At 39.9% G+C, this 254,877-nt stretch overlaps 2 protein-coding genes across 9 annotated transcripts; one reads left to right on the top strand and one right to left on the bottom strand.

Annotated features, from left to right (window-relative positions):
* The first annotated feature begins 583 nt into the window (after positions 1-583).
* Positions 584-91,251, top strand: IMPG1 (interphotoreceptor matrix proteoglycan 1). 2 transcript variants are annotated; one of them, XM_032651512.1, is made up of 17 exons: positions 584-650; positions 17,917-18,150; positions 23,429-23,595; positions 23,862-23,890; positions 26,303-26,367; positions 26,967-27,070; positions 29,505-29,657; positions 36,432-36,490; positions 39,557-39,577; positions 40,922-41,169; positions 42,570-42,646; positions 43,628-43,710; positions 62,183-62,711; positions 65,559-65,778; positions 84,735-84,900; positions 89,631-89,703; positions 91,174-91,251. In XM_032651512.1, exons 1-17 carry the CDS (start codon positions 584-586, stop codon positions 91,249-91,251), a joined length of 2,373 nt encoding a protein of 790 aa, XP_032507403.1. The 2 variants fall into 2 exon arrangements, with proteins under 2 accessions (XP_032507403.1, XP_032507404.1); XM_032651513.1 differs by lacking the exon at positions 17,917-18,150.
* A 4,412-nt stretch (positions 91,252-95,663) lies between these two features.
* On the bottom strand, positions 95,664-240,235 carry MYO6 (myosin VI). Of its 7 annotated transcripts, XM_032651165.1 has the most exons (36): positions 239,980-240,208; positions 186,207-186,263; positions 185,433-185,575; positions 180,183-180,252; positions 174,255-174,328; positions 171,178-171,307; positions 169,158-169,263; positions 167,890-167,945; positions 165,131-165,228; positions 164,636-164,800; positions 153,215-153,295; positions 150,167-150,347; positions 145,100-145,244; positions 143,785-143,942; positions 142,362-142,453; positions 139,785-139,857; positions 138,222-138,349; positions 135,074-135,169; positions 134,606-134,779; positions 131,245-131,283; positions 129,092-129,185; positions 123,291-123,421; positions 123,126-123,203; positions 121,171-121,300; positions 119,358-119,448; positions 118,500-118,650; positions 116,799-117,007; positions 116,059-116,137; positions 115,056-115,216; positions 112,968-113,006; positions 112,533-112,562; positions 109,761-109,799; positions 105,703-105,806; positions 104,104-104,235; positions 98,038-98,256; positions 95,664-97,507 (listed from the first exon to the last, which is right to left on the bottom strand). In XM_032651165.1, the coding sequence occupies exons 3-36, from the start codon at positions 185,547-185,549 to the stop codon at positions 97,308-97,310; spliced, it is 3,870 nt and encodes a 1,289-aa protein (XP_032507056.1). In that variant the 5' UTR covers positions 185,550-185,575; positions 186,207-186,263; positions 239,980-240,208; the 3' UTR covers positions 95,664-97,307. The 7 variants fall into 7 exon arrangements, 6 of the variants coding, with proteins under 6 accessions (XP_032507056.1, XP_032507055.1, XP_032507058.1 ...); XM_032651164.1 differs by lacking the exon at positions 186,207-186,263 and having other exon boundaries at positions 239,980-240,235; XM_032651166.1 differs by lacking the exon at positions 186,207-186,263 and having other exon boundaries at positions 97,308-97,507; positions 112,968-112,994; positions 239,980-240,235.
* Between the last annotated feature and the right edge of the window lie 14,642 nt (positions 240,236-254,877).

The raw sequence follows: 254,877 nt of genomic DNA on the forward strand, positions 1-254,877 counted from the left end.
GAAAGAAAGCAATATACAAAGCAGGCCATCTCTATGAGAATGGAGACAGCTTTGCTACCTCTGGAGACAGACACATCAACTAACCACAGACTTCCAGGGGTGGCAATTAAGTTCTTTCAGTGGACGTTCCTTGCACATGTCATTTTGGAAAATATTTGACCCTGACTGTCAGCCTTCTGCATTTGGCCGGACTTCCCCTGGTTCTCTGTGTCCCTGTAACAGGTGAATAACTAAAGAAGAAAAGCATTCCTTCTGTCTGTAGACACTTGTTTATAATGGCATTCAGGGTCCCCTAGCTGGGCTGACAAATGCTCCTCCAGAAGGTTAATGAGATAAAGTTTCCTCCAGCTGGTCCTTAAGCAGAGATTACACCTAAGGGAAAGATAAGGAGATTATTCCAGAAGCAGGCACTGCCTCATGTTCTTCATAAATTAGCCCTCATAAAGGTAAACCAGGAAGGTTATCCTCACTCAGCTAATATCAATATTTCACTATTTTTCATATTTCTGTCATTTTATTTTTTTAATGAGACTTGGGACTGTTCTGTGATTGTTACCAGAAATACCAATGCACAAAAGCCAGAATGTATTTGGAAACTAGAAGGGTTATTTTTGTTCTTTGGATTTTTCTCCAAGTTCAAGGAATCAAAGGTAAGTTATTTAAATATTTGTTTATTTTTTAATTGCTTATATATAAAATCTATTTACAGAGTTGAACATTCAAAATCAAGAAAGTCACCCCTGTATCTCAGAGGGCTCGTATATGGTAGGCCTTGAATAAATATTGACTGATGATTGAATGATTGTCAGAAATGGTTTTCACTTGCTGAATATTTATTTTATATTTGCATAATATATGTGTTTTTATATATATTTTATATTTGCATCTTAAGTGCAATTTATGTTAATAAAATAGGAGAGATGAATGCATCCTATTTACTCTTATAAAACATTGAATACACATTCATAACATTAATGTCAATAAAATTAGTAGGTCCATGAAAAAAATGAAATACTTTGTCAATTATGATCAAACAAAAAATGTATTCCATACCCTCTCATAGTTAAATCATTAGTTATTTTCCCTTAGAAAATAGCAAGTGTTCTTCATCTTCAGAGTCCATGATGGAGACCAAATCAGAAACTCGGTTGCTTGTAAAGTTGTATGCATAAAAGAACAAGCACTGCAAGTTTTTACAGCAAATCTTCAAGTGAATCTAAAATTAAAGCAAGCCACAAAGCAGGAATATTTAAGAAAAATAATGTACTAAAAATAACTTGTTGAAGAAAGCTTCACTTTTTTTTAAGTATAAGGTTGACCATTATAACATAATGTTTTAAGACATTCGAAATCAATAATGTTCAGTTCTTCTTTAAGGATGACGTAGCTTTGGACAATCAACCTTTTAATTGAAGCATTGGTTTTAAAGTGCCCATAGAAAAGTAGAACACATTGTTGATTGCATTTGTTAAGTCACAAAAATAACAGACCTGTCAGTTATTTTATATGTAACATTTTAGTGGTTGCATCTGGAGAGAGAAGAAAATTTCTGGAAAAGATTATATGAAAATTCCCTTTATGTTTTGCTACCTATAAATGATAATGGATGGAGAAAAAGTTTACTTACTTGCCTTTCAATTTGTCAATTATATATAAATGTTTACATTTATAAAAACATTTTAATTATAAACAAATGATGGGATTCCGGTATATTCTGAGCTTAATCTGCTGAAGCACACCAATTTGTCAGTCTCCGAAACTTGACCGGTCAAATCAGCTTTGGTTTTGTTTAATTAATTAACTAATTTAGCTATTTTCTCTATTTTCATATATTATGTATCAGCTATTACAATTACAAATAGCATAATTACATACAGAAAGTTAAATGAAAGAAGCTCACCAAAAAACTACAATTTGCTATATGCCAATATCTATGAAACAAACTATTATAACTGCATAATAAAAAACCTTTACATGGTTACTTGTTTGGGGCTTTTTATTCCATAAGAACCTCAGATCTGTGAATTTCTGTTAATCTTTAATTAGTGAGGTCCACGGGTAATTAGAGTTTATGTACTTCAGCCAGACTGGCTTCCCATTTGTGACTAATTAACCATTACGAGTGTATTTACATAGAAAATGCTTTTGGAAGACAGAAGAGTTCAACTCAATACAACTAGCTGTTGAGCATAAAAACTGGGTATTTAAAGTCAAGAATTTCTTTTTAAAAAGTTATAGATTATTTGAAAAATCGAAAGATATGGAAAATTACCCATAGTACACCTATCCAAACACAACCTATGCTGACACCTTCATGTGTTCCCTCTGTCTTTTTTCTATGCTTATTCAATCTTTCCATGATTGCAGTTCTACTGCACACACAATTTTATATGAGGCTTTTTGCACATCTTTTGCATCAGATGAATGGTCTACATTGCTATCTTGCTTTGACAAGCATCATTTTATTGGCTGCATAATGTTCCTTTCAGTTGATATCATGATTTGCTTTATCTAAATACTCAACGAAAGAGAAAGAATCATTTCTAATTGTTTTGTTATTATGATATTAAAATATTCATTGCAATGAATATCTTTGCACATAAGCTCTCTCAGTATTTAAGATTCCTAGGATGAATTCACTAAAGTAAAATTATTGGGTCAAAGCAATATAAACAGTTTATGCATGGTATTTGATTCATATTGCCAAATTTCTTCTCAAAAGTTTTCCTATGCCGGTAGGTAATTTTTCCCAATTTGATTCCACAAGTGGAGTGTTTGCTGTACCCAACACAGAATATTAACAGATTCAGAGATATGCCGATATTTCAAAAGGTTTCCTTTAAGCTTTGCAGATTTCAAATGTAATTTTTCCATTGATACATAAAAATGAAATGGTTTCGATTTCAAAGCATTCATTAAATAAATCGTTTAGTGCAATAAAGGACAGTTCAATAGTTTCAAAGAACAATTACTTCATCAATATACAAGCACCTCTCTTCGGTTTTCATAATGTGGATGCCAGTTATATCCTACGTGTACTGCACTGCTTTATTCGCTTACCTTTCCATTTCGCATAAACAAGTTCATCTAATTGCTTTGTGACATTCTGAGGTGTGGGAGAAAGAGAAGAGAGAAAAGCCACCCTTAGCAAACCCTAAAATGGAAATGGTGTTTATCAGAGTATGGGCTTTTTGCATTATATTTGGTTATACTAAATGAAACCTTAACTAAGTTATTATTAGCTCACCAAGGTAGGGTAATTTATTTTAGTAACTGTGAAATGTCAGGAAATTTGCATTTGAAGACACTCCAGTTCTTGCTAATTCTTTACTACTGAGATATGTTCTCGTTTCATAAAATTACCCAGGAAGTTATTTTTCCTCATTGCGGCTCCATGAACAGAGAACAAAGCCTTCATTTATATACCTGAGATAGCCGCCCAATGACAGTCACATTAACTTTGCAGCTCCTATATTTTATCATCTCTGCTACGGTCTCAGAACGGTGTAATTCAAAAGGTTGAAGGCAGATATTTTTCTTCAATTATACCTGAAAAGATGTCCTTAAAATCAGTCATGTAAATTGAAGACACTTTATGTCCAATTGAACAAACCACGGCAGCACACCTCGCTCAGACCATTTATTAGATTATATGCTTTAAAAAGAAAAAACGATTGCTGCCTTGTGACCCTTTCAGGCTTATTTTGCTGATCACACTGAAGGACTATTATATGTGTGAGCTAATTAGGCAGCGTTGACAGGACCTATTGCTTTCGTGGCCATTGCCATCAATCATGAGCGAGCCACCACTTTAAATATCAACCAGATTTGCATGCTAATCCCGTATGCATATTCAGATCCTGTATACCTCTGGTGCCTCAGCCACGTTCACAGATCTTATGCCGTTTTAAAATAATCCGTTTGAGGCAAACCAAAAAACCAGTTTGTTTTTCATAATAGTCTCTAGGTTTATATTATATATAATTCAGTAGGTATTTGGAAATGACCATAGTAAAAGTCTGGTTTTCAGCAACCATTGGGTCTGAGTTCCCTGTTTTGAGACTGAGAAACAGTTTCACTGGGATTTTAGCCTCACTAATCAAGAGCACCATGTCAGATGGAACCATTTTAATAAGGGAGGGAGTGTACTTTTTGCTCTGGTTCCAAGGCAATCTGCATGCTGAAGCTTATCCTACAGAGAGTTGATACCGTGATAATGAGAATTCATATATGGAAATGCCACTGTCAGATCTGACCTACAGCGTGCATCATTATGATTATTTATTGAGAATGTACTCCCACTGCTGTCCCTCTGTTCTGGCCACAGTGAATGTGGGAAGAATATGAAAGAGCTACAGAACCATGATAAATACTTCTAAGCATACGGTTGTATTCAGTAGATAAATATTCTCCCATTTACATTCAGCCATTCTTGAGGAAACTGTGTCTTTCTGCGTACCTTTATAAAGGCATCTTCTTTCATTCCAACTTGGGTTTCTCCATCCAGCCACCTTTAGACCCCTCACTCACCATGGCCCACATCTATTTTCATAACTGCTCCCCTAGGAAAAGGATTAAAGGAAACTAAGCCAAAAGCCAAGGAAAGAGAAGAACTTCCAAAGTCTCCCCGATGCCTTCAGAATCAAGTCCAATCATTTCATTTGAGTGTCCTTACAATCTGCCCCTACCTTCCTTTCCAGCCTTACTTGTAGAGCCTACATGAGTCCATGCCATGGCTAGACACATTGCTTTCTGCAGATCTCCTTACTTGGGAAATATACACCAAGAGTGTACAAAACATATATGTGGTATTTAGAGAATAATAATAACATGCTCGCTTCCCGGGTTAAATAATAAAACATTAATAGTATCTTAGAAGTCCCCTGTCTGCTCTGCCAGGATCTCGTCCCCTTTACCGTCATGAATCTTGTGTTAATCATGTCATTGCTTAACATTAGTGTTTCCAACTATAGATGTATTCTCTAAATAGTATATTAATATTTCTTCATTTTGCTTGTGTATTTATGTAAGTAATCTCATGTTGTATGTGTTCTCCTATGACTTAGTCCTTTGGGTCAACATTATATTTTTAAGAGTCACCCACACTGTTGCATACATCAGACCCTGAGGCAAGAGTTTACCTGCTACTCTTCATTAGGGAGTGCATTTTCAGGGAAACAGGAGGAGAAGAAAATGAGGGATGAAGCAGTGAAAGAGGGAAAACCAACATAAAGATGCCTCACCAAACTGGCTGGCACTTGGTGTCAAGTCAACCAACTGCTGATATTAAGGGACCATCTTTAGAGACTACAGGATCTCCAGATTGTCCGTGAGGTTGGGAGCCTAGGGGTAAGTGGAGAAAAATTCATAAGAGATCTCCTCAAAAGTTCACCTTGGGCTTCCCTGGTAGCGCAGTGGTTGAGAGTCCGCCTGCCGATGCAGGGGACACGGGTTCGTGCCCCGGTCCGGGAGGATCCCACGTGCCGCGGAGCGGCTGGGCCCGTGAGCCATGGCCGCTGAGCCTGCGCGTCCGGAGCCTGTTGCTCCGCAACGGGAGAGGCCACAACAGTGAGAGGCCCGCGTACCGCAAAAAAATAAAAATAAAAAAAATAAATAAAAGTTCACCTCAAAGGACATTAACTTCCCTGCCAGTGCACCCGTCCATGGACCACAGGTGGGTCTTGGTGCTTCTCACACCTCTGCAGCAACAGAAAATCTTGGGGCAGGAGAAACAGACACCGTGACACAGCAAGAGGCAAGGAACTGTGGGCTTGTGTCTCCCATAATGAGTCAGAGCTTATGAAGAGCTGGTCTGAGAGACAGGTGAGGCTAAGTGGGCCTGAGATGATGCTTGAGAGACGTCTGGGACATACCGCTGCCTGGTATGGATACACCGTGTATTCATTCTTCTGTTGGTGGACTTTGCATTACATACAACACTGGTACAGACATTCCCAATTGTTCCCCGGTGCTCTCCAGGAATCTCTCCAGCATCTAGCTCTCTCTTTCTCTCTCTCTCTTCTGAATAGGAGAGAAATCACTGTGTCACGAGGAATGCATGTTTTCAGTTTTACCAGGTGAACCGAACTGTCTCCCTAAGTGTCTGTGCCATTCAGAGTGAGAATCCCTTTTGTTCCAAACCCTCATGTACACTTGTTATTGCCTGACTTTTTGTGTTTTGTCACTCTGCATTGGGGGTGAAATAGTGTCTCAATGTGGTTTTAATTTGCATTTCTCTGATTACTAACAAAGTTAAGTATCTTTTCCTGTACTTTTGGGTCTTGTGTGCTTCTTCTAGAAAATCCTTGAACAAGTATTTTGACCAATTTTTTCATTGAGATATATGTCTTTTCTCACTGATTTGGAGCTGTTCCTTTTACGTTACAGACACCAGCCCTTTTGCAATTATGTTCAAAAACCTTCTGTCAGTTTGTAGCCTTGCCTTCTTACTGTCTTAATGGTATAGCCTTTGATGAGCACACATTCTTAATTTCAGTGTTGTTGAATTAGCCTTAGTAACTTCATATTCTCCTATATTATCTTATAAAAGACGTTTTGTTTTTCATACTTAATTCACGATAATTTATTGTGTGTATGTGTGTGTGAAGCAGGAAAACAATTTCTTTTTTTTTTAAATACTGATAATCAATTGTTTTAGCACCACTCAATGAATAGTTTCTCCTTTTCTCTCTGCTCTGTGATGCCTCTTCTGCCATGGACATGGGGTTGTTCATTTTTTTTATCCCTGAGCTAACACCACATTGCTTCAATTATTTCAAATTTATAATAATCTTGAAATCTTGTACCCATGTTTCCCTGGCTTAGTTCTCTTTCTACAGGAGTGTCTAAGCTATTCTTGACTCTCCACTCTTCCCTAATACATTCTAAAATTAGCTCACCAAGTTCCACAAAAACCCTATGGAGGTTGAACTGGAATTGCGTTGGATCCATTGATGAATTTGGGGGAAATTGACACCTTTAGAGCATTAAGTCTTTCTACCAAGAACATGGATTGTCTCTCCTTTTATTAGTACCTTACAATTAAGTTGCATAATGACTTTTTAAAGGGCTCCACATCATGGACTTATCCCTAGCCACTTGATATTAATTGTGATCATGTAAATGGCATCCTTATTACATTTTTTAAACATCTTTATTGGAGTATAGTTGCTTTACAATGTTGTGTTAGTTTCTGCTGTATAACAAAGTGAATCCGCTATACATTACATATATCCCCATATCTCCTCCCTCTTGCGTCTCCCTCCCACCCTCCCTATCCCACCCCTCTAAGTGGTCACAAAGCACTGAGCTGATCTCCCCGTGCAATGTGGCTGCTTTCCACTAGCTATCTATTTTACATTTGGTAGTGTATATATGTCAATGCTACTCTCCCACTTCGTCTCAGCTTACCCTTCCACCTCCCTGTGTCCTCAAGTCCAATCTCTACATCTGTGTCTTTATTCCTGTCCTGCCATTAGGTTCATCAGAACCATTTTTTTCTTTTTTCTTAGATTCCATATATATGTGTTAGCATATGGAATTTGTTCTTCTCTTTCTGACTTACTTCACTCTGTATGACAGACACTAGGTCCATTCACCTCACTACAAATAACTCAATTTCGTTTCTTTTTATGGCTGAGTTATATTCCATTGTATATACGTGCCGCATCTTCTTTATCCATTCATCTGTCAATGGACACTTAGGTTGCTTCCATGTCCTGGCTATTGTAAATACAGCCGCAATGAACATTGGGGTACATGACTCTTTTTGAATTATGGATTTCTCAGGGTATATGCCCAGTAGTGGGATTGCTGGGTTGCATGGCAGTTCTATTTTTAGTTTTTTAAGGAACCTCCATACTGTTCTCCATAGTGGCTGTATCAATTTACATTCCCACCAACAGTGCAAGAGGGTTCTCTTTTCTCCACACCCTCTCCAACATTTATTGTTTGTAAATTTTTTGATGATGGCCATTCTGACTGGTGTGAGGTGCTACCTCATTGCAGTTTTGATTTGCATTTCTCTAATGATTAGTGATGTTGAGCATCCTTTCATGTGTTTGTTGGCAATCTGTATATCTTCTATGGAGAAATGTCTGTTTAAGTCTTCGGCCCATTTTTGCACTGAGTTATTTAATTTTTTGATATTGAGCTGCATAAGCTGCTTGTAAATTTTGGAGAACAATCCTTTGTCAGTTGCTTCATTTGCAAATATCTTCTCCCATTCTGAGGGTTGTCTTTTGGTCTCGTTTATGGTTTCCTTTGCCATACAAAAGATTTTAAGTTTTATTAGGTCCCATTTGTTTATTTTTGTTTTTATTTCCATTTCTCTCGGAGGTGGGTCAAAAAGGATCTTGTTGTGATTTATGTCATAGAGTGTTCTGCCTATGTTTTCCTCTAAGAGTTTGATAGTGTCTGGCCTTACCTTATTACATTTCTATGTAAAAAAGTAATTGGTTTTATATTCCAGAGCTTTGCTGAACAATCTCTATTCTGAAAATTCACTAGCAATTCTTTGGAGTTTTCTCCATTATCATTTGTGAATAAAGAGAATTTGAGTTCTTTCTATTCAGTCTTTGTATTTTTTCTTTCTCTATATTTTCTTACTGCCCTTCATAGGCCAGCCAGTATGATGTTAAAGAAAAATGCTGATTGCATGCATCCTTTCCTTGTTACCGATCTTGAAGAGAATTCTTTCATAGTTCACCGTTAAGTATGATGTTTGTTTTAGATTTTGTGTTTGTTTTGTTTTTGAAAATTCCCTATATTAGTTTGTGAAAAAAAGTTCCTTGCTATTCCTAAGAGTTTTAATCATGGATAAATATAGAAATGTATTGTGTATTTCTTCTATTTCCATTAAGATTACCAAATGGTTTTTCTCTTTTAATTCATTAATGTGAAAAATTATCTTTACAAATTTTCAAATATTAAACTAACCCTACATTCCTGAGATAACTCCAACTTGGTCATGACCTTTTTTCACACGCTGCTGGATTCCATTTGCTAATATTTTATTTCAAATTGTTACATTAATATTCATAAGCAAGATTGGACTATGATTTTTTTCACATAGTTTCCTTGTCAGGTTTTGTACGAGTTTGTATGAAAATAAAGTTATTTTTTCTATGAATATTTGATAGAACTCTCTGATGAAGCTAAAGAGTTATATTTATGAAAGGATATTTGACTACTGAGTCAATTTTTTAAAGGTGATAATAATTAGGTTTCCTATCTCTTCTTATATCCATTTTGGTAAGTTGTATATTTCTAGAATGTATCCATTTCATATAAAATTTCAAATTTATTGACAAAACATTATTCATACCCTCTTGTTAAGTTTTTCATGTCTATAGAAAATATAATGATGTCCCCCTTTTCAATCCTGATAGTAATTAAGTGTATCTTCTCCTTCTTATGTTTTTTGTTTCTGTTATTAGTATTTTCAAAGGAAAAGTTTTTGGCTTTTATATGTCTTTTTCTTCTCTTTTATGTTATCTTCTCTTTTATATCTTATTAATCTCTACTCATCTTCTTTTCTTGTATTTTCTTTTATTTTTTTTCTTTTGTTAACCTCTTGAGATAGATGCTTAGCTCATTAATATTTAGCTTTTTTCTTTTTCTAAAATAGGCATTTTAATGAGATAAATTTACCTTTCAAGTGCTGATTTAGCTATATCCCACAAGTTTTATTATGTAAAAGTTTATCATTTGATAAAGATATTTCTAAAAACCAGCATGATTTCTTCACTGACTTATGGGTTATTTGTAAGTTTTTTTTTTCGATTTCCAAACATATAGGGAATTTTCCAGTTGTTTTTTAAAACGGATTTTTAGCTTACTTCTTTGCTGGTCTGAGAACATAATGTACGTGCATTATAGTCCAATATACAGTCAATATTTGTATGTTCTCCCTGTGCTTGAAAATAAAGTATATTTTATATATAATATAAATATATACTATATTATATTTTTGTTTTATAATGTTCTATATATGTTCATTAAGTCAATTTTAGTTATGTTTTCAATCCTCTGTATCTTTATCGATTTTTTTCTGCTTGTTCTATCAGTTACCAAGAAAGATCTCTTAAAATCCACCTGCTATTATTGTTGATTTTACTTTCTTTATTGTTCTGTCAAAGTTTGCTTTATATATTTTAAGGTAATATTATTAAGTACGTAAAATTATAACTTGTTACATCTTTCTGATGACTTTTAAATTTTTACCATTATGATGTGACTATCATCATCTTTGTAATGCTTTCAGCCAAATAAGGAAATTTGTCCACTGATGTGCTGGAACTGGCCCATACTGACTTACAGGAGCCAGTTGCTCACATCTCTTCCCAACTCTGTGTTCAGTAATAGCACATCGATGGCTTGAAATCAGCCATGGGAGAGTTATAACACAGAAAAATTGGCAAACGTTGCAAATCAGGCCTTCTCATCCAACACTAAGAGCTGGTTATGGAACATTTAACAGAAGACCTCTGACCTCATTAGATATTAATATAGCTATACCAACTTTCCTTTGATTAGTGTTTGCATAATTTAACTTTTTTCCATCCTTTTAATTTCAACTTCCCTATGTCTTTTCATTAAATGTGTCTGTTAAAACAGCATATAGTAGAATTTTTTAAATGTAGTCTGACAATCTTTCTCTTTCAACAGAAACATTTTGCCCATTTATATTTAATGTGTCCCAAATATTGCATGGGACGTACTTATACTAAAAATTTAAAAATTTACATAGTTGTTTATTGGAAATTCAAGTTTGACTGGGTGTCCTATATTTTATTTGCTAAATCAGGCAATCCTATTCCTATCTTATTCCTAGCCCTAAACCTCAAAGTAAAACGGTACCACATCATAATAAGAGCTAACAATGTGCCAGGCCTTCTGCAAAATCGTGACCCCTATTTTCTCATTTAATCTTCAAAACAGAACTATATAACACGCAAACATTAATCCATATCTATGGTGTTGGAATTATTGTTATACCCTTTGTAGGTTACAAAGTTGAAGCACATCGAGATTATTTGCCCAAGTTCAGGAAGTGGCTCAGGAAGGCAGAGCTATCTTACTGTAACTTCAGCCCCACAGGTACTCAAGATGAAGTTCATCTTTCTTCTCTGCAAGAACTGTGATAGTTTCCCATGCATAAGAAAGGCAGAGATGTATAGCTGTCTAACCTGTTTAATCTGTTCCAATTCTGCTGTCCTTGAGCAGCTACAGTATCATTCTTTTGTGGCAATATATGCAAGAACGCTGTACATGCAATTCTCTTTACTCAGAATTCCCAGTACACTCCAAGACCAGGTTTACATGAGAGCACTAAAACTTAAGAGTAGCTGTTTCATAGTTTGTAATATTAGAATCGTCAGCAACAAAGAGGTTCAGAAAATAAAGACGCTGGGCTAAATTAGCTGATTCTGATATGAGTACTTCAGACATGTTAGAATCTAATGAGATAAATGTGCCCCAAATACGTAGCACCCCTAGGAATCACAGGGAGAGAGACAGCAGCACAGCTGGAACCAGAGGAAAGTGGTCAATGTGTCCCACAAGCAAATCTATCTTCCTGCCTCCTGCTACTTCCTCAGTGTACTCCCAGCTTCTGAAGTTAGCTTCCTTCTAATTTGGGGGATTTTTTTTACAGGCTCTTGGTAGGTCTTTGTGATTTCCTGCTACTTATCTTCCCCACCCACTTCCAAGCAGATGGTGGACAGACTCTGCCTCCAGCTTGTGAATGACCTGGTACTGTTGTTCCAGCGAAACCCTTTGGTTTGCATATCATTCAAACTTTCTGTCAAGCCAGGCTAGAAAAATGCTCTGAAAACTATCACATCCCATACATTTGTGAGATACAACTCATCATCCGCAGATCTCAGGTTAACTTGTAAAATTCCACTCTGATTCTCTTATTCGTAACCTGTGTGTTTATTTAAACTCCACATTCTGAAACCAATGGAGATGGTGCCCCCAAAATTTACATGGTGGGTTAAAAATTGGGAAGCAGAAAAAGGTTGGTAGAAGTTAGGTTAATGTAAGGAAGAGATGATTAAAAGTGGCTTAACAGGGTTGGTCCTACACAGATACGAAGGTATCTGCCTACCCAGGGTGATTTGAGGGGTACTAAAACATCCAGCTGCTGGAGAAAACACTGTTTCTCTCCGTCAACTCCTGAAAACAAGCCTTAGCTAGGCTAGCCGGCAACTTCAACATAATTGTTCTCACCTCGGTTTCACATGCCTGTTTACTTCAACCTGACCTCAGCACTAAACCAACTCCACTCACCGTTTTCCAAAGAAATATACTTTACAGTTAGTCACAGCTTATAGAAATATCCTACTCTTCTAACCACCCCCTTTCTCTTTCCTTTATTGGAAATCTATAATTAACATTTTTATAGATCTTTTTAGATTTTTCCATGTATATGAACAGATAATTATTTTATAAAAATTGGATCAACGAAATATATTTTCATGCCATTATCTTTAATGCTTGTCCAGAATTCTAATGAACTCTTTTTTTTTTAACTTGGTAGGTATTTTTTGTTGTTGTTGTTTATTTATTTTTCATTGAAGTATAGTTGATTTACAATGTTGTGTTAATTTCTGCTGTACAGCAAAGTGATTCAGTTACACGTATATATACATTCTTTTTCATATTCTTTTCCATTGTGGTTTATCCCAGGATATTGAACATAGTTCTCTGTGCTCTACAGTAGGACCCTATTGTTCCCCTTTCTCTTTTCTACTTCTCCCTTCAACTTCCATTCGGTCCCTGCCCTCTCACCATGATGCATACGCCCTCAGCAAAATTTCTCGGCATCCCACCTATAGATTTAGTTCTTCCTCTTTTTTTTTAGTGCAGTGAGATGGACTTACCAATACATATGTATCCATGCAAATACATAATAGAATAGAAGATAGCAAGTTTTACTTCTTACAATGGTTTGCCAGGGTCCTAACCCTTTCCTTCTGACATAGAAATGCAATGGCCAAACCTATTTTTGCAATGTGAAGAAAAACAGTGCAACCGCTCTAATGCTTTGAGAGAAGGGGGCACTGATTTTCACCCTCAGCAGGGGGTAGTGGTGTGGAGACAAGGAAGGCTGCCATGGCACCCAAGTTTCCAAAGCTTCAGGGAGGGCAACGGTGTGGCATCCACCTCGCATCACCGATAATCAGTCTGTAGGCTGACTATCGTGAGACTGCGTTGGCTTCGTATCTCATTACAGAAAATCACTGAAAGTTTCCCTAATTTCTATGGTCCTCTTTTCCACCACGTACTCGCTTGCAGCGGGCTTGTCAGGATGGAATTTCACTGGGAGCTACACGTAGGAAGATAGAGGAGAAAGCAAGACGTAGGAGCTCTTGTCATCTCCACTTGATCATGCAGAAGACAGTGTGCTTAAAATCCATGCAATTTTCTGGAGGAGCGTTAAGCAAGTGTTCAGTACAACTGCATAATTTTTGAGGTGTGTTCAGGTATGTTAAGCACAATGTACATTTAGTTCCCTTGCTCTTTGGAAGAAAAAAATTTCAGGTGGGTAATTGAGCACTTCCGCTAACGGAGGGGCCGGGACTGGGATGTTTTGCAAAGCTGAGCGTTTGCAAAAAGGCCAGAACTGCTTACTCTTTTTTGGTAAGGTCTGGAAAGCATATGTAAGATGAAATTTTTATTTTTTAAGCCTTCCAGGTATTGATTTGGTCCTGGAGTGTTACCCACTTTCTCTCTGTGGAGTTCTGTTCTTCAGATGGAGATTTTTATTCTGGAGGGATTCCAGTAGCTTTTGTCTCCACTCCTGTTGATTCATTCATTAGGACATCACAGCCTTTTTCCCTTAGGAAAACATAATGGGTTCACTAAGTGCTCTTACCAGTGGCTGTCACTCTCATCACAATGGTGCGGCAGACGCCCCATTCTCCTTTTTCTGTTGTCCGTTACTGTCACTATATGTGTACAGTAATCCTAGGTTGTAAGCCTGCAGGGTTAGATGGCGAGAAAACATTCCTCTAGAGGAGAGAGTCTGGTGAGAATTGGTCCAGACAGGCTGGTAAGGATCCCCTTGAATACATAACCAAGAAAGAGGCTGCCTGGTAGGCACGGTTGAGCCCTGAAATGGAAACTTTGTAAGCAATCTATGATTGGAGGCCAACATTGGTACAGGAAGGAAAAAAAGAAACTCTTCAGTGATGTAATAAGGAGGTAATAGGGAGGTTTCCAGGTTGCCTGTCAACATTGAGCCCTACCAGCCTAGAACCTAGAGTGGAACAGATACTTTTGACTGAAGGGCTGACCTTCACGTGAACTAGTGGACACGTTTAGGCAATGCTTAGACCATCTAATTTTAACACAATAAATGAAGGGGACAAAGCCCAGTATTTCAGAGCTGCCTCTCCACCCCAGCGAGATCTGACTTTTTCTTAGGATAATGTAATGTTTGAATTCAGTGTTTGAATCAAATGTTGTTCATTAATTTCCCTTTCTGTACATTTGGACATTTCCAAACTTGTCACAGCTACCCTGGGTGGCGGGAGCCGGGTCAGCTCCAGGATTGAGCAGTTAAAGAAATTTAATTAAAATCCCAGTTTAAACCTTCGGTGTTGACCACCTTCCTCAGTCTGCTGGACGTTGCCTGCCTGTGGACCTGCGATCCTCTTCCCGCCACCTAAATACTGGTATTTCCCATCTGCCAGGCCTTTCAGGAGAACCTCCCAGCTCAATGGGAGTCCATCCCACCATGCTACGTCTCAGCCCTTCCTCAAATGGTCTGTTTTGCTCTCCACCCCAGCGAGATCTGACTTTTTCTTAGGATAATGTAATGTTTGAATTCAGTGTTTGAATCAAATGTTGTTCATTAATTTCCCTTTCTGTACATTTGGACATTTCCAAACTTGTCACAGCTACCCTGGGTGGCGGGAGCCGGGTCAGCTCCAGGATTGAGCAGTTAAAGAAATTTAATTAAAATCCCAGTTTAAACCTTCGGTGTTGACCACCTTCCTCAGTCTGCTGGACGTTGCCTGCCTGTGGACCTGCGATCCTCTTCCCGCCACCTAAATACTGGTATTTCCCATCTGCCAGGCCTTTCAGGAGAACCTCCCAGCTCAATGGGAGTCCATCCCACCATGCTACGTCTCAGCCCTTCCTCAAATGGTCTGTTTTGCTGCAAAATCACATCCTTCACCACCACCCTCATCAACAAATGTCAGTACTGAACACGCACAATCCCAAAGTCAAAGAACTGATTATTGGGGTTCCGTTTTCCAACCTTCAGCTCTCATTATATTATGTGTTCGATAGCGACACCTTCTGGTGAAGTGTCACAACAGCATGTTGAATACACAGGGCTCTACGAGCACACTGCAAACATCAAAATTAAAAATAAAAATAAATAAATAAAAATAAATAAATGAAAAGAAGGAAGGCAAAAAGAGAAGGGAATGAAGAGAGGAAATGTTGGTAGCTTTGCATGTGGTGTCAGGGGAATCCTCCCTCACTCATATAGGACCTTGCTTTGTTTCAGGAAAGGAAGTAAAAACATCTTTCAAAGAGTTTTGCTCTAAGTGCAAATTGAAGAATGGTTCAGTGGCTGGAGGGAAAGTGATATCAAGAAAGAATCTTTTAGGAAGAAGGAGAAAATAATAGAATGTTTGCAGGCCGATAGGAACGATCCAGTAGAAAGAGAGAAAAATGATTCAGTAGGAGAATGAAAGGAGGGTTTCTGGATGAACATCCTTGCGAGGTGAAAAGGCTGAGATCCAGTGCATAAGTAAAGGAACTGGGCTTAGACAGGAGCACAGACCAGTCATCAAATAGTCACAGGAGGGAAAGCAGAGTATTTGAGCACAGATGCAGCCAGTGAGTGGATGCAGTGCTGGGAATCCGAAAAGTTATCTTCTGGTTCCCCTCGCTCTCAATAAAACGTGAAGCAAGGTCATCGGCTGAGAGTGAGAATTGTTGTGTGTAGTTCTCCGAGAGAGAGAGAAATTCAATGGACCAGAGAAATGTAGTGTGATATTGTTGAAGGATCATAAATTTAAAGTGAGTCCTAATGGTTGATTTTCTCCACCATGTTCAGCTACTAGGGTGCCCGTGAGGAGAAGGCAAAGAGTGGTATTTAACCCTGGTTATGGTTTTGCCTGTCAGGTACAATAATGGGGGCAAGAGAGTGGAGGACTCTTCCTCCTAAAGAACCAGGCAATATTAATACTCGTTCCTATTGATACCTATGTTTGTAATTGGCTCCATTTAGTATTTTTTCATCGGTTTACTCTTGGATAAATTGAAAGATCCTGGGGATGCTGATTTTACTAAATTATACTTTGTGTATAAACCGTCTCCTCTCTGTTCTTTTGGTTTTCATTCACAAAGGGATTTGGAGAGCCTTCTTTAACAAAATGGGAACCTAAATCTCTGTAAGCTACATGCTGGTGGTCTCCAGGGGCCAGAGTGAGTGGTCCCAGCTGGTCATCAGTAATTCCTTTCTTAAACGGTAGAACGGCTGAAAGGAAAGAAGAGATGGAGTGGGAGAGGAAGAGTGGAGATCTGACCACACTGTTAACATGCTCTGTCACCTCTAGGCCTCGGTACCTGACTGAGTGGCAAACTGAGAAAAATGGTATCTGTTTCATCTATACACTAGAGCTTTTCTGAGAATGATATGAAATAATACCGATGGAAAAAAATTCAAAATAAAATAGTACTCAGTGAATGTAAGTTATTTTTCTGAGAGGTCTACAAAGCTAAAAATGAAATCCAGACCTGACCCTACCAGACACCTCAGTGCCAGTAGGATGAATGGCTCCGGAAGTTTAGTCCTCTGCCAACACCCTCTCTTTGACCTCTCCTCCATCCCTTCTCTCATCATCTCGCATAAAATATCAAGCTTGCTCTGTCAATGAAACTCTAAGGCCCCAAATCACTTTCAACCAGATTGCCACCCCCAGAGCCCTGCCCTCAGAGAAAACCCAGGGCTGCTGCTCACAGGCAGGGAGGTTGTTTTGTTGCATTTTTTCCCCTAGGTTTTGAGAAGCACTCTACTTCCTCATCAAGACTACACCTCTGGGTCCCACCATGCTATATCATTCCCCACTTGAATCATCGTGTCTATCTAAAGAGGCATCTCTCTGGAGGCTTGAGTGCTAAGTGGGGAGTGATTTTTAGAGAGATGTGTGGGAAACGGTTTCAATATTTGGCAGTTCCTAAAGGCAAGATGATTCGAAATGTTGTTTTTGTTTTTCTTTTTTTTCAATACGCTTGATCAGCCCATTATGCTACTCCCTGATTTCTGGAAATGTCTTGTATTGAAATATCACATTTGGAAGTTCCAGCAAAATAGAACCTCCATAACCCTCAGGATCAACTTTTTAGTTTTTTTCCATCCATTTATTATATGCTTCACTTACAGCACACACATGTATATACTCATCAGGAAATCAATCTTTTTTAATTGAAATATAGCTGATTTACCATGTTTTAGGTGTACAACAAAGTGATTCAGTTGTACATGTGTATATTCTTTTTCAGATTTTCTCCACTATAGGTTATTACAAGATATTGAATATAACTCCCTGTGCTATACAGTAGGTCCTTGTTGTTTATTTTCTATACAGAACTGTGTATCTGTTAATCCCAAATGTCTAAACTATCCTTCCCCGCTCCTTTCCCCTTTGCTAACCATAAGTTTATTTTCTATGTCTGTGAGTCTGTTTCTGTTTTGTAAATAGGTTCACTTGTATCATGTTTTTAGCTTCCACACATAAGCGCTATCATGATATTTGGCTTTCTCTGTCTGACTTACTTCACTTAGTCTGATAATCTCTAGGTCCATCCATGTTGCTGCAAACGGCATTATTTCATTCTCTTTTATGGCTGAGTAGTATTACCAGGAAATCAATCTTTCTTTTACAGATCTCTCCATTAAAGTATACAGTTCTGAAACTAAAGACATAGACAATGCCGCAAGAATTGAAACAACCGAAAGTACGGGAAAAATTTACAAAGTGTCAACAATGAGACGAATATTCGATTTGGCAAAGCCTCGAACCAAAAGATCATCATTTATCCCAACTGGGCTTAAAGTCTGTCCACAGGAATCCATGAAACAGATTTTAGCAAGTCTTCAAGCTTATTATAGACTGAGAGGTAAGGAAAGAGGCGCAGCCTGTTCAGACTTTCCCTCTCTTCATCCCTTCTCTTTCATCCATCCCAAGGTTGTGTTCAGCCCAGAACTTCCAGTCTTTCATTCAGTCACAGGGGTTATAGACATCAGCCTACCGATTTGAGAGTTATGAATAATAAGCCTTCCAAACTATGGTAGATCTGTGCTTGTATGTTTTAAAACCATGTCCTGTGCAACACGGAACCATGAGAGCATTTAACAAGCCACCAGAAAGCCTTGGCCTCTGGTTTTTATTGTTTTCGTTTGTTTGTTTTTTGCGGTACGCGGGCCTCTCACTGTTGCGGCCTCTCCCGTTGCGGAGCACAGGCTCCGGACGCGCAGGCTCAGCGGCCATGGCTCGCGGGCCCAGCCGCTCCGCGGCACGTGGGATCTTCCCGGACTGGGGCACGAACCCGTGTCCCCTGCATCGGCAGGCGGACTCTCAACCACTTGCGCCACCAGGGAAGCCCTGGCCTCTGGGTTTTACCTCCTTGTTTTATTTTTGCCGAAGCCCACTATTGAATCCTAATGTTGTAAGAAGCACAGAATGATTTCAATGTCAGGAATCTGTGCAAGTTGATTTATGACCTAAGATTTCACTTTTCAAACACCACATTACAATCCCAATCCTCCCTCCCTTCTTGGTAAGTATCAGTTGTTTATTGCTGATCCAGTAAAAATGTCTGAAGCTGGGAAAACTGGAGGCACAAATTAGCAGTGGTTACCAAGGTATAATAAACAGGGGTGTTAACGGGATTTACAGCACAATTACTGTGGTTTTCATCAGAGTTACAGTGCAGGTTTTTTTTTTTTTTTTTTTTTTTTTTGCGGTACGCGGGCCTCTCACTGCTGTGGCCTCTCCCGCTGCGGAGCACAGGCTCCGGACGCGCAGGCTCAGCGGCCATGGCTCATGGGCCCAGCCGCTCCGCGGCATGTGAGATCTTCCCGGACCGGGGCACGAACCCGTGTCCCCTGCCTCGGCAGGCGGACTCTCAACCACTGCGCCACCAGGGAAGCCCTACAGTGCAGTTTTTACCCCAAGACAGCATTACAGGACTCTTACAGCATTCCCGGAAATCATGATGGAGTTCAATCACACCACAGCCATCAGTAGCTGTCCTTGTCATTCACTTACCATGGATGAAAAAACAGTCCCATGGCTTCTTCTTTAAAGGAAAGAAAAGCATCTTTGGTAACTGCTATTAAACTCCCCAGGTAGCTTGTCTGGCTGCATCCTAAACGCAAGTCACCTTACATGTGAAAATTGAGGACGTTTACCGATTTCCACCTTGATCATAATAGATGTTTGCTCCCACACCAAAAAGCACAGTCACCCTGCTCTATTTCAAGCCTATTGACTAGAGCAAGCTGGTTCAATTCTAGCCTGTGACGTGTTGCACATTCTGACAACTGAAAACTATGCCATCAACGAACATCCCACCAAGTTCTCAAGTATTTACATCTATAAGATGTGCAAAAGTTGAATTAGTCTGGGTGTTTTTATATTGCTGCAACCAAATCTTTAGCTCTGAATTTTATTCTTAGCTCTTTATTCTTGATTAGGTTTGCTTCATTCTTGCTTCCCTGGATGAAACAAACCACTGTTTTTCTCCCCACAGCAGTGACAGCCTATTATCTTTATGGCTGCCCCTGGGTGATGTGAAATTTTACTGTTCACCAGCATGGGTTTCTTAAGTCTAACAAATTGGTTCACAAAGAAACTAGAAATAAGACCCAGCTATAAAGCAGTGTTTCTTTGACAGAGTAACCCAGTTATTGTTGTCATATTGTTGTCAGCTGCTTTTACAAAATTATCTGTTGACATTTTTCAAACTTAGAGGAGACAGCTCCCACATTCCTCAAATCAAATGAAATACTGAGCTATTTCTCCTCCCAATGCTTAAAGCAACACAAGGGAAAATGTTCTGAGCTTCCTGAGAGAATCGCAAAGATTTCCTCAGAAAGCTCAGACACAAGGGTCAAGGTCGTTTCTGGTAGTTTCCTAGGCAGAACCTCTGCTCCCACCACGCAAACTCTCTTCTCTGTGACTGCCTCCCTTCAAAGACCTCTGTGAGTCCTTTGTGATTTCACCCCTCCCCATGTCTCTCCCTCTCTCTCCCTCCCTCCCTTCCTCTATCTCTCTCCACTCTCTCTTTCTCCCAACCCCAATATTAAAAGCTAGATCTTTCTTTCACGTTAATGTGTGACTCGGAGAAAGTTAAAAGTGAAGGGAATCCTAGTTTTTGCTACTCAAACTGCTGTCCACAAACCAGCAGCATCACGTCACCTGGGAGCTTGTAAGAAACGCAGATGTCCAGGTGGCTCATCAGACCGACTTCATAATCTGCATATTCTCATATTGATAAGATGCCCAGGTAATCCCGTTCCCCCACCTGCGGCCCTTTCTCCCATCTCAGGGACACAGAAAGCCCTCTTCCCTATTAAAACCTACTTTTCCCAAAGGCTCTGAGAGAACGTTCTCCCTGAAGCACAAATGCCTGGAGCTGCTTGAAGAATTATTTCTCTGGGGCACTGTCGTCTACAGTGATCAAAATGTCGGGATGAAACAGGAACCAGTATCTTTTCTTTAGACTATTTTTGAGGGGCAGGATTTTGGTGACTCCTCCGATGGCATTTTTCTGGCATCCTGGAAGCTCATCACAAATCAGGAGACACAGAATCCTTCTGTGATCAAGAGAACAGAAGCACCAGCCCATGACTCACGGGCAGAGCCATCCATCCTTGCTAAGGGAGCCTCAAATAAAAACCTTGAAAGTTGAGGCATCAAAGGACCTCAGGGCTGGGAGGAGTCTGAAAACCTCTGAAAAGTTGGATTTTTCTAACCTCTGGGTTTACCTTTCTGCACCGTCTTTGTATGACTCTATTGGGGAGGATTGCCACAAGGATTTTGGAGAAAGCCAGAGCCTTGCCTCTCCAGTATCCCCACAGTTGCTTGAGATCTGACCACAGAACCTCAGCCTTTCTGCTTAATGTCTCAGCCTAGGCTGTTTGATGATGTAGGAAAAACCCCAGGCAACACACACCTCAAATGTGGAAAACTCAATGGCACTTTTGAGGTGGTGGGTGCTGCAAACCACCCCCACCCCGGGTCTGTGGTCAGGTTGCTGCTAGTAAATGACCTGAGCTTCTGTTGGTCTGGAATTCTCTTTGCCTCTTAAAACAGAAAGCTAAGAGAAATCCAGATGTGGACCAAGTGAGGAGTGAGGGAAGGTAAAGCACTAGAGTAAGAGTCTCCAGACTGGGCTTCTCATACTTTATTCCTCCCCATAACCCATAACCCCTTTTCTCTGCATGGCAGTCAGAGGGTTTCTTTAGAAAGTCAGATGATGTCAGCTTCTGCTCCAAATCACCCCTTTCCCCCTCATCCCTCCAGAGTTAAAGATCAACATATTACAATTGCTTATGACCAAAGTCTTCTATCTTTTTCTAACTTAATCCCCTAAAATAATTTTTAAATTAGGTGCCCTCTTGAGAGCTTTTCTGTTGACATCTGAAGTTTTTCATCATAAGCTTAAATAATTGGATAAGATGTAACTTTTGGTGAGCTGTAAATAAGTATTGATATTGAAAATAAGATAGGAATTAAAGCATTCTCGTATATACAGTGGAATCTGTCATAGATACTCAAGTACTCTACAAATGCATGAACAAACCCTTCCAAACAGGAGGCAATGTCACGTGGTCCCTTTTCCTCCACACACCCACGTTTCCATCCCACCTCTCACTGCAGAGTCTTATCTTAATGTAATTTAGGTCATACTTGAAAGTCTGTTATGGGTTGCTCTAAAATACTTCTCAGTAACAAAAATGTACGTACATTGAAATTACATTTTTTACTTATTTCCTAAGTAAATAATTTATTTTACTTATTTCCAGAAATTTCTTCTGGATTCAGTTGCATTTATAATTATTTTTAATATATAATTGACTAAAGGAAGTAGATATAAGTTTGACAAAAGTTTTTAATTTTTTATTGATGGATATAAGCTCAGATATGGGTTTGGGGTAACTAATGTTTATAGATACAAAATTAGGAACAAAGCTTTGGAAGGGGCCAATTTAAATGAAAGGCCTATAGCTTAAGCTCCACTAGCTTCTGCCTCTGGATAGATGGGGTCACTTTGGTGCCGTCCCTCTATTAGTTCATGTGCCATTATTTATTATTCCTATTATGTATTGCTAACACTAGACAGGATTTAACATCCACTTTATCCCTATTCTTTTCCTTAGTTTCACTTAAATGCTGAGAAAACATGTTACATAAATAAGTAGACGGGAACAGATGGAGTTTTGTTACAGTAGCATCCTTATTCTTAAGTTCCTCCGGCATCTTATGCTAACAATCACATCGTGATCTGCCATCATTATTTTTAATGATGTATCAGCTGTCGACTTCATTAGGACTTCTTCTAAGGTATTGAAGGCAAAGCATCAGAAACTGCCCTACTTGCAAAAACTGTGTGTTTGCCCTTGACTAAGTTCACTCCGTCTTAATCTCAAACACAGTTATTTCAAATACCCTTTGTGTGGCAACCTAGGGGCACTGGGCCATCACAGGAAGACTATGGATGGGGAAATGGGGGAAGGATGACGGCCAAAGGGAAAGTGAGGAGAGAAAGATGCGTTGTTAGGCAAACCAGTTTAGGAAAGCGCGCTAGAGAAGTTGAGATCGAGAAATTGAGTCTCTTTAAAGGTCTGTGTGCCTGTTTACCCCTTGGAAAGTCTGCAGATACAGCGGGGTACCTGTGCCCCAGTTGAAAATGACTGGGCCGCAAGACCTGCACCATCTCTGTGCCTCTCACCACATACTTCCAGGTTCATCCTCTATGACTCTCAGCCTTGCCCTGGCCACAGCGACCTTTTTACCGTTTCTTCAATGTGCCCAGCGTTCTCCAGCCTTGGGGCCTCTTCCCCAACTGTTCAAAAGTCACCTTGATCATGAGACCTTCCTCAACCACCCTATTATAAATAGCAGTCTCTCACACACACACACACACACACACACACACACACACACACACACACACCTGTATTTCTATCTCCCTTCTTGTATTTTTCTCCGTGGTGCATATAAGGGCTCAATAAGTATTTGTTAAATGAATTCATCTCTATGGGCTGTAGGCTATTGTATCAGCATAAGCCATGACAGAGCTTGCCATGTTTAAGATTGGGCTTGGGTTGGGAGAAGGGCATCTTCTCAGGCTGTGGCCGTTTTTCACTCCTCATGGCGCTGCCTTGCAGTGTGCCAGGAAGCAGTGTGGGAAGCGTATCGGATCTTCCTGGATCGCATCCCTGACCCAGGGGAATACCAGGACTGGGTCAGCATCTGCCAGGAGGAGACTTTCTGCCTCTTTGACATCGGGAGAAATTTCAGCAACTCCCAGGAACACCTGGATCTTCTTCAGCAGGTGAGTTTAAACACGGAGCGTTGGGAACCCGGTCCAGATAGCTCCCAGGCCTCCAGACCCTGCCCCTTTTGAAATGGTTCCCCCAGCGTAAGGGTTGGCTGAAGAAATGCTCGGAGAGATCTGAGAAGGCCGACAGGAATTTTATTCCTGCAAAATAACACTTTACAGGCTGATTGAAGTGGAGTTAAAGGGAAAAGGGAATGAAAATAGACTGGCTCTTCAGTTGGCATTGTCTCTTGATAAAATTACTTTTTATCTTCCTACAGAGGATAAAAGAGAGAAACTTCCTTGAGAGGTGAGTACCCAAAATACAATGCAGCATACTCTTCACTTTTGAAAGATCACACGAGGAGTGAGACTGAGCTGTTGTGCCTTTATATTATTTCAGCTACTGAGATCAGAGTAGGTTATTCTGACGGACCCTTTATGCACATATTTTGCTGAAGATAAATGAGTATGTAAAAGGGAAGTGGATAGACCTTATAGATTGAGATAGATGTTTGCACTATATTTGCAGATGAAACGAATGCAATACCCTTTGATAATTGTCTCACATGTTTTTTACTTATTAGATACAGAGCAATTAAAATAGTTTAATTTTTAGAACTGATGACAAATATTACTTACATCAGGAACAGGTTGAATGCAATCAGAGAGCAACCTGAATTTTGAACTCTCATTTGGTATTCTGTAAAGTGTTAGTATTTCTCAAACTAAACTGAAGCACTGAGCTGTGTCTTCTACAAGAACCGAATATCAAATCAGGAAATCAAAATGCAAAGAAAAAGCAAAGTACATCCGATAGAAATGATTAAAGAAGAGAGGTGCTGTTGGCAAACTCTAAACTCACAAATTACACTCATGACAGCTAGGAATCTAAATCTGAAGATAATAATACTGCAGGGAGAGCCACACATTGGGCTGTATGAATTAGAATTCTTTATAATGCTTTTCACATTTGTTCCTTGGTTTCTGTTCCCTTTGTCGCCACCTGGCCCAGGACCTTATTCATTTATACTGTGCAAAACGTCAAATCCTTGCCTCTAACCTCTTACCCTCCTTAACTTGCATAACTGCTCCTGGGTTAATACATCTGAGATATTCCTTTTTTTACACTGAGCCTTGTACAAAGGCTTTTCAAAAATACTCCCGCATCTTCCCCTCGCCCTTCTGAATATCCACTGCCACCCTTCTCCACACGCTCTGTGTGCAGAGGGTTGAGCGGGAGAGACTGACTCACTGGCCTCCCTTGGCCTCTGACTTCTGGGAAGGACCAGCCAGTGTGGATCAGGAAATCAGAGGGAGGAGCAGAGTGAGGTGAGCGAATTATCACCTCCCCGCGCCCCCAACCTGCAAAGTCTTCCAGGGCTACGGACCTCTTTCAGCAGCAGCTCAGCTCCTGCCAGGCAGCCCTCTCTTTCCACAGAGCCTTCTCTGTCTCTGATGGGCGGTAAGTGCTGCGTCATCTCACCCCTCCCGGAGAGGGGAGCTTTTAGTACCTCGCTGTTACCACCCACGGGTTCTGCACTCGCGCTTGTGGCTGCTCGTATACTCTTCCCATGACTTAGCAAGTAAGGCCTTTATTAGGCTTTGCTCAAATCACCCAACTCTGAGTGAGCCATCTGTTCCCTCTCAGGACCTCCACTGAGGCAGAGGCCAAACTAATTCATCAAGGGCTTCACCCCCTGACCTTTCCAACTTTGCCCTCCATGAGCCAGGATCCCAACACTGCCACCATGACACTTCCCCACCCCATCCAGACCACACACCCTGCTCATCCTGGGCTCTGACCACAGCCTTCCCCTCTGCCTGAAGAACCTGTCTTCTCCACCCCACCCACCGAAATCCTGCTGTCCTTTCAAGCTCCCTAGTCCCCTACAACAACAGAGGACCTAGCCATTCCCTCTGGTCTTCCATCAATGTGAGCCACTGTTTAGATCAAACAGTCAACCATGACTATATTGTACGAGCACAGACACAATCCTTTGAGACCTAATAGCTTATAGTAAGAAATCTTTCAGGGAGCTTCAATAGCTATCACTACTGCTACCCCTTTCTAAATAAAGCTTGCTAGAATGGGCTAATGTGATATGCAGACAACTCTATAACCATGGCCTCGGATGACACTCCCTGGCACTGCAAACCTACCCACAACTCCCTGGCAGGTTACCATTGCAGGCAACGATTATGTCCAGAATAGGGATTCAAGACACCTTCATTATCCAGAAATCTCTCTCTCTCATTATCGTAACCACAAGAGTTGCTTTATCAGATAAACTTAATGACTCTCTGAATTTACAGGTTTGAGGGTCTGAGAGTTTAGCAAGAATATTTCAGTCATAGATCATGTGATCAATTATCTTTGATGTCAAGGACACAGTTGAAGCACAATGGGGGCTATAAAACATTGGACCCCCGGAACCATCTTTGCCTACTATGAAAATGCTCCCCAGAATGGCAAAAAGCCAAGATGCTTATGAAAAACCCTGGAGTCAAACATACTTGTTTTCGGGTTGTTTGAATTTTCTTCAAAGAAAATATATTAGAAGATTACTTCAGTAATGAAAATATAGGTAAACCTAGTTTTAAAATATACTTTCTCTCTAATTTTTAGGTCTATTCGGTATAAGCAAATTTAAATGCATTTCCTCTGTTGTCATCAAGCTCCTTTTCACCATCTCTTTTTTATTTCCTATTGTGGTAATAGAAAAGATGAAATACCCACAAAGGAGACATTAGGAGAGCCTGGTGAAACCCCTGAGTTTTCAACAGGTAAGCTTAGAACTCCTCGTTTCATCTGCTACTGAACCTTAATTCAAACCATCATGAAAGCATGTTATTTGAAAAGCAACGGTTAATTGAAGTTGACACAGTTTATAACGCACCTTCTCAAAACTAACTTGTATTACTAACCTTACACAATAAGTTAAATTCATAGCATACGCCTCGGAAAATACAGAAAAGAATAAAAACAAAACCGAATCACCCATTATCCTACAACTTGGAGGCAATCATCAATGTTTTCCAAGAAACAAATTCAAGATAATGTATTCAGGTGTCCTCTACCTAGTCGCAAAAAGAAAAAAGTAACCAGATCTCATTAGGCAAAACCATTTAACTGTAACACGTCTAGGGGAGCTCCAAACTTGCGTTCTGGAAAGGAACAATGAGGAGTTGAAGTGGGATCTCGAGTATGAGTTATATTTTGCTCGAGAACATGTTCGTGTGATCTTAAGAGGAAATGAGTTCAGAATGCACCTAACATCTGTAATTTCCAGAGTGACAGGAAAAGCATGTGACATGGTGACCTCATTCTAATTTAAACTCCTCCAGTCTCATTTTCGTGCCTGTACCTTTTCAAATTTCCACAGACGTTGCCAGTGTCTCACCCGGGTCCCTGCCTCCCCCTCCTGATGACACACTCCTCAACGAAATCCTCAACAACACCCTCCCGGACACCAAGATGCCTACAATAGTAAGAAGTTCTCAATCTAGCCCTTCAAATGTCTGTTTGGTTTCATTAGTAAAACAGGGAAAGACAAGGGATGGACTGGCCATTCACTGTTATCAGTGCTGCATTTTTATCACCCCAAGTAAGAGTCAGTGATTTCCTTCTTTCACTGTTCTCACTTCCTCCAAGGGAGGGACTGAAAGGAAAAAAAAAAAAATAGATTGGAAAGTAGGATAAAGTGAGAGAAGTTGCAACTTAATTATTAACTCCAGGGCTTCCCTGGTGGCACAGTGGTTGAGAGTCCGCTTGCCATCGCAGGGGACACGGGTTCGTGCCCCGGTCCGGGAGGATCCCACGTGCCGCGGAGCGGCTGGGCCCGTGAGCCATGGCCGCTGAGCCTGCGCCTCCGGAGCCTGTGCTCCTTAACAGGAGAGGCCCGTGTACCAAAAAAAAAAAAAAAAAAAAATATTATTAACTCCAGGAGGGCAGGGGCCCTTCTTCCCTCAGTGCCTAACAGAACCTTATGTACAGCAGGTGCTCACCAAGCGTTAGAGTGAATAAATGATGGGTGAATGAATGAATGAATACACCAGTCAGCCCATCAGTGAAGTCCTTTCTCCCCTGAAGTGTAATCACACACTGACAGCAAGGGCAGAGGTCTTCGTCCCAGTCATGTCCAGCTCGAATAGACCAGATAAATGACCAAAATCTGCCTGTCAAGCTGGGGAAAAATGAAAACAGTGTTTTCTGGCAAAAAGCAGCACTGGCCACCGCTCTGAGTGAAAGGGCACGCAGGATTGTTAGGGAATTGAAAGTTGGTTATCACGAAAGGGGGACTTCTTAATTGAAGTATAGTTGATTTACAATATTTTGTTAGTTTCAGGTGTACAGCAAAGTGGTTCGATGGTTTTATATACTCCATTTAAAGTTCTGACAAAATAATGGCTATATTCCCCGTGCTGTAGAATAGGTCCTTGTTGTTTATTTATTTGATATGTGGTAGTTTGTATCTCCTAATCAAAACGGAGACGTGCTTAACCTCTCCAAAAGCTTTGAGCGCAGACCCTCAGTGCAGAAGCAGACAAACACCACTCCCTTTGCTCCAGTGATAGAGTTGTGACAGCACAAGTCAGGCAGCAGACCCAGAAGAGGGCAGTCATGTAAGGAAGGGACCCCAAATCAGAAGCTGGATCTTATCCTTATGCTGTCACTGCCACAGGTCTACCATTCCCTGTCGTCTGTGAGGCTTCTCTGGCCCTTTCCTCTTCCTGTGAGCCTCCTTCCAAGGCACAGATCAAAGCCAGAAGGTGAAGGCAGGAAGTTCAGTCTCACCACCTCTACATGGAAATTCAGAGATGAGAACCCTGCTGGCCATTCTCTCCGGGCTTTAGGCTGCGTGACTGTAGACTTGATGGAACTGTTGCTATGAACAAAGAATCTGAACGTTTTGTCTTTCTCAAAAATACTGTTTCCTCAACAGTGAAAACTGCTGTTGCAAAAAGTTATTGAGAAACATATTCACTGCAAAATATCTAAGACAACTCCAGTCTGCCTTCTCTCTTTTCTCACATTACCTGTGCCCCGTCTCCTTCAAAGTCTGCTATAGGTCCCTCCTTCTCCTGTAAATATCCCCTGAATATTTTAGTTCACATTCACCATATCCTCCCGTTAACATCCTTTTCACCACCCACATCTGTATTTATTCTTTCATTCAGCAAACATCGGGCCATGCACTAAAGATACTAAGGTAAACAAGACTCAGTCCGGTCCTTCAAGGAATTTATAGTGCAAATAAGGGCAACAAAATAGCCTAAGTGCTATGATTGAAGACGGCCGATGTACAGACAAAATAACAGGCTAGGACAGGTTGCTGAGGATGTGACCCTCCTTGTCATGGATATTCACTGAGAGTTTTGTGCAGAAATGGTCTCACGTTTTTTGCTTTGAGGGACTCAATGAAGTGTGAGAATCACACTGGATTCAAGGAGATTTTATATGGGGTGACAAGATTACCATATTTAAAAAAAACTTCTAGGTGAGTGTATCAGAGGTACCAAATGAGCGATTCAGATGTAATTTGCTAGTGCAAAGGTTCAGAGAAGGCAAAGATTTCTACCCTAGATGGCAGAGGAGATGTTTTTTTAAATGAACCAAAGGATATTGGTAAAAAGTAAACAAGCGTGTATGTGTGTGTGTGTGTGTGTAAATGCTTTCATGAAGAGCACACAGTCATAAAATGATGGAGTTCTCAAGGATTCTACATAATTAACTCATCGGAGCTTTGATACTCCGCGAAATGCAAAGGCCACTGCTAGTTAATAGGACTTTTATTCTAGAAGCACTTAAGGCTTCATAACCCACTTCCTGAGACGGTATCAACATATTTTATACAATGGAACCATGTGCTTGTGATTTATATTAACAGAATCCCTTCTTTTTTTTCTTAACTCTAACCCAGGAGAGGGAAGTAGAATTCACTGATGCTGCTGAGCATGTACTAGAGCAGAAGGTGGAGCTAAGCATCTCTCTGGCAAAGCAGAAGTTCAAGGAAGAGCTCACCGACTCGCAGTCCCCGTATTACCAGGAGGTTGCAGCCAAGTCTCAGCTTCAGGTGAGGAGTGAACCCCCCTCACACAACCAGAGCCCAAGGCAGGACTCGGATCTGGGAGTCAACAGCACAGAAGTCCTCTTGACTCATCTTCCTGTGACCAGGCGTTCTTTTCATTTTTTTATTTATTTTTATTTTTTTTAACCTTTTGACCCCCTTCACCCATTTCTCCTACCTTCCACCCATCTCTACCTCTGACAGTCACCAGTCTATTTTTTGTATCTATGAGCTTGGTTTCGGTGGGGTCTTTTGGTTTGTTTTTAGGTTCCACGTATATGTGAGATCATTCAGTATTTGTCTTTCTCTCTCTAACTTAATTCACCTAGCATAATGCCCTCGAGATCCATCCATGTTGTCGGAAACGGCAAGATTTCATTCTTTTTATGGCTGAATAATGTTGCGTTGTGTGTGATGTATTCCACCTTCTTTATCAGTTCATCCATTGGTGGACATTCAGGTTGTCTCCATATCCTGGTTATTGTAAAGAATGCTGCAAGGACCGTGAATCTTTTCAAATTAGTGTTTTCATTTTCTTCAGATAAACCCCCAGAACTGGAATGAAGTCGAATTGCTGGATGATATGATAGTTCTATTTTTAATTTTTTGCAGAATCTCTGCACTGTTTCGATAGTAGCTGCACCATTTACATTCCCGCCAACAGTGCACAAGGGCTCCCTTCCCTCCACACCCTCTCCAGCACTTGTTATTTTTAAAAGGCATGGCATTCTTCGTGGGTGATAAGTGGAAGAACTTATATGGTCCACATCATCCGTCACTAAATCAAGACACTACCCCAAGATGGCTCTTCCATATCTGACCATCATCGCAGCTGCTTGTTCCTGGTTAATTTAAAAAGCTCTTCATTCCCTGCAGGATAAATCCAAACTGTCATGCTGAACTTGGCATTTATATGCCACGATCAGACTCCTGCCTTCCTTTCCAGCCTCGTCTTCACACCAGTTCTTTACCATCCCCCTCTTTACACTCTACTTCCCAGAATGCGAACTGCTTGCGAATCTCTTCCTACCTTTAGTCTTTACATGTGCTGCCTTCTCTGTCTGGAATGCCCTTCCCTGAGTTGCATTTTACAAACTTCGTCATGAAATGTTCTCTCTACGCATCCTGGGTTCAGTGCCTCTCCTCTGGGCTAACACCCGGTGCCCACTGTTGTCACAGCACTTGTCACCTTGTCTTGAGATTGTTTGTTTACAAGTCTATGGCTTTCATGGTCTCCACTCCTCTCTGCTCTCCGGCCACACTCACTGCCATGAGGGCATGAGCTTCCCCTTGAGGGCAGGAACTGCTTCTTTCATCTCTGCTGCTTACCTCCTAATGCAGAGCTTGGGATGCAGTTAACTACTCAGTAACTGTTCGTAGAAATGCAATTGAAATTAGAAGCATCCATGAGATTATGCAACCATGAGCTACATTTATGAACAGCCTGGGTGCCCAAGCATCTTAGCGTGGCCAGGGAAAAACAGGCATCTGGTTCTCATACTTGGAAAATTCAATGCTTTCCTCCTCTCAGCTGGAGAGGAGATGAATAACAAAAACGTTCTCAACCTCCAACCTCTCCCTGCATCAGTATTCAGTCAATAAAATGTAAAGAACCTTTTCTATGAACTTCAAAGAGAAAGCATCAGGTGGGATATTTATGAACCAGAGAAGTACTTAGACATGGATTAGTAGATAGAATGAATTAAAGAATTGTCTGTTAACTTTTCTATCTGTTCTTTGAAATATTCTTTTCAACAAATCCTTAGGCTAGTCAGAATATCTTAAAATTGGATAATTGACCATGGACTGTCTTCACTGACCTGTTGTTAATTTTCCAAGCACCTAAAACAACCTGATGTAAAATAATGCAAAGAAATCGTAACTTTTTAAAATCTGAGTTTTAGTCTTGTTTCTGCCCAAGAATTAGCCATGAGAATTTGGGGGTCACGTCCCTGACCTTGATTCCTCATTTAGAAACTAAAGAGGACCTCGAAGTGCCTTTCCAAATCCAAAATGCTCTGTATCGAAATAGTAGCACTGTTCTTAACGTTTTATATATATTAACGGGATTTTTTACGGGATTCTATACTTAAAGTAAAATCACTTCTCTTTTTGACAAGTGAAGATACTGAGGTGCAGGGAGATTAATTAATACACCCAACAATGTCACACCTATTAACTAGCAGAGCCAAGATTCAGACCCAGGCAGCCTGGCATCAGAACCCCTGCTCTTAACCACTAGGCTATACTTTCTATTTTTCCCAAATAAATATGCATGGAGAAAGGATTTTTGGATCAGCAAATGAACATGCCTCTTCTAGCCTCTGAAAAATTTATCAACCAAAGAAGAGCATGTCTTGCTGGATCTTGTTCCAGAGACCATCACATCAGTCTTGCTGGCTCCATTTACATGGTCACTGGAGCCCCTCTTCTCAGCACATCTGTTCCCCTTCCAGGCACCTGAGCAGTCCGACCACCCAGCAGCTGCCATGAGACAACCAGCCAGCCTCACCACAGCCCAACACTCGCATTAGCTCAGCCATTCAGGCCTAATCAGGAATTAATGGCTAGTGCTTTGCAGTAATTTAATTTCCACAATAAAGTTAATGACCAATTTAATACAAATGTCAAAAGGAATGCTTAGTTGTTGTCCGAATGCTTTCTCCTGTGCAAACATCCAGGAGAACTCAACACGGCTGCCTTTTTTTTAACGGACAAGCCAGCAGAATCAGGAAGGCCTCTGCGCATTTCACATTATTAATAAGGTTAACTGGGCACTTAATTGGCAATTCAGTGGTTAGCCGCTCCATAATCAGAAGGTCTCCGGAAGATAGGTGAGCAGAATTAGCTGAAGGCCTTTGTCATCGCCTCCTTAGACGCCTTCTGCACCCTCCTAATCAAAGCTGATTCTTAATCAGTCACAGCCAGGTTCACAGAGAGGACACGGGACCAGCAGTCAATCCCGTCCGCAGGAGCCGGGGCTTAGGGGCTGCTCTCCCCGCGAGGCTCCCTGCTGCGCACGTTGCAGTTCTGTGTGTGATGGATTGCTTTCAGATGTGTAACGGCATCACTGGTATCCTGGACCAGAAAGATGGACAAGTCAAGGGTCTGAACCTTGAGCTCCAGAACCTGCACCATGCCAGGTGCTGTCACTGGAATGGCATTTGGGGGCACAGATGCCTTGTGGCCCCAAAGCCATTTGTCACAAGGCCTCCACTGAGCTTTCCCACCTGCCCCTGTAACAAAGATCAGCTCTGCGGAAACTGGCTTCCTCTCTCACCTCTATTAAACCCACCGTGAAGTGGGAGTGGAGGCACGGAAACTTATTACCCAGGCCCCCTGCCCTTGACCTCTCTGAGGACCTTCATCTTGTCCTTCCCCGCTGAAGTCTGTCAAAAACAACTGACTGGGGCTTCCCTGGTGGCGCAGTGGTTGAGAGTCCGCCTGCCGATGCAGGGGACACGGGTTCGTGCCCTGGTCCGGGAAGATCCCACATGCCGCGGAACGGCTGGGCCCGTGAGCCATGGCCGCTGAGCCTGCGCGTCCGGAGCCTGTGCTCCGCAACGGGAGAGGCCACAACAGCGAGAGGCCCGCGTACCGCAAAAAAAAAAAAAACTGACTTAAGGCTTGCTCTGCCTTGCCAGCCTCCATGCCATGTGCCCACTGAGGAAGTAAAAGTAAATCGAGCTTTAAGGAACTGGGAATCCAGTAGAGGTGCCAAAGACTAAGTAAATAAATAAAACAATATTACCAGCTCTCTGCTCACCGTGTCAGGCACTTACTAGTTATTCCTTATGACAACCTTACAATATACGTATTGTTATCCTATTTTGGGTGAGAAGACCAAGATTCAGAGAGATTAAGCAATAAACTCAAGGTCTTGCAGCTAGAAAGTAGCAGAACCGATTTTTTTTTTTTTTTTTTGCGGTACGCGGGCCTCTCACCGTTGTGGCCTCTCCCGTTGCGGAGCACAGGCTCCGGACGCGCAGGCCCAGCGGCCATGGCTCACGGGCCCAGCCGCTCCGTGGCATGTGGGATCCTCCCGGACCGGGGCACGAACCCGCGTCCCCTGCATCAGCAGGCGGACCCCCAACCACTGCGCCACCAGGGAAACCCGGCAGAACCGATATTTAAAGTCAGGTGTGCACAGCCATCTCCTCGTCACACAAAAGCTGAGCTACCTTTATCACTACAGTTGTTACACACTCAGGGAGCAAAACCACTTTTAATACTGGTACAATAAAATATAATTTAGGTGGTAAATCAGTCTGCTGGAAAAAAAAAAAAAAATCCACGATGCACTCCAAAGCCCAATGTAAGTGATTTGGGGATTATCTGTGCGACACTGCTCTAGTCCTTGGCATAGATAATGTAGACTCAGCAGTAATTTTAGATACAGTGACAATGCAGTGGCATATGGATGCATTTAGAGAAAGAAAAGATGCTCTCAACTCGATTAAGCAAAGTTTGCTGAGCCCCTACTACACGGATGACGGTCTGCTACAGACTGGGAGGAAAGGAGATAAAGATGAATAAATAGGACACAATCCCTGAGCCCAGGAAGCATAATCTTAATGAGGAGACAGCATGCCCCTCATGGACTGTTTTACAGGACGTATGGCAATAAGTTCTAGAACAGTAGGGAAAAGAAATAATGGAGCCTGACTTGGGGGAGCTACAAATGCTTTTCAATAGAGATGTTGAGCTGTCTTTGAATGATGGCGTGGGGGAGGCAGTCAATGAGCAGAAGGTAGGAGAAGTTGCATTGGGGGCTAAAGGGGAGAAAAGGTCACAGAAGCCTGGAGGAAGTACGTGTCATATTTGGGGAGACACAGGAGTTAGTCTAGTGTGACCAGAGGACACGATATTGGCCGAAGGGGTCAGGATGGCAGGAAGTGCAAATGGAAAGGTACTTGGAGGGGCAGATTGTGGAGGGTCTTAAATATCATTCTAAAGAATTGGACCTTATTCAGTAGGCACTGCAGCCCATCACAGGATTTTTAGTGAAGGGCAACAGATAGGGAATGATTAACTTGGGAAGAAAGTGTAGTCAAGGGGACATCTTCCTTCGCCCACCCCAGCACACCCCCAGAACCCATTTCCCTTCCCTCCCCCTACACACATCCAGAAAACCATTCAGCAGTGTCAGAGGGGAGACAGGGAGGATGTGCCTGCCATGGGAATATGAAGAACGTGGTAGAAACAAAAGTCATGTGGGATTCAGACTCGCAGGCATTGGTGACTGGACAGCAGGAGCACAGAGGGAAGGCGTGTAGGGTTGCTGGAGTCTCTGGATGGAAGACCAAGTGTGTTCGTGACCCTGACCGAGATAGGGAGCCTGGGAGGAAAGGCAGATCTGGAAGGAAGAGATTCACTGTGGTTTGGGCGTATTTAGTTGGTGGCAAAGTTGGGATTTCCATGTGAAGAACTCCAAGCTGCATCTCAGGTGATTGTGGAAGATCCCCCAACGAGAGGCAGAGGGGAGTGGGTGCAGGGAAAGGGGGACAGGGTGGGCCCTCCCTTCAGTGCTTTACTACTAACTGCTATCACTTCCTCATGGTCTCTCTTGCCTCCCTGCCTCCCACGAGTGAACTGGATGGGGCAGAGCCCATTTCCATGGTGATGTGTCCTGAGAGCCTAGCACAGAACCCACAGCAGAGCTTCCTGCGTACATGGGAGCGTGTGTGCAATGAGGGGCTGAGAATGCAGACCTGCAGAATCCTTACAGCTGAGGGAGAGGGTGAAGTCAGATATAGGATGGAGGGAAGGAGACTGAGAAAGTGGCCAGAGAGATAGAAAAAGAACCCGAGAAAAGCAGGCCCTCTGTGGAAAAGGAGTGGAAAGTGCCCCTGGGTTTGGAGAGGACCATCCTTGCTGGGGGAACCCAGAGGCAGAAGCCAGGCTGCCGTGGATCTGGGAGCCATTGAGTACTGCAATAGTAAACTGTTCTGATCACACACCTCATGAGCAATATGAAATCAAGAAAGTGTAAAGTCCACATAAATCTAAGAGCAAAACTAATAAGATTAGAGTTTGCTTCTACCATTTTTTTTTACTCATTCTTTTTTTTTCAATTGAAAGATGGTTGCCGTACAATATGGTATGTTACAGGTGTACGATACAGGGATTCACAATTTTTAAAGGTTTTACTCTATTTATAGTGTTATAAAATATTGGCTATATTCCCTGTGTTGTACAATGGATCCTTGTAGCTTATTTTATACCTAATAGCTTGTACTTAACCCCTTACCCCTGCATTGCCCCTCCCCCTTCCCTCTCCCCACTGGTAGCCGCTAGTTTGTTCTATCTGTGAGTCTGCTTCTTGTTTGTTGTATTCACTAGTTTGATGTATGCTTCTACCATTTTATTTAGGTACAGCAGCCAGTTTGACTTTAATAATCCCTTTAACATTACAGATGTTTTCCGAATCATGTAATTCAATTCAGAAAATATGATCATTACTCTGTGTGTATAAATAAAAATACTGTAGCTGAAAAAGTTTCTTCCAAATACCACCTTAAAATTATTTCATATTTTATGTAAAGTAACCAGTAAAGCAGGTCAGAACTACCCAATTACAGCTTTTAAATAAATAGCAAAACACTTTCCTCTGGGTTTTAGAAATAAATGAGAACAAAAAGTTTGGCCTCAATCGTTACTTCAATTTTCCATGTTCACTTTTTTCCCCTAACTCATCAAAAGTGTTTAGGCTTTCTCAGTTAGATAAGATATGACCCAGTAGAACCAAAGAGTATTTCATAAATTTCTTTCTCTCTGCAGATGCAAAAGGTATTTAAGAAACTTCCAGGATTCAAAGAAATCCATGTGTCAGGATTTAGGTAAGAGAATCGGACTCCTCAATTTTTAACTTTCTTTCTCGCTATCCCCTTTTAAAAGCAATGTCATGAGGATTTTAAGGTCACTTTTACCCCAATTGTTTAGCTCCGCCAAGTCCTGAAATCTGAATACATTTCAGATGAAGGAGTTGTCTAATTAAAACATGACTCTAGGTGATTTTTAAGGAGTAACACAGGAGCCGACCTCCTTCCTTCCTCCGGATTCAGAAACACCACAAGGACAATGTCATTTACCAAACCTCTTAGGAAAATCCCTCAGCAGAGACAGATCCAGAAAAGTAGCAATTAGTTACCTTGATGTCAATTGCCTGGTTTCCTATCCAGTGCTAAGTGCCGTCATTGTTTAAGCAAATCAAGTTGATCCTAGGGAGACACGGGAAACTAATCAAAAGTGGTACCTATAGGGGTAAGAGAATTGGGTAGACAGGGATGGGGATGGAACTATTAATACCTGTTTTATCACTTTGATGCCTGACTGTACTTTTATACCGTTCTGATGTCTGGTCCATAGTAACGTATTACCATGCAAAATTTATAAAATTGAATATTTAAATAGAAGACATGAAATAAAATAGTGCCACGCTAAAGCAGGGTTCCGTCGTGTTCCCACAGCTTTCCCATAAGCAGGCCTACATCCAGTAGCATCTCAATATTCCAATGTGGGTTCAGGAGTTTTGGCAAGACTTCTGCATCTTTCTTTTAAGTTCTCACCATTCAAAACATCTACAAGGGGGATCATAATGTATTTTTTTTAACTGTGCCACAGGGCATATATCAGCCCTGGTGTGAGCAGAATGAGATCCCCTGCACTGAGGGGGATTTGTAAAACGGGAGGACAGGCCTCTCTCGAAGTTCCTCCTGGCCTGTCACCATCTGTTGTCTTAAAGCAAGAAGGTCCACAGGGTGGGTCCCACATAATCACAAAGAACAGTTGTGTAGGTGGGGGGCTCCACCCATTTATTTCTCTCGAAGCTATCAGGCCCCTCTGATTTGTGTAATTTCAGAGGAAGGACATGTTGAACCATGAAAGTAACAACAGATGAAACCCTTAACATTTACCAAAGCAGACTCATTTTTCTTTATTTCAAGATGCTGCTCCACAGTACTCCATGTGAAATCAGATGGATTAGAGAGAAATAAAAGGTGATAGGAGAATACTCTGCATAGATGCAAGGTCTTCTGGATAGACCACTGCAGTTAAAGAATAAATTTTTAATTTAAACCTGAAGGAAAGGATAGGAACAGTTCTCTCGGTGAATGTTCAAATGCTCATTATCTCCTCTCTTCAAATAAATGAAAAACTAATAATAATTTAAAAAATCTGTTTCAGAAGAAAACCAAAATGTTAGGGGATGAAATTTTGCAAGGTAAATATTTTAAAGTTATTAGATCCTCTGAAACTGCATCTTTCCCATGTGCTTTTCTCTGTAAGAGTTTATCCTTCTTTCTGTCAAGGATGCTTATAAAGTATATTTGATCATATGATTTGCATTATGATTTCCATTATGTTATGTAGACTTAGTCTCCCAGAAAACATTTTGACCCCCGAATACACACATATAAATAAATACAATAAATAATATGCTTATGAGTGTGGCAAACTTTTAATCATGAAAAACAATGCTCAGAATATTGTAAAGTAAACTTGTTATGAAGGAAATTGCTTTCTCATGGAGCCAGATCCTCCCACAGAAGACCTAAACTCCCAGGAGTCTCAAGGTACCCTCCTTCTATGAGCTCACTCTTATAAAACCTGATCTACAATTAAACAAATACTTTTATATCAGTGACCTCATCTGATTCCTGTAACACAACTGGGAAGAAGTTAGAACATCTATTATTAACACGGTTATAAGGAGGAACATTAAAGGTTCCACTTTAAATATTGCTTTATCTCTTAAAGCAAATATGAGAAACTATTAACAATCATTCAATCTAGCTGGAGGGTATATTTCTTCACAAACGTGTACACAGCTATCCACAGCAGCTTCATTTGTATTAGCCAAGAACTGGAAACAACCCGAATAGCCATCAGCAGAGTCGTAGATAAACAAATTGTGGTATATTCTTACCACAGACTGCTACTCAGCAAAAGAATGAACTACTGGAATACACAACAACATAGATTCATCTCAGAACAATCACGTGGAGTGAAAGATGCCCTCAAAAAGGAGTATGATATAATTTCATTTGCATTTAACTCTCGATAATGCAAACTAGTCTACAGTGAGTGAAGACAGATGAGCTTCTAGACTAAATTCACGTTATGTGCCCAGGGAAGTCCAAAACGTTGTCGCCAGTCTGGTGACCAAATGGCCTTTTTTTCTGGCACAAACAGGTGGTGGTGTGACAAAATGAGCCCAGGCTATGGTCTTCCAGGCCAGGGTTGGAATCTCGGCTCTGCTACTTTTCCACTGACAGCTTTCCCTCTCTCTGCATCTTCCCTTATCTATAAAATGGTGATCGTGTAGTTGAAAAGATTAAATGAAGAAGCATGTAAACTGCGTGCAACAGACCACCCACTCGGTAAAGAGGGGTTTGCTTTTCCTGCAACCTGTTGCGTGGTGAATTGTTCCATCCCCTTAAGGCTTACTGATTAAAGCAATTCAAAAAACAGTCAGCAAAACTCCAGTTCCAGTGTCTGGTCTCAGAAAAATTACCTTCAGGAAATAAACTAAGGGGATGAGAAACCCATTTATAAAATACTTTTTAAAACAACTTCCTGGCACCAGCACCCCACTGAAAACCTAAGATGTATAGGATATATTTGAAGCCTCTGTAAAAGGAATATAAGGAAATCAAAGAGTTTAAGTACCTAAAATCTTTGAACTAAGGCTCAAATCCTAATAAGAAACATCATAGAATAATGTTTACTTCCTGAGATCCATATGGTTCTCAAAACTTCTATCCAAAGTCTGATGGCTCTGAACCAACATGGGAGACAACGAAACTTTTTTTTTGTATGTGATTGATTCATCAAATGTCTCAATAAATTTCATGAAAATTCTTTCTCCCTTGCATGTTCCCGTTGTGTATGATGACATGAAGACCAAAGAAAGAAAGAGATGGGTAATTTGAACTTTTTTTTTTAATGTTTTGAAATATAGTACATTTCCCCACACACACACACGTTTGTGCTAAAACTCTTGCAGATTATTTTTACGTATATAGTCTGGGATAAGCCAGTGTCTTTTTATTGGTGTCTTATTTAAATGGGAGTATTTGACCAATTGCTCAGTAGTAGAAAAGAACCCTCAAATCAAAGTCACTATGTGGAGAAGCAGGTAAACAGTGACCTACCTGATCAGCGAAAGTGTGTTCTGTACAACTCAAAAGCTTTTCAAAAGAAAAACTTAAAAACACCTATCTGTGATGCAAGTGTGTTTCAACAATTTCTTAAATGTCATTTGTGACGGGAAGTTGTCGGTCTGGATACACACTTGTGCATGCAAGCCGCCTAAGTCTGTAATAAAGCAGAGGAACTAATTTGCCACTTGGTTCCCAGGTCAGTGTGAATGGGGAAAGGGCACACTGTATCTAGCTTGGCTCCTGTAATTGGGGAAGTAACCGACTGTAGACTCTGATTGATCGTGTGACCCGAAGAACTGCCGAGAATACACATTATCGGTTCCTGTGGCCTTTAAAACATTTTTGTATCCCTCTGTGCGGATTTATGGCATAAACTAAGAGGTAAAACCTGGTCCTAGAGGACAGAGCTAGAGAGGATCCCATTTCATGTTTACATGAGTAAAGGTGCTGATTCAATAAATATGATAACAAATACAGTTAATCATGAACTACTTCCCTTTCTCTTTTCTCACATCTTCCTTCTAAGATGTTATTTTAAAAGCAACTTGAGGGAACAAGAGATTATGTTTAATATAGTGCTGTATTTTTTAATTAAAAAAATACTTCTTCAAAAAAGTAGATAAGAAATAGCCTTGAGAACTGAAGCTTTGACTTGGCTAAAACACATACATATTTTTGTCCACCTGCTATATCCTACAAGAGGCTACTTGTAGGAAAAGAAAAAAGATAATTCATCCTTCTTGCTGATTGGCACTTATAAGACCACGAAAACACTGATCAATACCAGCAGCTCTTGACAATTAACTTTTTCACAAAGACCTGAAGTGAAAATTTATGGTCACTTGATCCAGTTAATAGTCTCTCTTCAAGCTGGATTTCAGTCCCATCATACATTCTATTTCAGAGCTGAAATATATGTCAATTCTTTTTCTACCTTTCAGATTTCTGACAAACACTGAAATTAGTTCCAAGTGTGTGATATTCATTAAAAGTCCCTCAGGAAAGAGGTTGAAGCTGTCCTGAAGCTTTGTAGCCACATAGTGATTCTCTTTATAAGGCATGTAACAATGGCTTTGGATGTGATGTGTCCTCTGCGATCTACAGGTCAAGCTCTACAGAGATGCAACTTACAGCCATCTTTCAGAGAGACAAAGCAGAAGCAAAAAGCCCTGCAGGTGACCTCCTGTCTTTTGATTCCAACAAAATTGAAAGTGAAGGAGACCTTCATGGAACGATGGAGGAAAACAAGCAAATGGAAATCTACCCCACAGCTTCAGACCTCAGAAAGCTGATCAGCAAAGCACTGGAGGAAGACCAGTCCTCGGATATGGGGTCAATTCAGTTCACTGACGGTCAGTGGGTGATTTCATAGTTCTGAGTTTATCCTCATCCTGACAGAGAGATGAGGAGGTGTGACTGTCTCCTGGTCACTGTCACTTTAACTTGGGTCCTGTAGAGTCAGTCATTTCGGTGACAGGCCAGTCACAGATGGTTATCATTTCTGTCTTTCCTCACTGCCCCCTGGTCTCCTTTGGTGACCACTTCACACCAAAAATAGCTCTAGGGAAGCCAAGAGGCTCAGCTCAGCCCAGCTCGACCACAGTCAACCAGTGGAACCCAGGTGGAGAGAAGAACCCGCGGAGAGTTCTGTTCCCCTGGCACAGCCCAGATTCCCTCATCTAGTAAATGGGTCAGGTTCCAGATGGCACATTTGAATTCGGATAATTTGAAAAGAGTTTCATAAAGGGACTATTTATAAAGGTTTCCCTAATGCCCGGAGGACTAGGACAGTTCCCCAGGGCTAGAAGCACCAAGGCCCCACTACTACCTCCAGGCCTGAAGGACTGCTTAATGATCTAAGCCATCCCAAAGACAGGGAGCAAGGAACCACTGATATGGTCCATATAAGTCAACCTCGCATGGCAGGGAGTAGTGGGGAGAGAAGAGCATGGATCTAAAGAAATCAACAGCTAATCAGGCTCACTCAGGGTCCTCAGAGGGGGCCCTGGAGGGACCCAGGAGCCTGGAACTCTTCACCCAGTACTCTTGGCATAATAGATGGGCACTAGAAATGCCATTTTAATGTGACATGGCATGAAACTGGCATTCTCTGTCAGTTCTGTTTCTGTAGTTTAGAGAGTCAAACTCAACTCTGGAAAACTTTACAAAGATCCCTTGGGATGAGATGTAGGGTGTGCCACTAAAGTCAGTAAACATTAAAATCCTCTTGGTTCACTTTTGAATTTCTAGACAAGGAAAGTTCAGTGAAAACTTCAGACTCACCTCTGAGAGCATCTGGTACTCTGGGCTGGTCTCTTGGTTGAACCCTTTGGGGTAATCTGAGAATTGGGCTTCAGGGTATAAGTAGGACTCGCAAGGACTCACATTCGGTCCTTGGTTCCAGTATTTATTTTAGCCATTTCTTTCTTTGTCAACTTAGCTATATTTTTGTCCCCACGGACCTAGCCAATCAGTTGGCCTGCTTGGTCCAAATGCGTACAACAAAGCTAAACACCCTAAAAATCCACCTTAATAACTGTTCTTATCCCAGAGACTTGCAAGATGCACCCCTTGCATGCATCCTTCAGCAGATTACTCAGATCAATGACCACTAGCGCATCTGATTTCTTGATGATTTGTTGTACCACTCCTTAAGAACCGATTATCGCCACATTTCCCAGCCTTCACTGTTTTACTGCTCCAACCACAAAAGAAAAAGAAACACTCAAACCTTGTGATTTTTTACCCACAGAAATTGTTGGGTCTTTGCCAGGTCTTGATCCTGACACCCAATCGGTGCTGCCCACTCTCCTCGCTGATATCACAAAGGTGAGTTTGTTGTTCTTCTGTCCTTCAAATAGGAACAAAGCCTCGAAATCTTCCATCAGAAAAAGTCAGCTTAAGGACTGAACAGAGCAAGATCCCCTCTGCACTGCTAAATAGAATTCTTTTCTGAATCTAAAAAAGAATGAATATATGTAGAACCGATTCACTTTGCTGCACACCTGAAACTAACACAACACTGTAAAGCAACTACACTCAAGAAACAAATAAATAAAATTCTTTTCTGTTTTTTACAGGCAGTACTTGCTTACCCACTTCCACTATCTGTATTAATAAAATATAATACAACTTGCATTTCAAATATCCTTAAATTCAAAGTTTCCTTCAACATAGTTAGAGCTCTGTTTCAATTAGAGTCAGGAATTGCCATTTTTGATAAAACAAATACATGTTCGTGAACTGAAAAAATACTTAAAGCAGAATATATTATTTGACTTTCTGAAATAAATATAACATAAAGATACTTTATAAGTTTGTCCTTAAGTCTTAAGGTCTTATCTATATATTTTATGGGGGTTTTTAAGGATAAATTAATAACTTAGGAAGTAAAAAATAATGAATTCAGTAATAACTTTTGTATTTCATTTAAAGCTATGTTCATTTAATTTATGCCAAAAGTTGTCACTACGGTGTTCATAAGTGGAAGCGCTAAGCTTTATTCCCTTTTTAAATAAAAAGGTTCATAAGTTCGAATATGATTGACACACGTTGCAAAGTATTTTGGGTATCAGTTAACCCTATACAGGCAGACTCAGCCACGAGATCGTATTTTACTACTGTATCAATGCATGTTTTCCTTTCACAACATGTTTCTGTATCAGAACCTACAACAGAATCCACAATAGATTCAAGTCAACTACGAAATGATTTGCTTAAATTTAAATGAAAAGAAAAATACAGAGTATAACCCTTCTCATATACAGAGAAATGTCCCTTGTCAACATCTGTCCTAAATTCCTCCTTCAGGTTGCTACTCTGAGTCCAGAACTTCCTCTTGGTCAACCCATGCTGGAGACAGTGGACAGAGCAGGACAGAGTCTACCTGGTGAGTTACTTCCCACAGGGTCTGTGTTGGATGATGACATCCTCTTTGAGGAATCCATCTATGACACTATCTCAAAGACCAGTGATAAAGTCATCCCCCACCCAGGAGAAGGTTGGGTCCCACCACTGTTTCCAACGGAAGAGCTGTCCACTGAACCACCTTCTTCTAAAGAGGTGGTCACCCTCAGCATCTTTCCCTCAGCTCTCATCCCCAGTCCCACAGAGAGAACTGATAGCCCTTTCCTGACGGATCTGGTGAAAGAAGCTGAAACCAAAGCAGTACCAACCGCTGCCCACTCAGAACAGCCATCTCAACTGAGCTTCAAACCTGAGAGTCTGTCAGGACAAGGTGGGTCCTAAGGCCCACGTCCATGACAAGGGGCTATGGTGACAGAGGATTGGGCTCTTACAATCAGCCTTTGTATTCCTATTCACCATATACAGGCTGACCCCCGATACTGTCTGTTCTGCTATGTGTGTCTCTTTAGTGCCAATTAGCACACGTGTAATTGGTCAATAAGGATGTCAGTAAACATCGAAATCCTCCTAGTTCACTTTTTAATTTTTTGTTTTACTTTTTAATTAAGTAACTTATTTTTTTTAATTGATGTATAGTTGATTTACAATGTTGTGTTAATTTCTGCTGTACAGCAAAGTGATTCAGTTATACATATATATACTTTCTTTCTCATATTCTTTTCCATTGTGGTTTATCACAGGATATTGAATATAGCTCCCTGTGCTATACAGTAGGACCTTGTTGTTTATCCATTCTATATATACTACTTTGCATCTGCTAACCCCGAACTCCCGATCCATCCCTCCCTGACCCTCCTCTCCCTTGGCAACCACAAGTCTGTTCTCTCTATCTGTGAGTCCATTTCTATTTCATAGATAGTTTCATTTGTGTCATATTTTAGATACCACATATAAGTGATATCATATATTTGTCTTCCTCTATCTGACTTACTTCACTTAATATGATAATCTCTAAGTCCATCCATGTTGCTGCAAATGGCATTACTTCATTCTTTTTTATGACTGAGTTGTATTCCATTGTGTATATATACCACATTTTCTTTATCCATTCATCTGTCAATGGACATTTAGGTTGTTTCCATGTCTTGGCTATTGTGAACAGTACTGCTATGAACATAGGGGTAGATGTATGTTTTCAAATTATAGCTTTGTCTGGATATATATCCAGGAGTGGGATTGCTGGATCATTTGGTAATTCTATTTTTAGTTTTCTGAGGTTCCTGGTTCACTTCTGAATTTTCAAGAATGTTTACTTTTGAGGCAATAGGGTCAAACTTTCTCACAGTTAAAGAGGAAATCTTTATCAATATATGAAGACCTTATGAAAAAAAAGTGAATATTCTGCAGAAGAGTCTTTTTTTAGTTCAAGAAGTAGTGGATATAGTGGCTCTAGGAAACTCTGTGCTTCCCTCTTTATACAGCTCCCCGGTGAAACTATAAGTAAAAATCTCTTTAAGGAAGCAATAACCCCAGGATATAAGGCTGTTAAGGATGCTCTGTGATTCTAAGTGGAAATGTCAGGGAAGATTTTTTGTGGCTGATATTTTTCATAGAGCTGTTTCCGTTTTAGTTAGGGCTCTTTACAAAATTCTATGGGTTTTGGTGGTCTACCTCATTCCTATTTTCCTCGTGTGAAGTCAGTAGGCAACTTTACTGAGTACAAGTTTTTTCACAAAAACATGTATGGCATGATAGCAGAACCACCTATACAGATTATATTTGGTTTACATGATTACCAGTGACTAAATATTAACTGCATGATACAGTTATCTATTTCTGCATTACAAATCACCCTTCAAGCTAGTGCCTTAAAACAACAATTGCTTATTTTGCCCATAAATCTGAAAATTTGGACAGGGAACAGTAGGGACAGCTGTTTTCTGCCCCATGTTGTGACAACTAGAGTGTCTCAACTGGCATTGAAGATCTTTTTTCAAGAGGGTTAACTTACACAGCTGACAAATCAGTGGTCAGCCAGAGCTGTTGGCTGGAGGCCTCATTTCTCCACTGTGTAGCCTCTCTGAGGGGCTGCTTGAGCTCCCTGTCAGCATGGCAGCTGGGTTCAAGGAGTCATTGTCACAAAAGAAAAAAGTGGAAGGCTCCAATCTCCTCAGGGCCCAGAAACAGTGTCACTTCCTCACATACTAATGGTTAGGCAGCCATAGCGTCCATCTTGATTAAAGAGGAGGGAACATAGACCTTAACTCTTGATGGAAGAGGTAGCAAAGCATTTATGGCCATTGATAATCAACCACAATTCACAACAACCACTCTTTTGACTTTTAAATCACTTAAAAGTTGGTTGGATAAAACAGACCACCTTTTCGTGACATGAATGATATTAAATGCTCACTGGATTCCTTTCCTTCATTATGATATCAAAAAGCCTTATTATAAGATCAGTATTTTGGGTATATTAATAAAAATGATAGTATATCTATGATGAAAGTATTATTGTTTTCAAAATTGCTTTACTGTTTTCATTTTTTGTATACATTCCTTCCATTCATGAATATACCATAGAACACTAAAGCTGGAAGGCCTCTTAGACATACTCTAGTTAAGCTGTATGTTTCACAGGTAAGAAAACCAAGGCTAGAGGTGGGAAGTTCCTTGCTCAAGGTCACACCGTGTAGCTGGTGGCAAAGCCAAGACCGTCGTTCAAGTTTCTTCCACCTATTACACTATGTTTGGCTTAGTAGCCCCATCATTTTAAAGAATATATAGTGCCCCAAACTTGTTTTCTCTCAACCCACAGCCTCTTCTTTCTCTATTTCACTACCTCGTCATTTTTTTTAATAGTCTAGCATTCTGAGTCTTCACAATCTCGCCTTCTAATCACCACAGTTTTCACACAGTTTCACACGTTACAGGGACACAATTTTCACAAAAATCACAGATCTTTTTTCAATTTAGCAGCCTCACGTCCATCTTTATTTTACTACACCGCTGGTACAGGGCTCTTATTGACACTCCCTTCTTTACACTCCTTCATGTAGCTTCCGCAAGATGAGTCATCCTTGGTTCTTAGGTTTTTCTTAATAATTTGTTTATTAAAATCCTGCCTCATTCCCCCAAAAAGGTGATGATGGTTTACAGACTTGTGTGAAATACAATAAGATTTTATTTTAAAGAACTGAAAGAAAAGTGGAAGAAAAGATGAAACAAAGAGAGGTCAGATGACTCTTGGGGTAATGAAAATGTTTGGGAACTAGATAGAGGTGGTGGTTACACAACGTTGTGAATTTTCCTAACACAATTACTGAATCATTCACTTTTTTTGAGGTCATCAGATGTTTATAACTAATAAATAATTTTAGAATAACAGAATTAAGGCAATATTGAACTGAATATTGCCATCACTCCTTTTTTATATTTAGCATTTCACGATTTAAACCATTTACTTTAAAACGTCTAATATTATGTTATGTTTCACCGTAATAATATTTTTTAAAAAATCAAATGACTCCATAGGGAAAATTGTTTAGAAAGTAAATATCAGAACGTTCTTTCTTTGCTTAGGTGGTTCATGAATTTGGCTTTGAGCTTCTCAGCAGACTGTGCAGTGAGGACAATGTAATTTGGAACCTGCATGCTTAGAGCATGGTAATTGCTTCGGAGAAAAATATTTCTCCTATGAGTCCTCCTAAGAAGGAGCATCTGGGTTACGGTGAACCACGTTCTGTCTGCCTCAGCCTCTCCTCCAGCATAAACTCGGTGTCAGGTGTTTCCTAGAAGGCCCTCCCTGGAGACACATAACGAATGCCTGAACCCAGTTCATTACAGTGGTTCCATGAGGGAGAGGTGCTGACCATCTGCCTTAACTCAAGGATTGATTTTAGGGTATCCAGAGGCGTGACCATGCGGTATAACCTTCAGTCAACGCCCCATAAATAAAAATTACCCTCATAACTGAGCTTTTGATTAGTATTGACCAAGAAGCATTATATTTGTTGGCCTGGGCTTAGACAGCAAATACGCTATGTTGCCAATGAAAGACAGATCCATACGTTTTCGTTATCAGCCCAACCAGGGATAGAAAGGACATATCTCGATGACCAATGAAGACCCCCACTAGGAAACATCCCTGATAAAAAGGCATCCCACTCACATATGTAGAAAGGGGAAGGAAAACAGAAAGCAGCTCTAGGCAGGATCAAGGCTTCCCTCCCTCAAAAATTTCTGGGTCTCTCCACAGCACAGGTAGATGACACCCAGGACTCCAAAGCTCTGCACCTCGGCATCACTGAGATAATTCTAGCCTGGAAAAATTTTAAGGTTAGTGTCACCAAAAGCCCACTAAGCCATTAAAATCTCAGTCAAGTACTCATAGAAATCTCTTAGCGTAAGTAGTCTAATGTAGTGGTTAATCCCCTGAGATAAAGTACTTGCAAAAGGTGCCTCTAGAACACTAAATGAATTGGTGTCTGTCTGGTCTCGAATTCTGAGGTCTTCTATGTTTATTTTTTTAGGTTAGTTGATCCCATTCTTTCTTGCAGAGCCAGTTATCTGTTAAGATTATTCCTATTTCATAGAAATGAGTCATAAACCTATAGGAAAAACTCAACATTCTGTTCTCCACGTAACATGCATCCAACTCATTCAAAAGTGGTATCATATCATTAGGATAGAAATTTCATGTGGTTTGGTTTGGTTTGGTTCACATGTGCGTAGGCAGCAATACAGTTTCCTTTTCGTTCATTAGAATGACGATCTGACCTGTCAAAAAAGAAGCGCTTTACTGTTCTCCCTCCCAGATTAGTTTCTCACTTGCTAGACATTCCATTTAAGATGTAAGCCAGATCTCTCAATAAATTGCAATATCTGAAACGGTGAAAAAGCAAACTTTAGGCAGAGCTATTCTGCTATTGGACATTGTCTTGCCTTTAATTCCCTGCATTAATCTGGATATGAGCTAAACTGAATGAACCCATTAGAGAACCCGGGCGCTTATATTCCATGAGGTCAAGGACTCGGTCTGTCTCTACTCATTGCATCATCTTCAGTGTCAAGCCAGATGTGTGGCACATCTAGAGAGACAATTAATATATATTAAATGAGTTAAAGGAGTAAATGAACACATTTATAGCATAATACCTCCATGAAAGTCAGAGTTGATGGGTTAATTTGATTATTTCCCTTTTTGCGCTACCTAAAAATGCAGCTCAGAGAGAGCCAATTAAGTGGTACAGAAACAGTGGTCAGCTATCTATTCTGGCCATTGTGCTCACCATTGCCATAATATGTCATCCATAGTCATGCCTTTGTGGCTTTGCACAAATTATTCTCTCTTGTGCTTATAATACCCATCCATCCTTCTAGCCTGATGACCTCCTACTCATACTTTAAGTTCCAGCCAACATGCTACCTCCTCTGTGAAGCTTTTCCCAACTGCTACCTGAAAAGACTCATAATTACCATTTTTCCCTGACTCTAAAACAAAAAAGTATATATACCTCCATCAGGCATTTACCACTCGGTATTGAAATAATTGGTATGCATCTCTGGGGTCCCTCCAAGACTGACTTCCTGAAGTGAAAGAACGAGTTCTTATCCCTTTTTAAAAAAAACTGCTGCACTGAGCACAGTGTCTGGCACATGCTTGGGGGTTCATAACTATTTGTTACTGTTGTCAACTTTACTGGGTCCATCAGTGTTTCTGGTGTCAGACGGTAAACTCCCGGAGGATATACCTCTCTGTGTATCGGTCCTCATGCATCTCCAGAGACAGCCTCACATGAAAGGTGGCATTCCTCATTGGTAAATACTTTTGTCAAAATGAGAGTGCTGAACAGCTTTAATTAGCTCCACCGCGTGGGATGTATTAATACCACAAGGATTCATGTGGAGGCATGAAGTGGAGGAAATATGCAATAAGCCACTCTCCCAGCCAAAACATTTTACTTCCTAACTCTCAACCACAAGAGCCTGGCCAAGGTGTTATTTAATTTGCTCCACTTCAAGACGAAAAGATAATAATTAAGACTTGGAAAGATTTGTAAGGAAAACTCAGCTGAACTTTACACCACTAAGGTCAACATGTTTGCCTCTTCTTCCTTGTATTTCTACATCGAGGACCAAACAGTAAATTTTCCCAGCAGGAATATGCCACTAATAAAAACAGTTCAGAGGTCCATGGGGAAAATCTCATCTCAAAGAAGGAAGGGACAGGGCTTCCCTGGTGGCGCAGTGGTTGAGAGTCCGCCTGCCGATGCAGGGGACACGGGTTCGTGCCCCGGTCCGGGAAGATCCCACATGCCGCGCAGCGGCTGGGCCCGTGAGCCGTGGCCGCTGAGCCTGCGCGTCCGGAGCCTGTGCTCCGCAACGGGAGAGGCCACAACAGTGAGAGGCCCGCGTACCGCAAAAAAAAAAGAGAATTCAAAGACAGGCAAAATATAAGCCAGGGATCAACAACTGAAAGCCCTGTGGCCCAAACCCAGCCCACCACTGGTTTCCCAACAGCCTGCAGGTCAAGTATGGTTTTTACATCTCTAAATGGCTGAAAAAAATCAAAAGAATTATAATGTTTTATGACGTGTGAAAATAACATGAAATTCCATTTCAACACCGATAAATAAGTTTTACTGCAACACAGTCAAGCCCCTTGACCTGCTATGGCTATTTTAGAGCTACAATAGCATAGCTGGGTGGTTGCAATAGAGACCAGATGAGCTATACAGCCTAAAACATCAATGTTTACCATTTGGCCCTTCTCAGGAGAAGTTTGCCAACCCCTGATATAGGCAGTCAAGAATACTGGCACAAATTTGCAAATTGACGCAAAACTGGTCAAAATCTACCCAGCAGTAAAATATAATGTTTGAAATCATCTCTTCCAGAGGGGGGATATCAATGGCCTCCCCATCAGACGAACTTCACTTGCGTCTCTGTGGACTACAATTATTGCGTTACCTTTAGTTCCCTACCTTTAGTAGGAACCTTTAGTTCCATAGCTTATGGAGTTATAAAATAGCCCAAAGACAATGAAAAGCACACAACTCTCTAAAATTAGATAACCTCCCACAATCTGCCCACTGGTGCTCATAATTCCTTTGAAAAGACACCCAGTAATCTTTTACACCCATATCACAGTCTTTCACAATTTTTTCTAACACAAACTAAACTACATTCATTTTTTTAAAAATATTTATTGAAGTAGAGTTGATTTACAATGTGTTAGTTTCAGGTGTACAGCAAAGTGAATCAGTTATACACATACATACATCCACTCTTTTTTAGATTCTTTTCCCGTAGAGGTCATTAGAGAGTACCGAGGAGAGTTCCCTGTGCTATACAGCAGGTATCTATTTTATTTATGATAGTGTAGATATGTCAATCCCAATATCCCAATTTATCCCCCCCTACCTTATGCCCGGTAACCAGGTTTGTTTTCTATATCTGTAACTCTATTCTGTTTTGTAGATAAGTTCATTTGTACCATTTTTTTAGATTCCACATATAAGCAATATCATATGTATTTGTCTTTCTCTGACTGATTTCACTTCACTCAACATGACAATCTCTAGGTCCATCCATGTTACTGCAAATGACGTTATCTCCTTCTTTTTATGGCTAATATTCCATTGTATATATGTACCACATCTTCTTTAACCATTCCTCTGTTGATGGACATTTAGGTTGCTTCCATGTCTTGGCTATTGTGAATAGCGCTGCAGAGAACATTGGGGTGCATGTGTCTTTACGAATTATGGTTTTCTCCGGATATATGCCCAGTAGTGGTATTGCTGGATCATATGGTAGTTCTATGTTTAGTTTTTAAGGAATCTCCATACTGTTCTCTGTAATGGTTGTACCAATTTACATTCCCAACAAGAGTGGAGGAGGGTTTCCTTTTCTCCACACCCTCTCCAGCATTTATTGTTTGTAGACTTTTTGATGATGGCCACTCTGACCAGTGTGAGGTGATACCTGACTGTAGTTTTGATTTGCATTTCTCTAATAATTAGTGATGTTGAGCATGTTTTCATGTGCTTTTTCAAGACATCAGAGTTAGCCTCTGAAGAGAACTCGTATTTCAGATGTGCTTAGGATATGGCCAGACCCCATTTTATAACCCATATTCTCTGCCTGCTCTAGGAGCTGGGTGCACGCCAGTGACTGACCACCACTAACTGAGCCCTAATTGTCAGCTTCTCATTCACAGACCAAACATTAGTCCTTATTTGGCTTGTGCAGAGTCCTCTGGGCAAGGAGCTCCCTTAAACGAAGGCCTGGGCTCTGCCCTGAGGGAGCATGTGTTCCTGGCACACACATTTCCAAGCCAATAGAGATGCTCCATTTTAGATCTGATTCCCCTGTGATTTTATAGCTTCCCACTTTCCCCAAAGAAAAGGCAGCATTCCTCTAAAATTCTTATCCAGACTGCATTTCTTCCATTTACTGGTAGAAAAATATCTGCATAAAAATCAATATTCTCTGATCACCCTTAAAATGCATGTTTGACTTTTCAATCAACTTTATTTTCATTTAAGCTGTTGAATATTTATTGCAATTAAGAAAATCCTCATTAAACATACCTTCGGTGTTTTGATGAAAACTTTTTGTGAAGTAAACAATTTTCCAAATCTGCACTAAAATCTTTGTATTATTTTTTAAAAATATCTCTTGCTTTGATTTTATTAGTACACAGTCAAAATTGCTTAAGGCCATTCTCTGAAGACACTCTCTCCTAAAGCCAGACTTTCATCTCCAGGGTACCCCAGCTCGGTTTCTACAAACGATAACCGTTTGTGGCTCAAAGAATCGCACTTGCTGAATTTTGCTTTCTTGTGTTTGGCTTTGCTGTCACCACATCCCTAAAGCCAGCAGGGCTTATCAGTCTTATCAGTCTTCTTTCACAAACACAGACACTCCAGCTAATGAGAGTTAGGCCTCCCTTTTATGTCTCCCAAAGCACGCCAGTTGTCCTCTTTCACAGCACTTGGCACACTTGTGATTGTATAGTTACTGCTTGAAGATGGAAAGTTCCCTGAAGACAAGCGCTGGGTCTGCCATATTCACCACTCTAGTGTCAGCAGTGCCGTGAGGAGGGTTCTGGAGTCTGACTGTGTGCATCCAAACCCCAGCTAACTACTTGCAGCCTTGGGCGAGTTATTTAACCTCTCTCTGTGCCTCAGTTTTCCATCTGTGAAATGGTCATAACAGTACTTATTTCATGGGGTTCTCGTGAAGGTTTAGTTAGTATGTTCAATGCTTAGAATTGTGCCTGGGGAGAGGAATGGACTGGGAGTTTGGGGTTAGTAGATGCAAACTATTACATATAGAATGGATAAACAATAGGTCCTACTGTACAGCACAGGGAACTATACTCAATCTCCTGGGATAACCATAACGAAAAAGAATATAAAAAAGAATGTAGGGCTTCCCTGGTGGCGCAGTGGTTGAGAGTCCACCTGCCGATGCAGGGGACATGGGTTCGTGACCCAGTCGGGGAAGATCCCACATGCCGCGGAGCGGCTGGGCCCGTGAGCCATGACCGCTGAGCCTGCGCGTCCGGAACCTGTGCTCCGCAACGGGAGAGGCCACAACAGTGAGAGGCCCGCGTACCGCAAAAAAAAAAAAAAAAAAAAAAAAAAGGAATGTATACATGCGTATGAATAAGTCACTTTTCTGTACAGCAGCAATTACCACAACATTGTAAATCAACCATACTTCAATTTAAAAAAAAAAAGTTTAAAAAATCTAAAAAAAAAAAAAAAAAAGAATTGTGCCTGGTACATACAATGTAACCAAACAATAACAGCATGCCTGGCACAGCTCAATATGCAATAAATATTCATTAAATGAACGAATGATTGAAGTGAAAGCAGAATTGAATCAAATATTCAAATAAGTCTAGTGCTTTTTCACTCTTCTTCCATGCTTTCTTGAATATACAGAAAGCTTAATTTTAGGAAAAAAGCAGGATTCCAGCAAACTTTTAAACAATAATTCCACTGGTTCTCTCCATAAAAATGATCATTGGATTAACTGAAAAATTACTTTTCTCTGGGTTTGCTGTTCTAGTCCTTGACTTTAAGCCAACATGCTTTAAAAACAGCCATAAATTCATCTCTAGCAATTGATTTAAATTACCATTTTATACTGGTACCTAGTATGTGTTCAATAAACGTGAGGGATGATTGTTTTAAGGAATGGATGAAGGATTCATATGTACATATAATTTGGTAAAATTAGAGCTTAGAGCAGTGTGTAATACAAAATATACCAGACAATTAAGGACACACTTTCATTCAGACTATTACAATAGGGGGAACATTCATTAATGAGGAATGTGTCAAACAGAAAAAGTGGGCTGAGGTTTCATAGAGGCTGAGTCTTACGGGAGTCCGGAGAAAGTGCACAGTGAGTCTCACCCAAGTCACATGAGGAAGGGGGATTCTTTGCAGTTAACCCTTCCCCAGAACAAAAAAGGGTGGGGAGATTTCAGAAAGCAAAAGGGTTGAGGTGAGTGAGAGTTCTTAACCATAGCTATTTTTTGGAAAAGGTCAAGTTCAACATTGTCAAGAGTAATTTTCAATGGGGCAATACTGCCCTGCAGGATATGTCTTGAGAATGTGAGTGACAGAGACACTTCTTAGTTGCCTCAGTAATGGGAAGGCACTGCTAATCCTTCGTGGGAAGAGAAATTCTCTAATATGCAGGACAATACCACACAACAAAGGATTTATCTGCTTCCACTAATACTTTTTCTTTTCTTTTTTTTTTTTTACATCTTTATTGGAGTATAATTGCTTTACAATGGTGTGATAGTTGCTGCTTTATAACAAAGTGAATCAGTTATACATATACATATGTTCCCATATCTCTTCCCTCTTGCGTCTCCCTCCCTCCCACCCTCCCTATCCCACCCCTCTAGGAGGTCACAAAGCACTGAGCTGATCTCCCTGTGCTATGCAGCTGCTTCCCACTAGCTATCTATTTTACGTTTGGTAGTGTATATATGTCCATGCCACTCTCTCGCTTTGTCACAGCTTACCCTTCCGCCTCCCCATATCCTCAAGCCCATTCTCTAGTAGGTCTGTGTCTTTATTCCTGTCTTACCCCTAGGTTCTTCATGACATTTTTTTTCTTAAATTCCATATATATGTGTTAGCATACGGTATTTGTCTTTCTCTTTCTGACTTACTTCACTCTGTATGACAGACTCTAGGTCCATCCACCTAAAAAAATAGCTCAATTTCGTTTCTTTTTATGGCTGAGTAATATTCCATTGTATATATGTGCCACATCTTCTTTACCCATTCATCCAATGATGGATACTTAGGTTGTTTCCATCTCTGGGCTATTGTAAATAGAGCTGCAATGAACATTTTGGTACATGACGCTTTTTGAATTATGGTTTTCTCAGGGTATATGCCCAGTAGTGGGATTGCTGGGTCATATGGTAGTTCTATTTGTAGTTTTTTAAGGAACCTCCATACTGCTCTCCACAGTGGCTGTATCAATTTACATTCCCACCAACACTGCAAGGGGGTTCCCTTTTTTCCACACCCTCTCCAGCATTTATTGTTTCTAGATTTTTTGATGATGGCCATTCTGACTGGTGTGAGATGATATCTCATTGTAGTTTTGATTTGCATTTCTCTAATGATTAATGATGTTGAGCATTCTTTCATGTGTTTGTTGGCAGTCTGTATACCCACTAATACTTTTGTATATCTTGCTAGATATTCATGTATATGGGGGGGGCAGAAAACTGTAAATTTCTAAGCCTGGACCTAACTCCTGTTAAAGTAAAACTTTATTAAAAGGTAAAATCATTACTCTCATATAAATATAAAATGAACATAAGTCAAAGATTATATTTAGCAAATTACTAATGAGGAAACAAGTAAGACGTTATGACCAGTTTGAAGGAGAATTCAAACAACACAATCAGCAATTAAAAATGAGGAAATAAATTTACAAGTTTATGCAAAGCTGGCCAATAGCCACACGGAAATAGTCAATTATATCCCACCTGATGAAAACCCTTTGTCTTTCATGGACAAGAATAATTTGCATTACTCTAAGTATACTACAACTAAAAGATTGCAAAAATGATAAAAGGCACAGACCTGTATAGATCAGAAAACCCAGAAAGTGCACTAGATAAGAAACTTAAGTCCTTTACATTCTTTCCTGACACTTCTTTTTTTATATAAGTATAATTTGCAAAATGTATTTTGCAAAATTTAATTTAACCTGAGCTTTCTGCAAATTCAACCAATGTGTATAATGAACTTTATGAAGTGTTAGCCACCAATTCAGGAAATCACTACTTCTCTTATGACAGTAGTGATCATTGTGTTTATGTGGCCAATACAACATCTGAATCTGTCTGCCATTGTAGCTGTGGAATCCACAATCATGTTTATAGACGTTTACATATAAGTACATATAGGAATCTAACTGCTTTATTATGTCTTATGGTGCTATGCCTTTTGAGTTACATATTGTGCTATTATACATTATTTTCCTTTTATTTCTCATTTATGTTACAGTTTTTTTAACTTTTTATTTTATATTGGAGTATAGTTAATTAACAATGTTGTGTTAGTTTCAGGTGTACAGCAAAGTGATTCAGTTTTACATATACATGTATCTATTCTTTTTCAAATTCTTTTCCCGTTTAGGTTGTTACATAATATTGAGCAGAGTTGCCTGTGCTGTACAGTAGGTCCTTGTTGGTTATCCATTTTAAATATAGCAGTGTGTACATGTCAATCCCAACCTCCCAATCTATCCCTTCCCCCCACCCTTCCCCCGTTTATGTTACAGTTTGAACAATGCATTGACTTTTTTGAAAGTTTGTATTTGCTTGGTTATATTCTTGATGAAACTCATTCAGGATCATAAGGGGGCATTACCAAGTATTTGTTAGAAAAAGCGGTACTGAATTGGTTGGGTTGGGGACACCTAGCATGGAAGTTGCCTACGGCAACCTAGGTTAGGTAAATACAATTCAGAGTGGCAACGCTGAGGATAGAAACCATGTTCCTAAATGCACAAGCTATGTCTGTCTCTCAGTCCTTCCTTCTACTCACTCCTCCCCTTCTTCCCACCATAAACACAAACACACACCCTTTCTAAAAGCTTCCCTGTAAAGAGACTGGCATCTAATGTCCCCATTGCAGATTAGAATACTGATATTATACACACACACACACACAAACACACACACACACACACACACACACACACACACACACACACACACAAGTTGATGCAGAGCCCACAGATAAAGAGCTCAGATCCACAAGACTGGTCCCTACTGTAGATACCAAAGTCCCAGGCTGTCACTGGTACTTCTGATCAACCAGCTAAAAACTGGCTTCCCAACTTTTATGGCTGCCATCAGAGGGACTGGTTCCCAAATCACCCAGCTCTGGCAGCCAATGGAGCTCAGCATTCACAGTCCCCCAGAACAACAGAAGACAAAAGAGGCAATTTTAAATGGGTACCAAGCACTTCCTGTGGCCTTCCCCTGGGCTTCAGCACAGAGGGAGCCGGCAAACACACACAGCTCCCAATTTCTCCCTGGAATGGGTTTGATGGCATACTTTTCCAGCTGTTGCTCAAGGTTCAGAAATTTAGGAGCTCTGGGTCAGGAACTGGAGGCTGAGGCAAATATATATTTCTTATTGTATCCCAGCTACTTACTACCTGTAACTTTCAAATGTGAAGGACAACTTGACTTTTGGAGTTTCTTCTTCTGCCATTTTCACTGATGCCCTTCTCTACTATTCTTAGAACTGAATTTGAATATTCAGTTGTCTCAAAATAAAACGTTTAATACTTCTAAAGCCAAATCATTGAAGTATTCTGACAAATACAGCATTTTGCTATCTCACACTTCCCCACTGTGCAGTCCCACTTACCAAAAGTACTCCCTTTTAACTCAGCTATTTCTTCTGGCATTTATTCTTGCCATATTTTTAAATAATATACATCTTTTGACTCATCTGTTTTATACATTATTTACTGACTTCCTATTATTTCAAATAAGGATTTAAGCTTCTTACAACACCCTTCCCTATCAATATGATAATAACTATTATTGAATCAATGTTCGATGTTTCCATTACTTATTTACAGCTGGCCTATTTGCTCTAAATATGTTTACTTTCTGTTTTCCCGGAATTAATGTTTTCTTTGATTTTTTTATTTGCTTAACGTTCTTTGTACTTATTGCCAATTCTTTTCAAATTTTGCATTGAAATTTCCAGTAGAATTTTCCACATCAGGTAACTTATCACTTCCAATTTTCAAAGACCTTCTCTTTCTCCTGGACTACTACTCTCCAGGCCTTTTGAACAGCTGTCACCTGGGATTTCCATTTTCTGTCATCCTTAAAATTTCCTTGGCCTTTCTCCTGAGTTGGACTCCCTGATCCCTAGATCTCAGGCCCCTCCGAGTTCACTCTCTTAGCAGCACATCCATTAGTAGTTTTCTCAAGTTAGAAAAAAAAAATTGGTACAATGGCAGAGGGCTTGGTGATACAAGCATCGCATGTACTTAGTTTCCTTTTACACCTCGAGTACCCATCTCTCTGAGATGGGGATTTCCCTTCACCTTCTTCCTGGAGATTTCCCTCACTTTTCTTCAGTACCCCATGTCTTCCTATTTCTTGGTTTACCCTATCATTTTAGGTAAACACATCCTAAGAAAAGGTGCCCAGGAGGAATTTTTGGAGAATTTATGTGTTTAAAAATACCTTCAGTCACCCTCACTCTCAACTGAGAGTATAGAACTTTATTCTGACCATGCTGCCCTCACAGCTAGCTGTTCCTAGAGCAATACAGACACCCTTCTTTCTCTGGCTTTCTCATTTGCATTTGCTGCATGGCTAAACTCTCTCACCTCCTTCAGGTCCTGCTCAAATATTGCATTCTCAATGACCACCGTATAAAATTGCAAACCCAGCATTCCCACCTTCTTTCCTGCTTCATGCTACTTCATTAGCTCTTATCACCACCTGGTATAGAATATATTTCCCTTTGCTTATTTTGTTTATTTTCTGTCTTCCTCCACTAGATAGTAACCTTCTTGGGGCCAGAAACTTTTATCTGTTTTGTTCACTGATGTACCCCTGCACCTGGAACAGTGTCTGGCACATAGTAGGCCATCAATATCTATTTGCTGAATGAATGAATAGTAAACACATATGTTCTATCTCTATAATATGCCGAAAAAGAAGATGACTTTTTTGTTGTGATAAATAAGAATGGATTTGTTTGATAGAGAATTAAGAACTTGCTGGTCACGTCACTTGAAGATCTAGAGGAGACTGTGGAATCTTTGTTTTTAGGTTTTTAAACATAAACCAGGTGACCACCGGATGTTTATGATTAGTGGGTACATGTAGATGTGTGACCCTTTCCAGCGGCATTTAGAACGATCTTTAATCTGCACTTGCCTCACACGTCTCTGTGCCTTCCTCTGGCTATTAGTGGGGCTCCTGGCTGCCCCCACTGAGCCCATCCTCACCTGTTACCGGCTTATCTCACTTTGGGCTTCAGCTGGACCTGAGTTCAACCACTCTGGTTTGGAGCATTTCATCTGTGGCCTTTGTTTGCGGGAAGATCACCTGCCCAGAAAGTGACCAAAATAGCCTTTTCCTTTACACCCAGCAGCTGGGCTTCTACCAGCGGCCCCCCCGGGGCACACATACATATAAACATACCTCATGCCCTCATGAGAACTCTACGCATGCTCTAACGTGACAGCTAAAAAGTCAAGTTATCTGGAGTCTGTTTTGCATACCTCATGGTGAAATAAATGGCAGTGTAAAAACTTAGGGTCAGGATGGCCTTTGTTGCTGGCATGGCTTTTGCCTAAGAATCTGATGAATAATTATTTTAAAGACATTTATAAGTGGTGGTAATGTCTGGATGATATTTTGTTTCAAAAGAATTGACTATAGCCTTAGTAGTTTCAATATCAAGCTGAGAGACTGTGAGGGGTCTGTTAAAATCACACTTAAATAGGGCTGCTAGATTCAGCAAAGAAAAATACAAGATAACCAGTTAAATTTGAATTTCAGATAAACAACAAATAACGTTTTAGTATAAGTACGTTCCAGTGGGAATCCTGTATTTTATCTAACAATGTACATTTAAATAGCCAACGGTTCTATCAGTGAAATAACTTGGTTGGGTTTATTGTGAATGATTAATGTTAAGATGCCACAGGGACTTCCCTGGTGGTCCAGTGGTAAAGAATATGCCTTCCAATGCAGGGGACGCAGGTTCGATCCCTGATCGGGGAGCTAAGTGCCCCCCACATGCTGCAGGGCAACTAAGCCCACACACCACAACTACTGAGCTCGTGAGCCTGAACAAGAGATCTCGCGTGCTGCAACTAAGACCCGACACAGCCAAAAAATAAAAAATTTTTTTAAAAAGATGCCACAAAGGTTAAGAGTTAGAAATTCTTGTTTGCTGGTTGATGACATAATGTAACAGACTGTTTTAATCTGACTAAAATCTCTGTACTGAGAAAGGTATGAGTAATGAGATGCTGGCCTGGAGCAGAAAGAAGACACCTGTCAGTGTGCTTCTTCCCTGACCCTGACCATCTGGAAGAGCGCTGAGGAGCTCAGATTCAAATGCATTTCCCCCCAGCACAAAGTCAAATCAAACCACTGTTAGTACTTGAAGCCTTCAATTTATTTATCCCAGATCTTTCCAAGGATGTCTTAGTCAGCTTGGGCTGCTATAACAGAACATCATAGACTGGGTGGCTTAAATGACAGAAACTTCTTCCTCACAGTTCTGGAGGCTGGGAAGTCCAAGGTCAAATTGCTGGATGATTCAATTCCTGGTGAGGGGCTTTTTCTGGTTAGCACACAGATGCCTTCTTTCTGTATCCTCACATGACAGAGAGAGAGAGAGAGATCATCTCTCTTATGTCTCTTTGTATTTATAAAGGCACTAATCCCATTCATGAGGGCTCCACCCTCTTGACCTAATTACCTCCCAAAGACCCTACCTCCAAATACTGTCACATTGGAGATGAGGATTTCAACATATAAATCTTGGGAGAATGCAAACATTCAGTCCATGGCAATAGAGATTTGAATAAAACTACGAGTGTATATCTAGAAAGATCTTGGATGTTACAAAACATCATTTCTGATAGTTGAGTGAATTATGGGTAGACACACCCAGGCATCCTCCCCAGGTGGAAGAAAAGGGCGTGCTTCTCTGAAATCTGGTTAAATTCTCCACAGACAGGTTTTATTTTAAGAAACTAATAAAAGTAATATGATTCTACCTTTCAGAGCTGTTTATTACTTGGATTTTCAGTTCGGGTGATTGCACTCTAGTAAATTAGCTGACTGAGAGTCCAAAGATTATATCTGCATCCAGACAGTCCATTCATCATGCTTAGCATTTGGACTTTAACACAGCTTTCCCACATATTTGCCAAAATGCCACCGAAGTATTCACAGAAAGCTCCCTGTTTTGATCTACCTAATGCCTTAAATATTATCAGTGGCTCTAGGTTTAGGTTTATTGAAATATCTGAAAGCTTCATATAACCACTTTCTTAGTTCATAAATACTTATTGATTTTAATTTTGCACCAAAAAGGGAATGGACTTCAGTAGTTCAATATGTACTTACTCAAGAAAGCAATGCAAAGTGGTGGTATTATCAAGGTATAATCATGTAGGAATGAAAAAAACCTTTAAATATTACCCAATATTTAGTTGTACGGCCAATACAAAGTTCAAATTATATGTGTAACCCACATCTTCACGCTCTCCATATCATTTTGCAAATAGGCAAGTTATTCAGTCAGATTATCCAATTTTGGAAAAGCATAATTTAAATTTTAATTGATGAAACTACCAAAATGTGATAACTGAGATCCCCCCAAAAATCCAATTACATAAAATTCAGGTTTGCATGATTGGAAGGTGAATAAAACTCCAGGCCAAAAGAGCACAGCTAATTGTCTGGGAGGTCCAGATGGGGATGCGGGATCCAAGTCTACCCCAAAGCCATCTGTGGTGTGCCATCACCTGCTGACCTAGTCCTTTTTGACCACCTGGTCCCTAGATGTGCTGTGTCTCACTGGGCAGTAAGTAATTCCTGTAATTCTAGGCAATTGGTGCTCTTTCAGTCTCACATATCCAGAAGTATTGGGCCTGAATAAAATGGCTATAGAGACCCACCCTCTGTCTCCCTCGGTGTGGACACAGGGCTGCCTACCCTTTCTGTACCAATTTGTCTTTAATTATATCTCAATAAAACTGGAATAAAATCGAAGAACTTTAAAAATAAATAAAATAAAATATGACATTAAGATTGTCAAATGCTGTTTTTCCAAAAGTAATTTTAACTTTGGATTTTCTTTTTTGCTTTCTATTCTTTGCGGGGATGCTTGGACATAATGAATCGGTCTCAGGAGTTTCCTCCATGGACAGTTCTTGGTCTCCACCTGCTGTGGCCTCTACCTCCCTATCAGAAACTCGACCTTTTTTTACTGCATCGAGCATCTTTTCTCAGACTGATCAAAGTGCCACAGACATAATTTCCCTTGACCAGACAGTACTAATCCCACGGCTAACCATCCCCACTGATGATTATTCTGCCATCAGCCAATTGGCTCAGGAAATTTCACGTTTACCTGCATCTTCAGAAGACAGCAGGTTGAGTATCAGCAGTCAAGATACAGTCGGAGACTTAGACGGGACGGATCTCGCCAGTACTCACGCATCCTCTGAGGTACTGGGATTCAGTGGGTATGTTTCCACCCTGGATCATTTCTTGGAGAACATCACTCCTGGCCCAGCTTTGCAGTACATCACCACCAGCGCCATGACCGTCGCCACCAGGGGCCGAGAGCTGGTGGTGTTCTTCAGTCTGCGTGTGGCCAACATGCCCTTCTCCACTGACCTGTTCAACAAGAGCTCGCTGGAGTACCAAGCTCTGGAGCAGCGATTCACACAGCTGGTGAGTGGACACCACATACAGCTATCTGTGTGTGTCCTTTCTTTTTTTTTTTTTTTTTTTGCTATTATTTTATACTATAATCCCTGGTTGTCTTGAGCAATGCTAGGTGGAAGAGACAAGCCTCTGAGATAGCTGTTGCCGATGGCATTCAGCTAGAGCATTGAGATGGATTCAGATCCAATGGGCCACTGCCGCCCAGAGTCCTGGGAACAAACTTATTTTTAAGACCTTTTCATTATAGTTCCTCCCGATTTAGTTTTCCCAGGAATAATACATAGCCACTCACGGACTGAACTTGGAATTTATAAACAATATGAGTGGACTTTCCCTAAGTTATAATGCCACATGCTGTTTTCCAGCCATCTGAATAAAGGGTTCAAGGCTAGAAAAGTCCAGCACAAGTGAGGCCGAGAGTTCAAGTGTAAGAAATCTTTTTTTTTTAGTTCCCCTTAAATTCTCATAAAACTAAAAAAAAAAAAAAAAAAACTGACTAAATGGCTTAGCATCCCAAGCCCTAACACAGAAAGTGAGAAGACAATCATGGTGGCATATAACCCTGATTTATGAAACACCCCCCAAACTCACATGTACTAGAAATACATACACAGTGAAAACTGCTGAACTATGAACCTCTACACAGTCACGGCTAATGAAATTCAAGTACACAATGCACAGCACAAAGATTACAGAATTTTTGAAAATAAGAGGGAAAATATTTGTAAGCTACATATAAGTTAAATCATTAGCAAATTAAAACCACATAAACACCAATGCTTCAGGTGAACTCTAAAGTAAGACTTTGTGCTATTCCCCCCTCCCCCAAATGAGGTGAGTAGATATTGGGACAATCTCAAGGAACAGAGTCCCAGGGTACCAAACCCAGGTGTATTAACTAGGGTACATGCTGGGCTGCCATAATGAAAAGATCAAGAATACAGTAACTTAAGTAGAGTACAAGCGTATTTCTCTTTCACTGGGTGGGTGCAACAGCTCTGCTCTATGACGTCATTCAGGGACTCACAATCCCTTCATCTTATAACTCTGCCAACCCCAAGGGTGTTTCCTCACTCATGCAGCCAAAGCTGGGTCACCAGTACATCCCTGTTTCCACTGTGAGAAGGGGAAAGAGAGGAAGCCCAGGGCAAGCAATTTCCTAAGCAAGTGATGCCAAAGTTGCCCACATCTCTTACACTCATATTCCATTGGTGGGAACTGGTCACGTGACCACAGCTTGCTGCAAGGGAGGCTGGGAAATGTGGTCTCTAGCTGGGCAGCCTCTTTCCCGTGAAGAAGAGGAGAATGATTTGGGAGAAAGGAGCAGCTAGTTGTCTGCACACTAGCTGAGGACAGGGAATTCCCACCAGGGGCCAAAGCAATGCTAAGACATAGAGAATGAGCCTAGTCAAAGTAGGTGGGAGAAAACAGGAGAGAGCGGTTCCACACTTTGTATAAAATTTCATTTTATTTTCACAATGACCTTGTGCGGGGGGGGCGGTTACTGGAAGGGGTACCAACATGTGGGTCTGGGTCAGTGTCAAAATTCTGGTGGGGTGGGGACAGGGGCAAAGGAAAAGCAGGTCTGGGCCAAGCCTGGGAGATTGTAGTTTGCATCTGTGCCCTCTCTGGGTTCGTGGGTGTTGGTTCATGAAGGAGAGGGCTCACTTTCAAGGCCGGAAACAAAGTAGACATCGCTGAGTTTCAGACATTTCTGAAAAGTGATCTCAAAGATGGTCGTGGGGACCTCCCTGGTGGCCCAGTGGTTAAGACTGTGCGCTTCCACTTCAGGGGGCACAGGTTCCCTGGTCGGGGAACTAAGATCCCACATACCATGCAGCGCAGCCAAAAAAAAAAAAAGGATGGCTGTGGCTTACAAGAGACAGGTGTGGGAACATAAAGCACAATCCTCTGGGGCATCATTTTGAGATTATTAAATTATAACTTGGGAAAGGTCCTTAGGGAACAACTTTTCTTCTCCCTCACAATTCAGGTGAGAGCACTGAGGTACTACAGTAGTTAAGTGGCTTGATGAGGTCACACCGCTGGCTAGCAACAGTCACGGGACTGACACCTAGTCTTCTGAGAGCCAAGTTCTCTACTCTTTCCACTTCACCACATTTGTGTTGATAGGAAGCGTCCTGCACAGACAGACCAGCTGATGTTTCAGCTGTTGTTTATTTCAATACGTCATTTCAAATTGGTTGCTTCCAAATGGATGTCCTATTGACCAGGCATAGGTCAGTCTGCTCCTGGGCTCAGTTTGGAACACGTTTTTATTTACTTGGATTTTTTTTTTTAAATAACTGACCCTGGCATCCCTTCTTGGCTGATAGCATTGACCTGGGTTTTTTGGTCAATCCTCTGTTCTCACAATTCATCATGAAGAAAATCACTGCCCATCCATCTCAGTACTCAGGAAAGTGGAAATATGGGACATAATCACTGCAAATAGATCATTAAATAGTGGTGTTCTGGTCTCACGTTCAATCCAAACACAAACACAAAAAAAGAATTGAGGGCTTCCCTGGTGGCGCAGTGGTTGAGAGTCCGCCTGCCGATGCAGGGGACGCGGGTTCGTGCCCCGGTCCGGGAGGATCCCACATGCCGCGGAGCTGCTGGGCCCGTGAGCCATGGCTGCTTAGCCTGCGCGTCCGGAGCCTGTGCTCCGCAGCGGGAGAGGCCACAACAGGGAGAGGCCCACGTACGGCAAAAAAAAAAAAAAAAAAAAATCAGTGTCAAAAAAGGAACTGAAATTTATGCCTCAGATAATGAAATGTGAGTACAAAGGGAGTGAGCGGCATCTGAGCACTTAGAACACCGTTAAGAGTAAACCCTCTTTTATTTTTGCAGCTGGTTCCATATCTACGATCCAATCTCACAGGTTTTAAGCAACTTGAAATACTTAACTTCAGAAATGGGAGTGTGATCGTGGATAGCAAAATGAAGTTTGCCAAATCAGTGCCATATAACCTCACCAAGGCTGTGCGAGGGGTCTTGGAGGATTTTCGTTCTGCGGCCGCACAGCAGCTTGATCTGGAAATAGATAGCTACTCTCTCGATGTCGAAGCAGGTAAAAGAATCCAACCCAGAAAACTGTGGGGGTGTTTTGGTTTTGTTTGCTTAAGCATGCAGTTCAACGTTGAGGCCACAAGAATCAGTTTAAAACTGCACTTGACAGAATAACTTTTCAGAAGCTATGAATCAACGTAGTAGAAAGGTAGGGTCCTAAGACATGCAGGTTAAAGTTTTCCTACATCAAAAGAGCAAAGAGCAAGTATACCTCTTGCTTCACAATCTGGGCTCTATAGTTTCCCCACAGAACAAAACTTTTGCTGTGCTTAAGAGATTTTTTTTTTAACATAACCCACAGCCAAGCTAATTTATATCTTGCCGGAGGTCAAAAGCACTTTCTCAGTGAACTGCAACCACCTAAGAAACCTTCCAGTCCTCTTCGTAGCACAATTCGGGATGAAACTGAGACAGTTTCCCGAGGAAAGAAAAATAATCATTAGGCCGAAACTCAAACTTGGAAGAAAGCCACTTCACCATCACCCAAGAGAAAATCATGTCCCTTCCCATTTGTATACCCTAGATCAGCTTCCACTTGTGCAGCTTAAAACAAAGCAGTTAGATGTGAAAAAAAACTTAAAGATACAGGGGCTGAGCCCGAAGCTACAAAATAGAAAGCAAACATTTGTTCTGATAATAAAGCATAGTGTATGTACCAATATAACCAGCTATGCCCAAATTGGGAACTGTTTCCACCATTAGCTTCAAAATTCTGTTTTCTAACCAACTGAAGAAAATTTTTTAATTCTCTGCATGGCAAGGGGGCAAGGCTCCAAATCTACTGGAAAAGCGACCGGGTCATGTTCAGAACAAACTTCCTAATTGGCTGTGAATTAGTGAGGTGGATAGTTAACATCCTCCCTGGCTTCCTGGGGACTAACAATGAAGGCATAGGGAAAGGCCTCAGGCAAAATGCAAACAAAAAGGCTCAGTTGGGAGACACTTCTCTTTGATGGAGCAGAGCCTTGAGCAACTTTAAGAAAATTGCCTCCTACCTCAGTAAACAGGATTATTAAAAAGACAGACAGCCTGAAGGCACTGAGCCTGGGAATGCTTACCTTTGAACACAAGCAGCTAAGCAAGCCCTCCCGACCCCTAAGAAATCAAAGACCTCCTAAATGCTAGTAAGATACCGCCTCTTCCCCTGAAAACTACCAGGGGATCCCTGCCAGTTAAGATCAGAAGACCAATTCTTTTCAGTCAATTGAAAACAGGAACATATATAGGGAGAACTTACAAGGGCCCGACTCCCTCCTTTTTTTCCTCCCCGGGGAGCTGGGGCGCCTCTTAGATAGAGGGCAGGAAGCTGGTAATGTATTTGCCAGGGATGTGTAAGGGACCCTGGGGACGCTGGAAGGAAGCACAGCAGAAAACCATGACCTTGGAGGGCTATGGTCCTGAACATGAATCCTGTGTTCTAATGATGCCAGAAACTCTGCCTCTGTGCACCAGTGTGGAATTGGGTGAAGTAGAAAAGAATAGTTTTATTGCTTTGCCAGGCAAAGGGGGACACAGCAGGCTCATGCCCTCAAAACTGTGTGGCCCAACCTGGTTGGGGGGGGTGGATTTGGTGAGGAGTTTTATAGCACTGGTTCAAGGGCAGGGTTGCTGATAAAGATCCCGGTGTGTACAGGGCCTGCATTCCTTTAATCTGGCCTCAGGTGGTCTCTTGATGAGTTTCTCAAGGTTATCAACTATGATCTTTCCCAGAAGGAAGAATGCTAAAGTCTTCCATTTGTTGGGGGTTTCAGTTCTGCAGAAGAGCTGAAAGAAATTGTTATGTGTATCCCTTGAGGCAGAACCAGGACCTGCCCCAAGGCTGCACTATTGTTTCTTGACTATTCCTCCCTTATCCCACCATCCCCTCACTTCCCTGATTAGTGTCTGTTTGAACCTGCCCTTTGGAACTCAGGGAAGGTCATGGAGGCTGGAGTGTATTCCCTACAAACAAGAGAGAGGGGCACAGAAAGGCTTCCGTGCCCAGGAGCCTTACAGGGTCCTGTTAAGTTTCACTAACAGCAGGACTCCATCTCCACAACTGGAAAATGGAGGTAGTAAGAGCTGTGAGGATTAACCAACACTTAGCATAACATTCAACACACTGTAGTTGACTAATAAAAGTTAGTGATTAATATTGTAACATCGTCATTAGCAACTTGACTAATAATCTGTGATCTGAGGAGGGTACCAGTGGGAACAATGACAGTACCATGACAAGGTATTTGTGTGGAGGTTCAACTGAAATTATTTCACTAATTTCTCACAACCAGTTGTGGCTATGTAGCTTTTCCTCTAAGAAGCCAATAGCAATAGAAATGAGATGGTGCTAACGTGGGTTCCAGTCCCTACTGGAGCCAAATTTACACTGATTAATGGTAGAGCAAGAGGGGGGGCCAGAGAGCGCTGGGCCACCTGGGACATTACCTTACTCTACTTATTTCTTGATACTTGGAGAATTCAGAAAAATCTGAATTTTTAATACATTGGAACTCATAGAATTATTGAATGACTGGATGGATGGATGGATGGATAGATGAACGAGGTCTGCCAAGAATGGCTGTCGTGAGCCAGCCAGGACATAGTAATGCCTAAACGAAAGGGTTGGAGGACAGCAGAATTAGAAAGCCAAATATGGATTTCATAAAAGTTAAAAATAAATAGCAAAGAACTTTATGGATTCCTCTATATAAATCAAAATGGATAAATCTAATATCCAAAAGCGCTCCTAGTTATAGTGGGAAGCCACTGTGCCATCTTCCAACGGACAGGGAGCTGGAGAAGGTGGGAGGAGGCAGGGCTTCCTCCCTCGCAGCTGGTTTAGTTACTTCACAAAAGGCACAGGGAAGATTCACCCATGTAGCCAGCAAGCAGCTGATGATGGATTGAACCTTACCATCTTCTACACGGGTAACCCAAAAGAGTCAGCATTCATCCACCACGGTGATAACCAGCGAACATATGAAAGTCCCTGCCCAAAGGAACTTGCCCTGTGGCCAAGGGTGGTCACTTTACAATGATGCTGGAATCAAAGCTATGCCTTTTCCCTTCAAAGACCTTCTAATGAGCACTTTCTGATATGCTACTCTTAGTTGCAAATTTCTGTGAGTTTGGGAATCACCAGGGAGGGATCCCATAAAGAAGAAAGCACTGAGTTTTCCTTTAAATCCCATTTCATTGAAGCCTGAGGCCTGATTAGTACAGAGAAAATATGGGGATAGAGATGCATGTAGAGAATTCTGGTCTCCCTGGCTGATCTCAGGCAGTGAGGAGGCCTGTGGTTGTTGGTGGTATGAGGGCTGGGCAGCTGCAGCCGCCATGAAGACAACCAGCGTCGTTAAAGAAACAGTGACTCAGTGACATTTGTTAAAGATGCCAAGGGAGACTTTATTCCGGGGGCCCATCTCTACGGATGTAGGGACCACGGCAATGGAGTCTCACGGTGCAGGAGAGAGATTGGACTCAGCTCTGGGCACAGCACACGCAAGTGGGAATTTATAGCCAAGGAGCAGAATCGGTCAGTGGATGGAATATTACTAAGAAGGAACATCAGGGGTGAGAGGGGATTCTGGCTAAAATGACCTAAAAGGATTCTTGCAGAAGCAAGGCCAGGTGATCAGACACCACCTGGGAGAGAGCAGAGGACGAGGAACCTGATGATCAGATATATGGAGGATGGGAGGTTCTGGCCAAACCTACTTAACAGCTTTCATGCTAAAATTGGACAGTGAAGAGACAAACACAGAAGCCCAAGAGTTGAGGCCGAGTTGGAAATTTTAGGGGAGCCTGAGTTAGGGTCTGGTCAAGGAGAAAAGCTTTGTCAGCACTAGAGCTGGAGAGGCAGGACACCAGCCACAAAAGTTTTGGTGGCAGTGGCCCGAGCTACCTTTGGAGGGTGGTGGCTGCCGAAGAGAGGGAAGTAGCCACCCAAGACAGAGAGGTACTCGGGGACCTACCCAGACACAGACTCACGAATGCTCCCACTTTCGTTCTCCCACTTTTCACAGCCCTTCCCTGTTCACAGCCTACAACCATTGCTTCTGCACAGAGTTCATTAATTTCTTACTTCTATGAATCTGCACATCTTATAAAGCTTCTTGAAACGTAAAATGCCGATCATAAAAAAAAACCACCTGTATACTTAGACTATAGTAAAGTGTTTCTAGCCTCAGTTCTCCTGTACAATTTTAGTTTGGGGAAATATGTACAAAATTAGTATTTTGCTTATAGAAGAAATGGGTGTCTGGATTTTAAAACAAATTAAGGGAAAATGTGCATATGATTTTCAGTAGTTTTCTTCTTATTCCTTTGATCTAGAAGACGACAGCTACTTTGCTTCTAGTTTTTCAGCATGAGTGGCTGGTCCAGATTTTCTCCTCATGGTGGTGTATTTGAGTGTAAGCTGTCATGGTGATTGACAGGCAAGCTGATTAAAACATCCTTCTAGTACATCCAACCAGTGCACCCAACTGCTCACGCTGCCTCTCAGGCCCCTGGACCCCAAGCACTTCAGCGTCCTAGAGAACAAGGACTCAAACCCCAATACACGCGGCCTCTGGCTCTGTTGCCGGCATGGTCTTTTCTAGTGTCTAAGGCTCAGCGGATGCTCAGCAGTGCCCATCCCCCAGCATGTAGTAAGAGAGGTCACAGGGTCAGGGCACCGACCATCAAAATCCCAGATAACACCCGAAGCCCATTTTAGCCAATACAAGAAGCCTCGCTGATTCGGGTTTGTTCATGTAAGTATTGGCTTGAACTTACTGGAGAAAACTCTCTTTGAAAGAGGATCAGAAAGGGAAATACTGTACATCCGGAATAAATACCTAGCTTGTCTACGGGAGAGAAGCCCAAGAATCTTTCCTTGGAAAATGGGGAATGTGTCCTATCATTTCAACCTTTTCCCAACCAGGATGGCCAAATACAGCAACACTAAGTTACGGGGTGTCTTACCTCTTTGCACTTTTCTTACCACTATCTTGGAAGAAACAGACTAAAACTAGGGCTACACAGTACTGGAGGGTCTCCCGCCTCAGGTGCACTGTCCCCCAGCCCGGGAGCCGCCAGCCTGCCTCCTCCAAACCCCAAAATGTGAAAAGCATGAATGTCATACGAATAGATAGCATATGCCACAGTCTTATTTGACTCATTAATAAGGAAATTGTTAGATGACAAATCTGGTTTAAAGAGGATATGGAAACAGGGATCTTATATAAACAGAGAACAAAAGCAAATGATGAAATCTAAATACAAAACAGAAAATACAATCATTGTATCTTATCCACTTTCTCTATGATAGCTTCTAACTTTATAGAGTTGTAAAATGCCATAATCAATAGTAAATGGTAGGTCAAACCAAGTTACCTCCTTCTAGGAGTCAGCAAAGTGTTTCTTGAAAGGCCAGACGGTGAATATTTTAGGTCTTACGAGACAAAAGGCAAAATTGAGGATATTATGTTGGTGCATATATAACCACTTGAAAATGTAAAAATCCAGCTGGCCGGCTGTAAAAATGCAGGCAGATAGCCGGGTTGGCCCACAATGATCCCTGTTTACCAGGCAACTTGTCATCCAGTTTTCTCCTTATTTCCAAATGTTGGGGGATTTTTCTTAAACCATCAAAGGTTTCCCAGCCTCTTGCTCTCTCCAGCCCTTCTCTTGCTGTTACAGAAAAGTCAGACAAGTAAATGACAATGCAAAAACGATGTGGGACTCTGTTCATCCCTTCAGGAAGCACTTAGGACCGTCTGCCTAGAGCCAGGCGCTATTCTAGACACCGGACCCAAAGGTGGATGGAGCCCATCTCTGCCCCAAGGAGCAAAAGGTCTAACAAGAGAGACAGAAGTATGTACCAAAAAAGTCAGAGACTCTCTAAACACTATAGTCAGGATATGAACAGAAATGTTAGGAAGCACAGAGCAGGGAGCAATTCCCTCTCCCCAGGTGAGAGAATGTCACCGCAGCCTTCCTAGACAGACAGCCATAGGGGCTGGGCCTTGTAGAATGGTGGTGGGCCCAGGCAAGGGAGGGTAAGGAGGGGCTATTCCAGAAAGGGCAGGAGGAAAACGCAGACATTTCTGGAAGTGGCGGGGTACTTCTTCCACTGTGAGAGCAGCTTTGGGTAATAAGCAAGGAGTAAAGATGCTCAGAATGGAGGGAAGGGAAAGCCAGGCTGAGGCAGTGTTACCCGAAAACTGGGCTCCCCTCTTGATGGGTGTCGAACCAAAAGACACAAGCAGGCCAAAGAGCTGGAGAAGGAAGGATTTATTACTTGCAGTAGGTAAGGAGAACCCCAGGGGTCTTTCCCAAAGCAGGGTCTCCCTGAACAGCAAAATTGGGGAAGTTTTAAGTTAAGGGCACATGCATATTCATGAAGGGGCTCGGGTGGTGGACAGAGTCCAAGCTTTAGTTGATGGGCACACAAGGTTCAGAAAAGGTCAACGTTATCCTCCCTTAGGTTCCAGTTGATCTGGTGGTTGAGCCTTCAGGCAAATCTTTACCACTGAAGCAGAACTGGGAGTCTTTACAACAATGTTATCTTTGCCGCTGTTACTTCTCTTGCCTGATAACAGTCCTTTGTTCCTGCATTCTTTTGTTCCCTTAAGATCGTTAATTACTGAGACCTGTTCAAGGGCAAGCATTGTGGCCAGGCTTAGATCACAAAATGGCTGAGGCCAAAAATGGCTTCTCTTATGTCAAGAAAACCATGCCTGGTTCTCTTTCTCCAGGGACCCCCATCCTACCTGTTCACTCACGTAAAGCCGCTTAATTAACTGTTGCTCATTTAAAGCCAGGTTGTCTAAGAGCCCCTGTTCAAAATCTATTTGCTTCTGCTTTAGGGTCCTACTTTTCTTTCTTTCTTTTTTTTCTTTTTCATGACTTATGATTTTTTTAAAGTTAAACTTTAATAAAATTTTATAAAACTCACAAAGTCTTCAGACTAAGTACTTAAAGCTAAGTACTTACCAAGATTATAAAATAAAAACAGAGTTTATCATTCATAAAATACTGAAAGTTTAGAAAATACTTAGTAAAAATATATACATAGTTACAAAGGGCACATGAATTAAGTCATTTTAAAAGGTTTAAGGGCAAAAATTAATAAAATATCTTCAGGATATAAAAATACTCCAAAAAATATTTTTGGGGAAACCAGTTTTATGGAAATGGATATTAGGTGAATTGACTTCTAGCCTATGAAGTAGGTGTCTGGAGGCCCGGAGAAAGGCCAGTGCTGAAAGGATGTATTTGGGTGAGTAAACAGGAGATGGAAGTCATTTAAGTTGACAGTTCAGAGGTCATTAGAACCCTTTGCAGATGCAATCTAGTAGAACAGCAAGAGCCAGGCCACATTTCCATGAGTTTGGGATGATACTGAAAATGAGAACGTCAACATGCCCTGTCCACCTCCTGTCTTACAACTTGGAGCAAGGCTCCAACCCTCCCACAGAGCCTGGGAGGGAGGAGGTGCTACCTTCCCCGATGATTACATTTTAAAGACGTGTCTCCCAGGTCCTGGAGAAATTTGGAAGTCAGGACTCATAATTCTGGCAAGAAGCTCTAAAGAGATTTACATCTCAAAGGGGCAGAGGAAGAATTTACACGTTTTCTAAACTGGCTGCTCTGGATGCTGAAAACTCAGCCTCTGTGCACCGGTGCCGAATCAAATCTCCGAGACAGAGTTTTGGGTGAAGAAGAAAAGAAGAGCTTTATTGCTTCGCCAGGAAAAGGGGGTCACAGTGGGTTCATGCCCCTCAAAACTGTGTCCCAACCCGCGAGGATTTGGTGAGGAGTTTTATTAGCAATAGTTCAAGGGCAGGGTTGCTGATAAGATTAGGGTGTGTTCAGGGCCTGCATTCCTTTAATCTGGTCTCATATAGTCACGGCCTCTCACTGTTGTGGCCTCCAGACATGCAAGTTCAGCGGCACATGGCTCAAGGGCCTAACAGCTCTTACCTGACTGGATCGAGGTTCGAACCTGTGTCCCCTGCATTGGCAGGCAGACGCTCAACCACTGCACCACCAGGGAAGCCCCCCTGTGGTCTCTTGATAAGCTTCTCTTGTGCCTTTAATCTGGCCTCAGGTGGCCTTCTCTGGAATGAAGAATGCTAACATCTTCCATTTGCTGGGGGTTTAAGTTCTGTGAAGATCTCAAAGATATTGTCATGTGTATCCCTTGAGGGGGAACCAGGACCCTGCCCCAAGGCTGTGCTATTGTTTCTTGACAGCTCCTCCCCTGTCTCTGCATTCCCTCCCTTCCCTGACTAGCAACTGTTCGACTCTGCCCTTTGGAACTCAGGGAAGGTCATGGAGGCGAGAGTCTTAGCTACAAGAAATGGGGGACACAGAAATATTTCCATGCCCAGGAGCTACAAGGGTCCCACTCAGTTTCACTCTAAGGAAAGGGAGGTTGAAGAAAGAAGCCAGTGTAAAGTTTAGTTGAGCTGAGGGGACTGTTAAAGCCCACTTGGTCAGAGGATGTAGCATTTCTTTTCTTTGCCCCAGTTTTATTATATTTTATAGGCAATGCCCGGGCAGACCAATTATTTAGTTCCATTTGCAAAATTTGAAACAAAACCCAATCAAGTACTTTTCTTTTCTTTTGGCCTAATGTCAGGGTGGAAGAGTGGTTTATGCTAGCAATGCCGGGAGAGGGGGTTATTATTCCTTTACTACTTTGGGACTAAAGAGAAGAAAGAAGATAGAATCTGAAAACCCTCCTGAGATTTCCAGGTGAATTTCACCCCCATATTCAGATCAGCATCGAGCCGTCTGGCTGTGTCCTCTAAAGGAGGGTCAGCACTTTGTCAGGCCAGATGGCATCTGCAGAGGCACAGACAGGTAGGAGAAGCCACACACGGTGTTGGTACTGTGTGCGGTTTGCCTTTCACCTTTTGAAACTCCCTGAATAAATGCATCTCTGATATAAAAAGTATAAACCAACGTTAGAACTATCTGATTTATCAACCAAAAAACAATAAATCACGGCTTGCTCAGTATTCTACCGGCACCCGTAGCAACTAGAGGTGTCTTTCATTTAAGCTGCTGTGAAAATTCTTCAGAAGCATGTAGAGCTTTTATGCCAGTTAGGTGTGCAGGTTGAAGATTTCAAACATGCAAAACTACGTACAACTTATTCTGACTTATTCTCTCCTTGAATTCCTAAAATTCCTCCTCAAAAACAGGCAGACTCAAGGCTGGTAAATGGTAAACATTGAAATTAACTACAGTCTGGCATCCTAGATGCTTCCAGCCAGAATGTGGATCAACAAACTCATTTTCTCTGGAAAGTGCATAATTTGTAAGATTCGCACTTAGTCACCAGCTCTGAGAAGATGGTAGATGTCACTCATCACGATAATGACAATAAAAATGATAATAGCTACTGTTGATTGACACTTTTTTAATTTTAATAAGAAACTACACAAAGTTATTATTTTCCCCCTATTACACAGTTGGAGAAACTGTTTCCTAAAATTGTAACTTACCTTTTACTTGTCACAGAGTCACCAAGGGCTGGAGCTGGAATTCAAAGGCAGCTTTGTGTGTTTCCTTCAACTCTACCTACTGCCTCTTTATAAAAAGGAGTCTTATCAGCCCTCCTACTGGGTATACAGAGGCTGTTCAATCTACTTAGAAAAAGTGACAACACACTTCAGTCTAATTAATCCTCGATGAACTGTTAGGTTCTACATTTCACCAAGTGAAATTTCCTACAATATTTTGTCATATTCTAGAATGCCAAAAAAACAAAAGCTCGTTCTCTCAGAAACAAAAGTCCCAAACTTGCAAATGTACTGGTGATTGGCTCTGCTAGGAGTGCCCCTTCCGAGCTGGGGCAGCCACACGAATCCTCTCTCCAGGAGACTCTCCCCAGCTCCCCCATCCCATCTCCTAGGTCTCTGGCCAGTCTCCTAGGGTTACACTGCTGCTGCCCCGTGCCTCCTGGGGTACCATCACAGGGATTTTCTGTTAATGTGTGCTTCTGTTACCAGCTGGACTGCTACATACCTTTCACCCCTCTCCAGAGTTTCCACCTGTGCCCTCATCTCACACCCGAACCACCCGAGGGAGCTTCCTTAAGACACTCCCAGAGCCCTTCATCCAACCCCTTAATGCAAACCCTCCACACAAGCCTGGGACTCAGCCCAGCTGCAGGGTCACTTCCCACAGCCCCTGCTGTCAGCCGTCCCCCTCCCCATCCTGGGACACTCAGGCCCGAAGATCAGTGCACCCAGAACACCTCAGTTTAGCTGATACAAAAATGACTGAGCGAGAATTCTTCAACCCTCTGTCCAGGGTAAGACATGTGTGTTTGCCCTGGAAATGTTACTGAGAGCCTCCTATAAAGAGTTTGTGGTGGTTTTCTTGAGAATGGTGGAGAACTGAAATGAAACCCTAAGCTTCTTCATTGCATGCCCCTTCAAGCCAGACGGAAGCCCCATTAATAACTTACTCCATTCCACAAACGTGTATTTAGATGCAACCACGTGCATAGTACTATGCTGTGCAGTTAGTATCATTGAATAGCTATTCTCACTCTAATCCTACCCTTTGGCAATAAGTCAGAAGCAAAATATTTTTGGCCAGTAATAAAATAACAATAAAACAATAAACATGAACTTTTTAATGTAGATTTTTTAAAAGTTCTTTTAATCACTCAATTGTACAACAGTTCTGGAGCCCGGCTAAAGCTCCGGATGCCTTTGTTCCAGGAGGACACCTAGAATGGGAGATTTCTATTTGAGTTGGAGGAATGTTAGTGATCACCTGCTTTCATTACCCCTTTTTATAGAAGGGAGAAATGAGACACAAAGATGCTAACTTACTGCATTCCCAAGGCCACAGATAATTGCTGAGAACCAGCTCTTCTCGCCCAGGGTGCCTTCCTGTAGGCTTCAGCATTGACAGCAGAGATGAGCAGGTTCACTCCGCGGCAGGTGCGGCCAAGCCCAGAATGTTCTCAGGACTTGGGAAAACAAGCCCGATGGGCCTGTGTGGAAGGTGAGGTTCCCCGCACAAACCCCCAGAAGGGCGCCACATTTATTCAATGACTAAGTACTCAGCACCAAGCACTGAATTAAAATGACATTCACGCCTTAAGAAGGGAGCAGTCATGGGCTTCCCTGGTGGCGCAGTGGTTGAGAATCTGCCTGCCGATGCAGGGGACACGGGTTCGAACCCTGGTCTGGGAAGATCCCACATGCCACGGAGCAACTAGACCCGTGAGCCACAACTACTGAGCCTGCGTGTCTGGAGCTTGTGCTCCGGAACAAGAGAGGCCGCGACAGTGAGAGGCCCGCGCACCACGATGAGGAGTGGCCCCCGCTCGCCGCAATTGGAGAAAGCCCTCACACAGAAACGAAGACCCAACACAGCCAAAAATAACTAAATTAAATAAATAAATAAATAAATAAATAAATAAATAAATAAATAAAGAAGGGAGCAGTCAGACGACCAGGGCTGCATTAGGATTTCCTGGGCTCTAGACCCTTTGCCTTCATGAATATTAATTTTAAACATTAATATTAATAGAAATCTTTAAAATTAGATTTTATGTCTTTGGTGGTATAGAGACAGATATAATGCAGATTGGATTATATTAATTTTTTCTTCTGATTTTAAAGAATTTAAAACACGTTCGCGAGCCCCTAAAAGTACGGTCGGTGGGCTAGTGCGTCCTGTGCCCTGCAGATTACCATTGATCCGGATGTGTGGGGTTGTCATTCCGTGATGCCCCAAGGAAAGGAATGACACGCCCTCCTCCCCACCAACAAAGCCGGCACCGCAAAGCCTAGGTTGTTCGGGGGTTAGGGGGCCCCAGCTCCCCACTTCCCTCAGACGTGAGGCTGGGTCACGGCTTCCTTGGAACTCCGGGGCCCTGTCTCTGCCTTTTTGAAATGGGAAAAGATGATCCAGGAGTTTGCACCATATGCCCCAGCCGGCCAGGCCCGATCTGCCGCGGTGATCACGGCGTCCTGAGGGCTCTATCAGGGGTCCCCCGAAGCTGATTCTGCCACCGCGCCAATTCCAGGCGGACCTCGCCTCCCTCCACCGGTGCGCTCCGCACAGCGGCTTTTAAGCAGACAAAAATCAGTTCGGGCTCTTATCATTTCATCGCCTGAATCTATTCCTACTTCTTTTGCTATTGAGCGCCATCTAGCGATCACTAGGTTTCATCGCATTAAAATGTTAAAAAACAAACAGGAAAAAAAAAAAAGTCCACAGAAAAGTCCTAACAGGCCCTCAGCCCCGGCCAGACCAAACCAAGCCTGAGTTCCAGCCATACTGAACTGAAATCCTGCCCTAGGACGGGACCCGATTCAAGGAGATGCCTCACTTCCGGTCTAGCACGTGAGTGTTAGGACCGCGCAAGGGAAGGGGATGGTGAAATGGTAAAGAATGATGAAGAAAAGGGCAGAAAGGCAATCAATACTCAGCCCCAAGGATGCGGTACAAGTGACAGGATGATCTGCGGGGAGGGGTGGGTGCAATGAACCGGAGTTAGTGACAGGTGGGCCTGAGACCCTCAGAGCGCTGGCGGGAAACGAGAGTCTATTTTCAGGCATGAGTGCACTTGGGACCAGAAACAGAGGGTTGGAAAAAAGACAGTCTTGGACCATCAGGAACCTATGGATTTATAAGCTGCTTGATGACCTGGATCGTAATCTTTTTTAACTATAACTGTAAAGTGCTTTCAAGTGTCCTCTGCAGGCAGGGGGTATTCATTTAAATGCGTTTTGATCACATGATGTAGGACTGAGAGACCACCTCCCTCAGTCAGCAGCCGGGAATACTTTTCAAGACCTTTGAAATGCACACCAAAGACGTGATAGAAGCAAATCCAGGGGAGAAACTGATACATAAAATGTGCATGCACTGGAAATCTCAAAATGATCCAAGCCCCACATGGCGGCTCCAATACCGCAAGTCATGTTCATTGCTGTCACATTTGAACAACAGAAAGAAATGTGGAGCCACCGTCTATCAGACTGTGCTTTCTATAAGGGAAGCTTTCTGCCTCATGAAGGAGCAGTGGTAGATGAGCGTTTTGAGTTTGCTTTAGTTAGGAGATTACGGTTCAGAGGAAAGCATTCCTGGACATCTGATTTGTAAACCGAGACCGGAGATGCTGGCGAGTTTCGCCTCCCCACCGCTGTCTCCCTCGTCCCTATTCACCCCTCCAAGCCCTGAAGGGCCTTCTGGAAACCCCATATTTGAAGCCACTAAAATGATGTCAAAAGCTGAACATCGTAACATACGGATGTTAATCTTGGGTCATACTACCTGAAATGGGCTTCAATTTCCTTACCTGGGAAAATGAGGTCAGCACTGTCTACTTTGGAAGATTATTGTGAATTTTAATGAAGACACATGTTTAAAGTGCCCAGCACAGTGCTAAACAAACAGTAACCCTCATTACATGTGCGCTCCCAGTTCATATAGAGAATTGCCATTGTTCTCCTGGCAAAGCTGGAGGTTCAGGATCATGATTTCTGAGGCCAAGTCAGGGACAAGGCCTGAAATGAAATGACACCAGTGCTCTATGTTTGGAAACCACGTGGGAAGCCGAGGACCAAGTGCCAGGATGAACCTGGACCTTTCCCACCTGCTGCAGACGAGGAGCTACTAACACAGTCAACTCAGTGAGTGCCCTGGGCTGCCTCTACAGAGAGATTGTCCAATTTGCTCTGCAGAAGAGCTATCCACATGGATTAAGGATAGAATATTAAGTCATTTTGCTAGCAAGCAGTTATGATAAGCCCAGAGGGTGTCCCAAATCATACTAGGTGTTTGCTGGGTGTGGTACAGAAGCCTCTTGGGAGTGCACACCATCAAAACAATCTATTTAAAGGGGATTTAAGTAAACCCAGGAAGCTAAGCCATCACGAGGCCCTCACTTCCTCAAATCCACACACAACCTGATAGTGACTTGGAAAGATTCTTCTAGAAAATGGCAGCTATTTGTTCTCTTCCTGACCGGCTGTTGAGCTCAAGTCTTGTCCTCCCTTTTTCCATGCCACTCACCACATTCAGAACAGAGCATTTCAGGTTGTTGCTGCATAATGTGTAGACTATTAATCTTGACCAAATCAAGAGCAAAGTGCAGGAAGTTCAGACCAATTTGTTCTGCGCATGTCCCGGGGAGTTATGTTAAGGAAGAGGCAAATAGTTGTGTGGTCCACTCGTGAATGAGTCCATCATTCTAAGGAGAATGAAGAATGAAAAAGAAAGGAAATAACAACGTAGGGAAAGCTTTGCTTAAGAAACTTCTACTAGTTAAACTTTCGTCCATCGTAGAACCATCTCTCCTCTTCTAAGGCCCTCCCTCTGCAGAATCAGCCTGAAGCCCAAAGTTGTAGGCGTCCCTCAAAGAATGATATGTAAGTAAAGAGGGTCATTTTTACTTATGAAAAAACTTTTTCATAAATTTTTAAGGTAATAGGAGGGGACGCAGTAAGAGTTGCCTCACAAATTAATGTAAATATTCGTCTCTTCTGTTACGATTCTAATTAACTGAGATTGCCTTTACAAGCCATGGCCAACAGCTCCCCCTGGGACTCTTTCCTTCCCTGGAAACTGTCCTCACACAGTCCACAAGATGGGGGGGCCAGGGAGAAGGGGGAGGACTTGAGCGCAAACAGCCTTGATCTTGGCAACATTCAACCTCACTGAGTCTTGGCTTCCTCATCTGCAAAGTGAGCAAATTAGTGGAGAAGGTCTCCAAAATACCTTCTAGCTCTAAAATTCTGCCTCAAATGTAAGGTTTTAAATATGGATAAAATAAAAATCTAAAGCAATTAGCTGGACTGGAATTCTTAATACTAAAGAGTTGGAAGGGCCAATTTGGTATTTGTTGAATGACTCAGTGTCTTAGGACCCAGGAAGATGTACACAGCAAACTGAAACTGAACTAGGTGACGTGAAGTCTTGTACTGTTCTGTAGGCTGGTCCCAAATAAATGACATGGGAGAAGCAAGTAATCTATAAACTAGGTGCATTTGTTTGTCAAATATAGCCGATTGATGGCCCCCAGATTTGGATAAATTCATTTCTCCAGTGTTGCCTTACTGTGTTCCGTTCAGCTTTACTGGTACATAGACATAGACTACGCCTGGCTGGGCTGAAGGAAATATTGGTAAAACAGAAACATTGGGCTTCCCTGGTGGCGCAGTGGTTGAGCGTCTGCCTGCCGATGCAGGGGAGACGGGTTCGCGCCCCGGTCTGGGAAGATCCCACGTGCCTCGGAGCGGCTGGGCCCGTGAGCCATGGCCGCTGAGCCTGCGCGTCCGGAGCCTGTGCTCCCCAACGGGAGAGGCCGCAACAGTGAGAGGCCCGTGTATCGCAAAAAAAACCCAGAAACACTTTTTTAAACAGGGAACTCACCTGGTTATCACACATTTCCTATTACTCTTCAGAGGGGTAGACTCGGTGCATTCAGTCTGCTTTCCCAGGTAAATCTATTTCTCCACTGCAGAAAGAGGGCAGTGGAGGCGCTGACTCTTCCCTCCTGGCCTCCGCTTTCAGGACTGCAGGCCTGGCTGTCAAGTTGCTGACAGCTGTTATTTATTAAACCAGGCCCTGGACATGAAACACCTGGGTTGTCAGGGTAAATCTGAGTCATTTTCTAAACAGTGACAAGGACCCCTTTGCACGGCCAGCTTTAGGAACTGTGAGGCAGGGAAACCCGTTCACCTTAGCCAGGCCTGGCTGTCCATATGGACCCTCAAGTTGCAGAGAAATACAACTTTACGTAAAAACGTAGCAGGTCTACTTTGCTGGGAGACCCCAAAGTATGTTTTCAAGGACCTGCTCTCGCCCTCCCTCCGCGTGGGCTGGTCTAGCTAACCCCCTCACTCTCCTTTTCCACCACGAGGGGGCGCTAGATCGGGACAGTGAACAGGAGGGTCCGCGGAATTCTCGCCCCACAAGCCGCACCCCACCCACCTGCAGGGCTTCTGTGGTCAGTAAACTTGGCAGAGCGGCTGACTCCAGCCTTCACTCGGAGATGCGCAATAGACATGCACTTATTAGTGACTCTAAGAGGTTTAAAAGTAAAAAGAGAAGGGGTTACAGTTGGAGGGAGAGAGAGTCCAAGGGAAAGAGAGAGAAACCCGTTATGTTTATTTCATGCAGCATTAAAAAAAAAAACTTATTTAGGGCTTCCCTGGTGGCGCGGTGGTTGAGAGTCTGCCTGCCGATGCAGGGGACGCGGGTTCGTGCCCCGGTCCGGGAAGATCCCACATGCCGCGGAGCGGCTGGGCCCGTGAGCCATGGCCGCTGGGCCTGTGCGTCCGGAGCCTGTGCTTCGCGACGGGAGAGGCCACAACAGTGAGAGGCCCGCGTACCGCAAAAAAAAAAAAACTTATTTAGCCACCAAACCTATTTTTAACATAAAACTTCCTAAATCCTGCTCAGTTGGAGTTCTGCAAATGTTCCCGCTTGGGAAATACTATACCAGATGATCACGGAAGCAATCCTAATTCTGAAACTTCTAAGATCTGTTTACATATTTTCTAAAGCACAAGTCTGAGCACAGCCCTCCCCTGCCCCCAAATCCTCCATGGCTCCCACCTGCCTGTAAGGTCCAAATTCCTTAGCATGACATTCAAGACCCACCGGAGCTTGGCCTGAACGTAACTCTCCAGTCTCAATTCCCTTCCTCCGTGTGCACGAGTCTCTGCTCTCCTCCATGCTGGGCTTCCCCTGCCCCCTCTTCACATGGCCGTTGCTTTCCCACCTCTGTGCCTCTGTTCATCCTGGGTCCGGTCGGAGTGCCTTTCCTAGTCGTTGCACATCAAATGCAACCCACTTTAGACACACAGTTCAACAGTCCCCTCCCAGATAGCTCTTCTCTAACATACCCTCATAGTTAGAGCCCTTATTCTAGACAAGATACTGGGCTTCTTGTGTAGAAACATCTGTGTATATGTCTTATTGTCCCCTAGGGTTCTTGAAAGAGTGGCTTCATACCCGACTGCCTGTCCTCTAGTTCCTAACACATAATAGGTGCTTATTGAAATAATCTGAAGGGTAAATGGCTGATGTGATTCAACAGGAAACCTTCTGGGCAGAAAGGAATAGTGGTCTGGGGACCAGAGGCCTCTTCTGGTTCTGCCATCAGCACGTGGGGACGTGGGCCTTTTGCTACTCAGCCCGAGAACTCGGTATGCTCAGTTCTAGAAAGACAGGGAAGGGGCTGGCAGGGGCCACAGGCCTTCCAGAGCTAAATTGCCCGAGATTCTCTTGATTTATATACTCCACCTTACAAAGAACTTGAGGCAATCTTACAGAATTAAGAATAGAGTGAAAGAGAACAATTGATGACAAAAAAAGAACAGAGACCTGAGGTCTATTTGAATTTTCCAAAGGAAAGAACCTCTAACAATAGGGCCTTAGGGATCACAAGAGACTGAGAAAAAGAGATTTTTTAAAATCAGGAAATCATCCTGAGTTCTCAAAACTGTCCATAAAAATGACTGACTATTTTATTACTTCTAAGGTATCCCTCATCTTAAATATATAAGATCACCAATTCATCTCTGCAGAAAATGCTTGCCTTTAAAAAAACCTAATGAACAAAAAAAATTTTTTTGAAGTATATTTGATTTACCATGTTTTCAGCTGTACAGCAAAGTGATTCAGTTATATATATTGTTTTCAGATTCTTTTCCATTACAGGTTATTACAAGATACTGAATATAGTTCCCTGTGCTATATAGTAGGACCTTGTTGTTTATCTGTTTTATATATAGTAGTGTGTATCTATTAATCCCAATTTCCCGTTCATCCCTACCCACTCCTTTCCCCTTTGGTAACCGTAGTTTATTTTCTATGGCTGTGAGTCTATTTCTGTTTTGTAAATAAATTCATTTGTATCGTTTTTTTTAGATTCCACATATAAGTGATATCATATGATATTTGTCTTTCTCTGTCTCACTTACTTCACTTAGTATGATAATCTCTAGGTCCATCCGTGTTGCTGCAAATGGAATTCTTTCATTCTTTTTATGGCTGAGTAATATTCCATTGTATATACATACCACATCTTTATCCATTCATCTGTCGATGGACACTTAGGTTGCTTCCATGTCTTGGCTATTGTAAATAGTGCTGCTATGAACATAGGGGTGCATGTATCTTTTTTTTTTTTGCGGTATGCAGGCCTCTCACTGCTGTGGCCTCTTCCGTTGCGGAGCACGCGCACTCTCAACCACTGTGCCACCAGGGAAGCCCTCAAGTATCTTTTTGCATTAGAGTTTTTGTCTTTTCCAGATGTATGCCCAGGAAAAAAATTTAATTCTCTGATACAGTGGTTATCAAAATGTGCTTCCCAGGTCAGATACATCAACATCATCTGCATTAGAGAATTTTTTTAATGTTCCCTTTGCTACTGCCTTAGAAATACAAATTCTCTGTCCTCAAACTTCCTGCATCAGAAACTGTGGTGCGGGGTGCGGGGGGCAGGAGTCTGTTTTAACAAGGCCTCTAGATGATTCTGATGTACACCAGTTTGTGCATAATTATGTTTGGAGCTAAATATGTTATCACGTGTGTCTATAAACTCATTTATCAAAGATACAGAAATGTGTGGCTCCCTTTTCTCTCCACTCTTTTCTCACTCTTGTACAACTCACTCCAAAGTGGGGTGATGGGGCTTCCCTGGTGGCGCAGTGGTTGAGAGTCCGCCGGCCGATGCAGGGGACACGGGTTCGTGCCCCGGTCCGGGAAGATCCCGCATGCCGCGGAGCGGCTGGGCCCGTGAGCCACGGCCGCTGAGCCTGCGCGTCCGGAGCCTGTGCTCCGCAACGGGAGAGGCCACAACGGTGAGAGGCCCGCGTACCGCAAAAACAAAAACAAAGTGGGGTGATGGCAAATCTATGTGGTCCCTCATCTCTGACTTCTGCAGGATCCACTGCTTAGGGGTCCCTGCACCAATAAAATCTGCCCTGTTTTTTACAGCTGATCAAGCAGACCCCTGCAAATTCCTGGCCTGTGGCGAGTTCGCCCAGTGTGTGAGGAATGAGTGGACCGAGGAAGCCGAGTGTCGCTGCCGAGCGGGGTACCCTGGGCCCTGTGCCCCCGGAGAAGACTGTGACGACACCCCAGGGAAGGGAGCGCCGTGCAGGTGGGTCTAGCACTGCGACACTCAGACCCAAGAATTAGCCACTCAGGCTTCTGAGACACCCATCATTAGCATCAATTCATGCAGTCCCGTAAACCCATGGTTCTCAAACTCCAGTGAACACCGGAATCTCTCAGAGAACCCGTGAAAGCACACGTGGCTGGGCCCTGCGAGGCTGTTTGTGATTCGGTAGGTCTGTGCAGGGCCCAGGTACAGCTGCTGCTGGTCCCAGGACCACACTTTGAGAACCACTGGCCCTAAGCCTTTCTGCAGGATTTCATTAAAGCCAGTAAGGGAAGAAAAAAGAGGCTGCATCAGCTTTAAGACAGAACACCACGTGACCTACTACCTTAATTGGTGTCTATGTGTCTAATATTTGAGTTTTTCCCTGGTTGCAAACACATTAGCTGTCATCATAAGAAAGCTGAAAAATATAGAAAGTGATGAGAAGGAAGATTAAAAGCCTGTGTAATTCATCACGTTAATTGATGTACTACTTTACATAGAATTTTCCAAAGCAAAATGGAATTAGACTGGCTTCTTATTTTAGAGTCAGCTTTTTTTACTTAGAACATTGTCCCATGTCATTAAATATTTTCTGTAGCATCATTTTTTTTTATTTATTTATTTTTGGCTGTGTTGGGTCTTCGTTCCTGTGCACGGGCTTTCTCTAGCTAGTTACGGCGAGCGGGGACTACTCTTTGTTGCGGTGCGTGGGCTTCTCATCCCGGTGGCTTCTCTTGTTGCAGAGCACAGGCTCTAGGCACGCAGGCTTCAGTAGTTGTGGCACACAGGCTCAGTAGTTGTGGCTCATGGGCTTAGTTGCTCCGCAGCATGTGGGGTCTTCCCAGACCGGGGCTCAAACCCGTCTCCCCTGCATTGGCAGGCGGATTCTCAACCACTGCGCCTCCAGGGAAGTCCCTGTAGCATCATTTTTAATGTTTACATGGTAAGCCATTCTCTGGATATGTTATACGTTGAATCAGTCCTTCATTTCTGAAGCTCTTTAGAAGGAGGAAAAGGAAGTAAGATATAATTGGCTTTCTATTCACAAACTAGACTTTAGGGCGTAGGTTGCCTCATGAACAAACAGGGAGCCCAGTGGGTCCTAATTCTTCTCCAAGTCCCGTGTCACCCAGTGAAGCTCTGCCTGGGGGGCCTCTGTCCTCAGAAGTCTTCTCCCGAGCCTGTCCCGAGCTTCCCCAGTCCCGAGCTTCCAATCACACACTCTTGAACATTTCCTCCGCGAGGATCACCTTGACGCATGTCTTTATTAGATCATCCTGTTTTTGTCGCTGTCCTCTTATTCATTCTCGTGGCCGCTGTCCCTAATTTCCCACCAGGGGCACTTGTGGCCAGCTGCTTCCACAATCGACAAGAAACAAGAGAGACTGAGCCCTTTTCTTGATGAAACATACCCTGTTCCTTTAAAGTATTAATATTTTAAAGACCATTATCCAATAAGAGTTAAGAAGCAATATTCTGGAGTCAGACAAATTGTGATTAAAATGTTGGCTTATCAATTTACTAATCAGGTGACTTTCAACAAATTTCCTAACTTCTCTAAACCTCCATTTTTTTCATCGGATAGTGAGACCAATAAAAAACCCCTGTTGGGTTGCTGCAGAGGGTATATGAAATTACATTTATAAAGCTTCTTAACAAATAGCATAAAACACAGAGTATCCGTTCAGGTAAGGGAAGATTATGATGATTTTGTCAGTTTTCTCTGAGTTAATCTCAATCCTGACAGAATTCTTTATGGAATTTGACATTCTGCTTCTAAAGTTCCTCTGGAAATAAAAATGTACAAGAGAAAATCTTAAAGTACGATGGTGGGGAGGCTGCTCTATAAGATAGAAATACATGAAATAATAATATTTAAAGCACTAAGATAGACACAGACCTAGACGATAGATCGACAGAACATATGTAAGCCCCGAACAAAGCCCTATATATCCAAGAATTTATTTTAACAAGCATTTCACATCAGTAGGGAAAGTATAGACTTGTCAGTAATGATTAGAGTACACCTGGCCTTCCATTTAGAAAAATAAAATATTAGTTTCTTACCACACACAAATCAATTCAAAGATTCAAACCTAAGATTGAAACTATGAAAATATGAAGAATTTCTTTTATATTTCTATAAATTAGGCTAAAAAAAGGCTTCCCTAATAAGACCTCAATCCAAGAAGACATTTTCCGCATAGGGGAAAAGACACCATAAATAAAATTAACAGATAAACAACAAGGTGAGAGAAAAATATTTACAACTTATGGACAAAGAATGAACCTCCATACTAACAAGCACTCCTACACATCAATAAAAGGCGAACATACTAATATTAAAATGAGTAAAGAATATAGAGGCAAGTTCATAGAAGAAATCCAAGTGGCCCGTGAAACATAGGAAAAGGTATTCAATCTCACAGTAATTAGGGAAATCTAAAAACAATGAGGATATATCATTAGCTACTCATGAGTATGGCAAGAGGTCAAAAATATCCAGTGTGGGCAACATCAGGGAAAACTAGTTCTATCAGGCATTGCTGTTGGGTGTACTAATTGGAAAAACATGTTTTCAAGAGAAATTTGTCAATATCTATAAAATTTTAAATTTGACTCAGATACTCTACTGTGTAAATAATTGTTTAGACAATTATTCCTACAAAAATCATTGCACTTTGCAATGTTCACAGTATCATTGCTTTGAATTATGAAATAATTGCACAGCCCATCAATAGGGGAACAGTTAAGTCCATAGTGTGGTGTATTATTCACTGTGGAACATGGCAGTTAAAAGCGGTAATATAGTCTACTGGAACTGCCATAGGAAAAGACCAGGACATTTCATAATATATCAATTTACATAATATATCAATAACAAAAATATGTACTTATAAGTATATTAGTTTCAACCGTATGGCATTGCCATGTTGCCAGTTAGAAATCATCAAATATTGACAATGTTGTATGATTCAATCTAATATGTAAGTAAAAGCATAGCAAATATATGGAATAATAAGTATCATTAGCTATCATTCCAGTTAACAATGGAAAGGAGCAGATTTGGGGTCCAAAATTTTAATAGGGCTAATGTATTCTCTGTGACACTATTTATAATAATGAAAATCATTTCAAACATAGGGGCCAGATTGAGTAAATGATGATAAAAGTGACATGTATAAGGAGGTTTTAATAATATGGAAGTACTTGTTTTAACTACAGCAAGATCACAAGTTTGCTCTCATTGTACACCTCAGATGGGGCAGGGTAGCGGGAGGTCCATTTTTTTTTGCCTCTAGAATCTATTCCTATTTCCCTTTTTGAGCCCTTTCTCCACTGGATAGTAGGGGGGGGGCAAATAAGAGAGGGAGAGCTTGGAGTTTAATATAATCCAATCCAGTTTTTAAGAACTTCATGTGATTAATAGTTCAAGCAATCACTTTAGGCAACTCAATTCCCTTGGTATATTTAGGCTCAAAGGTCCTCTCCCATTCCCCTCTCTTCTCCAAGGTGGTATCTGGATGTATGGTAGAGCGGGGTTGGCCCTCTTTGTCTTACAAGATCCTTTGAAAAGTTTCCATTTCCATTGTCCCCTCACCTGCGATCTGTTAGTCCTGACTCCAGGTTTTTCTGTTTTTTGTTTTTTTGGCTGCATTGCGTCTTCCTTCGTTGCTGCGCGGGCTTTCTCTAGTTGTGGCGAGCGGGGGCTACTTCTCCGTTGCGGTGCGCGGGTTTCTCATTGCGGTGGCTTCTCTTGTTGCGGAGCACGGGCTCTAGGCATGTGGGCTCAGTAGTTGTGGCTCAGTGGCTTAGTTGCTCCTCGGCATGTGAGATCTTCCCGGACCAGGAATTGAACCGTGTCCCCTGCATTGGCAGGTGGATTTTTAACCACTGCGCCACCAGGGAAGTCCTGGCCCCTGGTATTCTTGGAGCCTCCAATTGCCCAATCAGGGCAAGTAGGAACCCAAAATGCTACCGTAGCTGTTGGTAGGAGGAACAAGGAACTTGTTACTCAACCTCTTCAAACCACGTGTCTTTCCTCACTCTTCTGCCTTCTTCCTATCAAGCACTAGGGCCGCACAGGGTTTCCCTCCTTCCTACAATGATACGCTCCTTCCCCCTTTCCTTGATAGTATAATGGACAGAATGTTGAGAGAAAGAAAAGAGTTTACTGAGTTTACTGATAAGGGAACATATATCATAAAATATCTCACAAATATTACACCCATTTTATAATGTAAAGAGTGAAAAAGCAAGGTGCAAAATGTTTATACAGTATCGTCAGAAATCATATGTACATAGAAAAGTCTGGAATTGTATACATCAAATTTTAAAATAAACTTTTTAAAAAGTTTTTTTTAAACTGTATGAACAAAATATTACTGCAGAGTTGTTTTCCAGTAACCATAACTCAGAATTTGACTTTAAAAATAACTCCACTTCTTGCGAGATAAGATATCACTCATCTTTCCCGTGAGCTTTGTCCAATCCTTCTGAGACCACTGCCTATGAAACAGTAAAGCCAACTGGAAGGCAAAACTCGGGGCAGAGGTGGGCTGGTGCACAAAGCATATCTCCTCCAACTCTAATGGAAGGCACCTGCAAAAATATGCTATTTTCATTTGTCCTAATAACTTTAGAACTAAAATAGTAGAAAGCCATAGTTGTGCTTAATGTTGGTAAGCCCAGGAAACACGATATCTTGTTTTTGCTTTCTTTTGCAGGTCACCAGATCAATCTAAAAACCAAGTGTATGAAACTAGTGTTAAAGAGTTCCAAAATCAGCAAAATAACAAGGTAAAATCCCATTTTTATATGTTGGTTTTAATTACTGAATATAAATTTTGAAGGAAATTAAAAACATTTCTGGGCCTGACTCTTAAATAGAGATAAGAAAAAGCAGTTTTCCTTTATTTGCCAAGCTTTTTTATTTAGTATTTTCAGAGGGAAAAAGGCATTTCCTGGTACAAAAAGTATAGAGACAGGGGCTGGCATTAACTGAAATGTGTAGACAAAACAATAAAATAACAGAAAAAATCCAAGTATTTTATAATATTCCTAACCTCTTCTTTAAAAATATACATGCAATTTATCAAATGCATTTCAACAACACTGAATTTCTCATAATGATTTATATTCCTGGAACTGAGTAATTATATATATAGACATATATATGTATATATAATATATGTATATGTAATTATCTATATACAGGTATATATATTATATATATACATGTATATGTATATTATGTATGTATATATTCTTATATAAAGTATTTTTATTTCAAATAATAAGCTAAAAGAAAAATATGAAGAAACATGATTTGTGAACAATGAGTAACCTCCAAGATTCCTAAAAGTTCATCCTCAGAGAAGTGTTCCTTCCAGTGTCCTAGATGTCTCTTTCAAAATATTCGTCCATTCAATCAACTTTTTTGACTAAATTTTATTTTACAAAGGGAAATAACTTATCCAATAAGCAGGTTAAATATAGCCTACATAGAGCTTTTTAAATAACTTTTGGAAAAATACCTTTGATAATCTTTAGCCTAAAATTACCTAGTTCCAAAAATTATAACTAGTCTTTGATGGTAAAATTGAGCGGTAATCAGCCAGTGTCCACTCTACCTGAGGTCTCTCTCTATATATAGTGCTAGATGGAAACAAACATGGCGAAGTTTGCAGTTGAAACTAGTCATTACGGTCAACATACACTCCAGAAGGATACTGAGGCCATTACACCAAACACTAATCATACGTTCATGTGTCCAAGTGCACACAGGAATAATGTGTGCCATTTTGACTTCCTGAAACAAAGAAAATTGAGAAGACAGAAAAGGTTCAGACTTGGGCCATAAAATGACAATAGGACACAGGAACTGATATTAATAAAATGCCCAGGATGAAGTGTACACCAACTGAATCTGGAAGTACCAGGTAGAATTAGGAACCATATTTCAAATGAGGAAGCAGCTTAGAGTAATGTTGTCTGCTATGGTTGGAAGGGAACATGTTGACTTTGATTCACAAATTATTTGCCATCCCTGCTTCAAGAGATTGATTCAGTCTGAGAAGATTTAAGAAGAATAGTAGGTTTAAGAATTCTTAGTAGGTTGTAAAGTTAGGAATCTTTCCCATCTTTCAAAGAATATATCCTAAATGGCAAGCATATTATCTCATCTACCAGCAGAGGTAATATTGGAATGAACCATTGGTGTGACCTTGGGTGACATTTTTTAATCTCTTAAAACTATTTCTCTTCCAGTTAACCAGGAAAAGAAATTCTGAATTACTGACTGTAGGATATGAAGAATTTAACCATCAAGATTGGGAAGGAAATTAAAAACTGAAAATGTACAAATTATCATTTAATCTATCGCAAGAGAGATGGCTTGTTTCTCAAGGAAAATTATATCCACTCTGTCAAAATTCTGAAAACATAGGCAGGCATATCCACTGGTCATCGATATCCAGGCATGTAGTCAACACTGAGATCCAGGACACATCACATTTCAAGTACAGAAGAGTCATGTACTTGAAGACCAATAAATTCTGGAAAAAAAGCAGCTTATTATCAAAATCAAAAACACCAGCAGTAAAATGTATTTTTGTTATTCCTCAGTGATAATCAAGGTGATAGCTTTGTGTACAGCTGCCCTTAAAATATTGTTCACAGGTCATTTACAACAAGTGCAAATTATTATTTGGGGGCAGGGGGGTGGGATATACTGGGAAATAAAGCTCTTCATGTGTTAGAATGTACATAAAAGATGATTACGTATGCAGGGAGGTGCAGGATGAATGCATATAGTATGTAAATTGTGGTGAGTTTATAGACGCTCCACACTTCAGTGTCTGTAACTCACATGCCCCTTCAGTTCTTAGGCCCACTAGTTTTATACAAAATTCCTGCTTACATGGTGGATAATTTTGTTGCCAATAATTTCTAAGTTGCTCCTTTAAAGAAAAGAACTGGGATATCCATACCATAGAAAATCTTACTTTTCTTGTTACTGCATAAAGCTATTTTAAAGAAAGATACTATATTGGGGGGAAAAAAGTGAGGTTGTACTTTGTGACATAACCAATTCCTGTTTCCCACCACGGATGAACTATGTCTTCTTCCAATGTGATAGCTTCATTGAATACTCCTTGACACTCACTGTGGTGTGTACATAGGCAGACTGGCATCAAGGTATTCCAGTTCATCCAGTTTTAAATGTGCTATTTAATGAAAAACAAATTCCTCCATATCTCTTTCAAATGCTCGACTATCAAATATACCTTAATTTCAATATGATAATCACTGTATCTATAGATTCGTAATGTGTGTGTTTACTAGAGTTATGATGATTTTAAATGAAAAAATCACTTATGTTGGCCTCCCAAATGCATAGCTTTCATCCCTATTCCCAGCCCAGCTGTCCCCAGAGTGAGAAGCTATGATATAAGGACTTTGTGTATGGTGATAAAGTGCCACAAAGCAAAGAATGGTGGCAAGAGGTGTACCTGCTCACTTCCGTATCCTCGGGACTCCCCAGAGGAAGACACTCTTGTTAGAGGCATGACAGGCCAGCCAGTAGCATATGAGAAAAATTCCATGGAGAGAAAATGAAAATCTAATGCTATCACCTCCCCAGAATGTGCCCTCTGTCACCTACATTTCAGTTGTGCTCTAACTGCTGCAGAGAACGTAGCTTTTGATGAGGAAAGAGAAGGAGGCAAACACTTCATCTCCTGTGGGGAAGGTCCCCTTCGGAAGCAAGTGTCTCTCACTCTTCGGATCACCCACTTTTTGGATTGGTCTTTTCCAACCAACCAGAGAAGAGCTGTTGAGGTTAAGATGGCCCGCATCTGCCTGCACCCAGAAGACCCATCTGGATCAGGGTAGGTTCCACACGAAGTAGCCTATATACACCAGCGGTGTTTGAAGTCCTAGGTACAAGGACTCTTCTTTGGGTCCCCCGTTTTCACATCCTTTGTCACCTCACAAACAAACTGGTAAGGGCCTGAGGAAAGGCAGCCACGATTTGGATTTTCTCTCATCTAGGCAAAGTGGCTCCTGCTTTTTCCCTGGATGGAAAACCTGTAGGAGTTTGGGGTCAAAGCTCAAGGATGCTTCAATCACCCAGGTTCCTTGCCTGTTCCTCCGCCACCAGGCACAGGGTTTCCAGGTCTGGTGACTGGACGAACTTCAGAATCCCAGCTCCTCCAATTTATTCCATTGGAAACAGGAGACAACAAGTGTAACATTTACAACTTTTTTGTTTATAACACCCTGTAACTGTAGTAAAAGCGCAAGAAGCAAGTTCTACATAGAAGCATTTATTATTTGTATTTCCAGTACATCAGTATTTTAGGAAAGTATCAGATACACATTTTTAGGGAATGAGGAAACATTAAGTAACAGATGCAATTAGATGAATTTTCAAAAGTGAAAAGAAAATGGCCAACTCATAAACCTATTTGGGGTTTGAAGGTAAGAGTCTGCACAGGTACAAATTAGGATTAAAGATTTTCTTTTCGGTGTGCACTTTCCCCTGATTATCTCTTGAAAAACTTTTTTGAAAAGTATATGACAACCAAACTTACTTCACGTATTAGGTTAGTCATGGGGAAGGAAGAAGACATTTATTTGACCTGAACTTTACTGTACTCAAAGATCTGGTCCCGGCACGGGTAGGCTCGACCTCATCAAGTATCACCACTTCCTCCCTCCACAGGGCCTACGCACAGAATGTCTACTGGCCTTCTCCAGCGTGGCAGTGTCGTTTCTGTATGCTAAGAATCGATACACCGGGCCTATCTTGGTCCAAGTTTAATAGGTCCATGGGTTTTGCTCTTACGTTACGTACAACTCATTCTACAACTTAGCAAAGATCTAGGAGCGCTTGGTCACCTAAAACGCTGCACTGTTTCCAGCCTGGGGTGTAGCGTCTTCAGGGGTGCACCCCTTTCCTTTCTCTTCCATTCACTCTTCTCTTTCCTTATTGTGACAACCTTCGCCTTTACCTGTCCTTAATTCTAATTTTTAGATATCCTCTGTCCTCCCCTCCCTTATTAGTTTATATTCTGGAAGAAATAAAAATGCTCAATAATTGTTACTGCTGGTAAAGTTAAACAGACAAAGGCCATGACATCTGAAGGTGGAGAGTGACAGGAGAGCAACCCTTCACGAACCCCCAGGGGCTACTCAGAGGAGTCTGCCTGTTTTCTTTGTGCTGCACTCGAGTGGAACAAAGGCATTTCCATCTCTTTCATGGCCTAGAATTACATTACCTGAGCTCTCTGGATCTCTGTTTACCTCTTCTGTAAAAGGAGTCAGGTCTACCACTAACACTGTAGCTAATTCACTGATTCATTCAATAATATTTATTCTACTGATTCGGGTACTCTTAAGGTAGTTTAGGTGAAGAAACCAAAGATCTACCTGTCTGGATCCCCTGAGAACCACTGTAATAACCTGTGAGTGAAAATGATCTTTTTAAAAATCCAATTAATAAAACTACAAAATCCTCATTATTCCTTGTGCCTGTGAGTTTCTACTCTCTACGTTTCCACAAATACCACCTGTGTTCCACTTAAGATGATCTTTTCTTTTGTGATCTGATATGATCTTTTGTTTTGTTGTTTGCAAATTGAAAGGGTTCACTATGTTACTGGAAAGAATGACCTACAGAAAGTCACTATAGGAAGCAGAATGTGAGTTACAGTAGAATGTCTTTTGTGTGGGCTTGTGCTCCTAAGTGTACTATTTACTTCTTCCTCACATAGTCCTTTAAGAAGGTGCCATCTACTCAACCTTACAACCAGGAAAACCCACTGTTCTCTTAACATACGTATGTATTAGAGAAATTTTCTCTCAGTGCCTACCCGTAGCTCACAATACGTACCTCAAGTGTGTTAATGAGATTGGGAATTACACCATCATTGAATGTGAACACATGTTGTTTTCTCAGTTTTAATATTTTACGTACATCTACCTTTGCAAAGCATATACACTAAGGGAGGAACTGGTATTGAGTGAGACAGGCATTGAGAAGAATTAGTTCTTAATGTACAGTGTGCTCGTTTTAGCTTCTAATTTTACATCTCAGAATGACTGATTAAAATATAAATTGACGTTTGATTCATACCGTTTTCAACCTAGTGTTTCTGGGTTTGATTGCGAACACTGTCAAGAAGCTGCATCTACATTTTTCGCAACACTCTCTCTGCTATTTCCCTTAGAGGATGATGGAGGTCCTAAGCTTCTCCAGCAAAGGGGCTTCTGTGTGTGCAGAGCTGTGGTATGCAGGTGACTGTAAGTCTATCTGAATTAGGGCAAGCCTCCCGGAGCCACAATTAACTCAGGAGACTTACTTAAAACAGATATGCTCTAGGACATGTTCTAGGACAGCTGTGTGACATAATTAGCAACAAAATGGCTTAAGAATGACTATAATTTTATCAGCTATTAAAGTGAAAAATTAAGGACCTGTAACAATGCCTTGCTGTGATATATTTCTCACAAATTCTTCAAAACTTTAAGTTCTCTCATTACGACAATTTAACCTGTGTGATTAGTTTTCCATCAAGTACCTGCATGTATCTAGGACACACGTAAGACTGTTTCTGGAAACAGCGCTAAGGGCACAAGTCATTAAAAATCTATTTGGTTACTAAATTTTCTTCCAGGACTCTACTTGTTACCAGTTAAGAAAAAAGCTTATCATTCACTATCCTGTACAAATAAAAACACCAGTTAAAGGCGAGTGATAAGAAGAGGGAGAACAGGACATTTATTTTCAGTAACCAGACCTTCTGTCACCAAATCACAGGGACCAAATGACCCAAGGGTGGGTGAGTCTATGCAGTAATACAGCCTTAAAAAGATAATCACATTCACATTCTCAACAGTAAAGACAGGACCATTTACTTTCCTTAACAGAAGACGATCGTTCGCACACTATCATAATAAATAAATATCTCTATACTAAAACATATAATGAGAGAAGCAATTCTGAAAACAGTGTCCAGCTCACAAGCACTAATCCAATCAGCTGGGAAATATTTTCCTAAGTGAGGTACTCTTTCTAGGAAAAAAAAAAAAAAAAATCACTAGAAATTCATTTCAAAGGTTAGGGTCTTTAAACATCAAGGGAAAAAAAAAAGTACAGAGAGTAATTTTATTTTCTAATTTTATTCTAAAATACAAACAAGACTCCTTAGGATTATGTCAACATAACTCCTTGATGTATGTTTGTTTCCAAGTTCCTAATATGAAAATCATAAATATTAGGCTTGAAACTGCTGACATTTGATCAAAACTAAACAGCACACAAAACTTTTTTTTTAATTATTAGTTACATGAAACAAGCAATTCCTCAGTGCAGGGTTTTTGCATTACAAGGCTTATAAAAGAGCTCTACAATTACCAAAATCTCGAAGGCCAAAAAAGACAATAGGAATTTTTTTAAAAAACAAAGGTGTTTTGAAGCAGAACACTAGTTTAAATCACATGAAACAACTTGGACAAGATTCTGACACAAAATCACAACCGAGATGAAACTGAAAGAATATTTGAATTCAGTCCAGTTAAGCCAAACTGCCACCTAAAACCTATTTCCTTTTCTAAACGAAACAAAGTTATCTCAAAACTTTCAAGCATTTAAACGATCTGAATTTCCTTTATTTGTCCATGGAATATAAGAACATATTCTTATAGCAACACAATGTGATAGAAAAGCAAAACTAATCTGTGCAGGATACTATGTACCTTCTTTATCACAGATTGCATCAAATACATCAAGGCTCTCTCCAGAATTCTAGAGCTTCGGGTAAATTGCTTTACTCAAACTAAGACACTGCACTGCAAAAGAGGGGGGAAAAAATAAAAATTTCCACCTTTGACGGAAATTTCCATGAATTTCTGAAAAAGTTAGTATAGAGAGTACACAGCTTTCAGATCAAAATATCAGTGCCTTGATCATTTTAAGTGCCTTAATTTTTGTATGAAAATTGAAGCTAAGTTTTCTTTATTCCAGTTATACGGTACTGTGCCATCCTTAAAAAGCATGAATTCTGCATTTTTTAAAAACTTCTTTTCCTAAAGAACAATTAAGATGGATTTAAGGTAGTCTGTTGGCAAAGAAGGAGAAATGTCCAGAGTCTGTCCAAGTGTAACAAGTATTACAGTAATGAGAGGTCTAACAGTTACAGGTGGATACAGGAAAGTAAATTTTAGGTCCCAAATTCACTACCATAATTAACCTTAAATTAACAAAAAGCCATGATTAATAAAATCTGTTCACTTTGTATAAGTAATTCTAACTTGATCTTGGAATGGTTAAATCTCTGGGACACCCTCCCTACCTAGTGCCATGGCAAGGGCTCCCAGCTGCAAGGCTAGTGCAATTTCTACTTTAACAGATTCTGCAGCATGGCCGTGGCATAGGTGGGCCTGGCCTGTCTGCTCTCAATTGCTTTCTGAAGATACTGGATGCCTCCACAGCGTTCCCAAATTTCTTCGAACTGTCTTGGCAAAATCTCAGCACCACGCTTTCGAGTCAGGCCTGTCTCTTCAAGATTCAGCTCACACATCTCCATGTCATCCTTACCTGCACAGATGAGACGTCAGAGAATTACTATACCTCCTTTCAGAACCATTTATTGTAAACTTTATTCCTGAAATGTCTACCAATTCTCATAGATTTGAGGACTTTTAAAACCATTTCCTTCCTCTAAGATTGAAATCTGCTTCATAAATTCACCAGAAGCAAATGTGTCCTCCACCAAGTTCCATTTCAAAAGGTACTAAGGATTCAGTTGAAAAAAACAAGTTACCAGGGTTAATAAAAATGCTACATTTCCTTAAGTAACCATTACAAAGCAAATGATATAATCAGACACCAATGAAAAGGTTCCTAGGACACAGACAAGTTTCTGTGTGCTCTACAAGGACATAATTAATCCAAGCAATTCCATATTGTAAAGAAGTTACCCTCAACTGATGTGACTTAACTGCAAAGCTCCACGCCTCAACCCTGAAATTTAATCAATTATTACACTGTACATCACACCATTTCATTCAGAGGGTACTCAATCCTTTTCTGCTTCATAAATTTTTTTTCATGTGAATCGTACACACCAGCCACCAGGAGGATGGGTGGCTTGTCAGGATGAAGCTCCATCTGCCGGGCAATCCAGGGTCCATCAAAATGCGCATACCACCAGCCTTTTTTCTTATTCTGCGGGTCTTTGTACTGGTCCGCAGGGCGGATGAACGGGATGCGGAAGAAGCGCTGTTGTCGGTTCATCTCGATCCCCTGCTGCCTGGCAGGGAGCTGAGCTGCCGGGTTCTGCTGAGCTGTCACAGAGAACAAGCAGAGTCACGCCAGCAGCCCGAGGGATAAGGAGAGCAGCCTTTAATCCTAAAATGCACCACCAATGTTTACAAAAGCAAAAAGAGGGATTCCTCCTAACAGTGAATTTAAAACAAAATGTAAATTGGAACTGCCTACAGATGAATACAATTCAAAGGGTGATTTCTTAGAAGTTTCTTCCCCCGAAGATGTTCCTGGGCATTGTAAACACACAGACACACACACACACACACCAACAGCTGCAGCAGCAATAACAACAACCAGCCCCCAGCAGATTCCCACAAATGACTGCGTCTGCACACAAAACGAACTCACTCAGCGAGAAAGCAAACTAGTAGCATTTACTAGATTTGTATTTTTTCCTCCAAAGAGTTCAAACGAAGGCTGCAGGACAACTTTTGCAGGACTATTTATGATGAAACCAATAAAAAGTAATTTCACAAATCTGAGCGATTCCAGATATTTGTCGATTTAATCACAGATTCTCAAAAGAGTGAAAGACATACAAGTTTTCTCCTCTGCCAACTGATCCTGGGATTTAAAATGGCCAAGATAACACAGATGTTTTACTAATAAGATTTAGACAACTTTGTGACAGCAACAACAAAACTGTAACAGTCGGCATGAACTTTCACTCAGAGAGATTTACTTACTCTGAAACCAGACTTCTCTTGGAATAAAATCCACTGCAATAAGTGGAACGTGTATAATATTTGGTTTCCTTTGCCAATAGAAAAGAGAAATCCTTGCTTTTCTGCTAACACTGGGCATTGAGCTCATTATCATCTCTTTTCCCTCACTCAATTTCCATTACTAAACGGTTGAGTTTTGGGTTTTTTTTTTTTCTGAAAATATTCAGTTCTCTGAGGCAATGACTTTACATCTTCAGGAGCATAATTCTGGTAAATCTGTTTAATATGCTCTATACTCACAACTTTAACTGCAGCTCAATTAAGAATCTCACTGAAAAGCTAAGTATGTCAATGGAAAATTATATAACATGTACAAGTCAAGGACAGTCACATGGCTTTTGTGAGACTTTCCAAGTACTGAAAGGATGAAATTACTCTTATTCTACTTTTTGCACCAATAGCAAAAAGCTTTATAGCAGCTCAATTTATTTTCGTGCAAACAACAGAAAGCAAAAAGCAGTTAGCAAAGCCGTATATGCCTATGAAAGAAAGAGACCCAGTTTTGTTAGTGACTTTAAAAAGCCGTATCACCTTTAGCATGTTACCAGAGATGAGCTTATTTATTCTCTCGTTCCTGTTCCCTCAAAACAACTTACAGTTCAGTGTTTCCATTTCGAGTTTTAAAAACTACCTACTCTGCAGAAAATACACTAACTCAAAACTAAGACATTTTGTAAAAGGATTGAAAAATTAAAAAAACCCCTTCCCTCCATCTTCAGCAGTGAATTACAACTCAGTGTCCTGTTGACAGAAACTTACTATGATACTGATGGCCACCCATTAGTATAACCTACTTTTTTTCTTTCAAAATAACAATCCCCTGTAACTTAATATATTGGGTAAAATTCAGAAACCCAATGGAAAGTCTTGGATGGCTTTTTCTACTAATGTGAGAAATGAAATTGTATTTGGGAAGCCTGGAAATGAATATTCATCTGGAAAAGTACAAAGATATAGATGTTAAAAGCTTGAGACTAATCTTCTAAACAACTATTTCTTTCACATCCAATTGTTATCTTCGAAAGTGTGAATAAATTTCAAATTTGTAAGTCTGTAAATTACTGGAAGCGCTAAAAAAAATCATGTCCAACCAGTTGGCAAATAAATATGGCATTATATTCAAATCATTACTGCTGAACTGATTCTAGAAGAAATTTACTGTACACTAAGACGACTCAGAGCTTTTATAGGATCAAAAAATGTGCATCATAAGAAGCTGTAAAAGTAACAGAATACCCTCCTCTTCCTATTAAGAGGTATTCATTCTATTAAGCTTGTATACATTGTCATACGAAACTCAAATCTCTTCGGACAGAAATGCTTACACCCTCACAGTATTTGAAACCAGCACCTAAAGTTAGTCTTTACTCTAAAAGATCAGCTGCTTATTAAGATAGAGTTTTGCTACAATAAGAACTGGGTATACTCAGTTTAAAATGCTAGTTATTTTTGAAAAGGAAGTAATTTGATGAAATAACAGATTAATTACATTTTGTTCTGCATGTATATTTTGGAGTGATCCAAATGAAAGTACCATCTCAAATGAGGTATCTTAGTCCAGATAAACCAACATTAATGTATTACAATTCACCTTAAAATTGTAGCAAAACAATGTTTAGAAGAAGTTAGTACTTTATAAAGTATTTTTAACCCATCTTCCAGTTAGCTCATGAGTTACCACCCATTGACTTACGTGAATTGTTCAAAAATGGTGCAAAATCTGTGAACAAATATTTTATGTTGAAGAAAAGATAAAAATGCCAAAACTGTTAAATGAGCATTCTTCTAATTTATAATGCCTTCCCATCAATGGAGGTGGTGACTAGCAAATAAATACCCTATCCATAGCCAAATACTCCCAGAACTACCTACAAGTAGATGCTGCTTGCCAATTTTTTTTAAAGCTATTTTGATTGTGTTTTTAGGACATCCTGCTTGATGGACATACAAAGAGGACCAAAATTTTAATTTTCGAACACAGTAATATCCAAACAAAAATCCACAACAGTGACTTAATAATCAAGATGAAAGTACCTTTAAAGCACTACTAGAATTTTTGTAGGGAAAAAAAAGAGAATAACTCATAAATTCATTTAAAAAAATGCTTTTTATATAGAGAAGAAGCACTGCCACACTTACATATACTCAGCATGTTTTAATTTCTCCACATTGTCTTAAATCTTAAACTCACAACATTTTTATTTAGGAGCTATGAAATAAAACTACTCTCCAAAGTCACTGTTTTAAGCAAGTAAATGTAAATCTTTTACTGGGTAATTTGCCACTGCCCCCCAAAATTATTTCCGAAAGCCTCTTTCCGGGATAAATGTGATGAGAGTGTGCTCACCCAGTATGGCACACAGGAGAGGGATCTGAGCCTCCCAACTCCTAACTCTTAAGAATTTACCATAATCTGTCAAGGTCTTACTCTTAAAGGCAATAATACCAGGTTATATTTTTGTTAATCATAAGCTGTCATCATTTTATTTTCTCAAATTAATGAATTCTAATCCTTCTAAATTTTAAACTACAGAGCAGCTCCTTTTAAAGGTCAAGCAGCTGCACCATTAGGAGGAAACCACCTAAAGCACAGCATTTTCTCAGGTGAGCTGTTAAGCATCTTGGTGCCCTTCACCTTTCCTGTTAACCGTACTCCTGTGTCAGAGTGAATTTTACATGACAGAAAAATAAAGAGAAAAAAAAGTACTCTTCAGGGCAGAAGTTACATTTTATGCTGAAAATGACCTACATTCAAATTCTCTGAAGGCTACAGATATGCGGGAGTGTGTTCCTACACAATTCCTAATTTTGTTCCTCTACCTGGATGGGACCCTTGAGAAATTTTCTTAATCTACTCTGTTCTTCCAAAAGGTACTTTATGAATGGAAACAGTATAGGAACCAGTAAGGTAAGCCGCATGTTATTTGCTCCTTTTGGGGCAAAGCTGGATGAGTAAGGTACCAAAGTTTGGTTTGCTACAATAATACATGAAATATTTATATATTCATTAAAAATGTGTGGACCGGGGACTTCCCTGGTGGTCCAGTGGTTAAGAATCCACCTTCCAATGCAGGGGACATGGGTTCAATCCCTGGTGAAGGAACTAAGATCCCACATGCCACGGGGCAACTAAGCCCAAGCCTGCATGCTGCAACTACCAGAGCCCACGTGCTCTGGAGCCCGCACACCATAACTAGAGAGAAGCCCACGCACTGCAACGAAAGATCCCACGTGTCGCAACTAAGACCTGACACAGCCAAAAATAAATAAATTAATTAATTTTTTAAAAATGTGTGTGCCAAATATTACAACATTATTTTTGATTAATTAATTTATTTTTGACTTCGCTGCTGTGTGTGGGCTTTCCCTAGTAGCAGCGTGCGGGCTTCTCATTGCGGTAGCTTCTCTTGTGGAGCACGGGCTCTAGGTATGCGGGCTTCAGGAGTTGTGGCTCCCAGGCTCTAGAGCACAGGCTCAGTAGTTGTGGCACAAGGGTTTAGTTGCTCCGCGGCATGTGGGATCTTCCCGGACCAGGGATCAAACCCGTGTCCCCTGCACTGGCAGACGGATTCTCAACCACGGCACCACCAGGGAAGTCTTCTTTTTGTTTTAAGAAGTGCAATCATGCAGATATATAAATTCTGAAATAGAACATAATGAAACCCAGTCAGTTCAAGGTCATGATTAGAACATTACAGCTAAAGATTATAGCTAAAAAGAATAGCCCTGGGCTTCCCTGGTGGCGCAGTGGTTGAGAATCCACCTGCCGATGCAGGGGACACGGGTTCACGCCCCGGTCCGGGAAGATCCCACATGCAGCGGAGCGGCTGGGCCCGTGAGCCATGGCCTCTGAGCCTGTGCGTCGGGAGCCTGTGCTCCGCAGTGGGAAGGGCCGCAACAGTGAGAATAGCCCTTTGCCATTTTTACAAAACAAAGCAACTGTGGTAGAAACTTGGTACAGACAGTGAACAGATAATGGAATCATGCTGTCATCTTCATTTCCCAGAGACAAATTTTTAAACTGGAGAAGAGAGTGGTGGTCACAGAAGATCAGTGTTGAGAGGGCCTTCCTCCTGCCATTTCTTAGCTGCAGGCAAGCTCACTGCTCTTGCAAGAGTTATATTCTGACTGAGGACATGGGTGAGCAGTCATTAGCATTCACATCTCTCGTTCTACTAATGATACTTCCCTTCCTCAATCTAATCTTTGCAACACCTTCGAAACACTAAAATTTCACCATTTAATTGACTTTCATCAAACTCTGCTTTATTTGCTAGGAAGGCGGTAACAGAGGCAAAATATAACTGTGAGCTCCTTTTCTAAGTCAGCTGGGGTCACACATGGCTAAGCTATACCACCAAGTGTCGGGAATATACCTCGTTCTAAAAAAAGATATTACATATGCTGTCACCTTGACATTAGCCAGAATTAACCTAACAAATTGTGCCAGTAGCAAGTTGAATAAATGAAATTCCAATGATTGCTTTTAAGACTGAAATTACAACTCATGTCACAGGTATTCTTAATTAATGTTAAAGCTAGTACTTGCTTTTACTAGGTTATGTCCTTTCTGCTCTATTTTCCAATTTCAGGTATACAGCTTTGTCTTTTGTATAACAAAGTAACAAAATTCATTTTTAGGATCTCAGTCAAAAAAGCAAATTTTGGTCTAGGTTAAACTCTGGTCTAAACCAAGGTATTATTTCTCACTCGTATTTTCACAGTTTTATAATATTTGCAGTAAATATTCTTTTTTTCATAGTAATCTTTATATTTACACACATAATCTTTACATATATGTATATATGTGTATGTGGAAAGAATACGTATTTACAGCATTATCATACAACTTCCTCAATATGGACAAGATTATTCTTACCTCCAGAATTTACCTTAACAAGTAAATTCAATACTTTTAAACAAATATGACTTTAAAGATGTATCTAACAGAAATAATACTTTGAAAGATAAGCCATTATGGTTGTGTTAGATTCAGTGGACCCACAGTTCTAAAGTAAGAGAAAATTTATATTGGACAATTTTACTCAAATGCCTTATGTATAGTTACATGTAGTTATATACATATACTTTTTATATACATGTACTTTGGAACATTCAAAAGTACAGATTTGTTTTTACCATAATCAGTAACAGACTTTGGAGCACGTTGCTCTGTTTCAGTATTTCTCTTCTTGTTCTTGGATTTCCAAGCATGATACACTTTTAGTCTCCTATGAAATTCTTCTCTGCAAGCTGCCAGGAGCTCAATATCTATCAATTACACAGAGAGAGTTAAAAAAAAAACAAAAACAGCAACTAACATCGTAATTTAGTTGTCTAGCATAATTATCCTGTGGCCTAAATATATATATTTTTTAACATCTTTATTGGAGTATAACTGCTTTACAATGTTGTGTTAGTTGCTGCTGTACGACAAAGTGAATCAGCTATACATATACATACATCCCCATATCTCTTCCCTCTTGCGTCTCCCTCCCTCCCACCCTCCCTATCCCACCTCTCTAGTGGTCACAAAGCACCGAGCCGATCTCCCTGTGCTAAGCGGCTGCTTCCCACTAGCTATCTATTTTACGTTTGGTAGTGTATATATGTCCATGCCACTCTCACACTTCGTCCCAGCTTACCCTTCCCCCTCCCCGTGTCCTCAAGTCCATTCTCTACGTCCGCATCTTTATTCTTGTCCTGCCCCTAGGTTCGTCAGAACCTTTTTTTTTTTTTTTTTTAGGTTCCATATATATGTGTTAGCATACGGTATTTGTTTTTCTCTTTCTGACTTACTTCACTCTGTATGACAGACTCTAGGTCCATCCACCTCACTACAAATAACTCAATTCCCTTTCTTTTTAACATATATATATTTTTAAATGAAGATTTCATTCTTAAATTAACAGTACAAAATCAAAAGTAAACTAATTATTGATAAAGACGAGCACTTCATTGTAATACTATCTTTTACACTTACAGAGCATTTTCTTAAACATTATTACTACGTTATATCTTTCCTCCACGCAAGAACCCTGGACTAAATAGGTCTTCTGTAGATGAAGAACTTGAAAAAGGAAGGTTAAGTCACTTGTCCAAGGTTACAGACCACGACAATAGAATAAGAAGTCACTGTGTTCAAACACAAGCTAGATTTACATGTACCACATTTTTTACATTTGTACTTATGCAGATAAACTCAGTGAAGAGGGAAAAGAACATAGTGAGGCGTCCCATACGATTATGACACTTGAAGTCCCAGTTACAGTGTCCTGAATTCAAACACTATGATTTATACGTGAACACAACTGTGTGGGATTCTCTGGATACAGCCTTTTACTCTGTTCTGTTGGAAGAAAAATTGCTTTAAAAGGGACGGACTCCATTGCCATTTTTTACTTTGCATTCATAGACCAAAACAGTCTGATGTATAGGTATTTAACTATTATGAATAACGTTAAGAGGGTCAGTCATTAATATAGCCCAAACCATAATTCCTCTATGCTTTTCCTCTCTGGTCTATGCAAGAGACGGGCAAAATGAATTTAACTTAATAAGCATGTCTTTCTTTTAGCTTTGTGAACAAACTAGGTCTTCATTTCAAGGTGAGAGTAACAAAGAGAACGACTTAAACTAATTTATATGGAAAAAATGCCCATCCCAATCTAGGTATTTACTTTATATTACCTGACAGCGATAGAGTCTTCCCACTTTTCATCCTCCCCATACACTTACCGCAAGAAGTATTGATGGTATCACGTAGTTCTGCATATTTCCATTTACTAAGATCATGTTTCTTGGTACCAGCAGCTGCCTTGGTGGCCTGTACAGCAGGGCCTCTGTAATTATTACACATTTTTGCATATTTAAACTTAGAAACACGAATGAAATGTTGACTAAACAGGCAAGAAAGTGAACATAAGCTTGAGAACTGGAAATAATTACTGGAAAAACATATCATAATTTTTGTACCTTTGACAGACGAGATTAAGAATGGTGCACTACGGGATGCCCAGGTGGATTAAAATTTTCCAGTGCATCATTCAACAGCCATATTAGATTTTCAATCAGAAATTCTGATTCCAATATTCTAGAGCCGTGGACCTCCCCCAGGCTTCAGTTTAAATCTTCTAACTCACGGATATATGAACATCAAGACAATACATTTACACATATTTCTCAAAATCAAAACTACAATGAGGTATTACCTCACGCAAGTCAGAATGGTCATCATCAAAAAGTCTACAAATAGGGGCTTCCCTGGTGGCGCAGTGGTTGAGAGTCTGCCTGCCGATGCTGGGGACACGGGTTCGTGCCCCGGTCTGGGAAGATCCCACATACCGCGGAGCGGCTGAGCCTGCGCGTCCGGAGCCTGTGCTCCGCAACAGTGAGAGGCCCGCGTACCGCAAAAAAAAAAAAAAAAAAAAAAAAAAAAAAAAAAGTCTACAAATAATAAATGCTGGAGAGGGTGTGGAGAAAAGGGAACCCTCTTGCACTGTTGGTGGGAATGTAAATTGGTACAGCCACTATGGAGAACAGTATGGAGGTTCCTTAAAAAACTAAAAATAGAGCTACCGTATGATCCTGCAATCCCACCCCTGGGCATATATTCAGAGAAAACCATAATTTAAAAAGATACATGCACTCCAATGTTCATAGCAGCACTATTTACAATAGCCAAGACAAGGAAGCAACCTAAGTGTCCATCAACAGACGAATGGATAAAGAAGATGTGGTCCATATATACAATGGAATATTACTCAGCCATAAAAAAAGAAGGAAATAATGCCATTTGCAGCAACATGGATGGACCTAAAGATTATCATACGAAGTGAAGTAAGTCAGACAGAGAAAGACAAATAGCATACGATACTGCTTATATGTGGAATCTAAAAGAAATAAAAAGACACAAATGAACTTATTTCCAAAACAGAAAGAGATCACAGACACAGAAAACAAATTTATGGTTACCAAAGGGGAAAGGGGGTGGGGAGGGATAAATTGGGAGGGTGGAATTAACATATACACAGTACTATGTATAGACTAGATAACCAACAATGACCTACTATGTAGCACAGGAACTAAACTCAATATTATGTAATAAGGGAAAAGAATGAGAAAAAGTATGTGCGTGTGTATGTATGTGTGTGTGTGTATGTGTGTGTACGTGTGTGTATATATAACTGAATCGCCATGCTGTACACCTGAAACTTACATGATACCGTAAATCAACTATACTTCAATTGAAAATTTTTTTTAAATCAAAAGAGAACTCCTCAACATACTTTAAGATCATTAGAGGTACATGAAGGGTTTATGAGCCAATCACCTGCAGACTGCTGGAACCTGCAGACGGCCAAGCCCCACCACTCATAATGGCCCACAGACTCTCCCTGGGCATCTGGATGTCTAGAGGTTCCCAGGGGAGTAGCCAAACTACCACCCTCTGCCCGAGTCTTTAGAGACATCCTAAAAGAGCTGCTGGAGCCTGGAAACTCCCGTGACCTTTGAGCTTCTGTGTTAAAAAATACTTAGAAAAGTTCTGTAAGCAGATAAAAACCACACCCTCGTATTTAGTGAGTAATAATATGACAACTAGTAAATTAAAGGAAAAGGCTGCAGGTCATGAGACAGATAACAGAGATTTCAAAGGGCACAAGTGCTTTATCTTGCCCCATGTAGGAGGAACATCTGAGTGGGAAAAGAGGAAAGAAATAAGAAATAAATACATATATTTAAAATATATAAAATAAATAATTTAAAAGTTAAATGGGGTAAGCTTTTTCGTAGCAGTGCTACTGAGCACTTAAGATTTGTTTCTATACACATAAGTTGAAATAATTATTCTAAAAATACAGGGAAAATTTCTTTTCTGTAAAAATGAACATTATTTTTCAGCAAAGGATTACACTTGCCACATAGCAGACACTCAGAATAAGCTGCAAGTGAACTTTTAAGCTCAATGTAACCAAGAAGGAATTTAAATACATCATATTTCAAGCCATGAAAAGAAGACGGCACAATATTAAAAGAACTAAATATTAAAGGACTAAAATATTGCTTCTCGGGTATCACACAAAGCATTTCCCCTTTGTGATCTACCACCTGGAAAACCTTCCTCTTAAAGAGGGGTGATCATAGTATAATACTGAAAATGAGCTCGTATTTTTCTCAGCATTCTACATTTTGAAAGACAACAGCGATCTTGGCAAGACACAGACACTCAATGAGACTGATGTTATTTAAAAGTGATGCTTGAAAATATGTGCACTCCCTCCTCAAATAAGGAAAGTTATTCCTTCAGCGTTACGCTTAACGATGAAACAAATAAGGTACTTTTGCCTCTTTAAAAGGCCTATTTATGCTTTCCTTTTAGAGAATAAAAATAACATACTTCACCCTACATACTTAAAAACTGTTAGACATGATGACTCCTAGTCACTTACAAGCCTGGCTAAAGAATAACGTGCGCCCATTTAGTCCTTCCTGCGTTTTCATGGTTAAAATCTGTTTCAAGTTTATTGCAAAACCTCTTCTTTTCATAAGCTGTGTGACTGGCCATTCTCCATGGAGCTTTTTCTTAATTGCTTTGCTCAGAAAGAGCCAGCTGTGTGTCAGCAAGGTTTCTCTACTACCCTTAACAACAAGTTATGCTTTTAACATTATTCAAATATTCTCTTTTTTGCCTACATCCTGAAACCACCATTCAGTAAACTAACAGAAAAATTATTTTTCCTTCCTAGCTCTTCTACCAGTCTTTTCTAGAAGAGTAGCTGAAATTATGGGGTTTTGTTATTGTTTTCTTTCCTCCTGAAAGAGAAAGTGAATCTACACAATATGGTTTTATAGACTCTCAGAATATATATGAGATGTTGATATACATAAGGTGTTCTGATACTTTTAAAAATCACACTGAATTCAAACTATTTTTGCTTAAAATATGTTTTTACTATTACTAACTTTTCATTCATATTACGTCAAACAAAAATACACTTGCTAAAAAAAGCATATTCAGCATCGTAAGAAGTACACAAATCCAATTCATTTAAATGCTCCCCCCCGAATCTTTGGCGTTATTAAAATAGTAAAATGAAGGTACACCTTCATTTACTGATTATTTAGACTTGTGATAAAGACAATCATGTGAAATACAGAGTAGCAAAACTGACTTTTGATTTTTAAAAATATATTAATTTTAACACTTTCAATTAACTCTGGAACTTCAGAGTTGAAAGTTAAAATGTTATTGATTCATATCCACTTGATAATGGACCAGATCCTGCTGGGAAGATATATTCCTTGGTGGCTCGACTTCTACACCGGTGGTGTTCTGCCCCTGTGCTGTGGTGGACAGGGGCTGCCTGGAGCTCCACCCTTCCTCATGTCCCCTGCAACCAGGTGCAGCGGGCCCAAGGGCAGGACGGGCTCCCCTACTGAGACTGAACTGGTAGGGGCTCATGGTAAGCCCGACAGTACTACCAACAAGGAATAGCCTCAACCAAAATGCCAATGGTATCCCCACTGAAAAATGCCAATTTAGAGGAAACACTGTTTTTTTTTTTTTTTACCTTTTTCTATGTTAGTGTGGCCTTGAGGGCACAGTCACTGCCTGAAGGCAGAGTCACATTTCTTGTACCAAAAATTTACATGGAAAGGACAGCCTACTCATATAACAGGTTCTGGTCCAAATATGTAATTTAATTTAAAAAATTAATTAAAAATATTAATTTAAAGTAATTTAAAACATATGATTTTGAGGTGACGCTCATTTCCACAAATTACACTGCACTAACCTACTCAAAATTTCTGACATTTCTTTCGCCATTTGTTCCCTATAAGAAAAATGATAATACAACATAATTAGATGAAAGACAACCATACAAATTACTTAAAAGATCTAAAAGTATAATTAAAATTTATATTTTCAACAGGATTGTTGCTTTATTAACCATACACTATTATTTTACTTCGTAAAAGTCGATAATATACCTTTCAATATATATAGCCATACAACACAGCAAAATTTTTGTTTAAACCCAGTTAAAGTTACTTGCACTTCATTTCTGCAGTAGAAACTTTTAGATAAAATCTCATGAGAGCCGTGCTTCTGTGATATTTTTATGGATAGAATATAATCAGCATGTTCTAAATGCATACAGGTAACTTGGCAGGATACAGATTCTATTCAAGGATTTTTGCACCGGGGTTGCTTAGTAAACATTAATTAGACAAGGTGTAATAGTGGTAAACCAAACGGATCTATTTTACAGTGCCAGAGTTTAAATAAGAGTCTGATATACTCAAAGCTCTAAAATTCTGAATCAAAGCATGCCTAAGAAAATTCAAATGCCTCAAGCACTTGTTAAAGATCTGAGGTGTTCTGACCTTTCAAGGATAAACACTTCCCAATGGCAAAAACTTGCTTTTCTTTTATTACCCAGAAGAGTGTTAACTTTTCTCAAAATTTGCTTAGTTCTGTGAAGTGGAATGTGCATGTCATCATGTTCATCAACTTCATTAGTATTTTATTTTCCTGACCTTTGTGCTCTTCCTTCATAATTAATCATTTTCTCATTCATTCTATTCATCAGACTCTGGTAACCTCAAAATCTTATAAGTCAGCAAAAACCAGAAGAAAAGAAGATGGCTATGTTTGCCTCAGGGCTCAGTTTTCCGGATGCCGGCCAAGAGCTGGCACCCTGATTATAAAGGAGCAAAGGACTCTCTCCATCCTTGTGAGGAACACTGGCTAAGGTTCAATGCTGACAGAGGTCTAGCCAAGCAAGCACAGTCAGAGAAAAAGTAATCTTTCAAAACTGATGATCAAGGGCAACAAACACAAAGTAAAAAAACACAAATATCATCAAATAAAATCAAACTAATAAGAATTTTCTAACTTCACGTTTCTTTTCCCACAGCAGATTTCAAGGGAATGCACAGCCTTGCAAAGCTCTCTACTCCATAGTCTGTTCATCATATGGAGATTTCATACGCAGATGCCCTCACACCACCCAGCTGGACGGGCAATCTCTACTGATTCAACATCCCACCTGAGCATGTTACTGCTCTAGGAGTTGCACCATATATACTGAATAGAAAAGGCTCCTGCATCCAGGTGTTTTTTTTCCTTCTGATTTTTCCAACCTATATGCAAATGCTCACAGTTTCACCTCAGACATAAGCTGGTTGCTAGGCTTATTTAATTCGAGCTCAAATGGTTAACTATGAAGCAGTGGATGCAACGGCACCCACTCAGAGATAGGTTTCAAAATTTGTGGTGCATTGTGGGAGCAATGATGCTATGAGAGTCCACTGCTGGCATCGGATGAGGTGAGGAGTCAGGGATGCCAAATGTCCTGCACAAGAAGAACTGCCCCACGTCCCATATGACTTTAACATAGCCACCAGACATATAGAGGTGAAACGCACATATACATATAGTTACATGTAAACTATATACACATAGTTATACATAAGTTTTACAGGTAAAACAACCCTTTTTTTGCATGGTTTTAATATTCACAGAATTTCTCTAGGAATTTCTCCACTGTTGTATAATGGAGAGGACACTGTGTTTAACTCTGCTCAGAACTTTACAAAGGACTGTTCACAATTTCGTGGCATTTAACTGACTGATACAACTGTCTTATATCAATTTGCATTTGTAGCTGCTGCACTCATGGTGATTCTACGTATATGTGAAAACATCTGAGTACCTGACTACATTTCCCTGTAGTTGTGAGCAAGCACTTTCATATTAAATATAATAAAATAAATAATTATAAATTACTGTCCTTTTATTTCTCTTTTACGTGTATTGTTTAGAGAGAATTATTAATGTAGGTTGCATCATTCATAAAGCATTTGTTATTTGGTACTGGGGTCTGACAGAGTTAAGAACCATCACTATAAGGGGTACAGTTGGAGTCCTAAAAGCTATTAAAATTCAGATTTTAAATATATTTCAAAGTTATATACATATAACACATATGTAAAAATATATGCAAAAATATATTTATGCATATGAAGTACAATTTATATGTATATCCCTATTGCTACTTAAGATTCTCTCTCTGTGGGGAGATTTTCATAACAAAAAGATACACGAGCACCAATGTTAGCATTACGTATATAACTTTAGATTATGAGCTATTTTAGATATTAGCAGAATGAACTATTACATATACGGAAAACTAAGCTATCTGCCGTGACTCAAATACTTTAAATATTTTATTTATTCTTATTTGTATCTCTACATCTACTTTTATAATGACATAAGTAAGGGATAATTAAAAACACATAAAACAAGATGGGTATTAAAGTTTAAACAAAGTGAGCAGACAGAAAGAAAGAAACCAAATCATAAACTACTGTGATTGAGCACCCAACTCCTAGGAGCAGTAAACATTTTTCCTGGGCAAAATAATAATGATGATGATGATAATGATGTAAAATTTACTTCAATGAGGAAAATGTTCCTCCTAAAAAGTAGACACAACCTAATAAAGAAGAAGAAGAAAAAAAGGTTATATGATTAAATCAGTTTTAAAAGGGAAATGACATACGGTGTCATTCTGGGTCCTGCTCCATTAATCCTGTGAAAAGAATACGTATATTTTAGTCAATACCATAACCAATTCTGAACTGTGAAAATCTGGATTGTGCCAAATTTGTATTTCAGTGACTTTGCAAATTGATTTTAAAAACTTTATTACCTCTATTTAATCTATGTATGAGAACACTCAGAATTTTAATGTTTTTAAATCTTCATTACAAATGATTAGAAAAAAATAAAGGCATTCTGTGAAAACGAAAGAGTGAATATATTACATCTAGATTAAAAAACTATTCATGTGAGGTTTGTGTGTTTGTTTTTAATAGAATCTAGATATTACTTTATAATTTAAGGTAGTGTGAAATCATTACTGTGCATCAGGATCATATGTGTAATTGATTGAGATATTTTAAAATATATTACGTATGCAGGAAACAATTCTTACTTAGAAGTTACTGGATGGGAATCCAAGCTGGAAAAGTAACTTGAAATTGTTTTGTAATGTATCACAGAATCCAAGAACATTTTCATGCCATATATTAAGAACAGAGTTACTTAGAGAGGTTCTCACTCATAAATGTGTTAGAAAGAATTCAGTGCTAACAAAGGTAACATAAACATTCAAAAACATTTAGATGTAGCCCATGGAGTAAGATAAAATTATCAAACATGGAAAATCTATAGAGAACATCATATCTACAATGAAGTGCTAATGCTTTTAGTACAGTGTTTAAAAATTAACCTGGCAGTTCAGAAGGGAAGGAGTTTATGGGGACCTGAGGGTCAGCTCTCTTCCCGGAAGACAGCTGGCAGACAGGACCTGAAGGGACAGTCCAGGGAGGGACACCATTCCTAAGGCTGTCCCACAGGAGAACTAAACTAACTCTTCTGCGGTTCAAGTCATAACTGCTTGAGTACCTCCTAATTATTTGGTAGTGGTCCCATTACCTAGTTAATTCTGTTTAACTTAAATCATAGGTAACTCCTCCCTTAAGTTAAAGGTCCTAAATGGTCCACTCTTTCTCTGAGATGACTCACATTGGAAGAAGTGCATCTTTTTGAGGATGAGAAGGAGACCACGTATGAGCCAATATCTTACTCATATTACCTGGGATGACACTGGATAGAGCTAAATATTTCAAATGCTTAAACATAGAGTTAAGCCATAAACACCAAGAATGACTCCATTAATGAGTCTCTCCCTAACAAGCTTCAACCATAATAAAGTCAGCTCGGTCAAGTGCCGGACTTCCTCACACACATCAGGGCCACTGCTCGGTCCATTAGGAGCCTGGCCTAGGCCACTAGTCAGTTATCCACAAAGGCTCCGCCAAGCCGCCCAAACACAGGTGGAAGGAACCGAACAGCAGCTGAGCGAAGTCTGCAGTTACAAAAGCCACAGACGAGCAAAAATATCTTAATTATAGTGAAATGTTAATAAAGAACCCACACAGTGAACCCAAACCAAAGAGCTTAACGATTATTATAACACATAGGCATACTCAGTTTATTTAAATGTAACTTTCACATGCAATTCAGACTCCAGAGCTCCCCGATACAATCATTTACTAGAAAAAGTGTGAAGGCAAGTTAACGTACTCTTTCCCTTCCCTATCTCTGTTTTCAGCTAAATGAAACCTAATCACCACCTTGCAATGCGGTGGACCAAGTTTTTTTTCTTTCATAATAGCAACATCTAGTATTTTAATTATTTTGTCATGAACAGTGCTCTGACATTCTGAAAAGCATGGTTACACCCATCTATGTGCCTCTCCATATATACACAATACACCTACACATAAAGGAACTCTACAAACTAGTTTGCTTTGTTTTTACAAATAAATAATAATAGTAACTACTGTTTCTACATTCTGTATTTTTAGAGAATGCATCTGTTATGGTAAAACCTTCCTGCAACTTTTAGTAAGAACTTCCGTGTTCCTCCACACTCCATACTATTTAGAGATAATTCAGAAACGTGAGGAGTCAAAATATTTCAATGTGATTAAGCTTCCTTCTTGGAAAGGGAAATCTGTTTATTCTAAATCACGGGGAAGCTGGGGGGAGCGTGTGTGTACGCGTAAAATTTCTAAAGTGTTAGGGTATATGACATATTTTTAAAATTTGCATTAGGAAAGTAATGAATTCCAACCTCAAAAATATTAAACTGGATTATAACATATTCACTGATTTTTATGCCAGTGTTGAACAGCAGATACTTAGAAATTACTTGTCTACCCTTTATACAATACTCTGATAATTTCTGCGTAAAACTTAAGATATTTTCTTAAACTACTCAAGAACTGAAATATCAACTTTAACTTTCAATAGTTTAACAGTTTGATGAAATCAATAGCTTCATTCACTTGGGTGGTGTAAAAGTGAATATAAATCATTTTTAAATGGCAAATATACCAGGGCCTAAGGAATATGATGACTCTCGCCTACCCTAACGCTGCAAAGAGGCAGGCAGGGAGGTCAAGCGGAAAAGCCCCACCCCCTCCGCCCCCACCTCGCCCCGCGGGCGCGGTACCTGCGCAGCGCCGGGTCCACCTGCGCCTCGTCGCTGATGAGCTCCGCCTCGCTCTGCGCGATCCGCAGCGCCAGCTCCCGGTCTCGGCGCTCCTGCTCCAGGACCGCCTGCTGCTGGGACTCCTCCTCCCGCTGCCGGGCCAGCTGCGCCTCCACCTCCGCCTGCCAGCACAGAAGGCCATGGCGCCCGGGCCTCCCCACTTGTTTACCTGATCATTCCCCTCCCCACGTAAAATCGTTCCATACACTTTTTTTTTTTTTTTTTTTTTTTTACTAAGAAATACGTACTGTTTAACCAGAAGTCTCTTCTGTATTATGATTAATGCTACCTCGTTCCCCAAACCAAGAGTGCACCATTCTATCACTAGAGTATGAGTCTCCCAAATATCGTATCCTTGGTGTCACCTTAACACCAACACCTACACAGCAGAGGTCAGGAATTTAAAGTGTTGGTTGTGCTCAGGATGAATCAGAAAGCTGAGACAGACAGACACTCAAATAGGGAATCAATTATTCTCAGACATGGACTTTTTAAAAGATGGGGGTAGGGAGACTATCTTAATCCTAACCTATTAATATCAGTATCTACAAAGTTATAAAATAACATTTTTAAAACATTATATAATGTAACTGAATATTGATCTGACTTTCCCCCTGTGAATAATAACCACCTAATACTTATTGAACAAGGCACTGTTCTAAATGCCTTAACACGTGTTAACTCATTTAATGCTCACAATCACTATTTATCTCCATTCCAGAGAGAGAAAACTGTGGCCCACATCGTGACTTGTGCAATGTCACAATTTCTGTCAGTGAGGGGCTGGATTTGAACTCACTTCCCTAGCTCCAAAGTCCCGTCCCATAACCACTTGAGAAACTGCCTTCTGTCTCTAGAATAAAACAATGACAATTTATACCTAGTAAATCAAGATCTTCTGTTTTGTAATTTTGTAGATTTCATTTTGATAGAAATTCAGTCTGATTGCCTACTGAGTACAGACCTGAATACGTTTTTCATCATCTTCCCTTTTCTTTCTCTCTTCCTCTTCTTGCTTTCTCTTTGCTTCCATGTCAAGTTTCCTAACAAAAAGCAGAATGCTCTTCAGAAATTTAATATAAAACAAGAAATCCTTCAGAAGAAAATTTAACTATTAATAAAGGTTACAAAATGGGAAGTCAAATAACCTCCTGGCTATATACATTATCAACTTATTTTGAAAAATAAAATAAAATCTAACTCTACTGACAGTAGTTCTTCAGAAACAAAACAAATACAATTATATTCCATAACCTTTAACATCTTTGGATTAACTTGGTTACCAAGCTACTTGTAAGGTCCTGATCACACTGCTTCTCTCTACTCCTTCTCCAATTAGACAATCTTAGATTCCTTCCGTCTGCCCTACTATGGCAATCTTCCAAAATGCCATCAGTTTTTAAACTGCAGAAAAGAAGTACCTTCTTCCTAGATTATAAAATAATATGAAAGTCATAGTTTTAAAAAGAACTCAAGTAATCCTCAGGTGTAAGAGTTTAACCAAAATTCAGATTACAGTTAGAATCATTTTATGTTATGATTGTAAAATGAGCTTACTTTCTCCATTTTCAAACTTATTCTAAAACTAGTATTTAAAAATACGAATATGACTTTTAAAAATAAGAATATTCATTGACCACCATCAACACAAAGAATTCACTGTCCTGTCGGCTTCTAACTCAAGGCGACAACATAAACCCTTACATCCGCCTTTCCTCCTCCTCCTTTCTTCGACGTTGTTCATCTTCTTCACGTCTTTTCCTTTCTTTTTCCATTTCTTCTTGGATACGCCTCAGCCTTTCTGCTTCCTCTTCCTGCTGCTTTTTTTTCTGTAATGCACTGAGGAGGACCTCTGAGCTTTTAACTAGCGCATCATATTCGTTCTGTATTTGTTCCCTTGTCATCATGGTGGACTTAAAGAAACAAAACAATGGACATGTACTTAAAAAGTTATCTCTTCTGTTGCACAACGATGTGAATATACTCAACACTACTGAACTGTACATTTAACAAATGGTTAAGATGGTAAGTTTAATGGTTTGTGTTTTCACCACAATGAAAAAAAACCCAACATGCACATATACAAAGACTGGAAAAGCTGGTAAGCAGTAAGCCCATTATCTTTTCATACTGTTTAAATATTAAATATTCAAAAAATTTTTTAAAGTTATCTCTATGCAAAAATATTTGCGTCTATTTCCTATCAATCAAGTAATCAAATATCTAAGGGTATACTGTGCACAGCCTAATACACTGTAATTCAAAGTTATTTTTGAAGGAATGATTAGCTAATTCTGCCAGAGTTTACTACTCTTTAACAACAGTGTTCAAATAATACCTCAGGAATATTTAAAAAATTATCAACTACACCCAAAACTGATGGATGATTTTCTTAAATGTGGCTGGGTTGATTTTAATTGATTTAATACCACATAAATGGGGATGGCTCTTGACAGATTTGCAAAATCAGCTAAGGCTATCCAAAGCATTTTCATTTTTCTCTTGACTTCTTTCTCCATTCTTCCTCCAAGATTCATCATTGTCTACATAAAATATCTGTAGAAAACATCGTAAAAGCCTCGCTTTGAGGTATTATATCCCACATAATTGCACTGAATCATGAAAGTAGATGAGAAAAACATTAAGATCCTAAAGTACAACAGAAAAAGATATGAAGAGACAGATGGAACATAACTAACAAACAAGCACATAGAAAAAATTTTCAGTCCCACTAGTAATCAAATGGAAATCAAAATCGAAAAAAAGAGGCCCCCTTTTTTTGGCTACAAAATATGGAGGAAAACTGTTACTTCCTAACAGTTAAGTAATTTATGATATAGCCTATATGAAGCTAACGGAATAACAGGAATGAGGCACTAACATAAGGAGAGGGATACAAAATTAAATGTACATGATAAGAACTCTGCAAAAATATGTACATATAAACTAAGCTTGAGAGGAATATGCAACAGTGTAATAGTTGAATGTGTTCGTGTGTGTGGGGTAAGGATTTGGGGGTGATTTTCTCCAGATTTTCAATAATATTACATTACTTTTATAGTTTAAAAATTAGTTTCTGAAAGTAGAAAAAGATGAAACAAAATTAATATGCATTAATCCTCTCTCAGTAATGATTCTGCAAAAGCTTACCAACAGAGTATAGTATTTTAGTTAGTATTTTGGAAAAATCTTTCCTAGCAACAGATGAACTGCACAAAAATTGTCTTCTTTTTTTTTTACTATGAAAATTTTCAAATATAGAGTAAATAATATGTTGAGCATCACTTATCTCTGAGACTCAACATCTTTAACGTTTTGTATCTTTAAAAAAAGGACAATACCAATAACAAAAGGTATTAAAAATGATTTTCAAAGGTCCAAGTCATTTGGATTAAAATTACATACCTTAATTTTGGCCATTAAAGCATCAATAGAAATTTCAAGGTCCTCGACCTGTTTATTCATCTCTGGTTTTCCATCTTTCAATGCACTTACTACTTCGTTAAATTTATCAAGCCGTTTCTTCAGTGTGCCCACCTTAACCAGGCCATCAATGCTGTAAAGATAACAACACTTCATCAGAGTTTAATTTCACCACTGAATGCTGCAGACAGATTTTTCATTTTAATAAAATACCAAACATATTGTTAAACAGAGTATTTCACTTCTGTTTTCACGTCATTCAATAGTCTCTTTTTTTAGATCTTTTGTTGAGGGTAAAAGGAATCATCCAATATGGATGTGAATGACATTAATATGTGTCAGCAAGACTTAAGCCTTCTATACTTGCACTGAAAAATTTGAGAATTCAAATTACAGAAAAACTTAAAAGAGGAGAATCAAGTAAGAAGTAGAGACTAAACTGACAGTGAGACAATATAATTCCTACAGGTAATCTTGAAAATTATGGTCAAAATATTAATGAGATGTTTTTAAAAACAATGTCAATTTGACATTTATCAATAAACTGAAGTCACTAAAATAATCAGAATAAAACAGCTTCTTTCAACCTTTTACAGCGTTTACATTTTTCTAAGCTACTTCAAATCCTTTTATAGAATGAGGCAAGTAATGAATTAATGAAGCAATTAATTAACTAATGTCCAATAAATAACATGAATAACAGACTAATACATCTTTTACAAAGAACATGAGAAAAAAGGAAACTCTGTGAGTATGCAAACTGCTCTTCATTATGACTTTATGCCATGTTATATTAGGGTAAATAGGTTTTTTGGATTCTTTAGGCTCTATTCATCTTACCGAGGTTTGTGTCGTCTTTTGCAAAGCCACATTCGAACAGTTTTCTGCATTTTAATGCAAGCTTCAGCTCGATATTTTATTTTGTTTTTCACTATGTGTAAGAGGAAAATATAATGACAGAAAATTATTTACTTTAAATCAGACATACAGGATTTTTAAAAACCATTCATTTCCACAAAGCAATTCTCAAGAAACACAAAATCTTGATGAACATATTATATCAGACATCAAAACTGGCAAGTTTAACATTTCTTTAGTTCTTTATACTTCTTAAAATAAAAAGCATATCATGTATATGGCTAGGTGTACATTTTAAATATATTATCTCCTCGTTACGCTACATGAATGCGTCCCAAATTGTCTTAGGTAATACTGGTCTAGGAAATGTTAACAGGCGTGTCTTGAAAAAAGGATTCACCTGTCAAATGAACTCAGGAAAAGCTATGCGCTACACCTCCTTCTGGAGATTCACAATGAACATACTGAGCGAGGCCTCTAAGAATCCTACAATAAAGGACTCGGCTTAACTTCAGTTAGTCGATATCCGAGACTGATCTGACCCGGAGACATTTTTTTCAGAGGTTCCCCATTAACATGCTGCAAAGATCCTGTCTACTTACTGACTTGACCACTGCACAACACAGTCCACAAACGAATAGTACAGTAGAAATAATTTTAATATAATATGTTTTCCATCACAATGCAATGTTTAAAGCTGAAGGCATTTAACTATAGTGACAAGAATGTTCATATTTCACTTGGAAAGTGATGGGAAAAGACCTTCTGTTGTCTTTGTATTATTATTATAGTTTTGTTTTTATTTATATCACAATTGACTAACAAAAGACCTCATGATAGCATGCACGTTGCTTGCACGATTCCTTTTCATTAGGTCAAAGGAATGTTTTTTTATTAATAAGCAGCAGTGTACTGAACCCTCTTCACGTGCCTAGCACTGTTCCAGGTACCGTGGAGGGTATGGCTGGGGCGGGGGATTATAAATTTAACCAAGTTACTAACGATACTCCCTACAACTAAAGGTTTGCTACAGACCATCAGGTAACCCAAAATTATTCTGTCCCTCGTCCTTGTTTTGGGTCAGAGATAAGTAGTTGCTACAATATTTTAAGACTTTAGACTTTGCCCTTTATGAAAGGAAGCTGTAATCAAAGGCTTTTAGTTAGAGACTCTGGGAAGATAAGTCTGGGAAGCCAGGAAAACCAGTCTGGGAGCCACTGAAGTTACCATGCAGGCTGGGGAGAGGGGCTCCAGTAAGGCAGTGGCAATAAAGAGTAAAGAATGTACAGTGTCTGGAGGGGGAATCGACAGAGCTTGCTGACTGGCATGATTCCAGGGACAAGAAGAGACAATTACGACTGGGACACTTTTAGCGTGTGTATTCTGGTGATGCCATGGGGGCGGAAAGAAAAGCTCTGGTTTTAGTCTGAGAGACTGGGGTACGGTGTGGGGAGCAGGGGAGAAAAGGAGAGGAAAGGAGGGGAGGGGGGAAGAATCAAGACAGTGAGTTCTGGGTTTTTTTTTAAGGTCGTGATGAAGTTAATTATCATATAATGCATTCAATTAAAGAAGGTTAAGTATCATACACTCAAAAAACTTAAAAAAGAAAAGTCCACAGGTACTAATTTATTACATACTACATGTAAGGCATTAGGGGAGGAACCAGGGACACAGCCTGAATAAGCGACACGGTCCCTGTTGTCTAGCGCTCACCACTGAGACAAATGTATAATATTCCACAAACCAGTTCATTTCCAAAATAATTGCGTATCTCGGAGTGGAAGGAAACACCTACGTTTGATGACAGACAGTGAGCACCACTGAACCTTCTTCCAGCGACTGCAGATGAGCCAGTGATTGACCCTCTTGACCAGCTCTGCTAAGTGGTCAGGGTCGGACTTCATAATCTGGTCAAATTCTGCAAACTAGGAGATAAAGTCATTGGCTAACAGTATCAAAAGACAGATAGATGTGTTTAAACACACAGAGAGATACAAAATAACTGTAACTCAAATCCAAAATCTAGCTTTCTGGAAGTGGTCACAAGCCTATCACACAGACATGTCTCAGTGGGGTACACAGCAAACCCAAGCACACTTGGCTGAATTTTGCTGTCTTTCTCCTCCTTCCTCCAGGATCTTTTTTGCAGTGGTTGGGCTGCGGGGGTTACTCACTGCTAGTTAGCAGACTCAATAGGAAAAGTAGAAAAAGAATCTTAAATGACCACTGCAGATGGTTAGCCAAAAGGTTTTATGGAAAAAAGAATGAAAAAAAGGTCTACTGTCTCTCTGAACTGGCTCATCCATATTCTGAGATCACTGGAGAAGTGAAGGTCAGCTCTATAAAATCAGGTACCACCAAAACTACTGTGTCTCGCCCAATCCCCACCTTTATTTTGGTCAGAGATAAGAAACTGCTACTAAGAGACACACAACACAAATAAAACATCTACAAGGTTATTAAATAAGAAAATGCATTATTTCCACAATTTACCACCGAATTACATATTGATTTCTATCCTTTACCAAATATCCCACTACAGTATATTGAAGATGTCACACATCTATCAAAATAACAGCTTCTTATAATCGAAATTAAATTAAAGGTAATATAATGAGATTAAAGATCTTTGAAAATCTGCCTTGCGCTTTCACTGTATCCTTCTGACTGATTAATTTTTCTAGAGGCAAATAAGACCAAGTGCTTTCTCTACCAAGCTCTTAATTCTAAAATAATTACTACAGTCCTGAAAGGAGAAATGTTGAGTTTATGATAAATACGTGTGATTACAGCTAAGCCAACTATGAATACTTATATTCTTAACTTTTTTTCTTTTATAGGAGATCATATAAGTTCTCTGCAGTAAAAATATTCACAGGAAAGTGCATACATTTGGTAATGCATTACACAGATTTCATTTCATGCCCCAAGATGTGAAATCAGATTTATTTATTATGATTAATTTAGCCTTCAAGGAACCAGAGATATTTATTAACGATTTTGCTAAGTCAAACAAGTATAGTTGTCTATTATATAATAACAATTGTGTTTAAAATTATGAGAATGCAATATTCAATCAATATTAAAGGAGTCAGGAATGGTGAAAATATTATGAACAGATTGTGAAGAGCATTTAAGTATTTCTGTATTGTATATATTTAGTTATGAAATATTCTATAACTCCATTTTGTATCCTAGTACAGGACTAGTACAAGAATCTGTAAATACTAAAACTATGGGTAGCCGAAGAAAATTATGTTACATACAGAAGTATTTATACAGTCATTCCTTCTACGATTTGATAGAAGTCAGCACAGACTCCTGTCCAATTTTCTGTATGTTACACATCTATCAAGCTCTAATAGATCTCATTCTCACAATGAAGACTCAAAAGTATTGTGAATTTTTTAATTATTGAAGACTGAATATGTTTTAGAAAAGCTTTCAACTTGTTTAAAACAGAAGCATCTCAGGTTAACCCTTATTTAAGTAATTTTGAATTTAAGTAAAAAATTCAACTAAACAATCCTCTGATTCCAATACTTCCAAAGCTGAAAAAAAAAAAACAGAACCCTGTACAGAGTACTATACAGTGTAAACTTCTCACCAGTGGGAAAATTGTGTGTATGTGTATCACACACATATGCATGCTCTTTAAGAATAACATAAATCACTGAACACTTAAAAATATTCACTGACTCCGACTATCCATATTAATTATGTTAAAGTTTAAAATAAAAAGGTACTTACCTTGCCAGGTCTAAAAAATACTTTTGTTAACCCAAACTTGTAGTCGATTTCATTTAAGCCCAAAGCTTTAAAAAGAGCCTGAAAAATGAAATTTAAATGCCAATTAGGAATTAATAAGAAAGACAGTTTATAGCTAAGATATCTCAATTTAGGTAGTGTTTGTACCTTACAAAATAGTCTTGGATCTAATCTTGCGAGTTTATCTGGCATATACTTTTTATACATGTTGTAGAGTTCGTGAAATGAAGCTCGCGATGGGAAACCGCCCTGCATCAAGTCCAAAACAGACACCATACCTACATTCATAAACAAACAGAAGTTTTACTGCCAATCACTGTGCACAAGTCCAAGGATAACTTGAAAATGATCAAAGAATTTTATAAATTAAAAGGGGTAATTTACAGAAATTATCAGCAATGAAATATTACATAGAAAATATCATACTTATACTCAATACGTCCCAGCTTACCCACCACCTAAAAGCTACTGTAGCCAAATTTCATCGAAAACTAGCTTGACCAACTATTCTCTAGAGACAAACGACTGGTCTCTAAAAAATTCAAATGTAGTTTGTATCTTTTTTTTCTGCTGGAACCCTTTGTGTCACAATCGCGGTATACAAGGAAAAGACCTGCATTAGGCTATTTTCCAAGTCCTGAGGTTGCTTTTGGAACAAGATTCCCGGTAAGAGTCTCCAACACAAAGTCAAACACATTCCCCGATTCTCACCAGTGCTTCAAGCAAACGGAGAACACATTCTTAGTGGGAGAGTAAACCAGTGCAACCATTTCAGATGGCAGTTTGGAATATTTATTTATATTATTAAATTAATCTTAAGTGTTAATAACAGATATCTATCCCTTTGACTATTTTCCACTTTGATGAATCTATCCTACAACTTGTCACGTATGTGGGCAAAGATATGCACAGAGAAGGTCTCTACATGTTCACTGGGTCACTGTTGGTAACAGAAAACACAGAAATCACTTAAATATTAATTATGTTATTCCAATAATTTAGTAACAATTAAATTATGTTATAACCATATGATAGAATATGATAGATTTATTAAAAATAACTGGGCAGAGGTTTAACAAGTATGAAAAATATGTCCAAGACACAGAGTTAAATGGTCACCCCTGAGAAGTGAGACTTCTTTTTACTTATATTATTCTGTACCATTTCATTTTTATTACAGTGAACATATATAGCTATTATAACTTAAATATAATAAATATATATTATATGCAATAGATAATTTATATATAATACTATAACGTATAACATATGTATTATAATTAAACAAAGTTTAGTATTAAATTAAACATAATATTAAATTAAATTTAATATAATATAATGGAACATATAAACGCAATTATTCCTATGGAGAGTTCAGATCTAGATTTAGTTTTTGGTTCTGCTTGGAGAAATAAAAGTAAGGTTTGGTTGATATTGTCACAATTGTTGCCCATTTTATTTATATCAAAAAAACAAGTACCCTTAGAAATGTGTGCATCCCAACCTCTGAGTCCCTTGGCTTGCCCTGTAGCTGCAGACAACTAGGCTCACAGAAGTACATTAAGAATTTCATGGAGCTTAACAAATTACCAAGTCTAAGGCTGCTTTCTCCACACTTAAAGCTAATTTACACTAAAGATCTTTTGATGCTTAAAAAAAGTAAAAATCACCAAACCAAGTACTCTCCCTTCTAGAGATTCCCATGGCCTGGCTCTTCCTCGGGGAGTTTGGTGAAGAGCTTCCTCAGGGAGTCTGGTGAAGAGCCAGGTTTGCAGTCCCGGCTGGTCATCCTCAGAAGCCCTCTTTGCTACCACAGACGGGGCAGCAGAGCCCCGAGGTTAAAGAAAGAAGACCCGCCTTCTCTCACCTTCCCCCACTTTGCCCTGGGGTTGGCTGATCAGAAGATAGACACTTTAGTAAAAGCTGTCCTCAATTAATTCTCCTTAAATTGGAAAAAAACGGAAATGGAAAGGCAAAGTATTACAGAAATCAAATCTTAAATGTCATTTTTTTTTTTAGAAAACTTCATAATTATTTTTCTTTCCACCAGTTATTGGTATTTTTTGCTTTTTCTCATTACCTAGCCACATAACTAGAACCAATTCTATGCCATTTTACTATTATAAGTACTATAAAAAAAATCAGACTATTATGAATTGGTGGCATCTATTAAACTGCCAACAGATCTTAACATGTTAAAATACACTGCTTACTGAAAGAGGAATCCCAGCTAAAGCATCAGTGAGCCCACACTCTGCTAATCTAATGGTATATATAGCTAAATCTAAACACACTTGACTTGCCAGGACACTGGATGCTCACTTAGGAAATAAATGACATTATATTAGGCTAAACAAATCGTAAAGAGAAATTCAAATGAAAAAAATAGTCAAAGTAAAAATGATCTGAAGAAAATATTACCAAAATACATCTATACATATGTAGGAATAAAACAGACATCACTTATTTAACTTTCTAGTATTTGTTAAAGTTAGTCACAAATAAATCTTTTTATTTCCTAGACTGTGCATTTCATTCAACAAATATTTACTAAGTCTAGTACATGCTTTGCGCTGCCAGGAAGCGGGAACATGCATACAAGCCAAAACAGACAGTTTCTGCCCTCGAGAGGTTTACAGATTAGAGAAAGGAGAAAATAAATAAAATTTATGACTGTGAAATGATGGTGCTAGGCACCCTTTACTCAGGCCCCCTTCCTAGTTGGGGGCTTCCATAAAGAAATGACAACTGAGCGCAAATGTGAAAAATAAGACAAAGGGGAGATAAGAGCTTCTCATACGGGAAGCAGCATGTGCACAGGCCCCGGGAACAGAGGGAATACGGAGCATTTAAGGAACTAAAGCAAAGGCCGGAGTGACTAGAGAATGGAGAGGAGAGAGAGAAAACAGAGGAGGTTACAGACCATGTGGGGCCTCATAAGCTACGAGGACTCTGCTCTTTACCCTAATCATAATCAGAAGCCACTGCAGCATTTTAAGCAATAAAAAGACATGCTCAGATTTGAGCTGTAAAGCAGTAGTTCTGGATGTATGTGAAGAACAGACCGAGCAGATGTGAGGAGAATACTTAGGAAACTTCAGCAAAAAGCCAGGTGAAAGATGGTGACAGCTTGGATTAGGGAGCACTAAGGCTCACTGTCTACTAGGAGAGTAGACCTTAAACGTTCTCCCAACAAGCAAGCAATGGTAATTATATTACCTCACGGGACTCTGAGCTAACACTATGGTGGCAATCCTTTTACAATACGTTAGCGTATCAAGTCAACACATTGCACAACTTGGACCTGCAAAATGTTATATGTCAATTACATCTCAGTAAATCTGGAGGAGTAAAAGACACACTCTTTAGGTCATATAAAAGGTCCTTGGGGAGACTTAGATTGAGAATATGTAGCTAGGTTGTCCAGTGTGACCGTTGCTAGGCACAGGCTCTGTAGCTGCACTAGCCACATGTGACTATTTATATTTAAATTTAAAAAAATTAAAATTAAATACAAATTAAAAATTCAGTACCTAAGTCATACTAGTCACATTTCAAGAGCTCAGTAGCCACAAGTATCTAGTGGCTACCATACTGGACAACACAGGCCTAGAATATGTCCACCTCCATGGAAAGTTATACCGAACAGCACTGATCAAGAGGGAGAAGGAGAACAGGCCTAACCCAGAGCTTAAAAAACTCTAACAAATAATATCTAGGTAGAAGATGACCCTGCAGAGGAGGCAGGAATGGCCAGAGAATTCAAAGGAGAGGCAGGGACACACGCTGTTTTAGGCGCTGAGGAAAGGCTATGTTATGGGGATGGGGTAGAGGCAAATGCTGCTGGACTCCACTGAGATGAGGGTCTGAGGAAACGTGTGATTCAGGGTCAAGGGAATCACTGGAAACCTTATCAAGAATTATTTTGTTGGAAACTGAATTCACTCAGGTTAAAGAGCAAGTGGAAGGCAGGACACTGAGAAAGCAAGAAGAGAATATTCTTGGAGAGAAAAGCAAAAACTGGAGAAAAGAAAGTGAGGCCAGAGATAGGGAGGCAGCTGGACGGGAATGTCCGTGAGAGGGAGTGAAGATGAGGTGTTTTTTTGTTTGTTTTTGTTTTTGTTTTTTGCGGTACGCGGGCCTCTCACTGCTGTGGCCTCTCCCGCTGCGGGGCACAGGCTCCGGACGCGCAGGCTCAGTGGCCATGGCTCACAGGCCCAGATGCTCCGCGGCACGTGGGACCTTCCCGGACCGGGGCACGAACCTGCGTCCCCTGCATCGGCAGGCGGACCCTCAACCACTGCGCCACCGGGGAAGCCCGAAGATGAAGTTTTGATGGGATTGAAACCGTCTCAGAGCTTCAATACAATGGGATTAATGAAAAGGCAGGAAGGGATAGATCCAAAGAACTACAGTCTCAATGATGAAGAGAGGCACTTCCTCCTTTCTACCAGGAGGGCAGTTGTGCAGGTAGAAGAAGTGTTTGGTAGCACACAGGTAAGGCTTTCAGCTTTTTAGTAAAAAGAGGTGAGGCTGCCTGTTAGCAGAAGCTCAGAGACTTGAGCAGAGCAGGGTGGGTCTGACGGGTCCGGGGAGAAACAGAACCTGCTGGCCAGGGAAACTTGGTGGGGCGGGTAATGCGAGCCCTTTGAAGGTTAGTAATCATGAATTTGTAACAGTGCCAATCTATCTTGCCCACTTTCTCTGTGCAGATGAGGACAAAGGACAAAACTAGATTCACAAACTGCTAAGGTTTCGTGAGAAGGGTCAAGGGTAGATGTAGCTGTGGGAAGCCCAAAGCTTATATAATTAGGGGAGGGCACTTTAAGAAAAAAAAGTATGAAATTACAAAAGCATACAAAATCAGGTTCAGGGTTTTGATAGGAACTCATTTAAATAAGGCACCCTGAAGCTAAAGCGACCAGTAGCTTTCTAATAAATCTGCCTCTAAGGGAAGCAAGATAAGGAGTCGGGGAGGCAAGAGAGTTTCCGGAAGTGTCCCAGGCCTGAATCAGCGGGACAGGCAGGGGTGGTGTGGGAGGGATGGACGATGGGCACGGGGAAGGAAAACAGGGAGTCCAGGGCCCAAGACTTGGGTGACTAAGCACAGGCAGAATGTGGCCGGGTGAGGGGTAGAAAGTGATAGTTTAACCAAGTGCAGAAAAGTTCCACAGAAGCCGAGGGTATTGTGTTGATTTTTTTTTTCTTTTGTTTTACAAGTAGTGGAGTGGGAAGCAAGGACATCAAAACCGGACTTCCCTGGTGGCACAGCGGTTAAGAATCCGCCTGCCAATGTAGGGGACACGGGTTCAAGCCCTGGTCCAGGAAGATCCCACATGCCACAGAGCAACTAAGCCTGTGCGCCACAACTACTGAGCCTGCACTCTAGAGCTCGCGAGTCACAACTACTGAGCCCCAGTGCTGCAACTACTGAAGCCCGCATGCCTAGAGCCAGTGCTCCGCGACAAGAGAAGCCACTGCAATGAGAGGCCCACGCACTGCAACGAAGAGTAGCCCCCGCTCACCGCGACAACTAGAGAAAGCCTGTGCACAGCAACGAAGACCCAACACAGACAAAAGTAAAAATAAATTTAATTAATTAAAAAAAAAAAAAAGGACACCAAAACCCACCGCCTGACCCAGTTACGTGGGAACGAACCGCTGCAGGACTGAGAAGGCCACGGAAAGCATTCACGAAGGGAGACCTGGGTTCGCAGCTGAAGAGTTTTTATAAATTTTACCTCAATGATGTAAAACATCTACGCCAATACTGCTCAAATAATTTGTTAGCCCTTCTTTTCTCATAAATAAAGGAAATATAAAAGTCTTACCACACTTAAAATAATCAAGATAGTTGTGAATTATTTGAAAACACTGCATATATTAAATTTTATTTGAACTAAGACTCTCGACACACCCCGATATAGATTACAAAAATAGAGAAATACCTGAACATTGAAGTTGAGACAAAATTTGAGCTCCTTCAAAGTCGTGGCTTGTCATCTTTAAATTAGGCTTGATACAACGAATAAAGCTTGCTCCCTAGAATAATAAAGGTACTTTTAAAAATGATCCATATAGCATTCTTATTTTTCTATTTCTATGAATACCAGCTACTTTCAGAGCATATTATCATTAACTTCTGAACCTCTTTTTTTTAAATTAATTAATTAATTTATTTATTTATCCTTGGCTGTGTTGGGTCTTCGTTTCTGTGCGAGGGCTTTCTCTAGTTGCGGCGAGCGGGGGCCACTCTTCATCGCGGTGTGCGGGCCTCTCACTATCGTGGCCTCTCTTGTTGCAGAGCACAGGTTCCAGATGCGCAGGCTCAGTAGTTGTGGCTCACGGGCCCAGCTGCTCCGCGGCATGTGGGATCTTCCCAGAGCAGGGCTCGAACCCGTGTCCCCTGCATTGGCAGGCAGATTCTCAACCACTGTGCCACCAGGGAAGCCCTGAACCTCTTTTAAAATAATCACTAAGGAACTTAAGACCATTAGCATACTTTTATAATGTAAAGCATTTATATACTAATATTAGAAAAATACATTTTAGAGTGCCAAAAAACCGTTATTGTAAAAAGAAAAGTCTCTCCTAGTAAAATATTTCAACATATTTAAACAATACATTTCACAGCATGACATACATGTGATTTTATTCTACATTTAAATATATTTATATGCTGTGTTTCTGTGATAAGAAAATTGCCCTATGATAAGATGGTATAAAATTATGCCTCTTAAAATTTAGGCCAAAGTGCTAAAAAAAAAAAAAAAAAAAGTCAACCTTTCTCATCATTCTATTTTAAAAACATACAGCAGGTCCCTGAGCTGCACCACTGCACATTTTAAAGTTTTGTTTGTTAAACGATATGTATTTTAAAAAGCTTACAGGCATTCATTTACAATCCGTTATCAGATTTTTGCTGAATGAGACTGAGACAATACTGCTATGTACCCAGTGAAACTGTTGGGAACTGAAGCTAATACACTAGACATCCAAATAACAGCTTCGCTTCCAAGTAGCCACCTTGCAAAACTGAATAGTTAATGTCAACAATGATGCTCACTGCAAACACTTTTAGAACACTTTTTAGAAATGCCTTTTTTAAAAATCACAAATATAATCTAATCATTTTACAGTAGCATTATATTTGGGTGATAAAAATAAAATACCTCCTCATCAGACTTGGTTTTTAAAGGTCTGTCCTTAAGAGAGAAATATTTGCAAACAATGAGGATAGTTAAAAGAATTTCTTAACGGTTTCAAAACAAATCTAACAATAAGTTAAGCAATAATAGCACAGAGACAATAAATATTTGGCTTTCAAATGACTACATGAAAAGAGTAATCAGTTAAGTTCTGTGGATTTGCTTAAAAAATAAGTCTTCTCTTGAAATCATGCCTCATTTATATAACCGATGTATCAAATTTCTTTCTATGGTGAATTTTTCTTTAACAAACACAGAGAATTAAAATGTCTAGTTAATAAAAAGGCTCCTAGGAAATATTGCCACTATAATAGGGCATAAAAATATTATGTCCATTTTTTTCCATATCAGCACTGTCATGTTAGAGAATGTTACCACCAGAGTAATAAAATGAAAATGAATTACATGTGTTACCTTTAATCCTAAAAAATACATTTTCCTTCCCTATGATAACTAATTATTTTCACTTTCCTGAAGCTACAGGATAATCTTAATAACATTCAGAGAATTCTATATATTTATAAAACAATTTGACTGCACATATATATTTGATCCTTCTTCAGAAAAAAACTAACCGAAATGACAACCATTTTAAAAACTGATTTTTTTAAATGATGAAATTTGGTTTAAAATGAATTTCTAATTATTCCAGGTTTACTGTGCTTATTTGAGTAATTACTAATAATAGTTTAAGAGGACCATTTAAAAACCCTGTTTTTGAAGACTTCCCTGGCAGTCCAGTGGTTAAGACTCGGAACTTCCAGTGCAGGGGGCACAGGTTCAATCCCTGGTCGGGGAACTGAGATCCCACGTGCCTTGCGGCACAGCCGGAAAAAACAACAACAACAAGCAAACAAAAAACCCTGTGGGTTTTTTTTTTTAAGTATACTCACAGTACTTCGAAGTTTATCCAGAAGCAAATTTAACTGTGTCTGTAGAAGAAAGGAAATCACTTCATTATTTCAAAGAGCAAAAGTACATAATACCATAAGTAAATATTAGCTTTTCAACATTAGAATAAAATAACATGCAATAACACTGATATATATAACACATTACAATTTAACAGCTTCTGGTACACAATCTCTTTAACAGATAGTAACATGCAGAAATGTATGGCTGATATATGATGCCAAGGACAATAACTTATTTTACTTATACAGAACTTACACAATTAAAAGACTGAAAATTAGCAATACTAGAAAACATACATGCACACTTGCAGGTGGGGTGAATAGGGAAAAAGTATACAGGCAATGCAAGAAGTAAATGAAAATGATGGGGATGCATTCAATAAGGGATCAACGGAGCAGTATGTGAACTCGTGGCAAGCTGGGTGTAGCTTGTGTCACGCTCCATTAAGAATGAAAACGTGTTTAAAATATACACTAATGCTATGTATTAGGATTGTTTTATATAACACCTTTCATAAATGAAACTGACCTGCCTACCTGTAGAAACCCTCTCAACTATTTTAAAACTTCACATTTCAATTATTTTTAAAGGCTAGGACAATTTTCTCAAGAAAAAGTTTCACAATGGACAGTACAAGTAGTTACGGACCTTTCCTTTGCTTAATAATATTAAGTGATTTTAATGTACTCTGGTTCAGTACATTAAAATCATGCATTTGCTTTACGTCTCTGCAAAGTAAATTATTTAAATTGTTATACTGATTTTATACTGGGATGCTTATTGTACTACTTAACAAAAGAGAAATTAACTAATTAATTCTTCAATTAACATTTATTCAATCACAGCTATACTTAATAATAATAATAGGTATACTTTACTGAATGCTTTCTATGAGTCAGACACTGCTCAAAGCTTTTCACGGGCATTATCATGTTTAATCCGCACCACAGCTCTAATTAAGGATATATTAGTAGACTCATTTTTACAGGTGAGAACATTGAGGCCCAGAGAGATAAATCACTTGCCAAGATCAGGGAGCTAGTAATGGCAAAACCAAGACTCCAACAAGGACCTAACACCAAGGCTCATTCTCTTATTCGCGATGCTACAGTACACTTCAGACATTATAGGCTTAAGTTATAAAAACGGAGTGAATTTCTCACTGGATTAGAAAAATACAGTCATACCCCACCGATCTGCTTGACAGAGTTCTGACAACCTCAACCAGTCTAGACCAGCACACAAATGAAAAGCAAGTGTAAGAGCCACCAAATTGGAAAGAAAACAACTGTGACAAAGCCCATGCTTCCTAATCCATAGCACAGTATTCGCCCCAAAAAATGGACAAAAAGTTAAGTCAGTAGAAGCAGCAGAAATAAACTATAGCATCTGAGAGAAGAGGGAAGAACGTCAATTACCAAAGAACAGCGGTCGAAGACCAGAAGGCATAATAGCCTGATGCAACGCATGCTTTACTTGTATTTTATTTTTATTTCAAAGCGTACAATTATTCATGTATATAATAAAAGAATATGATTTTCATCAAAAAGAATTACTTTTTCTAAAACACTAATAGTAAAAGAGTTCTAACTTCAATAACCTGAAAATGTCACTTTTCAGTGGAAAACTTCTGATTCTCGGTCATGTTCGATAACTGAAGTATTACTGTAAGTGCTAGCCTGTGTTGTTTTATTGCCTCCCATAACTTGAACTTGAATTTAAGGAGCTATTCTACTGTATTTAAAAATAAGAATTACTACTAATATTTCATTTCAAAGTATCTCAATAAAAACATTTTGAAATTTTATTATTAACAATGTTACATCTTTTAGTTACAGTTTTCAAGCAGTTCGATGGGCAAAATACATTGTATTGCATATAAGCAATTTGAAGGCCCTTAAAGTCTCAACATAAAATACCTTAGTCCAAAGAATTTTAAGAATGTTTTTTATTTTATTTATATCGTCTAAAATTTCAAGTATGTTCTTGCCAGCAATACTACTATATCACACTAGGAAAATACTTAATAAATGATATCCGTTTCATTCAGGCTAATGTACTATTTTAAACCAATCTGTTACCATTATGTCTATTTAAGAATCTAAGAATATCCAAATAAGAGAAAGAGTACTGTAAAGAGAAGAAGAAACTCATAATTAATGAATATAACTTACAATAAAGTTTAAAACTTTTTATTCAGTTCCTTGAAAAAATGTGTTATAAGCGGAATTCTCCTATATCTATGTTTCAGCTTTTGTTTTATAAACATGATTTTATCAAGTTAGTTATTTAGAGCCCATTTCAATCCACAAGGGATTTCAGGAAGCTTACACTGTTAGTATCCTAGTATTCTGAGCCTTAAATATTGTTCCTAATTACATCATTTTTAATATTTGAAGTACACATAATGAAAGGCATATGTAGTTTTCTTGTAAACAGAACAAAAAGACTTTGTGGAAATGTATAAGAGAGAAACTAATTCTATTTCTTTGATCTATTTATTATAATTTTTTATTCATTAAACATGGCACAAAGTTTTTAAATTATCTTTTTCTATGCAAAATACTCAGCAATTAGAACCAAATAGCGATGTTGCATTTCTAAGGCACATCGTGTGACAATTCCTTATTAGACCCCAAAGAATAAATTCCTGATCCGAAATTAATGAAACAAATGAAGTGTTCTTCAACGTCAAATAAGCAATTTGAAGGGTTTGCCACACAAAGCATTTATCTTTTACAGAAGTTCTTAGAAGCTTTAATCAAATTTTAGTGTAATATGCACACCCAAAATGCACTATGAGAGAAAACACGTTAAAAATGAATTACAAAATGAAATCATTAACTCGAGCTGGGCTCTTTTTAACACGGCAGCCACTCTGTAAGTAGGAGTCCACGAAGGTGATCATTTACCTGAAGCCCCTGGCAGTGCCTGCTTTTCCTCTCTCAACTCAACTAGTCCCCTCTAGCCATCTGGAGCTGGACTACTCCAGCTAAAACAAAACTGCTGAATGAGGAAGGAAACAGAAAACACATGGGAAAGAGAAGGTTTGAAGGTCAACCAGACAGTAAACAGAAGCAAGAACATGAGGAGAAGCAATCAGACATGTTAAAGAACCAAGAAAGAGCACGTTCGTAAAATTACCAGGTTTCCGTATGGTCAATGACTATGCCTATCTTATGTTATTCTGCATACAAACAGCAACAGTTCAGGGACTGCTCTTGAATCTCACTCGTGAGATTTCTCAGAGTGATCTACACTATCCACTGTAGAGTATAAAACAATTACAATTTTAATGCAGTAAGAAAAAAATTCAAGTAATACATTTAGCACAAATACCTTAAACTTGTTTCCCACACTGATGAAGCTAAGTTTTCCTGCTTTTTGTTTAGTGTCTTTGTTGTTATTTGTGGATGATTCAAATAACTCCCGGATAAATTTATCCCTGGATTCACATATTAAGGACTCAAGAGACATATGTAAAGCGTCATTATTTTTTTCCACAAATTGAGTCTGAAAAATAAAGCAAACAGGAATGATTCGGTCCATCTTGTGATAATATGCCTTACCATGGTGTTGTCCAATAGAACTGTTTTGAGGTTGCGGAAATGTTCTGTAGCTGTGCTGCCCAATATCGCCACCACCAGGCAGTGGGGACAGCAAGCACGTGAAATGTGGCCGGCGTACTGAGGAACTGAATTTTAAATTTTACTTAACTTTAAATAGCTAGATGTGGCTAGATGTTACCATACTGCACAGCGCAGCTTCAACATCAAATGGTTTTCTCCCGGTGAAAGTTATACTCACTGTTTCATAGCACACCGCCCCTGCGAAATGCCTGATGATGAAGCCTTCGTCATCTCTGATGTTCCTGTGAACTGCCAGCTTAGACTTTCTAGGAATCTGAAAAATGAGACACACACCAGTCATTAAATTATCAAAAATATACTACACAGGGCTTCCCTGGTGGTGCAGCGGTTGAGTCCGCCTGCCGATGCAGGGGACACGGGTTCGTGCCCCGGTCCCGGAAGATCCCACATGCCGCGGAGCGGCTGGGCCCGTGAGCCATGGCCGCTGAGCCTGCGCGTCCGGAGCCTGTGCTCCGCAACGGGAGAGGCCACAACAGTGAGAGGCCCGCGTACCGCAAAAAAAAAAAAAAAAAAAAAAAAAAAAAAAAAAAAAAAAAATATATATATATATATATATATATATATATAAACTACACAACTTCCTTTAGAAAACATCTGGCACGTGAAATACTTAAAATTATATAAAGGGAGTTGTCATACTTTATATAATTATACTGCTTTTTAAATAAGCCTTAAAGTACCAGTAAAATCTAGCATATATTTTTGGTTATAATCTCTTAGGAAAGAAAAAAGGACCAAAGGTTTATAAAGTTAAATGCCTGTGTCTAACGTGGTGGCTCCTGAGCTGGGCTGCTGGACTAGAATCAGCTGGAGAACTTTTAAGCCTCTCACCCCATTTACATCAGGTGATTCCTAGGTGCTGCCAAGGTCGAGAAGCACTGTTCTACAGAAACACCCAAAATCAGCACAGGGACTCACCTACTGACTTAAACCATACACCCTAACACGTTTACACAATGAGCCTGAATCTATATGAAGGAAACAAAATCCTTTTCCGGTTGTACTATCTAATTGTAGTATCTCATGTTGGTATCATGTTTGAAAGTTTCCAGAATAACAGATCACTCCTGACCCTCAAAATAGCCTAAGGTTAAGAAAGACAATCTCATTCAAAAATGAACAAGCTAAGACATCAGAACCTTCCCAGGCTTTTGCTGGGTGAGAGAGCTAGCAGATCACAGAGCACCCCCCCCCCCCCACTCTGCATGGCAGCAGGCCGGCACGAGTCAGGGGGCGACCCTGTGGTCAAGACGCCGGCCGGATGCCCAAATCCAACACTTTCTCTCTACGCTGAACAGGGAGGTCACCTGAGCTCTCCATGCCCATCCCCTCACCTCTAGCACGGCGGATGCAAGCAGGAGCTACCCCAAAGGATTCTCGTGAGGACCAAATAAAGTAATTCAAGCAAAACTCTTAGAATGTGCCTGGCACATGCTAAAGGTTCAATAAATGGTTATTAATAATTTTGTTTTCAAAGACATACAATAAAAGTAATGATCTGTACAACTCAGAATTTACTGTCTTGCTCTTGTTCTCTTTTGAGGAAAGTGGCCATAGTCCATTCCTGATGCTTTAGTTTGCTGTCCTTGGAGCTATACGTCTCTGAAACCCTGGTCATAATTTGTTGACTAGCAGTGAGTACTCTTGGTAAAGGTAACCATGCATCCACAGACTGGTCTTCACAGAGAGCAGTGAATAAACAGGACTAGATGTACGTCTTTAATCTTAGCAGCAAGTTTTGTTGGGGACGCAGACTGCTTTATTCTATCTCCACTGAAGTGAGAGAGGCAGCCTCCACATCAGACTTATTTAAGGATACAGAAGAACTCCAAGTCAACAGAGCAGGTAGTTGTGAGATGCAGTCCCCAGAGAAGGTTATCATAATTATATCAGCTTTTTAATGCCTTCAGCCTATTCACGTTCTTGATTTAGTTAGTGATGTATGGAAACAAGAATATTTGCTTTCATTCACTTGAACTCCTGGACCCATCAAAGCAGCGAATGTTATACTATGCTACAGTCTCAAAACAATAAACAGTACAGGAGGCAGCTGCCACTCTAAGCAGCTTTTCTCTTCTTCCTTCCTTCCTTTCCTTGTTGTTCTAAGATGAGGCAGCACCTATCTTCGTGGGTAAAATTAACATCCACATTTCTCTGTGCTAGTCAGCTCTTTCTGGGTGCAAGGATGGAGCTGTGCTTGCATTACCTCAGGTGATGGTGGTTGAGTATAAAGATAAACCCAGAGCTAGGTGAACACGGAAAACACCTCAACAGCTGCACACTCCAGCCTTATGGAGAACGGCCCTACCGTTCACTGCCGCAAGCAGGTAGTCAAGCACAGCAGTTTAGGGAACCAGGTCTTCTGACCCTTTCAGAAGTGTACTTCTCATTTATTTCTACTGCCTTCTGTGTCTGTTTTTCCCTTTAGCTAATTCTTCTATTGCTGCAGCTTCTATGACCCTCTCTGAGTACATTTTTCCATTCAAAACTCCCAAGAGTATCAAAATCAATTTACTGATCACTAAATGAATTGCTTCCACCAGTCAGACTCTTAGCCACAAGCTTTGCTGGTCTTACAAATTTGCAGACAGGTAGCCGCTTGTGACTCGAGGTGCTAACCCCTGGAAAGTGATCAAGGTCACATGATACAAAACAGAGCAACTCATGGCCACTTAACTCAGAAGGGAGAACATGAAAACAGGTAAACCGGACTTCCCTGGTGGCACAGTGGTTGAGAATCTGCCTGCTAATACAGGGGACATGGGTTCGAGCCCTGGTCTGGGAGGATCCCACATGGCACGGAGCAACTGGGCCCGTGAGCCACAACTACTGAGCCTGCGCGTCTGGAGCCTGTGCTCCGCAGCAAGAGAGGCCGCCATAGTGAGAGGCCCGCACACCACGATGAAGAGTGGCCCCCGCTTGCCAAACTAGAGAAAGCCCTCGCACAGAAACAAAGACGCAACACAGCAAAAAAAAAATAAATTAATTAATAAACTGCTACCCGCAACATCTTCTTTAAAAAAAAGAAGAAACAGGTAAACCTTTTTATACGTTTTAGATAGGTGAAATGTACTTTATATCCAGCTAAAATCGCCTTGATTAGACAGATCAGCAGCAGCAGAAATATATAGATACAAATTAAATGGTTATCTATAGAAGATACTGTGCTGGATTAAGAAGATGTTTATAGCTGTTCAAAGCCTTACATAACTTATGATTCTAATTACCTAATATCTAATGTCTAGTACATGTTTCTAAAAGTTTTTCTTCCCACCAGAGGCTCAATTTTGAACTAGCAAACTCACACAGAGTCGGAAATGGTCTTTGTGCTTCTGGTGAACTTCAGATGTAAAGTGTTGATCACTTGGCTGGGGAAGGCGATTTTCCTCATCCAAAATATCCAGTATTCCCGCTAATTTTGCTTCAATTAAATCTATTTCAAAAAATCAGAACATGACAGGATAAAAAACAACATTTTAAACTTACTGATCACAAATTTTGAGGACTGATCAGAAACAATGTAACATGATCCTGTAAGTATTGTATTCTCTCACAAGCAACAGCGAGCAGATGAATTTTGTTTCACATCTGCAATTTATTAGAAAATAACATCATATATTTAATATAGGTTTTAGAAAAACCACTCCATAAAGAAAGCGACTAACATAATAACCATTCCATCTGTAAGCCAGAAATACCTCCTCTCCCACATGACATCTATATTCAAATTGAAGTAAAACTACAGACGTTTTTGCAGCACAAATTTATGCTCCTTCCATTCATGTTTCTGAATTTCCTGCCTGTCCAAAATAACTAGAAAATGTAAGCTGCTTAAATACATAGGCAGTGCTAGATGGGACAGACTCTAAAAGCCGCAGGACACAGGAAGAGAAATCCAGAAGTGCTAATTGGGACAGACTCCAAAAGCCGCAGGACATAGGAAGAGAAATCCAGGTTCTGACTGCACTGGTCAGAGAATGATGCTTCTGGGGCAATTAATGGAGGTGGAGGGGGACGCGCTAACTGAGCTATAACTGAGAGTGCTCTGATAGATGCACGACCCAAGTGGGCTGAAGGGGAAATGGAAGGGGAGGAGTTCCAGCCAAGATATCTCTGTGAAAGGATATGGTGTGTGAGGGGATATGCTGAGTGGACCAGGTAGGATGTGAAAGTGCTTTGAGAAGTAACACGAATGTAAAGTACTGTTATTATTGTTATCGTTATTACTATTACACTATCGTGTCCAAATCTAGCACATGAGTCACTGACTCAACTGTCAGATTCCATTTTCAAAGCAAGGCTTGCCGCACAGCTGATATCAGAGATGCGTGGGAAAGAAAAGGCAGACTGAACACTCCCTGGGTGGGACAGGGAAAGGCTCCTTTACCGATAAAAACAGACAAGGAAAACAGAGACCCTGTTCTCCTGCTGCAGGGTGCTATCTGGATGGGACACTGGAACTTGTGATGCCAACTTGCCAAAGGGTGCGGGTGCAGAGAATAGAAACAAAGAACTGCAGACGCGCAAAGCCAAATCCTGGCAGACGCCTCGGGCCTCCTCACACGAGATAAGAAATCCCTTCACTGCTTAAGTAATTCTGTTTCCTCCTTAACTTAGTCACGTTAACTGCTTAAGAAAGAAAATATCCCTCACAGTAGATAGAAGGAATTTTACGAAAACTTTCAATATAGCTGAATTCGATGCCTTCACAGGAAACATAACTTCCTAGCAGTACTAGAGAAGTAAAACCTCTCTCAAGTACCACAATTTCAAGTCCCGTAACCAGCAGAGCACAGAAAAATTACTAGTGAAATCATTCACTGTATCTTCCCATATTTCCCAAAAGTAGAGCAAAAAAAAATACATACCTATACAGTCCTGGTTATCCACGTAATGCACTTCATTCACACCTAAACCTTCCTTTTGATAGAGTTCTTGCTCCTAAAATGAAATAATCATAATCATAGATATGGAGCTACTGTGTGACAGGAAATGGGTTCACTGTGCCATATCCGACCAGAACGTTTATTGATTAGTCAGTGTACAAGGCTCACACCAGCTGATTCGGGGACTGAGAAGTCTTGACAAACATGAGGGAAGAAAAACCCTTGCCCCTAAAGCAAGGCGAAATAAAAACTTACATGGCCAACATAACATGATTCACATTATGTGGAAGTGTTCCCCCCTGCAGATAAGCACGCTTTTCCCGAAATACGCCGGGCAGCCAGGCACAAACACAGGGATCTGTTTGTAACCACTCAAACCCAAGACAAGACCAGGGCTTTGAAACATTTTTAGCGATTCTAAAGTCAAACTTCCCAGTAGAATAGACCAGGGATCCGCAAACTTTTCTGGAAGGGCCAGACAGTAAATATTTTCAGCTGTGGGCCATACTGTCTTTGTCACAACTGTACAATTATGCCACTGCAGGGCGAAAGCAGCCACAGATAACAGTAAATGAAGAAGCATGGCTGTCTTCCAATAAAATTTCATTTGTAAAATTAGGTGGCATGCTGGGTTTGTCCTGAAGGCCACAGTTTACCCCTGGAATACACAGAGGAACATAACTTGCTTTGATAATTTTAAAAAGCTTAAAAAACAGCTGAACCAACAAGCTCCCTGCTGACATGAAATTTGTCTCTCCTATTATATATCCTCAATAGCCCTTAATCATCGTCTAAAGAGAGGTAGAGCAGATTTATAACATTTATAGACAAGCACTAACGTTAAGGAAAGAGCAATTAACTGCAAATGGGCTCTAATATCTACACAGTGATATATATGAGGAGTATATCATTGGGGAAAATAAACATAATTTAGAAGAATAATTTACAAATCAAAGTTAAGTTCCTGGATGTAATTCTGGTATCTTCTTAAAATTAAAAAGAAAAAGGAGGAGGGAGGGATTTTATCACAGGTGGGTGGGGAACGCAATGAGCTTAGGGTGATGTATATTTCAAACTTTTTTCCCCCTGAATGTTTAAATATTTCCTCCCACGAGACGTACTACTTAGAAAAGGTTTCCGTCATTCTAGAAGGCACTGTCTACTTGAACTCAATCTGAATTTGAAATTCACACATTTACTTTAAAGAATTATTATGAAAGTAAACATGAATCAAGGCGCTGTCTCCTCTTCATGCAGTTTCTACATAAAGCTTGCTGGGTTGGTGTGGAAGGGCAGATTTAAGGCTGATTAAGTGAGAAGCATACATGCAAAACTTCACACAGTAATGAAAGGACTATGGCTGCCAGATGAAACTTTTCAGAGAAACGATCTTAACTGATAGGTACTTGTTTTAAGCTGTTTTATTTATGCCAGAATTGGTATAATATATAAGATATTATAAGATAAGGTATAAAAGTTGGAATGTACTAGGAAACCCATAAAGACAAAACACAATAAAAATGGGGGAAAGATGAATGGGATGGGAACAGGAAAAATATTTCACATTTCAAGTCCAGAGACAGTGGGGAACTCAGAACGCAGCGGTGCTAATACGAAGGGAACGGTGCTGTGAGCCAGCAACCTGGAAGGAGGGCTCACACCTGCAGAAGTCACTGAACTTCTACAGTTTCTTCATCTGTAAAACAAAGGTCTGCACTAGATTAACAGATTAATTCTGAGTTCCCTTTAACTCTACTTTCTTCATTCAGTAAGACATATCTCAAACGGCTCAAAGGAAGGAAAGACGAGGGTATCAGTAGGTGGAGAATTCAAAATACAAGGTAAAAAATGGTTAGCCTAATCACAAATCCACTGATCCAAAGCTACTTTTACTCACTGTGCACTCTGAGGTGTTACAAAGGAACTTTCCTAGACTTGAGAGCGTGAGTGTAGGCCACCAGTCATCTACTACAAGCAGGAAGGGGCAGGAAGTCCTTACTGGACCGGAGATGGTGTCCAGACAAAAGCACCCCACTGACAGGCCACTGGCAGTGCACAGGGTATCCTGGCAGGGAAATTGCTGTCTGGAGGTGGGCCAGGCCAGCGGCCCCAAGGAATCTCCTGGCCTGGTGGCTTTCCTGCCATACGGAGAGAGGGCGAGCAGGTAGCAGAGTGGACAGAAGCGGAGACACAGAGGAATAGAGGGAGATGCCCCAGGTCAGGGCTGGGAGCAGACTACTGTTTGGCTGTGGCAAGACTGAAGACAACAGAATGAGGAAAAGAAACAGGCAGAATTTCAAGTCTAGTAAAAGTCACCAGTAAGAAGCAAGAGACATTCACTTCTGAGGAGGTGCCTATTAGAGTTTTTACTGGGTCCCTAAGCCTCAGCCGTACCATTAACACTTCCGATGTGCCGCTGGGGCCCACACTGGGCACCTCTGATTCCCTGGGCCACCTTACGTCACACCCCATCCATCGGGCTAACTGCAGTATGCCTGTGTACCTTGAAATTTAAAATAGCTTAATGCGGTTCTCAAATCTAAATTGTATGGCAATTACCTCCTTCAGAATCCTTTCATTAAAAAACTGTTGAAGTTTTTCATTGCAATAGTTGATGCAAAATTGTTCAAAACTGTTACGTTCAAAGTACTCTGAAAACAAAACCAGAATCAAGAGTCATCATCAGATCAACTTCACATTAATAAATTTAACTAAGGATAAAGTTTTATTGTATCAATGTTTAATTTAACATTAGGTTAAAAAATATACATATCATTGTTCCATACTCCCCAAATGCTCTTATTTCAAGACTTAAATTTTTATATGCATTAAAATTAAGTATTAAAAATACCTTCGCTTGACAAAAAGGTGTTTGTCAGATAAGATAAATGTCATATAGTAAAAGATGTAAAATATAAGTCACTTGTAAAGATTTTTAAAGCACAGGTGTTAAAGCAATCTAAATCAAAGAAGAAAAATGACTTAAAATGTAAGTACTTTATATTTTTCTATATAATCTGTAAAATTATAGTTAGAAAAAATATTATGGATACTAATGCATTTCTAAAATTAAGGGATTGTATTACATTATTTCTAAGATCCCTGTAGCTCTAAAATGTTATGACTCTGAGTACGTGAGTGTTATGCTAAAACGGTGCAGACTAGGAAACAAATGTGTGTTTCTCTACCTTTGATCATCAGGTAATGCTTTATTGTAAATTTTAAAACATGTATTACAGCAAAAACAAAACTCTGCCCCTCCCAAATGTAAACGCTCATATCTTCCCTTGACAAATACAAACAAATTACGAAGGACACCACTTCTGCACAGAGGGAACGCCCACACTGATAAAGCCCAATGTAAAAAACGGTCAGACTTACTTTGAGATTTTTACAACACGGTAAGTCCGAACAAAGCAGCATTCCGATGTCAGTGACTCATTTCATTTCTGGTTATACACCTCCATAGTTGTTCTCAAACATTTATGTTGATAGCTTACTCATTTGGTGGAAATTATTGGAAATAGCTATCTGTTGACAACTAACACTAATGATGAATTTTTACACATAGTAATGAGTTTGGCCTGTGTGCGAGGTCAACCTGTACCCAGGTCCATTGGCTGGAGCCAATGGTTTTAATGACTTAATTCTCTGTATCAGCAGTACTCAAGACGTAACCTTTATCAGCTGTACTCATTTAAGAGTACACAGACATCTCTACCTATAGTAGTTTCAATCAACATGTTTTAATTTAAGCATTAGTATGACCAAAATCCATGAGTCTTTCCTTTCCTTTTTTTTTTTTTTGGAAGCATTAGCTTCCTACTTAAATCGTTTATGAAACGAAATGGTGGTATGGACATATAACTGGAAATACATCAAGTGAAAGGTATTACAAGGGAAAAAAAGGTTTTAAAATTTTATTTTAAATATGTGTGAAAGTACCAAACAGATACAAACTCACAAACAAAACTATACTTACCAAATCCAGCAATATCTAGGACTCCAATAAAATAGGATGATGTTTCAAAAGGAAAACACTGATTCACTCTGTTGACCACGTGATCGAAAAGATGGCTATAGACAGTCTTTGCCAAGGCATCCCGGGCGTTGTTTGCTTGCTCCACTTTCAGGGGTACCCTGTGAAAGAAGACCGTACCAACAGAAATTCTTCATAGTAATATGTTGTGGAAATAATGCCATATTCCCAAGAACTAAGTACATATTCATTGTGAAGAACAAAATAAATAGTTACAAAATGTCATTCGTGAATAGAGACAGATAAACGGGGCTAAGTAGAATACTACAAGAGAATTATCTACAAGATAATTAGATTAAAAGTCATCACTGAGTAAAAGAACATTAGGCTCAAAAACTCTTTTTAACCTTAATTTATACCTCATTGTACATGCTGAATATATAAAAAAACCATTCAGAGGAATAATCTTCCATGTGACTTTCTTAAATGCAAAAGAAATTGCGTTTAATTCAAGACCACTTTAAAGGTCAGAAACTGGGTTAACACTGTTTAGGAAAAAAAATGTTTCCATCTTAAAATCCCAACTGTCCAACTCTACTCTTTCATATAAATAACTACATGGTACAACAGTGTTAGACGCTGCAGATACAGGTACACAGCCCGATGAAGAGAGGCTGCCACAGGAAAGAATTTCCAAACACTGTGCTAAATGCTGCCATAAAGCATGAGGCCCTGTGGGAATACCAGAAAAGAATTATCAAAATTTGGAAGTAACCTTAAAAGTCATTCAGGTCAGACCAATACTTGAATCCCTTCTAAACAGTGATTTTCCAACTTACATTTCTTGTAATAGAACCCTTTCCTAAAGAGACTCTTATGTGGACACGCCATACTTAAGACACAAAAAAGAACTGCTTTGGAACACAGGGGAAACGGAGGACATGATTGCTGAGGACCACCCTCCTGTGCTTTTACCAGCCTTCCCTTGGGTGCCAGAAATCTCTCCAAGGAGCCACGCAACTGTAGGGCACTACTATACATCTTCCTCGCTGAGATTTTCTTCATAATAATAATTTGGAGTTGGCTTAGCAAAGAATCAGGCTAAGCATACCTTGCTAATATTTCCCAAAGTAAGAGTTACCGAATTTTCTGAGCGGCTAAACGATTTTTTTAACCTTTTTTTTTTTTAATTTGTTGAAAATTTTTCGAAATATGTCAACCAGAACTCACTGCCTGCCTTATTCAGCAAGCGACAGAGGACCTGGCCTTTTCCCCCACAAGGCAGGATTTTTACCGAGCAATCAGTTAGGGAACTTACTTTATCACTGTTCCTTTGGTGCCCCCTGCTGTTGTTAGCATGACTCTTGTAGTTAAACTTACACGAAGATCATCTTGATCTAAACCCAGTAATTCAGCACAATACTCCAATGACTGAGTAGATTTATTCTTCAGATTACAGCCACCTAACGAACACGTATTTCAATTTGAAATTAATAAACATTATGTAAACCAGATTTTCAAGATGCATTTCTTAGAAGTACACTTCACTCACATAAAACTATGGACTAGACAAGGCTTAGCTGTGACTTAATTTCACCTCGCTTGTTCCCCGCCCTTGTCAGACACTCACACTGCCAAGGTCAGTGGGAGACCCTCACTCAGGGCAGCCCATGATACAATCCTTTCAGCCCATCAATTTTAGCCTGTCACGGTTTCATTTTTTAATGACCCAGCAAGCAAAATATACTAAAGATAGATTATAATCCTTGTTAATATATTAAAATAAATCTCTGGAATAACAGAGTGCCTTATCACTAAAATCATACGACCTCAGAAAATATCAAGGAGTAATTTCAGTGGTAGATGTTGTGAGGCACTGTAGTAGGTCAGTGTGGGCGTGGACGTCTGTCTATGTGTGTGGGGGTGTGTGTGTGCACACGCATGTGCTTGTGAGGCTCGGGGACAAAGGAAGAGGGTGAGGCGGCCACGGCTATTTCCTGTACATCATATCTATAGATTTCTATTTATGGAGCTGGTTTCAAAAAGTTTTTTCTAGAAAGACAGAATACGACAGTCCTTAGACTCGGGGCTGTGATGGCTCTACAACTTACTAGCTGTGTGACCTTGAACGAGTTACTTATTCTTTCTGTACTCAGTTTCCTCACCCATATAAAGATGATAATTAACTGTACCAGCCTAATAAGGTTGTTATGAAGATTAAAAAGGCTATATACGTGACGTGCCTGGAAGAGTGGCTGGTCCATAATAAGCACTCTATGAAGGTACCGATAATTATTATCCTATTACTACTAATATTAAAAATAATAAACATTTTATTAACATTTTTATGGTTTCGTGCTTATAAATGATTCATTTTAAGACTAATTTCAAAATTACAAAGAACGTATGAAATCACAATGAGAATTTTATCATGACAAATTAATAAACTATTTAACAGACTGCTCTCAGGAGAAAGAAACCGTGAGATCTTATATGAATAAGGGCTTGTCAAGACAATTCATTGGGGAAAAGAACAGCTTTTCAAACAAAGTGCAGTGGGCAACTGGACATCCACATGCAAAAGAATGAAGTTGGACCCCTACTTCACACCCTACACAGAAATTAACTCAACATCAATCAAAGACCTAAAGGTAAGAGTAACACTATTAAACTCTTAGAAGAATACAGACATAAATCCTTGTGACCTTGGACCAGATAATGGCTTCCTAGATATGGCACCATAAGCAACAAAAGAAAAAACAGACAAACTGGATTTCATCAAAATGAAAAACTTTTGTGCTTCAAAGAACAGAATCCAGAAATGAAAAACACAACCCGCAGAATGAGAGAAGATGTTTGCAAATTATACATCGGATAAGGAACTTGTATTTAGAACATATTAAAAAACCCTTACCACTCAGTAATAAAAAGGTGACCCAATTAATAGGTGAGTAAAGAACATAAGTAGTCCTTCCTCAAAAGATATACAAATGGCCAATACAGTTGAAAAGATGCTCAACATCATGAGCCATCGGGAAAATGCAAATAAAAACCACAATGAGGTAGCACTTGGCAGGCACTAGGGTGGTAAGAATGTAAAACCCTTCAGTTACTTTGAAAGTCAATTCCTCTTAAGGTTAAATATAGAATTACCATATGACTCAGCAATTCTACTCCTAGGCATACACCCAAGAGAAATGAAAACATATGTCCACACAAAAACTTGCACACAAATGTTTATAGCAGCATAATTCACAATAGCCAAAGGTGGAAGCGACCTAAAAGTTCACCAAATAACAAATGGATCAACAAAATGTCGTATATCCATACAATGGAATATTACTCAGCAATAAAAAGAAATGATGTACTGACACATGTTAAAACATGGATGAACCTTGAAAACATTATGCTAACTGAAAGAAGCCAGTCACAAAGAGCACATACTGTATGATTCCATTGATATGAAATGCCCATGACAGGCAAATTGATAGAGACAAAGTAGAACAGTGGTTGCCTAAAGGCTAGGGATTTGGGAGGAGATGGGGCGGGGGGTAAGGGTATGGCGTCTGTGTCTGGAGTGACGAAAATATTCTAAAACTGAGTATAGTGATTCTTGCACAACTCAATGTGAATTATATTTCAATAAAGCTGAAAAAAAGAATACGGGGAGAGGAATACTTAGAAGATATATTAAACCTTTAATTCTATGAAAGTAAGATTACTACTAATTTCTAGTTTATACACACACACATTATCTAAAATTATATCTCAAGAAGTTGATCAACAATAATTAATTCATTTAAATACTTCTCTTTTTTTTTTTTTTTACTATTCTGCAAAGTTTCTTACACACTTCCAGGAATTATGTAAGGCTAGCATAGAAAAAATTTATTTTAGAAGTTTCAAAAGGGCAAAATACTGGGAAATAACGCAAGGCTTTTCGTGTCACTCCCCTTCCAAAAAAGAACTTCTCTGAACACTTTTTACATTAGTTGTTATAATAATGTATGTTTTTGTTATGTGGAATTTTTAAAACATAGGAAGTCCCTAGAGGCATTCTTTGCATTTCCATCATGAAAAAACTTTTAAATAGCAGTGGGAGCTGTCTGAACATTTACTGAAGAATAAATTTTCTGATAAAATAATTACGAATATCCAGAGCTTTCTCAAATTGCCAAAATTGAGCTCTCTAGGGCAGGAAAAATCAATTCTGATTAGCAAGAAACCATCTGAATCTATACGAAGGATCATAGGAAGGATGAAGATTAATATAATAAAATCTTAGCTGTTAAAATAAAAATAGCCTAGCTTATTAATTCTCTGGATTCATTGCCTCATTCCAATCTGCTCTGCTTTCTGCTCATTTTCCCTTCAACAGAAGGAAGTTTGAGAAGAAAAATAAAAGATAATGTGAATATCTGCTATGTGCCTTTTGACCATTTAAAGTGCTTTTCAACTAACTAGATCATGCCACATTTATGATCCTCTGTGTACTTCTGCGTGTTTACCACACGGTAATAACATGACGTGTGTGAAAATGCCACCTATCACTTCTAATGACATGTCCAAACTGTGCATTAATTTTTCTAAACTTTTTGGATATTACTTAGAACTCCTACATGCTCCCTTGGTATAACGATGCTACGGAGCAAACGGAAGTGTATTCTAACACTCGTTACATTTTCAAATCCCTCAAAAAAAACGAGTAACAATTTTAATGCATACTAAGAACATACCTGATTTTGCTTGGTTTTTCTTTTTGTTTCTTTTATTTTAATCTGGGAGTAATCTGCACTTTTATTTTTCTTATTCATTAAAAAACACTTAGAGTGATTACTACATGCCAGACTTAAGTATTCACATCATTCTACAAACAGTTAACTCATTTATTCCTCTTTACAACATGAGGTAAGGCCTGTTGTTTATTATTCCTAGTTTACAGGTGAGGAAACCGAGACACAGAGGTTAAGTTCCTGGCCCAAGGTCACACAGGCAGGTAACACACAGTGAAAAGCCTGGCCCAAGACCACGTGCTCTTACACACCACACTCTGATGTCACAGCACCACGGACACTCAGTCTGAAAGCCACTCAGACTGTTGACTTCCATCTGCTCAGCAGGTTCAGTGACAGGGGGCAATGAGGGGCAGTTATCACACGGTACTGGAGTTAGTCAGACATGGGTAGAACCGGCTCTCACACCTACAACTTCACTAATGACCATATTACTTAAACTCCTGCACAGGTCCTACTTCTGTAAAATGGAGATAATAGCCTCTACCTCATTATCTTTATTAAGTTCAGATTATGATTACGATGTTTATGATGAAATACAGTTTATGAAGGGTCTTGCACGTAGCAGACGTTTTTTTTAATGTTCTTTCTCCTTCCTCTTGTGCCCTTTTCCTTATATGCAAACTACTGCTAGGAAAAAACACTTCTCATGGATTATTTCTTCATTATTTTACGAATGAAAAAATCCAAGGCTTAGAGAGCTTCTGGGGTCTGACACTAAAGCCCATGTTATTGACTACTATGTTAAATGGTGCTTCCGATTTTTTAAAAAACTCTTTTAAACAATGTATTTATGCAGGAGTCAACAATCTCTTTCTCTAAAGAGTGAGGTTTTAGGCTTTGCTGGCCATCCAGTCTCTGTCACAAGCCCAACTCTGCCACTACAAAAGCTGGCATAGGCAAAACATAAATAAATGTGTGTGGCTGTGTTCTAACAATACTTTATTTACAAAAACAGGCAGCTAGTCAGATCTGACCGCGAGCCATAGCCTGCCAACTCCCGCATTCATGGATCAAACTGAAGATCACATAAAAAGCCTTACTATTTATGTAGAGACTGAAACAATACAGTTGAAAAGTTACTATAGTGCAGGCATTTAAATGATCTGTTCAACCTGCATCAAGTTTAACCTGTTTTCATCTCCCAGTAACAATGTATATGGGCTTTCATGTATTCCATTATCCTAATTAACCATTCCAAGTTTAGATCAATGAACCAGAAAAATGTCACAATACCTTAAAAGATGGTAGAGAGAATTATTATGTTCACTTATTGGAAAAGATTAATATCAGTTGAAAAATTTAACCAAATATGACCCTGGTAGTCAGGATTATTTATCCTTCACAGGACGAGTTTCTTCCTCATCAGTATCACTGATTTATTCAAAAAGAGCTCATAAGAACTAATAATGCAGCATCCCGTAGTTGCAAGATTCATCACATAATACAGTATATTCTAGAAATGTAGGGTATTAACAAGCCTGCACACAGAGTAAATTTTCATATGACAATTAAGTGACAAACTTCTCATTTTACTCCTTTTTAAAATAAAGCAAAACAAAAAGATCACAAGAAAACAAAACAAAAAAAACCTGAAGTGCTGCCGGCTTCCTCAAAATCAATATTTCCAAGGTGCAGAACACCAGCTACTACCCGGAACAGATCAAGCTTTTCTTCATCATCCAAACCAATCTTTTTCATGGCTGTGCACATTCTAATAAAATCTCCATGGTCATCTAACAAAGGATCTTTCAAGGAACCTCCCTTAAGATACTACAAAACAAGAAGACATCAATTAATTGTGGTTTACATTATTTAAGTGTACTAACACAACTACACAACGTCTACTCACTATATAACATGCAAAAATAAAATGTGTCAATCATAAAACTTTAGTGTTCCAACACATTCAAAAACTGAATGACTGGGCAAAGTGTACCCAGGATTTATGTATTATTTCTTTCAATGACATGTGAATCTACAACTATTTCAGTCAAAAATGGAATGAGATGTTTTCCAATTTAATTACAACTTTAATTCTAAAACTAGGACATTATATAAAAATATAAATTGAGTGAAAATGAAGGGAGTATCAGCGGTTGAAATGAATCAACGTGAAACCATAGGTCAAAAACAACTGAGGTTTTATTTAAAAAACTGTAATAAAAATTTAAATCTGACACTTAGCATTACACTCCTTCGGGTTAACTGCCATCAGCTACACCAATATTCAACAGCAGTAACCAGTGGACAGGCTAACAACAACGTTCATGGCCCGGGAATTAATTTTTAAACCTTTCTGTATTAGTATATATGAGGTAAAGTGTATTAGTAAGCATTATGCTTATGCTAAGAATTTATGCAATGACTGAAAACATTTCCGAAAAAATGAAGAGAAAATTCGCTTTCTCTCCTAAAAGAACGTGCATCTAAAGTATTCATTTACTAGAACCTATAACGAACTCAGAAAAAGGAAGAAGAAAAGTCAGCCCTGCAGAAACTAGAAGGAGGAAAAAGAAATTACTGGACACAGAAAGACAGGACTAGCAATTTTCCAGAACTTGAGAATGAATACGTAAAATTAAACATTAGGTAACAGCATCAGAATTAACTGGCCATTAAAGATGCCCCTAGGAGATGTTTTTTTTCCCTCCAGGTTGCCAACTGCTTCCCAGCTGAATTTGTAATTGCCTTTCCACACAAGTCTTTAAAATGTTTAATTATGCATGTGTAAAATTTCTGGAAAATGTCTAGACAAAGAAATTTAATTTTATTCTTAAAGAAAACAATCACATGCAGCCACATTTAAAACAAAGCACGTATCGTGCAGAATTTTTAGTCTTGCGATTGAAAGGTTACTTCATTTAAAAACTGTTTCTGATCAAATGTCAATGAATATATTGCTATCACGGCAGACTAAAAATACTGCATTCTCCTAAAAATAACACACGGCTTAAAGACATGCCAATGGAACTAGGCAAAGGATTCTAAATAGTCAAAATGATCACCTCATCCTCCTGATAAAGAAGACAATAAAAAGTAATTTAAACATATTAAATCCATTATTCACTTGTATATTTTTATATATAAACCCAGTAATACGAGTACGATTCCTAACAAACTATGTTGACTCTAGAATCAGAAACTGTACATTTTCTTCCTAAGATAGCACAAAGACTGCTACTCTTTGCAGAGTAAAATCCAGTTTTCTTTCCTCTCCACTCAGTTTTTTCCATGGTAAAAGATCAAATTTATATATGTATATATTTTTTCCTTTGGGATAGCTGCGGTATCCCACCAGGAAATGTCCCCATTATCTCAGTGGAAATAATACAATTTCCATATTTCAATGATGCCTTATAAAAATATAGGTTACCATAACAAAGGAAGATACCATAATAAATATTAATGTCACTTCTTAAAGTTCCAACCATGGATGGAATATAAAGTTTACAGACATCTGTGTCTAAAATGATAAATAAAATGTCAACTTAAACAAAAATTAACTGTAGACTCATCTGCTTAGAATTCAAATTAATGGGAATTTTTAGTTGCTTTCTGTTCTTTTCTATGAATATACTAAAGATATAATTCACCTCACCATTCTGAAAGTAGTCAAAAACATCTGACTCACAAATGCAGGGGCATTAAAAACCGAGTATAATAAAACCTTGTTCACTTAAATATAAATCTTTTAATAAAATAAAGACAATATGAACTAGCCCCTATCATTAATCCTGACTTAGTGTTTCATAATTTAAGCTCCCTGAGTAGATACAACTTAATCCCACTTACTACTTAAACACTGCATATTAAAATTTATAAAAGTTGCAATAGATATTTTAGATTAAGGACTTAATGTTTTTAAAATAATACTTAATGGTACAATTATATCTACTTACTTTTAGAAATACAATGATTTAGTAAGACCTATACATAAAACTTTTCATAATATATTACAGAAACATGATGTTTTAAAGAGAAATATTAAATAATACATAAGCATTAGTCACTCTACTTATTGTCTACATCAAAGCTTACTTCAGCCTTGACACAGACAACAAATTAGAAAGGACATATTTTATACTTAATCACAAATGGGTAATATGAGAGTAAGTTTCAAAAATGTCAGCAAAGGATGATTCTTAGGCAATCTGATGTCCTCATGCCGGGAAAATAACAAGAGAAGAGCAGTGCACTGAGGTCCCACCAAGACCCAGAACCTGTGGCTTCTGCAGATACCAAAAGAGGTGTAAAGTACTTCTCAGCGAGAGGTGTGGGTGAGTATTTAGGTTTTTTAAGCATAAGCCTAAAAGTAAGAGATCCTGGGCTTCCCTGGTGGCGCAGTGGTTGGGAGTCCACCTGCCGATGCAGGGGACACGGGTTCGTGCCCCGGTCTGGGAAGATCCCACGTGCCGCGGAGCGGCTGGGCCTGTAAGCCATGGCCGCTGGGCCTGCGCGTCCGGAGCCTGTGCTCCTCGGTGGGAGAGGCCACAGCAGTGAGAGGCCCGCGTACGGCAAAAAAAAACAAAACAAAAGTAAGAGATCTTACTTGGTTTCCAAAATAAAAAACAGAATACATCTTTCAGCACAATTTTTTTGTATTAAAGATTATATATTTTTTTTAAAGGTTACTTTACCTCAGGACTTTTTCGGTTCTGTAAAATGTGTTTGTCAGTTTCTCTGTTAGCAAAGTATCTAGTGCAGCCTCGGTTTAAATACTAGGACAAAGAAATTTAAAATATAATTAACAAATATGATCCACAGGAAAATGATACAAGGAAAACACAACTTATCAAATAGTGCTAACTCTAAAGAATTTCTAAACATAACCTATCATTTAATCTCTCAATTAAAATCAATACTTCTATATACCATAAACATTTCATTCCTACTAATCACAGCAGGGATGGTGAAAATCCTAACCTGAAAATAGATTAAATTACATGATTAACATAAAAACCAATACCATAAAGCTTTCCTATTTTTCTAAGGTAGCAATTTTTAAAAAATATGTATCTCCAGTTTATTTATTCATTTTTAACATCTTTATTGGAGTATAATTGCTTTACAGTGTTGTGTCAGTTTCTGCTGTATAACAAAGTGAATCAGCTATATGCATACGTGTATCCCCATATCCCATCCCTCTTGTGTCTCCCTCCCACCCGCCCTATCCCACCCCTCGGTCACAAAGCACCGAGTGTATCTCCCTGTGCTATTCGGCCGCGTCCCACTAGCTATCTATTTTACATTTGGTAGCGGATATATGTCCATGCCACTCCCTCACTTCGTCCCAGTTAACCCTTCCCCCTCCCCGTGTCCTCAAGTCCATTCTCTATGTCTGCGTCTTTATTCCTGTCCTGCCCTTAGGTTCATCAGAACCATTTTTTTTTAGATTCCATATATATGTTTTAGCATACGGTATTTGTGTTTCTCTTTCTGACTTACTTCACTCTGTATGACAGACTCTAGGTCCATCCAACTCACTACAAATAACTCAGTTTTGTTTCTTTTTATGGCTGAGTAACATTCCATTGTATATATGTGCCACATCTTTATCCGTTCATCTGTAGATGTACACTTAGGTCGCTTCCATCTCCTGGCTATTGTAAATACTGCTGCAATGAACATCGTGGTACACGACTCTTTTTGAATTGCGGCTTTATCAGGGTACATGCCCAGTAGTCGGATTGCTGGGTCATACGATAGTTCTATTTTTAGTTTTTTAAGGAACCTCCATACTGTTCTCCATAGTGGCTGTATCAATTTACATTCCCACCAACAGTGCAAAAGGGTTCCCTTTTCTCCACACCCTCTCCAGCATTTATTGTTTCTAGACTTTTTGATGATGGCCATCCTGACCAATGTGAGGTGATACCTCATTGTAGTTTTGATTTGCATTTCTCTAATGATTAGTGATGTTGAGCATCCTTTCATGTGTTTGTTGGCAATCTGCAGTATCTTCTTTGGAGAAATGTCTATTTGGGTCTTCTACCCATTTTTGGATTGGGTTGTTTTTTTGATATTGAGCTGCATTAGCTGCTTGTGTATTTTGGAGATTAATCCTTTGTCAGTTGCTTCGTTTGCAAATATTTTCTCCCATTCTGAGGATTGTCTTTTCATCTTCTTTATGGTTTCCTTTGCTGTAAAAAAGCTTTTAAGTTTCATTAGGTCCCATTTGTTTATTTTCGTTTTTATTTCCATTTCCGTAGGAGGTGGGTCAAAAAGGATCTTGCTGTTATTTATGTCATAGAGCGTTCTGCCTATGTTTTCCTCTAAGAGTTTTATAGTGTCTGGGCTTACATTTAGGTCTTTAATCCATTTGGAGCTTATTTTTGTGTATGGTGTTAAGAAGTGTTCTAATTTCATTCTTTTACATGTAGCTGTCCAGTTTTCCCAGCACCACTTATTGAACAGGCTGGCTTTTCTCCATTGTATATTCTTGCCTCCTTTATCAAAAATAAGGTGACCATATGTGCATGGGTTTATCTCTGGGCTTTCTCTCCTGTTCCATTGATCTATATTTCTGTTTTTGTGCCAGTACCATACTGTCTTCATTACTGTAGCTTTGTAGTACAGTCTGAAGTCCGGGAGCCTGATTCCTCCAGCTCCGTTTTTCCTTCTCAACATTGCTTTGGCTATTCAGGGTCTTTTGTGTTTCCAAACAAACTGTGCAATTTTTTGTGAAAAATGCCATTGGTAGTTTGATGGGGATTGCAGTGAATCTGTAGATTGCTTTGGGTAGTATATCATTTTCACAATGTGGATTCTTCCAATCCAAGAACATAGTATATCTCTCCATCTGTTTGTATAATCTTTAATTTCTTTCAACAGTGTCTGATAGTTTTCTGCATACAGGTCTTTTGTCTCCTTAGGTAGGTTTATTCCTAGGTATTTTATTCTTTTTGTTGCAATGGTAAATGGGAGTGTTTCCTTAATTTCTCTTTCAGATATTTCATCATTAGTGTACAGGAATGCAAGAGATTTCTGTGCATTAAGTTTTTATTCTGCTACGTTACCAAATTCATTGATTAGCTCTAGTAGTTTTCTGGTAGCATCTTTAGGATTCGCTATATACAGTATCATGTCATCTGCAAACAGTGACAGTTTTACTTCTTCTTTTCCGATTTGGATTCCTTTTTATTTCTTTTTCTTCTCTGATTGCCGTGGCTAAAGCCTCCAAAACTATGTTGAATAATGGTGGTGAGAGTGGGCAACCTTGTCTTCTTGCTGATCTTAGAGGAAATGGTTACAGTTTTTCACCATTGAGAATGATGTTGACTGTGGGTCATATATGGCCTTTATTATGTTGTTAGGTGCCCTCTATGCCTACTTTCTGGAGAGTTTTTATCATAAATGGGTGTTGAATTTTGTCAAAAGCTTTTTCTGCATCTATTGAGATGATCATATGGTTTTTATTCTTCAATTTCTTAATATGGGGTATCACATTGATTGATTTGCATATATATATATATATATATATTTTTTTTTTTTTTAATGGGTAATGAGAGCTCTATTCCATCTTGTAATTGTTCCCTAGGGTGTATTTTACAAAACTGGGTGATTTTTAGTATGCTCCTTGAAAGAGAAAGAAGTTTTTTGTTGTTGTTGTTTGTTTGTTTGTTTAAAAGATGTTGGGGGTAGGAGTTTATTAATTAATTATTTTTGCTGTGTTGGGTCTTTGTTTCTGTGCAAGGGCTTTCTCTAGTTGTGGCAAGCGGGGGCCACTCATTGCGGTGCGTGGGCATCTCACTATCGCGGCCTCTCCTGTTGTGGAGCGCAGGCTCCAGATGCGCAGGCTCAGTAGTTGTGGCTCACAGGCCCACTTGCTCCGTGGCATGTGGGATCCTCCCAGACCAGGGCTCGAACCCGTGTCCCCTGCACTAGCAGGCAGATTCTCAACCACTGCGCCACCAGGGAAGCCCGATTTGCATATATTGAAGAATCCTTGCACTCCTGGGATAAACCCCACTTGATCACGGTGTATGATCCTTTTAATGTGCTGTTGGATTCTGTTTGCTAGTATTTTGTTGAGGATTTTTGCATCTAAGTTCATCAGAGATTCTGGCCTGTAGTTTCCTTTTTTTGTAACATCTTTGTCTGGTTTTGGTATCAGGGTGATGGTGGCCTCATAGAATGAGTTTGGGAGTGTTTCTCCCTCTGCTATATTTTGGAAGAGTTTGAGAAGGATAGGTGTTAGCTCGTCTCTAAATGTTTGATAGAATTCACCTGTAAAGCCATCTGGTCCTGGACTTTTGTTTGTTGGAAGGTTTTTAATCACAGTTTCAATTTCAGTGCTTGTGATTGGTCTGTTCATATTTTCTATTTCTTCCTAGTTCAGTCTCGGAAGGTTGCGCTTCTGTAAGAATTCGTCCATTTCTTCCAGGTTGTCCATTTTATTGGCATAGAGTTGCTTGTAGTAATCTCTCATGATCCTTTGTATTTCTGCAGTGTCAGATGTTACTTCTCCTTTTTCATTTCTAATTCTGTTGATTTGAGTCTTCTCCCTTTTTTTCTTGATGAGTCTGACTAATCGTTTATCAATTTTATCTTCTCAAAGAAGCAGCTTTTAGTTTTACTGATCTTTGCTATTGTTTCCTTCATTTCTTTTTCATTTATTTCTGATCTGATCTTTATGATTTCTTTCCTTCTGCTAACTTTGGGGTTTTTTTGTTCTTCTTGCTCTAATTGCTTTAGGTGTAAGGTTAGGTGTTTATTTGAGATTTTTCTGTTTCTTGAGGTAGGACTGTATTGCTATAAACGTCCCTCTTAGAACTGCTTTTGCTGCATCCCACAGGTTTTGGGTCGTCGTGTTTTCATTGTCATTTGTTTCTAGGTATTTTTTGATTTCCTCTTTGATTTCTTCAGTGACCTCTTGGTTATTTAGTAGCGTATTTTTTAGTCTCCCTGTGTTTGTATTTTTTACAGTATTTTCCTGTAATTGATATCTAGTCTCATAGTGTTGTGGTAGGAAAAGATACTTGATACGATTTCAGTTTTCTTAAATTTACCAAGGCTTGATTTGTGACCGAAGATATGGTCTATCCTGGAGAATGTTCCATGAACACCTGAGAAGAAAGTGTATTCTGTTGTTTTTGGATGGAATGTCCTATAAATATCAATTAAGTCCATCTTGTTGAATGTATCATTTAAAGCTTGTGTTTCCTTATTTATTTTCATTTTGGATGATCTGTCCATTGGTGAAAGTGGGGTGTTAATGTCCCCTACTATGATTGTGTTTCTTTTGATTTCCCCTTTTATGGCTGTTAGCATTTGCCTTATGTATTGAGGTGTTCCTATGTTGGGTGCATAAATATTTATAATTGTTATTTCTTTTTCTTGCATTGATCCCTTGATCATTTCAGTGTCCTTCCTTGTCTCTTGTAACATTCTTTAAAGTCTATTTTGTCTGATATGACTATTGCTACTCCAGCTTTCTTGTGATTTCCATTTGCATGGAATATCTTTTTCCAATCCCTCACTTTCAGTCTGTATGTGTCCCTAGGTCTGAAGTGGGTCTCTTGTAGACAGCATATGTACGGGTCTTGTTTTTGTATCCATTCAGCCAGTCTATGTTTTTTGGTTGGAGCATTTAATCCATTTATATTTAAGGTAATTATCAATATGTATGTTCCTATTACCATTTTATTAATCATTTTGGGGTTTTTTGTTTGTTTTACAGGATAATAAAATTTTAATGAAAATTTCCACAAGAAATTTTTTGACAGAATGTGAAGTTTTATTTTTTGTCTTTATTTTTTTATTTATTTATTTTTTTGCGGTACGAGGGCCTCTCACTGTTGTGGCCTCTCCCATTGTGGAACAGAGGCTCTGGACGCGCAGGCTCAGCGGCCATGGCTCACGGACCCAGCTGCTCCGCGGCATGTGGGATCTTCCCGGACCGGGGCATGAACCCGTGTCCCCTGCATCGGCAGGTGGACTCTCAACCACTGCGCCACCAGGGAAGCCCTATTTGTCTTTATTATTTTGTCCTGAATGTACACATGAGGTTTCTGAGTCAGAGCAGATTTTTTTTTTTATTTACCTTATAGCTAATAACAAGTGTGTTGTGCCCTTGTGTCTAAGTTCTTACACTTACACCAACATAATGAGAGCCAGGTCAAATATCCTACAAATACAAAGTCTGTCTTGTAGACAAGGGATATAGAAAATGAATTTTCTGGACTTACATACAGAAAAAATAAGCAGTCAACTCTCTGTACTCATCATAGTCTTTTTGAAAATTTCACTCTAATATGTTGGAATTTAAATAATCCTCTCCAGGGAAAATATAAGACCATTGCCTAAAGCTTTACAATCCAAAGATGACTTATTTTCTCTTCAAGTGTGAAAATGTACCTCTGTAGTTAGGTAAATCTCTATAGAGTTTTCAATATCTATACAGTTGTAAATTAACTTCCATGGCTGGGTTTGTTTTTATAGGTCTTTTCCTTCTCTTTTCTTTCCTGCCTAGAGAAGTTCCTTTAGCATTTTTTGTAAAGCTGGTTTGGTGGTGCTGAATTCTCTTAACTTTTGCTTACCTGTAAAGGTTTTAATTTCTTCATCGAATCTGAATGAGATCCTTGCCAGGTAGAGTAATCTTGGTTGTAGGTTTTTCCCTTTCATCACTTCTAATATATCCTGCCACTCCCTTCTGGCTTGCAGAGTTTCTACTGAAAGATCAGGTGTTAACCTTATGGGGATTCCCCTGTATGTTACTTGTTGTTTTTCCCTTGCTGCTTTTAATATTTTTTCTTTATATTTAATTTTTGATAGTTTGATTAATATGTGTCTTGGTGTGTTTCTCCTTGGATTTATCCTGTATGGGACTGTCTGTGCTTCCTGGACTTGATTGACTGTTTCGTTTCCCATGTTAGGGAAGTTTTTGACTATAATCTCTTCAAATATTTTCTCAGACCCTTTGTTTTTCTCTTCTTCTTCTGGGATCCCTATAATTCTAATGTTGGTGTGTTTACTGCTGTCCCAGAGGTCTCTGAGACTGTCCTCAATGCTTTTCATTCTTTTTTCTTTATTCTGCTCCCTGGCTGTTATTTCCACCATTTTATCTTCCAGCTCACTTATCCGTTCTTCTGCCTCAGTTACTCCGTTACTGGTTCCTTCTAGAGTATTTTTAATTTCAGTAATTGTGTTGTTCATACCTGTTTGTTTCATCTTTAGTTCTTCTAGATCCTTGTGAAATGTTTTTTGTGTTTTCTCCATTCTATTTCCAAGATTTTGGATCACCTTTACTATCATTACTCTGAATCCTTTTTCAGGTAGGTTGCCTATTTCGTCTTCATTTATTTGGTCTTGTAGGTTTTTACCTTGCTCCTTCGTCTGTAACATGTTTATGGCATTTCACTTTTTTTTTTTTTTTTGCAGTACGCGGGCCTCTCACCGCTGTGGCCTCTCCCACTGTGGAGCACAGGCCCCGGACGCGCAGGCTCAGCGGCCATGGCTTACAGGCCCAGCCGCTCCGCAGCATGTGGGATCCTCCTGGACCGGGGCACGAACCCGCATTCCCTGCATTGGCAGGCAGACTCTCAACCACTGCACCACCAGGGAAGCCCCCTCACTTTTTTTTTGATGGGTGCTGCTGTATCCTTGTCTTACTGGTTGCTTGGCCTGAGACGTCCAGCACTGGAGTTTGCAGGCAGTTGGATACAGCTGGGTCTTGACGCTGAGATGAGGACCTCCAGGAGGCCACACTCCAATTGATATTCCCTGGTGTCTGAGGTTCTCTGTTAGTCCAGCGGTTTGGACTCGGAGTTCCCACCCCAGAAGCTCAGGCCCAACCTGTGGCCTGGGAACCAAGATCCTGCAAGCACGTGGTAGGCGAAGTCATGGTCCTCCAAAGACACGGACATCCACATCCCTGGAACTGCTTGGCTGGGGCAGGGTGGTGGGGACCTGGAGTCACCGGAGGGGCAGGGTGGTGGCCTGAGGCACACAGGGCGGCTTGGTGTCCTCAGGGTCAGAACTGGGCCGTGTACGCCGCCCATGCCACCCAGTGCACCAGGGACTCCGCCTGGGCTTGACAGGCATCTGCACCCCGGATTCATGTCCGAGCCCCAGATTTATGTCAGTGACTCCGGTTTCAGGTCTGAGGCCCCGAATTTACATCTCAAACGCAGCAATTTTAAATCTTCTCAGGGTTAAATCTTATTGAAGATATAGTTCATAAGATATGAACTAAATATGTGAAAAGTCTCACAGAAGGCCCCACACTGTGGTTTAATATTTTGAGTAATATTTTAAATTCTGAATAATTAACAAATAATATTCTTGAGTTTCTTAATTTTTGATTTTTACAATCAGTCCTTCAAAACATGCCTTTCATACTGACTGACAGTTAACACTAATTGTACATAAATCACAACACTTGCTTTATGAACCTTCACAGGTATTCAAATAACCATTTCAGCTTTTATCTCAATGATTTACTTTCCTGCCCAGAAGCCTTTAAAGGCTAAGTGCTTTGCAAACACAGAATAAGGGAAGCAGCTGAGAAGAAAATAATATACTGGTCTTGAAGAGAATCTTTTACCCACACTTAAGGGGTGGGGGTCATTCAGGAAGGACATGCACAGGGAACAGGATGAGAAAATTTTTTAAACATCTCAACTTTTCTTAAATCAGGTCACTAGGATTCCACTGTCCCATGGCATGAATTCCAAGGTTAAATATATCGATAACATACTATATACCAAGAAAAAATTTACAGTAAAATTTGAATGATTTAGGGATAAATTAATACTTTAGATGATCAATACATTTATCTCCCCCCATTACAGTGAAATATTAAAATACAGTTAAAACCAGAAAATAATATGCAGTGAATTTTTCTTTGTAGCCTAGAATCTTGGGGGAAAGAATAAAATAGAAGGGAGAGGGGATAATACTGATTAGCATTTTCAATTGACTATTTCAAATCAGAGTTCTTTTATTTAGTAGGATAATAGTAGCTTAACTATATAGAGCCAAAACAAATGTTTTCTTTGCTACCAAGAGTTTTATCCACCCGCCCCAACTGTTTTATCAAATACTCGGCTTTTGGACAGATGCACTTAATATTAAAACCTAAGAAAAATACTTGTTTCTTCTAACTTTTCTGTAACTAGAAAGCTATAACTATTCTTGTCACCCATTCTCATTCTATCCAAGCTTTATTTATATTCAAGGATTCTTGCATGACTATAACGAATGCTTCCATGGAACATGTGCAAAAATATTACAAATTTTTGAAAAATACAAGCATTTTAAACCTTTTATTTTCTAAAGTACATGTGGAGCTAATATGGGTGCTTTCAAACAGATGTATCTCTACAATTCTTTACATACTAATTTGGATAGAATAGTGACCCAAAAAATGTGGGGGGGAAAGCGTTCACCCTGCTTGTAGAGTTTCTCCTTTGTCTTTACAACTTTACCCCTGAGTTATGACTGGAGGTCTAAACTAAACCCGAGAAAAACCTGTTGAAATGACCAACACACTTTTAAGTCACTCTAAGGCAGAATCATTTGGGGGAAGGAATACAGAGGTATGTGTACACCTGCCTGAGACGAATATCCAAGATGGCAGGCGTTTTGGGGTGAAAGGTAATGCTGTTCCATGAGTTTCCTCTTACCACCAAAAGGACTCTCCCAGTTCATGCCACAGAGACAAGAAACTCTCTGACCTGATAAAGCATTTCAGTGGCTGCCCCCTTAGGATGGCTGTCCTTGTGCCAGGAAAGACTGTACATTCTGAGACACAGAAACTTTGTTCCCAAGCCCCCAAGTAGAAAGAAATGCTATATTAAGACAAGAATAGTCACATCACTTTATCATTAACTCAGTGCTGACAAAGCCACATCATCATTATTAAATTTTATATGATTCAGATTAATTTATATTCCTTTTCTAAAAATCATTGTAGAGAAATGCCTCTTCTACTGTCATGAAGATAATGTGGGCAACTAACTTCAAATTCCAATTAATCTGGTGAGTTCTAGAGAAGGTTAAACATTTCAGAATTATATAAATAGATGCAGTTATAAAGCATTTTAAAACAACAGAGCTTTTAAATTTCCAAATATACATAAAAGAAATTGATTGACTTAATAAAGAAGAAGCCAGGTCGCAAACACACACACACACTCACACACAGAACAATTATTACGTATAAATGTGTGTCATGATTCTCAAATGGAGGACTTCTGGCCAAAGAGGAGTATGAGAATCGCCTGGAGAACTTCATCCAAACTGCATTCCCTACCCGCACCCCGTGATCCCCATAGCCCACACAGGGACACTACTTTCTAGCTGAGAATCTGTCATTACGCTAGCCACCCCGCAGTCACCACTTCCTGAAACTCAATACTGACTTGTGATCCTTGGCACTCGTGATTTCCTTGTACTTCTCTCACCACTCCACTTGTGCTTTCTTTCTGGGGCAACTCTTCATCTGCTCAGCCTCTTCAACTCCAAGAGTGTGGATCCTGGCACATGCTTTTCTACGTTATGCAATCTCTCTGGACAACCTCCACTACTCACTGTCACAGTTCTAACTACCACCAGGGTACTGACATCTCCCAAACCTGTCCCTGCAGCACTGACCTGATCTTAGTCTACCCAAGAGTCTTCCAAACAGCTCCGCTCAGATGACCCACAGCCTCCGAAACTGGACTCATCCTACACGCCATCTTCCAAACAGCTCCACTCAGATGACCCACAGGCTCCACAACTGGACTCATCCTACACGCCATCTTCCAAACAGCTCCGCTCAGATGACCCACAGCCTCCGAAACTGGACTCATCCTACACGCCATCTTCCAAACAGCTCCACTCAGATGACCCACAGGCTCCACAACTGGACTCATCCTACACGCCATCCATCTCCCACCTGGCCTCAGCGTGATATTTACAGTCACCCAGTTACCCTAATCATGCTTTGGAAAATCATTCCAGACTCCCCCTTCTCCTTACCTAATTCAGTCTCCAAGTCCTGTCAATTTTACCTCCTCCTATTTCACACATCCCCTCCCTCAGTAACCCTGCCATCGCTAAAACAAATTCAGGCACTGAGTAACTGCTCCATCACCTAAAGCCACAGGTTCCCAACCCATTTACCCACGGCTGCAATTTCTATCCATCCCCTGCCCTACCCTCTTAAAGCTATCTTCCATATTAAACCCAGAGGTAAGTACAGACCTGATATCCGACTTTCTACTTAACACCCTTCGATCAGCTCCCTACTCACCACAGAAGTAAGACCAAACTCTCTAGCCTCACCTCCCACCCCTTCCTGTCCTACCATTTAAGCTCTCTAGCCTCACCTCCCACCTCTTCCTGTCCTACCATTTAAGCTATTTCCTGCCTTTCTTTGTTCATCTTTTTGCATCTACCAGGAATACCTCCGCATGTTTCTTCCTCTAGTTATAGTTAACACTTGAAAATCCTTCAGGATACTGATCAAGCATCAACTGTTCCAGTAAAGTTTTTCCAAAATCACCAGCACCCTATGCAACTCTCTCACTTATCATTTGACGTATCAGTCAGACTATGTGTGTGTGTGTGTGTGTGTGTGTGTGTGTGTGTGTGTGTGTGTGTTTCCCACCAATTTAAGTTACTCAGAAGCAGGAACTGTGTCTCATTGATCTTTTTAACTCTGGCACAATGCCTGGTACCCAATGGGTAAGGAATAAATATTTGTTGAACTGAATTAAGGAAGACAAGTAGGGGTCCTTTATTAATTCAGTGGTCAAACTCTTTCTTACAAATAAGTGAAAGATAACATTAAAGCTAGCATTACAGAACTATTATAAACTTTCTTATTGAGTTTAAGGGGTTTAGCATCTATCCTTTTACCTATCCCATTATGTACCTCCTCATATAGTGTTATAAACTCAGCAGTAAATCTCAATACAGATCAACTTAGTACGAAAGTCATTCTATCATATTACACTGAATTTAACGTAAGTTATATGGAACTAGACATCAAAATCCACTGAAATAAGTTTTAGAATAGAAGGCAACTCAATTTGCAAAAATTGTATGAAATTTCTTTTCATCCAACCTACCCGAAAATTATCTGGGGAGCTCAAATGAAGTCTTTCCCTAGTATCTTCAGAAGCACCGGCACACAACCTATAAAAGATATGATAATTCCTTTCCTCTTTGCCTTGAACACAGATCCTAGATTTCTCTAGAAGATAATGTGAAACAAATCCTCCAACAACTGAACTCTAAAAAACAAAACAGAGAAATTACATTTTTGCATTTAAAGTCTTAAAGTATAACCTAGCAATGTTAAATTATCTTCTCTAATAATCATTTGTCTATCAAAGAGGTTGTAATTTATGAAATAAAGGGGAAAAAACAGGTAACTAAATGTAAGTTTATAGTATTTATAGAGATCACAGTGAACATATATATTATCCCAACTGTTTAAAAGTAAAAGAGGAAAATTTAAATATATTTGCCATGAGTTCAAGTACAGCACCAGTTCTATCAAGACCCTGTATTTTCCAAAAACACTCCCCAAACGTATTACCCCGAAACTCACTCTCACTTACCTTTTCATTGAAATGTATTTCTACAAATTTCCCAAATCGACTGCTATTATTGTTGCGAACAGTCTTTGCATTTCCAAAGGCTTCTAAGAGTGGGTTAGCTATTGAAAAAGAAATGAAAATACGCCATCAGAAAGTTTGCATGGAGGAAAATTACAAAGCAATATGCATAGTATGTTTCCATTTATTAATAAACATAAATAACTAGAAAAATATTCTCAGAAACATTAACATGAATGAATTCACTTGTAATGTCAAATCCCACAAATATTTATTGACTACCACTATGTTTGGGCCCTATTAAAGTACAAGAGATGGAAAAGTTACTCAAAATTTATTAAAAAAAAAAAAAAGAAAAAGTAAGTGTATGAGAAAGACTAAATTTTCAAAAGTCACTAGGTTACAAAACTTATGACTCAACTTTAAAAATTACTCCCTAAAAATTTTATGGTTTTCACATCAGCCCTACAAGAGCAGTGATGATAGTAAAGAAAGCAGCAAGCTTCCTGTGACGAAATACAGGCAAGAAGTTATTAGCTGACTTACATTTAAAAATATATATTAATAAAACCTCCAGATTTAACATTTTTACATGCACATCCAACAAAATCTAACAAATAAGCGTTTACAGAATTACCTACGAAAGCGTCTCAGAACAATAGTTCTTGAAATCCCAATGAACAAATGTAAAATTTTAACTGTCTTCATTTTATAATTTCACACATTCTCTCTCTCTCTCTCCCTCTCTCCCTCTCTCTCTCTCTACCTCACTGGAAAAGAGCTCCGAGAGTCTATTCTGGTACTCACCAGTCTTAACTGTAAGCATACCAGATTAGTGTCAATCTTACTCACATATTCCTTCAATAACCTCATAAATTGCTTCATATGTTTACTGCTAGAGTATCTCTTATGAAATCTTTTAAAGTCCATTTCTCTTATCCTATCCACAGTAGAAAGCTTAACTAGTCACTAAACCCTTTGAAAGATCACTCCCAGGTTGTTTCACTTGCTAAAATAAGAAAGTATTAAAACTAAAAGAAACATTAGCATGTATTCCCACCTAAAGATTTCTATGGCCCTGCCAGTTAACATAAACTATTCTCCAGTAAGGGGCTGTAGAGACATTTGGAATAACACTTTCCAACTGTCCTCAACTACAGCACGTTACACATGGCACAGTACGTTCTCATGGAAGAAACCAGGCTTATCTGGTTTCAAAGCAAATCTGTACCTCAAGTAAACAAGTCCGAATATTAATTAGTATTTTATTCAATTAACCCATTATTTGTTTTTTATTTAATTATTCAATTTTAGAGGGCAATTCCCTCACTAAAGGCGCGCTACTGTGATTCTACCTAGGTGTGTGTCACAGTACCACAGTGAGAACTGTGGATAAAAATTAGAAAATTATTTATATCAAGAAATATGAAAAAGCTTATGGATGCAAACTTTAAAAATGTTTATTAGAGTCAAATTTAGATTCATCTACATGCATATTTTACGTAAGTGTGAAAAAAATGTATGTAACATTTGCCTGCCATGATATAGCAAAATGCATGAACATAAAAGGCCCCTGACAAATTTTTGTTCAACTGGAATTTTTCTTTAAAATGTCAAGAATATTAAAATATGCACTTAGTAGAGCATATAGTTAAGACGCCTGGGTTTATGTCCCATTTCCACAACTGATGAGCTTATTTACTCTTCAGAAAGTTACTGAAGCTCCTTCTACCTTAGCTTCTCATCTGTGAAGCAGAGATAAAATAGTACTTACCTCATATTCTATGGAGATTTAAGTTAGGTAACAGATTTTAAGCAAATCAGACAAGGCCTAACACATCCCACACATGTCAGTATCATCATCATTATTAAATACTTACTGAAGGGGTGAGAAGAGTGTCCAAAGAGGCCTGAAACACCTCAGAGAACTAAAAGGAGACCAATGTGAACTAAATGAGAACTAAATGAGACCAATGAGAACTAAAAGGAGACTAAAGCATAAGGCTGCAGAGGAACAACGACTCAATCAGACCAGAGGAGGTGGGGCAGGCCACACAGCGCACTGGAGGTGATGATGTGAATTTGGGGTTTTAGCTTGAGAGAAATACGAAGCCAATAAAGGGCTCAGAGCAAAAGAGGTCACTCCGACTTCCACACAGAGAACAGGTTAAAGGGCAGCCAGACCATAAGAGGGGGGACCAGTCAGGAACCTGTGCTGCAGGAGGCTGCTGCAGACTCAGCGTGACGGCAGCGGGGACCAAACAGGATCCGAGAGGTCTCTAAGGGGTGAGCAAGCACTGACAGCCCGGGGAAGTCAACTTACAGACTCCTGTGTACTCTTTCCAAGTGTACTCTTTCATTGAAATGATTTCCCCCAGCACCTCATTTCCAAATAACCCTCTCCCTTTCTCCTTTACAAAAACAAGGTCAACAAAATAAACAGGAGGCAGGAGGGCTTCCTATATTCCTCTCATTCATCCGACAGATATTTATGGAGCATATACTATGTATCAGGCACTATTCCAGGAGTTTGGAATATATAAAATCCCTGCCCTCTTAGCACGGACATGGGGTCGGGCGGGGCGGGGAAGACAACAGACAATAAGTAAATGAGAAGATAACATCTGAGCAAAGATTTGTAGGAGATGGCAGAGTCTTTTGGATCTCTTGGAGAACACTCCAGACCACTTAGAGGATTCTTCTAAGTTAATTTCAGGACATATCTAGCAATGGAAAATAAGAATTTTAAAAATTAACCATACCTTCGACAATTCTATCATCAATGTCTTGACCGGTTCCATACGATTCAGTCAGATATCTGTTTAAAATACAGGATTAAAAAAATGCTGGATGAGAATGATATTGCATGCATTATCTTTCTAATTTTAATATTATTTAATACATCTAAAATTTAAACCTGGATCATGCACTGGAATGGCTTATTTAAAAACTACAAATTTATATTTAAATGCAACTACTATTCTGTTATAGCTTTTTAAATGTTTAAATTCTATCTGGATGGCCTTTAACATCTAAATCAGCATTATTTTTTAAAACTTTTTGGGAATATTCTGATTTTAACCAACTATTTAGTTATAAATATGCCACAGAAATATTGCACACAGAAATATTCATCTTTGACACTGGGAGGAGGGTTGTGGGGAGGTAGAAATAAGAAGGCCAATCATCATAAACTTAAGGTAAAAAATGGTTTCAACCACTCTAATGGCAGGACTATTGAAAAAAGAACACAAAGGCTGGATTGTGAAGGAACATTCCAAGATTTCCCTTTGCCTGACCAGCACTGGTCTTCTCCAGGATCCTCATGAGAATAGCATGTCAGAACTAGATTTCAACAATCTGCAGCTTAGCTTCCACGTGTCTGTTCTTGTAAAAGGGACAGAGCCCACCATTTCAAACTATGTCATGCGAGAGTATTCAAAGTCAACGGGTTCAAATCTCAAGGAGATCTTTGAAACTCTTTGCTCATAACATGTTCATGGCAACACTATTCACAAGAGCCAAGAGATGGAAGCAACCCAAGTGCCCAAGTGCCCACTGAGGAATGAATGGGTAAACGAAATGTGATACATAACACACAAGGGAATATTACTCAGCCTTGAAAAGGAGGAAAATTCTGACACATGCCACAACGTGGATGAACCTCAAGGACATCATGCTATGGGGGGATAAGACAACCACAGAAAAACAAAAAGTATATGATCCACTTATATATATATAAGGTATCTAAAGTAGTCAAAATCATAGAGGCAGGAAGTAGAATGGTGGTTGCCAGGGGCTGGGGTCAGGGGAAACGGGGAGTTATTTAATGGGTACAGAGTTTTAGTCTTGTAAGGTGAAAGGTTCTGGAGACTGGCTGAACAACAATGTGAATATACTTAGCACTACTGAACTGTACACTTAGAAGTGGTTAAGATGGTAAATTTTATGTTATATATATATATTTTTTACCACAATTAAGAAAAATCAACCTGCTCAAAGTATTCTAGGTCAGCTAAATACTCCTCACCTTAGAACAAATTTTGTATTTTCCGTTTTGCCAGCTCCTGATTCTCCAGATACAATGACAGACTGACTCATCTTGAGCACCTTCATGTCTCGAAAAGCCTTATCAGCTGGGGTCAAAATAATACATTAACGATGAACAGTGTATTCAATACAAAATTTTCCAAATCACAGAAAGTCCATTTACTATTAAAAAGCACTTGCTCCTAAAGAAATTATAATGTGTGTTTACAGTTACCAAAATTTTTAAATAAAATCATTGAAAAGTGTTCAAAACACCTCTAAAGGTATATACGTTAAATGTTTTCTCTAGTTATCCTGACAGCTAGGTAATATGAAATCAAATAAACAACTCTTATGTTTGTACTAGAATGTCTCCATATTATGAGCTGTGGCTCAGCTTTTCCTCATACTACAGCAGACCTGCAGAGAGATGAAAAATGCTCACTATGCATAAACTAATGACATCCCCGGAGGAAAAAGCAAGAAGTGACGAGCTACCAATTAAGAAATCTGGCAGCCAAAATTTCTGCTGGAGAAAAAAAAATACATAACTGCACAATAAATCTGTGGGGTTTTTTCTGTAATACTACTATTAAATTTAAACATCGTGTAGGATTTTTCAGCATTTCAAAAATAGGCAAAATTAATTGCTTTAAATTTTTTAGATTTGTGATTATTTATATACGCAATTTTTAACTATCTTCATTATACTCCAACAATTTAGACTATAAGATGTCTTTAAGACTCCACGGACAAGATGAGCACAATTCAGTTCTATTAAAGTGGGCTCAAATTAAAACAATTTTGATTAAAAATTAGGTCCTGACAAACTTAGCCCTATAAGGCAACTATTTCTTACCTCAGGCATGTGCTACCCATACCAGCGAAGAAAGCCCTACTAATGGCTTTTACTCTAAGGGCCAAATGCAAACTACACACAAGGGTATTCACACATCCCTTTGACCAATTTATCAGCAATCTATTCCACCCACTTCCGTGGAATCCTTGTAAAAACTTTTTTAGCAGTAAACAACTAAAAATAAGAGCCGGTTTATTTACATTTTAAACATGTAACTTGCTCCCATTGAGGTTCTAAGGATTTTGCACCATTTAGCCAGCTGACAGAACACATACCCATGCCCATCAGAGCATCACAGAACCAGAAGTCAGTGTGCAGCTGCACCGGACTTGGTGTACACACTCACTCTTGCCTAGTAGCACACAGTACACGGTCAGCCAAATCTAGAGGTGAAGCCCGGTTAGGCCATAATACAGGTACAAAGAGAAAGCCCAGAGAGAAACTAATTGCACTAAGAACCAGAACCAAAACGTGTCATCATTTAACTGCCAGCTATTTCTGAATCCCAAGACCTAGCTAACATCTCTGTACCTGCAGTCACCAGCTATGGGGGACGCCTGTCAAATAACTCCCTCTCTGCTCCCCAGAGCTAAAGTGCTTTGAGATGAGAGAGCGCCTGAGAAAGACAAAGACAGATGTTGCTGCCTTCCCACACGGATACCCCAGAGATATGAAGCATGTATCACTGTCGATCCTTTACATTTTACAGAGCCCTGATGCGGGACAAAGCATGGAAGACGTCTGCTCTCACAGCTCCTTTCTAGCCCAGGTTAACGCGCTCACTAGTGATGACCTGGGTAACAGCAGACAGCCCAGGCCTCCTTCCTAGTTGTGGAAGGAGGACACTTTTCAGGTGGAGTCAGAAGAAAACAATAGGTCAGCTTTTATTATGACCTACTTTCAACTGGGTGGACACGCTTAAGATGACACAGGACTTTAACAAAGGTAATGAGGTACAACCTCCCCATGAGTTGGCCACAAAAGTATCTTCCCCACCCTGTGTGAATACATGCTCCTGACATGGTGATACATTCAGAATGCACACAAGCCCTCCAAAATACGTATTCGATTCATGGTATCTCTTATTAATCCAAAAGAAAAACTGAGTAAATCTGTACAATTTAAAGAAAAATAAATATTAAGATACAATTAAATTACTTACCAATTGCGAAGACATGAGGTGGCATCGTCCCAAGAGATTTTCCTTGGTACGACTTTATTGTTTCTGAAGAATATATTTTAGGTATGTCAAAGTATGGGTTCACTGCAATCAGAATGTTGGCCACATATGTCTAAGTGGGAAAGACATAAACATAAAATTTTCCAATTACTGTTTTCATTTAAAACCAAACAAGGGTCACAGGAGAAAGAACACACAGCAAATAGACACCCCCAGTTCTCTCTATAAGTAGAACTCCTAAATCTGCATTTCTAGACCTAAATATTCCCTGATCTCTATAGGACCCATATTTCTCTAACTCTTAATATTTACATCTTCTTAACCTATAGCCATCTAAAACTCAGCACATCCAAAATCAAAATCATCTCTCTTGACGTCCCTTTGCCTCAAAGGAAACATGCTCCTCCCACACACCCCCTCCCAGGTTCACCACTACCAGGTCTGCCTGGGCAGAGCTGAGTCTACACCTCCATCTCAGACACCTCCTGTTGACTCCACTTATGACATCTACTCTATGCCTACAGCCTGAGTTTTGCTTATTTGTATTCCTCGCCTAGACTACTTTCCTCACCCTGCTACTAAACAGTTTAACATAGCTCACAGGACCCTCTAGGCCCTGAAGAGTTTAACATAGCTCACAGGACCCTCTAGGCCTATGCCCATCACTGAAAGCCAAGGACTGATTTAGCTCGGTGGTGACCACTTGGTCCCAGATTTTTGCAAAACAGCATATGCGCTAACCATTGCCTAGAATACTGACGGGCTACATGTTTAATGAGCAAGTGAAGCTTGCTTTTAAATCTGAAATTTCACTGTGGCTTCAAAAGACCAGAAAAATGCCACCAATAGGATTTATAAAATTCCTTGTGGGTAGAAAGAGAGTTGTGGTTTAGCAATTAGTTGTGGTTTACTGGCCAAACTAGGGCACACAAGACCATGTTTTTCTCTTTTCTGCTTCTAGTTGTGGAAGGGAAATGATGCAGAAAACCCGAACTCTCAGCCTATTCAACTAAAATTCCGTGAATGTTCCCAAAGATGTTTCCTGGAGTTGGGTAAAAAATAAGAAATTCCCGATAATAATGTTTCTATGGGAAACAAAAGGAAAGTAACAGAGACTTTAGTAACCAAGGGAAATGTTAAATGTGAATTAGCTATTGTTCTACTCAAATCTAAGGGAGAATGGTGGCAATTCTGGTTGGTGAGACATATAAAAATATCCAATTTAAACTATTCTGAACTGCTCCCTTCTCTTACATATATTATGATAATAATAACTCTATTTGTGTATTGCTGATATTTAATGGTTTTATAACTAAAAGGCATAACTGGCTAGGCAAGTCACGGCTTTCATTAACTTTGAAAATACTGGTTTTCCAAACAGGAGCTGATGACGCTAAACAGCCACTATCTTAACACATAGGTCATATGCCCAACTGCCTACACATCTTAGGTCAACTAAACATAATGTGAAAAAAGGACAACTGATTTTTTTGAAAGTACAATGAATTCTGCACGTAAACCTTCAGCTATCAATGGTCACAGTCGGCAAATGTAGCACCACTGCAGCACAGGGAACCTTAAAAGACCAACGAAAATCCCATGGGTGTGAAGCTTTCCTATAAACATCCCAAATAAAAACAAAGTATCTCAATTTCTCTGAATAAGATCATTCTGTAAAGGTAATTTGAAATTTGTAAACTTCAAGAAAAAGATATTAAAACTTGCTCAAATAAATAAGACTGTTCCACTACCACCAAGTGATGTTAGACATGTAAAGAAAAAATAGTAGCCAGTTCTTCTTGAAAGATGGTTACATCTAAATCAACTTTTACTGACTTATTACAAGTTAAGCTGCTTTAACAAACAAATTTTTAAAATCTGTATTATTTTAGTACCTAAAACAACATTTAGCACACATTAGATACTCAATATTAGTATGCTGATTAAATGAATTTTGCTTCTAAATATATTTTTAAATAAGAATAGCCATATATATATATGTGTGTGTATATATATATATATTAACCGAAATACATTATTTAGTTGATTTTGAGAAAAATCAAGGAGGAAAGTAAAGACTTAATAACTATGTATAACTGTAAGACAGCAAGTAAACTCTTTTGGAAAAGACTAGATTAGTTCTATTTCCCAGCTGTCATTACTTGGACAGATGGCAAAGACTAAAGGTAATTTAGTCAGAATTAAGTAAGTACAATTAGGCAAATTGATAGTGATATAAAAGATTAAGAATGTCATTTGATCTAGGAAGTGTCAAAGAAGCCATGTGTTTTCTTCGTTCAAAAATAATGAAGAGTCCCATCTTTATAACAGGAGGGCTACAGTGCGGTAATTTACCTCCAGCCAACAAAGGGATATATAGAACTCATACGTGCCCAATGAATCATTATAATTAAAAAACAGACTAGTTAAGTATCCATCTGAATGGTGTGGTACAAACCCTATTTCCATTAAAAGCATTGTCTTTCATTTTTAAGTATCCTGGGTTTTTAGGGTAAGTTATCTATTTGGAATGAAATACTGCAACTATTCAGGCTCTATTATCAGCACTTCAGTGTGCTCGATATTTCCTCACGTACTGCCTTCTATTCTAATTCACACCGTTTTGTCTTCCAAGTTTTTAATTTCAATACGTATGCCTTATAGTCTGCCGTAAATGTTTTGCAGAACAATGTGGAAACTGCATCAATTAAACAGATCTACAGATATATGCCAAAAGTTAAAAAAATCAAAACTCAAAATAATCAGTGTTCTTTTTTTTTAAATACCCAAATTGGATAGTTTTATGTCTGAATGATATTAGATGATGCTCTGCATTCATTATTTCATTCTGCAAATATATATTAAGTGTCTACTAGGTACCATGTGTGGTCTAAGCCCTGGTGTTGGAGCAATAAATCAGAAAAGAATCCTTATCCTCGTGGAGCTCACACTCCGTTCAGTATGATTTCCTGTTAGAAAATTTCAATCTCAACAAAATCAAACAGTAGCACGTAAAATAATTATGCCCACAAAACTTAACCTACAGGTAAAATACTTACGTAAATTCTATCTTTACTGTATCGAACCTTGATATTATGGAGCAGTGTGGCTTCATTCAAATACATTAATGAACCTGAGATGGAAAATTTGTAAATCATTAGCTATTTGAAGAAAGAAAGTAAAATAAAACAATACCATCTTAATTTGAATCGCTCTGATCCAAAGCTAAAATTCACCTGTTACGTTAGATTTAATTCCATCTTTTTCCTGGTACATGTAAACCCCAGAGGCTGATGTAAACTGTATCTAGTTTACATATGTGTTACAGTGGTATTTTTAAACAATAAATTTCCAGTGAGGTGAGTACCTCTAGTTCGTACTAGGTGAGTACAAAAAACCGAGTACAATTCAAGTGGAAAAAAAGAACTACTTTAGACAGTGCTGATTTTAATACATTTTGACACAAAAAAGATTAGTAGACGACACTAATCCCATCTGATGCTCAGAATTTTACAGGAAAAACACAAAAGATAAAATTTTAGAATGGGAAGGTCGTGTCATTCAGGCAGTGCCTCACAACTGATAGACTAAACAAGAATCCTGAAGAAATCTGTACGTCTTAAACCAGGATATGCAGCTAACGGACAGCAGCATCAGGGTAGAAATCTTGTTTTCCTAACGTCTGTTCTCCTAACGCTCTGACACATCCTGTTCTCCCAGCCTGATCTACTGCCCCGGCCCTCAGTCCCCTGAGCTCCATTTCCACGTTTCCACCACGCACTTGAGCAGACAAGCCCACTCTTCCCCCAACCACTCTGTTTCCATTATCAGCACCACCATTTCCCACTCATCTATTCTGCAAGCCTTAGTCAATACTAGGACCATCCTCTCTTACCCGCCCCCCTTGCTCTAAGCCCATTTCCAAGTCTTTATACATGTAATAAAGTATAGCACAGCACCAGCTTCATGGTAGGCACTCAAAATTAGCACAATCTGAGTCTCTGAAATGTCTCTCCTTTCTTTCCATTTCCAGAGCCCCAATCCCAGTTTAGGCGTCGTCACCTCTTCTGTAATCACAGCAGCCTCTCACTTGTCTACTGCCGCAGTCTCTCTCCTCTCTGACCCAGATTGCTCAGTGAATTAATCTTAACACACTAGAGCCCTGACTAAATCTCTCTCTTCCTTAAAACTCATCAGTGGGTCTCCGTCAACTACCAAATCCATGTTCAAGTCTGATATTCAAGGCCCTTAGTAAACCTGCATTCAACTGACCTTTTCATAGAATTTTCCATAACTCCCTTTAATATGGTCTAACCTGCAGGCAGACTAAACCATTTACCAAACTCAACTATCATGCACGCATTGGGCTGCACCTCTCTATTTCTAGGTATCAACAATCCACCTATCCTTTAAGGTCGGTTCAAAGACTATCCCTCAAATGACACCTCCCCATTCTCACTACGCCACCACCACTAGGACTACTTGCTCCTTTGTACTTGCATTATGGTGCGTACCCCAGAATGCCAGTCTTGTGATGACAATTTTGTATATCTGGTTTTGGCTTCTATCCCTGAGGGCAGGGCCCTGCCTGATTCATTTGCTTGTTTGCTTGCTCCCTCACTGAAGTTGTATATATGCCTACACTGTATGTATATATAACCTACAATTCAACACCTGACCAATTCTGTGAAACAAGAGCCCGTTGCTCTACCTGTCTCAACAGACCGCCCATGCTCCTACACTCACACGATGCAGCCAGTTCACACTGCAAGGACACGGGCCTCACTGTTTTCTAATGCCACTTACAGCAGAAAAATACAGAGTAAGAAGTGGGGGGGAGGCCCCTAACGGTCGAACGGCAGCCCTCCTTTCAGGTGAGGAAAGATGTGGAGAAGGCAGGCAGCAGAGGGCATCTCGTGTGGGTTCGGTCCCCTACTTTCCATACCCCTGCACTTCTTCCACCCCCGTCCCCAGGAGCTTGATCTACAGGCTGCCTTTCCCTATGCAAAGCACAACATCGAACCACTCGCCCATCACTCAGCTTCCTCTGAAACTGCCTGGCTGCATGATACTCTACTCTCTCTGCTTCCTGTAAGTAAGAATGCCTAATCCCACGATACGGCTCCCCTAGAAAAGCTAATCATATACATCTACATGGCATGTGGATGGCTGCTTGCGCTTCTTCCTTTACCTCCTCCCATACTTACCACCAGCCTTCTCAGGGATATCTGGTAATTCAACTAAATAAATCCCTCACTGTTGTCCACAGACAGATGAATGGATAAAGAAGATGTGGCACATATATACAATGGAATATTACTCAGCCATAGAAAGAAACGAAATTGAGTTATTCGTAGTGAGGTGGATGGACTTAAGAGTCTGTCATACAGAGTGAAGTAATTCAGAAAGAGAAAAACAAATACCATATGCTAACACATATATATGGAACCTAAAAAAAAAAAAAAAAAAGGTTCTGATGAACCTAGGGGCAGGACAAGAATAAAGATGCAGACGTAGAGAATGGACTTGAGGACACGGGGAGGGGGAAGGGTAAGCTGGGACGAAGTGTGAGAGTAGCATGGACATATATACACTACCAAACGTAAAACAGACAGCTAGTGGGAAGCAGCCGCATAGCACAGGGAGATCAGCTCGGTGCTTTGTGACCACCTAGAGGGGTGCGATAGGGAGGGTGGGAGGGAGGGAGACACAAGAGGGAAGGGATATGGGAACATATGTATATGTATAGCTGATTCACTTTGGTATAAAGCAGAAACTAACACACCACTGTAAAGCAATTATACTCCAATAAAGATGTTAAAGAAAAAAATCCCTCACTGCTGAAATACCTGCCAATGACAATAAAAATTTGGATGAGAGGGTCTTCCTCTCAAATTATGCTACTCAGACTACTCCATTTAAATAAAGACACAGAAAAGGAAAGACAGAAGGGAACACGTACGACCCTCAGCTTGCCAGAATGGGAAACGGTTAAGTCTCAGTGGCCTCTGCATCCCTGAAGGCACGACCTAGGGATGCTCAGAGGGTCTTGGACATCACTTCCTGCTCCACCAAATTCCCTCCTCCCCTCCCCTCCTCTCCTAGTGGCCACCCCAGGACTACTTGGTTTGGCTACTGACATGCAATAGTTTAGGTGAACTGTTCCCCTTTTATGCCTAATTATTCATAGATTTGACTATACACTCGATATTAAAAACTTTTTAATAAGACATAATAGAAGAATGAACGTCTTTGTTTCTTTATAAACTCTGTAAGAAGAATTCTGGTATAATTAATATATACTGAAGACACCAAAAGTTTCTAATGAAGACTAGATATCACTCAATCCTTAAATTTAGGAATCTGACTAGGGAGTTATCTAAGCATTTAAGATTCTGCTTATTTGTTACAGTCCTGGCTCACTGAGAGAAAAAGAAAAAGAACCCACAAACAACTTCAAGGCAATAGAAGTCAATCACTTCTATCGTTACATTGTTGTAGAAGTCATTCCATTACTGAAAAAGAGAGTGAACCGGGCAACTTTGGGGATTCTTTCCAATATTATAGTTTACACTTTATTATTCTCGACTTCTAACAGTGATCATTCATGAAGATTATCATATGCCATGTAAGTAACAGTAGCTTAAAAATTAGCACCAAAAAAATGCTTATTTTAATTACCAACCTCACATCCCTGAACTATTTTCCTATTCTGGCATTAATCCTCAAGAGTCAAGTAAGAAGGCAAAGTTAACAGACTAAACTCCACACATACAACCCTTCACATAGAAAACCTGGAGCTAAAACTAGGTAATAAATTTTGCTATATTATGAGGGCACTATCAGAAGTCCACTCGTGTGTCTGTTTCAACAGAACCTTTATCACATAGTTCAGGATGCTCTATAGACATCAAGCTCTTTTTTTTTTTAAGATGTTGGGGGTAGGAGTTTATTATTATTATTATTATTTTTTTTTTTTTGCTGTGTTGGGTCTTCGTTCCTGTGCGAGGGCTTTCTCTGGTTGCGGCAAGTGGGGGCCACTCTTCATTGCGGTGCACGGGCCTTTCACTATCGCGGCCTCTCTTGTTGTGGAGCGCAGGCTCAGTAGTTGTGGCTCGTGGGCCTAGTTGCTCCACGGCATGTGGGATCTTCCCAGACCAGGGCTCGAACCCGTGTCCCCTGCATTAGCAGGCAGATTCTCAACCACTGCGCCACCAGGGAAGCCCCCGACATCAAGCTCTTAATCATCACATTATTACCGTGATACAGAGAAGAGGAAAGGATTTTAGAAATACGCAAGTGAGACCCAAACAAACAACGTCATGTGTCACTTGGCGGAGGACAGTGGTGTAGTGGGCAGCCAAGCCTCAGGCAAAAGGACTAAACTAATAAGTGATGGAACCACTTTCGCTGGAAAACCTGCATTCTAAACTCAACAGTTAGAGCTGCATTCATGATGTGGTTTCAGAAAGGGGACATCAAGTAGGGCTGGACTACTGTGTGGTGAGGACAGGTGACATCCTCAGCAACATTCCTGCCGTCTGGCATCACCAGAGTCAACACCTACAAGAAGCGGCAAATCTCCACTAAGACCGGGAAAACTAAACGGTCAGACGAGTCCACCACCATGAAACAATCAGAGGGAGACTGCTTAAAATATTCAAGAAATGGATTAAAAGTAATTCAACATCATTTATTATGTTTAGCTCTACGTGGATATAAAAACCAGAAAACATTATTTTGATATATGAAAAGGACTGATTCCAATTCTGCATACCCTAGCAAGTTTTAACAGAAAAGAATTTTCTCTTATTTTAGATACGACAGAATCTCGTTCCTTTTTGTTGTTGTTCTGATTGCTGTTCAGAAAAATATGATCCCATCAGACAAACTCTTTAGCAGTTTTGGAAAGGAAGGGAGCGCCACATTTTTTCTCCCAGCCTCTTACACCTAATAACAACAGATACCATCTATTGAGAGGCTGTTAGAGGTCAGGCACTGCACCAAGCATTTTAAATGTATCATCTCTAAGCATGAAACATAAAAATCATTACTCCTGTTTTCCAGACGAGAAGCTCAAAGGGGAGAGAGAAACTGCCTGCGGGCACACAGCTTCCTAATGGCACAGTGAGAATCTGAACTCGGGGCTCCCCCATTACTCCTGTATTCCACGTCACATGGGGGGCGGATCTTACAGGCTTACTTAAATGCGAACTCCAGAGAAAACCAATAAGGACAAAATATATTCCTTTCTCCTACCTCTCTTCTTTAATTGCAGAGTTTTGAATGCCAGATACATTTAACGAAACCCATGACAGCTGGACGTGATTCTTAAATATTGCCACATAAAAAATGAAACACGATTACCGCTTTACCTTGAAAATGTTAAGAATAAACATGGCCTATTGCTCTGGATACAGTATTTTTTCACCAAAAATTCTAAGATAGTTATTCTAGATTATTCTAGATAAGTCAAATTAATGCTGCACTTTAGTCCAATGTTCTGAAATCAATTTCCAATTGGTACTTATTACGTAGTATTTTTTTTAATGTTTGTTTCCTTCAAAGGGTGACCCTAAATGGGTCCTCCTGACTCAACTTCCAAATTATTGAACCACATATACAGCAATAAAAATCTTCTGATTCCAGATGATTCAGAGGTTCAAAAAACAAAAAAAAAACCCCATAAAACCAAGAGATCTTTAGTTCAGGCTTCATAGTCAGTAAATGATTACCATTCCCTGTATTTACACAACTGAGATAACACCAAAAAGATATTCAGGAGAGACCCCTTCACCAAAGTGCAAATGTGAGAGAACAACGCATCTAGGACTGTGGGGCTCCTCCATTCACAGGAACCTTCAGGTCAAAAGGCAACATTTCTTCTGAACAAGGACAGTGTGCCCTGTGATATAATCACTCATATATTTTTTGAAGGAACAGTTTCCTTTTCTATGATGAGAACTACTTTTGAAATTGACACTTACAGTTATCTTCCACATCTTTTTTACTGTCCTCTTCTGCAGGGAACACTTGGTTTATGAGAGCCAGAAATGTCTGAAAAACAAAACAAGAGCTCATTAAACTAGAAGCTTACAAATAATAAGGAAGATAAAGGAGCTTAACTGACTGCATACATTGAAAATAATGGCAACGATATGCTCTTCATTAAAATGTAATACAAGATCCTACTACTTAACAAGTCATTACTCAAACATATTATCCATTATTACTATGAACATGGAATCAATAATGAAGTCAATAAAACAAAAACAAAACCTGTGCTGGGACACCTAGAGTGGGACAAAACAAGAAGTATATTACGTCTACATAGGTATGCTGTTTAACAACTTTTAAAAAAAATAAAAATGTTAATGTTTATGTATACAGCAGTTTTATTGTTTTAAAAAAGGAAAAAAGTAACATCCAATCAATCAATCAGATATACCAACAGACCATAATTTCATTAATGCTCTTGTCTGAGTAAAACACATTAGACACAAATTCCTGTACAGGAATGTGTCAAAAATATAAACAGTATCCGAAACTATTAGGTCCATAACATTACAGATATCCATGAATAAGCTGGTGTTTATTATATCATTTGAATACTATGGTAGAAACTCTAGAATTAAGATAGTATCTTGTAAGAGAGAAGAAATGATCTCAAATTACATCGAAAGAGAATTAAATTTTCTCCATGCCATTCTAATAGTTACCTATACATTTCTGTTTCTCAAACAATTACAATTACTCCTGTGGTTGAAGCTTCCATCCATAGCAAACCAATCTCTAAGGAAAACCTGTTCAATTATTTTAGAATACTTGCAGGTCTGTATATGTATATATATGCAAGAGTATAAGGCAAGGCTACTGCTATAGTTTACAGAGGAAAATCCAGGCTACTACTGCTGTACCTCAATTCAAAGTCACACCCAAATTAGAAAACTGTTACGCCCTGAAAACTCTAGAAGTTAATTAGTTGGAACCCACTACACACGTTCTTAACGTTAATAAACGAGGAAAGGTTTAAAGGATAAATCACAAGTTCAGAATTAGTCCATAACGTACATTAAGTATATTATGGTACTATAAAACAATCCACAATTTATAACAATGATTCTACAGGAAAAACACGTTCAGAAATCACCGCTAATGTCACAGATCTACGTGCCACTTTCACAGCCTCAGCAATGGGGCTAAAGCCTCCCCAGACCCCAGGTGTTGGCTCCATAAATGGGGTGCAGAACACAGAGTTCCTAGAATGGGAAGGTTAATAATCTTGGGGCTGAAAGGCCTGTAATGAGTCTAAAAAATTGTTTCTCTAGATCCTTTTTCACCCCCCCAAATGATCACCAGCCCCCATCTTCTTCTCCCCTCTACTACCTACTCAGTGAGAAGGAGGAAATCTGTTTCATTAAGGCAACTGTTTTCTCTTAGAGGAAGGAGGCTTTTTCTCCTATCAAGAGATCACAGTAAACACCTACCACCCAGCAAACACAGTGCACCCAGCTCCGTGACAACATGGACAAAGAAAATAGCGCCTGCACTTGAGAAGATTACAGTCTAGCAGGGAGGGGAGAAATGTAAACGAATGTCTCCAATAGCGTTACGGGAGGCGAAGAAGGTATACCACTCCTCAAAGCAAAGAGTAATCAACGGTAAACTCTGCTGCATGGGAGGAGGAAGAAGACACAGGGCATCTGTGGAAAACTTTCATAAAGGAGGTGACCTCAGTCGCTCCTGAGAGATGAATATTTACTAAATAGGCACAGAGCTGCGGAGAGCGGCATTCCAGGCAAAAGGAGTACCGTGAGTGGCGACACACAGAGCCCAGCACCACCTGGCTCCCTGAGGACCTGATAAACCCTGGGAGGAAGGCTGGAAGAGGAGGAGAAAGACACATAAGACTCAGCATAAGGGCAAGAGAATGAGGGGGAGACTGCTGGTCGACAAAAGACAAGACGAGCAACACAGACAGGGAAAAGGAAAGGTAGACCCTTAAATGCCATGTGTTTAGGGCTTTAGCCTGCAGGCCAGTCAGCTGCGAATATGGAACATGAAATCAACTGAGAGGTTCAAAATGGCATTTTTAGCAGAATAAAAGATATTAGAAAATATCAGAATGCATCACAGACGGTAAGGATGTTGCATTTGAATACACACACACACACACACACACACACACACACACACGATGCACATACTTGTTGACACGTAAAGTCTATTTGTCGTCAGTACACACGTACACACACATGAATAATACGTATACCTAATGTGATTTCAAATCTATTTCTTATGACGGGCCCATGGCTGACAAACTTTAAAAGGCACTGCCATCAACAAAGACAGGTTCCCCACTAGAGCTCATCACTCCCTCTTCTATGCTTCTACTGTATCAGCAAACAGATCCACTTGACTTGTCCGTTGCTTCACGCACTTCCTTCATTAAACACTGATGATCTCTACTCCATGAATCATCTACACAAAAGACTGCTTCTCTTACGGATCTTTTTAACCACACGGCTGTTATGACACTTCACAATTTACTAAGACCCTGATCAGAAAGTGGGGGCAGGGAGGGGATTAAGATGAAAAGAAATCCCTGAGAATTGGTTAACTTTCAAAAAGATTTTGTGAAAAGAAGCTTCAACTTTAGTTTATAAATAATCTACGATCCATAAAGTTTTCATGACGCCACAATTTGAATTTTAAGTGTTTTTATTGGTTCTGTGTGGGCACCTGATTAATACGAATAAGGCACAGCTGAAAGCACAAAATACTTAAAACTATAAAAAAGCGTACACCCGTAAATAAAGTTTCTTCTATCCCTGAACTGAATTATTTTGTTACTTATGGATATAAGAGAATACATATAACGAAATATAACTAGGAAATATACTTTTCATTTCATTTGGGGCTTTTGGTTTACTGTGCTTATAAGATACGTTAAACAAAAATGAAAGGAGACTTCGAAAGATAATGAAAGGCTCACTAAATTTCTGTCACCCCAGAACATACTACTTTGGCATACTGATTATCTTGAGTTAAAGGCCCTTGAGAAACAACAGATGTAAGAAGGGCACTCTGACCCTTTTTATTCCTGAGAGCAGGAGATAAAACTCCCGCGTGCAAGGTGCCCTCGCTCTACCAGGAGGAAAGAAGACATTCTTATCACCAGCGGAGGGAATGGAGACCAAGAGAAATCTGTGCAAACAAACCTAGTCTTGCCAGAGTAACCCTTACCTTCCTAACCACTTCTCCACCATTTACCACCCCTAGCCCAGACCCCAGTGCCTTATCAATTCTTCACAAATGTATTGTTTCTTTGTCTAAAAGCTTCCTGCTCTGGTCACTTCTTCAATTCTTCATTCTCTTGTGAAGGCTGCTGTGTACATGTAAAAATCTGATAAGAGTCGTATGCTTTCCTACTGTGGATGTGTCTTATGTCGATTTAATTTTCAGGCCCAGCCAGAGACCCAAAAGGGTAGAGGAAAATTTTTCCTCCCCTACAGCTTCAAATAAATAAAAATAATTGAGTTTCTTTTTTTAAATTCTTTCTTTTTTTAGAACATGTACTGCATTGTAAGTACAAATAGGTACTTGTTAATAAGAGGAAAAACTAGAAACACTTTGTCTTTTCTTTCCTGAGGGTATCTTTAATTGGCCGCCGCTAACATGGCACATTATATATTATGCATTTAGGTTCCTGGGTTGTTTACAGTAACAGAATAGTTTTCTCTGTGAACAGACCTCATGAGAGATCCACCTTGTTTTTCTAAGGTTCCCAGAAGGATGGCAGTCATATGGCATTAGTTAACCATGTATCAGTAGAACATAAATTATTCATGAACCCTGGCAGAGTCTAAAGTAAACAGAAATGACATCAACAAATTTAATTTAGTCAGAAGTCCTGCTTAAGGGGAACACTGATTAAACTGAAAAGTGTTAAGCTCTCCCACAAAATAGGTAGGCCCTACAGTCCCCATGAAGGCTGAAAAGACTCCAGGTCACTTTTCCCCCATACTATTCATTTTGTTACATTGTCTAGTCTATGTCTAAGCCTAAAAGGAAACAGACACCATGTGTACAAAATTAAAGTATGCTTTTATGTTTTAAAAAGCACCATTACAACAAAAATAATAACAGACGGTTGTGCTTAAGACTTAAATATCTTTATTTAATAGAAATATCTTTACTACAATCACATTATAATAAATTTAAGTAAACATAAAAGCTTTTTAAAAAATAATTAACAGCAGATGTAACCTATTATACATAGAATGGATAAACAACAAGGTCCGGGCTTCCCTGGTGGCGTAGTGGTTAAGAATCCGCCTGCCAATGCAGAGGACACGGGTTCGACCCCTGGTCCGCGAAGATCCCAAATGCCACAGAGCAACTGAGCCCGTGCGCCACAACTACTGAGCCCGCTCTCTAGAGCCTGCAAGCCACAACTACTGAAGCCCGTGTACCTAGAGCCCGTGCTCCGCAACAAGAGAAGCCACTGCAATGAGAAGCCCACGCACCACGACAAAGAGTAGCCCCCGCTCGCCACAACTAGAGAAAGCCCATGCACAGCAACGAAGGCCCAACGTAGCCAAAAATAAAATAAATAAACTTTAAAATAAATAAATAAATAAATAAACAAGGTCCTACTGTACAGCACAGAGAACCACAGTCAATATCCTGTGATAAACCATAATGGAAAAGAATATTTTAAAAAGTGTGTACATGTGTATACCTGAATCACTTTGCTGTACAGCAGAAATTAACACAACATTGTAAATCAACTATACTTCAATTAAAAAAGATTAAAAAAAGAATTATCCGGAAGCTAAAAAACAAAAAGCAAAATTTCATAACATAATCCCATTCACTTTTTATATTTTTACTTGGTAACATGTTGAATACATCACAGATATATTCATAACTTTAGTTATATGGCTTAAGGAATAAAAAATGTTATTGTTTATATTTTGTCATATAGCTATTTATTCTTAAGAATATGCTAATGAAAGGCCCACTAAATTACTGTCTGATTTTACGATGGGACACCATTTTCCCCGTAGGGTATGCATTCTGATTTAATCACACAACTCAGGAGAAAAGTAGGATTCACTGACCAGAAAACTGCTTTCCCCTATACTGTGCTAAAAAAATACTTACCTCATTGAAAAAGGGAGATACCTAAAGACACAAATCAAATTCTGAAATCTTTCTGAGAAACTTCTTACCTTGCCTTTTTGGTTCAAGGGTTCAATCGTTAAGCTGTCAGGGCCAATATCCACGATATTGCCCATCTGAAATCCATCCGTAGGGTGCGGCGCCCAAACGGGCTTCCCGTCCTCCATTTCTGAAGGGAGCTATCCACTATCTCCTGTTTCAAAGGAACGAACAAAGCAACGTGAGTAACTCTGGAAATGAAAAAAGATAACAATCTTTTTTTCAGTTAGCATGTAAATCGCGATTCTTAGAAACACACGAGCACCCCTGCAGGGGTAATCCCCACCCCCTGCCATCCCGCTGCACCCACCCCTGTACCACCTGTACAGGGGGACCAAGCAGAGGCTGCTCTACCCGCCGGGAACACCTGCTTTGCCACCGTCTTCCTTCGGTGGTGACTGCAGTCAGAACCAGCTACACTTTGAGCAGCGCAGAAAGAGAGAGCCAATGGTCACAGTTTTTACCTCTTGCCCACTGTAACTTATACTAGCACTCCTTTTTGCTGCCTGAAGTATTCCCGATTGCACAATAAATTAAACAGTCATCCGAAGAGGAGACGTTATTGTGTGGAGTTGGCTAAGACTTGAACAATAAGTCTATCTTAGACCCTGAGGGATAAAAATGAGACACAGGAGAGGTTACTTCCTCTGGAAGCCTTTCCCTGACAAGCTGAGACTACACGGATGCCCCACCCCTGTGCTCCCTAGAGGGAGACCCACAGAACCACTGGGCATACTGCTTTGTCGTCTTCTTATTTTTTTACTGAGGTAATAAAACTTACATACCGTGAAATGTACAAATTCTAAGGTTACAAGTTGATGAGTTTCCACACCTGGACATACCTGTTCAAACAAACACCCCAATCAACAGACAGAACATTTCCATCTCACCAGAAAGTTCCCTTGTGCCTCCTTCTGGTCAATCCCTACCTCCAGAGGCACCCACCGTTAAGTACGCATGCTTCTGTGTATGGCTTCTCTCATTCAACAAAATGTTCTGACGTTCAGCCAAGCTGCTGGGTACACTAACCCACTGAATCACATGCACAGGTGTCTACCTGCTGTCCTGGACATGAACGTTTATATTGTTTCCAGGTTTTGCCTATTTTGAACTCTAGGCTAGTTTTTCAAGCATTCCTAGAAAGCTGCTTTCGTGCTTGGCATTCTCAGACCTAACATTTACCATTCTGTCTTTTGAGAGTATCCCAAAGGGTCCATAACATATAAAATATTTAATTTTAATGAGCTTGGATTCTGTGAGACTAACGTGTTATAATGAATCACCCAGTCAGTGATCCCAGATGTCCTAGTTTCAGCACCTCAGCGGGAACTTACTTTTCCTTACTTATCTACACTTGAAGAAGACACGTGTGCCCTAACTCGCCTCTTGTGTGGCGTCCTCAGATCTGGGATTTCCCACATGGACGTTCCATCAGGCCTAGCCTCTCACGTTAGACAAGGCTGTCTGGTATATAGTTCAATCTAAACACTGCTAACTATTGGCAAGTCTGCAACGTGCTTGCTAATTAATGTCTTCCATGCCATGGCTACAGGATGGCTTCTGCTGTCCCCACGCAGTAAATGCGACTAGGTTTCAGTGCCATTCAGGGTTAAGAAATTAACTGAGGGTTCTCCACAGAAGTGAATGAGTAACACTGCTTCAGAGCTGCATTACCACACCTTCACACACCTACATCCACACACCTTCCCTAAATAATCGTATCTAGTCCCATGCTTTAAATAGAATCTATATATCACACCTTCCCTAAATAATTGTATCTTGTCCCATGCTTTAAATAGAATCTATAGATAAGTGATGCCCAAATTGATTCCTCCGGCCTATACAGCACCACTGAGCTCCCAGGTGTTTAACCTGCATACTGGACACCTCCTCATGGAGACATCTAACAGATGCAACATTGTCATTATATCATTACTCTGCTCCACCACATTCATTGCATCACTAAAGGCACCAACACCGTTCATTTTAAATCAAACCCAGAGTCATGCTCAATTCTTCCCGCTCCTTCCAAACCCCTATCGCCCCCTAATCCTGTCGGCCCCCTAACCTCCAACAGGGTATCTCAAATCCACCCACTTCCCTGGATCTGCTCTGCCTTCCTGGTCAAAACCAACATGGCCTTTTACCAGGACTCCTGTCATTAACTTAGCCACCTGCCCACTCTTGCCAGTATGCACAGATCACCAGAAATCCTACTGAAGGTAAGTCTGATCGTGACATTCCTGTTGTGTCAGGGCATGGCCTAGCCCTCGTGTGTCGCCAAGGCCCAGCACGGAGCAGGCTACCCAACCTTCACCGAGTGACTGAATGAACTGTTCACACAGCTTGCGAGGAGTAAAAGGAGATGCTCTCCTAGAAAGACTTGAAAGGTCTTAAAACCTAGGCTTGAAATTAAGCTCCACCACTGTCTGACTAGCTCTTAAGTAAGTTACTTAATCTCCCTGATCATTATCTTTATCCTTACCCATAAGTGACAATATCACTTACCTTACAGAATTGCTATGAGGATTAAGTGACGTAAAACTGAGATCCCCATTCTAATGGCACCCAACAGATGCTAGCGACACCTCTTCCCTTACAGTCCCCCATATCCCTTGTTCGAAGCCACCACTAAATTTCAAGTAAACGGTCTTGTGATAGTTCTAAATACAAAGGGAAATTATAGAATAGTCATAAGGGATCGTTTAGAAATCATGAGGTATCTGAAGAAAAAAAATCACAGTGAAGCAAAACCCACAAAGTCAGAAAAGAACGTCAAATTTCCTTGAACTATTTAAATTGTTTTCCCATTGTGAAACACTTGCTGCAGCTCCCCAGTTAAGATACCAGATTTAAAGCTACACATCCAACGCTGCTCCTTCCTCAAACCCCTAAATCTACAGTAAAAAGAGTCTTTAAACTAAAGACATCAGTGCACAAGGAGGGGGAGAGCCCAAGAGGAGACGACAGCAACGACATTCTGGAAGCTGGGAAGCGAGCGGCCGGTGTGCTAACTGACTTAGCAAACCTAAGAGACAAACCCCAAATCTGGGATGGGGAAAGAGGAACGATAACCCACCGTTACACCACCGAAGCAAGGGTGAAAAGAGGAGTCTGGCATCAGGGAGACTAGGGGAAAGCTGTCTGAGGAAAAGACTTCCTAACGCCAGCCGCACACACGGCACACAGCTGGGCAAACGCCACCTCCCTCCCACCATCACCCCAACAGAAACCTAGAGGTTGTTCTCTGAAGGAGACAGAGGGTCTCCGGAAAGAGAGACACCAGGAACGACTGAGGCTGTGCATACCGAAACTGCCACGTGCTGGCAGAACTCCGTTCCTGACCGAGCTTCAGTTAGGCTCCTCTGAGCCCTCTTCTTGACGAGGCCTCCACTAGGCCCTCGAGTCTGTGCTGTCCTTGTTCGGCCTACAGAGGCCAGTTTCAGCAAGGATCCTGCTAAGCCGGTTTAGAGAAATTCTCTCACCCTTGATATCTTATCAAGTTCCTCATCCCCTACCTTCGGTATATAAATCCTTAATCTGCCTTCAAAAAGAATCCCTTTAAGTCAGTTGAGCAAGCATCCCCTACCTGTGCTGTTTCCACTTAGTCTTTTTCATCCGTTGACCCCTGCACTCTGCTCACTGGCTATAAATCCCCAGCTGTCTTTGCTGCATTCAAAGTGGAGCCCACTCGTTCTCCCTATTGTAACACCCCTTTGTTATAGGCTGAGTGTATGTGTCTGCTATGGACTGAATTGTGTCCCCCCCAGACATTCATATGTTGAAGCTGTAATCGCCCACGTGACTGTATTTGGAGACAGGAGGTAATCACGGCTACTGACATCATAAGGGTGGGGTCCTAATCCAATAGGATTGGTAGCCTTACCAAAAGAGGAAGAGAGACATCTCTCTACCTCAATGCACACACTATAGGGAAAGGCCACGAGAGCGGCCCACAGAGCGGCAGCCATCTGAAACCCAGAACGAGAGTCCTCACCGGAATCCGACCATGCTGGCACCTGATCTCAGACTTCCAGCCCACAAAACTGTGAGAAAATGTCTGCTGTTTAAGCCACCCAGTCTATGGTATTTTATTACGGCAGCCCAAGCAGGCTAATACACTCCTACTGCAATAGTCATGAATAAAGGCGTCTTTGTCATTTTAACAAGTGTCAGAATAATTTTTCTTTAAGAACGTGATAGCGGAAATGAAATATTCACTAGAAGGTACAGAAAATAAAGTTGAGACTATCTTTTTCAGAAAGCCAAGAAAGAAAAAAAAAAAAGAGTTAGAAAGTGGAGGGCAAAAAAAGAAAAAGTAGAAGAAAAACAGATATAAAAATGAGACAAGTAAAAAGATTCAGCATCAAAATACCAGGTAAAACAGACATCCTGTTCCCTTCAAAACACAGAGGGGAGAAAGCTTTCCAATATCCAAAGACAATTCACCAGAACTGAAAGGCATGATTCTCTAGAGTCTAGCCAAGATGCCCATTAAGTCCTCAACACAATAACTGGAAAAGGACAGACAAAAGGACAACATGTCACATGTCAGAACACCAGAAATAGAAGATGCTGCACATTTTCAGAGAAATGGTAGAAAAAGGGGGGAAAAAACATGCGTCATATCCAAAGGATCATGAAGCAAAATGGCTTCAGCAACACTGAAAGCAGGAAATCGATAAAGCAATGCCTTTAAAATTCTGACAGAAAATGATCTCCAATCTAGAACTCAGCACTTAGGCAAATTACCAGTTCAAACTGGAGCAGTATGACCCCAGAAGAGCCACTGTGAACACCACTATCAAACACACCCACTGCCTCTGGACTAGGCCAGTCTGGCCCAGATTCTGATCTGAACTTATCTTTCTGTAACTCTGAGTCGATGATGTAACTTGTACCTGGAGGAGCTGGTAGACACTCACTCCCCCCTCTATTAAATTAAAGATTATCTTCTACTGAGTGCAAGGCTTTCACGAAAATAAAACCTCTTTTAAAATAAGGCTTCATTTAATTAGTTTTGGAATCCTAATTATTTATAACATAAATTACCCTTCATTAATGAAGTCTGGTTTATTCATTCCACAAAAGAAAATTCTTCTGACATATTACTATTTGTCCCCATAAAAGCATTCAGAAAACCCATACAAGCAACACTCATACATATGAAGCAGGTCTGCACAGGAAGAGCAGTTAAACAGGTGCTACTGTACTAGAAACCATGAACACATTAAGAGCTGACTACATATGCACTGCAGCAATACAAAAGAAAAAAATGATAAGCTCTGGGGCTGGCTAAGCAAATTTAAAATTCTGGAAATTCCTTAAGTTATTCAGGAAGAGAGGGAATGCTCTATAATACGCTATCATCAACTGAAAATTATCTCATTTTTAGCATTTAACTGACAGCTGATATTTTTAAAGTAAGCACTATAGCAGTCGATAGAAACGCAATCTGTAGCCTGTCAGAGGTACGATGCGAACTTTCATTTAGGCTTTGTTGAAAAGCGAAAAGCAGATCACCAAGAGGCTCCCTGGAGAGCAAACGTACTGGAGGCCAGGGTGACAAATACATACACATCCGTGTCCTTTTTTCTCGGCAACTCCAGAGATGATCCCAAAAGGGACCGTGTACCCAGAGCTGAACGTGTAGACACAGCCCACCAAATAGGAACCATCACCCGCCATGCCGCCATCACCTTCGAAGATTACCCTTTTAAACTTGTGATTGTGATAGATGACAATGCCTTGTTTTTATTAGCTAGGGTATTAGAAATTGAGTACTAGCTAAAGTTAATTTAGAATTGAGCTGAAAGAGCTGGCATAAGATACCAAGAAAGCAAGGAAGAAGCATTAAACAGGGAAGGAAGAACCCTTATAAGACTTGCCTTCCACAGTCAGTCATTCTGTAAACTAGTATTTATTTGACCACCTAGTATATAACACATACTGCTAGCTGCTAAAGATACAATGATAGGCCAAAAAAAAAAAAAAAAAAAAGACATGGGCTGGCCTCATGGAGCCTTCCAACAGGAAAACAATCACTTGGAATAGAGCAGTAAACCAAACTGGCAAAAATCCCTGCCCTCCAGGATCTTAAATTCTAACTGGGGGTAAGGGAGCTGTGTAGATGTATCAAATTTGCCTTTTAAAAGGACTACTCTTTCATCTGGCCAGGCCCCGGCCCTGTTGATCAAAAGAATGTTATGTGCACCTTTGGCACGCAAGCTTGAAACTGGCAACTTCTCTCATCTGTATCAGTGTATCCTGAAGGCTATTAGCTTCCCAGGTGTCCAGACGCTGTGAGAAAACTGGGCACCAGGTAACCGTTGGCCAGTGGCTGGTGCATTTTGTGTGTACCTAGCACAATCTTTCATTGAGCGTTTCAGTTCCCTAAGAACTTACTTGTACACCAAAATTCTCAAAAATATTTCAGCAGGTTTCCCTTTAGTCACTAAATTACCTTGTAAAAGGCCTTCCTAGAAAACATTTCCCAGTTAACCTTGTTCAGCTAGTAATAAAGTATGGGAATTACACAACTGCCATAATACGGTATTACACATTCACTGCAACACATTCATATTAAAATTGATTGTGAACGTCTTGATATTATCGGCAATAAATATTCATTAACAACGGGGAGGAAATACCTACCACTAAATACAAACTCCTGACAAAGAAATAAAATAAGAAGGCATCTAAAGATAAGTTCTAAAACCTGACTACCTGAATTCAATTAAGAAGTAATTTTGGTATTCACTCACTTTTTCAACGTGTATTCACTGAGTACCTACTAAGTGCTAGCTACTGTTTTTTAGGCTTAGATATCGACAAGAAAATACAGAGCTCTAATGTTTTTTAGTGGAAGACATACAAAAGGAGCAATGTCTAGACCAGCTACGACATGCCTTCAGATTTCGGTAGTACTAGGTCCAGTTCATCAGAGCGTAATGAGTGACCTAATCACAGCCTAGTGAGCGATCCTAATGAGTGACCGTTTTTACAAAGGTTATGTTGTACTTCCAAATGTAACTTCAGAAAGCCCAATGTACCCACTGGTGTTTCAAGCTAAGCCCATCACAACCTGACTCTTCCGAAACAGCCTCAGAACACCACGGTTAACTAGCTTAACTGGTATAGCTAAGACGAACTAGCTAACAAAAAAAGAGGATAAAAAATAAGGCAAATATTTTATTAATAAGTTTATTATACGGTTATTAAATATTTAAGGTATTTTATAAGATGATCTGAAAACTGATACAATCAGGCCAATTACTCCAAATACATATAATCTGAATTATGAGAACTGGTTATATGATTTTCTTATAGGTTTTACAGAAATCATAACTATATTTAAGCTATAAGCTCCTACATAAATTACTATCACAAAACAGATTTGAATTTAGACATAATTCAAATAATACATGCAGACAACCTATATACCAAGATAACCTGGCCACAGCTTAGATCATCCTAAACAAAGTTCTGTATTATTCAGAGACTAAACATCCCAGTTTACTTCAGAAGCTCAAAATTTCCTTTACAGATGTTAAAATACCAGAATATAACAGCAAGATATTAATTTATGCCCGGTGATTTAAATTTTCCACATCCTGTGACTAATGATAAGATTTTATTTATCATCCAATGATTACATCCAGACCTTCCCTGGATAATTAGTGCTAGATCTAAAAGTTTGCTGGTCTTTCAAAAGAGGAGTTTGTAAAAGACTGAAGACTTCTTCATTTTCTCCACCAAGGGACCATGTTAACCTCCCAATAAGGGGCTAATGAAAAGAGCAATCCGATTTCAAGAAACCACGTTGGTCTTCAAGCCAAAGAAAGGCCTCTTCTCCGGGATGACCCCGCCTGTGTAAAATGGCCCTACTCTGCTCAAACTGAAACATTCTGCAGCTCAAACTGCAGGCCCCAGTTCAATGTTATTCAAATTTGTCAGGAACCAAAGGTCTGTGTGTGATCAAAACCAGTCTAGACTGTACACTATCATCAATCAAGGTGATAAGAAGTTTGAACAATCCTTGGGCCTTTAAACACATCTGTGACATCTCTGGCATTTGAACTCTCCTAAGATGTCCCAAAACAGGAGGTGAATATTTTCACCTCTGAGCGGCAGGGTCCGTTTTAAGAGGTGGTCCCAAGTCCAATCCAATTCAGGCCACACAGTTCTCCTGAGATAGGAACTCGTTAAACAAACCAACCAACAAACTTCTCAAATGCTACGATTAGGAGGAATAAACCAGGAGAGACACTAATTAAAAAGGAAGGGTGGAAGGCGCTGCTCCACTGTCATTTCTATCACTCTTTCATAAATGAGCCAATATAATCCAGGATATTCAATGAAGTTCTCACGTCATTTATAAGACTAAGGTTTTGTTTTGTTTTTAACTCTACTAACTTGGGTTGTGTGTGTGGGTATGTGCACACATATATCACTCAGAACAGGGACTGAAGGCACAGTGACTTTTTTTCTCACAGCTGGGATGGAGTTCATTCAAGTGGTCAAAGGAAACCACAGATTCACAACATTTCACAGATCTTCGCTATGTACAGGCGTCACACTAAAACACTCCGACATGTTACCTCGCTTCATGTTTACAGCTCTGGGAGGCAGCTACCATCCCCGTTTTGAAAGTGAGGTTTGGAAGTTTGGGCAAGCTGCCCATATAGAGACAACTGAGAAACGAGTGTAGAGGCGAGATATGAATCCTGTGTGACCCTGAGTCCAAACTCATCATCACCGCACTGCACAGCTTTGCTTCAAGCTTCCTGTGCACACAGCGGTTTGTATTTGTCACCAGATCTGGAAAAAACCCCAGCTGTATAATGCTCTGCTGTCCTAACCTATGCTTTAATGGCATAAGAAATCAATGAAGGTTAAAAGATCTGTAAAGGCTTTATGAAAGCCCTCTTACCACTTCTTTCATAAACATTAAAATGTTTATTATTTCTTATGTGTAAAGTCTTGACTTGGATTTAAATTCTTTCATGGGTAGATTACAGGCAAGCACAAACTAGAAGTTTTTGGCTTGGGTGCTCTGTGCTGCAAGGTAAACCTGATGATACGTGGGGGTAATTCTGTCTCCCAGTTAATACTGCATTTAAATGACCAGCTGAGAATCGGGGATAACGAAAGGGATTGGAGGCTGTTGTTGGAATTTCTCACTTTATTGATGCAGTTATGAGATATTTTTATATTGTTGTTTCTTTCTGAACTGACCTATCAATAAAAATATGCAATAAGAATGTTCAGATATTCTACAAAATGAGAAACAAACTGTCTTTTCAAATTTCTTTTCAAATTCAATTTATTTAACCCCACTCTACAACGTGCTTTGATGACAGTGTCGACCAAACTATCTGTATCTACCGAACTGTCTACCAAACTATCCGTAAAAATTCAAATTTTCTCACTTTTTAAAGTAACCAAGTACTCCTCGAGCTTTCATCACCACAACTTACCAGTCTGTACGTGTGTCCATGTATTCTGCTCTCCTGTTTATTTCTGAGGCCAAGCGGGCCTTCCTCATACCTAAGACCAATCCCTGTATTTACCCCCCAGATCCTACCCCCTCGGGCCACGCAAAGACAGCGCTTCAGCAACATCCATCTCTGCTTCTTTCCCTCCCCCTTCCTCTCGTCATCCACTTCCCCTCCTCACCGGTGGACTACTTTCCCACTCACTGCCTCCATTTCCTCCCTTCTTGTCCTCTCTTGAACCCACGCCTACGGGGCCTGCATCCCCACCCTTCAGGGCCTCCGGCGACCTCCTCCCCACTGCTAAGTCATGTGAGCGGGTCTCAGTCCCCGGCTTCCTCAAGTAAGCAGCCTCAGCTGACAAGAGCTGAGGGCTCTGCCCTGAAGCAGCTCCTCCAGGGACCTCAGGATCCCTCACTCTTCCGGTCTGTTCCCTGGATCGCCTCAGCTCCCCTGGCTGCATTCCCCTTATCTTTTCACCATCAGAAACTCTTGGGGGATCAATCCCCGGGCCTCCTCTCCACGTACTCTCCTCCCCCACCTGGTCTTGTCGCATCCAGTCCTACGGCTTTAAGCGCGACCCACATGCGGGTGCTGCCCACAGCTGACTCCCCTGGCCTGAACTGCAGCTGCCTCGAGCTCAGGGAATGCTCCGCTCCACTCTTCAGGAGGCGGCGGCCGCCTCCAGCTTGGCCCTGCGACGGCCCCCAAGCTCCCCTTCCTGCGCCTTCCTCGCTTGGTTCCCCCCTTCTCATCCAACGACAACTTCATCCTCACGCTTGTACGCGTCAACACCTGTGAAGTCATCCTCCAGCCTCCTCTCCCTCTCCCGGGCTGCATCCAGTCCTTCAGCAAATCCTCTTGGCGCCACCTTCAAATTCTCTCCAGAACCTGAAGAGGCCCGACCAGGGAACCCAACCGTCGGCCGCACTGCCCGTCCCTCACCAAGATCCCACAGCGGCTTCTGGCTGCCCTCCCTTCCTCCGCCTTGGTCCGCGCAGTCAGGGCCGGTACAGCCGTCAATCTGACCCTGGCACAACCTAAGCCACTGCCGCCCTCCTCACTCACATAAAAGCCCACGGCTTCCCGAGGGCCCGCAGACCCTTCACAGACGCTCTCCCCGGCCCAACCCCTCTGATGCCGCCCCGCCAGCGCCCCCTCACTTTACTTCATTCGCGATGGTCTCCGTGCTGTTCTTTAAACGCGCTAGGCACGCCTGTGTTTCAGGCCTCTGGTATTTACCGATGCAATCCCTCTGCCTGCAAGACAGTTTTCTCCGTACCTTCTTCGGGACCTGGCTCCACTGTCACCTTCTCAGGGAGGCTTCCTGCATCAGCTTCCCGAAAACAGAAAGCCCGCCCATCCTCCCGAAACCAGCACAACTTAACGCTCTCCCCAGCCTTGCTACTAACATCTGGCAAACTTACTATGTGTTTTAGTTATTTAGAATATAAGCTTCTTCAGTCCAGGGACTTCATTTTATTCACTGCTATGAACCCAGATGCCCAGAACAATGCTTGGCACAAAACAGGTATCTGTTAAACGGACTAATTCTACGGTCCTGCCACCTATAAAAATAGCTAGTGTTACTGCGGTGAGATGAGAAACCAAAAACAAAGAAACGGGACACTTCAGTGACCAGTTCCATCACAGCAAATATAAACCTGCCACCAGGCTTCCTGAAGTACTGAAGACAGACTAAGGAGATCCACTTGTGCCTGAGGGCCCTTGAGACGGGAGCCTCAACACCTTTTCAGCAGCTCCCAGGTCCCTGCCCCTCCTGATTCATCAGGGAACACACCTCATGAGATGTGTTTCTGAATTGTGTGTTGACCCGTTCACATCTTGTTCGGCCTCACGCTCATTCTCAATTTTCTTTGGTTAAAGTTAAGGGCTGATGTCACACGTCTCACGTGACTCAACAGGAAGCAAACAAGAATCCAGGAAGAAGGTGGTTAATGTCACTGTGAGCAAGGCACTCCCACCGCTCCACAGGCCATGGGAATAGGAAGCATCCTTTGACGCAGGTGAGCTCGTTACTGACCGAGCTGGGTCACGACAGAATGTTCCTAACGACCACAAAGGCTTACAGAAAGCAGTTTTTCAACAGGGCAGGAATTCTGTTTCTAACTTTTAATTAAAGTCATAGAGTAAATATGCCTTAGACACTTGAGTTTAAAAAAAAAAAAAAAAAAAGCAAGCCAGCAAGTGTAAGAGAATCAGTAAATCTTTTTCACAAAATTAGTCCTCAACCAAGTATCCGAGGATTTCTAGGTGTGAGCCTACGAGTCAACCATGCTGTTCGATAATATCTCCTAACAGGAATCTCACCAGCTTTGGAAGGACAAACTGGAAACTATTTACGGACTTCAGGAACCATTTCTCTTTCTCGACTACCAACCACTAGTAGGACAGGCAACCATCAGAGCACTGAGATGTTAAGTCTCTGACAAATCCATGCCGAAACCGCTCCCAGAGAAAACACGGAGTGACTCAGCTAATTCCACTTCGTCTCACTTTCATAACGCGCGGAACCATGCTTATCCTAAACTTTAACTATGCGAGGTAGCCACCGGATGATGAGGCTGTATAAAGACGTTAAAAACATGGCTTCCTACAAAATGTCATCTCTTCAGCGCTTAACATCACACAGCTCCCGAGTGAGTCTGAAGGGGCCTTCGAATCGTGAAGTGGCCTGATTACAAACACATTCTACTGAATTTACTGAACTCCTATTATGTGTCAGGCATAGCACCAGAAAAAAGAAAACGAGTAGTTCTCATCCTGAACAATAAACAAAAGCACATTTTTTTCTTAAAAATGAAACACGGGTACAAATAACAACTCCCAAAATTACAAAGTTATCTCCCATTGCCATGTAAAGAATTCAAACTAATTATTTCACGGCAGGGTCAGGGGAAAGTAACTAAAGTGATAACATCCCAGGTATCCAAATGCGGAGGCGGGGAAGGGTGGTCAGAAATCCAGCCCCGCAACACTGCCCCTAAGTGCCCTAAAGTAGGTACGGTTAGTCTACACCACCTTCTCTTTCCTCACCTTTTCCCCATCCGAGGACACTAACGTAGGCCCCCAAAACAGGCAAAAATCAAAACACAGTGGCTACCTTAATTCCTCGAGATGAAGATTCTAACCCCAAGCTACACAAACCTTACGTGTTAGTAAGTAAATTAGGGGAATAAACCAAAGCAAGGATTTTCTTGCTTTATAAACAAGTCTACATTTGCCTGCCTTAGTAACTGCCTAGGACTCAGACTCTTCTGAAATCTTAATTTGAACATTTCAAACACTGATGACATTCATGATGTTCACGTTGCTTCTCCTGGATCTATCATCTTTGTCCCTCTCCCATCTACAAACACCTTTGTCCTTCCCTGGCCATGCTGTCCTACACAAATAAGAGACCAAAGTAAAATACTCTTTTATGGGAACATTAAGACAGGATGACTCTGGCTACCTGACTGATGTCAAACCAAGGGGGCCTCGACTTTGGAGAGAGAGAGTGATGTAAGCTGGGTCTCGAAGGTCCAAAGATTTCAACAAATAGAGAATCAGGGAAGAGCATTCCAGACCAATGAAAGAACAAAAGGAGAAATTCAAAAATGCAAAACTGAAGCTGGAGGGTGTATAGAAAAGGAGAAGAAGGAAAAAGAAGATAGAAAGGCAGATCCATGCCAAAGCATAAAGGGCCTTAACTCTGATTCTTTATTCCACAGGCAACGGAGAGCCATCTAATTAGATTTGCATATTAGAAAGATCACGGTGTTCTGGTAGAAAAGACTGTGTGTGAGAATCCAACACAATGAGGAAAAAAACATCCAATTAGGGCAGTGTCAGAGAGAATGACAAAACGGGACAGAAACCAGATAGCAGTAAATAATTAGTGAATGCATGAACAGACAGAGGGAACAGGGTTAGTAACCAACTAGGTGTTTCAAACAAAATTAAATGAAAACTGATTGTTACAATCTGTTGGACTGTACATACCCCTCCAATCAGATATATTCGTTGCTGGCCATCCAACTTAGCATTTCCCACAAATGTTCTGGATAAATAAAATTAAGGAAATAGGGTAACACAATAGATTCTCAAAACATGGATAAAAACACAAAGATTTACCAGTTGGCAGAGTTTAGGTGAAAGTTAGTATTTTTTTAAAAGGTAGATTTTGACTTAAAAAAAGTATACATGGCCAAATAAATCAAACACTATAACTGGGATTTCTCTGAGTGGAAAAATCTACCTGGATTTTTGATTTTTCAGAGCATGACTTGAGACAAACACAATTTATATGTTACTGTGATCCCTTATACAAAGTGTGTTACGAAACTACAGTGGTTTTGTCAAGGCACGTGATAGTTAACTTTTCACAAACAAAAATAATCACTCTAAAATGTAAAATAGTGATTATATGATCCAAAGATTCGTGCAGCTTCCCAGCTCATAAAACATGACATCATCTCAAAGAAATGCTACTTACAGGGTTAAAGGGCTTCAGTTTTCCTAAACAGAGTTAAAAGTAAGCAAGCTGTTTTGTTTCTTCATTAGATCTCCCAGTGAAAACCCTCTCCTCCACTGCACTTTGGGCATTTTGCCTTTACTCCAACATAGCTATGAATGGTTTCCTTTAAAGCTGCTGCTTTCCACCTACACCAAAATTCAATCTTGAGTTTTTACAGTATCAACTTGATTTGTCAAGTCCCTAGTTACTGCGGTCAACTGAGTCCAAAAACTTTAAGTCAGGGTAGTTCTTGAATTCAGTTACTATTTTTATAATCGCATGCATCTTGTGGACATAATTACACAGTAATTATTCAACAATTAAAATTCAACTCAGCTACAATTTAGTCTCAGTTCACAAGAATTACTGTCCTAGAATAGAATCCAATAGAACTACTGAGTACTCTTCATGAGGAAAAGAACTGCTTCTCACCCTGATTTCACTCTGCTTTTTTTCCTTCCGTTTAGTTGTTCACTTAAAGTGGTGTGAATTACAGTCTCACAGTCCTATTCAATACTGACAGCACTTCAGGAAGATGCACTTTATGTTAACTTTTTTATTAAAGTGATAAAAGAACGGGGTTTTTTTTTAAGCCGAATATACTATTTTAAAAGGCTTATATAACCATCACAGGGCCCTGCCCTCCCGTCTCCCCCGTGCCCAGCTGCCCGCTGGACCCGCTACCCAGCATCATCCCGGGCTCCCTTCACCCTCCCTCCTGGGTACACGCTGGAGTCCTTTCACGTCCACCTTCATACCTAGTGATAGACAATGTGTGCTCGCACACACACACACACACACACACACACGCACACACTGAATTCCAGGATGAAAGTCATTTTTCTTCAGGATTTTAAAGGTGTAACAATTAGCATCCACAACTGTTCTGCCTTTCAGATGCCCCATCCCCTTATCTCCTCTTTCTTCTCCCCTCTGAACTGCAAGCATCAAGGATCTAAACTTGTCCTCATCCTGCCAGCTCTGTACCTTGATGCTGCTCCCGAGTTTGCTCAAATACTCCTCGTTTCTATCATGCGTTCCTTTACCTCCTTATTCCACCTGCTTGGAAATGTCCCCACTCGACTTTCTAATCCTACTGTTGAAATTTCTACTTCTACAATCACATTTCTAATTTCCCTCCACTGTTTTTGTTTCCTTCTTGTTGTTTTTTTTTTTCCTATTGTTTCTGCTCTTTCTCTTTCATGGGAAGGCTTTCCTCAACACATTCGTTTTCCATTCACATTTACAAGGCATGTAAAAGCTGACCAGGAGTTCTGTAGAGCGAGACCATCACCCGGCAGGCAGTCTTCATTCTCAAGTACCCGGGCAGCACTCAGCCTTTCTGTGGGCGTGTTCCCACTGGTAGTATCTGTTCATCTTACTCTGGTAAAGGGCCATTTTCCAGAAAACAAGGCCTCTGGTCTCTGGCAAAACAGTCACGGAACCGGGGGCCTCACCTCTTCACACACAGCCTTTCAGTCAAGCCCCCCGGTTTTCTGCCAAGTCTTCAGCCTCAGCTTCTGTACTAACTGAAACCCCCAAACCCGAAGCCTTGCAGGGAGCCTTCAGTTTGGTCTGATCTGCTCGTGTTGGTTTTCTTCTCTGAAAGAACTTAGAATACAGATCCCTCTAGTTAACTAAGTCAGATAATATTCCTTTATCCCAATTTGCTGAAATTCCTCATCTGCTACTACCTCCTTCTGATCTCTTTGCCACAGACTTCTACCTTTTTTTTTTATTCCTGTGCTATCATTTTAATGAAGTCTCAGGAGAGAAAGAAGAGATAAATGTATGCAAACAAGAAATTCATGTTTAACAAACAAAATATTTTTATAGAATAACTCACTGCTAATTATTTTCATCATTGCAATCGGGAATGTTTAACAAAGCAAAGCCTATTAATCTGACAATTTCACAACATCTGAAATGTTAATCATTGTTTTTTTAAAAAGCCCCAATACTTTATTAACACAATTATTCATTATTTAAGAGTTTTTTAACTTAATTTTTAAAAGTCTGCCATTAAATGCATTTCAGGTAAGTGAATTGTGGTCTTGCTGACTTGTATTCTCACTGTCATTGTAAAACTGGGAATGTGTTCCCTAAGGGGAAAGAGGCTTAATTCCAGGGTAGAGTAAAATCATACAGTATCTTTTCAATTTTAAAATCATGAAAAGAAAATAAGTTTCACAGAAATGTTAACAGAAATACTCAAATGTATACAATAAATGAAAAAGCACAATAAAGGAAAAATGTAAGTACCCAAAGCTAGCAGAACTCCCGCCCATCATTCTTCACTTACTGGACCCACCACATGGTACCAGTCCCATAAAAGTCCTACAACTTTTGCATTTTTGCTTTATTTCAGTATTCTCAAATGCTACATTCTAAGATTCAACAGCTGGATGAAACAGATGTAGAAAGATTCAGGAAGCTTCAGAGAAGCTCTACCACTCTGAAAAAGCTTGAGAGAAAACACTGTAGTTATTTTTTGGCATGACAAAAATACACGTTTGGGATCTTAATTTCTCTGGCACAAATTCTCCTTTTTTAACTCTGTAAAAATAATTATACAGTCCAACCTACCTTCTAGAGAATAATCTACTCTTACCTTGTTAACAAGATACTGACAGCCCATATCATCATCCAAGGTACCCCATTAACATCAAGAGAGCAAAATCATTTAAAACATGCTAGATTGGATCAAGCCATGAAATAAATTCATCTTAACCCAAAACTAAGAACCAAATAACCATAGTGACTGGTGGACCAACTCTTCAGCAGAATATCAGAATTTAACTGTTTCTACAATATGAACAATCAATGACCTGTGTTACTGTGTTAATTTCCAAATACAAAAACAAAGACAGAGCAAAGTTAAGTGACTCATCCATAGCCGCCTAACAAAGAGCACTGGACAAGGCTCCCCTTTGTCCATCCATTTGCTTCCCATTAAACTGTGCCAACCCTTCAACTTTCTTTCAATAATCGATTTCTGTCAGAGCCCGCTGATAGAAATATTATGCCACAAGAAAAGTCTGCAATTTAATATATATTACTTAATAATCAATTTTTTGTTCCCTAAAAAGGATTCAAGTATGCACTTCAATATATACTGCTGAAAGCCATTTAGAAATAGCAGGTAGTGTGGCTCAAGAGAAATCTTTTTAAATGTTCAACCCAAATGTTTCTACTTCACAAGTATTCAAACAGATCCTTATAAAAGATCAAGGTGAAAAATATTTTTTTTCATTCTTATATCAGCTGAAAAATCAGTCTCCTTGATGAAGTACTTTTACTAATGGAATAAAATCAAGAGGGAAAGATTTTAACAGAATCTTTGTGTTATTACTTAAGTGGCCAAAATTTTTTTTACCACCTAGTACAGCACATCTTATTACATTTTAAACATATACCATTACAATTTAAAATTTTTTCAGAGACTTAATCAGGTTTCACAGCAATTTTATCCCACCATTAACAGGATCATAAACATTATACACATTAAGTTCATTAATTCTTCTAAATATGAAATCTTACCTAGAAAAATTCACAATTGAGCCACAGATCAAAATAAGAAATTCAACAGGACTCCAAAATTTTTCTAACTACACCAATTAGTTTTTAAAGTTAAAAATCTGGCTATTATGCTACTGTAGGGGAAAAATAAATCTAGTAATTAAAAATGTCATGATGGGGGCTTCCCTGGTGGCGCTGTGGTTGAGAGTCCGCCTGCCGATGCAGGGGACACGGGTTCGTGCCCCGGTCCGGGAAGATCCCACATGCCATGGAGCGACTGGGCCCGTGAGCCATGGCCGCTGAGCCTGTGCATCCGGAGCCTGTGCTCTGCAACGGGAGAGGCCACAACAGTGAGAGGCTCGTGTACCGCAAAAAAAAAAAAAAAAAAATGTCATGATGGCTGCATAATTACATCTGTACTTTATAATTTACTTATAACAACAAAAAAATTCCAGAAACTTACACATCAATGATAAACTCCTATAAAAATTAACGTGAACAAGTCTTCAATCTAATAATCCAAAGAATGCAAATGAAAATGAGGTAACGTTCTTGCCTACAGAATTAGAAAAAAAGTTTATTGTAATAACCAACGCCAAAGGAGTTATGGTGGAACTTACATCTTCAAGCATTGTTGTGAAAAATATAAACTGGTATTACAGTTTTGAAAAGCAACATGGCTATATGCGTATATTGAGTCTTAAGAATGTTTAGACTTTTCTTACTTCTAGCCATCTATACTTAAAATAATCAGAAGCTTAGCTACAGAGATATTCTCTGAAGTGGTACTTAAAAAAAAAAAAAACAAGGAAAAATGACAAGGAAGAGAAAAAGAAAACTCTTAGAAATAAGCTAAATGTTTAATAATAAAGGGCAATTAACTAAATTATAGTACTGTGTAATTCAGCATTTGAGGAGTCAAAACCACAGGTTTGAATACCCAATAACAGCTACTCTGAAAAAACATGACATAGTGATTTATAAGGGGGTGATACCTACCAATACTGTTATTGTGAGGATTAAACAAAACACCACATATCTCCACAATTCTAATATGTACCTTTTACACGTGCTAACACGTTTAGAACTAAGATGCATTTAGCAATCAATGGTGTGTCATGACTTAATTGGCAGTGTTATTTTTTCTCTTTCAGAAGTACATAAAATAATTGTGCGCCTTAGAATTGATGGTTATTAGGACAGAATTTAGATTCAGTGAAACCTGGCAATGGACTGCAGAGCCTGGCACAAATTTGAAAGGCATAGCGCACAGTGAGACTGGCGACCTGAACCAGTCATCTGGATAGTAAGTGAGCCTGCAGACATTCCTGCATCTTCCCTCAGCTCACCAGCTGTACCTCGCATAACGTACAGATGAACTCTCGTTATTGTTTTTAGTTGAAGTATACACTGCATATGAAGGACTATCACATTACCTTAATTGTTTTCATTTGTTTAATAGCATGGCAAATGCTTATTTCTTTGGGTAACTACTTTCTCTCATCTCCTTCCTCCAGCCATTTTCAACCCAAGTACTCCAGGTTGAGCCGATCCCCAAGCCTTTGCTCAAATGGCTTCCTCTGACAAAATCATTTCACAACCAAAGCTCTGGCATCACCTTTCTCTGAAGCTTCTCCTGCCTCAGTCCAATCTCCTCCCACCACTCTTTCTCGTCTTTGGTCCCACTTCACCCCGCATGCAATTTTCCAAATAGAGCATGAGAAAATGTTATTGCTAGTGTGTGCTTAAGCTCTTCCCCCTAAACTGAAGTAACTGACGATGGGGGCGTTTGACTGTGTATCCTCAAGCCCTCAAGCCCTCAACCCAAGGACACAATAAACCTTCTATAAATGTTGCATACACAGAGGAGTTTAGAGTGCACCATACATAACTTGAAGAACTAACTGTACCCTGGATACTCCAGAAATATTTAAATTGGCATCAGAAGCAAATTTTTAGTCCTACATGTTTATGTGACAAAACATGAACATAGTTCAACTTTTCTTATATACTTTATTTACCCAATATTTTCTCAAAAGAAAATAGTCAAGGAATTAAACTGACGCATATTTTATACAGCCATCCTGCAAAGAATTCCACAATTCATCCTGAGGGTAGAGTAACCTTGGTAATAAAATTTACAAAACATAGATACAAAAATCCTAAACAAATACCAGCCAACCAAATCTAGTAATAAGTAAAAGGTACAATATACCACAACCATACTTAGTTTATTCCAAGAATGCAACTTTGTTTTAACATTTAAAAAATCAATCTATGAAAAGATACTCAAAATTATAATGGATGGCAAAGAAGCACAGGAAATAATGTTCAACAGTGTAATCATCACAGAAATGCACCTTAAAACCCCAATAAGAGCACAGCAAAGGAAACCATAACCAAGACCAAAAGACAACCCTCAGAATGGGAGAAAACATTTGCAAATGAAGCAACTGACAAAGGATTAATCTCCAAAATTTACAAGCAGCTCATGCAGCTCAATAACAAAAAAACAAACAACCCCATCCAAAAATGGGCAGAAGACCTAAATAGACATTTCTCCAAAGAAGATATACAGAATGCCAACAAACACATGAAAGAGTGCTCAACATCATTAATCATTAGAGAAATGCAAATCAAAACTACAATGAGATATCATCTCACACCAGTCAGAATGGCCATCATCAAAAAATCTAGAAACAATAAATGCTGGAGAGGGTGTGGAGAAAAGGGGACACTCTTGCACTGCTGGTGGGAATGTGAATTGGTTCAGCCACTGTGGAGAACAGTATGGAGGTTCCTTAAAAAACTACAAATAGAATTACCATATGACCCAGCAATCCCACTACTTGGCATATACCCTGAGAAAACCAAAATTCAAAGAGAGTCATGTACCAAAATGTTCATTGCAGCTCTATTTACAATAGCCAGGACATGGAAACAACCTAAGCGCCCATCATCGGATGAATGGATAAAGAAGATGTGGCACATATACACAATGGAATATTACTCAGCCTTAAAAAGAAATGAAATTGAGCTATTTGTAATGAGATGGATAGACCTAGAATCTGTCATACAGAGTGAAGTAAGTCAGAAAGAAAAAGACAAATACCGTATGCTAACACATATATATGGAATTTAAGGGAAAAAAATGTCATGAAGAACCTAGGGGTAAGATAGGAATAAAGACGCAGACCTACTGAAGAACGGACTTAAGGATATGGGGAGGGGGAAGGGTGAGTTTTGACAGGGCGAGAGAGAGTCATGGACATATACACACTAACAAACGTAGTAAGGTAGATAGCTGGGGGGAAGCAGCCGCAAGGCACAGGGATATTAGCTCGGTGCTTTGTGACAGCCTGGAAGGGTGGGATGGGGAGAGTGGGAGGGAGGGAGACGCAAGAGGGAAGACATATGGGAACATATGTATATGTATAGCTGATTCACTTTGTTGTAAAGCAGAAACTAACACACCATTGTAAAGCAATTATACCCCAATAAAGATGTTTAAAAAAAAAAAAAAAAACCCCAATAAGATAATACTACACATCCACTAGAAAGGCTAAAATTTTAAAAACTGACACTACCAAGTGTTACCAAGGATGCAGAACAATTGACACTCTCATATATTGTTTACCATACAATCTGAAATCCTACTACCCTAGAAATTTACCCAAAAGAGAGATCCACACAAAAAATTATATCCAAATATTTACAGCAGCTTTTTTTTTTTTTTTTGTAACTGCCCCAAACGGGAAACAATTACAACTTCCATCAACAGATGAGCACATAAACAAAAATCCATATAATGGAAAACTACTCAGCAGTAAATAGGACTGAGGTGCTGATAGACACAACAACATGAATTATGCTAAGTGAAAGACACAAGACACCAGGAATATATAGTGTAAGATTCCACTTACCTGAAATGCCAGAACAGGCAAAACTAATCTAAAGTAACAGAAATCAGATTGGGGAGGGGATCAGGAGCTGACGAGGGGCAACGGGACTGACAAAAACGGGGAATGAAGGACCTTCGGTGGGAAACGGAACTATTTTAAACCTCAAACTGTACTCTTAAAAAGAGTGAATTTTATTGTATGTAAACTATACCTCCATAAACTTGAATTTTTTCTTAAAATCAATTATTAGGATTCATTAACACTACAAACATTCAGTAAAATTCAACAGCCAGTTGTCATTTTTTTTAAAAAGACCCTCAGAAAACTCAGAAAAAAAGGTAAATTCCTTAATTTGATCTAACAATCTATGAAAAAAGAAAAATGATATTTACGAGTTAAGCACAGAAAGCTTCTCCTTTAAAAACAGACATTATGTAAGGAAACCTGCTACCAGCACTTCTGTTCAACATTTCAGCTGAGGTCTTAGTAGGTTCAGTAAGGCAAGGAAAAGCAAAAGATAGCAGGATTGGAAAGGAAGCAATAAAACTCTTATTTACAGACCTGATTGTATACAAAGAAAATATTTTTCAAATCTACAGATAAATTACAATAAGTGTGTTTAGTAAACGTGTGGAATATAAGATCAATGTACTGAATGAATTACGTTTTTATACACTGTAATAGTTTAAAAATAAAAATTTTTAAAGATATCATTTACCATAGCACCAAACAATATCAAATACCTAAGAATAAATCTAATTTAAAAATACATGCATCTCCCCAAAGACACTTAATTACAAAGCAGAACACAATATCTTTACATGTAAAGTGGCAGACACCACCTTAACCAAATGATCAAAGTTCTGCTCAGTACATCATACCCCTTCCGTGGTACTTCTGCCGAAAATGTACATACAGCTTAAATCTCACCATGAGGAAACATTAGACAAACTCAAACTGAGAACCTTTATACAAAATAACTAGCTTGAATTGTTCAAAAATTTCAAGGTCATGAAACAAAGAAAGATGAGAAACTGTCACAGGTGACAGGAAACTAAAGCAGCTTGACAACCAAACATAATGCATGATCTGGGATTTACTTTTGCTGTGCATGAGCTCTGAGTATGATCTGAAAATTTTAAATAACATTTGGTTATTAGGAAACACACACTGGAGTGTTTAGGGGTAAAGGAACAGGTTTAAGTCTGTAAGCATGATGAGGGCAATAAGGAAAATGTGCTAATGTGTTCATGTAGGGAATCTCGGTAGAGGGTATGCAGGAGTTTTTGTAGAGTACTGTTCTTAAAACTTTTCTGAAAGTCTGAGATAAGAGCAAAGTTAAAGCTAAAAAAAAAACATATAAGTAAGACTACTACATAGAAAACTCTAAAATATCATTACGAGAAATTAACAAAGACCTAAATAAATTAAGCAACCCACTATGATCTTAGATGAGAAGACTCAATACACTAGACGTCAGTTCTCTTCAAAGTGACCTGTAGGTTCAATGCATCCGAATTACAATTCCAACAGATCTTTTTTTTTTAGAACTCTACAAGCTGAGGGACTGCCCTGGTGGCGCAGTGGTTAAGAATCCACCTGCCAATGCAGGAGACACGGGTTCGAGCCCTGGTCCGGGAAGATCCCACATGCTTGCAGAGCAACTAAGCCTGTGCACCACAACTACTGAGCCTTTGCTCTAGAGCCCACATGCCTAGACGCCGTGCTCCGCAACAAGAGAAGACACCTCAATGAGAAGCCCACGCACCGCAACGAAGAGTATCCCCCACTCGCCGCAACTAGAGAAAAGCCCGTGTGCAGCAGCAAAGACCCAATGCAGCCAAACACAAATTATTTATTTATTTAAAAAAACTCTACGAGCTGATTCTAGAATTTATACAGAAATGTGAAGGCCAAGAACAGCCAAGATATCCTCAAGGAAGAACTAGATGGAAAGGTGAGATTTACTACAAAGCTACAATGAGACAGTGTGATAATGGTGTATGAACAGACAAATTGACCAATGGAACACAACAAAGACTCATACACACATGAAATATAATGAACACGTACTTAACGACAAAAGTAGCAATACAGAGTAATAGTAGCAATGCAGGGGAAAGACTAACTTTTCAATAAATGCTACTAGAAAAACTGGAATACGTTTGCGAAAAAATGAAATTTGAGACTTACATCACACACAAAAATTATACACAGGTGAATTATAAAATCTACATGTGCAAAGCAAACAATAAGGCTTCTGGAAGTTTCTACGGGAGATTATCTTCATGACCCCACAATAGGGAAGAACTTTAAATAGGGGAAAAAATTAACCACGAAGAAACAGATGTGTAAATCTGACAAATTAAGAATGTGTGATCTTAATGACTACACAATACTATTTTCCCCCAAAGAAGGCACTTTAGCAGAACTTCCAGTATTTCTTATGGCGGTATATGCTGCTATGACTTTCTTCTTCAATATGAGAAAGGTTCCAAATGATTAACTTGGGAAAACCACATGGTTGGCCCTGAAAAAGATAGCCACTGGGTAAACTACTAGATAAATAAACGAAAATTTACATTTACTTAATGAAAAATGTTATACGTACGACAAACGCATATTTGGAGAAGTATGCACTGAGTACTCATACATAACGAATTACAAAGGGACTCCTACATAGTTACACTTGTGCCTCTTCTACCAGTTCCAAGGATTAACAAATTAAACAGCAAGTGGCTTTCCCTTTTTCTATAATGGTTTCAAACCACAGAAGCACTCTTCCATCTCAAGCAGGCTGGTACTTTATTCCTCTGCTCCATCCTCTTCTTTTTCTTTGCCTCCTTAAAAGAACAAACTTCTCTTTCACTCTGCTCTGTTCCTTACTGCCACACCCTGTGGTCTGTTGGTTTTCCCCAGCCCGATTTTATTACACTCCTAATTCTGGCTTTCAACTTCACCTACATTCTCTGTGCCCAATACTAGTTATTTCAAACTTCCCTCCCAACCGTTCAGATAAAGTCGCCCCTTCGCCCCTTCAGGATCTCTTAATCCATCGTACAAAAGGTCCTTCCACCACGGTCCTACTGAAGGCAAACTGTGATGAACAGGAACCATATTCGAACTTCTCCCGCCCAGCCCTTCACCTTACGGCAGAAATCTGACTCCGCCCTTAAACACAGCCCGCCTTTTTGCTCTCCCCCACTTAGAAGATTCACAAATGTAAGTAAAGTTCATGAAACTGTGTTCCAATCTAGATGATAAATTTCTAACTCTCTCAAAACTGCTAGCGAACACTAAATGATAATAAAAATGACCACAGATGGGTGGATCCTAGACGTTGGTAGAGGAGCCTTGCTGTTGTCGTCAAAATAATTGATTTTACTGACCTCTTGACACAGCCCAAAGCCTCTTCTGATTACAGCACGTGCCAGTACTACTGAGGCAAAGACGATGGCTACAATGGCAATAGCAAAAGAGATATCAAATGCCATCTCAGAGGTGGAAACTACCCCCTCTGTAAAATCTTTCATTATTAAAACAAAGACCTAGGCAGAACACTCTATGACACAAATCACTGCAAGATCCCTTTTGACCCACCTCCTAGAGAAATGGAAATAAAAACAAAAATAAACAAATGGGGACCTAATGAAACTTCAAAGCTTTTGCACAGCAAAGGAAACCATAAACAAGAGGAAAAGACAACCCTCAGAAGGGGAGAAAATATTTGCAAATGAAGCAACTGACAAAAGATTAATCTCCAAAATATACAAGCAGCTCATGCAGCTCAATAACCAAAAAACAAACAACCCAATCCAGAAATGGGCAGAAGACCTAAATAGACATTTCTCCAAAGAAGATATACAGATTGCCATCAAACACATGAAAGGATGCTCAACATCACTAATCATTAGAGAAATGCAAATCAAAACTACAATGAGGTATCATCTCACACCAGTCAGCATGGCCATCATCAAAAAATCTAGAAACAATAAATGCTGGAGAGGGTGTGGAGAAAAGGAAACCCTTTTGCACTGTTGGTGGGAATGTAAAATTGGTACAGCCACTATGGAGAACAGTATGGAGGTTCCTTAAAAAACTAAAAATAGAATTACCATATGACCCAGCAATCTCACTACTGGGCATATACCCTGAGAAAACCATAATTCAAAAAGAGTCATGTACCACAATGTTCATTGCAGCACTATTTACAAGAGCCAGGACATGGAAGCAACCTAAGTGTCCATCAACAGATGAATGGATAAAGAAGATGTGGCACATATAAACAGTGGATTATTACTCCACCATAAAAAGAAACGAAATTGAGTTATTTGTAGTGAGGTGGATGGACCTATAGTCGGTCATACAGAGTGAAGTAAGTCAGAAAGAGAAAAACAAATACCGTATGCTAACATATATATGGAATCTGAAAAAAAAAAAAAAAAAGGTTCTCAGGAACCTAGGGGCAGGACTGGAATAAAGAAACAGATGTAGAGAGTGGACTTGAGGACACGGGGAGGGGGAAGGGTGAGCTGGGACGAAGTGAGAGAGTGGCATGGACATATATACACTACCAAATGTAAAATAGATAGCTAGTGGGAAGCAGCCGCATAGCACAGGGAGATCAGCTCGGTGCTTTGTGACCACCTAGAGGGGTGGGATAGGGAGGGTGGGAGGGAGACGCAAGAGGGAGGGGTTGATTCACTTTGTTATACAGCAAAAACTAACACAACACTGTAAAGCAATTATACTCCAATAAAGATGTTAAAGAAAAAAAAAACAAAGAGCTCCACCAAAATACAGGAAGAGACAGAGGGAGGAGTGCTGAAAGCCCAGTTTACCAAGGCTATTTAGATGTCCTAATTTCACAAGTGGGGTTACCGGTTCAGTGCACCCAATCATGTAATCCATGCAGTATTTCTCATCTGAAATCAAAACAAGACCTTATGACAGCAGGCAAAACTAAAGCTTTGGGGGAAAACTAGAGGCACTTTGAGGAAAGAGAGACTAAAAAGCCCTCAGAAGAATGGCTCGTCTTTTTGTGAAAAGCTAAATTTGCAGCAAGTACACTTTGGGAGAGTTTCATGAAGACAGCCAGAACCCCTGATCAGACAAATAGAGAATCTGTTTTCAGCTTAAGAGATAGCACAGAAATAATAGATATAGGGCAAGGAAACAAGGACAGATGGAAAACAGGCTGAAAAGGGAAAAAGGAAAGAAGAGAAAGGAAACATGAATCTAGGGATGGGGTATCAGAGCAAGGATGAAAGGTGAACAACCAGGGCGACACGCTGGTTAGGAAAACAGCAACTCAGCACGCCAAACTCAATGAACGGCAGGCAAGGGGACGTTAGAGATTTGGAATCATCACCATATATAAATGATAAATCACAAGTCATCTTTCCACTTTTCTTTTTAACCAGCTATAGAGAAAAGATCAACAACAAGATTTTGTGCAAGAAGCAGCAGTAAGATACCATCATCTTGAACAAAAGGGCAAGGAAGAGACAGAAACCAAAATAAAACCACAACATAAAGCTATTTTAAACTGATACGAATTAAGGTAATTAATGAATATTAATTGTATTTCAACCTGTCTCTAACTTCCAGCAAAATGCCCAGCACAAACTCAGCTCTAAAGGCAAAGGAAATGTGCTTATGAAAATTCCCTTAAAGCCGGAGAACTGTGAAACCCACTGTGAAGTGATCTCCATCATCCACCCTGCACTTTGTAAGGCTCGCCTCCCTTTAATATTTGGAGTAAGGTTACTCAGAATAATTAGTCTCGCTCTGAACTCCAGCACAGCTGGTCACCTGTTCCTGTGCGGTTTCGGTGACGTCCCCACCCTCCCAAGCCTTTGTCTTATCTTATCTCGAAGAGAAACAGTTTCTCCAAGTGACACAAGAAGAAGCACATGCAGACCTGCAAACCTGGGAAGCTGAGTTATCGCCCAGCACAACTAGATGTGTTGACTCCATTCTGGAGACGAAGGCGCCCGGGTGGCCTCCCTCTCACCAGCCAGACCGGGTCAATTTCTCCCCGGGCAGCTTCTGCACGTCGCATATATTCTGTGCCCCAAACACCCTGAAAAAGTCACCCTTCCAGGCACACAATTTGCACTCCCTCCTGCCAGAAAGGCCTCTCCCCTATCCTTCACGTACTGCATTTCTACTCACTGCTTCAAAAATCAAGCAAATCGCGCTTCCCTGGTGGCGCAGTGATTGAGAGTCCGCCTGTCAATGCAGGGGACACGGGTTCGTGCCCCGGTCCGGGAAGATCCCACATGCCGCGGAGCGGCTGGGCCTGTGAGCCATGGCGCTGAGCCTGCACGTCCGGAGCCTGTGCTCCGCAATGGGAGAGGCCACAACAGTGAGAGGCCCGTGTACCGCAAAAAAAAAAAAAAAAAAAAAAAAAAAAATCAAGCAAATCTCTCCTCCCTGAAGGCTTGCACCATAATCCTCAGAATTTGGTATTCCTTCTTCTATACCTGCTTTCAACTTTACAGAGAATAACATTAGTTTCTGTTTTGCTTTGTACTTTGCTGTTAAATTTTAATCTCTCTTTAGAGTTCTCTCTCCACGTCCTGCCTATTCATATACTGCCAGCCCTTAATACGGTATACCGTGTATAGGAAATTATTAAATATTTGTTGATCAAAGAGATATGTAGCCAATGCCCTCTTCAATCCAAATGACTCAACAAGGCTGTATGTTAGGTTAGAATCTGTACAAACAATAGTGTCAGATGCTAAGATTAAAGTTTCCAAGGAAGCAGATGTGTACCATTACTAGTTCATTTCTACAGAACTGCAAATCTAGCACATACCCTACCTTGTCTCTGTAAAGAGAAAAAAAGTGGTAGTATGCTTAAGGAGAATTTTAACATCACATATTTGAAGTGTCCTACTTTAAAAGTGATTTTTGCCATTACCCAGAAACGTTGACAAACTCAACATATAGTTCCTGAAGTAAAAGTGACACATTACAATAAAGTATCACAAATGGAAGGCAACTTTGTGAATTAAAACATTTAAACATACTGTCTTTAAAAGTGTTTATCTTTTTTAAAAAGCATTTTTGATAAGAATTTAACAAAGTTACTGCTGTACACCTGAAACTAACACAACTAAATCAACTATACTCCAATATAAAATAAAAATTAAATTTAAAAAAAGGATTTAATTAACAAAGCTAAACAGCTGTAAAAACAGTTAGGGGAGTGATTACCTTATATTCTGATTCACTTTTAAAGCATTTTTTTTCACACCCGGAAATAAGAAAAGTGTAGGCAGAGATTTCCTGTTACTTATTTTCATTAAATCAATATAAGACATATAAAACTACCTTAAAAAGAATTAAACAAAACAATTCATTTCTGCTCAATTCTCAAGAAACCATAAGATACAGAAGAAAATATATTGTACAGTATTTGTAAGGTGCTTTAGACTTTGACCACAATAAGTAACTTAATCGAAATGGAGATAGAAAAGCACTAACAAAAGTGAAATTTACGTCAGAGGGAACTATTTACAAACTTAGCTGCGTAGTTTATGATCAGGTCCTTTTAATACCATACTCATATTTGTTTCAGTTAACTTATCATATAGATCATGCCAGTACTAACCAAAAATCACTGAAACACGTACAAAATACTTAAACAAATTTAACGCTGCAAATGCTACACTCTTGAGTACAATATCTGAATTCTAATAATAATCCATTACTTGCCACTTTTCCAAACTACTAAAATGTATTCTTATTTCTCCATTCCTCTAAATCAGAATATGATATGGTACCTTGGTTCCATATTTTATTAAACAAGCTGCATTTTGTCAAGTTTGCGAATGTTTCCCAAGGTCTTAGACTTTAAAAAATCTGATTCTAGAAATTGAAAAGCAAAGAATACTTTTCTCCCTGTGTTACAGCTTGAGTGAAATGAAAACAGAGTTAACTAAAATGAATTGGGGGGAGGGATTAAGTGCTTCTTTATACACAAATTCAAAACAATTTTTTTTACTTTTTAAACACAAAGTCTCTATTTCAAACAGCCAGCCATGCCTCTGTAAAGACTTGTACCAGAAAACCATATTTTTTTCCATCTTTACCATTACATTCTGATATTTCCCCTTAAGAAAAATATTATAATATATAATTAAACAACGAGATACTTTTGTCACTCATCCCAGTGATTAAAAATTAAAATCCAATAACATCGAGTTGTTCTGTTAGTGAGACTACAGAGTGGTAAATTCTCTGAACCAGCACTTCCTAGGACACCCCAAGGCTATTTATTGTAGCACCTGTAAATAAGAGGGAAAAACTGCAAACAATCTAAGTGTCTAGCAAGAAAGAAAATGGTTGAACAGCTATGCAATACCTGGACTACGGAAAACCATGTACAATCAAAAGCAGTAAAGTAGATCTTAACCTTTCAACATGGCCACCTAAGGCCTGTCCTTACATGAAAAAACGAAGCTGCAGAACATTTCGCAGAGTATTCCTAGGTCAAGACACACATACGAAATGACATACTTCTACAAGCCTAAAGCCGTAAATAACAGTAAAAGATACAAATGTATACACACCAAAATGAAAACAATGCTTAGTTTCCAGATGGAGACCAGGTAGTGGCCAGGGGAATATGGACTCCAACTGTACTGTTTTGATCTGTTGTGGTAGATCACTTATTAGTTGATTAAAATGAACACAGTGTAAAAGATATTACTCAAAAAATTTTTATGGGGCTTTAATAAAGAATATGGAGGAAGTGGGACTTCCCTGATGGTCCAGTGGTTAAGACTCCAAGCTTGCACTCTGGGGGGCACGGGTTCAATCCCTGGTTGGGGAACTAAGATCCCGCATGCCGCGTGGTGTGGCAAAAAAAAAGGAATGTGGAGGAATTAAAAAATAAAATTTCCCCAATAACGATCCAAAAGATCAGATTTTTCTTAGTGATAAAAGAAAGATGATTAAATATTGTAATTTTACAATAAGTTTTCAACCATGCTCCAAAATAAATTCCAGATAAATTACAGTTAATTAGGAAAAAAGAAAGTAGAGCATAACACTTCTCTGATTTCACAATAAGAATTTAATTAATAATGTTTTTTAAATATATATTAAAATAGGAATACCTATTGTTTCTAGGTGATGGCATTATAAATGATTTTTCTTTTTTCCTTTAGACATTTCACAGTTTTCAAATTTTCTGGATAGCTACCACTTTTATAATCAGAAAAAAAGTTATCTTTAAAGTAACTTTCATCGAAAAACATCATAAATTATATGAAAACTCTAATTGGTGCTACAAGTGTGTATGGGTTAACAAGTTTAACAGTCTTTCTTCCACGGCTCGACTTGTTCAGGCTGGGAAGAGTAGTACACAAAACTTCAGGATGGAGGTCAAAAAGGGGAATACACAAATAAAGAAATTTAGCTTTCTAATTTTTCAAAATGATTGGTCGAACCCTAACAGTTATGCAAACAAGCAGATCTTGTCTCCCCAGTGTATCCCGTATCACATCATCCTCCCTAATTATTAAAGAAAGGGTTCTTTCAGCTCTAGTTTCATCTTCCTTAAAAAGTCCTTTATTACCATTGCTACCAGTTTCAGGGCTTCTTTGTAAGCAATATTCTAGGTACCTGGGCTCATTAACCCCTTGACTATCCTAATCTAACTCCTCTGAGAGGTTTTATGTTGATGAGATGACCTAGAATTTATATTTGGAGAAAAAACTTTTTAAAAGAAGTAGACAGTATATTCACAGTTCAAGTTTGTGATTCACTTATTCACTGAATAACAGTTATTGAGCATCTATATTACAACGGGGCCAAGTACTAGGCCCTAAACACACAAGAATAAAATCAGCGTGTTCACAACCTACCGAAGAAGAAAGACAGGCAAACTGTGTTGTAGAGCAACACAAAGTGCTCAAAGAATTGCGAGGGGTATAGGGACAGTGAAGGACAAGGACCAGGACAAAGGAGACCCATCTTGAACAGAGTATTAAAAGATGAGCAGAATGAAATCTTAAAGCAGTGATGCGCTACACATTCCAGGAAAATAAAACAAAACTCCAATGTGCTCTACATGTCAGGATTCAAACTACTTGTAAGTATCACTAATTACTGTTCCCAGGAACGCATGAGTTAATTCCATTAAAAAGCCACTTTCGGTCTTCCCTAATGGCGCAGTGGTTGAGAGTCCGCCTGCCAATGCAGGGGACACCGGGTTCGTGCCCCGGTCCGGGAAGATTCCACGTGCCGCGGAGCGGCTGGGCCCGTGAGCCATGGCCGCTGAGCCTGCGCGTCTGGAGGCCTGTGCTACGCAACGGGAGAGGCCACAGCAGTGAGAGGCCCGCATACCGCAAAAAAAACAAAAACCAAAAAGCCACTTTCCACAGGTCTATAAGGGTGGCACTACGAATTTCTGACACAAGCCACATTCCCTCAAACAAACGTATAGCTAAACATCAAAACTGTTAACCAGTAACAAAATAACATTAACAAATAACAACCAAATAAGGCTGAAGCCTTGAACGGCCTAACTGGAAGAGGAGAGGACGCTTTTTCAGGTCACATGCACCCCCTGACCTGTATTTGGCAAGCTGCTCCCAGACTGTCCGCAGATAAGCAACACAGCTCTCAAGGCAGGAGACTGAGCTCGGGCAGAGCCAGGCGTCCACTGGCTGCTGCTATCCCCATACTGCCCGCAGATGAGCCAAGGTAGGCCTGGAACCTGAGAAGGTATATTTCCAATCTGGACAGTTGCCAACGTGTCTCATTCAAAGTATCCAGGGACAGACGCCAGCCCAGCCCCCCCAGGCCAGGAGCCAAGGCAGCACCTTCTGTTCGCACTCCCAACCCGGAGCTGACCTGCAGGCATTCTTCCGTGCCTGCTAATAGCCAGACAGGAATTTGCTCAGTCCAGTAACTGTGCAGCCTCTAGCCTGACCACTGGCAACCCAGCAACCACGAACTCCAAGTCCTAGAAGGATCATATTTACTGGAAAGAGCACACTGGTCTCTTGGGACAGAACTAAGGATTGCAAAAACAGCATCTTTTTTACAATGCATAAGTGATAATATCAAAGCATAATCTTGCACACTTTACAGCTAAATCATCCCCCAAGGTTTTAAGCGCCACCTCACAAAAATCAGGGAAGGGGTGACATTAAAAGCTAAGGGGAGGGAATTCCCTGGTGGTCCAGTGGTTAGGGCTCCACGCTTTCACTGCCAAGGGCGCCAGTTCAGTCCCTGGTCCGGGAACTAAGATCCTGCAAGCCCTGAGGCACGGCCAAAAAAAAAAAAAAAAGCTAAGTGGAAAACTCTCTAAAATACACTGTAAAATTCTAATCATTACTTAAGAAGCCATTTTTTAAAAGGGAGAAAACTAAAAACACCCATGCTGCTTCAGTATATTTCAATATTTAAAGATCTCAACAGCAACATAAAACATTACATTCATTTTCTACTACTGGCAAAAAAAGATCCATAAAATGTAAAGGTATATCAGCAATTTGGTAGCAGAAAGTCACACAAATATATAAAAAGAATATGTCAAAAATAAAAGGTAAGTTTATTCAAACTACTGGATTACAGGAAGGAAATGAACAATTCTTTAACTTTGTACAGGGCTATAATTAATATAAATTCATTAATCCTAGTTGGTACAAAAATATGGCATTATCATGCTTTTAAATAATATTCTTAGAAAAATAAATACAAAATTCACAACCATTTTGTTATATAAAAATTAAAACACCAAACATACAAACAAACATACAACACCTCAATAAGAACATACTTGCCTTGGGCTATAAATGGACACTCATCCACTTAAGTTATCAAGTAGTTATTAAGTGGGGCCATAGCAAAGTATTACGGCACTTTGGTATCTAAGGGTAGTTACTTTTCTTTATACAGCAACAGGAGTCAGAGAACCCAAGAATTATAAATTCCAGGTATAGAAATGAAGTTTCCCAAATCACCTTATGGAAATGAAAATGCATTTAACTTTTAAGTCCTTCCGAAAAGGGTGTAGGGGTTACTTTAATTTCATTTTTGTAAAGAATTGGGCTTCCTGGCGGAGCAGTGGTTAAGAATCCGCCTGCCAATGCAGGGGACACGGGTTCGAACCCTGGTGTGGGAAGATCCCACATGCCGCGGAGCAACTAAGCCTGTGCGCCGCAACTACTGAGCCTGCGCTCTAGAGCCCACGAGTCACAACTACTGAGTCCATGCGCCACAACTACTGAAGCCCGCGTGCCTAGATCCCGTGCTCCACAACGAGAGAAGCCACCACAAGGACAAGCCCGCATGCTGCAACAAATAGCCCCCGCTTGCTGCAACTAGAGAAAGCCCACGCGCAGCAATGAAGACCCAACGCAGCCAAAAAATATATATATATATATATAGGCACACACATACACACACACACAAAAAAAACTAAAATATCATCCACCAAAATGCCAACAATAGTGATTGTCTCTACATGGTAGAAAGATCAAAGATTCTTCTTCACTTCATTTTGGTTATGTGGATTCTGCACAATGAACCAATGATGAGTTAATTTCATAGGAGGAGGGGAGCTTAAAAGAGGACTGATTAGTCCACAAGGTATTCTACAACCATCCTAATGTTTCAGCACCACCTTGCACCGTTCTTCCTCCCCATCAAGTGCTCTCACAGCACCCACAGAGCTGGTCCATTCAAGCCCAGCCAGCCATAGGATAAACAGGTGTTTAACGTCTGTATCCCTGCCAAAACACAAGCTTAACGATGGTAAGATCGTGCCTATGTTGATCAGAAACGCATCTCTAGAACTTGGCATAGTGCCTCTACATAGTAGGCAGACAGGTGACTTTACATGAATCAATGAACAAGCTGGTCTAAATCCCTCATAATGCAACTGAAGATCAAGCTTTCCTCTGTCTTCACTAAAAAATGCTGATTGATGAGTGATCACTGTCTTCTGTCTTTGAAGACATACCTGAATCACCTCAGTCTTTTTTTCAATTTAATCAATTCCAGTCCCCTAAAATTTTCTCCACATATGTGGCTCTTATTCTGAACCCTAGTTCTCCACAATGGTTCAGTTGTGAAGTTTAGGGTTAATAATAAGCAAAACATTTCAATTCTTATTTACTACTTATTATAACTGGAGGAATAGGCATAACTTTATATAAATTTGGGCAAATTCGATCAAGTGTTTATAAGACCCTCCATACGTAAACATCCTCCTCTCCCAGAATATGAAATTTCAAGTTGCTAAGACTCTCTTTCACTCTCCCCTTTCACCACCATCACTAGCACAGTATTTGCACCAACGGTATTATTTTACTTTTTACAGATTCTATGTCATAATTATGACAACTATTTAGTCTGTTTTTAAGAGACACATATACATAAATGTATAGTCACTTTCTAACCTCACAGAATCAATTTAAATGTTTTCTGCAAAGTCAAGTAAATATAATTAAAATCCAAATCTCTGAACAAGGCAATTGAACAACCTGCTTTAGTTATCTGTATGTTTACTAAAATTACAAGATCACTGACACAGTTCACATACCATCTCCAAACTTAAGCGTTTCAATAAGGCCCCAATAGTACCTCCACCCTGTGAAAACCTGTGATGACCTAATGTCTCCCTGTTTTATGCAATAAGGCATAAAATCCCTCAATACTCTGCCTCTCCAGCCGAAAATACATCTGTAACTTCATCCACACCTGAACACGTCCCCACTCTTCTCAGAGCTGATTCCTCCACATGTGCTCGTGATACTGTGTGCTCCCAGCCCTTCCAGAATCTGGGGGCTCCACACTGTTTCGGAACTGGTTTTAGTCATTTCCTCACTATTGCCTTCTCTTTATCAGCAAGATTAGTAAAAACAATGATTTCTAGTGTAAAATGTTTCCTTTACATTAAAACCTAAAATAGTAGTCAAAATGGAGAATTTTCTAATTGGTATGAAGAAACTTTACCTAACTTAGGCTATTTAGACTAAAAAAATAGTAATATCAGTCTTCAAGTATATGAATGATAAGGATTAAAAATGTGTTTATGTAGCTGTATGTGTCTGTACACACACACACACACACACACACACACACACACACCAACGATCAAATGGCCTACATCTCCAGAAGGTAAAATATAAAAATAGAGTGATTTAGGTTAGACATGAAGAATCTTCACGAAGAATCAGAGACAAAAAGAGGTGACGGAAACTTTGTCTCAGGAGCTCTTAAAGATAAAACCGTGAATGACCTGTTTAGAGTGGTTTAAATATGGTCTGCCAGGAAACACAATACTAGATTCGAAAGAATTAACGTCTACTTCCAAATTTTGTAATGACTAACAAGTACACCATTTTAATAATTTTCAAGAATTCTTAAGTCTCAACATAGAATGTGCTCCATTTTTTAAGTCCTCCACGAGACACTGAACATTTTATTAATTAGTGTATAAAAACTGAATTTTTAAAACACTTTGGTCACCAAGAGTTTCTTCAGTCTTTGACAGGAAGTTTTATTTACACAGATTCAACATAAAAAAGAGAAACAATTGAACAGCACATTGTAGTCACCTGGGGACCTTTGGAAAAGTACTGACACCTAGGTCTCACCCTCCGGGATCTGGGATTTAATGGGGCGAGGCTGTGGCTCAGGCATCAGGATTTTGAGAACAACCATACAATTTATTCTTTCATTTCTAACAGAAACAAATGGAAATTCAATCACTTTCATGTTGATACAATAATTATTTGGAAATTCACCCCCAATTCTCATTTATATTGCAGAGAGGAATAAGGGGAAATTTTCATACTGTCTTATACAAGTTCAGGGGAATTTTTAATGTTCAGGTTGTACCTCTGATTGCTTTTTTTTTCCCCTTAAATTTTATTCACAGAGAAAACATTTAGCATCTGGTGTCCAAATGTAAATACTGGAGCTTTGATGAGGAACAGTTACAGATAAACGTATCAAATTAAAACATACATTCATTCATTTCTTTCCCTTTTGTTCATTAATCAATTTCTTGGAATATATATACACACCTTAGCAGAGGCCAGTAAAAGGGCACTTTGCAGAATCCTTTTTCAAAGAAACCTTTTGTAAGGAAAAGCATTGCTAACTTATATGCGTATCTTGTAAGTCTATATTTCTATACATTTCTTGGGCAAAGCCATCTACACTACCGTTGTTTACAACACTAAGATTCTTTATATTTTTATCTGTCAAGGTTCAGCTAAACTGTCAATTTGACATCAAAAAAATCAGGAAAGATAAATCAATTAAAACACATCTAGCTTTCAATTACACAAATAAAATCATGGGAAAATGTCTATAAAACTAAGCGTATATAAAAAGGAGTAGTTTAGAAGTTCAAATACTAAATAGAGCACAACAGATACTTAACTCTATAATAATAAACATGATAACATTATTTCTGGCCATCTTTTCAAATAGGAATCTCTTTATGTATCTTTAAGACAATCTCTCTCTCTAGTATCTCTTTATGGCAAAACAACATATTTTATGGCAATAATTTACTTCTAACCTTTCTGCATTCTCAGACTCCCAATCCCCTTGAAGGTAAAAAAAAAAAAAAAAAGATTATCTACATCTGGGGCAAATCTCTCTTGTAAAACAAAGAAAAATTCTTGTATTTAAATTCAGATCCAAAATAGGGCAGATTATTGGCACCTTAATATTCTAAAAGTATATATAAAAAGTTATTTTGCAACAGATAAGGCCTTTTAAAAAGTCCTCAATAAATTCATTATTAAGTGCAATGAACTGCTATTAATTTGAGTGGAATCTGTGAATCATGTGCTATTTTTAAAAAGAACCACAGAGACTTCCCTGGTGGTCCAGTGGTTAAGAATCCGCCTTCCAACGCAGGGGATGCAGGTTCGATCCCTGGTCAGGGAACTAAGATCCCACGTGCCGCAGGGGAAGTAAGCCCATGCACCACAACTAGAGAGCCCACATGCTGCAACGAAGAGCCCGTGCTCTCCGGAGCCCACGCACTACAACTAGAAAGAAGCCCGCACACTGCAACTAGAGAAGCCTGCATGCAGCAATGAAGAGCCCGCGTGCCACAGCGAAGATCCCACGTGCCACAACTAAGACCCGACGCAGCTAAATAAAAAAAAAATTTTTTTTTAATTGTAAATCTGAATGATGGAAGAAGCAGGCTCAAGGAAGGAAGGAAGGAAGGAAGGACTACATATATACTATTTACAACTCTCATATTTTCTAATTTACATCAGAATGTTTTTATAATTTCACTATTTGTATTTTCTACTCAATTTAAAAGTCTCAGTGTCTCACTTGAAGACAGTTATATATCATTCAAGAATGAATTAAAGAAGATGAGCCAATAAAATTAATGCAGCCAAAACAAGTGTCTAAAAGGACAGTTCAAACTGATATGGCTCCTGTGGAAAGGGTATAAAGAGCTTTTTACATTTTACTTCAAATTATTCTGATGCCATTAATGATATATAGAAGGCAAAATACATAGCAAACTTAGAGAAGATAGTAGAGCCCAGAATCAAATCTAAAATATTTTTGCACTGTTTTAATATATACTGAGTTTTCCAGAAATAAAATATCACATAAATTGAGAGAAGACTTTTATTTGGGTCCTTACCAAAAGATGTTTATTAGTTCAGAGAAAACCATGTTACAGAGCAATGCTGATCGTGGTATTTGAGTCTCCAATATAACATACCTCTACAGTAGTCGCATTCATGACTATTTTACATACGGAGGCTAAAGACCGCTTACTTTGTTCTGCCTTACAGTATAAGAGCACCTAAGCTTCCACATACTGAAATACGTGCATCAATACCTAATTAATATAAAAATATATATTTAAGTTCTATGTATATTATATTGTTTATTAATATATTACATTTGTGATAGATACAAATAATTACTTCTTTCATGTTACATCACTATATTCTTAATTATACATGTATATAGGTATGCATACACATGTATGTGTAGATTGTTTAATTTCAGTGTAGTAAATGGGGTATTACAAAACAATTGTTTTGAAAAAGGGGTCCCAAGTCTGACAGAATAGAGAATCACTAACATAAGTAAAAGAGAAACAAGACTGAGGCCAGAAACCTGACATTTTAAAGGAAGAATAGGGGAGAAAGGAACGATGTGGGAAAGTAGACAGAAAGGTAGCAAGCACCCTGGGAGAGAGGACTTTACCAAAGGAGAAAGAAGTCTGAACGAGAGGAGGCTGTCAGCATCATCAAGTGGTTCAGAAGAGGCTGATAACTGAAAATAAGCTAATGGATGTGAAAATGGGAAGGGCACTGGCACTGTCGGAGCAGTTTCAGTGTGCAGTAGTTGAAGCAGAAATGATACTGCAGTGAATAAAAGAGTGAACAGAGGAAAAACAGAAACAGCTAGTAGAAATTTGTATAGTAAGGGAAAGAGAAATAAGGCAAAAGAACAAGGAGATGATGACAGGGTATAAAGGTCTTTGTGTGTTTCCGGCTTTGTTGGTTAGGCTAGAAAAGACCTCTGAGAGGTTAATTCAAACTTATTTTAGACACCAAGCCCCCTAATTACAAGTTTTAGGAAGTACTCTCTCCTACAAACTGAAATGCTTATAGATGATGAATTAAATGATATCTGGAATTTGATTCAAAATAATGCAGGGGGAGGGGGAATAATTAGACTTTTTTTTTTTTTTTTTAAGTAAAATAAGATTAGCCATGAGTTGTTAACTGCTGAATCTGGGTGATGGTACATAGGGGTTCACATGCTCTTCTTTTCTGAATACGCTTAAAACTTTCCACAATAAAATGATTTTTAAAAGAAATACTCTCCAAGGAGGCAGAGTCAAGATGGCGGTGTGAAAAGATGCGGAGTTAGCCTCTCCCCACAACTAGGGCGCCTGCCAGCCGCTGGTAGGGGACTCTGATGCCCAAGGAGACGGGAGGAACCCCAAAGTGAACCGGTGGCTTGCAGGAACTTGGTTCACGAGCCCGGGGTCGGGCCTGAAGCTCCTGCAGTGTGAGCTCTGAGTCTGAACCACTGGACTAACAGAGAACCTCAGACTCCAGGGAATATTCATCAGAGTGAGGTCTCACGCAGTTACTCGTCTCAGCACCGAGACCCAGCTCTACCCAATAGCCTAGGAACTCCAGTGTAGCATCGACATATATACACCACCGAATGTAAAACAGATAGCTGGTGGGAAGCAGCCGCATAGCACAGGGAGATCAGCTCGGTGCTTTGTGTCCACCCAGAAGGGTGGGATAGGGAGGGTGGGAGGGAGACGCAAGAGGGAGGGGATATGGGGACACGTGTATGCATATGGCTGATTCGCTTTGTCGTGCAACAGAAACTAACACAGTATTCAATTATCCTCCAATAAAGATTTATTAAAAAATAAAATACTCTCCAAAAGATGCTCAATTACTTTTCAATTTTCTATATAATCATATCCTGCTCTCTCAAATGTCAAACTGATGATATTGATTTTTACCACGGTAAATAACTGAGTTTTTTCTTAGAAATGATTATACACTAATTGCTGAATTATCTCAATTTCTCACTTAATCTTCCGTCTGATCACAGCAAGCAATTTCATAGTCAACTAGATGAAAAAAAGAGGTGAAAAAAATAGATGCAATCTGATCCCAGAGTTCTGGGTCACAAAGTTCAAAAATCTATCCCCTAAGAATTCTATCGGACAGTATCCATACTATAGCTTAAAAAGAAATGCTTATTTTCTAGCCATAGCTTTATACAAAATATCTCTGAAATTACCTCTAAATTTTTAAACTGCACAATACTGATAGAAAAAATGAATTCTGAATTAAGAGGTATTCCTGAATTAAGAGGAATTATCTTTTTAGTTCTGCCACTAATTTGGCTGTATGACCTTAGCAAGTCTCTTAACCTCTCAAAACCTCGGCTTCCTCAACTTCTTGATAAGGAATTGGAATTAAATTAACTGGGGGGTAATGTCTAATTCTAACTGTCCAGGCTCTAGGTCTGGTCTACAGAAAACCTGAACACACAACTCCAGTGGACGATGATCTAGACCAGAAGTTCTCCAAGTGTGGCCAATGAGCCTCCGGAGATCCCTGAGACCCCTGCAGAGAGTCAACAAGGTCAAAACTGTTTTTAAAGTAATACTAAGACATTTGCCCTAATAATGCAGAACCAATGATGGGTAAAACTTCTACCACTTTAGCTAAGATCAAGGCAGGGGCACCAAATTGTAGCAGTGGTCGCTGCTGTCACAGTCAAAAGGATGCTGCCTCACGTAAGAATACCTCTGATGTGCAACTAGAGATGATCATACTTAGTGAAGTAAGTCAGACAGAGAAAGACAAACACCATATGATATCACTTATATGTGGAATCTAAAATGTGACGCAAATGAACTTATCGATGAAACAGAATCATGTACACAGAGAACAGACTGGTGGTTGCCAAGGGGAAGGGGGGTGGGGGAGGGATGGATTGGGAGTGTGGGATGAGCAGATGCAAATGATTATATATGGGATGGATAAACAACAAGGTCCTATTGTAGAGCGCAGGGAACTCTATTCAATATCCTGTGATAAACCGTACTGGAAAAGAGTATTAAAAAAAGACTGTGTGTGTGTGTGTGTGTGTGTGTGTGTGTGTGTATATATATATATATATGTGTGTGTGTGTGTGTATGTGTGTAACTGCATCTCTTTGCTGTACAGCAGTAATTAACACAACATTGTAAGTCAACTATACTTCAATAAGAAAAAGAATACCTCTGATGAAGCAGTAAAATGTATTGGTTTTATTACATTTTGATCCTCAAATACACATCTTTTTAATACTCTATATGACAAAAAGGGGATTGTGCATAAACTACTTCCACTGTAAAACAAGGTATGATGTTGCCCCAAGGAAAACATTTCCGGGAGTGTTTGAGCTGTAACCTTCAGGAACTGACTCTTTTTCATGAAACACTATTTTCACTGCAAAGAATGACTAACAAACCTTGGTTATTCAAGCTTGAGTTTTTGGCAAACAAGGTTTTGTTTGTTTTTTGGTTTTGTTTTTTTTTTTAACATCTTTATTGGGGTATAATTGCTTTACAATGGTGTGTTAGTTTCTGCTTTATAACCAAGTGAATCAGTTATACATATACATATGTTCCCATATCTCTTCCCTCTTGCGAGTCTCCCTCCCTCCCACCCCCCTTGTTTGTTTTTTGAGTGAAGGCTGTCACATCAAGGAAAGCAACTGACAGTACTTGTTGACAATGATAAGATTCAAGTGAAAGCAGAATCTGGGAAAACCCACATCTGCCACCTTGAACGTACAACAGCTTATACTGTTTAAGCTTAAATACTTAAAAGACTTTTCTGATGAGCTCAAAATATGTTACATATATTTCGAAGATGTGCATAACTCAGTGGAACAGTATGTTCCCAGTGACCATTACACCATATTATAAAATCACACGTGGGTAAAAGATCCATTCAAAGTGCAAAACTGGACAATGGATTTTAATGTAACAGGGTATAGAAAATTCACTGATATGGCTTAAAATTCCACTTTGGAACTTTAAGAAATCACCACTTGGTTAGTGGTGGTGAAGGATTGAAGAATATACACACAATTAACTGAAAAGGTCAAGTTAGTATCTCCTTTCCCAGTGAGATATCTACGTGAGGGAAGATTTTCTTCACACACAGTTCAACCAAAAAAAAAATAATGCAACAAACGGAATTCATGAGCAGATATGACGACCCAGCTATCTTCTATTAAGTCAGACATGAAGGAGTTTTACACAAGCGTAAAATAGTGGCACTCTTTTCACTCGTTGTTTTGGAAAGTAACTATGTTCCATAAAATACGTCATTTCTGTTAAAATGCATATATTATTATCTTTAAATAGACTAAATATTTTTAAAGTGTCTAATACAGTAAATATCAATAGGTATAACCAAGCAGATAAGCAAAATCTTTACAGAGTCCTCAATAATTAAGAGTGTAAAGAAGTCCGAAGACCTCTGACATCTGCTGATCTACATAAAACTTCACCAAATCATTTGCTGGCAGTGCATATACTCTCCAGTCATTCATGATCTAGGATGAGTAGTGGGGAATGAAAGAAGATACACATATATTACATAACTGGTGATGAATACTATAATACAGGTGTACCTCCAAACCGTAAACTGGGGAAAGCGACTCTGAAAGATTTAATTCAAGCAGGTCCTGAGAGATGGGTAAGCCTGACTAAAGGAGAGTATTCCAGACAAAGGCCTGTTTGAACGAGAGTAAGGAGGTGGGAGAACGGGGACATGTCTGCAGAACAGGTCGATGGGGCCAGAGCACAGGACAATGGCAGAAGTGTGACGAGTACTGAGGTGGAAATGTGGGGCAAGAGATCAGGCCTCAAAGGGTTTCAGATCCCACAGTGAAAGTCTGGACCATCCAATGTATTAATAAAGGGCTAACAGGGATTCTTACTGAGCAAGGGATTATTACAATCAGATTTCTACTTTGAAATAGAACTCTAACGGCAATGCAAAGGACAGACTGTACACTGAGGGAAAGGGCCAAACATAGGGAACTACGTATGAGAGAAAAAGGAGTGAGGCCAGCACTCGGTCAGAGGGGGAGGAAAGTGACGGCCAACCTTCCGGAAGCGGAACAGGGTTTGGCAACTGACAGAATATGACAAGTGAAACGGGAAAACGTGAGTAAAAGTTCTGAGCATGAACAATTAGGGTAATGAGGGCATCATAAGGGAAACAGGAGGAGAGGCAGTTTCTGCGAGGAGGGCTCTGAAGGAAGTATGTGAAATTTTAAGATGTCTATGGAGCATCAATTTGGAAATGCTGGTCAAGATTATACAGAAAGAAATTTGGGGGGAATTGGGCTTCCTTGATGGCACAGTGATTAAGAATCCGCCTGCCAATGCAGGGGACACGGGTTCGAGCCCTGGTCCGGGAAGATCCCACATGCCGCGGAGCAACGAAGCCCACGAGCCACAACTACTGAGCCCGTGCACCACAACTACTGAGCCTGCGTTCTAGAGCCCGCGTGCCACAACTACTGAGCCCATGCACCACAACTACTGAAGCCCGCGTGCCTAGAGCCCATGCTCCGCAACAAAAAAAGCCACCGCAATGAGAAGCCCACGCACCACGACAAACAGTAGCCCCTGCTCACCGCAGCTAGAGAAAGCCCACACGCAGCCACGAAGACCCAACGCAGCCGAAAATAGATTAATTTAAAAAAAAAAAAAAGAAATCTGGGGGGAATTCTGCATAAGAGTCAGAAGCATGGAGCTGATATAATTATCAGAAATAAGAACAGAGCAAGTAGAGCAAAGTGCCACGCACAGGATTTTACGAGACATGAACAGCAAAGACATGGGCCGACAAAATCACGCAGTAAAAACCAAACAGGAAAAACTGGAGACCTGCGAAGTGCATGACCACAGGCACTCAGAAGAAAGAATTCAAGGAAGATTAGTTGCTCAGTAGCCGAAGAGGCTGGAAAAGCATAATGATCTAAATGAGGCCACTGGATCTATGAATCAGGAGGTTACAGAGTAGTCTCTGTTGAGTGTTCAGGGACAGAACACAGATTACAATGGAACTGGGTTCATAGCCTCATTAGCAAGGTATTAGGTACAGGAAATAAATATTTCACCCAGGGCTACATGAAAATTATGTTTTCCAAACAACAGCTTGTCTGCCTTTCAACCATAACAATTTTTTTAAAAAACTCTCACTCTAAACTTTGCCTGTTATTTTCAGAGAATGTATTTCAGACTCGTAAAACACCAATTTTAGCATTTAAACAGAACATTAACATTTACCTGATAAATTTTATGACACAAAAAGAATTTACTGTTGTGCTATATATAGAACCTCAATCTACCGCTTAAAGGAACATTATTCTCAGTCGAGATAAGCCTACTATAGTACATTTTCGTACAAATTCAACAAACAGCATGTTTTAAAAAAAGAAAACCATTATCCAATCCCTCTTTATTAACAGTACCAAGCACAATATGAAGTCACACTTAATTTAGGCATATTTATATGAAATGTGTGTTTAGCCAAACCCATGTGTATGCAAAGGTAATATGGGAAAGAGCCATACTTGTTAGTATAATCTAGAAAACAATCATTTGTCTTACAAAAAGATTCTTCCCTTTACAAAAGAAGTCACTGTCGGGATCCTTTAAACAAGCAGCTTTCCAAGGATAATAAATACATATATAATTTAGTTATTTATTTAATTTACACAAAACTTTACAGCAATACATTTGTTTAAAGCAAATTGATGATGTAAGTAAAAGGGGTAGTTGTTCAGGGGTTTAAAACGCATCCAGAATGGTTTAGACTCCACCTGTCCACAAAGTCCCCCTCTCATCAGTCCTAGGAGAGGCTGGAGCCCTCTGAACAGCAAGAACCAGCGGATGGGAACACCCAAGGGTGTTGCAGAGGACCTATGCGCCCTGAACTTGAAATCAGGCAACTACTGCCCGAGCGTCAAGGTGTTGCCACCCTTATTTAGACAGAGAAGGAAGAACAGCTTAATCCTGAAGGGTCTGTTGACTCTTTAAAAGAACACACAGAAAAAGGTAACCTAAAATTCTAAATCGGGCAAAAGCTCTGGATCCAGGCCACCTGAATGTCCTCTCAGCCCTGCCTCTCACTACTTGTGTCACCTCAGCGAGTTACTTAGACCTCAGTTCTCTCAGCTGCAAAATGGGGTAAGAAAAGCCACCACACGGGTCACCATTAGAATTGAGACCAGGACTGTAGAGTACCCAAAGTGGTGGCATATCACTGGCCCTCAAGAACTATTAGAACTGTACTGTTCTAGGGTCACTTGGGGTCACTCCTTCAAAACATCGTCATAATATATGGCCACCTTCCACTGTTCAAGCTTGCTGATGTACTCAGGTGTCTGTACGTCCCGAAAATAATCTAGGTCAATGTTGCTGCCAAACAGAATCGTACAGAATAGGACCAAAGTGCATGAGATTCTGGACCAGTTCCAGAAGCACACTTTTAATAAATAATAGACCACCTTCTGACACACTAGCATTCTTGTGTGCAGCCGTAAGACTATCTCCAGTTTTGCTAATAACTCATTAAAATCACCAAATTAAACTAGTTTATAAATTCCTAATTTATGCTGCACCCCCCTTCAAAAAAACAAACTTATCAGTAGAATCTGTCTCTAGAAAATACAAAATTCTGACTGAGCTTTTTTTCTCTGGCTTCTAAAACATCTGAAGTGAATCTGGTCATATGTTCAAATTCATTCAGTTCTCCTCCCCTCCCCTCAAGCACAACAGATACATAAACCGTCTTGCTGTTCTCATCTTCAACTCAATAATGATAGACCAGAAAAGCAGAGAAACTAATTCATTCCTCTTCAAAACACATACACATGTATACTTAGTTCTTCTGCAAAATACCAAAAGGATAACAGACAGCAGATCTTGCCCACAAACCAAAACACAGCTGTTTCATCTAATTTTAGAAAAAAAATAACAAGGAACCAGAGAAAAGTTCTCTCTGGAAGAACTCAATCCTCAAATCAGGGAAATTCAAAGAGCATAACAAGGAAAAACCGACAGCCTCAATTCTTTCCTGCGGGATACTAATTCTATCAGCATCAAATCGAAATAAACGATATGTTTTCAGAAGATTCCACAAAAGTTTGAACTCTCCCCTTTTAAAGAAAGAAAAAGGCCCACTTACAGAAAAATAAAATCTAAATGTATGATTTCCAAGCATAGGAGCTATTTTGCTTATTCCAAACCTTTTTCTGTTTTCCACCATACTCTAAAAGACAAGCTGAGAAACTTATTTGTTCCAAAAAACAAAACAAAACAAAACAAAACAAAACCCAAATATAACATTTACATGTAGCCTTTACTTGTATGGTCAAGTCTCATAGCCAGGTGCTGGCTATTGATTAATTTGCTCTCCTTTTCTGGAAACTGTGAACAAGACCCAGTCTAGCTGCTGCTTAATCTTGGACTCTTTTTCCCCCGGAACCCTCAATGAGAAGACATATCAACTATTCTACTTGTTTTGGGGGGAGTAATGCTCAGACACTAGGGACCTTCATACCATCTCTTTAAGGAGAGAAATGTTTTTCTTTAGTAATCCTCAGGAATCTATCCAAACTGAAGAGCATGGACTTAGACTTTTAGCCAGATATCAGATTAACTAGGTAAAACTGGCATTAGCAGAAGACAGTTGAATAACAGCAAACTGCGACAGATTTATACAGGAATTTAATGCGTCTTTAAAAGGACTTGGGGAGGAAGAACAATTATGTCATAAGAGTCCAACTTCTATGAACTGTGTCCTGGTGTTCTTGTGCTCGAGCCCAGGTGAACGGGAAGTATAATTTCCAGAAGGCAAGGGGCAAGGGACTTTTCTTGCCAAAATATTTTAAACTTAACTATTAAAAGCTATTTTTAATGAAAAATATTTATTCTATCAAAACAAGACTACCTGATGAAGAAAATTTCAGAAAACCTCATTAAGGCATAACAACATATTAACAAAAGTGCTTTATGTTAACCGACCTAGATTATGTTTTTCATCGGGTTACATGGATCATCAAATTTCCTGAAATAACTGTTTGATTAAATGAGAAAGTGAGGGCTTCCCTGGTGGCGCAGTGGTTGAGAGTCCGCCTGCCGATGCAGCGGACACGGGTTCGTGCCTCGGTCCGGGAAGATCCCACATTCCGCGGAGTGGCTGGGCCCGTGAGCCATGGCCGCTGAGCCTGCGCGTCCGGAGCCTGTGCTCCGCAACGGGAGAGGCCACAACAGTGAGAGGCCCGCATACCACAAAAAAAAAAAAAAAAGGTAGTCTCAAGCACTTTGCAGATACATCACAATGCTACAAGCGATTTAAAATGCACCAAGGCAATGCTACAAATTCCCAAAGGTTCCAATCGATGCCCGAGTTATCCTCCACTTGCTCCACGGCACCTCCACCCCTGTTCTGCTCTGCCCCTGCCCTGGGAGGATGAGCCGGCCCAGAGCTAGGCTAACCTAGGCTCCCCAGCTGCCTTCTAGCAAAGTCACCAGCCAGGGAACTTCCCCCCTCCCCGCTGGGCCGCCTCAAAGCCTCAGCCCCACCCAGCCTCCTCAAGGCCAGCTCTCTGCTCCCGCGACCTCCGGAGAGTTAAGGGCTTCTCACCATTGCTATTCCCTGGGTGCTTCACCACCCCGTGCTTGCTCCCTGCCCCTGCAGTCTCTTCATCTGCACCATCCGGGATGAAATCTCTTTCCTGCTGGGACCTCGCCTGCTGTGGCTAACAAGACCAAGTCTAGTTATTCAAAACAGTAACATTACCTAAAGAAATCCAATTAAAAAGGGGACTTCCCTGGTGGCACAGTGGATAAGACTCTGCACTCCCAATGCAGGGGGCCCGGGTTCTATCTCTGGTCGGGGAACTAGATCCCCCATGCATGCCACAACCAAGAGTTCGCATGCCACAACTAAGGAGCTTGCGTGCCACAACTAAGGAGCCCGCCTGCCACAACTAAGACCCAGTGCAACCAAATAGTTCAAAAAGGTCTTAAGATCTAAACGAGCATTACTTATATGTTACTGCTATTTGTATAGTCGTTTAAAAATTAAATATAAGTAGCTCACTTTCAAATGAAGCTGGCTAATAAGCTGAAATACTCACTAAAATTAAATTTAGGTGTGAAATTTAACACTGCATTGTCATCTCAAGATAAATGCTATGAGCTCCAAATAAGCTCAAAAGAAGAAAGAAAATCAATGAAGAGATTCTGGTAACCGATATTTCACTTCCTTTTACCATATACTGCCTGGTTAATCCGAGCAACTTTTTTGCTGTTATTGCCGACACCCTCCCAAAGCAGAGGATGAAGAAAAGCTTTCAACCAGTGGTTCTCAAATGTTGGTACACAAATAAATCAACTGAGAAACTTGTTAAAATGCTACTGCCCATGTTCCACCCACACCTCTCTGACGTGTTTTTACTAGTTCCCCAGATAATTCTTGGTACGCACCTAAATTTCAGAACTACTTGAAACTGGTCAACTTCAAGATTTCACCCAAATCTCCAATACACAGCTTTTTTCCTTTTGGATGAACATTCCACATTAAACATGGAAAAGAAAAAACAGCCAAAACAGTAACAATAATAATGGACACTAGCTATGTGCCAGTGTGATATGTGCTTTCCACGTATTAGTGTCTAATCCAGTCCTCTCAAGAACCACACCAGGTAAGTAATATTGTAGCCCCCATTTTACTAACTGAAGCCCAGAGAAGCTAAGTAATCTGACCCAGGTAATAAGTGGCAAAACCAGGATCCCCTCACCTCTGCCTGTCCTCTTACCCTGGAGGCAGACAAGCAAGCACTTACGCACAAATGCAACTCTGGAACCTGGGGGCTGGAATACAGAGGCTAAGCCTGAGGGGCCAGCAGTTGGGCAAGCAATAACGCCCCACTCCCCCAACTCCCACTGCACCCATCCCTCGCTCACCAAGCCCTTCCACCTACATGGTGTGCCATGACATACTGGTGGCACGTCGCAAGTCTACCCGCACTCTTTCCACATGAGTATCTACAACCACATGCTAAGGACGACAAGGGATCCAATCCCAGCTCCACCGAGTACTGGCTGGGAGCTTGAGCGAGTTTAACATCCCTGTGCCTCTCTCTCCTAAGACACGAGAGTCTTAATGCCAAGTGCACTGAAGTGACTTAGTGATTTTTTTTTAATGTCTTCTATTTATTTATTTTTGGCTGCGTTGGGTCTTCGTTGCTGCACGCAGGCTACTCTTCGTTGCGGTGCACGGGCTTCTCATTGTGGTGGCTTCTCTTGTTGCGGAGCACGGGCTCTAGGTGCGTGGGCTCAGTAGTTGTGGCTTGCAGGTTCAGTAGTTGTGGCTTGCGGGCTCTAGAGCGCAGGCTCAGTAGTTGTGGCGCACAGGCTCAGTTGCTCCGCGGCATGTGGGATCTTCCCTGACCAGGGCTCGAACCCGTGTCCCCTGCACTGGCAGGCGGATTCTTAACCACTGTGCCACCAGGGAAGTCCGACATAGTGATTAACAACTAATGTACATAAAGTACTTGCTTGACATAGTACCTGACACACAGCAAGAGCTCAATAAACAACAGCGGCTACTAAAATTATACTTTGCCAACCCACTCTCTTACGAAAGCCAACATATCAGTCCTGGGTCCCATTTACTTTCTCTCAGCCTTATTTCCTGAAACTGTGATAAAAGATGGAACATATTCTTATTTATCAGGAAGCAACTGGTAACAGTGCTGTAACTCAGTGGACTAAAGGCCAGGAGTAGAATATTTTAGAGCAAATGAGGCTTTTAGTAGCCCTCAAATTGTACCACTTTGACAACTATTTCCCAACTTTAGGGTCAGCCCTGTTAATCACATACTAGAATGATGAGTCTATAATTAACTTAATTCAAAACAACAACAAAATGTCACTCAGTACAAGGATTGGTTTTATCACCTTATCGTCGGCACTCAGAACAGTGCCTGGCCCATGACAGACACTCAAATATCTGTGAAATGAATGAAGGCATAAAGGTACCAACAGAGACACACCTTAGCTCATTAGCAAGCCTTTACAAAACCAAGAATAATCAGATCAATATCAATGTGCCAAATAATAAAACTTATTTTCAAAATTCCTCCAGAATATTTTTCTCCTTTTTTAAAACTAATTGTTGGCTTTCCCTTAAAAACACTGCTACTAGAAAAGTTAATTACCAACCTCGACTCCATTAATCTATTAAAAATGTTAAAGTAGTTCCATAATACTACATCATGCTCATCTTCTACCTTACGGTAAAAAAAAAAGAAGAAAAAAGTGTAACTACGTATTTAATAATTATCACTTTAGCTATCCTGACTATTCAGAATTGCCTGAACCATCTGAATTAAATCCATAAAATAAGTCACTGCTGAGAGGTTAACCCTTATTAAATCTAGGAGTTAGAGACCTGGGGGAGGGAGGACTCTATGGGAACACACAGATAGCAGTTCCATTCTCAGTGATGCTTCTAAGCAGCCTCACATGTGACCTTGAACAAAGTACTTATTTTTTTGTCTCCATTTTCTCATTGTGCAGATTAAGAACAGATTTACCACATCTACTTCAGCAAGTTGTTCTAGGACCAAATGTACATAAAACGATTTCCAAAAGAGTAAAGCGTCATTCACGTAGGGTGTTAACTTCTGCCATAAACAGCTTCAGGTTTTAAATGGATGCTTCTGTTTATCTTTCTTTTCACATCTGTCCCACTCCTCCTATTTCCTAGATCCAAAGATCTGCCACAACAGGGAAGAACCAGTTCCCATCAGCAGCTATACTTTAAACACAATGAACCATCGATAAATATTTGTTGAAAAAGATGCTCATCCACATACAACAGAAATTTTTTAAATTCTGTGATACGTAATACCTTAACTTGTAAAGCTTAAGCAGCAGGTTACCTTCAAATAAAATGCCAAGTGATGTAAGGTGCATAAAAGATGCCTGTGGTTTTGCCAGAAGCACCACCTTGCTTTGTCCACATTACTCAGCAGGCATGTGAATATCACCTAAGGAATGCGCTTCAGTATTTTGGTTTCACTGGAAGAGACAGGTTTTATACATAGAAAAGGACTTCCCCTCTCTTCAACACTAGCAAGGTTTCTAAAGATGCTAGATCTGTTCTTCTGGTTTTACTTCCCATACTTCAGTACTCACAGGGAGAACTTTTGCTGGACTTGTGGTCATTTCTCAAACCACTATGTCATTCTTACACTACTCAATGAGAAAAGAAAGCTTATTTTTGAAAACCATAAGTAGGACGATATACTTATATTTTAAGATTATTAACAGTCCACTAAATCTGTCAAATAAAAGCATAACTGTTTTAAATGTAGAACATCCTGGTTCCTCTGAACATTATATAATGCCTCAAAAACAGAATTAAGCTTATTTAACTTTAGTTAGTTCTTGATTATCTACACACACACACACACACACACACACACACACACACACAAGAAAGCAGATGTGTTACAGATCATCCATTAATAATTTACATTAAGCCCTTGGATGATGGTTTTGTATTTACAGTTGAATATGAGTATCCTTCCTAATAGTTCAAAACAAAGACACACCCGTAACAGAAGTCACCCAACTCAGCCTTCCTACCAATTTTCTGTTCATTTACCCAACTACATTCTACCGCTGAAATGACTCCTCATTTGCTACAAAAGATGGACTTTGTGTGCTCACTCTGTACTTTGTGTCTATTACAGCTCAAGGGACATTCCTGAAATAAACACAGGACATTAAAAAAAAAAACTGTCCTGACCTAACAGGTCACAATTTAATCATAATCTGAAAACCATTTTTCCCCTTAGTGTTACACAGTTAATTACGTAACATTTAAAAGGCAGCTACTGCATTTACAGGCAATAACCTATCTCATTTTTAAGTTCTACCCTAACCAGGTACATTATATTATTCACTTTAGCTACAATGAAAACCAGTGTTACATTACAGCCTAATTCTAGTTCCTACAGCCCATCAAAATTAAAAGTGCACAGTATGTATAATATTCCGGAATTTACCCCAGAAATGATAAAGCAACATCATATCACTGTTCAAGGCTGTCTACTTAAGAATGAAGAAACAGACACAGAATTCAAAATTAGTTCTGAGCCCCATTCCTGGCCTTTCTTAATGTCACTCCTCTGTACCTTGTTCAAACCTCCAGTTACATTCTTTAACACAATACCAGTTCTGCAGGTTTACCAGAATAGTCTACCAATTGCACTGAGATTAAGGCAACCTGCTCTGGTGGAAAGGACTGAGGTTTTATGGTCAGAAGACTTGGGTGTGAATCCAGACTCTCCCTGGAGCTACATGACGTCATGACCTTGAGCAAATATTCAATTCTCTGAGCCTAAATTTCCTCATGTGTAAAAAGGACAAGACCAGCAACCTTGAAAATTATTTCAAGTTCCTCAGTTAGTGTTCTGATTATGGCAGATGCCTAATAAATGGGTGACGATCTTATCCTACTAAAGGGCCAGTCACATTACTACCAAATGTCTCATTGTAAGGATCAAAATTAAACTGTATGAGATTTATTACACTTGTCATACATTTTTCAATCTTTTACTTAAAATGTTTTAATATATAGAAACTAAAAAATTCACAAAGGTTAAACATCTTCATAAAACTGACATTTTACATAACAGACACGGGGATTCAATTATCAGCAGACTGAAAATCAGTTGTTTTTTTTTTTATGTCTGGGGTGCTTATATTTATTCAAACCTCACAGAGTCAAATTTTTTTTAAAATTTTAGTTGTATTTTTAGAACCCTGAGACAGCCCGTTGTCTAAACAATGGGCTACATAACACACCACAGTCTCCAGGCAAAGTCACATCAGGATGAAAAAAGAGCCTTCCGCTCCTCTCAGATTTCCTGGCCACTGTTATTTTAAAACCTGATCACACAAACGTAAACAGAGAAAAAAATCCATTTCAGATGAGTTCCATGGGTTATGATTTATGATATTTTTAAGACCTTGCATGAATGTACATTAAATATTGCAATAGCTTATTATATTTTTCTTGTCCATGTTTCCAGGCACTAATGAAGAATACATGTATATTATATATACTTTTAAATATTACATACATAGTGAGTTTTTAATCATAATCTTTTCTTAAAGTTGCTTATCACTTCCATTACTCCCTTTTAAAATTAGTTTTTGAAAACTAAAATGTAACTTAAAAAGCCAACAATTAAATAGCATGTCACACAGAACATACAAATGCAACAGGCAAACCTGAATAAGACTAAAGTAACTTCTGTTTACTGCTATGCAAGTAATTCTGCACAACTGAAAATACTCTAAATGAGGTGGATATTTAAAAGTCAATGAGTTATTTTAAAAGGCTGCTTTGTTTCAAGCTCTGGCTATAGACCAATTTGTGGTGTTTCTAAAATTAATAGTAAAAGACACCAAGGTAATTTTTTCACTAAACAATTTCCAATGCAAACCACAACCCAAGACATCTTAGTTAATTTGTACAGAAATGTCCTTTTGCTGTCAACCTTTGTACCATATTACCAGCCCAAGTTCAAGATTCACATTTTATGGTGTGAACAGTGCTCAGCTAAATCTTAAGAATATTAATCTTTTAAACTCTCAAACCCTGACGACATTTAGCTATACTGCATCTACACCGCCAGAGCATAACAAGGAAAACTTTTATCTACCACGTACAGCAGCCTATTAAATTGGGGCAGTGTTCCTAGCTCCTTAGATCTGTAGATTAGGATTTAAGCATTCCTCCACTACAAACTTCACCCCAGATAAAATGTAACACGTTTTCTAAACCTGTATGGAAATAATTCTGACACGGATGTTCTAGTAATAACCCTATCAAATTATTTTCTTACCCCAGAGTTTGAGCATTTTAATCGTTTTAAAGAGTTTTGGGAATTAAAAAATGTAAAAATCTCTTGTTCAGTAGCAGATATATAAATTAACGTACTCAAAATACTTGACCAACTAAAGACTAAAAATACAGCTTTATACAGTCCCAACCTGGGCTCCTACAAGATTAAACTAATTGGGACAGCAGCTGATCCTCACATCCCAGAACAAAAAGCAGTATTCCTGCACTGAATTTTAAGCCTGTTTACGAAAGAGAAAACTATCACGGGGCGTCCAGGTCAGAGCTGGACACCTGAGGGCTCAGCTTCTACCTGGAAGCCAGAGAAGATACCCGAAGGCATCCTGGTGGTAACAGACTCTTGAAAGAAGACTCTCATTGTCCTGTGGAAATGAGACCCACCCCTGCGCTACCGGGAGCCGCCGCCGGCCGGGCCCACTCATCATCTGCTTCACCCCCGGCGTCCCCGGGAGATGAACCGAGCCGGCTCGTCTGCCCCGGGCGGCGAGAGGAGGCCCCGAAGCAAGGCCAGGCTGGGGGAGCGAGGCTCCGGGAAGCGGGGCCCCGGCGCCGACGCCCCACCGCGGGCGTCCCGGGGCACTCACCGGTGCGAACGCGAGGGCAGGTGCGCGGCGGCGGGGCTACCTGTCGCCGGTTAGGCGGGGTGGTGGGGGGGGATGAGGGAGGGATGTGGAGGGCGAGGAGAGAGGGCGACGACACGGACCGGCACCGGGACGGGGCGGCGGCGGTGACCGGTCTCCGGCTCGCTTCCTGCTCGGACAGATCCCGGATCCGTCTCCGCCCGCCCGCCGGCAACCCGCCGAGTCCCGAGCCCCGCCGCGCGCACGTCACGGCTACGGAGCGCCCAAGGGGGCGGGGGCGCCGCGGGCCGGCGGGCGGGGCGCGGGCGCGGGCGCGCCGGGAGGGGGCGCTCGGCGCGGGGCCGCTCCGTCAGTCCTTGCGCCGACCCGCGGCGCCCAGCCTCCAGGACCTGGAGGGCGAGCGGCGGCGCGGGGAGGGGCCGTCCCGGGCCTGGCCCACAGCCCTCGTTCCTGGCCCCCCGCGAAACGGCCTCCTTCGCGGGGGTTATTGCTCCAGGCGCCTGCAGCGCACCCCCGTGGACTGCGTGCGGGCAGCGTGCAGTCCGGCCGCCACGGGAATCCGTTCCGGGAGGGGGAGTGTTGTTCGGGCAGGGGGCGACGACCCCGAGAGGTGGGGAGGGCGGGCGGGACGAGGAGGCGTCGTTGCGGAGGGAGGGAGTAGGCGACTTCGCCTGCAGCCCCGGTCGCCCCGGGTTGGGCTGCCTTAGGAGGATAGTAACCTCCCTGTGCAGCAAACTTGCTGTTCCGCCTGTGGGAGCGGGGGGTGGGGGGGTGGGAGGGTCTGAGCGGGAAATTTGGCATTTCTTCGGCCGTCACGCCGCCGCCGTATATACTGATTAGAGCTCAGATCTTCTGTCATTTAAGTTTTACTGTTTTTATAAGGGACATGCCTGTGAGTCATATTTGAAAATGAAATATGAAAACATATACTGCCTTTACGACAAAAAGAAGCTTCTCTTAAGAAAATGAAATGGTGATTGACTAGAAATGCTAAAAGTCTCCACTGAAAAAAGCTAGGCGCACCTATACAGGAAAATTACCCTGAGAACATTACCCCGGAAACATTCCAAGCAGCAACGGGAAAACTTCAGGAAATCTACAAGATTCTGATAGGGGACAAGTTTCAGTTATTCAGATGTTCCACAGTTCTCTCGGAGGAAAAGCTAAGTTATGATGAAGTATTTTATCAGACAGTTAAAACAAAATATTAAGAATAAAGTAGGGAAGTAAAAAAGAGGAAGAGAAACCAAGAAAGGAAATAATTTACAGCAATCTCAGAAACGTAATTCCAGATTACCGGGAGGTAAATCTTAAGTATATAAAACTAGATTTCAAACCGAATCGGAAAAATATTATAAGAACGAGGAGAGGATTTCAATTCACTGCTTTGACTTCATTTTGGATTTAAGATTAAACGGCTTGGTCAGACCAATAGAAGCCCATACAGCTTATTGTGAGCAACGACCTGTGATTTTTTTCTCTCTCTCTCCTTCTTCCTCCACTTCCAATTCATTACTGAGACTCTGCTTCTAGCTCCCCATCTGTCTGATGTATCCAGTTCTTCATAGCAACTACTGTCTTGCTTCAGGCCATCATCATTTCATGTCTCGCATACCGCTATAGCCGCCTAGCCAATTTCCCAGGCTGCAATCTTGTCCCCTCCTAATCCAGTGTCTACAATACCATCAGATTTATATTTTATAAAATGAAAGCCTGATTATGTACTCCTCTCTTTAAACTCTTACAGTGGCACTCCACTATCTTTAGTATAAAGTCCAAACTCCTGAAGATGTCTTATATGATCCTTCAGCTGTTTTTGTTTGGCTAGCACGTGGAGATCTCTTTTGTTTTTTTCTTTTCATTGAATTTGAATGCCTTTTCATTGTTCCCCAGTTCATCACCATTCTAAACTCCATAAAGCTGTCCTAAACCAGGCTTCCTCACACAGTGTTACCTCTCGGGAATCACTGGCATTTTAGACCACTGGTCTTAGCCCTGCTTACCTGTCCAGTTTCACTTCCACCCACTGCCGTTTTCCACTTCTTGTACTTTACGTTCAAGCCATTCTGAAGTGCTTGCTCTCCAGAACAGACAGCTGTGCTATTTATTACATTGGAGTGTTGCCAGGCTAAGTCCAATTAATCCTTCAGAACAAAGCCTATTGGTCCCCTCCAAGAAGTTTTCCCTAACCCCCTTATTCCAAACCTTAGGTGCAATTTGGTGCGCTTTCCCATCTCTCTCTTAGCACCCATTGCACGTATGTCTTCCAACACTTATCTCACTATCTCTATTTTAGTGTACTTACAGGTACCTCCCACCTGGACTGTAAGCTCCCTGAGGGCAGGGTAGGGGACTTGTTTGTCTTTGTGTCCCTAGTGCCAAGCATGGTGGCTTTCACATCTCATTTGAACAGTGCCTACCATTATTGTTATTATCGAATAAATGGTATCAATGGATGAACAAACAGCAAGAGAATAGACAACTCTAGGAAACTGCATACATGTCATTAAGCATGGTGGATATAACTGTATCATATCTGCTGCCGAAACTCATCTTAACAATTTATTCCGTATTTATGTTTGTAAGCTTTTCAACTTTGCTCTCACCCACTAAATATTTGTAAGACTCTTCCCCCAGTCTCCTTGTACTAGCCCATGGATTCCTAAACTGAGATCCACGGACCTCCTATCATAGATGGGGGCTCCAAGAGCTCCCTCAGAAATCATATGAAAAATTTCGTGATCTGGTTCCTTCATTTTTACAGGGGTCAATATCGTGGGTATTTAAAGTCTCTCTCCACCTTCCCTGGCTGATACCCATTTTAATAGCTTCAGCTTGCATCTTTGTTGCCAACTCCTAAAGTAAGGCAGGCTGAAACCCACACAGGAACTCATTCTCTTTCCTCTCCCAGCTGCTTCAAATGATTCCCTTGACAAGCGAGTCTATTACAATCGCGGCATTACCATCCACTCATCTCAAAAAGTTGTGGTCTTTTAAGTTACCCAGGACTCCTTCCCTTTCTCACCCCTAGTGGTGGAGGTACTGAATGCAGTTCATTCTAGGTCATTCATTATTTCTAAAGCTGTTGTCTTACTCTCCATCTTCCCTGAGAACAGGCCATCATCTTCCCTTATCTGAACTCTTGACATTGCCTTTGCTCACTCTCGTCCTTTAAAGTGTTACCCCACCCCCAGATCTGACTATGTCATCCCCTTCACCAAGCCCTGGTGACTTTCAGATCAGTTAAAACTCATTTAGATGGTGTACAGAATCCTTCACAATCCTGAGCCCACCCTCCTCCTAGGAATTCAAACATGCCAAGCCCTTTCATGATGCTCCTCTCAATATTGAGAACTCAGTCTGACTATTTTCTCTGTCCTGACTCTGGCAGAATTGGTTTTTCTTTTCCCTGTTTTCCAGAGCACCCACTCCATAGGTACCTATACAGTAACACTTATTAACTGGTATTATAATTATGTTTTTATATTTGTTTCTCACTGAAACAGCTCTCCAGAATGTTGAGCTTTTTGATGAGAAATTGTGCCCTATTGCTTTTCTATCCCTAGAGATTAGCACATTGCCCACCTCATTGGATTAATAATAATAATGCCGAAACTGATCGAGTGCCTCCTGCGTGCCAGCACTGTGCCGCAGGTCATCCCACTAAACCTTCACAGCCCTGTGAGGTCATTACAATGAGCACCAGCTTTTTGCCTGCCTAATTTCTGAACTCCCATCCTATTTGTGGAGAATCCTTAATTTTGAGTCTTGGTGGGAACAGGGCCCACTTCACAGTTTGGCCAAAGTCCTTCTCCCTACTCTCTGGCAACTAGGGTGTAGTCATGGCATGGGACCCAGGTTAAGTCAATTGGATGCCCTCACCTGAAACTTGGAATCTGCATAAGGCGATGCAAAGATGCAGAGATAATCCCCAGTGGTGTGGATCATTGTGGTGACCAGGTTCTGGTTGTGACAGTGCCAACAGTGATAGTCCTGCCCATTTTACACACTGAGTTCACCATCCCTGGGGATTCTGTGAGCTATGTGATTTTCTTCCAGTACATTCTTTTTCTGGATAAGTTAGCCAGAGTTTATTTCTATTGCCTTCAACAAAGAACCCAATAAGAAATTGATACAGAAAATTCTGTCATTATCCCCATCTTACAAAAGAGGAATGAGTAGGTGTTCAAGTGTTTATTTAATGAATAAATGAGATATTTACATTATAGCTTCTAAAAGAAGTTTTGATCATTTCTTTAGTTATTAGCAAGTTTGCACTAATGGTAATCATCTGGAATTTATAGGGAAATAAAGTACAGAGAATAAGCAGGTCTCTGAAAAGATAGTCTTATGATTTTTTTCCTTAGGGTATATTTTAGCCCATCCTCAGACACTGCCAACATCCGTATCTCCCATACTTTATCAGGAAAAACTAATGCTTAATGTAATCACTACCAAAGCATAGACCATTTGTTTAAAAAAATTAAATGATGTTTTAAACATCATTCCTGAACTTACTCTCTAGAAAGAAAGTAGGCTAATATATTTTAGAAATAGTTTCTATATAAAGGGCAAGAAGTAAAGCTGAAGTGTCATCTATTAATAGATGCTTTAAAAAAAAAGTTCCTTAACCAGATCAACACACATTTCATCGTTCTAGCTCCCAGAAATTTCTGTAACTATAGTTTTTCTCTCATTGAAACTTCCAGCTAGTTTTTCCTGAATTGTCATAGTGGCATTATAATTAAAACTGAAACCATAGCGTAAGTCTAACCAAAGATCATCACCTCAAACACTTTAATGAACTGTCAAACGTCTTAAAAATAATATGTCATCTAATTTCCCATATCCTGTGATCTCCAGCTCGAGTCGGGTCATCTGAAGAAAGACAGAGGAGAGTTGATTTTTGTTTTTTTCCAGACTTCATTGGGTCAAATGTAACCTAACCAACTTGTAGAAATTTTTTTTTTTAATGAGTGAAGGCCATTCTGGAGGTGCAGTTTTATATTAAAACTTACTTAACACGAGGTGAATAACATGAAGAGGAGCCAGGGTCCAGGCCTGTGACCTGTAAAGACAGTTAATCTTACTGAGACTCAATTTACTTATCAATAAAATAGCAATGATAATGATACATCCTCCTCAGCGAAAGGACGAAATAAGATAATACAAAAATGAAAGCATTTTGCAAACTAAAAGGTTTGCAAACAGCATAATACCAATCCAAATTATAGATCATGTAAACAGTAATAAATGTAAGAATACATTCCCATATAATCTTGAACTTGTTACATGCTAGAAAAGTTTGAAATATATTTGAGCAAGAAAAACGTAAATCTTTAAAAATAAAACCAATGCTAAAATTTATTTGAAATTAGCTTTGTATTAAATTTAGAAATTAGTATAAGTCAGTTATGGAATTTCTTTTAGGTACAGTTTTGCTGAAATCTAAATGTTAAAAAAATCCATAAAAATGTATATAAAACAGATGACTTCTAAAAATTTTCCCATTCTAGAGAAGTCTTCCTGCTAGAGCTATACAACTTCCAGGAATATAATGAGAAAAGTAGTTGATTTATCTATTTCTGTTGCATATTATGAATAAATGATTACAGTTGGATTTATGGATATTATTTAATTATAAAAACAAAATGTACAGATTAAAGAAGGTGTGAGAAAATATAAAAGCAAGCCTTGAATTAAATTTTGCAAAAGGAAACCGTATATATACATTTGTTAAAGTATTCAGTGACACAATTCAGAAAGGTCAGTTCCCCACAGCCTACATAAATAGTCCAGAAAAATACACCAAAAAAGTAATGTAGTTTAAAATCTTCAAGATTGTATTTTTACATATTAATCCCAATTTGATTACAAGTTAATCATTTTCAGTGCCTTATTGATCCTTATTTGGATGTTAATCTCATAAATATGTTTCAGCCCTCAGGTTGAATTTAATGTCCACTGGAATATGCTGTGCGGGTCTCCACATTAGCACACTTCCTAATAATATAGGATGTTTTATTTACAAGTCTGTGAGATCACAGAGCTCCTACCTGTCTTTGGACATCTAGAGCTGGCTGGGACATAAGAGGCATGCACTGAGGAAATGTTTGTGGAATGGAACTGAGCTGAATGCCCTTGAGCTTTGGTCCATAGTCTTTTGACAGTAGAAATCCCTCAGAAATGAATATTTTAAAAACATTTTAGAACTGTGTTATAGAAGAGAAGCGTTCTAGTACTTGAAACTTAAAGCACTATTCCACACATAATTCAATATTTATTGAGTTGTTACAATACTTATTTTTATTTTTACCAACTCTCCTTCAAATTCAGATGATTACACATCATGTTGCTGCTATCTTACAAAAAAATATAAAAATGAAAATAAATTGTATCTTCTTTCAAGGTTACAAATAAAATATTCAAAGTTGATACTATGTAATACAAAAATTGCTACGTATATAATATTTTTTTAAAAGACTGGGTGTGGGAGTGCTATTTAGACAAATCAGTGACACACAGTATTATTTGGAAAACAATGTTTGTTTGTTTTAAATGAAAGCTTCTTTTTTTTTTTTTTTTTGCGGTACGCGGGCCTCTCACTGCTGTGGCTTCTCCCGCCGCGGAGCACAGGCTCCGGACGCGCAGGCTCAGCGGCCATGGCTCACGGGCCCAGCCGCTCCGCGGCATGTGGGATCTTCCCCGACCGGGGCACGAACCCGTGTGCGCTGCATCGGCAGGCGGATTCTCAACCACTGCGCCACCAGGGAAGCCCCGAAAGCTTCTTTATTTATTTATTTTTGGCTGTGTTGCGTCTTCGTTTCTGTGCGAGGGCTTTTTCTAGTTGCGGTGAGCAGGGGGCCACTCTTCATCGCGGTGCGCGGGCCTCACTATCGCGGCCTCTCTTGTTGCGGAGCACAAGCTCCAGATGCGCAGGCTCAGTAGTTGTGGCTCACGGGCCTAGTTACTCCGCGGCATGTGGGATCTTCCCAGACCAGGGCTCGAACCCGTGTCCCCTGCACTGGCAGGCCGATTCTCTTCGCTGAGCCACCAGGGAAGCCCACAATGTTTGTTAAAGAAATGAAAAGATTGGTAGTGGCTGGTTTTCTTGCCTTAAAAATAGTAGTATCTTGAAACAGATCAAAGAAGTATCAAGTAACCTCTGACCAGGAAGTATCTAATTAAATATGTGTCAGAGTTAAATATTATCCTACAGTTAATAATAAACGTACGTTTGAAGTGAACACAGCCTTAAATGGATTCACAGAGTAATAACCTGTGTTCATTCACTTATGCTTTTTTGAGTTTAACAAATGATTATTATATCAGTCAGCCTTTGCTGCGTAACCGATAAAATCTTAATGGCATATAACAAAAAGCATTCATTTTTCTCTCTGGCAAGTGTGTAGGTACCCTGGGACAATTCTAATTCAGGCTGCTAGTATATTCAGGTCTGTTCTATGTGTCTCATTCTGGGGGTCAAGATGAAAGGACAGTGGCTACCTGGAGGGACGTTCTCCTTGTGTCAGAAGTCAGAAACCTGCTATATTTCCTAAAGCCTAGGTTCAGAATTGGCACACTTCTACTTCTGCCCCCGTTCCATTAGATGAAGAAGATCAGATGACCAAGTCTAGCATCAGTGGGGTAGGATGAATGGTCTTAACATGGATGTGTAGGTAGTGAATGTTTGCTGAACAATAATCTAATAACCTAAATAACCTAATCTATTGTACTTATTAGTTATTCAAAATGATACATTAAAAAGGGTTGGTAGTTTAAGAAGAGGCGTGTGGAATGCTTCTGCGATGCTGGTAATGTTCTGTTTTTTACCTGGGTGGGTGGTGGTTGCACAGGTGGCTTCACTGGGTGATAATTCTTTGAGTTATACATTCATTCATTCATTCATTCATGATCTGTGTACTTTTTCTGTAAGTTTGTAATATTTAAAATAGAGCTTATATCTTTTAAAAAAGAAAAAATACTCTGAGACATTTTCAGTATTATTTTAGTTTTCTGAATTTTTACCTTCTCTTAGAAGAGTCAGACTGAAATAAATGGCATGATTCTTGAATAGGAGGAGTCTTTTTTTAAAAATTGCTGTGAGAAAACTTATGTCTTTCCAAAGAAATAGTATGTATTCCTGAGATGAAATATATATTATATTTGCGTATTTATTAATAATGTGAAGATAACCAGGCTAAGTTAATTAACTCAAGCAAATTCATGAAAAATGTCTAAGGTCGTTTCTGGGTACAATCAAAATTTTAGATTTTGCTTTCAGATATTTTAAAATAAACGTCTGTACCTTGTGTATCCCTCTGCAATCACAACTTCCACTTTCCCCCCAAGAGACTTCTACTAACCTGGATTTCTAGTTTACTATTTTCTGACTTCTGTGATTTTTTATGTTTTCATATGGATGCATCTCTACACAATATAATTTTTAGCTTGAGTGTTCTTGAACATGAACTCAATAGTATCTTACACTATAAATTCTTCTGATACTTGTTTTCAGCTCACAATATTGTTTTCAAGATTCACCCATGTTGTTACATGTGGATGGAATTCATTTTCACTGTTGTGTAAAATAACTTTGTATAAATGAACCATAATTTATTTATCCATTCCACTCTCAATGGACATTTGGGCTTTTCCCTGTCTGTGCTATTATGAATATTGCTGTTACAAATATGGTTTACATGTTTCCAAGTCCATTTCTATATAAAATTTTTTCTAGAGTGTAAATCTGGGAGCAGAATTGCTGCTTCCTAGATTAGGTAAATATTCAGGTTTCCTAGAAAATGCAAAATTGTTTACCCAAGTGGTTGTTTTAATATATACTCATACAAGAAAGACATAAGGATTCCTTTTTTCTATATTACTGCCAGAAATATGTCAGACTGATCTGCCAATATCATTGTGGTTTAAATTTGTATTCTCTGATTACTAATAAGGTTGAAAATCTTTTCATGTTTGTCATTCACATTTTTTTAAAGATTCATTTATTTATTTGTTTGTTATTTATTTTGGCTGCGTTGGGTTTTCCTTGCTGCACGCGGGCTTTCTCTAGTTGTGGTGAGTGGGGGCTACTCTTCGTTGCAGTGTGAGGACTTCTTCCTGCGGTGGCTTCTCTTGTTGTGGAGCACGGGCTCTAGGCACATGGGCTTCAGTAGTTGCAGCACACGGGCTCAGTAGTTGTGGCGCACAGGCTTAGTTGCTCTGCGGCATGTGGGATCAAACCCGTGTCCCCTGCATTGACAGGCGGACTCCTAACCACTGCACCACCAGAGAAGTCCCTGTCATTCACATTTTATTAAATTCCTTGCATATTTTGCCCATTCAAAAAATAAAAAGTCTGTAGAGAAATGTATTGGTCATACCAAAATAATATGATCATGCCAATAACAATTATAATAAAAAGAATTAGAAAACAGTCTGCCTCAATATATACTCCCCAAATTCCAAAGTTCAATATCATCTTCAAATAAGTGATACATTTTTTAAACCAAAATTTGAGAATTTAAAATTAGTTTTCATAATTTATGCAACGAGGATATATCTAGTTGTCACTAGACAAAATTTTACTCTTGTGTATTTAAATCTTTTGAAGCACATAAGGTTAAAACCTTGGTGTTATTCAAACTGTTGATGATAATATCAATGTAGTGGCTTTTAAGGAGCATTTTTAAAAAGAATAAAACAGAAAATATCAGAATGCATCTCTTTACAAAGTATAAGAATTGTTTCTAGGACTTTCCTGGTGGCGCAGTGGTTAAGAATCCGCCTGCCAATGCAGGGCACACGGGTTTGATCCCTGGTCCGGGAAGATTCCACATGCCGCGGAGCAGCTAAGCCTGTGCGCCACAACTGCTGAGCCTTCTCTCTAGAGCCTGCGAGCCACAGCTACTGAGCCCACGTGCCTAGAGCCTGTGCTCCATAATAAGGGAAGCCACCGCAATGAGAAGCCCGCACACCACAACTAGAGAAAGCCCGCGCATAGCAACGAAGACCCAACGCAGCCAAAAATAAACAAATAGATAAATAAAAAGAAAGAATGATTTCCTCCTGAAACTTTTCAGTTGTGTATGCGTGAGAAAGGCAGGCGGCAGGCAAAGGGGAGAGCAGAGGGAGTGTATACGGAACTGGGCAAAATCTAGAATACATTTATCAGTGATGGCACTGCACTGTCAAAAAGCCTGGCAAAGAAAGGAAAAGTCTGACAGCCATTGCCTGTCCCATAAGGGATGGAGTCTCTAGTTCATGAATCTAGCCTTACCCTGGGCTTTGTAGGTTACTTGGCAACTGGAAGAAATCATGAGTAGTGCTGTGTCTAGAGAACAATTTCTCCCAGGAGTCCTGTGGTTATCCTATTTATAGACAAGCCTCTATTGATTTAAGGGTAAAAACAACTAAAGGACTGTTATTATAATATGCTAATTAGCACTTCAAACACTGCTGATGACAGCAGCAGGCCACAACCTAAATGAACAGCAGGTGGAGGGGTGACAACAATGAACAATTGGATGACTGGCTCACTTCAGTATTTGCAACCCTTTGTGTATTGTTGGTGTTTCTCTCTTCTTTTTTTTTTTTTTAACATTGTGTAAGTTTAAAGTGTACAAGGTGATGGTTTGAAACACATATATGTATTTTTAAAATTTTTATTGGAGTATAGTTGATTTACAATGTTGTGTTACTTTCAGGTGGGTACAGCAAAGTGAATCAGTTACATTACATATACATAGGTCCACCTTCTCTTTAGATTCTTTTCCCATATAGACCATTACAGAGTATGCTGTATAGTAGGCCCTTATTACTTACTTATTTTATATATTGCAGTGTGTATATGTCAGTCCCAATCTCCCAATTTGTCCCTTCCCTCTTTCCCCACTGGTAACCATAAGTTTGTTTCCTATATCTGTGAGCCTATTTCTGTTTTGCAGGTAAGTTCATTTGTACCCTTTTTTTAGATTCTACATATAAGCAATATCGTAAGATGTTTGTCTTTCTCTGTCTGACTTACTTCACTCAGTACGACAATCTGTTTTGCAGGTAGTCTCTTCTGTCTTCCTCTGCTTCAGTCTGTTTCTCTGAACACAACTCATTTTATTCTATCTTCCTCCCCAGATTCCATGTTAACTTTTTTATAGTGATATTGTCATACAGTCTGAAACCTCTTTTCCTGGCTTCTCTCAGGCATTTTTCTTTTTATATAAGCTTTGAGATTTTAAGTCTAAAACAACACTACTGGTATTATATAAAATTGAATTATAGTTATACACTATTAGGAGAGAACTGACATTTTTACAGTATAATACCTTCCCGTCTGAGAACATGCTTATCTGTGTTTTCCATTCCTGCAGCTCTTATTCGATGGCCATTGATGGAATTGTGCAGTTTTCTCATTCAGGTCATATGCTTTTCTTCTTAAATTTATTCCTAAGTATTTTATAGTTCTTGGTCATAACTGTGAATAATTTTCCCCCAAATTTCTTTTCTAGGTTCTCATTGTGTATTTATCCAGGCAATGTACCAGATTTTCTTTTTTAAAATAGGTTTCCTAAATTTGCCAGTTATATAATCACCTACTCAACAAAAAATATTCGTCTCTTATTTCCAAGATTTATACCGTTTATTTCATTTTCTTGTCTTCGTATATCTGTTTTAAGTGCAAAAATAACGTTGAAAAGTATAAGAGACTATCTAGGTCTCAATATCAATTTAATTGGTTTTAAGTGTTTTACCATTTAATATATCATTTGTTACTAGGAATTTATAGCCTATATTTTAACAGATTTCTCTATTCTCATGTAAAGATTGTGTTACGAATGACTGAATTTTTAATATAATCATATAAATTTCCCCCTTTAATCTTTGACATAACAATTAAGTTGGGGCTTCCCTGGTGGCGCAGTGGTTGGGAGTCCGCCTGCCGCTGCAGGGGACACGGGTTCGTGCCTCGATCCGGGAGGATCCCACATGTCACGGAGCAGCTGGGCCCGTGAGCCATGGCCGCTGAGCCTGCGCGTCCGGAGCCTGTGCTCCGCAACGGGAGAGGCCACAGCAGTGAGAGACCCGCGTACCCCAAAAAAAAAAAAAAAAAAAAAAAAAGATATATTTTCTAATATTGAACATCCTTGAACTTGGTCACAGGGCATCGCTTGTTATCAATGGATTCTGATGACCAATATTTTATTCAGATTTTGTCAGTCTTGAACCACAAATTACATACTTCCTTAGTTTTCCTTTTTTTTTTTTTTTAAACATCTTTATTGGGGTATAATTGCTTTACAATGGTGTGTTAGTTTCTGCTTTATAACAAAGTGAATCAGCTATACATATACATATGTTCCCATATGTCTTCCCTCTTGCGTCTCCCTCCCTCCCACTCTCCCCATCCCACCCTTCCAGGCTGTCACAAAGCACCGAGCTAATATCCCTGTGCCTTGCGGCTGCTTCCCCCCAGCTATCTACCTTACTACGTTTGTTAGTGTGTATATGTCCATGACTCTCTCTCGCCCTGTCAAAACTCACCCCTCCCCCTCCCCATACCCTCAAGTCCGTTCTCCAGTAGGTCTGCGTCTTTATTCCTATCTTCTTGGATTTGAACATTTAAACAGGTAAACCTGGGTTATTTAAACTATTCCAGGCCATTACAATGGGTGAAAATCTCCCAACTCATTTATGAAGCCAGCATACCTTTAATAAAAAATTCTAGTGAAGATAGGGTGAAAATCTCCCAACTCATTTATGAAGCCAGCATACCTTTAATAAAAAATTCTAGTGAAGATAGTATCTTCACTAGAATTTTTTATTAAAGGTATGCTGGCTTCATAAATGAGTTGGGAGATTTTCACCCATTGTAATGGCCTGGAATAGTTTAAATAACCCAGGTTTACCAGTTTAAATGTTCAAATCCAAGAATTGATAAGGTATTTGTGCATTATAACGGTAGCTCTGTAATGCCTTGCCGATGTCTTCTATGTGTACATAACATAATCAAGTTGTCTATTTCTTTTTCTTTTTTTTTTATGGTACGCGGGCCTCTCACCGTTGTGGCCTCTCCCATTGCGGAGCACAGGCTCCAGACGCGCAGGCTCAGCGGCCATGGCTCACGGGCCCAGCCGCTCTGCGGCACGTGAGATCCTCCCAGACCGGGGCACGAACCCGTGTCCTCTGCATCAGCAGGTGGACTCTCAACCACTGCGCCACCAGGGAAGCCCCAAGTTGTCTATTTCTTGAACCCGTTCTGATATCTTCTAACTCGTTAAGATTTCACCCATTTCCTTCAAGCTTTCAAATTGTGGTCATAGAATTACGCGTTAAAGTCTCTTTCTGTATCTGCGACATGGCTCCTTTTTCCTTTTTTCATTTTCTCCTTTTACCTTGATCAGGCTCAGAGTTTACCTAATTTATTATCTTTTCAAAAAATCCAGATCCGTGTGCCAGGGTACAGTAGTGTGATGGAGGAAGTTCTAGTTCATTAATTTTCATTTTCCTTAATTTCCTCTTCCTTAGTTTTTTGAAAAAATGTCATTTTATTGTTCGGTTCCTAATTTCTAACATGTTTTAATATCCTTATTTTTCATTGTTTGTTTCATAATGAAAGTGTTTAAGTCTATAAACTTTCTTTGGGTACAGCTTTCACTGTGTCTTATAGTTATTAGGTATTAATGAAGTAATGAGAACACTTAAAGAAAAGAATTGAAATTTCAGAAATAAATATTAGTGTTATAGCAATTTAATAATCTATGACAAAGATGGGAATTCTTTTTTTTTTTTTTTTTTTTGTGGTACGCGGGCCTCTCACTGTTGTGGCCTCTCCCGTTGCGGAGCACAGGCTCCGGACGCGCAGGCCCAGCGGCCATGGGTCACGGGCCCAGCCGCTCCGCGGCATGTGGGATCCTCCCGGACCGGGGCACGAACCCACGTCCCCTGCATCGGCAGGCGGACTCTCAACAACTGCGCCACCAGGGAAGCCCGGAAATTCATTTTAATGCCAAAAAAGATTAATAAATGATGTTGGCACAAATGGCTATTTTGAAGAATATGCATTTAAGAATATAACATTCATATCTTTTGCCATACACAGAAATGTTTGTTTCATTACTTAAATGTTCAAAAAATCTTGCGAGAAACATGTGACTGTATGTACTATCTATCATGAGTCGAGAAGGAGCTTCTTAACCAAGATTGAAAACTCAGAAAATACATACAAATGTTGATATGAAAAATATGTGAGCAAGGTCTACAAATAATAGGTTATGAAAAGATACACTTATAACACAGATGACAATGTAATATGCAGAAGGTTTAAACATTAATAGAAAAAAGACAACTACTAATCCAATGGAAAAATGGACAAATGATAAGCACAGCTTTCATGAAAATAAATGCTCACATTTAAACTAGAGCTCAGGGAAATGCAAATCAAAGTAATAATGAAAGCAGATTTATATGCTCAAGACTTGCAAAATTAAAAAGAGCAATAATACCTATTGCTGCTGGGGATGCAGGAAAAAAACTGTATTTTAATAAATTGCTGGAGGAAATATAAATTCTTACATTCTTTTAGGAAATAAGTAGATAATATTTATAAAAATACCTGGGCTCTTTGATCCAGCAATCCCTGGGAATCTATTCCAAAGAGCTAAAACTACCAGTGTATTAAAAATAAAAACAGGGAAATATATTGGTTGCATGCTCATGGAAACAAAGGGAATGCCCATTAGTAGTGTGGTAGTCACATAAGCTGCTAAAAATATTCCTTTCTAGAAATATGGTTAAGAGTGAACTTTGTTCCTATTGAAACTAGAAATGTCTCCTAGCTGGTTTGAGCCAGGGCACTGTGAGTGGAAGTGATGTGCCCCTTCTTGGGGGAAGCTTTGGGTCCACGTG

The sequence above is a fragment of the Phocoena sinus genome, chromosome 12 (assembly GCF_008692025.1).
Source record: "Phocoena sinus isolate mPhoSin1 chromosome 12, mPhoSin1.pri, whole genome shotgun sequence".
Taxonomy (NCBI): domain Eukaryota; kingdom Metazoa; phylum Chordata; class Mammalia; order Artiodactyla; family Phocoenidae; genus Phocoena; species Phocoena sinus.

What these genes read in the sequence shown, in the direction of transcription:
- IMPG1 (XM_032651512.1), top strand. Translation starts at nt 584, where the DNA reads ATGTATTTGGAAACTAGAAGGGTTATTTTTGTTCTTTGGATTTTTCTC. An exon ending in CTCTCTCGATGTCGAAGCAG is followed by an intron (nt 65,779 to 84,734) that starts GTAAAAGAATCC and finishes TGTTTTTTACAG; the next exon opens with CTGATCAAGCAGACCCCTGC. An exon ending in AAAATCAGCAAAATAACAAG is followed by an intron (nt 89,704 to 91,173) that starts GTAAAATCCCAT and finishes TTTCTCTTCCAG; the next exon opens with TTAACCAGGAAAAGAAATTC.
- MYO6 (XM_032651164.1), bottom strand. Translation starts at nt 185,549, where the DNA reads ATGGAGGACGGGAAGCCCGTTTGGGCGCCGCACCCTACGGATGGATTT. An exon ending in AAATACATTTCAATGAAAAG is followed by an intron (nt 164,801 to 165,130) that starts GTAAGTGAGAGT and finishes TTTGTTTTTTAG; the next exon opens with AGTTCAGTTGTTGGAGGATT. An exon ending in AGAACCGAAAAAGTCCTGAG is followed by an intron (nt 150,348 to 153,214) that starts GTAAAGTAACCT and finishes CTTGTTTTGTAG; the next exon opens with TATCTTAAGGGAGGTTCCTT.